The sequence below is a fragment of the Epinephelus lanceolatus genome, chromosome 14, assembly GCF_041903045.1.
Source record: "Epinephelus lanceolatus isolate andai-2023 chromosome 14, ASM4190304v1, whole genome shotgun sequence".
NCBI lineage: Eukaryota > Metazoa > Chordata > Actinopteri > Perciformes > Serranidae > Epinephelus > Epinephelus lanceolatus.
The window spans coordinates 6312228-6564564 of NC_135747.1; the positions used below are offsets into that span (position 1 = coordinate 6312228).

The window sequence follows — 252337 nt, forward strand, 5'->3', positions numbered from 1 at the left end:
AAGCATTTAATTAGGTAATATATATACATTTGGAGCAAAATTCCACCCTGCAGTATAATTCATAAAGTGCTAGTAGCCACGCGCAGCTGAACTGAAATTATTAGTGTTTTCAGAGAGTTTGTGGTGACTAAGTTTACGATATTGTAACCCTAGCTCTATTAGCACAGGTAGAGCCCCCTACTGGACTCTTGTGTAATACTACTGCTAAATTCCTACAGCCAGCAAATTAAGATTTGCCAAACTGAATATGCGCTGACCCCACAGCCAGCCACCATCCTACACCCTCTTCAGCGAGCAACATTGGAGTGACAGGGCCCCTGGGTAAAGGGCTCCACCTGTGCTAATACAACTAGCGTACAATATCATAACCTTTGTTTTATCTCACACAGTCTCTGCCCTCTAATGGGCTCTTTGGATACAATGGGTGGAGCCCAATGAGTGAATGCCCTTTCAAAACATAACATTGACTCAGCCACACTGATCCTGACCAGCTAAAGGTTAGTGTGAAAATCACCGTCGCTGAAGGGAAAAGGATGGCGGCCAGCTATGATGGGCCTCTTTATATATTGTGGGGTCCACACGTATTCAGGTAAGCAGGTCCTGACTGGCAGGCTTCTTTAAGCAGACCTCAGTGTGCCCAGAATTAAAGGAGTAATATGCAAAAGAGTCCAGTAGAAGGCAGGGCTTGTATGAGATAGAACTGAAACGACAGACAGTAGAAAGAATACTAAATACAGTCTCTCTCTGTCATGTTTAGGTTCTTTGCCTGAAGTTTTGAGGAATGTCTCTGCACCTTGTCAGTCGGGATCTGTAGCTTGCAGTGTAAAAGTTTCAGTTTTCTTTTTCTCTCTGCCATTGTTCTGCCTACTGTGTTCTAAGGCAACATTCATACTTTGCCACATGGATACTTGCGCTCATCTGCAAAACTTTATGGACATATTTGCACTGTAATATCAATGGCACAATATTTTTTATGAATCAAACCTTGAGACGGGGCAGATAGTGGTTGCAAGTGATGTACAATTCATGGTGCTATCATCAGCTGCAATTCATTCTGTTTGGGCCTAAATGTGACCTCATCTTGTTTTACAGCCACAAAAAAAGCCTCATGAGTGACAGGCAGATCTTGGTTTGACCCTTTTCCTCTAAGTACACTGTTTGAACAAAGTCTCAAAGGAGAGGAGGCTTTTGGTCCTAAGCCAGTTATCCAGGGAAAAAATGCACAGGGGCTTAAAAAGGATGACAGTCGGGGCAGCTGTGGCTCAGAGGTAGAGCGGGTTGTCCACCAATCGAGATCAGCGGTTCAATCCCGGGCTCCTCCAGGCTGCATGTCGAAGTATCCTTGAGCAAGATACTGAACCCCAAATTGCTCCCGATGGCTGTTCCATCGGTGTGTGAGTGTGTTAAAACTGAGTAGCAGGTGGCACCTTGTATGGTAGCCTCGGCCACCAGTGTATGAATGTGTGTGTGAATGGGTGAATGTGACTCATAGTGTAAAAAACGCTTTGAGTGGTCACTAGATAACTAGAAAGGCACTATAAAAATGCAGGTCCATTTACCATTTTAGTGCATAAGAATGTAATGACTGTTATATACACACAAAACACAATATCTTTGTAAGGATATTTCTAGAAAATCGTGTGTAATTTCAAGAGGAATTTAACCAGATGTCTCACTTCCATGTAATGACCAACCTAAAAAAACACTTTGCATTCTTCTTATTTATCTGATTCTTTACCAAAAAAGAAAACAATCCTAACCAATAATCATCTTAATGAGTGTATTTTCCTCTGTCAGATTAGCCTTGTTTATAAATCCATGCTGCCACCAGGGTATGAAAGCCACTGACTGACAGTCTTGATGGAGACGTCATGTGAGCTGGCAGCAGTACAGGGCCCCTGAGTGTAAAAGCTGTTCCCTGTGTTCAGAGTGAAAAAACCTGCTTTGTGCTGAATCAAAAAGCCCTCCCTGGTTTTCCTATTCTCCTCTGGCTGCATATCTCTGTGACAGCGGTTCCAGGAGCCAGACCCTCACCACCGCACTTTCCAAACCCCCCCCCCCCCCCACTTCACCCTCTCATTTCTGTCCATTAGCAATCCAGAGGGGGAGGTTTTGCTGAAAACAAACAACAACAAACAAAAGACCAAAGTGGGGCGAGGAGAGCGGAAGGGGGTGCAGAGGGAGAACTTCTGTGTAAAATAATTGCGAGGAACAATTTCAAACAGATGTCTGTTTGGACTTGGCCCTGGGCTCGTGTCCCCGTTAAATATAGTGATTTGATTGGAAAACAAGCAGTGTGAGATGGGCTGGCAGCCAGCCGGACCATTCGGGGGCTCTCTAATGACCCCCGAGGGTCGAGGGGTCGTTGGAGTAAAAGCAGATCAGAGAGGATATGGGGCCGGCGGCCAGGACAGGGCCCATAAATCTAGCCCATTCTCAGAGGAAGCTATCTTTTTTCACTTTGCCATCAGAATTAAAATACAATCACAATCGTCACATTGTGCTCCCGCCAGTGTGCAAAGGTTATAATTCAAAGTTAGCAGACAGAGCTGGGAGGTTGGGTTGGGTGGTAGTGGACTTTTGGGAGGAAGGTCAACAGGGTCATGTATTTTAGGCTCTATGAGAACCACTGCTTAGGGGGTTGTGGGAAATTGTCCTACAGATCCATATATTAAATGCTTTGATGACTATGACCTAGCTGAAAAGCATAACATCCACAGAAACAAGTGTAACAGTGAAATGAATTTATACCAACAAGTCAGTGAAATGTTTATTCTAATTCTCTAAATCACAGTAATAGCAAAAAATGTATCATGAATGGGATGGATTATTACAGTGGAACAACATTTGAGAAGGCGAAATCTCTGATGGCATAGCTGACCGTGAGTTTTTCTTCCAATTTTCAGCCGGCTCAGCTTTTCACAGATGTGTTAATGTAGGGTGGACAGCTGCACTTTATGGCAGAATGGCGCAAGATGATCAGGATCATTTTCATCCCCACTGAGCCCTGAAGGAACACACGTGCTTTTCAGTTTGTCAAAACTAAAAACTTCACCGGGCTGCCAAAGAAAGAGAGAGAGAGAGAGAGAGAGAGAGAGAGAGAGAGAGAGAGAGAGAGAGAGAGAGAGAGAAAATCATCATTTTTATTTCTTTCCCGCAGCAAAGGGCTTAGTCAGACCTTACTGTGAGCTGAGATCTGTGTTACACAGCTCTGATACACTCTCTATAGAGGAAGTAGTGTGTCAAAATCACTCTGACACACACACACACACACACACACACACACACACACACACACAGGCCACATTTTTTTTTACAGCATCTTCATGTGAAACTTTGAAGTATAACAAATATCTTGACTGAACATTCTCCCAAGTCAATGCTTGAACTCAAATCACTTTCTAAAAGTATATATTAATAATAATAGTGCCACAAGCAGATTATGTAACATATTTAGATATTCAATTCAATACTTAACAGTGCTGTTTTATGATAAATACCTCAACATGAAAATCAGCCAATATAAAAATAATGCGTGAGAATGTGACAATTCTTTCACGTAAATGTAAGGCTGGCTTTTGTTAAAAATCCCAGAAGCTCATCTGGTTGAGTGTGCACTCCACATAGGCTGAGTCCTTGGCAGCCTAGGTTTGAATTCGACCTGCAGCCCTTTCCTGTGTATCATCCCTTCTCTGTCTCTCCCCGCTTTCCTGTCACTCTCCAGCTGTTCTCTTATACAGGTAATAAAAAGACCTAAAAATATATTTAAAGAAATCCCACAGGTGAAATCAAAACCATCAATGTGTAATGTGTCTCTCAATACTTTACAACTTTCTTATTCAACTCCATTTCTTCCTAAAGTTGACAAACTCTAGTAACACTACACAAACAGGAGGAAATAGTGCATTTGTTGGGGACTATTTTCAATGGTGGATTAATAAACTTTTAGTGAGCTATTTATTACTTACGGAACCAGGACCATGAATGTGGGATGAACTTAAAGTAAACCAGTGCCTGTGTTCATGGTGGTAGTAGTAATAATAATAATAATAATAATAATAATAATAATAATAATAATGATAATAAACTTTATTTATATAGCACCATCTATACAAGAAATGCAGCACAAATGCTTTACAATGAGGGCATTATAAGCACTGAGTGCAGACAGTCAAGGCAATTCAATATAAAAGGACATTTAAAAACAGTTTGAAACATGGATGATTCAAAACAATAAATCTTAAAATCGAAGGAAAGAAAACATAAGATAAAATAAATCATAGAAAGTAATGAAATCATGACATCATAAAATCATAGAATTGTAAAAACATGAACCATAAAATCGAGCAGCAGGTGATCCCAGTGTTCTTGGAGGAAAATATAGGTAATGAAGGTGCCCTGGTGCAACAGTGTGGCTCGCTGATGTGTTTTGATAGTTTGCGGACAACAATGGAGCTCTGCAGCTTTATTGGATACACACACAATACTTGTTAGTATGATCTCTAAATTATTAACAACTGATTACTTTGAAAAAGTGAATCTAGTTGCATTATGGGTAATGGTAATTTTCCAAACTGTTCATCATGACTTTGATTAAGCTATGGGAGCGCAACGCTAAATCCTTTTTACTTTACTGTAATTTTTAAACTGACTGGATTTAATATTCCCAATCCTTTCACTTTTGTCTTAACTTTACCATGTTCTCCATTGAAGAGGTACATTCTGAAGAGGCACAGCAGGTTGACACAGTAACATGCTTGCTTTCACTCTCCAGCCCTTATATTATAAAGATGTAGAGGCTCAGTTCAGACAGGAATAAGTAGGCGTATAATGTTACACTCACTCACTTGGACCTTGTTGACCCCTTGTGCTAAAGGTGCAGGTTTCACTTTTGTGTGGGTGGCAGCAAATCACAGTGACCCACTGTTTACTGAGCAAAGTCAATCACTAAATGTCTCACAGTGAACAGTAACAGAAAGTAACAATTCAGTACACCTATGAGCATTTTAGGTGGCTATACTACATCAAGGACACACTTATCACCAGAATGACCTTTGACTCCCAAAAGATGATCTTCTGTAGATTGCTTTCAGCCATGTGTTACTTAGGGCTAACATCTGACTCAGTCCATCTTGACTGACACGGGGAAGGGGCAATAACACTGTATACTAATGACCTATTAGCTTTGCCATTTTGTAAATCTGTTAAACTAAGGCTTACCAAGGCCTTCACAGATGAAACAGATACTTTTGATACTACTGCCTTAAAATACAGTCCTGTGAGGTATATTATGGCATTCAATGTGACAAAGATATTAAAACTGAGCAAATGCTTTTTGAGTTGAGTTTTTGGAGTCGATAAGCTGTCTCTCCCCAAATGTAGACATCCAATCTCTTACAGATGTTTGTCACTTGTTGAGCCATCTGCCGCTTTGACATAGCGTGACACAGACTAGATCTGTCTCTTGAGGCTGGGGACCTGCGCTCAGAAGGGCCAGAAAGCAACATACATATTCAGCAACAGGCTTCACACCTCACTTATCATCATGACCCACATTGTAACGCAGCATCTGCAGCACCCTGCAGGAGATTGTGTATGCAAGTCTATACACAATAGAAATGGTGAAGTGAGAAAGAGAAAAATGCTCTGTCTGATTATTCAAATCTCACATGACTCCACAAGTCAGACTGCTCATCATCCAGGGAGGTGGGAGTTCAGCTGTTTGGTGACCCTGCGCCACAGGGAAGTACTGCCCTCCTCCCCGAGTTCAATTCTAACCATTTATTGTCATTATGCACCATAAATGAGGAAATTCTGAAATTTACCAGCACCCTGTGAACAGCTTTTTTCACATTTCAGCCTTCAGCCTGTGCATAAATTTTGATTTGTGCAACAAACTGTAACACTTGGGCTAGTTATCATTTGAAAAATTATGATGAGACCGGTACCAATACCAACACTCTTAAAGTGATACCTACTCCACAGAGTATTTCATTCAACACCTATCATACGTGATTAAAAGCATTCACTTATGTAAAATGCCACAGGCGTATAGCACAGCCATACTTTTAAAAGTTTTGGGGGCATCTTGGCAAGCTGAACTGCCAACTCTGTCAGACACACCCGTCTCAGCTTCACCACACCACAGACTGTATGGGTTTTAACTGCTGCAGTAGTGGGCCAGTCATATCACATTAAATCTATGAACTCTTGCAGTGACTGGCTGCAAGGAAAACCATACAAATACTCATTTTGGTCTAGATCTGAGTACAAAAAGGATCAAATGAAGGTATTGTTTGACTGGAGAAGTTACTATACGCCTTGGTAATGGGTTGTTTTGGTCAGTGCCTTAAAGATACCAAGTGCCGATAACTAGTCCTATATAACACTCATATAATGATCATGTGCCATTTGTTTAAATAAGTCGCATAAAAAAATCTGTTTTCCTATTTTATTCACTTTAATGTAGTGATTCAGTTCATGTTATCATTTCTGAGCTTGTTTTATTATTTCTGAGCTTGTGGCGCCCCCCTGTGTATGATACAGGAAAGGACAACCTTACCTGGACAAAATAGCTCAAAACATTGAAGCACTGTACTTATTGCAGATACAATTAATGTGTCTAAGTTTATTCTTTTTATAACTACATTAGTAACTCAGGCATGTAGACAGCCTAAAACAGCTAAGCACAGTACACTACAATGCACCCAGGATACTGAGTTTTAGTAAAGTGATGTGGGGGGTGTTAAAGTGTTTGTCTACACTGTAAAACCCCAAGTTGTTTACTCAGCATAAAGCCTTTTGAAAACATATTGGACTCAAAACTTTTAGATTACTACACTACAGTAACATGACAGTTTTCAGTACACCAGACACAAGATAAATGCATTACATGACCCTCATCTGACAGGAATTATATGGTGGCTAAATAACACTTTATTTGTTGTTTGAGCATTTAACTCTATGTACTATGAACATATACACATTGAGGACACATTTGACAACAACCTTGTATGAGTCGGTCAATCACCACACAGGCCGGAGGTCACTAACTGTGTATACAACTTAACTCACGGTGATAAAAGGCCTTTAAACAAAATATTAACTGTAACCCATTAGAACCACTGAGAAATACATAAACATCAATCACTGTGTTATGGGTAACATGAGTGATTTATAACACATGTAAACACAGATTTCTTTGCTTATGGCCTTAAACACAGTGTCTAATGGCATGCTGGGAAACTCCACCCACTTAGCCCCAACATGCCACAACATGTTAAGCGCACAATGATTGGCCTTAAACTAATTAGGTCAATCTGCTTAATATATTTTGATCAAATTAACTCAAAACTCAAAGATTGTTGACTCAACATAAAAAAAAAGTCAAGTTCACAAGGGATTAGTGTTTGTGTCAAGTGAACATTAAGTTTTTTCATCAGTTTGACAATCTGGGTCATTTGTTTACACTTTACATTAAAATCTTGTGTCATGGATGAGTTGGGGTTTATAGCATGGACAGTGATAGTTTGTGCACATGGTGCAGTAAATTATGAATAAACTCATACATGGTAATGTCAGTGCATCTTTATTAGACAGGTATTGCAAAATTCAATGTTTGTCATTGATTTTTATGGAATGCAAAACAAGCTGTTAAATAATCATCATATATCACATGGCAAAAGATAAAAACTATTGTATTTCAAACATGAAATCAGTTTATGGATAAAGACAAAATTCAAAACAAACAAACAAACAAAACAAAATCAGCATTACAATGTTCAGAATTTTTACACAGAATATTGGTTAAATGTAAAGGATCTTGTTATGTAAAACATTGCTCAAAGGTTATGCAAGGCAAATTAGGTACATCAGTAATAGAACATGTATAGTTAAAGATAATTACTGTAAAACATTGCAAATCCTTATATAGTTGCTTAAGTACACAATTTCTATTCAAAAGCAAATATCCTGATGCAGATTATTTCACATCATGGACATATTTACTCAGCTGATGCAGAACATGACAAAATGTAATAGTTGTATTTCTTTTTCAGATGACAAATCATTTCATAATGTAAAAAAAATAATTTCCATAAAAAAGACTCATATTTACAATGACTTGTGAGCTACAGTAGACTTTTCAACATAAGACATTTTAAAGAGTTTGATTTTAAGGTTGACAAATGTTTTCTTTTACAAAACATTAATAATGTGAGACACATAGCCAGGGATACACAAAAATGCAACAAAGCAAATTCATTAGTTATATAACTAAATCATTTTTCAAAGTATATCAGGGTATATAACACAGATTAATCCACTATCACTAGCTAAAAGCTACAAAAAATTCCCAGCTCCAGGCATCAATATGATGTCAGAAAGATGTTTGACTCTTAGTCTGATGTATTTTGGTTAAAATGAAAATCAGGTTGATGATAATTTAAATGTCTAACAAGAATTAGAATTAGATGTTAACATTATGATGTTTCACAGATGTCGGGTTTTGTTCTTCATTCCTCATAACTAAATGTTGGTACTCTACGTCAAAGATGATGTTGGCATGGGACATTTGTAAGACTGTGGATTTCGGTCACTTAACACAACTTTAAACTAACAAAATATCAATGTCATCTGTTTTCAGTATTCTATGTCAAATTGATGTTGGCGTTAGACATTGCCCTGTCATTGAGTTTTGGTCACCTGATGTCACAAAGTTCAACCAAATATCAAGGTCTAACAATGCTGGTGGGCAGCTGGGTTAGAACAGACTGCTTTCAAAATTTAGGTAACATCAAGCGCAAGAGGGCCTTTCATTGAGAAACCAATAAAGAATGACACGTTTGACCCCTGGCCCAGCCCACTGAGCTGACTTCGAAACATTGGGGTGACTTCGAGCCTCAGGCCTGGGATACAAGTATCTGCCAGTATCAACTTATTCTTCACCTCGCCAGTGACTCTGCAAAGCTTCTCCTCCACCTTCTTGTCTTTCCATATTTTGCCATTTTCCCACATGGAGGCAAATTCTTTCTGTCCAGCCGTGCAGCACTTTTTGATTTCCCCTAAGTGTACTAGTCGTTCATAGCCCTGCTTCTTCCCCAGGAAGAAATGGACAATGGGTCTCTTGCCATTGCAAACTTCCTTCATCACTATGTGATAAGAGGCCCTCATCTGTGAGATATACCCCCCTAGCCTGCGATCTGCTGGACTGTTCTGCTGCGGCCACAACAGCACAACTGCAATGAAGTGCAGTGGCAAATTCTCACCCAATGGGATTTGCTCCTGCAGAACTCGACAAAGGAGATTAATTAAGTCCTGGTACGGCTCAATGCAGGTTGATGCCAGTTTGATACAACTAAGCACAACATTGAAGTAGATGAAGTTGATCCTCTCCCTCATACTCGGCGTATGTTCACAAACAAAAGCATACTGTTTGGCAATCTTCTCCATTATTTCAGGCTGGATGTCATTTGAGAGACAGTTCAGAATCCCAGAGTAGGTATCAGCTTTTTTCAGCTCCAGGAATTGTCTTGCCTCGTGTAGTTTCAGCATGTTGTACATGGTTTTATTCCTCAGAAGAGCTGCAGAGTCTGTCTTGCAGAAAAGCTTTACATACTGTTTGAAACATCTGAAAAGCTCATTTTGGGCAACCTGCTCACGACTGTCTTTCAGTCCAGACCTGGAGCCCAAGTTCACATAAAAACTGTCAAGGAAGTCAAAGTTCACCTTCATCCTATATCTGAGGTTGTAAAGTACATCCTCATACTGTCTGAGAATTTTGTAGTAGTTTGTGTGTTTGTTGTGCCGTTTATCATTTCTCTGTACATCCTGAAGTTTCATTTCTCCAGAGAGAACCCCACTCATAATGTCATGGCGGACATTTTCAGAAGAAAATATGGGGGTCTTTGCCAGCACATCAATGACAAGAACTCCGACTTGAATTTCTCCCAGGCACCCTGCTGTATTAAAAGGGCAGTTGTCTGTTTTGTTTTGCAATCGCTGAATGGACTCCTTCTTTGCAAGGTTCTGTGTTTCCTTGAATGCATCTATTGCTGACTGAGACATTTTCAGAAACAAGTCCAATTTTTCAGGACTAAGAGGTTCTTCTTTGTAGGTTGCAACTGCATTCTTCAGCTCATGCTTGATAACTTGTGCTGATGTGTCTGCAAAATATGAGTTGTCTTTGGAAAGATCTCTTGCTCTTGTGGCCCAAACTCCTGCCTCTGAGAAATCCTTCTTTTTCAGGTAATAGTACCTGGCAAGTAACTGAGAGACAACTGCATCTTTCTCAAATCTTTTTGATGCATTTTGCAGCACCATCTCTTCCAGTCCTGGGGTGTCACTTGCAATGTCTTGAATTAGTGGAGAGAACTGAGATTCCTCCACTGAGTGATGTCTCTTCACCAAAATGTGGCGAACATCTTGTAGGAGTTTGTCTTTGCCTTGTGTGCTCTCATAAAGCTTGTCTGTGGTCAGCAGACGATCAGTGATATCAGCTTTGCTCACATTGTGTGTTGTTGTAAGTTCCTGCAAACAGTGCCTTGCAATACTTGAATGGATCATTTTCACACCTTTGAAAACTACTTTACCCTCAACTGAGCAGGTGGTAACTAAAGTGGAAAATTTCCCAAATCCTTCTTCGACTTTGATGGTTCCACAAACTGGTTTTGGTTGAAGATCAAGAAATTCCTCACACAGAGAGACAGAGAGAGAGGCACCCTTGCAGTATACATTCAACAGAGCTAAAACAGCCAGGAGTTGTGCATGTTTCTGATTTATGTTGAAGCTCTTAAGGGTGTTGCGGGCTACACCCTGAACATACTCTGGCTTGAAGTTCTTCTTCATGATCATGAACCCGTAGAACGTGTCTGCATTCTTATGCGTTTTCTCTATTTCTACAAGTTTTTCCTCAAACAGTTTCTGCTCCATCTCAGACAGATCATTTCCAATGAATACTGTCTCCTCAGTTGATTCAGTCTGTTCAGAGGACTCTGACCTCATACAGTTCAGGAGAATAACCTGTGCAGATTTAGACCGAATCTCTTTCTTTGCACATTCTTTCTCAATGAGCTGCTGCAAATCAAACACTTTTTCTTTATCGTCAAAGTCATCTATCATCAACAAAACAGGGACCCTTGGTAAGTGCTCTTCATGGTCATACATTAAAAGTTTGACCACCTGGTCAGCAACTTCAGCAAAGTCAGCGTTACTGTCTTTGAGGACAGCACAACGGAATCTGTCCCGAAGAGCCCATAAAGTATGCATGGCCAAAGTTGTCCCACCACATCCAGGTACATGCATGAGGTTGAACAACACGCAGGCTTTTCCCAGGGAATACAAATCTGGTAGGACTGTGTTCATAATGAAGTCAAACTTGTCTCGTTTGATAAATGGTGTGGATCCAGGCTGCTCTGAGAAGTAGAAATTCCACCATGACACTTTTCCTCCTTTGTAGAAGTTCTCCTCTATGGCAATTTTGTCCTCGTTTCCTCCTTCGCATTGGTTCACACACAGGACCTCTAAGGTATTCAGGCTACGCTCCACCTTCTTCTCAAGAAGCACTTTGCTTCCCCCACCACAGGGCAGGAAACGGCTGGATCTACGGTTTTTTGACAGAAGACTAAGGACAGTGCCATTGACTTCAGCAAAACTGAGCTCATATATGCACCTATGAGAGATGTTGATTCCACACCGAGCCTCAATCAGGCCCATCCAGGAGGTAAATGCTTTTTCATTGTCGCATATACAAAGGATTTGCTCGATGCCTCTGAGCTCCTGGAAGAATGTGCTGAAAGTCTCAACAAGAGGGTCCATCTTCTCACTCACTGTTGACAAAAGTAAGAAAATGACAAGAAATCTCTTGTTTGGAAGCACATCTTTCCGACACAAGAAAGAAATCACGTCTCGAATGGAGGCTCCCTTGTCCATCAACCACTCGTCCATGTCTGAGGGTGCCTCATCCTCAATACCTCCATTGCACAACACCCAGCTGGTGTTGCGGGTTAATTTCAGTTTGTTTGCAATGTCCTCAACTCCCTCTGTGATTTTATACTTTGCTGGTAAATGTACACTCACTGTACTCTGCTGTTCAAAGTGATGCTGTAATCCATGTTTAGATGATTCTGGATCAAAGTCCAAAACTGCTGTTGGGTTGAGCTCTACAAGAAATCCCAGTGATTCAAACTGGGTTGAATGTGATTTGTTAGTTACTATCACATACGACTCAAAATGTGACTTATCTAATGAGAAGGTTCCACCAGTTATCATGTGACTTAATCTGGAGCCTTGGGTACTGTTTTTTATCACACTGAGGTGCTTCTCTTCAGCTTCTTTGCGGAGTTGTGATCGCTGTGCCATACTGCCAACAAACTGGTTGTACTCTTCCATAGGTTTGGCAAATGTGGTTGGTGCAAGGAGATTCCTGCTGCTACCGCCATCTCTGACAAAGAATTGTTTCGATGGTTTTGTTTCCACTGTGACTGTTTCTTTACCCTTTGCTTTTTTCTTGGCTTTTTTTGTGTCCATGTTGAAAGTGTGGTAGGTGTTTTCTTCACACATTGTAGAGTCAGGGACTATGTCCACTTCTATCACATATTTGTCTGATGATGTCATATTCTTATTGAGAACGCCAACAAATCGTGGAGGTTTGATGCAATTTTGAGCAGTCTGCTTGTGTTTATACTCAAAATAACCATCAATGGCAGATTTTAGTTCCTTTGCATAAGCCTCTCTGTCCTTAACAACCACTCCCAACACCTGACCATGCTTGAATTCTGGCTCATCTCCTATTCCAAAATGGATGGTGCCATTGGTGCGGCTGTTCATGCAGGCAGCTGCAAAGCGAATAGTCTCTTCTGTGAACTTGATCATTTCAGTTTCATCTGTTGTATTGATGAAAGCTTTATACTCGTGACAAGGTTCAATTAAATCTGACGGACCCGATTCTGTAATATCAAGAATACTGCTCTCCATGTATCTATAGGTATCATGGTACCTACAAAATGGATAAGGTTTGCATGGTCTTCCAGGCTGATTTGTAGAGCTTGCTGGCTCCTCTTTCTTTAATTTTACTACCTCATCTCTGGCATGAATGATAAGTTTTGCTGGTCCAAAAGTCACACCTATTTGTTTTAAGTCTTCTTTATCTAAAAGCAAAAGACTGGCTCCATTAATGTCTTGCTGAAACAGTGTCTCTGCAACTCTGTCATCCACATCATCCAACTTGAGAGCCCATTCTCTCACTTGATGTTTACTCCAATTCTTGATGTCAGGTGACAGATCCTCCTCCTGACATTAAAATAAAAAGTGCGGTTATTTTTCCTCATTTTCAACTCAAATTACTGAACATATTTTTATTGATCATATGTGGCTTTAAAGAATGAGGTGTAATAATGCACAATGACTTGAGGTGGTTTAATATGTAAGAAGTGAACAAATTTTACAAAACTGTGTTGGTTTGATAACTTAACGCATGTGAATCTAATGTAAATAATTTTTCATTGTAGTTGGCAGTTTGATGGATTATGGTACAGGAGCACCTTCCTCTGAAATGCAGATTGTTTCAACTGCGATTTACCTTCATTTCTCCTTCCTCTGCCATGGTCTGCCTTGCTTCCTTCTTCACACACGTAGATCACTCATGCTACAAAAATAATTCAAACAGAGCAATTTGTGATGGAGCACTAGACAATGTACTGGAAGCACAAAATGTTATAAATTTCAGCCTTACCTTTGTTTGGTCCTGATCATCCATGATAGCAGGCTCACTTTTCACAAATCTTGACAACTAATGCTGCAAAAGAAAGTATAAAGATGAATATACTGATTGTTTAAGCATATTTAGGACTAGGTATTAAACCTCAATTCTTTAATCAACCAAACTGTTTGTAGGTCTGAGTACCAAAAACTCAGCAAATCGCTACAGACCTCCATGGTGGTAAAAACTTTGCACAGTCAGTAACTAACATTAATCGTAACTCTATTCCAGGGGTCTTCAATGTTTTTCAGGCCAAGGACCCCTTAGCTGAAAGAAAGACAGAGCATGGATCCCATATCATACATAATCTATAAAATCAAGTTGCATATTAAACTTGGCCTACAATAACATGTAGAGCAGCCTACAGTGTCATATATAAACATCCCTCTTCATGGTGCACACAATACTAAGCTATTAAAATAATAATTATTAGCAGATTCATAGATTTAAACATCATGTTTGTTTCTTGAACGGTATTTCACTCTCTTGCTTGAAAAGCAAAACAACCCATTGTGCCTCACAAGAATGTCTATATTTGATATACCCCTATAACCCTAAACCCATATTATCCTAACCCCATGTAACAATAGAACTACCTGGCCAATATGTTCTAATAGTATGTCACTGTTAGCTATCTAGTTCCCTGCACTATTATGGACAGAAGCTGTATGTGAATTTGCATTCCCTAAGGTGGCATGACCCACCCTACTTTACCTCTGACAGGCTAGAGTCCATTGCCTTTCTTGGTTGGATTGGTTAAGTTTAGGCATGAGGGGTGAGATTGGTAAGAGTTAGGGTAAGAATATCAGGGTAAGCCAATCAGAGGCAGAGTAAGGGGGAGTAGCGTGGGTCATGCCTTGCTATCCTGGGAAAAGCAAATTTGTGTGCAGCACAGTGATTTAGTATTAGCTAGCTAACATGAATGCACAAGGATTCACAGGTAAGAGTCAGCTTATTATCATTGTTGCATACTGTCAACTAAATGTTTTTGGGGTTTTTTACAAATAGGCCAATTTATCTATGCTAATATGTTGGATTCATGTCAGTGTCTATTTTTCTGACCTTTTAATCTTTGAAAAAATAAAAATGTGTGTGAGTTCAAGAGGCCTGCTCCACAAAGCACCTTAAGTTTGGTCCTTAAGTGTGACACTTGAGGTTTAGTTTTTCCTTAGCTGAGGAAATTACTTAACTGTGTTGCATAGAATCTCTTCAAAGGTTTCCTTAGTCAAGGCAAGATGTTGAGGCATTTACTGTACTGGAAAAGCATATTCAGCAGAAAATTTCTACTGTTTCCTTGGAGACCATTTGTTAACTTAAATGTGTGCTTTTGATAGCCCAGGCTACCTGTTGTCACACCTAAGTATTGTGTTTCACAAAGTGATTGTAAAAAAAAAAAAAAAAAAAAAAGCAGAAGATAAGAAGACACGAAAACCAAATTGGTCAGAGGAAGTAAAAATCATACTTCTGTAGGAAGTCAATAAAAGAAAGAACATAGTGAAAAGTAAATTTGATCCAAAATAACAGCAAACACAAATCAACGAATGTGGGAGGAAAGTCCTGTGAGGAGGTCTGTCCAAGAAATACAAAAAAATATGACAATTTGTGTGTTCCGGCCAAAAAGGAGATCACTAATTACAGGGCGGAATCCAACAAAACTGGTAAGAATTATATTTGAGTTAAAGTTAACTTACAGCTTATCTGAAGTAAGGTTAACCATTGGTTGGACTAACTGCTATATGGCTGATGGTTAAAGAAGTCTCCGTACAGAAGTCGTTCATAAGAAAGATGACATCCTCTTCTAACATGACTAGCCTATTTAACTATTGTTGATTTTAATACATTAAGATATTGAAGCTACAGATATAAAATAGATTATAATGGTAATGTTATATCCCTGATAGCTAACATGAAGCAGGTTAATGAGCTCTCATTAAAGACTGTACCATTAATGTGCTATAGAACAAAATGTAATTTTTCTAGGTGGGGGTCCACCTCCAAAACCTCTTTCAAATGAGGCAGTGATGGTAGCGGACATCATCGGTCGCAACTCACCTACTGTGCTGTGGTCATTTGGAAAGGTAACACTCATCAGTTTAAGCCTAATTTATGACACTAGGCCTGCTCTTCATAAAATTACTGTACCTTCTCCAATGAGCCAGATGAGGAAATGAGGGATGAGAGTGATGTGTGGCAAGCACATCAACTGTCAGACTTCATAGCCCATTGAACCCTCCAAGGACAACAAAAGTGTTAAAGTAAGGGGTTATTGTTATTTTTTCCTCTCAATTAAATTTCCACATAATCTCAATCACAAAATGCTGTAAAATAAAGATTAATTTTTACTCGATTGAAGTATTCAATTAAATCTGTTATTGTCATGCAGTAAAAGTTCACATTTTTTTAAAAAAACTTTTCTAATTCTATCTTGTGTGACCATTTTGTATGCCACAAAAAATGCATTATTACTTTGTCTCCTCTTTTTTCATTACAGAAACAACAAAGACGATGCATCAGTTCTGGCAATTTTAAAGGAAGTTTTGCTTCTCCAAAAGAAGTTACAACTTCAAATTGAGAACTTGGCAATAGAAAAAAAACAACAATTTGGAATAGAATATTTCACAACAATATAAAGTAACCTAGTTTTCTACAGAAACAAGAGCCTTGCTACTGATCATGCTGACTTGCTGACAGAGCTTCCTGTATCACAAAGTTTTTTTGTTTAATTTTTGTTTGCATGGGCTGGGCAATATATTGATATTATATCAATATCGTGATATGAGACTAGATATTCTGTTATAAAGCTAGCCCTACTCACCTGGGTTTCAGGTGAAGCCCAAAAAGCCATTTTGCATATGTAATGGTACATCTAGGAGGTTTAGGGGTAAACCTTACATTTTAAAACACATAATTAAAACACACACTATCTGCTTCAACACCTGGACTCTCCCCGTAACTACACCAGACTACTACTCGTTGATTTCAGTTCTGCCTTTAATACAATACAATGCCACCAGATGATTCAGAAACTACAGTGCCTCCATGTTCCATCTCCACTAATACACTGGATCCACAGCTTCCTCTCCAACAGACCCCAGGCAGTGAGGGTCGGCCAGTCCCTGTCCTCCACCATCACGCTCAATACTGGTGCTCCGCAGGGGTACGTGCTCAGCCCACTCCTCTACACCCTCTACACGAATGACTGTCAGAGTCCATCCCCCACCACACTAAATTTAAATATGCAGATGACACGGCCATTCTTGCATTGCTGTACAATAACGACTCCTTGGCTGCCTACCAACATTCCATTTCCCATTTCAGCACATGGTGCGACAATAACTATCTCCACCTCAACATCTCCAAAACCAAAGAACTGATTATCAGCCCTCCCAAAACCCTCACCCCCCTCCCCAGTCTCTTCATCAACGGGGGAGAAGGTGGAGGAGGTGGAGTCTTCCAAATATCTCAGCATCATACTGCACAAAAACCTCAGCTTTAATCAGCACACCACGGACATTTACAAATGCTGCCAACAGAGACTCACAGCTATACGTAAACTCCGACACCTGTCTGTTCAACCCCAACTCCTCCTCCTTCTGCATTGTTGAGCCGGTTCTGTTGTATGGTGCCATCTGCTTCTTCCCCATGCTCACGGTTGTTAATAGAAACAAACTCTTGAAAGTAAGCCATCTGGCAAGCAAAATCATTGGCTTAACTACTCCTAACCTATCTGACAGTGTCACCTCATCTCTGACCCGTAAAGCCCTTAGAATCACACAGGACCCTGACCATCCACTCCACCAATACTTCATTCCCCTCCCCTCCGGCCATAGGTACAGGCTACCTCTGTGCAAAAAAGCCAAGTTCAATAAGAGTTTCATTCCTGCAGCTATACGTGCCCTAAATGTATGAATAACATCTGTCTGACAACTGGACTGACTCAACCCTTTCTTTGAGTCTTTTAAGACATGTGAATGAAATGAACTTGACTGTACTTTCATCTGCATGAATCACTACCAGTCTTGTCTCTTGACAATTATGAATTCCAAATTATCAGAAATGCATGCATTAGCTTTCTTCTATTGTTCTTCCCGCAAGATGACTAATAACATATGTGACAAAAGAACATTTTCAGCATCTCTTTTTTACCCTTTTCTGTGACAGTCGCTTCATTTAAAACAGTTTCGGAACAGAACTCTGCCACTTAACACAATTTATTATTTTACTACTTCACATACTCTCTATATCTGTCTGGTGGCTTCATAAGTCTGCCAATGGAGGTCATGCATGCCAGAATCACTGGCACAGTAGCTGGAGGTGGATCAGGCAGTGGATCAGGTATCCCTCCTTCTCAGGTGTGGCTGATGCACTGAGCAGGGGGGCTCAGGTGATGACGGTTACATCTGAGCATCCCTCCGTCTGTCTGGACCAAAGACGACCTCGGTGAGTCACACTGTTCAAGGACAGTAGCTAACTTTGTCCATCCTCTCTCGCAGTCCAGCTTCACAGCAGCACTGAGTCCAGGCTGGAGTTCTGGTGGGGGTCTGACATCATGCATGTTGTAGGCACTCCTGTAGCCTTGTTTTGCTCTTTCATCAGTCTGTCTCACATGCTACACATCTGGCCATACAGGCTGAAGCTTGGTCTCTAAGTTTAGAACTGTGGTGCAGATCTGCCTACCGAGCATGAGCTGTACTGGGCTCACACCTGTAGCGGGGTTGCTCGGTAGATCATGAGGGCTAAAAATGGATCATCCTGTCTCAGGATCCGTTTGGCTGTTTGCACCGCTCTCTCTGCCTCTCCATTGGCTTGAGGATGGTGGCGGCTGGTGGTAATATGACTGAAATCATACTCCTGAGAAAATGGAGTGAAAGCTTTCCCAGAGCACTGGGGACCACTATATATGATCAGTTCATTTGGGCAACCCCATCTGGCAAAGATATTTTTCAATTTAGCTTTCATGGTCTCACCTGACACATCTTTGAGGTAGGCTATCTCGATGTAACATGATAAATAGTGTACAACTTCCAATTAGTTCTGTTTTTTTCAGTTTGCATATGTCAGCTGCTGATCTGCTACTTTCCCCTGGGCGATTGGGTGGTAGAGTACAAATCAGGGGTTCTCTTTTCTGAGTGGGTTTGAACTATTGGCAGTGTTTACAAGTGCTGTTTCCTGAATGTCTCTGCTTATTCTTGGCAACCATACACTACACATAGCTCTTTCTCTGTACTTCACAATGCCTTGGTGCCCGTCATGAATGAGTTGCAAAATCTCAGGCCTCATCTATTGTGGCACTGAGCCCACTATTCAGTCATTGTGCAACATTGACAATGTGAAAGAATGTCTTGAAGTGTAGTAGGCTTTTACCTTGTCTGGCACCTTAACTGCATATTTGGGCCATCCTGACAGCACACAGTGTCAAACCATCTGCAGTCCTGCACCCTGTAGAGTCTGTTGCTTGACCAAGCCTAGTTTGGTGGGTGAGATGGGCCATGACCTGTGAACTGCTTCATAATAGGCATCTATTTCACTTGTCAGTTCCATGATTTCTTGTGTCATACCTGGCTGGGGATTTCTCGAAAGGATGTCTGCTTTACAAGCCATGGCACATACAGCTGTGGGGTTGTAGATATTTGGGGAATTTTTCACAAGCCCAGACTGCTGCGAAACACTCCTTCTCAAGTTGAGCATACTGTTGTTTGGCATCTGTGAGTGTTCTGGAACAAAAGCTAACAGGTTTTGGCTGACCATTGTGGTTCTGTAGCAGGACTCCACCTTAACCATAACTACTAGTGTCTGTATTTACAATGGTTGGCTTATTCCCATCATAGAATGCTAGTATGGGAGACTTTGTGATGAGTGGTTTCACCATATTGAAGGCTTCCTCCTGAGCTACAGTCCAAGTCCATGTTACATCATTTTTAAGTAGGTTATTGAGGGGTTTAGTATTGTCAGATAGGTGTGGCTGATATCTGCGTAAGTAATGGATCATTTCAAAGATCCTTCTCAGGTCGGCTACATGGCTCAACCTCAGTGACGGCTTTGACCATAGCCTCATCTGGTCAGAGGCCATGTTCATCAACGCAATGTCCAAGACAGTTTAGCTGTTGCTGATGTAGGGGACATTTCTCGTGGTTTAACTGTAAACCCATTTTCTTGAGAGTGTCTAAGGTTCTCTGAAGTCTCACTTGATGCTCCTCTGGTGTGTCAGAGTAGATGAGAATATCATCCATGTAAATAGCTACGCCTTTATGGTCGTTCAGAAGCTCTGTCATTTCATGCTGAAAGATTTTGCACTTGTGAATCCAAATGGCAGTCTATTAAAGTAGTACCTGCAAAAGGGAGTTATGAATGTCGTCAGTTTGGCGCTCTCACTGTCTAGCAGTATCTGCCAGAAACCACTGGCTGCGTGTTAAAGGGAAAACACCTTGGCGTCGGCGAGTTTGGGCAGGATGTCATCAATAGTGGGCAGGACATATATTTCCATTTTCACAGCTTTGTTCAACATTTTTATATCAATACATATTCGTGGTTGGTGTTTGTTTTTCTTAAGTAGAGGGACCATAGGAGCAAATTACTCCGTCTGCTCTTCAATTGGCTGTATCACAACAGTTTTCACCATGCGGTCCAACTCCTTTTTCACTTTTGGGTGCATGGGCACTGACACACAGGTTTCTACCATTTTTTTTTCCCTGTTAAAGGGTTTTTTTTGGGGAGTTTTTCCTTATCCGCTGCGAGGGTCATAAGGACAGAGGGATGTCGTATGCTGTAAAGCCCTGTGAGGCAAATTGTGATTTGTGATATTGGGCTTTATAAATAAAATTGATTGATTGATTGATTGATTGATTGATTGACATGCCTGGTGGCTGACACACTGTAAGGAACTGCATCCTCTTCAAGAGTCATTTTGATGGCCTTTATTTTCAGCTTGCCAACTTTAGCAAGACAGGAGTCTTTCAGCTGTACAATAGTTTTAATCCCCTCTATGCGGTACCTAATCCTTTTCTGTTTACCTTATTGTAGTAGCTACAAAGTGGCCAATACAGTTAAGTTTACCACCTGGGCTGTCTAGTTTGTTCACTGTTTTCCTTAGTTTCTAACGCGGTGGCACGTGTATGCAGGTTAACTCGTATCACAGCTACCCCTGATGGTGTGTCGTGGTTGTGCCACTGCTGTGGTCCTGCCTGATGCCTCCTCCTACTGCTGCTGTTATCATTAGTCATACTTCTACTGTTATTATACACATATGACTATTGTCACATACATATACTATCATATATTTATATATGCTTGCAACTAGGGGTGTGCAATATGGACAAAATTAATATCTCGATATTTTGAAGGATTTTGAAGATAACGATAGACGATATTCTTTTAAATATGTGTTTTTAACAGCCTGAGTTATAGCTCATTAATTGTTTCGCATGGATGATATTAATGGAAAAATGTTCTCAACATTTCTTGCTGCTTTTTTACCTGCCTGCTCTGTCTGACTCTGGTGACGGCCTTTTGTAGCGTCAATTCCAGGTCCATTTGCAACTGTTCAGATAGGTGTTTGTCCTGCAGACTCACCACAAGCCTGTCCCTCACCATCTCATCATGTAGAGCCCCATAACCGCAGCGCTCCGCCAGGCAGTGCAGCGCCATAATGAAACTGTCGGCTGTCTCGCCCGTTTCTTGATGCCGCTGATTAAACTTTGCTCTCTCAAAGATCACATTCCTGCGATTCTCTTCTGATTGCGTCTCCAATCCAGAAGCAATAGCTAACTGTGGCTAGGCTAGGTAGCTCCGTAGACGGTCTTCCGGTACTGCGAACTTTCCCGACCAAAAACTAGACACTTTTGTGTGTTGCTATATGCAGACTAAGTCACTAGTACTGTCGCTTGCGTCCGACTTTACTTCTGACACCATGTTCAGTTATTTGTTTGTATAACCACAAACCACTCATGAACCACGCAGGCTTCAGGTACTTGAGCAACCCTTTAATTGTTCCCCTGCAGCACAATACAGCATGACCTTAGTTCCCACCTGACAGGCTGGGACCTATCACTACGATTGACCCACGTCTTCCGTTCAGTGAACATGTGGGGTTTCAACCTGGTTTCAACGTGTGTTTTCAGTTGTTTGCATACTCGATAACGTAAATTTGCACATCGTTAAAACAACAATGACGATATTATCGTTAACGATATATATCGCCCACCCCTGGCACCACTCTGGGAATTATTCTGGCCACGAGAATTCGAAACCTTCAGGAGGTGGGAACATCGCCATCTTCAGACAACTTCTGACATCATGAAATGTTATGTAGAAATATATTCAGGAGGCGACGACTGTCTTCTGTTAACTTTATTAAAACAACTCATACATAGCACTGGACTGACTTGACTCGGCTGCACATGCATTAAACCTGGAGCATACACGGCAACAACAGCCCAGCCAAAAAACCCTCACTCCCTGCAATGGTGTCACTTACGTATCCTTAGGTCTTAGACTTAGACTGCATGAAATACAACCATTACATTACAGAACTCACCTCTCAATGCCCTGGCCTGCTATCCTCAAACTGTCCACAAGATGTCCTCACACTTTGTGGCCAGAACTTGACAGACTTGTTTGACCTGCTACCATCGACAATAAACCGATATGTAACTTTTCTGAACTACCCGTCTGCCCCGACTGCCTGTGTTTGGGTCCTGTTCCAATTGTTCCACTCACTCAAGCCATGTCAGTACACCTGGAACACTTAAGTGAAACAAAACCATGTCTACTATTAGTTACAAATACACTTTGCTTGTTATCACAAGTCATACGTCAAGGCAGAGGCCTACCGTCTCACAGTATATAGTGCTGACATTTAACCCGACTGGAACTATAAATAATAGAATATATAAAAACCCAACCCAACCCTGAACAGGTCTGGAATGAATCAGCATTATGTAATCATTAACAGGTGTAGAAGGACCAGTTTGGTCTAGTGTTTTGTGTTTTGTTTTATAACTCCTGTGCCGACAGTGTTTGTGATATGAACCCTAGTGTCCAAGAGATATAAGACTGACTCCACTACCTTTACTCTAAGCGTTGTTGAATGCAATAATTACACTACAGTAATGAATAACGAATTGTTTCACATCAACTCTAATCCACAAACTGCATTTTTTTATTTTTAATTAATTCCCTATTTAATCTGGTTTCTTTATAATATATTTCTAATGTGTAATAGTGCAGTGAAATGCACCCAGTGTTGGGGAGTAACTAGTTACATATAGTGAAATTACAAAATAAATGTAATTGTAATCAGTTACAGGGCAAAACATATGTAATAAATTACAATTACTAATCAAAATGTTGGTGATTACAAATACATAAAAAATACATTTGTTTTTGTAAAAAAGTTAAAATGTAGAATATAACTATGATTTTGTTACTTTGAATTTTTTCACTGTGCAGTAATGCCTTCTTTCAGCATAGGCTATTTCCATACATTTTTCAGCTTTATAGCCCAGTTTAAAACACTTGTCAGAAAAGTAATCAAAAAGTAATCAAAGTTATCTGTAACCTATTATATTTCAAAACTAACCTTCCCAACACTAGATGAACCCTTGGGTTACATTATATGACAAAATGATGATTTGGTGTGGTTAGAACAAAACCAGGAAGAAGCTACAATTATAAAACTGCATATTTCACAATTACATGGCCTATTTTAGCCAACATAATTATCAGAATATAGTTTTATACAGTGGTGTAGTGGAGGGTATACTCAGGTATACGGGGTATACCCACATCTTTTTCTATCCACTTACAGTATCAGCTAAAAAGCCATTGTAATACATAGGAGAGTATGCCCACTTCCTCATCAGTAACCTACCTATCAACCTAGTTGTACAGCCACCTCATCAATTACCACTACACCACTGGTTTTATAATTGATAGGGGCTGTTTTATGGGTATGACAGGAATCAATGCAATGTCAAAGTGGAAACAAGATGTTATATTCTACTATTCGACAGCACATAAACATAACCTGCAAGTCGAATGCAGGAATTAGACATCCACCCACTTGGGTTAACATAATCTACATCACAAAGCGGAGGAAGTAATTTTTCTCCCATTGAATAATTAATTTGATTATATAATTTAAAGCAGCTGTGCGTAACTTTTTACCATTCATAAAACTGTCCCTAGTTCGTATCACCCCCCTTGAAGATCCGCATATTTATTTGAATCCAACAGTGACAAAAAAGCCTTTCTCTATATGGCTATTTAGCGTAGCCTGGCTCGGGTCGGACACACAGCGGAAGTCAGCAAACCAGAATACGGTGCCTGGAGGCGGAAGTAAGTCTGCCTGCCTGCAGCGGCCCACAGCCATTGAACCACAGGAAAAGAAGGAGCTGTGTTTACGAGTAGGATTTAAGAAACAGGCTAAATGACATGTAGTAGGGAGTAGTCTCTTGTACAGTAGGTGGTGGTATGCACCTGGAAGTTGTTTGCGATCCGCCAATAAATTGAGAGAAGAAGAAGAGCCGTGTTTACAGAAAGTGTTCTTCCAGTAACTGGTACGCAACGGGCATTGCTGAACACATAACAGTTTTACCAGATGTATCTACAAGGACTTGGTTGTACTTTCGATGTCATGGCGGATAAAAAAGGAGCACCATCTAAAAGAAAAAGAACAGAAGAAGGCTAAACGGGACAGTGATAGGGCTCGTGTAAACCCCGGTCGGGCATTCACCAAGTGGAGAGAGCTGAGAGATTTGAAGGTTTTAAAACTGATCCCGAGTTGGCCCTTTTCCTAATCAACAGGTATGTAATTTTTGTTTTTATTTAGAGAATATACCGCAACTTGTTAGACGTTGTTTCACTTGAATATATGACGACATGGAAGTTATAAGCAAGCTAAATGTAACGTTAGCTGATGTGAACCGCTTTTGTCTAGTAACGTTACAACAAACGCCACAAAATTATCTGTGACTGTGACCATGAACACAAATACACAGCAGGCAGTTGTCCTCAGTTTATAAGAAATTCAGAGCTACACCAGAACATTTATGATTTTCCTCTCACTCTCCAAAACAAATGCATGCAGTAATTGCCAGTTGCAGTCGAGATTTTACGACACCAGGCTGTGGGTGTCATACCACTTCGACCAAAGGGGGGCACTATAATCAACGAAAACGTAAAGTTCCGCACAGCTGCTTTAATTATTCAAATACGAATAATGAACCATCTCTACTATTAGTTACAACTACGCTCTGCTTGTTATCACAAGTCATACGTCAAGGCAGAGGCCTACCGTCTCACAGTATATAGCGCTGACATTTAACCCGACTGGAACTATAAATAATAGAATATATAAAAACCCAACCCAACCCTGAACAGGTCTGGAATGAATCAGCATTATGTAATCATTAACAGGTGTAGAAGGACCAGTTTGGTCTAGTGTTTTGTGTTTTGTTTTATAACTCCTGTGCCGACAGTGTTTGTGATATGAACCCTAGTGTCCAAGAGATATAAGACTGACTCCACTACCTTTACTCTAAGCGTTGTTGAATGCAATAATTACACTACAGTAATGAATAACGAATTGTTTCACATCAACTCTAATCCACAAACTGCATTTTTTTATTTTTAATTAATTCCCTATTTAATCTGGTTTCTTTATAATATATTTCTAATGTGTAAAAGTGCAGTGAGATGCACCCAGTGTTGGGGAGTAACTAGTTACATGTAGTGAAATTACAAAATAAATGTAATTATAATCAGTTACAGGGCAAAACATATGTAATAAATTACAATTACTAATCAAAATGTTGGTGATTACAAATACATTTGTTTTTGTAAAAAAGTTAAAATGTAGAATATAACTATGATTTTGTTACTTTGAATTTTTTCGCTGTGCAGTAATGCCTTCTTTCAGCATAGGCTATTTCCATACATTTTTCAGCTTTATAGCCCAGTTTAAAACACTTGTCAGAAAAGTAATCAAAAAGTAATCAAAGTTACATTACTTTGATTAAGTTAATACATATTTTATTACTTTTTAACAGGCTCACTACTAATCTGTAACCTATTATATTTCAAAACTAACCTTCCCAACACTAGATGAACCCTTGGGTTACATTATATGACAAAATGATGATTTCACCACTGCTCTCTGGTGCCAGGCGTGGTTAAAACAAAACCAGGAAGAAGCTGCAATTACAAAACTGTGTATTTCACAATTACATGGCCTATTTTAGCCAACATAATTATCAGAATATAGTTTTATACAGTGGTGTAGTGGAGGGTGTACTCAGGTATACGGGTATACCCACGTCTTTTTCTATCCAGTTACAGTATACCCACCTATCAGCTCAAAAACCAGAGAGTATGAGAGTAGGAGAGTATGCGAACTTCCTCATCAGTAACCTACCTGTCAACCTAGTTGTACACCCACCTCATCAATTACCACTACACCACTGGTTTTATAATTGATAGGGGCTGTTTTTATGGGAATGACAGGAATCAATGCAATGTCAAAGTGGAAACAAGATGTTATATTCTACTATTCGACAGCACATAAACATAACCTGCAAGTCGAATGCAGGAACTAGACATCCACCCACCTGGGTTAACATAATCTACATCACGAAGCGGAGGAAGTAATTTTTCTCCCATTGAATAATTAATTTGATTATTAATTAATAATTTAATTATTTGAAAATAATTTACTTAGAGCCTGTCAGACTACATCTTCACACTGCCCACAGAAATGGAAGAATACAGACAACTTACCATTCAAATTCAAAGTAGACTCTCCATCGTCTGCTGTCCTCGCCTTTAGTTTTCAGATAGGGGTCGAACAGGTGCTGGTTCACGGTCAGAGAGCAGAGACAAGAGAGCCGAGTGATGCGGAAGACTGTCAGGCTTTGCTGGGCGGTCAGTTCTGAGGAAACGAAACCCAAGCTGCAACCCTGCCAGTCCTGCCGCTGCACCCTCCCACTGCGTAACGGACTAGATACTTTTCATAGTAATAGGGTGCACTTCATCACGCTAACCTATCTCCTCGCCTACTTTCTCGCATCTTAGTCCCGCCTCCGGAGATGACAGCGGAGGGAGCGAGCTGCCAAAAGAGAAATCCGGTTCCACAGCATCCCTCGTTAGCATCAGTCTATGGTTAGCATGTGCTGCACAGCTGAACTATTAATAACTATTACAAAGATGAACTATCTTTCATAGATAGATAAGAACATCTCTTATTAGCATATAAGAGTTTTACATATAAAAGACCCTTTTAAATAAATAGTTCAACATAGCTGAGTATTTGTATTATTAATTTAGTTGTTGATTTTAGTTATCATTAATATTCCTTTTAAATCTTCTGATTTATATAGGAATCAGTGTTATCTGTTTAGGCTGATTATTTACTTGCATTTCGGTTATCTGATCAACAATAGACCACAAGGCTGTGTAAGAGTGTGTGTCCTATTTTCTAAAGTGTTAGATTTATCACACACAAGGTGATGGTGCATGATATTGCATTCATGTAACTGTGTTCTATCATATCATATGTAGATCCCTTCATGACACTTCAACAAACATGACGCTGTGACTCTTGGAGAGCCACTTGATCAGAGACTTTCATGTGGGATACACCCGTGTTTCCTTGCTCTAAGAGCATCCAGGACATCCTTGCTGCTCGTCTCCTTTAGGTGTATTTAAGGAATTGAAAGGTCCTTCATGATGGCGGAGGGGAAACAATTTCCAGGTAACGAGGACAGAACTGCTACAAGGAAGCGCATCTACTCATAATTCCGAAGCTTGTGCCTGTGACAGCGCGAAATGTAAACATAAATGCCATCCTCTTTGGCAAAGCTGTAACATCAGCTCTCTCAGTGGTGCTAGGTGTGCTAACATGCAAACGTCCTGCACAGTGATACAGTTGGTGGGTGTAGTTCAGTGGAAGGAAAATAGTTCCTACATGAAACTGCTCACAACAAGGTCTGTGGATTATCTTGAGTAACCTGGTCATGATTTCTGGAAAGAGACATTGCTGTTGAGTTTTTCAGATGTAATTTTTTGGTGATTTGAGCACCACAAGCCGAGGGGCATCTACTTCCATTATATTGGAGAGAAGCCCGACATTTCTACAGCCAATATCTCAAACACTCGGCAACTCACACCAATACAATCTAGACTGATAAATAACACAAAGGGTAAGAGGATAAATATCTATTTGTTTTATTTTGGGTTGAACTGTCCCTTTAAATATACTGCAATGCAGCACCTTTTGTTGCTTTGTAGATGTTTGTGCAAAATCACAAGCACAAATGCCAGCAGATCATCAGTAGCTCAAGGGAAGTTAAAATTACATTTATAACAGGCCTCAGCTCATGCTCTCTGAACTTAATTTGACTTTTAAATATTACTTTATGATTCTGGGGTGGAGTATCTGAGATAAACATGCTTTATATCAGCTTTTACATAAAGCAATATAAAATTTGATTAGGCCATATTTGTTCGAAGTTTGACTCTCTGTCTTACCAGTCAGTTTCATATACCTGAACAAAATCAGTGGAACAACAGAAAATAGTGCAAAATACTTTATTTTGAGTGAACTACACTTGTCATAGAGCCATGACGGTCAAAATCATCCTCCAAACTGCAACACAGAGTCTCTGTTTAAACATACAGTAGCCTATGTGCACACACACCTCACTTTTACCAAATTTCATATTAAAACTCGCCAAGAACATAGGAGAACATGACAGCACTTCATGTTTGGAACAAGCAGGGGCATTGCTTTACATTAAAACAACATAATACAGTTTTGTTCATTTGTGTTTTCTATTTGACAGTATGATGATGAGTGGCATTATTCTGCTTTATGATCATTAAGTCATTTACTTGCATTAAAAGGTGTTTGAGCCAAAGATGTACACACACATATGCAGGAGTAATAAAGCAGTGTTAACCTGTAATTACAACATATCAAGTATGAATCAGTAACTTCACAACAATACAAATAAAACAGGAAAATTAAAGAAAACTAAACAGGACCACAAAATCAACGGTAAACTGAAAGTTTAACAGCCTTTTACTGTACTGTAAATCTTGGTCACATATTGTAATCTAGGAGGACTTATATACAAGGTGTACTATGCCACTGATTCTCAGAGGAAACATTGAACCTCCTGAGTACCGGCTGATCATTTCAACACAACGTGGTAGCCATCTGTGTTTTCATCTGGGTAACAGAAAACAATCAAGTGAAAGATCAGTCAAAAATACCAATTACCAAGCTACACAGGATGGATAGTGAATTTTTAATAGTGAATTGTGAAATTAAAGGTTAACTATAAAAATAATTACCTCTTATAGTGCTGAGGATGAAACTTGTTTCCTCCCCAAAGTTCTGCACCATCTGAAATGAGCAGATTGACTGATGTAAACACAGATCATTTGCATTTCCAAAACGCTGCATATCAAAATCCAGAAAATCTCCATCTAGCGGTTATCATCATGTATAAATACCAAATCCTCGCTAATAAGCATGCTTTTACAGGTGTCAGAATTGGTATTTGCTAGTTTAGAAATTGCAGCGGTAAATAGTCAGCTCTAAAGAGAAGCTTTCTCACTGTAGATTGCACTTGATTTTGTTCCTGTAATTCTAGTTCAGTGATTCTCCATGCTATTGTTTCGGTGAGCTTTGACTGCTTTTGTTTTCTCCTATAAGTTTCTGATCCTGGTGTAGACTGTTGAGAGTGAAGACAACATGGAGAAAGTTCAAGAAAGGCTCAGTAGTCTGGGCCCAGTTGTTCAGAAGTAATCTGATCACATTTTGGCTGTCAGATTGGATCAGATGTTAAAAATGGATTGTTTAAAAGAAGAAAAGGATTCTGAAATGAGATTCGATTACATAATTCAGTGTTGGTTTTGATCTGGATCAAAGCTTCAGTATGTGTTCAAATGTTTTTACATCCGGGATATGTTTAATGAAAAAAAATCAGGATTATCCTGATCCCAGAGGACAGTTGGATTCAGGCTGGATTTCAGGAGCAAAATGTAAAAAAAAAGCTTGGACTCAAATTTGTTAAATATATATACATTTATTTATATTTTGCTTCTGATTTTTTTAATATTTACTTTGATTGAATAGACTAGGTTGATATTAGGCTACCTATTAAGCCTTTCAGTACAGTAAAGTAGAATAAAAGGATGCTGTCCCTATAAAATAATCTCCCAAATAGCTGTCAATATCAAACCAAAAGTATTTAAAGTTACAATCTTGAAGATCTCCATTTCTGTGTCTTTGACGGAACCTATGGCAATAAGTGGTAATTGCAGTGTGTTTGCTGGCAGACTGCCCACATTGTGATGTGTGGTCCCATTTAGAGCAGTGGTTATTCAGATTTGGTAATCCTGAAAAGTCTGTAGCTGGATCAGGGATACCTAATCCAATGTTGCTTTGAAAAACCAGTACAAAAGTAAAATGGATTAGCTGATCCTGGAAACAGCAAAACATGAGACTTCCAAATCAGGATTATTCTGATCCAGATTTTTGCACCAGATGCTGCTTTTCAGTACAATGGCCAAGCACCAGTTTGAAATCAGAAATTAGCCCAAGTGAGACGGAAGCTACCTGGATGTAATGCCACTTATATAAGTATGTGTATCTACATCACAGTGTGAGTAAAGAGTGTAAACACAGTTACTTCTGTATGAGTAAAGAGTTTAAACACAGTTACTATGGGGAATATAACTAATGGGGTTCTATGTGAGATTCAGACTGTACCAGTTTTCTGGACATGGTTCTCAACTTTGTGGTAGCTAGAAGCTAATGGTACTAACTCCATAAACAGCGCTAAATAACAGCAACAGTGCTGACAGAGACAGCGGTGTTAACCAGAGGGAACCAAAGGGGGAAACCAACGTATAAGAGCACTGCAGGGAGGTGGTGATGAGCTAGCATGTGAGGCAAGACCATCTTACCACAACAAACCACAGAGAAGCTTGGATTACACCACACACAGAGGGAACTATAAATTAGTTATGAACTATAAATTAAAGCCTACACCATAAGTAACAGCACAGTCATCAGCCCCTTGTGTCAACTATCAATCCAGGTTAGCAGCACTCACCACGCCTGAGCTCTCAAATAGTGCTCAATGGTAAATGGTTCAAAGGCATGAAGAGTTAATGGTTGATAGAGAAGATGTAAGGATACCTCATCAGAGACCAAGATGTGGATCCCTGTGGGTTTTTGTCTGTAGATGTGTGTAATTTGCTGTGGACTGATGCTGTAGAGCAGAGCAATCTTCTCAGAGAGGTCCAACAGTGTCAGCTCCTCCAGGTACAGAGCATGGTAAACTGATGGGAAGACAAAGATGATAGGACGGAACGCATGAACAAGCTTCATGTACAATTCCATGACTACATTATTCATTTTCAAAAGGTTTTCCACCTAAATTTTATTGATATTCAAAAAAATATTTTAAGATATAATAATAAGACATTTCCTGTTTCTTTTATAAAAATAATGAGCCAAATCTGCTGAAACTGTCACTACATCCATACAGTAGAACATGAGACAGATAATCTGTGAAAAAATGTCATGTTCCTCGTTGCCCTCATGGTGCCTCTATTGACATTTACTGGAATCTACAGTGACTGAAGAGAAACAACCAACCAGAGCTGAGGAGTTTCTGTCAAACTGTCACAGTAGGCAGGGCTGATCAAATATAAAACAAGATTCTGTTACTGCACTGCCTGTTTCTCACCTAGATGTTTTCAGAAACATATTTTAGTGTACTGTTTAGCTATAAATTGAGAAAGTTTGTGACCTTGCCCCATACTGAAAACAGTATAGCTAAAACTAGGTGTTGGATAATAAACTGGACGACTTCCACCCCGCATCTGTTTCTAACAGGATATCAGAAACTGTAACATCCTTTAATTCACCAAAACTTGGCTAAATCCTGGACAGCGCCATTCAACCTGGTGACTCTTTTTCTATATGTCCGCCTGACAGAGCAGAGGACTCTGGCCAGAGACTTAGAGGAGGCACTTGCTTTACAGTGAATAAGGACTGGTGTGTCTGTCGGAATGTGAGGTGCTGTCCCATTTCTACTGTGGATCACTGCTATACACTGGTGAGAGGCAGCTGCAGAGTGGCACTGGCATTGTTCGGGAGGAGCGACCGTGCAGCCCTCTTGTTGGGTCGGGATGTGTGGGCAGTTTAATCACTCCACAACCAGAAATCATGGGCATTTATGGACAATTGGACAATTACAAAGCAGCAGTCAACAATGCATGAAAATCAAAAAGGACTAAACTACAGTGCACAATTTAAGGAGCTGATGGGATCACATGTCACTGGAGTTGTACCTTGTATTGTTCTATATGACAGAGGATTGATTTATTGATTGATTGATTGATTGATTGATTGTTTGATTGATTGATTGATGAACTGATTATTCTGGTTGTTTCTGTTTCCTTGTGGTAGATTCTTGCAAATGCCGTTAGAAGCATTACGAGGAGGAAATAAGACAAAGTTATTTTTGTAAAAGTTACCAACTACAGCTTTAAAGACCATTCAATTATATTCAGCATAAGAATATAAGAATCATATTACACAATATATGTACTTACTGTCTCCACCCCCTGGCTTGATGAGAGGTTGATGTCTGGCCTGCTGCTGACACACATAGATGGTAAGACGCGGCTGTACACACCTGGAAAAATGTGAGCAGAAACTATATCACTAGTACTACATAGAACATGACATAGTGGAAAAATGACCCTCTTGATTACCTAAACTCGGAACTGTGGGACTTAAATAAAGGTGTTGGGAAGGTTTTGTCAAAGTTGTCATACACAAATCTGTAAATTTTTTTATTTTTTTTTTTTTCTTGTTTGTAATCTTAGTTTTTTTGTGGGGAAGAAAGGATAATTTCACCTCTGATAACATTAAATGACATAAAAACATATGAGAAGTGTACACAGAAAATGCTCCTTGAGTAGACATTACTTTTTTTGTAAATCGTTTTAAGAGAGTATTAACTGTAGATTTAAAAATATATTACCGAAAAAAAAGCAATCCCCCTAACACTGCTTACAGACCTGACAACCTTCACCATAGAGTGTTTCAGGGATGACGGTTTATGTAGGCAAATGTTTATGTTAGCGTCACCCTTGTCTCCTCGTCAAAAATCCCATGAGATTTTTCCTTTGGATTTTGGGTTATTGCAGAAAATAAGCTCTGTGTCAAACCAACGTTTATGATAATTACGCATTTTATTTAGCAAGATAATCACATTTTAATGTGATTTTAATCACACATTAAAAATTAGGCTATAAACAAGCCACACTATGGTCACGCAACACATGTAACATCAATGCCTGATGCCTGAAGTATTTGTGATGTTGTTTGTGGTACCAAATTATTACAGAATTAACCCAATACACAAACAGATGGCTTCGATCTGACAACAGTAGTGGTCATGAAAAATAAACATGTATATTTGCACAATGCTTCATGGTAGTCAGTTAACAATTCACAAGTTTGAAATGTGTTAATGGTCCTGCCCCTCCGCTTTAGAGGCAACATTGTGACCAGAGAGAGAGATGTTGAACTTTTCAAATGATCATTAGTAAGTTTGTGCTCATAAATCACTCCTTAAACCTGTCAAACACTGCTGGAAAAATGACAGTTTTTAAGTGTGCAGAAATTATTTGTAGTTGTAGAAAAAAAACTGACTGAATGAAATTTCATCCAGCCTATCACCTTGATTCTAATTGCTGATACATGAATTAGCCTAACTGAATTAGTTTAAAGATTAAAAAACACATAGAAAACATAATGACTAGAAGTTGACTGAAATCTCATTTAAATTTTTGTTGACTTAAACTGTGTAGCTTTAAGATCACTGAATCGTGACTAAAACTAATAAGCATTTTCATCTTAAGACTAAGACTACGGCTAAATCTAGAATAGCTTTCAAAATTATTGCTGGTGCTCAGAGCATATTTTAATGTCTCACCTTCCTTTCATTGTGTTAAAAAGTCGAATACCATCTGCTGGACCGCAGATCTGGATCAGATCCTCCCTGCTCATCCTCAACAGATCAGCACCTGCAACAACAACAGCAGATATGTTCTGCTTCCTTCCTGCTCAAAAATGTTCAGTGAATTCCTCCATTTTTTTCCTACAATTGAGTCAGTCAGCTGTGTGTCTGCTCTCTCCTGCTGTGTAACTGTTCCATGAATCAAAATGTGCTGTGATTTTTTTCTGTTACCTGAGAAGCTGCAGAAGAGCCTTGAGAAAGGTGAGAACCTGTGTCGGTGCAGCCACTGCTGAGTGTCCTGTGGCGTGGACGATGGCAGAAGGTGCTACATGTCAAAAAGAAGAAGAGCCCTTGAAATGAGTATAGCAGCACAGCATCCACTGTCTCCAAATAATGGCCTAAAGGAAATAAAAGAGCAATATTAACACTTTCACACAGCACTGCTCTCCATTACTTACATCAGAGCAGCCGGGTATGAGCAGCTCCCCTTGCTGGTTTGGAGAACAGTTGCTATAGAAACGTCCACATGAGGAAGAAAGAACAACCTGGGGTGATCAGTTGAGTGTTTTGTTTGTACTGCTCTGAAACACATCTGCCCATTTACTAACAAATAAACTAATAATAAACTGTCTATTTTTACTTATTATAGAACACAGTTTGTTGAAGTTCAGGAGTTTGTAGAAGTTGATCCTGGTGAGCACCCATAGAGGGAGCTATTACTACTGTTTATATTGCACCACTGCTACAGTGTTCATCGCCAGGCCTTGAAAGAGAATTTCATTTTCACTGCACTCTAATCTCTGAATTTGCAAACAAAGTTACTGAAACCCAGTCAAAGTAAATAATACATTTTTACAATGTAGTCTTAAGGTATCACACCAAAAATCAACACAACATTGTCCACTTTGACAATGATGTCAAATTTTCCTACACAGCTCTAATAAACACAATAAGTTAGGTCAATGCAAATAAAAAAAAAAAGTGACATCTGACTCACCCATCTGTGAAACTACAGGAAGTTGGTGGGCTGTGGTAAACTGGTGATGGAATGCTGCTACTGTTGCTGCTGCTGTGGTTGGTGAGATTCAGGGCATCAGGCCAAGGGGAACACTTGAGAGAGAGAGAAAGAAAGAGAAGATGAAAGATGTTCTCTGATTATTATACCTGGCATGATAAATATATCTCAGCAAAAAAAGACCACAGAAGTAAAACATTTCTAAAAATAAATGGTAAAAAGTGGCTCACTGTCTTTTTACAAAAAAGGGCTGTCTATGCAGTAAAGACAGAAATACTTTTGAAATAGGTCCTAAATGACTACAGAAAACAGAGGAAAAGAGCTGTGGCATTAACTTCTACTCAAGAGGTAGAAAACATACAACTACCAGAATGCACTGCACCACACCAGACCAATGCTGCGTTTCGTTTACCTCAGAATCAGAGCTGGGAATGATGTCAAACAAAGTCAAGTTCATTCCAGTACCACTACCAAGATGTTAGCAACCCCAGTTCAAGGCAGGTTAGCGATTGTTAGCATTACCAGTTGATAACAATGTATAATGATATATTTTGTGCATACAAAAACCGTAGCAACTTGTCCACACATAAAGTTGGACAGTACTGTGTGTATGACTGTTCTAGTGAGACACAAACAAGACAGAAATGCTAATAAACAGTATAATACTACAGCTTTCACTACTGTTGATGCGCGGAGCAGCCACATTGGATTTTGAGGTCTGGGTTGGTTGCTCCAACTTTCTGAGTTGAAAATATGACTTCTGGGGGTGTTCCAGTTGAAATTTCTGAGTAGGAACTTGAAAATTCCGATTTTCCAGGGTACACCCTGGACAGGTCGCCAGACTATGGCAGGACTGACACATAGAGACAGACAACCATTCACACTCACATTCACACCTACGGACAATTTAGAGTCACCAATTAAACCAATCCCCAGTCTTATGTCTTTGGACTGTGGGAGGAAGCCGGAGTACCCGGAAAGAACCCACGCTGACACGGAGAGAAGATGCAAACTCCACACAGAAGGGCTCCCACACCCGGGAATGAACCGGGAACCGACAGTGCTAACCACCACATCACCGTGCCGCCCTATCTTGATTTCATTCTTATTTATATTAATTTATTTTTACTTAGATTTTTTTGTGTCACAATTGCCATCTGTCTATGTAATTTTATTTTTATCTTTGTTTACTGAATTATTTTTATTTGTATTAATTAATTGTATTAGTTATTTTTAGTCATTAATATTGTTAATTTGTCATCATTATTATTTTGTTTATTTTTTTTTAAACATTTATTACATCTTTTTTATTATTCCTATTACATCTCTCTATCCTTCCATGTATAGAGGTTTTCCCTTTTGTATATTTCCTTGTCTGGAAATGGGCACTGAAACTTAGACCCTGATTCATATATGCTCTGAAAATTTAAATAAACAAAACTTTAAAAATTATTAATAGTAATTCTAATACAATAATAGTTGGGCTTATAATGTAACACAAAAATAAATAAATATTTGAAGTTATTTTTTTTAGATAATACATCTGCACTTTTACTAAAGTTAATTTTTAAGGACTTTCATTTAAATGAAATGTTTACATTGTGATATTACTACTTTTACTTCAATAAAGGATCAAAATACTTCTTCCAGCAGTAGTTTACAGAAATCTGTTTACAAGGACACACACCTTAAGTATTGCTTCAGCTCCAATCAGGTTTGTTATTCATCCAGATGAATGATAAAGATTAACAAAGAGACAAGGTTAACACCTAAGCACAAACTGCTGAGTCACTTGACAGTCAAACACTGAAGTGATGCACCCAATCATTGACAGAGCTCAGCCCCCAGAGCAAGCATACTTTTAAACAGAGCAACTCAAAAAGAGTAGAGCAACATATTAACATACAGTGATGTGCTGGTTTAAAATGTAATGTGGAAGTGAAATTAGAGGAGGTAAATAAATTCACTGGCAGGTGAAGCACATAAAGAATAAACTGGTTGTTTGGCTCCAGTGTTGATGAGATGAGATAAATATCCAGATAGAATAAGAATTTACCACTGTGGGATCAATGAAGTTACACCATTACAATACTACTTACAGAATGCAAACAAAGGGTCCAGAGAAAGAAAGAGAAAGGTATGCCTCACCTCTTTTAGCAGGGTATTCTCATGGGACACTTGATACTTCTCTCTGTCTTGCAGGGCCTTTTTATCAATCTTTTCCCTGTCTGTCTTCAGTTTGCGATCAGCTCCTTTAGGCTTAAAAAAACAACAACATTTAAAGTTAAATACAGAAACGTGTCATAGCCTCCTGAGACCCCAGCTTTTGTTTTGTATGCTTATTTTGATTTCTCCAAGCTGTTTGGGATGAGGAGGACCTGATAAGTATGAAAACTAAGTACTGTCTTTGAACAGTAAGTAGTTTTTTTTGGGAAAAAAAGGATCTCCTTATATAGGGACAATGGGTTTATTTTTAGTAGTCACAAGTATGTAATAAAGTATAAAACTGATTATTTCAGTGCCAGAACATTGTTGTGCAACAACAAAATTGCAAACAATTTAACATTTGTTCAATGTTTTGTAACTCTATAGGTTAGGGGCAACTGCTCAAGTATAAAACTGTTGAAAACCTTTAATGTCGATGCCTGAACAGGCTGTGCAAAAACAAAATTGCAAAAAAAATGTAAGATATCTAAAAGCCTTGGGATTTGTTTGTTTTGTAACTCTGTATGATTTTTTTTTTCTTGCTCTATATTCCCAGCTAGCAATGTCCCTTTTGTCCATAGGAACACGCTCTGTCACACTTAATTGGCCTTTGTGAAATGCTGCAATATAATAATACAGTCCCAATGTCCTGAAACAAGTACTTCCTAATCAGCAGTTACCAGTTAGTAGTTACTATGGCTAAATTAGTCAAGTTTGTATGCCATATTAATCTATAAATGTTATTAAAGCAGCTGTGTGGAACTTTTTACCATTAATAAAACTGTCCCTAGTTCGTATCACCCCCTCTTCAAGATCCGCATATTTATTTGAACCCAACAGCGACAAAAAAGCCTTTCTCTATATGGCTATTTATGGCTCTATATGGTTGCGTCAGACACAGCGGAAGTCAGCAAACCAGAATACGGCACCCGGAGGCGGAAGCAAGTCTGCCCGCCCGCAGCGGCCTGCAGCCATTAAACCACAGAAGAAGAAGGAGCCGTGTTTACGAGTAGGATTTAAGAAACAGGCTAAATGACATGTAGTAGGGAGTAGTGAATGATTTCGGAAACATTGCACACTCTTGTACAGTAGGTGGTGGTATGCACCTGGAAGTTGTTTCTGATAATTGAGAGAAGAAGAAGAGCCGCGTTTACAGAGAGTGTTCTTCCAGTAACCAGTACGCAACGGGCATTGCTGAACACATAACAGTTTTACCAGATGTATCTATAAGGACTTGGTTGTACTTTCAATGTCATGGCGGATAAAAAAGGAGCACCATCTAAAAGAAAAAAGAACAGGAGAACAGAAGAAGGCTAAACAGAACAGTGATAGGGCTCAAGCCCAAACACGTGTATACAGCAGGCATTTGTCCTCAGCTTATAAGAAATTCAGAGCTACACCAGAACATTTATGATTTTCCTCTCGCTCTTCAAAACAAATGCATGCGGTAATTGCCGGTTGTGAAGTGTCAAAAATCGGTGCCTGGAAGTGGGCCTGTAGGCTCCCGACCTTGAACCTCTTGTCTCTTATCAGTTGTTCTCAGATGTCGATTTGGTACCTTAGGCTCAGCTGGCAAATACTTAAAGAAACACTGGAAACAGGCAAAGTCCGATGCAATCAAGTTTAATGTGTCAACAGGCTTTAACACATACAACTTAGCGAGTCAGACTCCGGAGTGTGACTGAAAACCTGCTCTCAGAGCCCTGGCTTATATGCTGGTGGAGATTCAAATGAGTCTCCACCTCTTTTTGCTAACCTTTCCCTCTTAAGTCCAATTCTATTGGTGGAAAACCTTTCTTTGTGTCCAATTCTGATTGGGCCCATTTTTAATGGTGTAATGCAGCCTGGAATTTCCCAAGTTTTCCACCCTTAGGTCTGGTTTCGCTTTCACTCTATTTTTAAAAAACGTGAATTTTGGGGACTTTTTATACAGTCCTCAGTGCTCTCATTCATACAAGTGAACCTTTAGAATACAATATGTGAGTGTGTGTGTGTATTACAGCATTTGAGTATGTGTCTCATCGTTAAACAAGACATAGTGTGTTCTTTCAGTAGGTGCATACAACATGATTACATAGTCTAGTGCTATGAATACTTTGACACATACAGCAATGTTTTTATCATAACTAAATGTAGATCAAAGAGCTTTATAATGCCTTGTACATAAAACATGATTATATAAGTTTCTTAATCAATTTATACATCTTAACCTTGCTGCTTGATTTGTTGGCACAAACTTTTACACTACAGTTGCAGTTGAGATTTTACGACACCAGGCTGTGGGTGTCATACCGCTTCGACCAAAGGGGGCACTATAATCAACGAAAACGTAAAGTTCCGCACAGCTGCTTTAAGCATAAATGAAAACGTTTCAACCATAAAATATGATCAGGTTTTGCACCTTGTCTACTATTGTGTTGGGATCAGCTGAAGACTGACTTAGCAAAGATGGCCACCATCTTGTTTTTACATGGATTAGTGTATTGTGCTTTTGCTACCATTAGATGGCACAAAAAATTTCCACAAATGAAGACAACAGGTCTAAATTAAGCAGATGAAGTTTAAGGTGTTGCAATCCCAAAATGTAATGTCCCTATACGAGGATGCAGGGTCACAGGAGAACAGATAAATGAAGCTATATTTATGATGGACCAATGATTATTAGAGTAGAGCATAACTTGGTACAGCACAAATATGTTGAGAATGAGCAGGCCACTTTCATACCTTGAAGACTTTGACCTGGCAGCTGGAAGAATGCACATGCTCCATGTACTCCCCGTGTTCATTGGTTGTGAAAGTGTCTATCTGAATACGAAAGGGAACTCCTTTCTCCCCACCGTGCTTTCTGGGGGTGAACTCAGTGCTGATGCAATTGACCTGACAAATGAGGGATTGACAGTTGTTAGTTTGTCATGTGTGTTAATAACTCCCCAAGACATTTGGCCAGAGTCTATGTGTACCTGGATGAAAACAGAAGCATTCTTGACAGGATCCCAAAGAAACTCAATAGTGTTGAGATGCAAATGGTGGGAACGGGGCTCCAGTATCCCCACTGACAGCGGGATATCTGCAAATAAGGAGTCAGTTTACAACTGCAATAAAGCTTCTAAACACATATTTTCACAATCAGCTTTTTGCTCCAAGTGATGACGTCCTAATAGAACACACCATTTTCTGTTATTTTACCTTGGAGATTTCTATCTCTGCTGTTTTATCTGTGCTCTTCTTACTGGTGTAAAGCTGGCAGGTCATGGGTAGAAAAGGGTGATGTCACACACTTCAATGCATCAACCAGAATTTAGCAATATTTGAGTCCAAATGTCTGTTTGAATCAAATCAACAGGTTCTCATTAGCCATGTTAGCGGCATAGCTCTGTGGTCTGTCGGTCAGTACACCACTTTGGTCCTGACTGAAATATCGAAACAGTTGTTGCCATAACATTGAGTTCAAAAACAGTACAAAAGACAAGCACATCCCAATGTCCAGTAGAGTGGGACCAAATAAACTTCTGTCAAAGTAGAAAAAATAAGTCCTCACATCAAGCAGCTCCTGTTTAGAAGGATTTTGATCCTTCTAAACAGGAGGATCTGTTAGTGTACAGACTTATTTTTTTCCTTTGCCAAAAAAATTAGTTCAGACATTCATGCTACCCAGAGAGGGGACCATCAGCTTACTGATGGTCATCGAGCTGCTAGCATGGCTGTAGCATCTTTGTCTTGTTAAGTGGCTACCTCATGAATGATAGGATTATTTTTCAAAGCTCTGGCTTTAATTGACTCATCCATTCATTCAGTCATATACTTATTGAGGTCTTTTGGAGTGCAGGGGGCGCTCCTGAAGACCTTCTTTGACACTGTGGTGGCATCAGCCATCTTTTACGGAGTGGTCTGTTGGGGCAGCAGCGTCTCGGCTGCAGATAGGAAGGAAGGACTGGACAAGCTGATCAAGAAGGCCAGCTCTGTCCTGGGATGCTCTCTGGACTCTGTGCAGGTGGTGGGAGAAAGGAGGATGACAGCCAAGCTGTCATCTCTGAGGACTAATGACTCCCATCCCCTGCAGGAGGAGATAAAAGCTCTGGAGAGCTCCTTCAGCGATAGACTGGTTCACCCAAAGTGTGTGAAGGAACGCTATCGCAGGTCCTTCCTGCCTGCTGCTGTCAGGCTACATAACCAGCACTGCTCACAGTAAACTGCACTATGGACACTTTAGGGACACTATGGACACTTTATAAACACCACTATAAGCATTGCTGTCCCCTATGTTGTTGTTTATTTGCACATACAATATTCACTTTGCACTAAATATGTTCACTTTAATCCATTGCTCACTTTATATCCACTGCTCATTATTATTATTATTATTATTATTATTAGCATTATTATTATTAATATTATTATTATTACTATTGTTATTATTATTATTATTTATTGTGGTTTCTTGTATTTTTTGTACTTTTTTTGCATGCCTAGTTTTTTTTTTAGTTTCTAAATACTGAAATCTTTAATCTGACCCTTTCCCCTTGACTGCTGTAACACTGGAATTTCTCAATTGTGGGATCAGTAAAGGTATATCTTATCTTATCTTATCTTATCTTATCTTATTCATCTATTCATAAATTCAGTGTTGTGGAGAAATACTTGGGACATTGACAGAAAACATACAGTATATGGAGCAGGCCCCAGGTAAGTGCAACTTTGAAGCCAATTAAGCATGGAGGCCAAACTGCTCCACCTCCAACACTGCGTCCAGTTCTCTTTATTCATCCTTGATATGAAGGCCAATAAATGGCCTCAACTGTAGTTCAGAACAGCATTCATCTTGTAGTTTGGTCAGTGAGTCTGCTCTACACTGGCAGAGTACACAGATAAATTCCTTGCCCATGGGCCTTTTGATACCAACTTTCTTATTTTTGATATACATCATCAAAACTGGGTCATTAGTAATCTTTGTCCAATCAGTGAGCTTTGCTGTATCAGGTTGGTACAGTCAACTCACCTATATCCAGTATTCGGTCTCCAGGTCTGTTCCACCTCCATCCCTCCATCTGCTGATGCTCCATATACTGCAGCCGACGGTCATGAAACACCACACGCACAATGCTCTGTGAACAGGCAGGATCAGGCATTTAGGCCAGAGTACATCTAACAGCTTGAGCAGGGCAGCTTGCACACAGCCCAACAGCTAGACTGCTGGGCAAAGTGCAAAAAGGCTCCCCTCATTTATTCATTAACATATACTGAGGCAGTTTCAATAGGCAAGGATAAAGATGTGAACACTTCAATTCAATTTCTATCCATCATACACTAGACATCAAACTTAAAAAGAGCAACTCATATATTTAGGAGGAAACTGACCCACAGCCAATGAGCTACATGTGATACCTGTGACATGTAGCACCAGCAGTGACTTTCCACCCAAACATCAGGGCTCCCACACTCACTTGGACAACAAATTTAAGGGTCCTATGAAATGGACACATAAGCTAACTGGAAAAGTTGCTAGTTCCTGGAAAACAGTGCCTCTTCAATGGACGCATGACTGAACGTAACTGAAAACACCAGTTGTGAAAATCATAACAACTTTTTCAACAACCTTTTTCCACCTTAATCAAACCAAACATTCTTTAACTCCACATTAAGCCCATTGACTGACCTGTTTAAACAGGAAATATTGATACCATTTTAGGGTACTTTTTTTGTTTGTTTGTTTGTTTGTTCATTTGTTTGTTTGTTTTTTGGCGTCTTATTTGGTGATGTAAGTAGACAAAATTTGGGGGTGGGACATGGTCAGAATCAGATGTCACTGACACCCTATGATTTGTCAGGGAGAAGAATTGTTCCTCCAACTTCACAAACTTCAGATACTTTTCAAGTCATGTGGGAACCCTGAACAAAGACAGTCCACATCTTCATTCTGTCAGCTGCATGTATTGCAGAGCAAGTAGCTGTTGTTACAAGCTTATTGACCCACTCTGTGTTGGCTATGAATTTATCTTATCACAAAAAAATACATAAATAAAAAAAAAATAATAATAATATAGTCCTTGCTCATAGATTAGGATTTCATATTAAGGGGCACTCGTCACTGTATATCAACAACTCACCTCAGGTCACCTTGAATTTGGGAAGAAAACTTTGCTTGCCTCTATGGTGAACAAAGAATCCTAAAACAGCATACATTCTTGATAAATTGAAGTCAAAAAGCGACTGTGATTAACGAAAGTAAAACTACATTAAAACATGTTTCCGGGGCATTGGTAGCGTAGAGGATAGTGCCGGCGCCCCATGTATAGAGGTGATGCCTCGCTGCAGCGGCTGCAAGTTTGACTCCGGCTTGCAACCCTTTGCTGCATGTCTTCCCCCCACTCTTTCTCTCTCCCCCATTTCACACACTATCCTGTCCATTAAAGGCAAAACACCCAAAAAAAAAAAAAAAAAAAACATGTTTCCAAACTCTCACACAACTCGTGGAGTATAATCCAAATCTCATTTATTCAGTCGTATGCTCAGTACCTCCCACAACTATATTATTTGTAACGCTATAGTGTTATACATAGTTAACATTTTTGATGTAATAAATGAGTATTGGATTACGCTGCACGAGTTGTGTAAAACAGTTTGTAAACACATGTTTTGACACAGTTTTGCTGTTGCTAGATGTGACCCCCCCCCCCCCATGATTTCCATTAATTAAGAATTTTCTAAATTTTTGGATTCTTCATTCAACATGGAGGCATGTGAGAAAAACAAACATTTCTTCACAAATCCAAAGTAACACATAATTGATTTACAATTGTAAATATGGAAGGTAAAGTATTCCTTTAAATTAAAAAGACCCTCCTATGCAACACATTCTCAGGCCGATCTCATCACATATCGACATTTGTCACATTTTCACATTGAGATTTGACGTGCAAGGTACCCTGGGTACATTGGTTGTTGACCCTCTGGGACACTGTGCTGACTTCAGCCTGTTGCATACATTGTCTGTTTTCACAATACACTTTAGTTTTTACAGGAAATGTACAGTTCTCATACAGTCTCTTTAAAAATAAACACAGTACGTCTGTACAACACCGCGAATCAACATACAGTACAGGCCAAAAGTTTGGACACACCTTCTCATTCAATGCGTTTTCTTTATTTTCATGACTATTTACATTGTAGATTCTCACTGAAGGCATCAAAACTATGAATGAACACATGTGGAGTTATGTACTTAACAAAAAAAGGTGAAATAACTGAAAACATGTTTTATATTCTAGTTTCTTCAAAATAGCCACTCTTTGCTCTGATTACTGCTTTGCACACTCTTGGCATTCTCTCCATGAGCTTCAAGAGGTAGTCACCTGAAATGGTTTCCACTTCACAGGTGTGCCTTATCAGGGTTAATTAGTGGAATTTCTTGTTTTATCAATGGGGTTGGGACCATCAGTTGTGTTGTGCAGAAGTCAGGTTAATACACAGCCGACAGCCCTATTGGACAACTGTTAAAATTCATATTATGGCAAGAACCAATCAGCTAACTAAAGAAAAATGAGTGGCCATCATTACTTTAAGAAATGAAGGTCAGTCAGTCCGGAAAATTGCAAAAACTTTAAATGTGTCCCCAAGTGGAGTCGCAAAAACCATCAAGCGCTACAACGAAACTGGCACACATGAGGACTGACCCAGGAAAGGAAGACCAAGAGTCACCTCTGCTTCTGAGGATAAGTTCATCCGAGTCACCAGCCTCAGAAATGGCAAGTTAACAGCAGCTCAGATCAGAGACCAGATGAATGCCACACAGAGTTCTAGCAGCAGACCCATCTCTAGAACAACTGTTAAGAGGAGACTGCGCCAATCAGGCCTTCATGGTCAAATAGCTGCTAGGAAACCACTGCTAAGGAGAGGCAACAAGCAGAAGAGATTTGTTTGGGCCAAGAAACACAAGGAATGGACATTAGACCAGTGGAAATCTGTGCTTTGGTCTGATGAGTCCAAATTTGAGATCTTTGGTTCCAACCGCCGTGTCTTTGTGAGACGCAGAAAAGGTGAACGGATGGATTCCACATGCCTGGTTCCCACTGTGAAGCATGGAGGAGGAGGTGTGATGGTGTGGGGGTGTTTTGCTGGTGACACTGTTGGGGATTTATTCAAAATTGAAGGCACACTGAACCAGCATGGCTACCACAGCATCCTGCAGCGACATGCCATCCCATCCGGTTTGCGTTTAGTTGGACTATCATTTATTTTTCAACAGGACAATGACCCCAAACACACCTCCAGGCTGTGTAAGGGCTATTTGACCAAGAAGGAGAGTGATGGAGTGCTGCGGCAGATGACCTGGCCTCCACAGTCACCGGACCTGAACCCAATCGAGATGGTTTGGGGTGAGCTGGACCGCAGAGTGAAGGCAAAGGGGCCAACAAGTGCTAAACACCTCTGGGAACTCCTTCAAGACTGTTGGAAAACCATTTCAGGTGACTACCTCTTGAAGCTCATGGAGAGAATGCCAAGAGTGTGCAAAACAGTAATCAGAGCAAAGGGTGGCTATTTTGAAGAAACTAGAATATAAAACATGTTTTCAGTTATTTCACCTTTTTTTGTTAAGTACATAACTCCACATGTGTTCATTCATAGTTTTGATGCCTTCAGTGAGAATCTACAATGTAAATAGTCATGAAAATAAAGAAAACGCATTGAATGAGAAGGTGTGTCCAAACTTTTGGCCTGTACTGTATTTTCCAACAATCGCACATGGTTACATTAAGCAAACAACACGTGGTAGGGTTTAGGCAACAAAATCATGTTTTTGGGTTTAAGAAAAGAAAAATGGGTTTGACTTTATATTCAAATGGAAAGCAAACACTGGCCTCTTGTGTGAAGGTCAGTAGCTGTTGGATCCATTCACCACCCTTCCACCCACCCTAGTGGGAGTTTTCACCCCTTTAACTTTCGTTGTTGTCTCGCCACGTTTACCCCTGATGCTGTCAGGTGCCATTAAACAATAAGGGTGACCGGCTGTGTATCATGTCAATGTGTAAGGGCGTTTTTTACTGTCTGTGTCTGACGCCAGAAGTCACTGACCAAGCACCGGGTTTTGTCAACTTTGGAGTGAGACCGGGTTGCCTTATGATGTAATGAAAGTAACCCTGATGATGTCATCAGGAGAGCCACAATTTTCAACAGAAAGCCTGCATAACAAACTGGGGCTGTGGGGTGGAGGGCATTAAGGAGGCAGTGGAGGTCAGGACACTATCCAGTTGCAGTATGGGAAATGTAGCATCCCTTATTTGTGACCCATTCTGTTGTAAGTCTCCTGAAAACATGAAAATGCACTACTTAAACACTGGAGTACCGCTTTAACAGCAAGCTTTATAAATCCTGCCAGGACATGAAATAAATTTTACGTAACAGATTAAAATTGACAACCTGTAAAAACATGTACCATTGGGATATTTATGGAGGGAGGCTCAGGCATGACTGAGCACCAGAAGTCAAAAAGCCCTGGACCTAGCATGTCATGTGTTTGCATAGACGCCACCTGTCCCATTCTTGTGTCTCTAGGATGCTACTGTTAAAATTACAGTCCCAAGCAATGGCGGCCTGACGACGGAGACATGTCAAGTGGATGCACTCACACAGAAATGAAAAAAAAAAGATCTCCTCTTACTTTTAAGTGAGTGTGTAGACAAACGTCTTTGCAATAAATGGAGTCACTTTCAACTCACATCTGAAATTTAGTCAGTAACACTTGTGTGTGTTACAGAAACCTGTGTATGAAAATGAAAGCGGCATGACAAAAAATTTTGGGCTGCTAATGGATTTTATTCAGAAAGCCATGGCATCATTAAAGAAACATTTCCAGAAATAATATACAAAGAAAAATGCCCATGGCTTTATGAAAAAAATCCCCGAAATGCAGGAAAAAGCAGATTGGTATGTCCAGAGGAATCATACAGAGTGTGTGTATGGTAAAAATGTGAAGCTGAGATGAGTTGTGTGTTTATAAGGGTTTTTTTGTGAAATCTAGGAAAGAGGAAAGGTAAGTTTGGGTGATAGTACCAAGCTCTCCAAGGTTGACACCCCACCCCTGAAGTGGAAGGGAGGGTTGAGGGACCTGTGACAAACCAGGAAATGGATACATCAAAACAGATAGGAGAAGAAAGGGGAAGAAGAGGTCATGTGAAAGTCAAAAAACAGACACAATACCTTACACCTACCTTAACACATTTGCTGCTTATATCTGTATACTCCACTAGTTTTCTGTTAAGCATACGGATTTCGTAGGACTGACCTACATTTTAAAACATTAAAAAAAAAAAACACCTGATTAAAATTGAAAAATGGGAAATCAGTCAATCAGAAAAGAGGGGCAGTGGAGATAGAAATTGAATCAAATTAGAAACCTTTTAAGGAAAATAGAAAGGCCAGCCACTAGAAAACTTTTACATATCTCCATCCTGATCAAATGTGATACATTAAGTTTGATATTACAAGAACATATTAAAATAGTCAGAGATGGACACTATAAGACTGACTATCAATGCTTTTTCAGCATAGTAATGAAACTAAGCTATGGACTGTGATGGCAATTAACTTATAATCAATACATGCCATCTATACATGGCAATGTAATTGTTGCATGTTACAGCAAGCTCACTTTAATTGTGTTTTTACTCCAACCAAATGATTGTACAGCAGATAAGCAGGGCAAACTTGTAGATAAATAAAGGTAAATACAACACAAATGAATAAATGTCACTTTTCAAGAGACAGAAACAATAAGAAGGTTCCAGTGGCAGAGAAGGATATGAAGTAGAAGGACAAGTACAACTTAGAAAAAAGAAAGACAAGAAGAAAAGAACAGAGGGTGAATTAGATCAGAAGATAGAAGTCAGACAAATTAAGACACACGCAGGAGCTCATGTTGCACACATAAATTGAAAACGTATATGTTATGATTTAATGCCTTTCACATCTTAACTACCATGATTTCAGTAGGTAAGTCATTCAAAATACTGAAAGACCTTTTGTATACAGTATGTAGTTATGTTTACAGTATATATGTATGTATTAACAACTGTCAATTAAAAACAGAAATTCTATGGAGGCAAAACAAGGCCATAATAATTGGAATTTTATGAGCAGCTGAATCACCTTTTTATAAAATGTAACAACTACTGAACATTTAAACTGTAGTTAAAATTGATATGTCATTGAATTTATAGCATTGAGACATTTTACTGAAATCCATATGTCTGCATTTATGTGATTTGAATTCACTGCACTGAAATTCCACAATTTCAAAATTTCAAATTAAAAAAAATAATTTCAAGATTTCAAGGATTCACAAAGTCAGTTACTAAGGTTGCCGTAAATTTGATTAGTAATTTTAAAACACCACTGCTTCTGAGGGTAATCAACTGAGCCTTGATGAAATCGATCAGACCTCCGTCCTATTAGTGTACGACACAGTCACATTATCAAGAAAGAAGAGTTCAGGTGGGTGACTGGAACCCTCTGCACTGGGTTTCTGAAATTGTATCATTTGCAACAACCTTCAAAGAGGTGAATTCAGACCACATGAATCCAGATAGATGGTTTTCAAAGTAAAATATTTCTATAATCAAATATTTAAATTTCAATATGCTTCAGTATTGAAGGGATACTCTGTTAATTTTCAACCAGGTTTGTGTCACCGCTGTGTGGGGAGTGTGTGCAGATGAATGGTGTTTGGCTTCCATATGTGCCGGCAGTGCTGGGAATTCTCAACATGTGCCATGAGCAAACATTCGCTGCATTTCAAATCATCAGTGACGCGTTTTTGGTGGATTTCGGCTGGTGGACAAGCAGGGAGCTCCCGGAGCTGGTAGCACGGGGTGCACCTTAATACCATTCATCTGCACCCATACCGCAGTGATCCAGATGTGGTCAAAATTGGCAAAGTATCCCTTTAAGTATTCAGCAGTGGTTAATTTAGATCTGCTACAACTGATTGATTGACTGAATGATCGACCAGTTGTTGTATTTCTAAACAGGGGTCTTCAAAATTTTTCAGGCCAAGGACCCCTAAGCTGAACGAGAGATAGAGCAGGGACCCCCTACAACATATTCTGTGTAAAGTTGCACTTGAGGTAATTCTTGGAATATTTGGGGGTTTTCTCTTGTTGCGCTCACCTGTAGCTGGTAAGTCAGCAGCAACTTGGCTAGGTGCGTTAGCCTCATGCTCTGTACTTTCACCAATGGTTTCTGAGGTGGACAGTGTGTCAGGGTCTCTTGTTCAAGAAGTTACGAAACAATCCATTGTGGCTCACTAAAAATTACAGTACAGTTGTAAAGATATAATAGCCCATTGGCAAATGGGCTATTATATCAAATGTTTCAATAGTATGTAACTGCTGGCTTACTAGTTTACCTCACCATTATGGATAAGTGCCGCACAGTGATTTGGTGTTAGCTAGCTCACATGATTGCATGAGGATTCATGGGTAACAGTTAGTCTATCATTAATGTTGTGTACTGTAAATGTATGTGATTAGGCTGATTTATGTAATATGCTAATATGTTGAATTCATGTTAATATGTGTTTTCAGACATATTCTAATTAAAAATAAATTCAACACTTGAATTATCAAACAATAATTGCAGTAACTCTGAGGACCAGCCTGGGGGTCTTGGCACCCCTGTTAAAGACCCAGGGCTTAGTCAGATAATACAGGCAAATTGAATACATCATCATGGCCTATGAGAAATTGTGAATGGTGTTTCACTTTTTTAAATACATCATTAACAAAATGATTAATTGAGAAAATAACTGTCAGATTAATTGATAATGAAAATCATCATTAATTGGACATCCAGTGAAATTCCACAATTAGGTGCATAAATAGAATTATTATGGCCTTTCTTTGCATCCATGGAAGAAGACAATGTAGACTTAAAGTTCTGATGTCATCAAAACATCAAATCCAGATCTGTAAGAGCATTAGCAAAGGAATTCTCTGCAGGTAACTTAAATTGGGTCCATTCATTATTCTACCGTGGAATAATGATGATTAAACAGCCCCAGATTTGTTATCTTGATGCCTCTGCACATAAGTTTATCCCACCTGGTTTTTGCCTTTGTATGTTAGTTGCAGGGTCCAAACTAATAATTCAAGTAAACATGGCTTCATTTACCAGGATCCAGCCTGTCCCTGAGCTATAAAGGATTTAAAATCCTGCATCAGCATTAATCTCACCCATGCCCTGCTGCTGCTGCTGCTGCTGAGGTTACATGTGACAAAATGAGCTCCAGTCCATTTAGTCAACGTGGACATTCAACTAGCAGGACAGATAGCTACCTTGGTTGAGATAAGTGAGACTCTCCTCCTGCTGTTTCACAGCCGGCGAGGTGGCTGCACACAGAATGTACTGGAATGGGGTCCTCTTGGCATCATTTTCTGCCATAAGCCTTGCTTCTTCGTTTTTTAAGAAAGGTGCCAAAGCCTCTCTGAAAGACACCAAAAGGAAAGAACAGGGGCTGAGTGTGGGAACGTCCTTTCTGTCTTTTATCTAATTATTCAATCAGGGGAACAAAGGTGCAAAAGATTGTTGTTACAAAATACAGTGTTACTCATGTAGATCTAAGTCCTTTTAAATGTGCCAATTTTAAAAAAGAGAAAAAAAAAGTAGTCTATATGATCTATATTTGTAGTCTAACTGTGGGTTTTTTAATACAATGTTCCTTTAAAGAAACCCACTGCAATGCATTTTAAAATTTGAATTTCACATGGCAATATAATGTTAATAATAAATAAATATAAATATAATGTGCTCCTAAATGCAGAATCACTGCAAAAGTGTACATTTTAAAAACAAATTGTATGCCATATGAACACTTCTACTTCTCTTAACACCTCTACTTTGCACTGACACTTCCATTTAACCTGTTGTAGAAATAACTTTCCCCTGTTGCAAGCACCTGAATTCCACAGCTTTCTAAAGCTTCTTAACATGGCTTGTGCTTTACCTAATATAACTAGCAGAGTGCTGGTGGTAGGACTCAGGCTGGGAGTGGCAGAAAAGCATATTTTCCAGTGCGGTGTCTTCTTGTATCCCAGGACCACAGGGAGGATGTGTAGAGAGACGGTGCTAGCTGTGCGCCTGCTGGCTTCTTCAGGTTTCAGCTCAGAGAGGTTTGGAGCCAAACCTCATCGCCTGACTCTTATATTGTCCCAGTGATGTCATCAGGACTCCCACTTTTTTTTTGTTTTTTTTAACCATACCTTGGATGACCTTTTAGAGGCGGAGCATGCAGGCACACCTCCCACTACCAATGTTTAGTTGGGTTGATACATTAATAGCAGCTTCACCTGACCAGCTGTTGACACTACCAATGTGGCCCTAAAGCTAGACTTCAAACTCACTTAAGCTAATGATGTTTAGGGGCACATTTTGGAAAACAAACATGAGGACAGCCCCAGGAAACAAAGAAGGGCAAGTAGACTTAAAATGAATTGGAGTAAACATAACTATTACATGTTTGTGTGAGTACAGGTCTGAGAACTGCCATGAAAGAGTATTATGATTGCTGTGATATTGCAAATTATAAAACTAACTAAAAATGTATGGCAGCTAATAGCATAATTACTAATAGTAATGATGCCAATGATGATAGAGGGACCACTGTGGATGCATATTGAAACACATATCTGGCAAAATCGTGCTTTATACCGGACTGTTTAATGCCAACGTGCATGTTAAATGTTAACATGTGCTATCAAACTAATAGAGGGGAATACACTGGGTACAAACTCCTGCAGCTGCTGTCCCAGTCTCTTCAGAGCTCCTCATAAGGGCCAGAGATTAGGAGCAGGTCATCTGAGAGTCTGCTCAGGTTAATGTTTATACAGAGCAGCTAAGCACACCTCAGCGCTCGGACGCATGTGCTTGTAAATGGATGGACAACTGGGCAATAACTGCTGCCAGAGCCCCCTGTGGAAGTCACAGAACAAGGTTCAACCTGCAAGGGGAAGAAAAGGGGAGAAACATACAGGCTTGAATGACTCTTTAAAGGGAAACACCACATAAATGAAGAACTCATAATTGTTATTTTCATGGTCAAGGATAGTTCAATCAATATTTGTGAATATTAGCTAAGTAAGCCTCAAACTTGTGATGTCATAGGGTATAAAGTCTGGAGCTGCTCTATAGACAATGAATGGGAGTTTGATTTTATGGACTTGCAGAATGTTTGCTTTCTTGTTTATACCCAATAGTTTAATTCTATTGTAGTGATCTCAGTGTCACCTAGAAGAATCTTTTAACATTGTCTGTGAAGCAGCTCCAGACTTTATACCCTATGACATTTCAAATTTGAGTTTTAGCACTCAGAGTTTCTGGATTGCCATTGATAGGGATGCCACTTTCAGTTATTTTGCTTTCAATAGTCTGAAACCCATTAACTGGTAAGTAATTTTTAAGAAAAAATGAGTGTTTACAAGAGGTGCTTTCCTTGTAGTGCAGCATTCGTTGGCTTTGCTGACAGATAGGCAGCCAGCTGCAATGTGGAAACATGGTGTCCACGTCCAACCCTCCGGTCTCCACTGGTTAGGTAGCTTTGGCTGCTCTACACTGCGCACCACCCTGGTGAGACGGGAGCTAGCTAGCTAGCTGTGCCATTTATGCAGGAATTACCGCTGGTAACGCTGGCTCAACCAAGCGGCAACCTCTAGGGCTGAACAATGAAGCCAAAAACTACATTTCTTTGAACAGCCACTTAAGACAGGCCTCTGGAAGCTAGTCAATCCCCATAGACCCTCATGTTAAAGTGCCCAATTTTACAGCACAAATATGTTTATAGCCTGGTGCCAAAAACAGTTTTGGTCTCTATAGCTAATCTGAACTTCCATGACAACTGCACAGGGGGTGAATTTCATATAACTCACCCGTTTTACTAAGGCTTAAAGTTATGCATAATTAAGGGCAGGCTGCTTTGAGTGACAGGCTTTCTGCTGACAGTGTCCTCAGCTTCTCAGTCAGATCCATCCCTCGCTCCTCCACAGCTCCAGCCCCTTGGCCAAATATGGTCACTTCTGGCTCCAAAAAACAAGATGGTGACAGCTGAAATACTGAACTTGAGGCTTCAAAACGGGAGTTCACAAAGCAGTGGGTGATGACATGGAAGCAACAACCATTATTTTTACAGTCTGTGGTTCCAACCCATGATAGCGGGATGGCATTGCCCCTGAACCTGACAGTCATTCTGTTTTGTTATGTCCGAAGCCGAACCGAGCCCGACATTATTTAATTAGGCCTACTAAAGCACTGAGTTTGTGTCACACAGTTGTTATGGTTACAGGCTATTTAACAGGCTGGCCGTGCGCCGTGGGTGCTCCGCAGAGAGGGAGACCTCCGTGTTTGAGACGGGAGCGGGCGGCGGGAGGTCCGAGGCTTCCAGTGAGAGAAGAGGGAGAAATAAAACAAAATAAGATATAATAGGAAAAACCTGTCTCCCTCTTTTATTTTATTTTCAGTGTTTAATCAAGGCGGAGTCGGGCGGCGGAAGGTCCGAGGCTTCCAGCGAGGGGAGAGGTAGAAACAAACAGCCAATGTGTGTCTGTGTTCTGTTCAGGTGTTGTCACGTAAATAACAGTCCCCAAGCAATAAACAGGACAGACAATAGGATTTTATTTATTTTTACACTACATTTTCACTGAAAGCTGACCGAATCCAACCAGAGCCCAAATACAATTTAAACATTTTTGACCGAACCCGGCCCTACCCGTTGGGTAGGCCCACCGTCGAGACCCGTCGGGCTCGGATCAGGTAGCCACACTCTAATGTGTGTATGTGTCCCCTATCTATTGGGGCCTATCTGAATTTCTGTCTTTGAGAGATATTATTTTGTAATATAACTGAATTTTCTATCCATACATATAAATTTTAAATATATTAAAATTATAAGGCATCTTTGAATAAACTGCGAGTATCATTTAAGTAGGCTATCTCGTGGCCAGGCCGAGTGTCCTCTTTTTTGGAAATCAAAATATGGTCACCCTAAACAGTAATACATAGGCTACTACAGTTTGAAATATTAAAAGGTGTTTTACTTAACAGGGCAGGACCAGAAAGAAAACAGAAGGATGGGCACAATGTTTCTACAGCAATGCCACTGGGTTGCGATGGCACTACCAGCAGTGAGCGACGCCACTAGCTAGCTTCAAACTGACCCAGGTCATGCGCAGTGCAACTGAGGAGCAGGAAAATTAACCCACAGACCAACATGCGATCATGGGAATAGCATTTAAATTTAGATAAGATTAAACTACATGTCGTGACGAATAACCAAAAGATTTTCAGTTCAGATCAGTTCTTAGTCTGTTTATTTCTAGAGCAAACAATTTCTTTACATTGTTGCAAACCTATCACAGGTGGAAGTTAACAAAAGAAACCCTTCTGTACAGTTTAATCATGAGAGAACAAAATAAAATAAGATCAAATAAAATATATAAATACAGGTATACATGACCGATTGAGACAAAAGAAAGACAGTGTACTGTAGAACATGCATAGTGAACAGTTTGCAAGGAATACCATGTAGTCTGTTTCTAGGACCAGTAATGTGATAACATATGCTAGTGGCCGGTAGTTTGCTGATTGGTGAACTTTCCCCCTCACACCATGTGTAGATTTGTTTTAATCGGCTGAAAAACAACACGAGGCTGATCAACGGTCTGAAACTGTTGAGGGAATTCAGGAGAAAGAAAAGTCAGGTAGAGTGCAGACAGTCATATTACAGAGTGTACAGGGCTGCATGTTGCTGAAGTCAGTTTCAGTACCAATACTTAAAAAGCTAATTATAACACATATTAAGTCTGTACATTCATTTACTTAAATAACCACAACTCTCAGTGGATTCCCTGAATGAAAACACTACTCAACGAAAAGTCCAAGAGTCCAAAATTGTCCATCCAAGGACTCAGGCTGTCCCCAGGTGATATCAGGAATACTTCCATTTCCTTATTATTATGAGTCATTTGCCAGGAGTTAGCAAATGAGATAACAGAATTTAAAAGGCATGAGACTGATCTCTTCCTACAGTAGATTAATTGTACCACGATCATCTAAATCATATCCAGCAATAAAAAAATCTGATCAAATAGGGGAGACTTTTCAAAATCAGGGATCCATGGCTGGAGTCATATCTCTTAGGGCTAAACTTCGGGAACCCAACAACTTAAAGAGAGATCTCAGTGCAAGATCCAAAATTTTAAAGCTTCTTGATACCTCAAATCTAACACTTGGGAAAAAAAAGCAAAAAAAAACAACAAAAAAAACAATAAATCACAGCCGTGTCCAGAGGTATGATTTCTCAGTACCTCGCCTGGATACTTCTACCAGCTTAAATCTCCATTTTGTACCTTTTACATATGTGTGTGACTAATGTGACTACCTCTTCTGCTGAAACATTAAATCAGAGATGAGTAATCAGGTGATGTCACAAGTGCACTTTTACAGCCAAAAACCTGGGCCCTTCAAAACAGCAAGTTGGCATGTGCTGCAGGATACATGCAAGCTATTTTTGCTAACGTGCAAAAAAGTGATAGTCAACCTGTTCACTTTTCTTTTTTTTTTCTCCATTGACATAATGTAAAACCTTGCGAAGCAGTGGTCAAAAAGTGTATGTACAAAATACCTTGAATTGTGGATTTATTGCAGAAGCTGTGGTTACGTGAAGGGGAACTGAAGGAGATCAGAGGAAACAACAAATACTGTATTTGCATCGTCACAGGTCAAGAACACTGCCGCGGGTCTGTTTTCCTGCTGATTCACCTTTTTTTTTTTTTTTTTTAAATCAGAGCCAAGAGTTACAGTGCTGTACATCCCATCCACTCTCTGCAGTCCCAGTCGACTAACATTAGTGTGCGAAGTGAATAAGGCCTGGTAATGTCTTTCTGACTGTCTCGGATTGCTTGGATCTCTCCTGACTCCAAGCAGGGAAAATGTGGAATATTTACAAAGGACTTCCTCTTCAAACAGAGTCACTCTACTGAGCAGCAACCTCAGAGTTTTACAGGTAAGATGCCACAGACTGGCAACCAACAGGCAACCATTTCTGAAAGTATGTTTAAAAACAAACAAACAAACAAACAAAAACAGTTTTTGAACTTAATGCAGAAAGTTGAGTGAGAAAATGCAGGCAACACAATTGAACTTTTCATATTTTTCTACTGTCTGCTGATTGTTAATTTCAAGACAAATTCAACTTTATTGTGCAGTCTAACACCGATTTCTTCTTCCGTACCTGAAAATAAAAATCTGCACAAAATTTTAAGGATTGTCAATTCTGTCGCTGAAAATGTATCTTTTGGCACCTTGTTACCTTCTTGAATGTAACAATTGTTTTTGTAAGGGGGGATTCAATTGATTAAGCCACTTTTAGTTACAGATTAGCATAAAAAAGACAACAATCGATGCATGGACTTCTGCGAGCCACAATCATGATCAATAAACTTAAAACATGAACTAAAAATTCTCATACAGTACTTCCTTTTTTTCTGTCACTTTGTTCCTTTACACATTTCTTTCTTTTTTTCTAACAATATTTGGTTTTATGCTTCCCAAACCACAATTCAACCCAAAACCTATGAGCTTGTTACCATCACTGGGCCAGCCAAATGACATATCATCCCAAACTGTACTCAATCTGACAGAAATTTCTCCCTCTGATCATGAATACTTCACGGCATCATGTACGAACTCTTTCATCTTCCAAATCTGAGGGCTTAAGGAGAAACACGCAAAGATAGAAGGCGGTGTGGAGGTCGTGGGAACCGAGGAGGAACAGAAAGTGCATTTCCTAGATCCAAAAACTCAGAATGTGTTGATTTCCTCCCCACTGGTTTAAACCCAATCCACAGTTACATTCATAAGTTTCTAGAGCAAAAGGTGGGGAGGAGGAACTAAATGACAACGGTTGCTGACAGGATCTCCTTTAAACTGGAGAAAAGCATGGTGGTGCTCAAGTTGTGATGTGGAGGAGGAGGGGAAATTCAGAGACAGAGAAATCTGAAAGAAGCACAGCTTTGCCCTGGAAATCCTCCAACAGCGCCCATCCACAGGGTTTTCAAATGAAACCTCCCTCCATTAACTGTGAGAGGAGACGTCCGAGGAGCTGCTGCTATTGCTGTTGGTCGTCTGGGCTCGCTTGATGTACAGGTTCAGTAACTTCATCTACAAACAACAAAGACAAGATATGTTGATCTTTTCCTAAGCACAGTGTCATTACATATTTGAAGGAGTATCACATCTGACACCCCTTTCAGGTATTAATATACTTCTTTAGGAGCCCTTCATTTTGAAGAAGCAAGACTTCTTGATCATGTTGTTTGAATCTCAATGCCAAAAGGTAAAAATGTAGGTCAGTGGTACCCAAACGGATGTGGTGTCATGACATTATTTTGATGGCCCACTATTTCTTATCCCCAGTAGTCCAAACAATGTCCTATTTGACCAAATGTCTCACCTTGTGTTCCTGAGATATGACACTGAATAATGTCCAGTAAAGCATGGCAGCCATCATAAGAGCTGATGTTTTCTCAGGATCAATTGTTAAGCCTTTTTTACATAATATGTGCATATGTGCATAATATGTCGTCAAAATGTCACACTCGTGCCACCCATGGTCCAATCCTGCTGGCTGTCCCTTTTATACACACATTGTTTCAGCACTATTACTTCCCCCTGATACCAGCTTAAAGGTGAGACAACTCTGCCCCTCATATTCTGCCATTGTACCTTTTATACAGAATGACGATATGTTCAGTTGGATAGTTTTGAATATGTACATTTCTAAATCAGTATAAATTTTCCTTTACATCCTGGCTGGACCTCACAACATAAGTGGTAATGAGAGGAAAAAATTGCTTTCTTCTGGGATTATTTGGATCCAGTCAAAGTTAATGTTTGCACTAAAACTACATCTCAAGGTACAACTTGAGAATGTGACGGTGCTTCCTCAAGTACGCTCAGTCGATAACCAGCTGTCCAAATGACAAAAGGGGAGGGTCCTTCCCTTCAGGTGAACCTGACCCTCAGATCTCAACCCTTACATAACCCAAGGACACATGCTGTAGTGAAAGTAGGACAAATATGACCCCGTACTTTATAATTGGACAACTGGTTAAAACCTGCTGAGAAATAACAACATGGGAAGACGATAAGGCTCTGCATCTGTTCAAGAGATGTTGGTAAAAAGTGTGTGTGTGTGTGTGTGTGTGTGTGTGTGTGTTTAAATGTGTTCACGCAAAGCATTGGCACGGTCATTACCTTGCTGCCCGTGAGCTGTGCCAGGTGGGGTTTGAGATCTTCGCCAATCACAGAATAGATAGCCACCAGACAGAACACGCTGGCCTTGCGAACGCTGCTCTCTGTGTTGTCATAGCCCTGTGGAGAAACAAAGCGGCATCAGGCACCACACGTGCACACACATACACACAAATGAGGGGTCAGCAGGAACATGGGAGGAGTCGCACAGAGTGCAGAGTACACGCAAACATTTCCAGGGACAAATAAGGCAAATAGTGCCCAGTGTCCAAATATGAACATTGACCAAATATGCCTTTTTGAAGTTGACAAGGATGTTTCTGCTCTGCTGTCCCCAAAACGCTCTGGCTTTCATGTTATTTGACCATACAAATTAGGAATTAGGTTTATTTCATTCCTTTTTATTGAATGAGTGTGACTGAAAGAAAGATAGAGACATTTTTTGAACAATTAACAGAATTAAATCAAAACTAATGTAATCCATAAAAATGTGTAAATATAACAATCCACATTTATCTTCCCTTAAAAACTCTTGCTGTGTCTTAAATGTAATAAGCAGTTAGTTCAGATGCAGACCTGTAGGAGTCCAGGGATGATGTCAGGCAGCAGCTGCAGTAAGGAGTCCTTGGCGATGCGTTCAATGACTTTGGTTTGCATCTTGATGGCAGCTAGGTTGATTGGGTAGTCGGCTGTCTGCACAATAGGGCACAGCACCTTAATGCACTGCTCTGGGTGAATGGAGCCGGCCAGGGTGGATGCTGCCTCCTCAGCTGCACGCACCACCTAATAAAAGCACATGAACAAATACTACACATTAATATCAGTAATGTTGAAAAAAGAGAATGACATTATGTATCAGTTTTTGTATTGTACCACTGGGTAGAAACTGGTGCCTTACAGGGATATTAGCAAGTAGGCATCTTCCATCACAGATATTTCCTTGTATAAAACTTTAACAGACCTAAATATCTAAAGACTTTCTCTGCTGGAAAATCCCACATCTGCAGAACAGAATATTCTGTAATAACTCACTTTTTTATCAAAAGTATTGAGAAACCTTGGAAGTATAATTTTTTATTCTGTATGGTGTATTTTTGATGGTTTAGTTTAATTTTTTGAGCCCTGATTTTACATCCCACACTGTGGATGATTATTGATCAGGAGGTTTCATCAAAGGGTAGTCTCAGTGTTTATTTTGTGTATTCTATGTTCAATGTGTTATCAACGTTTGATCTTTGTTTGCCCACTCTCTGTGCCCGCTGACTGCCTGGCAGGAGGGTTACCTGAGTTATCCTGCGTCACCCCCAAGCTTTCGCCTTTGTTTAATTTAGTTAAAGGTCAAATGCAGAGGTTACTTTTTTCTATCAATAACCAGATTGTCTGAATGACGAGGGCACTAGAGAGCCCTTTAAAACCAAATATTATTCACTGTTTGAACTCTAGGCTTGCCATATGTTGGCATGTGCATAGTGCTACACACACTATGAAATTTTTTAAAATATGTTGTTTTTTTTTACACAGTTTGAAAGTTCTGCCATCCTTAGCATGGAAACACAATTATTGGTGGTTTATGATGTTGTAGAGGAAAATGTCATTTTACATCTCAGTATCATCAAAATGAACGTGACCGAGTTGAACTGTGTTAGAGAGGCTGTGATCCCCTCTTTTTAAAGCTGCACAAATACATATCAGTCCCTCCAAGATTTTATGATATTGCAGTCACAACAAATTCAGTCAATCCTTGTGAATTCTGTGCAACCTTGCAATTTTGTCCAATCATCAAAACTTTCCCACATATTGGACCATTTAAAACAGGTCATATCTCAGCCCCCCTCTCTCTGTTTATTATAAGACTACTGCAGTTGGACCAGAGCTCTGCGTGTGGGACAGATCTCACACACACACACACACACACACACACACAGTGACAGGGCTAACTGTTAGTATCACAAAGCTAACATTACCCAACAGTTACTAACAGGACTAACAGCAGAGTCAAGCCATTTTGGTGCAAAATTAATGGCTCGGTGTTGGATGTTAACTGCTGCTGTGGGGCTTGTGCCTTAGCGACAAAATACGACGAGTAATGATGAGATCCGGTTGTGCTGTGCTAACCAGGCGTCGAGACAAGGAGCAGAGCCTCTCACGGGGACAGTACTTCAGCAGCCAGGTTGCTGCCAACCACCCCCACACCATCACAAATAGATTCTTATTCTGCGGGAAATATTCATAATAATACGTTCAGAACCTGAGACAGCATCACAACTATTTTTTTGCAATTTTCACTTGCCCCCACAACTTCATTGCAAAAAACAGCTATAAAAATAACAACATACATCACAATTTCTTAGAAAAAAGAGGCAGTGAAAAGGGTCCTGAAATTAGACATTTTACTGTAGGCTGCAATGAGGATCCCAAAAACAGCCTGTGAAGTCCTGGAGGGACTGATATATATTTTTTTTAATATTAACAATGGATCAAATGCATAATCTGAAAGGGGTCAGATACAGTACATCCCTCAGGGTATGGTGAAGACCAAAACAGAACTAAAAGGAGATTGAATATCGGACTTGGATTCATCAGGTTGAAACAAATACTGATGTTGCTCTGTATCTGCTGGATGTATAAAACAGGCAACAGTTTACTTAAACATTAAATAGAAATAATATGTCAGTTTTGCAATTTCAGGTTGTTAATGCAGGTTTATCTGTTGTCCAGTGGTTATGTGGGAGCTGTGTACCTCCTTGTGGGAGTCTTTGTGAGCCTCCAGGGTCTTCATGATGGTTAGCTCAGCGTAGTTTTTGAAGCGGGCCGGCTGGTTCCTCAGAATTTCTTTGAGCACACGCAGGGCCAGGGCTCGGATGGTGTGCTGGGGGAAACATGGCATGGGCAATTACTTAAAAGTAAAAAAAAATATCCTTAACGGAGATCCACAGGTGTGTACATTCACTGAATTTCAAGTGTGATTCAAACTAATGCCTGGTAAACTCAGTGGCACTCAACATCCTCCGCACACAAATACTCACATAGTTTTATTGTATGACAATTAATAAACCTCTGTAGTTACATGCAGAACCATCAAATAACATACATCTTTATCACCCAGTGTCTCCAGCAGAAGGAGGAGGATGGTTTTAAAGTGCTCATCCCATACAGCCAGGCTGTCTTCTCGTGTGATCTTCAGCAGATCTACCAGGGCGCCTTTACGCTCCTCAGATCGCTCATTGTGATTGGACAATTCCTTGAGCAGGTCAGCTACCATGTCTGAGTGGTCCTGACCGACTGCTTGCCAAAGAGAGGATGACAGTAATTAGTTACACATTAAATTGCACATCAGAGATACAGCTACTATAATCTTGCCACAGCTAAAAAAAACAAACAAACAAACAAAAAAAAAAAACAATCCAAACTTTAGTGTCATTTAAACCAGCATCAGCCTTTAATTTATCAAGACAAAAAAGAAAAAAATGTAACCACTGCTGCGAGATAATTAGCATTCTCTCATTTTAAATTTTACTGTAAAACAAATCCTGTTTTTAAAATACATGTTTTCACTTGTTAGGAAAAACTTTCTCATTTAAGACTGAATATAATATAAACTGTGAGATGACATGTCAAGATGTCGCTGTGATACTGTGATGCATTTGGTGTGGGAAATACATCTCTGAATGCACGGCCAAGTTAAAAGCTAGATAAGCAATGAGAGCCTGAAATCCTGGCACTATGGGCCTAAATGTTACATTTTAGAAATTTTTCAAAACGTGACCATTCAAAAATAGTTTTTGACATTTAAGGGTAGACAGTGGAAGGATGGGTATACAACCTAATTCAAATGTGTATTTTATTCATTTTATTTTGACAATAATTGTTCATGTCAGGTTTGACAAAATGTACTTGTGCCCTTTATCACTGGTCTAGAGCTCTGATTTTCTGCTTGAGGCTGATTGGGCCTGACATCAGTTGCCTGGTACGGGTTGGGCTGAGCTGTAATTTCACATCATTCTCCCCAGCTTGAATCGGGTCGGGGTCATGCTAATTTAGCGGTGCATTGTTTTTTTGTTTTGTTTTTTAAATGAAACTGGCAGTTCTCACGCAGCAGGAGTTTTAATGGACTGAATCAAGAGGGAAAGGGGGAGAAAAAGGGAGGGACTTCAACTGAGAGAGGAAAAGTGAAGGAGAAATATAGTGGAGAACTGGGGGTGAGACATAGAACATATGAGGAGAAGGACAGAAACGAGAGGGAGGGGCTACAAGGAGATTTGGTTGGTAGTGGGAGAGATGTGCGTAACATGCAGTGGAGAGAGGGGATCATTATCTGTGTGCGCACTGCCATGGACTGTTGTGCACACCGGTTGCACGAGGGGCGCAGCCTGCTCTACCAAACCTCTTAACTGCACGAGACAACAGACTACTGAAGTAACAGAAGAAAGAGCACAAGATGAAGTGGTGTGAGGAAAACCGTCAGCCCTTAGCCCTTGTGATAAATGTTTTAATATTACTAACATATAATAAACAAACGTAATATATTCTTTCTCATAAAAATGTAGGTATTTAATCAGGCTTGGGCCAAAAACTGCTGCCGTGGGTTGGGGTCGGGACTAGCTTGGACAGAATTTATGCAGGTTATGTGGTCAGGCTTGATTTTTTGGCCCAATCAGAGCTCCACACTCGTTTATAGGTGTTAGTGTTATTAAGCTAATGTCATGTATTGTGTTCTGCGGCTGCTCGTGTCTGCAAGAGATATACAATTGATGAGAATATAATGTATTTCAATACTGTATGCCATATGCTGGACTGCTGAAGCAGTATTAGACATACTAACACAACCATCCAAACATTCAGTTCATTCCAGAGAATTCCATAACCATCAGTACAAGCATCAAGCTGCCAGCTAGTTGTGCATCAAAAGCAGGACAAGTTAGTGAACACACAGGTATTAGGTGGAGTTAGAAGACCATGATAAGATGGTAATGGGAATTGAAAGAGCTGATTGCAAACACACACAAAGGGTGAGTGGAGTGAATGTACAGTCAGTAAATCAGTCACACAGTCATAAAGTCCGTCAGTCAGTTTCTCAGACAGTCATGTTTACCAGGAGCAAAGACCTTGGGGAGCGTCATCTTGTTTTCACCACTTTCCTGACGTCGGCCTGGAGAGGATGAGGGGAGGTGGGGGTAGGGGAGGGATGAAGGTGGAGATGGGGAGGTGAGGGACATGGGGGGGTGGGGGGGGGGCAGGAGGGTGCAGAGCAAAGGATGTGATGACGACAACATCAACTGACACACAAACTGCAGCTCCTCTGTTGCAACACAAGCCAAACTCACACACACCTTTGTTTGTGGTAAACAAGTTTCACCTCTTTGTCTCAACAATTAGCCAACTAACCAAGCGACAAGTCAGAGCTGAATAATTAATAAGCAGAATAAGCAGAATAATTATTACACTTTTGGTGGTTGAGGTAATTTCTTGTTTCAGGTCTCAACACAGCCTAAAAGCAGTAACCTTACAGAGTGTCTTCCTTTTTGTTGTCAAAACAACACGACATATTACACAATGGGGGAATGGTGGACAACAGATAGGTTGGCAGGATGATAAAGGAGAAGTCAAGACTGCTGGCTGGTAAATCTTTTCCACAGATGCATGAGGTGAGCACAACTCCTCATTCCAATGACATTTTTTCACCGTTATTATCAGAACTATGAAAGGCATAAAACAGCAACAAACTAGAATTAATGCCTTGTGGTTGTTTGCCTCCACAGACTAGTGAAGTTGTTACAGTTACATCCATGCCTGCGAATACATGGATGCCCCCTCCTGCTCCCGCCCCCCAGCCGAAGATCTATACGACCAAATGTCTCCCCTTCTGTTCCTGAGATATGATGGTGAGGACAACATTATGATGTCACAGTTAAGTTCAACTTTGACTTTTGGAAATAAAATATCATCACTTCACCATTTTATCCTATTAGACATTTGTGTTAAATTTTGTTATAATTACATATGAATTCATTGAGTTATGGCTGAAAACATATTTTGAGAGGTCACAGTGACCTTTGACCACCAAGTTCTAATCAATTCATTCTTGAGTCCAAGTGGACGTTTGTGCCAAATTTGAGGAAACTCCCTCAAGGTGTTCTTGAGATATCACATTAATGACAATAAGGCGGATGCAAGGTCAGCGTGACCTTTCAATTCATTGTTGAGTCTGAGTGGACATTTGTGCCCAATTTGAAAAAAACTCCCACAAGGCATTCTTAAGATATCGTGTTCACAAGAATGGGATGTACATACGTAAGCAATGACAGACATCCCGAAAAACATAATGCCTTCAGCCACAGCTATCGCCAGTGTGGAGGCATAAAAATTACATTCTCATCAAAATGAAACACACACGTTAATAAAATGTCTTTTTTTTCTTCACTTATGTCTCAGAAATCTCAACAGTATGAAACACTGTGACCCTTGTTGTAAGCATACACTGAATAATTTTTATCGAAACACTTTAGTGATACACGGGAAGACTTTTCAATAGAGAATGTAACAACATATCTTAGTGTTGCGTGCTTCAATATCAAACGTACAAATTTTGTTTCATGCAAGAAGTCTGCTGCAATAATGACCTCTTCAAACACCACCCTTAACTGCTTAATTATCACATGAACTCACAGTCGCGGAACTGCTCCACGTCATCATCAAAGACGGCCTCCTTCAGGGCGCTCTTGTCATATGTGCAGATGGTTTCTCCGTAACCATAGGGAGCGAACTCACGGCTCCGTGGCCCAGAGAACGATCGAGGTGATGGCGTGTTCAGTAGCGAGGTCTTGTTGTCTAAGGCAGTGCGACCCCCTTCCACCACGTCTAAGCCAAGGCGGGCATCAGAGCCGGGAGAGGACGCTACACCCTCTCTTCCTGCCTGTAAGACAGAAGGGTAGGTGGGAGGAGGAAGAATATGAGACAGGATTATCAAAATTGTTTGTCCTTGGGAGCACCTGCAGTGCTCAAATCACTTGATTTGCTATTACACAACAGGAGCTCTGTGCTGAGACTGCTGCTTGAGAAACTGCATACAGAAGCCCAGTACCAGCTGTCGACCTCCCAGTGATTCCCCTACCTCTCTCATACCTGTATCCTGCTGGCCTGACTCCAAACTTATAATATGGATTTAGTAACTGCAGCAGATTGTGATGCTTCAGCAGTCTCAGTTAGCCAAAAAAGAATAAAATAAAACAGAACAGGCCAATTCAATATGATGAGTTCCTTTTTTTAATCCCATGCAGCTACAACGCTTCAATGTTGGATTCATATTTCTCCATGTTTTTGTGTCTAAGTCACTATTGTGAAACATAATTTTGATTATGGTCTAGTATTGACCAAGACTGCCGCAGTGACTATAAAGGCCGCAATGTAACAATGCAGGGATACTTGTGCAGTCAATGTATGTACTCTCAAATCTCCTTTTTTTTGCCACTGAGAGGCTCAGGTTGGTATTTCAAGTGTTTGACAGTATTGCGATAACATATATTGCACTATATTGCGATTTGTTACTTTTTTCAACTGCAAAATGAAGAAAAATGTTGTTGACATCTTTTTTATCTAATAAGATACCGTTTTCAGTGTGTTCATGTCACTTAAATCATTTTTATTGCAGCAACATGTGTCTAGTGGACTGAAAACGCAATTGATTTTATTTTTCTGGTAGGCTCCCAAAAGTTTAATTTGTGTTTGCAATATTGCTGATTAATACCAGAGACAGCCCTGAAATCGCTGTCACCAATCCCACATGACTCCATTTAAATTGAAAGTAATTTTGTCGTCCGTCGTAAAACATTCTTCATTCAAAGTCAACAGAATTACAATAAAAGTCACGGAAGCTGTCTTGGTTTGTCTTTCCACTGCTTCACTAACTCTGGTTGAGATAAACCCTTAATTCACCCACTTAGATATGAAATATGCTGACTCTATACATGCCAAAATTAGTTTATTTAAATGGAGTCTGGTGAATTTGGCGATGGTAATTTCAGGGCTGTTTCTGGTGAAACAAAAAAGGATCTAGCACTATATCCAAAAGGTCTATCTCTGTAGGGATCCTTACCATACTGTCCTTAGAGCTTATAATTACTCACTCACATTCTCTCACATTGCTGCCGGCTGCAGCACTCTCACTCAATACTGGAGCAGTTTCAAAAATTGTTGTTCCCATTATTCATTTAGACACAAAAACAAGGGAAATAGAATAGAGTCCAGATTGAAAAATACTAAACTTACAGCATCATCCCTCTTGCCCTCCTGTCTGATTGGCTCATTCAAGTCCTCCTGGCTCCGGTAGCTGAAGCTCTGGATGGCCTCGGTGACGCCTCGCAGCGAGCTGTAGATCTCGTCAGAGTTCATGTTTTCTGTGTCATATTCCATCATGCTACCACACACACAAACACAGAGAGAAATACACAGAAGATTTATATGAAATGCATGTCTGAAGAGGCAGGCTTTTGTGTTGCCAACATGCAAAGTGCTTAAATGTTGCTTTTGACATTCAAACTGGTTAGTTATTAGAAAGGGAAAGGTCAGGTGTAAGTAAACCTTTGTGTTATTGTATATTTTTAATTGGACAAACAACACAGCATTAACCAAACCTTAGAAGCAATGTAAAATGATCTTATTATTTGATTTGTGATGATGGAGTAATATGCATTCAGTCAGACATTGAAAGATATGCTCAAATGTTTTTTGAAAAAGAAATTTTGAAATAGGAAAAGGATCAGGGTCTGGCTTCTTTGATGGAATAATTGCCTTTGTGTCTTAGCCCACCTCATTACCTGGGTGAGTATGCTCTGCGCAGGACCCTTAGGGAGGGGGCAGCAGGGGTGGAGTGGGGTGGAGGAGGAGGAGGAGGGGCAGGGGGATGCTTTGACAGTCCGTCGACACCCCAACCCCATAACCGACTGTTGCCACAGTGCAGCCGGGAGGGAAGGATGGACAGACAGGAGTGAGAGAGTGGGGCAAGGCGGATGGAAATCAAGAACAAGTGGAGACCACAAGACGAGACAAGAGAAAGGAGGAGAAAGAGAAACACGAGTGTACAGGAGGAGAAAGAGAAAAGACAAAAAGAAACTAGTCTGAGCTTTAAGGTTAAATGAAAGTGTTAATTTAAAGAAGAGATTTGAAAAGTAGCAGAATCCCACAAAGTCAGCTTAAACTAAAATTTTTCCCCGTCACGAGTGAGGGGCCATTTTTCACGTTTTAGCCAGAATGATCTCAACATGAAGTGCACTTCAGGTTCAAATAAACTTATTACCAGGAAAATCAGTAGCTCCTTTACAAGTGTTTATGGGTTTCTGCTTGCAGGTAAAAAGACTGTACAGTGCCTCAGGTAAATGAGCTGCTCAGTCAGATAGAATTGAACTGTATTTTAGGGAACTGCTATAATCAGTCACTGGCTGTATTAGGTCTTTTCAGATGTAAAGCAATTCACGCATCAAGTAAATCCTTTTTAATGAAAGGCGAGTGGGCAGATATGAAGGCACAGGCAACAAGTAGGCACAAACCAGGGCTATTTAAATTAGTCTGGGACATGCCCTATGACCCCATGGGAGATATGGGGTATTACACAATGCTGATATACAATACAACATTTTCAAATAAAAAGCATTTGTTTATGGTCCTTAAGTAAGGGCCTTTTTTAATAATTGCAGTGTTATGATTCTCAACCATGTATTTTTTGTAGTATAGGCTAAAATATATTCCAACTCAAGGCTGACTGTGGACGCCTCAGTGAAATGAACCAATCCTCCCCATGTTCTACGATAGTTCCCCAGCTATTGAGCAGTTTAGCAGGTGCAGATCAGATTTAACTGTGAATGTGCACTGTGCACTTCTCCTTTTTTTAACCTCCTTGGGGCAATCCCTTGAAAAGTCATATGCTCTTTTCACGCACATGCTCACTCACAGCCAGAATGGAACTGTCTGGAACTGTTTACTACCCATCACACAGTGCAAATCGATGGACGAGAGACTGATCCTCACCCTTTGTGAAATCCCTGAAATATGCAACTGTTTTCTAAACAGTTATTGTTACAGTAAAGGGGGGCTTTTGCATGGCAGAGCAGCAGAAAAAGACTGGATGCATCAGGAAACATTATCTATCGTTTTAACTTAAGCTGGGCTATGTTACAAACATGCTAATTTAATTAACTTTAGCTATAAACAATAACAGCCTGTGGCTGGCATCAGAGACTGGGATACCACTGTGTGTCAACAAATTGATCTGTGATACAGGATATTTGATAGCATAGCACTCCTGGTGTTGAGTCACAGAGTGCTTGTCTGCCTGTCTATTCACATGCGAGCCAGCAGATTCAAGCGGGTAAGGAGGTGGAATATTGCTTACCATCTGAAAAGATCTTTCCACTAGCACAGGAGAAAGTGAAAGGCAAAAATAAAAATCCTGCTTGTTCTCCTCTGTTTTTTATTTTATGTTAGCCCTTATGAGGCCCTGTATAAGATAAGATCAAAGAGCCTGATTATCACTTTATCACAGCACCAACTGTTTCAAAGGCAATAATATTTTATCAATCAGCTGAGTGCGTAAGAGGTGTTCTGTAAGTTGTATTTGATCTGTACAAGAAGAAAAAAAGGTTTGGCTTTTTATTTCTACCCAAACATACACAGAGAAAGTTCTAACCCCTCTGAGGAGCTCACAGTACCATGCTTCTACCAACCCGCCTGTTAGGTTGTGTGTTAGTCTGACTACAAATGAACGATCAGGACAGCAGCAGTATCCATATGGTTAAACCACAGCCATGCACTACTACAGGATGTGTGTTATAAATAATAGTTTACCTTGGAGACAGTCCTCCGTGGGAGCAGTTTGTTGGAGAGGTGAGGGGGCTGGTTCTGCTGGGGGTGTGGCGTGTTGGCGTCCGGCCGATGGTGTTGCTCGGAGACCCCTGGAACATAGTAAACAATGATGAAGTCTAAATGTGGCAACTCTGGTGTCTGATGGTCCTGCTGGTCTACAAACGCCTAGCATGGTGTTTACTACTGTATGGTCACCTTTTGAGGATTAGTGCACAGTTTTTCAGAGTTGGGCTTTTGTTTGAATGCCATCAAATACTACAGTGTTTCGTTTGACTTACAACACTGCTGCTGGTATTGCTGGAGTTCTTCAGGTGGTTGTGCAGCAGTTTGGTGGCTCCATCTTGGAAGGTTTTGGGGAGAGCTCCCAGCAGCATGGTGAACTCTGGGGTGTTGAGCTCAAACAAAGCGATCAGCACCACCTGGGCCGCCTGGAGGCAGTGTAGTACAACAGGTTAGCATGGAGGACACAACAGCTTTGAGGGTCAGATGGTTTCCTTGGTTCCACAAGTACCCTGACCATGTATTTCCAACAGGAATTTCTTCACAGGGAGTCAGAGGAGCTGTACTGACATCTTAAATGATTAAAAAACTCCAGATCATACAGATTGTGACTGATTAATGACCTGTAATATTTGCCGTTTTTGTTCAGCATTTGTAAAACCACAAGAGCCGGTTGCACCAACTGGTCCTGATTGTTAAGTTGGTCTTTGAGAAGGCCAGTCTTTGAAACAAACTTCAAGTTGGTTGCACCAACCAAACTTAAGCCTAGTGTTAACTACGTCTGGTCACAGCAATGCACGTTCATGTGAATACCCAGCAACTACGGCCATTGCCCAGCAGCATATGTGTTGCTAGGATACACTGATAAATTCTATCGCTGTGTTACTAATCATCTTTCATTTGCAGCAACATTATCATTGAGCATCATAGAACAAATCGTGAAAGTCTCTTGAGCTTGTGTTATCACAGACCTTATTTCAGGTATCTGACCAAAAAAACCATTCATAAAACCCATTGACTTGAGACAACGGAACCGGAAGTGCTAAAATGCAAAAGTAATTTCTGAATTTTAGGACTCATTCCTGGCGGACTCTGTTCTGCTGCTTAATGTGCTGCTACTGACTAACTAAAGAGCTATCTTTCTTGACACCGGACATTTTCAATTGTAAACGTTTGTTTGATCGCTCCTTCAACAAGCTGAGTTGAGGAAAAGACGAGGCTTTATGTTTGTATGTAAGAATTATGCCTGGTCTTAGCGAGAAGTAGGCTTAAGATGGTGCAACTGGCATAACTACATGTATGAGGTCGGAATTTGAAACCACCGAGTTGTTGGTGCAACCAGCCCCAAAAGACCAGTTTGATTCAAAGATTACAATTAATAAAGGTCAAAACAATTCTGAAACCATGGAAACCACCTTTTTAGCCCCTCAGTGCACATTTCGGTAGACTTGCAGATGCCTTAGCCTGTTGAAAGAAACTGTTAAAAGGTGAGAGTTCAAAGCAGCATTCAGTGGAAAACTAATAGAGTAAAGCCTTCAACTAGTCAAGGATACTGTTGATATATCAATGTTGCAACATGCAAGTGAGTACAGATCAAACTTCAGGAAAATAGTTGTTTGCTATTGTTGCTGGGGAACATAAGTTTCATGGAACCAAGATGGTTTGGGTTATCAGAAGGCAGTACATATGGTATTATGACAGAAACTGCAACCAAAATTGCTCTGAAATGTTTTACTCCAGGAGACATATGAGGGATAACAATCCATTTTTGTGATACTGGTTATGGCAACTTCCTAACTCTTACCTGGTTTTGCTTGTTGTGTTTTTCTTACATGTACTGTATATCTATAAGTTGATGGCGGTGTCACTACTACATGCCTGAAAAAAGTTTTCTTTCTTCTTGTTTCCTTTTTGGCATGGGTTTGTAGTATAGGCATTGGCATTTTGAGCTTGCCAATAGGGTTCCCATTATCTTTCAGGTGATGTAAGTATAATGTTGCTAACTCATACATAAGCCAGGTTGTTCTAGGGCATTTATTTATTTACATTTTGGTGAATCTGCGTCAGTAGCTACCATCAGTTCCTGGTTGCTGGATATACAGACAATAATCAACTTAATTTCTTTTGATGCTAAAGAGAAGTCTAAATTGAGGATTATGAGGCAGAATCTGAGGTTGTAATAAACATGAAACACATCATAGATGCTAGTGTTGCAGGGTCGACCCACAGCGGGTCCCGCAGGTTGACCCATGTGTTAGGCAGTTCGGGTCAGCTTGTTAGAAAATATTGTGGGTTTCAGGCGGGCAGGTTATAAAGGAGGAGACAAAGCAGTGCTCTGAGTAAGTTATCATAGTAATTTACAGAAACATTGTGCAATAATCTCTTCCCCTCTCCATCTTGCTCCCTTTCTTTTTCACACAGCAAACAGCTTTATCATCAGCGCTGCTGTGCTCAGGATTTTCTTTATCCAGTTTCTGACCAGAAAAGTCTGTTGAAGTCCGAGGTATCTAAATGTCTGGCAAAAATATTTCCCTCTGCAAATATGTAGGCCTAACACTGTGACTTAACAGCAAGCAAGTGCCTCTCTGTCCACAATGAATCCTTTAAATATGCACTTCTATAACATCATATAAACAAACCACCGTACGTATCAGCTGTGCACTTGAGATTAGATTTAGGAGGTTACCACTTAAAAGATGCTAATATCTGTACTTTTCAAAACAGAAAATGTGATGGTCATTATCACAAACTTTCAGCTCTGCAGGTTTTGCGGGTTTGCCGGGCGGGTTTGGGTCAATGATTAACGCATATGTTTACGGGACAGGCAGGGTGGACTGGCTCTCATAATGGGCTGGGTTGGTGCAGGGTTTAAAAAACATCACTAGAGGATAAAAAAGGAAGTGTAACCTGAAGCTACAGTAGACCTTCTGATTCCAGCAGTATGTATGTGATGCCTGTATGTTCTGGTTTGACTGATTTATGACAAAATTAAATAATGTTTTAAAGATTGATTGACAAAAAATAAATAAATCTTTATATGCATCAGGCTGGCAAACTCAAGTAGGATGAAACATGGAACAGAGTCAGTGGCCAGTTTATTAGGCACACCTGTACAATCTATTGTAATTTAATTTAAACAGCTCTGCCATAAATTCTACATTTATGAAGTTTATAATGTTCAGTTTTTGGCTGAATACAATTATTGAATGTTGCTTTGGACAAAAGCAAATGAATACATACATCATGTGATGTAATTATGTATACATTTTGAATTTTTTTACTTGGCACAATTCCTACAGATATAACTTAATTATATGCTTGAGCTCAACTAGTTTATATACATATTTTGAATCTCTCTTTTTGTACAAAAACAAAATGTTAACAACATGCAGGTATGCAGGTGGATGAGAGGTTAGGTGAGTCACAAACAAACAAAACGTGTTAGGCACACAGTAGTAACAAAACAGCATTCCTATCAATGTTGAGCAATAAGGTTGGCTCACAAGCCCATTCATACAAAGCAACAAGCATCTCCTGTCATTCCAACAAATACCAAGGTTAAACCAAAGTCTTTTGTGGTTGCACAACAAGCTCAATCTGTTTGGTGAGTGATCAATTTGCAAGGCACAGAGTGATTTTTTAGGTTGTTACAGCAAAAAACAGCTGGAGCGTAAATGGTAGAGGTGAGTGACAGATGCCACACTTGAGTTTTCATTGTCTTGAAAGATGTTGGTTAGGTACCGGGCAGGCGGGGCATTGCGTGCTTATCGTGTTGTGTTGTGATTGACTGTTGGAGTGGGCTCTACCTGCTTACACCTTTCTTCCTGGTTGCCCTCAGCAGACAGTAAGGCTGCAGTACTGGACCTGCCAGCTAGCTCCTCGCTCACCCAGTTTTGAAGGGTCTGGGGCACAGTGGCAAGGCAGAATGGGCATTACAGCATGACACAGGTCCTCCACCATCACACTTGGATGCAACACTGAACCAATCTTTCATAACAACCTAGCACAAACCAATACGGTGAGGATCAAACCTCCGGTAATGGATATTGGTACCCATGAAAACAAACTTACGCAAGGGTTGCTTTCAGCGGCAGATACAATAAGTATATTGTCTTTATCTTATTTGCAGCATGCCTGGACATGGGGCCCTGATTTGACACTGGGTGAGGATTTCATTTGGAAGAACAGCAGTGGAAAAACAAACAGCAGGGGACACAGAGGGAGAACATATGACGCGCGTCAGACAAGAGGAAGATAATGGGCCGTTGACCCAAGGCCATCCACACGGAGAGTGCCTATTATCAAAGTTTACAACTGTTGCTAAACAAACACCACAGGCTGAAGAATTCTAATGAGAAAAAAGTCTGGAGGTATACAAGATGTCACTGCCTGTCGAGTGTATCCTCTGATTAGTTGTCAAGCAAAAAAATTATCTTTTTGGAATAATGAACCTGCTCCATAAATAAATATTCTAAAATCAATTAACAATATACATCTCATTCACACTATGTTATGTAACTTCACACTAAATGTAAGTCTCAAAGCAATTAGTTTTGCAAATCTTCGTTTGCCCACTTGTAATGTTATTATACTTGTTTAATATGGCATAAATTCCTTTGTAGATTATGCCCATTCTACACAAAAAACAAGCAAAACAAATTATAGAGGGCAAGATGGCTTCGATGTGAGATCTAATGTATCCTCTTTTCATTCATTATGGGCCCTAAATTTTACTGTTCAGAAATGTGACATTGCATCATAAGGATTATGTGTGCCGAATTACACCTTGTTTGAACCTAAAACTCAGAACAAAGGAGTAATTTGCACATCTATTTCCAAACAGATGTGTAGGAGAGCAACAAGCACAACACAATTTGTTGAAAAACTCGCGCACACTGTTTGACTTCCAAAAATAATGATTTTAATGCTGTGACGTTTCCATAACTAGAAGGGGAAGGTCTAGTTACCAAAATGTTGCAACATTAAAATAATTATTTTTGCAAGTTGCAGGTTTTTCTACAAGTTGAACCTAAAACTACAATAATAGTTTACATCCTTTAGTCACTCTTAGGGAATCCAAGAAAGGCTGCACTTACAATTACTTCTTTAATGCCGTCTTCTCAAAATTCTTAGTAGTCTTAGAGTTCTTAGAGTTAAATTATTTCGCTTTCTCAAGATAACAAAATAACCAACCCGTTATCACCGCAACAAAAAATAATTTCCTCTTGGAGGGCATCTGGGCAACTGCAGCAACTAGTTTAAGATGAAAATCTCAGAGCAGGAGTACCCATTTTTGAACGCATCAGACCGTAACACAGATAAAAACTGCAATGTGTCTTTCTGCTAGAGATAGCAGTCAGATCAGTTCTTGTCATTTAAAAAGAATCCTTGACAGTGATTTTGAAGGCTGAAATCAGCCTTTTGTTTTCTCCAGAATCAACATAAATTAAGTAATTATTCCAAGAAAACAAGCTTGGTTATCTCAAGATAATGAAATAATTAACTTCTTGAGATAAGGGCATTAAAAAATAAGTGCAAGCACGGATGTTCTCAGCTTCTATACACTCCTATAATAGAGATAAAAGAGGTAAATTTAAAAATGTGATGTACAGTTGTCTTGCTTAAAATAAGAAAGACCTAAACATTACTCCGGAGGAAAAGGTTTTGGCTATCAAAGAAATTTCCGCTGTAAATGGAGATATACAGGACAAACAAATCACGGCCTACCTTCCTGACATCAGAACTTTTGGGTTCAGTGGTCCAGGTGATGATGCGAGATACGGCCAGACGCGTCTCGCTGGAGTTGACAAAGTCAGTCGGGTCCATCTGCCGAGCCAGGGACTCGATGTACTTCAAAATGGCCACCTTAACCTAAAGGCAAAAAAATTTCTGTCACATCTTAAAAAAGTTGCATCAGTCATACTAACCAATCAATTTCATGTCGCCTATGAACAGAATCAGTCCTCCTGATTTTACTTTACCTTCAGATTAGGTGTCTGAGTCTGATCGACGATGAACCTCATCAGAATGTTGAACTGTTGGTCAAATGGGAAGGACTCCCTGACAAAGTTAAAGAAATAAGACATTTACTTTTTTCTGCTATTTCCATGACAACCTGTCAGTTTTAATTTGTACAGAAATATTACTTAGAGGTTGTGAGGCTGTTGCTATTGGTTGTTTTACTCTCAAAGTTTACCACACACTGAGTGACAAAGAAGCTCCAAAACAGGAATCATTCAGACAATTACTAATGTTTACATTCCACTACATGGTTAATGGAAAACTAATCTCAAATAGTGTGATATTTCCTCATTATCCCTTGGAAATGCACAACAGCCACTAATCTTTGCTCGCCACTCCCAGTGACCCGGACAGCCATGCGTGGCTTGCGTTTCAGACCTTGTAATATCCAGGGCCTTCTGGACTTTGGCCTGGACGGAGCCCAGCAGGTCTGCGCCCATCTTCTTCAGCAGCTGAGTGAGCAGGACAAACAGCCAGTCCTGCAAGTCCTCCCTGTGTACTGTGATGAAGTCCACCAGAGTTTCCAGGAACATGCTGAACACCTGAGAACATATGCACGGTTCAAACATTTATCACACAACACAGCTTTATTTGACTTAAACAAGATCAAACTGCTCACGTTCAGATGGATGTGGGTTAATGTCTGTAGTAGTACGGATAAAAAACACACTTACTCTCTGTTGTTAAATCCACAGCAAGGCAGACCATGCAACAAAAGACATTCCATTAGTTTCAAGGGAGTCACAGCTCCATCATTTGTTGCTGTATTTTGAATACCATGCCTTTGCACTAAGTCATAATTAGTTGGAGTGTTTCGGTAAGTACAAGTCATCCTCTTTACCTTGCTATGTGGATCTGCAAACATCCTTGTGAAGATCTCACAGAGTCTCTTCAGCTCCACACGGCTGCAGTAAACAAAAACAGAATGTAAGTAAAGCAGGAAAGAATTCGCCAAAATGCTTTATGTATTTCTCACGTTAAAAGGACAGACATCATTTTGCTAAAATCCAAGAATCGCTCTTCCAAAGCAGAGCTTGGTATTTACATTCTTTCATGTGTCTACAGATCTCGGGAGGTGCTATTGTTTACTCCTTCAAACATCAAAGCTCAGATAATCATAAAACCCTCAGCAGTTTAGCCCCTATAGTTCCATCTCAGCCTTTTACTAAATTAATACATGCTCTTACCAAGACTGTACAACAACAGAGACATCCAGTCACTCTGATGTTATCCCTTCAGCATTGTTCAAAGACAATAGCTCTGTCCCACACTTGAGGTATTCAGCAATTAAGTGCTCGACCAGGTAATAGGCAAAAGTGTCTCACATTGGGAAAAATGCCAACATAGTAGAGCTAATGCACACATTTCGAAATGCATCCCATAATTTATCACGTCTTCTTTGCTACACTTGGCCAGTTGAAGTACATATAAAAATAGTGGATGTAGCAACAGTGACATCACCCATTGGTTTGTGCACTCCCACTTTGAGACCTCAAGTTCTGCATTTCACCTGTTGCCATTGGTTTTTGGAACCGGAAGTGACCATATTTGGGCGAGAGGGTGACGCTTTGGATGAGCAAGGGGCGGACTGAGAAGCTGAACACGTCATCACCAGACAGCCTGTCACTCAAAGTGGCCCGCCCATAATTATGCATAACCCTTCCGTGTTGGATTCATTTTTCAGCCACAGAGGTTGCCAATTGGTTACAGGCATTTTGTCTTTGTGGCAGTTATCGAAAATATGTCAGACAAGTAGGCACTTGACAACTCACGTTTGGATATTCGGACAAACCCATTATAAGTATTTTTCAGTGGGGAGTAAATTATCTGGGCAATCAGCCATTTATGCCAAAATTGTTCAAGTGCACACAGTATGTTTATGCCCTGCTCATGTTACGTGGGGTGGAAGGAAGTGATACTAAAGACCCTTCAGTTGCAACTTACAGTCAAGGGACTCTTTTCTAATGCAACTAATTTTTGTATCTTGACAATACTGAGAGAATCAACCCTGTGTGCTTTCATATCCTTGTGCCCTGACTCCTGTAAAGAGTAACAGGCAAAACTCCTGATTCTGTTGATATCTAGAGATTGCTGCCTACTCTCTCTTATTGTACCATTCAGACCTATGACACATTAACATCTTCCTTGAAGCAGATGACACACAGTCTTAAGCTCTTGGTCACACTTGAGTGAGCTGGGCAAAGCTCACATTTCCTGTCTGGCATGGTTTGACACCTTAGTCAAGATCCATGAGCCCAATCCCACCTCAGTATTCTTTGGCTCTTGAGGAGATTCTGCAGGCCCAGCAAGCCCTCCTTCCTCTCTGACCAATTGGAGCTGGCGCAGTGGTTCAGGACCTCCGCCACGTCCTCCGTCTGGCGCAGGTAATGAGGGATGCCTCCGTTCCTTGAGCCATATGAGCGCTCAGAGCAGGCACTGGAGGCATCGCTGTTGGCGTCATCATCAGAGTACATCCCTGGTGATTCGTACCTCCGCCTCAATGGCTTCCTCTGTGGGAGTAAAGAGAATGTGAAGAAAATGTAAGACAGGCTTTGAAGGAAAAGTGCTTAGGGAAATAAACTTAGTCTTGATGTAAAAGTCTAGTTAAAAAAAGGTTGCCAGTTGCATCAGGGAGCCATGCAGTTTCCTGTACAGTTCTCTGGATGTTAATTTAAGTTTAAGGGCAAACTGGATACATACCCAGTTGTGGTGCCTAATTCCTCAGTTGAAAGTTATACTTTTTTTGTTGTTTCAAATCAAAAGCCAGTCAAGCAGTGCCATAAGTCAGCAAAAGGTCTTGATTACAAATGCAATGCAGTGGGGGACACTTCAAAGAGTAGAGCATATTTATCTCATGATCACATATGAATAATGCACCAAAACAATGAGGTTCAATAATATCACAAGGTGAAAAAAAAAAAAAAGAAGAAGCTGGGTGCAATGCTGTAGATGCACACAACCACAATGCGATGGACAAAAACATTCAAGGTAAAATTCAATCAAAAAGAAGTACAACAGGGGCTGGGGTAGAGGAGTGTCATGAGCCAATCTGATGAGTCAAGCTGCATTACTGTTTTCTCAACTTGATTAGTGCATGATGGCATGGATACACGAACAGTATGTAAAATGACCAACTACCTTATTCCTGGAGTCTCCTAATAGCTGAAATGGTAACAAACAACCAAGAAGGAAAGATGAGAGAGGGGAGGTTTAAAGGGGAAACAAATAACAAGTACAGTTACTCTCAGTAAAGCTCATAATTAAGGAACACGCGGACATTTTGTTAATATTCATAGCCATTGTAATCTATTGTATGAGCATACATTTAGACTAAGAATTGAATATGCTTTGCTGACTCAGTTTCTATTCAGAGATTAAGTCCAGAAAACATCCACTCAAATTACCCAAGCATGAAAGATATGTGTCAGACCAATAATACAAATTGTGGCTGGATAACACCTGTATGTCTCTGTGTCTTTTTAAAACTTAAAAGTCCAAATATTTGTAAAAGGTTTAAAAAAACATCCTGATTTTAGAAACATATGTCCCACTATCTCTGGCTTTGGTATGCTATTTCAAAGCAACACTAAGGGTGTTTTCACACTTAACCTGTTTGGTTCGGTTAAAACAAATTCTGGTCCGTTTGTGTGGTTAGTGTGGTGTGTTTGGGCTGGTGTGAAAGCTGTCAATCAAACCCTGGTGTGGACCAAACAACTGGACCAAGACTGCTCGTAAAGGTGGGTGTTGGTCTGCTTCAACATGGACTCTGGTTCATGGTTTGTTTGTGGTGGGAAAGAAAACGAACCATGAAAAAAGAAAAAAGCGATCTGCACACCAAAAGAGCTCCCGTATGCAATTTTTATTATGTGTGACGTTTCGAGCGTGATGCTCTTCCTCAGACTGCTAATTATTACAATGAAGTCGCCATCTTAAATACCCACAGTGCAAAGATTACATCATGTGGTACATCTCCAATAGCAGGAGTACAATTCTGCTGTATAAAATAAAATATAATGTTTAGTGGTACATGTTTTTGTACTTGATCATGTTCATGTAGGGCTGCAGCAACCTGACCCGTACACTGTATCTTCTGAACCTTATGCAGTGGGGTGTTCCAGCTCTATATGTATATAAAATCCTCAATATATTTTTCTACATATTATATATTTGTTTACGTAGTATATATGTTTTATATATATGTACCACTAAACATTATATTTTATTTTATATGGCAGAATTGTACTCCTGCTATTAGAGATGTACCTCATAATGGAATCTTTGCACTCTGGGTATTTAAGATGGCGACTTCACTGTAATGATTAGCAGGTTGAGGAAGAGCGTCACGCTCGAAACGTCACTTGCATACGGGAGCTCTTTTGGTGTGCGGATCGCTTTCGTCTTTTTTCATGCTTTTGATACTTTGTGATCTAGCACCCAACCCAGTGGGCTTCGGGGATGTGCGTGTCCTATTTTTTATCATACTTTTCTAAGGAAAACAAACCAAACACAGGATTTCATGACAGCAGATATGTGACTATAGCATGATTTCAAAAGCTAAACCAACATTAAATCCATCTGCTAACTGTGAAATTTGTTTGTGATCTCGTAATTGATCCTGATAAAGGCCACGTATCACATAATCTATTTATACTAGTGCATACATGTAACACTGTTAACGTGCGCATGTCAGGGAGGGTGTTTTCCCTGATTAAAAAGCTGTTAAGACTGCCATCATTGTGACCGACACTGTGTACTTTGTCTCTTCATTAAGTCCATTAAAAAGTGTGTGACAGTGATCCCACAGAATTAAGCCCCAAATCATTACTGTACAAGATACTTTCTTTTCATCCTGTCTCTGTATTAGTCATTATTCATAACATGCCATTGATTTGCAGTCTAATAACAGCCTCCTTATAATGCTTACAATCAGTTAGTTCTTTATGAGCTCTTTGTGAAACCAGAGAGCATAAATATTAACATTTTAGAAGCATTTAAGTGCAGAAACTTCTGTCAGTCAACAGAATTTGATTGATTGATTTGATTTGTGGGTCCTGATAATACAGGATGACAAACATCAAAACTGACCAATCAATGAGTCACCTGTCAGTTGGCAGAACTTCATGTTTACTCCTCTTTGTTCCTTTGCAGAAAGTCAGTGTGAACAGGAAGGAAACCAAAACTAAAATGCAATAATGTATTATTTTTTTCCCTTTGGTGTGGACCAAATGAACCAAACTACAGGTGTAAAAGCACCCTAAGTTTAACACACTCATAGTGGCAAAACCCCCCTAACCAGTGTTCAAAGTCACCTCCAGTTATGCATTCTCACTGGGTTTCTGCAGTTCACCAAAATACATGTAAGTCTTTTCAAGCCCTTTTAAATAAATAATACATTGCAATGTAATGCCGTTTTCAAAGTCATACTGGTCAAAGGAGGACAGGTGACCAGTCAGGACAAAATGCCTTTTTAAGTACATGGATTTATTGACACATCACATTTTTGTCTGCTGTATATAAAAATAGATCCTAGTAATATACCTTTAATCATGACTAAACAATTAATGTGACCTAGGTGGCAGAAATTGGATGGATAATGGAAAACATGATATATCAATTTAATCAAAGTTTTTGCAATCATCAACATTTGCCCAATATAAGATGATGAGATTCCAGCCCACTGTGGCTGCAGCAGTGACAGTGTCTGTAGCAGGTCTAATGGTGCTGACTCTACAAAAAAGGATTGAACAGTCTCCTGCGTGCTAAATCCACTGTCAAAACAATCTTGACAACCCACAGAAAAAAATTCAGGCTTTTGTCAACTGAATTTAGGAATTAAGGGCCTATTATGCTCTTTTCCCATTCATACTTGTATTGTTTTATTGGTGAAAAAAACCTTTATTTTCTTAAACTGTCTGTGCTGGAACACCTGTATTCACCCTGTCCAAAACACTCTGTTTTAGCACCTGTATCTTTAAGCCCTCCTCCTGAAAAAGCCCAGCTTGCTCTGGCTGGTCAATGTTTTTGGGTTTTCTGTATCTCGGGGTCTCTGCACTGCAGCCAGGGAGTGACTGTGTAGTGGCACTTTCTACAGGTAAAAATCACCAATAAAAGCTTCTAAACTAAAATCTTCAGATCTGAACATGTTCCAACATGAATATGATCCAAATATCTGGGAGAAATAAACCACCTGACGTTAGTATGTAGCTACATGTGTATGTAAACACTTGCAGTAGCACACATAATAGGTCCCCTTAAAGACTTTAATACCCTCTAAGATATTAAAGTCAGGTACAAAGCACTTTTGTACTGACACCCAACTTTGCAGTTCAGCCAACTAAATCTATACAGAATGTGTGCATGAAAACTTTGCCTTTTCCTTGTTTTAACAACAATGCCCCTCTAAAAATCAAACATATTAAAATATGTCTTTACGGAAGGCAAAGATTTCACAGCATCTTACCAGAGCATCGGCAACTGCTGCCTCCACCTCAGTGCCAGTGTTAAGGACCCTCATGGCATTGACTGATGCAGAGATTCTTGCTTGGTGAATTAAACCATATCGGTCTAGACACAAATTGGGAAAGAAAAGGGTAAAGGAAGATGGTGAGTAAAGCTTAGTAATAAAGTAAAGTAAAGGTGGCTATTGTAACTTACCTGAATGGACAAAAAACAAGGATGCTTTTCTTATTTTTGTAACCACACAGAGAACATTACTATTTGCTTTTGCCACCTTTGAATAAAAAGCAATGTACTGTAAGTGAATGACCTGAAAGACCACCAAAGGGAGTCACCAACCACCAAATGTTAAATGAAAAACACAAATAGAGGATGGCCAAACTATAAGACTAAAACAACAAGCATACATTGTAGCTATGCCGTTTCTCGGGGAAATGAAGGATGTAGAGCACCAATGATGCACCAAAGAGGTAGAGCTTAAACACGAACTCATATGTTAAAAATTAAAAACAACAGTGGCACAATTCACAGAGTTCAAAGGATGGCAAACAACAAGTAAAGCTGGGCTAATTCAGGCTGTAGATCACAAAAATTGTTGTGATTCATGGACGAGCAAATGAAAACATGATGTTTCCCTTCACATGCTAAACAAATACAACCTGTCCATTCTCACCTTTCCTGTTTGCGAAAATACTCAAAAAAAAGCTCAAGGATACCGGGAAGGAGCATAAAGTAATGGAATGATGCTGCCTTCAGTCACATCACTTTACACAACAACAGAAGCATGCTGGTTCGGTAGGCATTATTGCCTCTAACGTAGGGAATCGTGGGGTGGGGGGGACCGAGAGGGACCGGGAGGTCTGGGCATGCAGGTCACCTGACTGGCTGTGGGGGTCGGCTGTGGAGAGAGCGCTGGTTGAACGGGAGTGACGTCGGGAGGCTGCAGGGGACAGGAGAGGTGGGCAACATCCAGACCAGGGGGTTAGTGACACATAGTACAGGTTTAATACCTAAACCTCTGAGCTAGAGGTAATTTTCACACTGCTGCCTGATTTTGACATGTTTTTGTTTTTATTTTGAAAATAAATGATTAGACTGAAAATAAACAAGGTAGCTTGATATTTACATCAAGTTTTCACTTGCAGAAATGAGTACCATTTTTTGATACACCGATCACCCAAAATGTTAAAACCACTGACAGGCGAAGTGAATAATATTGATCCTCTTGTTACATTGCAATGTTCTGCCGGGAAACCTTGGGGCTTGGCATTCATGCGGATGCCGCTTGACGCGCTCCACCCACCCAAACACCATTGCAGATCAAGTACACCCCCCTCATGGCATTGGCTCCCCCCCAGAAGGACAATGCGCCATGCCACACTACAAAAACTGCTCAGGAATGGACAAAGGAACATCACAGTGCTAAAGGCATCAAACTAGTGGCCTCCAAATTCCCCAAATTCCAATCTGATCAAAAATTCATGGGATATGTGGGCACCCCAGAGGTACCCCTGATCAACAGTGGGGACTCCTTGGATCGGACTTGGCTCTGACCTATTGAGGTCTGGCACCAGGGTGTTGGTAGCAGATCCTTTGAGTCCTGTGGATTGTGAGGTGGGGCATCAGCATGTCCCACAGAAGCCTGATCAGACTGGCATCCAGGGAATTTAAAGGCCAGGGGCCGTATTCACCAACATTCTGAGAACACTCTCAGAGAGCTCCTAGCTTAGCCTCAAACCTTTTAGTAAGGCATCCTAGATTAGAAGTGATTTAGGAAAGTTCTCAGAGCAACTCTCAGGGAGGAAACAGAAACTTTTATATTAGTGAGGAGGTGTGGTTGACCCTGTTGCTAGGTGTGATGCTTTCTCTTTAACAGATGTGATTGGTTTTCAGAGACACACCCTTTTGTGAGCCTGCAAGATGTGGACACCCAGTGGAATTTAGATGAACTGCTGACTGTGACAGTGTTAGTGTGATCACTGCTGATGGAAGACTGAGATAGACCCAAGTCATCACTGCTGCACTGTTGCATTTTTCCAGTTTTTCAAGTATCTTAGTGTTGCTATCATTTTATTTCTGGCATTATAATGATATTGTGTTAGGTGGGAAAGGCGTGCATACCCCTAATTAGATCGACCACAAATATTATCCCTGCACAATCTAATCTATGGCATTTTATTTACTCACTGTCATTCAGTGTTTGGAGAATATTTCTCCGACCTGTTTGTGTTTCCACCATTTTCTCCACTGATTAAGAAACTCTTAAGCCTCTTAAAAGTCCTCCTCCCTGCTAACAGTTCTTCACCTTCAGAGCCCTTTCAAGGGTTAAGATGCTTTGTGAATAACTTTTATCTTTACAAGGACCTAGTCTTAACTTTAAGGGGAAATTCTAAGAAAGCGTCACAATTCTAAAAATTTTCTTAGAATTATATCACTAGGAGCAACTCTTTGCACGAGGAAGCATTGTGAATACGGCCCCAGTTCAACGCCTTTATCTCTCTGTCGCGTTCGTGGGGCAATGCCTGAGCAGTTTTTGCGGTGTGATATGATGCACTGTCATGCTGTGGGGGCCACTGCCATTGGGGAGTGCTAGTGCCATAAGGGGCTGTACGTGGTCTGTAACGGTGTTCAGGTGGGTGGTGCACATCAGGTGACATGCACAGGAATGTCCGGACCCAATGTTTTTCCAACAGAAATTGCAGTGTAAAAAGAGGGTCAATGTTTTTGACTTCCTCTGTTAGTGGTTTTAATGTCTTGACCAATAGGTGAGAGATTTGAGTTAGCTTTGCAGTGTGAAAAGGGTCACATCTTACTGAATTATATTTGGATATACAGTACAGTAGAATAGGGGGTGGCCCATTGTAAATGACATGTACCTGCATTTCATTCCACACTTTGTACCTCATGACAAATGCATCCAAAACTAAACATCACCCCTCAGAATAAACTGAGCAATCTGAATTCTGTGAAGACTCTACAGTGTTAAGAAATTACTAACAACTTCACCACTTATACCCTCTTATGCAGGGATTCCACAATATTGTCGTAAAGAAGATCCACCATTACACCAGCTTTGCTTTTCTACACTGACCCAAACAGCGCCAGATTCCCCAGTGTGTGATTCCAGACAGCCTGCTGCCATTCCAGAAGCAAAAACTGTGTGATGTTCAACTAGGGATGCCAAAGCCGAAGCCGAATAAAATTAAACGCTTGGCCGAATACCGAATACCGATGTTTAGTTTTTCATTAGTTTTTGCAGATGAAGCCCCTCCAGATTAGTGTTGTCACGGTACCAAAACTGGAACCCACGGTACGATACCAGTGAAAGTATCACGGTTCTGAGTAGTATCACGATACCACAGCGAAAATGAGGCAGATGTGCCTTTTGTCATTTATAAAAAGATAAATCACTTTTCTATAATACATCACTGATATTTCAATGGAATGAATTACTTATTGACTTATTCATACTTCAAAAACGGCATCAATAAGTGATTAACATAGGGGGGATCAAAATATAATAAATAAATAAAATAAAAATCAACCAGCCACCCTCCTCCCCTGACAAATTAAGAACAGTCCCTTCACAAGTAAAGAACAGTCCCTAAAGCGCGGTGAGGTTTGTGGACCATTACCTGCCACACAGAGAGAAACGTGAACAGCTCGTTTCTCCTCTGACACGTCACATACCTGTGTGCCACCACGGCTCGGCTGTCCAGGTACTTTTGGGCAGTCATGACGCCAACTTATTCACCTGGAGCCGGGCTTCTCCATAGCCAGTAAGCCGTTATCTTGCGCTGCGGAGCAGTATGGCCGCTGTATTTGACAGGAATACATTCCTGTCTGTGTCTGTGACCCCCGTTCAACCCACAACCGACAGGATTCGCCTTTCGTTTCTGCTGCTGGTTGAAATCTGTACTGGCACAGCGTGCTCCTGAATGATTTCTTTTGCTCGCACAAAACTATTTTTAGTCGCAACTGCCGATATTTTACTCGGTCCGTCACCGCACGCTGTTTGATTGCATCATCAAAACACGCCGCTATTTTTCGGCCTTGCTTTTCACTTATTCCACCGAATACAGAATGTGTGTTTTTTTTGCAATATTCGGCCGAATATATTCAGTTAGCGAATATTCGGTGCATCCCTATGTTTAACAAAACAATGTTTGCACCCAGTGTCATTTAACACGTCAAATCGGCTGTTATTACTGTACCTCTGGCTTGACAGCGAAACAACAATGACCCCATTCTGTGTTTCAACGTTTTACACGGAATGACGAGGGGGGATAAATGCACAACATTCCCACCTTGAACGGGCTGTGTACAAGGGGCTACAGACTGATGGTCCATAGAAACAACCATAACAACCTTTACAACAACAATAAACTAGAATTACTGCCTCATGGTCGTATGCCTCCGCAAATCAAGTTACACTAACAGTTTAGATCCACATCTATGAAAACATGAATGCTTCACACAAATCTGCCCCCGACAGCACAGAAGATCAATACAATCAGCACAGTCTCAAGGTGGACACCCAAGATTAGTGTCACTAATTCATTATCTGCCCAAATTGCTACTCTTCTGTTCCAGAGATGCGAGCTTGAGTAATGGCCAGAAAACTGACCTTTGACCTTGTGGTTATTAAATGTCATCACTTCATCATTTTATTCTATTAGACATTTGTGTGAATCCTTGTCATAATAAGCATATACAATCTTGAGTTATGGCCAAAAACATGTTTTGTTGTTAGGTCACAGTGACTTTGATCTTTGACCTTTGACAACCAAAATCTAATCAGTTCATTTTGAGTCCAAGTGGATGTTTGCGCCAAATTTGAAGAAACTCCCTCAAGGCATTCTATGGATATCACGTTCACATAAGTAGGACAGATGGGTGGTCGGATGGAGGGACAACCTGAAAACATAATGCCTCTGGCCACTGCTATTGCTGTCATGGAAGCATAAAAAGCATTTAATCTATGCTATGCTAACAGCAGTGACAGTCCTACAGCTGATATGCTGTTTTGTAGATCCCTCGACGATACCCTACTGGCTGCAGTGTTACGACATCACCAGTATGTAACAGCACAAGAGCTAAAGTAGCAGCTACTGTACTGTGCGTGGGTTGAATACTCACTGTAACTACTACTTGCTGTTTCTGTTTCATCTACTTCATTTATACTTAAAATTCCCAACATTTGTACACTGACTTATTTAGAAATTATTGACACACATGAATTCAACTTAATAAAAGTCAAGAGTCAAGAAGATACATTTTAATATGGTACTTTCTCAGTAATACCATATAATAATAATAATAATAATAATAATAATAATAATAATAAAAAACAGGATTCAGAACAGACACTGGACACAAAACAGTAATCCTCCCTTAAACCCAGAAAGACATAATTAGTGCATGCACACAGAAAGACAGGCAGAGATAGAATAACACTACAAAAACACAGACAACAGGAAGGAAGCTCATGTAAGCATCTGCCAAGATTCTGCTGTTAAAACACTCAGTGGGAGAGGCAGTCCGGACAGCTTTTAGCTCAGCGGTACTCACCCAGAGGAGTGAAGCCCCGAGCAGGGCTGGTGTCGCGGCTGCTCTCGCGACTGGTGTCGCGACTGCAACCCTGACTCATGCTGGGACGGGGAATGCGGCTCCGGGCTAGCGTGCGGTAGGGAAGAGCAGCAGGAAGAAGAGCTTTACCACACAGGCTGGCTGTCAGGACAACAAGTTAAGTGGGAATGTCAGTGAGCATTCATGAGGGAATATGGGGGTGAGAGTCGGAAATGAAGAGAAGAAGAGTAGTAGAGGTCATGAAAGAAGAAGACAGAAAGTACAAAGCCCTGCAGACTGTACTGTGCCTTGGGAATGCAATACTCCTGACACCCGACAAAGTCCTGGCTGAAACAACAAACTGGTGCCTTTGCTATTCACAGAACTTTGCTTGTGGTGGTACTAAAATGAGGTTAGCTTTAACGACAGGCTATATGGTCAATAAATAAAATCAGATTTTATTGTCTTGAACACATGGATGTCCTTAACAAATGTCACTGGGCCTCATTCAGCAAGAAATATGCAAACAATTTTTTTCTTATTTTTGTCCGTATCCATGATTTATATTTATATTTATATTTATTTGTTAGTACCTATTGATTTCTGGGATTCATTGATGTATTGCTGTATTGTTTTTATTGTGTGAAGCACTTTGTGTTGCATTCTGTTTGAATGAAAAGTACTATATAAATAAAGTTTGTTTGATTGATTGATACCACTGACATCATTATCCAGTGGCCTTGGTGCCCAAAATATGAAGGTAAGCAAAAATGGACTGGAGAGACAAGAAGAAGATAGAGAAGAAATGAAAGTGAAGAGCAAGAAGAGAAACAGAGTCACAGTAAAACAGGCAGAAGCAATAACAGCATACTGGGTGAGTGAGATGGTCAAACGGCATACTGCTAGTGAAGGTTAGAGAGTGTGGACACTCCAAAGAGCAACGCAAGCTTCTGTTAACATGTGACAACAATTAGATCAGTAAGGAAAGGAGTATAGGGTTTGTAACTTAGATTTAAAAAAACACATCAAACTGTGATAAAAACGGTAGTAACAGAGGAACATGAACAGTACCCTCCCCTTATCGAAACATGGAAACTAGCTGAAAACAGAACAAAAATGAAAAATCTGCAATTAATCAGAAACATTCATCATTTCCTCTTTTTGAATCAGCTCTTGAAGGATATCTGACTCTGCCGGACATTTGCATCCAGTGCTGGGATCTGCACAGCTGGATAGCCTCATTGTACTGGGTCCAATGTTAGTTGAACAGCAACAGTTAATTTTTTGTATCAACAGGATTTTACCATGTCTGTGGTTCCAATCTCAGTTTCAAGTAAATAAAAGAGATTACAGCGCCCACAACCACTGCTCTCTCTAAACCAATCACACATCTGAATGGATATGTAAAGGGTGTTCAACTTAAGACAAAACTATGCATGAACATGATGACACAAAAACACTGTTTTCTTTGTCTGTGTAAATAATAAGCCGATGGACAATAAGAACCTTTGCTTCCATGTGCAATGTTTATCGTCAGAGTGCAGGAAATGTGAGTGCTGCAGGGTTTCAAAGGACAAACATGAGTTTATCTCTTTATCAGGAAGTGAAAATAGGAAAGTCCATAATCCCGTGTCAACGTATGCAAGTTATAAGTGGGTGGTCAATGATGTGGAGTATGTGAGTGGTCAGTGTGTAACTTATTGCTGAGGCTTGTCACAATGCCTGCACATTGTAATGGTGTGGATTGGTTTCCAACCATTTTCCTTAAGGGACCCCTTTCCTGTGATTGAGTGAACTGATGACCCCTGACTACGTTAGATATTTTATGGATAGTTTATATTCAATGCATAATAATTACAGTACAGAACAACCGATAAACTGTACAGTTAACCCAAACGGTGAACTCAATAACTACAGGAAATTTGTGTAAAACAAGTGATTTCAGTGAATTTTGATTATTGAGTCCTGTGAATATTCTATCAGGCATAAGTTTGTCTGATATCTTAAGAAATATTTTATAGTATTCTCTCTCTTGCTGTATTATGTATTTTTTTTTTTTAAATTTTCAACAATCATTCATACTAACAACACTTTCTTTTTTTTGACTAATGCAGTGTTTTCTTCTCCCTGCACTTGGTCATTGTCACATTAGCTCTTTGGTTGTTTTCACTGTTTACTTTTCTGATGCAGGATGAGGCAGAGTGAAGGCTCTGTGAATACAGATTGTGTTCAGGTCTTCACTGTGCCCTTATCCCTTGGGATTTTTTGAAGTTTCTATCTTAAACAATAATCTAAACTTTAAAAAAATAATAATAATTTAATGTTCTTCACAAAAATGAATGAAATGCTGAGATTAGGCCAACTGTACATATGTGTGTACTGTATATGTTTTAAAAGTCTTCTCACACTGCTTAAAATCAAGAGGTCTCTCGACCCCTCATGCAGCTTTGGGGACCCTGTACCCCTTTTCGACAGTCATGTGCCGGTTTGACCTTAGCTTGGTTTTGTTTGGTTTGGCCTGTCCACCCAGTGCGGCAGGGATTTGCGTCTTCATTACAACAGGACTACCCGCTTAAAGATATGTCTTTCACTGGTGATGCTACATGTGTTTTTCCACAGCAGGGCAGGTAAAAGAAGTTTACCTGTTGGAGGTGAGCTGTTAGCAAAGGTGCAGTAAGAGCCTGCTGTCTGCAGCTCTGAATCTAACATCTCACTATGGGCAATTTTGCTTTAATTCTTCCTCCCTACAGTATTATTAGGCTTGTCTTTTTTGAAGAAAAGCTGCTAACAAGTTCTGCTAATTCACTGATAAACATTTAATTTCCTATAGATTCTTCGCAATAAAAATGAACTACAGGAACACTATGAACGCTATGATATATTACATTTTAGTTTCTTGTTTTTCCTTCACCATACACTCACAGACAACCTCCTGCTCATGTAGCCGATGGAATCAACTGATCAAATGAACAATGCATTGCTTACACAATAAGCATTCTTCAATTTGGGATGTCAAAGAATTTAAAACTTTAAGAAAGACTAACTATAGAGGTCACAGTAATGACTTTTCCACATTTACACCACATAGTCCTGCAGAGCTACAGTAGCTTGTTACTAAAGATGGAGTCCTGGCCTTACCAAGGCCTAGTCGGCTGGGGCTCGTCTCCCGGCTGCAGCCCTGGCTGCGAGGGATCCTGCTGCGCTTGTCTGCTGGCGTGGTGGTGGCTGACATCGTGGCTCGAGGGATCCGGCCGTAGCTGCTGTGGCCAAGAAGCTTACCCGGGGAGCTGGAGCGACTGCCGGCTGTCGGGAGAGAAAAAACAAGCAGACACAAAAACATGTACAGTGGTTAGACAGTACCCAGAGTGGCTGAGACACTGGCTGGGATAAAGGTAAGGGAGTGGTGCAACCTTTAATAACATGCTTGGTCAAATCTCAAAACACTAGCCAAGTGTCAACAGATCCAGTGCTGTGGGGACAGTGCAGCAACATAAACTATTATGTCTTCTTTTACTTTTATTCATCTCAGTGTGGAATATAAACCCACGTCATATATTTCATGGATTCAGTTATATTTGAAGGTGAATGAATACTATTTTGATGACAATACAGCATGTGGGGCAAACAGAACTTCACAAGAAAATAAATTAGAATCTACATGAAGAAATACAGATGTAAAAGTCTAGATACACGCACACATACACTGTGAGGGGGGCTGGACCCATGTTGTAACTAACTGTGCTGTGGGAAGACATTTACTATGGTACATACAACAGTGAACACAACAACTACAGAAACAAGAAAATGACTGACAGCAAACATTTCCGGCTCCAAACAGCTTGTCAAACTGTGGGGGAAAAGTAATCAGAAATAAAAGTGTGAATGTGATGGGCGCAGCATGCTACATGTGAAAAGCTATAAGAATGGGACAGCGTGCAAAGTTCTATGTGCTTGGTGGCGAGGGGGGAACGAGGCATCTGGCTTGTGAATGGATGAAGCTGAGGCCTTACCATTGATGGGATTGGCTGATCTGGATCCTGGGTGATGGAAGCAATAGGCAGGACAGGGTGGAGAACGGTCAAAATGAGACAAAAGGGGTTATGTTTATCAAACTTACCCAGCAGGCACTCTGGACATTGTAGCTGGGTACCGATTACTGCCAGATCTCAAGAATACATAGATACCAACATGTATACACACTGTGCATGCATGTGGGCACACTTGCACAAATACACAAGATTTGTGAGGGACTGGAAGTGTTTTCACGGTGCTGTAGCGCATGAAACATCACACACATATACAAGAAACAGCAAAACATCCAGTATGATCTCGAAGCCGATGTATACAGAGATCATACTGAAACATGACAGTGACAGATTGGTATGCAGTATGCACACACATAGCTGTGTAATGCAGAGTGTAACACAGAGAGTGTGTATAGTTTGACTAAAGACATTCTGACTCTGATTTCAATTCAGCTTCACTGTATGAGAACCTGTGCGGGGTGCATGTACATACGCTGAGACTGGGAGACAACTTTGGCTCGGCTGCGCCCCCTACTGTCCACCACTGAGGTACTGGCTCCACCCACGCTGCCTGAGCTTTGCCTCCTGGTACGAACACGACCTGGATGACAAGGGAGGGAGGGAGGGAAGGAAGACATTGATATTAAATCCACGTGAATGACTTAAAAGTGATCACCCCAACCCTGGACAAAGATGCTGGAGAGGTACAAGTCTGGGGAGACAGAATGAAGAAGACCTGGTTGAGGGGATAGAGCCCCCCTGAAAACACACAGGAGGGAAACAGACAGACCTGGGTCTACTAGTTTGCAGAGAATTCTTAGTGTTAGTTTTAACCTTCAACCAGAGATCAGGATGGTTGTGCTAGCTAGGACACAGAGAAGCACCACTTAAATAACATTTAAGTACTTGTGTCATTTCCCACTTGTGTGCCTTATTGTGATAAAACAAACCATAAGAAATGCTGGCAAACTTTTTGACCCAGGTCTGGAGAAAGACAAACATTGACTATCCTTTGCAGCAGCCAGTACCCTATGCTAAACTAGAATTAACTGCTTTGCGGTTGTATGTCAAACCACTCAAGTTACACTTAAAGTCTGCTTCAATGTCTGTGAAAACATGGATGCTTCACACACATCTTCCCCCCAGCAGCACAGAAGATCTATACAATCAGCACAGTTTCAAGGTGGATACCCATAATTAGTGTCACCAATTCAGTATCTGACCAAATGTTCCTGAGATATGGTGTTGAATAATGGCCAGAAAAGTGTTTTTGCAGATCATTATAATGTAACAGTGGTGTTGACCTTTGACCTTTTGGACATAAAATGTCATCACTTCATCATTTTATCCTATTAGATATATGAATGATGCAAGGTCTCAGTGACCTTGACCTTTGAACACCAAATTTTAACCAGTACATTGCTGAGTCCAAGTGAAAATGAAATTGAAGAACTTTTCTCAAGGCTTTCTTGAGATATCGTGTTCACAAGAATGACGGACAGTGTTCTTGAGGTTTTACATTCACAAGAATGAGACAGAGGAGGTTACAGTGACCTTGACCGTTGACCACCACAATCTGATTAGTTCATTGTTGAGTCCAAGTGAATGTTTGTGCCATATCAGAAGAAATTCCCTCAAGGCGTTCTTGAGATAAAGCATTTACAAGAATGGGACAGATAATCCGTAAACATAATGCCTCTAATCACAACTATTGATGGTGCAGAGACAGGAAAACCTGCAAACACGAGAAATACTCTTACATTTAGTCAAATCTCCATAATACTCATTCTTACAATGAGTAGAAAAACATATTTTGAATTTGAAGTTTGGCTTCTGAAAAAAAAATTGTCAGCTTCCTGATTTAGGCCACTGGGCACTGCTAGCTGCAAGCTAAAAGGCTAGCTTAAGGTTGTAAGGTAGCAATGGAAAATTGACAGAAACCTTTCCCTAAATTGGTGAGTTTCTACTGAGACTGTGCAACATCAAAAATTTAGCATGTCATGGTATTGTTACATTATACATGCAGTGGGTCTGGAGCTGTTAGTCATATTTAAAGGGGACCCACGCCCATTATCAAAATGTATACATGTAATTCCTATGATTGAAGCCACTCAAATTAAACTCAAATTTGTGATGTCATGACGAATAAAGTCTGGAGCTGCTCCACAAACAATGAATTGGGAAAAATGTTCTAGATGACACTGATTACTAGATAACTACAAAACAAATTCAGAATCCAACAGTATTTTCCCATCATGCAACTCTGTGGGGATATCGACTAAATGGAAGTTTAAATCATTTCACCTATTTTAAATTTAAATAATACATTTGGTGTGTGAATTATATCATTGTTATCTCTGTTAAAATGGCCATTATTGAAGGAATGAAAAACATCAATATAACAGTTGATTCCAAACTTTTAATTGGCAGTGCAGTACACACGTGCAGGCCAAAAATTACACAAACTTTCACCTCTCACTTCAAAGCACCATTATAAACGTGAGGTGTGATAAAAATGAGCTGTAACTAGCAAGTCCACTGGAGGATTTCATGATGAGTTAAGGGCAAAAGCTATCTCACCTAGACCATCTATTGTAGTAACCTGTTACACAATATGTCAAGAATTGTGGGTGTGAGTGTGATAACAAAAATTACACAGCAAGCTAAAAATAAAAGTCTGCTTGAAGTGGAGAGGAAGTGTTACTGCTGGATCTCACTGTGTGCAATAATATCTTCAAACTTATCAAGATTTAGGCTAAAGGCTTTTTTTGTTCAGATTATAAAAAATGACAACTAGCTGATTTGACATGTTGGTGACTGACAAGAGAAAAAAAAGGATCTGTAGAGTGAAACCTTACATGACATCACAAAACAAATGATATGATTCATAAATTTCATGCCTTATTGTGTACACAGCAGAACAGTCCAAGTCTTTGACCAACCCTGATGATACTCCACATAGCAAAGGATAGTTAAAAGCAAGCATCGGTAGGATGCCAAACTTGGCATCCATTTAGTTCATGACACAATGCTGTGCACCATCTGTTACAGTGGCACGATAATTTCTGTGGAGTAAGAAAGAAACCGAGAAACCTTCTCTGTCAACTTTAACAACAACCCTGAAGAGTGGACCAGTAATATCAGACTTGATCGCTGTGTAAGTAACAGAGTTGATGGATACAGTTGTTAGGGTTACAGTAGGAAGAAATCCATGCAGACAGTCCATGCAGTTCCACATAACTGACGACCACTTGGGGGAATAAAGAGAGGAAAAGAAGGCACAGATGAGGAGAGGAAGGATGTAGCCCATGACAGTTGACAAAAAGACACACTCATACAACTTCACTTTCTTGTGTTCTATGCAAGTTGCATAACTACACACACACACACACACACACACACACACACGCACAAACACAAGTCTTACCATCACTTTTACCGGGAGTGCCATCTTTTGGGCATTTAAGAAAGGCGGTGCAGCAGCGAGTGGGAGGAGAGGTATAGAGGAAGACATTAGTAGCAATCGAAGCTGGAACCGGAGTGAGTGGATGAGCAAGGGGCCTCATCATCATTAGTAATGGCCATTATCAAGCTATAGGGACTCATTGAAGAGGAACATGATAGGGAGAAAAGTTTCTGTATGGCCTAAAGGATGACAGTAAATTTTATATCTATTGGCAGGAGATGGCTTAAACATTCCCCAACTGCTTACAATGTTGTGAAAACAGCCTTAAAAAGTGTCTAGGGTTTTTAATCACACTAGGAGGCCATTTAGCCTCATCACATCGATTTGTCAAAAATGACAACACAGGACTTAAACAGTTCCTGCTGACAGAACAGTCTAATGACAACCTCAGCAGTCATTAATAACCCCAGTCAGGCCCATAAAAGCCAGTGACTACAGAAGAAAATGTCTTAATACTTCATGATGATGGGAGACTGAGCGCTTGAGGGGATCTCTGAAAAATGAGTTTTGCTAAAACACTGTAGACAGTGCTGTAGATACTTATACCAGAGTAAGGAGCCATGCACACCAAGAACAATAACAAACAATAACTGTAAATACATTAGGACTGTCCCCTGAAAGTATGTTGCTATCTACATATTCTTGAATGGTCAGTCAGAGACCCCTGGGTCAGCTAAGATCCTTCACGTTGAGCAGTTTTGTTTTTTTTTTTCCTTTTTGATTATTTCCTGTCAGTCAGTGTTCAGTGTGCTTCTGAGGATGTTTCAGTCCCCAGTTTTAGCTGCCGAGTTCCTGCTCTACGCTTTTTACGCTGCTCTCCCGTACAGGCAGCTGCGGACCCAGACTCAGGGTGAGTCTAAGATGGAGACAGCTGTCAGTAGGAACAGAGGCTTTGCCCTGTCAGGCTCTGAGATAACATTATCTTCTGCTAGGTCTGGGCAATATGGCTTCAAAATAATATTGTGATATCTTCAGGCTATATTGTGATACACAATATATATCACGATATTTTGAAATTTCCTCTAAACTACTGTCGACTACTAAAACACTAAATTATTAAATAAACTACGGTTCAGTGATAATACAATGTTCGCAATACAGTTATTTTACACATCCTACTTGTGATACATCAAGTATAATCGATATATCTCCCACCCCTGTCCTCTTCCTGCTGTTTAGAGGGCAGCAATGTCAACCAATACAGTCTCTGGCTTTTGTTTGATAACTAGTGTTGACAAAGAATGTTTAAGTTTCTGATCCGTTGTTAGCATTGTTAGCTCAAAAGGCTAACTTCGCTTGTTTACAATATTATGTAAACGTCACTGTCAATCTTCCACTGAAAGTCTCCAACTCTGTTTGGGAAAAAAAGCAATGAATAGTCATGTTGAATAGCCAAATCCAATTTAACTGACATAATTCTGAGTTGGGTACACCCCTAAAATAGATCGTATTAAATCTTGTTAACTCAAGTGGATGGCAGAGTCCAAACCAACGACAGTGGTGAACAATATTATACAGATTTCTTTCAGAACAAGAAAACCACTGACACCAAAATAAAATCTGAATTTAAAAGGCAAAACAGCTGAAACACGCAGTGTAAGTTTGGTGCCACTGTTCACAGGTTATTGGTCATCAGCGTTGATGCTCACATTATTATCGTTATTATTTGTTCTTGGTGTTTATGGTCCATAAATCTCTCAGGTGCAACACTGCAGTGTTTGTTCTGAGCAGTTCTGTCTTTTATATAACTCAAAGTGAGCAAAACTGTAGCTGTATTTGGCCAACTTTCATCTTGCTTCTAGTTTGCTTGTGCAGCTTGGACAAAATAAGATTTGTTTTTGTATGGTAAGAACTACCATACAGAGGTTTGTTTTTCTGCTTTTAGAATGTTAGAGGAAGATGACGGATGGATTACCTAATGAGGCATAGGATCCTGGAGGAAGGGCAGCTGCAGAGCTGAACGGCGAGGAGGCAGGGACGGTGGACAGACGTGACTTGGCACTGGAGGCGGCGTTCACATCGATGTCACTACGGGAACGCTGGAGAGAACCCGGTGTAGTAGACACCCTGGTGCTCACCAGCTTACCTGTAACAGCACAGAATTGACAAGTATATAGTCTCAGAGGCTGTTTACATGTGCTGTATCACAAAAACTGTTCAGGAATGGTCCAAGGAACTCGACAAAGAGCTAAAGGCATTGACCTGGCCTCTGAATTCCCCAGATCCTAATCTGATCAAATCTGATCATGATCTGATATGTCAGTGCTCCAGAGGTACCCCTGTTCCACAGAGGGGCCTCCTTGGATTAGACTTGGCTCTGACCTGTCAAGGCATTGTTTACTTCGATTTTTTATTTTGTCATGATTATTTTAAACAGTTCTATATCTCTTTCCTGACTCTAGACCAGTGGTTCTTAACCAGGGGTCCTTGAGAAAGTTGCCAGAATTGATGAGGAATCATGTATTTTCACTATTTAATTTACTATAAGAGTGAGCCCAGTGACAGTAAGAGTCATAAATGTGACTATTTTGGTTATAGGTTTCACTTCTTCCATGGTTATCTCCTCAACTGAAGTTGGCAAAGACAAAATTTCGGTCTCAATCCTATCTAGCAACCAAAATCTTTTCAGATGGAGGTTCTTAAAGCATAAATTTTATTAAATGGGAGCCTGTGACCTATTGTGCATCAATTTAGAGGTCCTTGACACAAAAAAGATTGAGAACCACTGCTTCAGGGGTAGTACACATGCCACATTGTATTCTACCCTTAAAATGTATTGTTTTTAATGTAGTCAATTTTTTCAGCATTAAGAATGCAGCAGTGCACGCCGTATCAGTCTGTGGTAAATATGGAGAAGAAGCTAATCATTTTAATGCTGCCAGAGCTTTACATCTGTCCCACGAATAATAGGCAAACACACAAACAGCACCTCTGCACTCAGTATTTCAGTTAAGTAGGCTATGATATGGTGCTTCTTAAGGTTGCATAGCAACCTCAGACACAACCTGCCGCCACGCTCTTGAAAGCTAGCACAAAAAAGGCACAAGAGTAGCACCCAGTGCCTGACCAAGCGTTTTCCAGGCGGTTAAAGACACAACATGTGTGCAGCCCTTTACACTGCTTCTTTTATTGCTGTATTGCATATGAATTTCCCAGTAAAGTTTTCTCTTATCTCATCTCATCTTAACCACTAAGCTATAGATTAGTGCCGCTGATGTCAGAATGGGTATAATAAGGTTTTAATCAAGGGAGCTTCATTCTACGCTATTGCCTAACTGTATACAGTATAACTGTCACTTCTGGGGAAAGCCCTATATCAAGGAATAGAAATTGACTTATGAAGTAGCTTACTCCTTGTTATGCTCCCTCCAATGACACTCTTCACAGACAATGGCCGGCTGAAAAACAGAAGAAGAGCGAGACACTTTTTAGACTTTATGTACATCACATTCAGCGCAAAGAGATTGTATAAAATTAATCTAAGATTGTATATAAAATGTAAAATGTATAGACTCATTGTACTGAAAGGCACTTTAAAGAAAAATAATAATGACAAATGGGCCGTGTACAGTATCTTCCCATACAGCAAGTGCTGCACGTTAGCGACCTTCTCCCAGGAACCTTAGCTTCCTGTAAGATAGAAAAATATTAGCTCACCCCCCTCAAACACACACACACACACTGATGACCACTACAGCTGCAGTCCTGATGGATTGACTATGAGGTCATTAGTCAACACGCTCCACGGGGAATCTACAAACTGGGTAAATGATGCCAATCAATTCAAGAGTGTGTGCATGTGGCTGTGTGTGAGAACGCTCACCCGTCTGCTGCCCATCTGAAAATAATTAGGGCCAGAGCAGGTCACAGACCTGCGAGGTCTCTATTGTTTTTCTCCTGATTATCTTTTTTTTTTTTTTTTCTTCCGCCAAAATGATCGCAGTTTTCACTTGCCTGAACATACCCCAAAACTCACCAAACTTGGAATATAAGTCACACCTGGCGAAAAATTTTATAATCTATTGTCCTCCTGAATTTCCACCACTAGGTGGGGCTATTATTAAGGAAAGTGCATTTTGGCTCATAACTCCCATATACTTTGTCACACATTCAAAAACCTTATATCCACACGTTCAGTAAATTGTGCTGAATCTTGTGATATAGGCCACGCCCATTTCCGCCTACCGGTTTTTTCCCCGCAAATTCACAAAATGTCGCAAACATACTTTTTCGAACTCCTCCTAGGCAATTTCACCGATTGCACGAAACTTTGCACACAGCATCTGTGGAGTCTCCTGACAAAAAGTTATTAAAAGAATTTCAATATTCCAAAGAATACTGAAGTTATTAAATAGCAACTTCCTGCAGATTTAGTACAAAACAGGAAGTGCTGCATATCTCCACATTGGTGTGTCCGAATGACATGAAACTCAGTTTACTACTTCCCCATGAGGCCCTGAGGCTCAGTGCAAAATTTTGGGTGATGAACACAAGGTGGCGCTCTTTAAATTGAAGTATTTTATATCTCAACATCGGTTGGGCGGATTAACACGAAACTTGGTATAATTATTGTCAATGCCCTCCTGAGGATATCTGACGAAGGACTTACCAATCCACCACTAGGTGGCGCTCTGGTGGCCATCTAATTTAATATTTGGCACTGTGCCAACACCATAACACTCATGGAAATAAAATTGATAGGGGTGGTAAAGACTGGCCCCTGTAACTCATGCATCAAAAATGACCAGCAGGTGGCGCTATTTTCAATGCAAAAGCATTTTTGGCTAATAACTCCCACATAATATGTTGCACATTGTTAAACCTTCTATTTACGTGTTCTCTGAATTGTGTGGTGTAAGCCACGGCCACTTTCGCGGTAACTTTCCTTTCGCTAAATTGCGACAAATGAAAAACATACTTTTTTGAACTCCTCCTAGGCGATTTGACTGATTTGCACCAAACTTTGCATGTAGCATCTGTGGACCCTCCTGACAAAAAGTTATTAAAAGAATTTTGATCGTCCAAAAAACGGCCAAAATATAAAACAACAAATTCCTGCACATTGTTTTCAAAACAGACAGTCTTTCATATCTTGACCAAATACAGTCCAATTACCACAACACTTTTGCTAATTGTGTTCCATGGCCTGATGAGGGTTTTTGCAAAATGCGGTGCGAATCGGCTAATAGGTGGCGTTCTGGTGGCGGTCTAATTAGTGTGAACGGAAGTAAATTGGAAAATCTTCAAATCCTCTTCAAAACTCATCGACTTTCAACCTCTTCTTGTCCTTCATACTTCGAGCTAGAGACACCATGTCAACTTTTAAAGAGTCAGAAGACCTTGAACTATTGGGCATGTATTCAGCTTCTACTTTTTGGAAAAATACATACGTGGGTTGGATGCCTACCTGTATACTGGAAATGTAAGTAAGAGATAACGTTTATTTTTTTATTTATTACAGCTGACAAGACATCTAGGTGCACAACCCCCGACGGCAGCATGCCCCGACGCGCGTGGACTGCGAGGGCCCGTTCATCGCTGCTTGCAGCTTCAATTACCAATGTTTTTACAATCATGTTCAATAAGACAGATGCATTAGTGGTTTTCTCCAGTCAATTGCAGCAAACAGATGTGCAAAAGCTTTAAGGAAAAGGCAGAAGGCAGGATGACAAAGAACAACAGATAACAGAGAGTGGGGTGGAAGGAGGTGTAATCTCAAGACCAACGAAAGCAGGACAGTAAAGACAGAACATAGGGAATAGGGATGGGATGGGAAGATAAGGGTGAAGAAAGGGTAAGGACAGAGGGAGGGCATTATGGTTCTTACTTAAGACTCTCCTGGGAAGACGATGAGGAGCGGTCAGACTGGGGTAGAGACACGATGCTGTCAGAGCTCTTCAGGTGAGACTGGAGGGCCTTCTGATAGGTGGACTCCAGCGCCTGGAACAGATGCTCTGCCTCCCGGCTGTAGTGACCATGGAAACCCCAATAGCATCTACAGGTGAGGGCGAGGAAAAGCAGAGGATGAAGGCAGATTTTAAACTTATCTAAAGTCAAAACTGGTGAATATTTGGTTTCTCATGATACAAAAGACATAGCAAGGTTCACCAAAAGGATAAAATAAGCCTGTTAGGATGCAATGACACTTACTTTCTTGCAATGGATCTGGCCTCAGAGTCAGCATCGTGTATGCCTTTCTTGATGGTCTCAGTCAGAACAGCCACATGTCTGGGGTAGTAGGGGAACATGGTGAGGAGGACACAAGCAGTTAAACCCAAGATCAAGGTGAAACCAGGAAGTATAGGCAGACAATTCTTGTAACCTTAGAGCTCAAATGCTAAACTATGAAAAGTCCTGCAGTGTATTTCTCTTCTCTCTCTTTTTCTGTCTCCTCCACCTTTTATTCCTTCGGTGGTCCACAGGCAATGTGGCCACTCACAGGGTTTTTCACACGCTTTTTAAAGCCTCTGCTGCGGTTGTCATGTTTACAGTGATGGAGAGTCGCCTTATCGCTGTTGGTCTTGATGATGACGGTTTTCTTAGGACTCATCAATTTAATGGGCCTCATCAGTGGTGCGTCCAACCCACACTTAACTAACTCAAATGCTAGCGAACTCAAATGTCATCATGTGAGAGGAGGAAGAAGAGGCTGTTACTTCACTTCAAATAAACACCCACAAACCCAAAAGCTCGAACTTTGCTCTGCCCAGACACACACATATGTTACAACACTTTATCCATTTGGCACGCACAAGTGGCACACTTGCCTAGCATTTTTGTGGATTTGGAGGAAAGCAGATATTTTCCAACTCATGAAATACAACTTACCTTTCCAGTGTATTAGTGTGCCACTCTTGTAACATGAGGTCTAGGAACTCATAACAGCGTCTGGAGTGGGGACAAGGTAACACCATGACAAAGGAACAAAAACTTGTGAAGAGCTCTGAATTGAAGCAACTGCAACACTATATAAGCAATAAAACAATATAAAATAAAACCAGAACCTGCCTGTCATTTTAAGGAGAGAATTTCAAAGACAGAATGGTTTCTTTAAACTACTTAAGAAATTAAATGTAACATAATGAATACTCAAAATGTATTTATATTCTATACTGTATATCTAACACTTTATTGGAAAAAATAGTGTTTGATATAAATAACATCTTGCTCATTCTTGAGAAGAAATAATAAATAATAAATTCTGAAGTGTTTTACTTCTGTCCTGCAGTATCTGTATGAACAGATACCCTTTTTCATTTAGTATCAGGATTAACGTCCTCTTACCGTCTGACTGCTACTGATTTGGAGGTGCAGTTACTGGTGATGATGGGGATGAGGCGCGGGTAGTGTGTGTGCTGGAAGAGAAAGACAAAAACATAAGGTGTATTTCAAAAGTCCAAATGTAATGTGTCACTATGTATAGTTAAAATTATCATTTCATTCTCACATGATGATGCTTTTGTGGTCTGGTTGTATATATGACAGCAGCATAACTGTCTCAGATGACTGTAGGCTCTACTCAAACGACCTATACTGCATGATGCTAGTGCATTTAACGTCCTACTAGTTTTGTTGGTAAGTGAGGCATAATCAAAGCACAAAGCAAGGGGTTGTATTTAGTTCCTTAATTAATTGATTAATAAAATAATTAGGTGTGTTTTGGGCAAACATGAATTCAACCAGTCACAGTGTCTTCTCCCATTCTTTTTAAAAGTCAGCCTACACGGGTCGTCGGTGGCTTAGTGGATAGAGCAGGCACCCCATGTACAAGGCTGTTGCTGCAGCGGCCCGGGTTCGAGTCCAGCCTGTGGCTGCATGTTATCCCCTCTCTCTCTCCCCCCCATTCACACTTGACTGTCCTGTCCATTAAAGGCAAAAATGCCCAAAAAAATATCTGGCACATGACGGATTCTGCAAAGTGGAGAAGCCAGTTGTTTTCTGCTGAGAGTAATGCAGTAAGAGCAGTAATGTTACTGTAGCTAATATCATGGGACATTTAAGCATCAAACCTGTACTCATAAACTCGACAGAGGGAACAAAACAAAACTTTTAGCCTCTAAAATAATCAATGAAGTTACACTGCTCCTCGTGCGTAACTGTGCACAGTATCTCTCTTAATGTGCAGTCTGGCAGCGGCTCTGCTCTCTCCTATGTTCACATTTTACAGAATGTAATTAATATTTTCCTCTTTAACAATGTATTATTTCACCCACCCATCCACATGTTCCTGTGTGTGTAACAACCAGAAAATACTGGGGTTTTTTTTGCTCAAAGGCACAATTGCTTTCTGCTGCCTCAAAAAAGCAATACGTCAGTACACCTGACTAACCACATCAACTCCCCACTCTGGGTGTCTTACCCTGAGGATGAGGCGGATGGTGGCCACCCCAGAGGTGGCCATGACTTTGGCACTGTTGGGCACGAGGTTCAGCAGTGTGGGCATGACGCTCTCCGCTCCATGGTCAAACTTGTTACCCAGTATTGATGACAAATGTCTGGCAGGGGGAGAATGAGGGAAGGACAAAGTGTTAAAGAACGTGTAAACGCCATCATCATGGTGATGTGTCACTGCTCTGTTTCACAACATGAAGAGGACTGTGGCAGGTGTGTTACAAGTACAACTCCTCAAATTACTTTGCTGTAATGTGTTAAAGTTGATTTCACTTTCTGCATTTTAACTAAGGGGTAAAATGCAGAGAGTAAGAAAATAACTTTTGGAAAAGAAATCAGAGAGAGGCAGAGGGCATATGTAAGTTAATGAGATAGCTGTTGCTTTTTGGTGAGACACAAAAGAGAGAAACTGAGAGAAAGAGAAAACGAAAGAAATAGTTAACACTAAAAATCAAATAAGTATATCTAGGTTGAAACGGTCCAAAAACTGAAGAAAAATTCAATATGCAGTCTGCCACAGCTGAGGAATGTGTGGATTAAAAGGCAAACTGTGGTGACATTACAAGGATGATAGGATACATGTAACTCCAATCTATTCATCAACCTGCTGCTCTTTGCATGCATCTCTGCTCTGTTGCACCTCATCAGGGTTGGATTATAATTTGGATGACGAATGTTTTGGGGTTTTTGGCACACTGCTCGTTTCATATCCGAGCAGGGCACGTGTTCATTAGCTTAAAGATGTGGAAAGAAAATATTTGAGCGTTTCTCTGGCAAAGCCTAATGAGTTAGAGATCTGAGTTAATGTCACTGCTGCCAATCAAATCCATTAAGACTGCCCTGGCAAGGCAACTGATGCTGATCCACTAATGAAAACTGAATGACTCTCCAATTAAAACACAAATGACAACCAAAGTTTTTCACTGCATTAACCTGTGTATTAGGGCTTGTCCTCTTTTTTTTTTTAAGTCAATCAATGTTGACATGTAACAAACAACATCTTTGTTCTATGCTCTCACTTAGAGGTTGTTAATGTGGAAATGTTGTATAATAATTGCCCAACCTTACTGTGTGCTTTTTCAGTATCAAATACAACGTGCTTAAAGCTGGGGTAGGCAGTTTTATTTTGGCATCATTAGGCAAAAATCCAATGATAACCTTTGAGCAAACCTTAACTTAAGTGGACTGAGAGAACATCATCAACTCTAAAAGAGACTCAGTCAGTAAAACACGTGACATTATCGGCAAAGTGTTTCAGAGGCAGAGAGAAAATGTTGCTAATAGTTAAGCTTTCTGCTAACCAGAGCCACAGGCTTGTAGCTGCGGTTAATTAATAGCTGGTTCCCACTACACAACATTTCTATCTGTCCGACAGTCACTTCGTCAGATTAGGCGACTATGGAGTCATAAAATTGTGCCTTGTGTTGTAACTTGGCCAACAGACATGGCAGACTGCGTGATGGTCCACACCAATCATCCTCAGTCGTCCTTCACAACGTGTGTGATGTCATCGGGTTATTCTTGCCCTATTCTTATTACTTTTACTATTATTGCAGTCACAGTATCTGTTCATGTGCCAGCCCAAATGTTGCTGTAATAACGTAAAAAGTGCCACCAGATGGCATTTGAAATTCCACATGCAAACTTGCAAGTTACTGAATCCTCTGCAACAAGTTCCTGCAAATGTTTTACAATAGAAGCCTATTTAGAAAATTAAAGGATTCTCTGAATCGAAGTTATAAGGGGCTTTTAAGTTTTTACAGATACAGGAAGGGCTGAGGAATGACGGCGCGATGCATTAACTTTATCAAGGCAAACGGGAGCGGATAAAAAGTAAAAATATAAAGATACAGAGGGACTAATAAATAACGGCCCGTTTATAATGTAGTCTGTTTCAGATGAAGCTGGAAGCCTCTGCAGTTGTGGTTAGTAAAAAGCCCTGCCACTATTTTTTAAATTTTATTCCTTTACATCTTCCATTGTGAAGAAATAACATTCTTTGCTAGCCTGATGCCAATGGCAGTACTCACTGGGTTGCTAAAGTGCCTCTGCTGTTTAATGCCATCATTTTTCCCTTTTCACTCTATGTGGTTGTCCCTAGAGGAAATATCAAAAAGGCTGGGGTGTTGTTGATATACAGTTGTCCACAGCAGCAGATCGCTTTGTGTTTCTATTTGTAAAAGTGATGGCGGTGACGGAAGCATTCGTGAACAACGAAAAGAAAATCGAAAATGCTAGACTTTCTGTTGGAACGTTCCAGATGTGGTCGGTTGTCGTTAACTATGACACACTACAGGAGACAAAACGATGGATTATCACGTACGACACTCGTTGTTCACGATCCGAGCCGAAATCGTACGGCGCTGCATTGGGCTATAATTGGGCTGATATAATGTAGTGCGTACCCGACATTAAGTTCATGTTTATAGAGCGAGTCTTGAGTCATCTGAAAGGGCTTTACAGGCTCACGTCTGAAAAAATGGGACAGTAAATCTCACAGAATTGCTTCTATATAACAGCATCAGGATTATAATCAGGATAACTGAAATGAATGATGAGCACCTGTACAGGAACTGAATGAAGTACTGAATGAAGTGTATGCCCCTGCTTTTCTAGTGGGAGGGGTTGAAGACAGCAAGAGGAGAGCTGCAGGAGGCAGGCTGTGATTTCAAATGCTGTTTTTTTTCTTGTTTGTTTTTTAACCTTTTCCAGCAAACTGCCTACCCCACCTTTAAATTGTATGTAATGTTTCTATAGTTACTAGATGCTAAACCTCTACATCAGCCTGAATTTATGCACATTATTATTAAAAGTATGATATTAATATTCAGAAATCAAATATAATAGACAGAAAAAGTCATGTAAAAATGGAGACTTCAACTGCTCTGTGCATAGCACTCCTTCACTGCTGTTTCGAACACAGATTCTATTTTGCTCTAAAATTCGTATTCTTTACCATCTTTACCACAATTTACCATTCCAATGCCAGAATGCAGTTCTGAGATTGTGGAAATGACAAAAGTCATGTCACTTTATGATTAATGATGATGTTTGATGAAAAAAAATCTGTTATGATCATACCTTTATTCACATTATTTGCCAGTTTTAACACAGTTCAAACCCAGGTTGCAGATTAAAGCTACTGTAAAATGGAACTTCACACTTGTGCCCAAAAACATCTAAAAAATCTGAGCAAACAGTACATCTTCCTCAACTTGGGATCTTACCCCAGTGTGATGCAGGCCTCACGGACCACCTGTGAGCGCAGGTCTTTAGCTGACAGTTTGAGGGGAGCCTCCAGGAGACGCAGCTGTTGAGGGAAACCCTCGTACTCTGTTGCCCCGGCCAGCATGAGAGAACGGACCTTCTTCAGCTGGAAAGGATCAAGAAAAACGAGACGACATTCATCAGTATTTCATCACTGGGTTCATGCATCTCCACTCTGTGTGTGTGTGTGTGAGTATGCATTTGGTTTCTGAGTCTTACCGCGACCACTCGGTGCTCCCAGTCATGTTTGTCATCAGACAGCACTTCTCTGATCTTAGTCAGCTGGTCTTCTAGCTCTCTGTTAGAGTAGATCTGGACACAGAGAGAGACAGGATGGATAATGCTGTCACTATCCTCAGAATTAGCTGTTTTACTATACTGTGTATGTTTTAAAGGCTCAGATTTGACAGAGGCCAGTAGGTAATACTTCACATCACACAAGTGCATTTGCTCCAAATCTGTGTGTAAGTACATGTTTGTGACATGTAATCATTAGCATAAATTGATACCCCAAAAAGCTAAGAAATAAAACATTAGCTAAAGCTGTCGATGCTGGATCCTGGCAGATCCCTGTTGTGGCAAAAAATAAAGAAGCAGTCACAATCTTTGATGTGGAGCGGGATGTCATAAAATGTCTTGTTGAAACAAAGCAGCCCATTGATAGTTATGGAGAGGTCCCTGTTTTTTTCAACAACAAATAGAGTCAGATGGGACAATCGGATGCTCTATGACACCACCACCTCTTTGTCTTTAGGGCCCAACCAGAGATGCCAGAGATATGTTTATATTTGTTTGTTTTTTCTTTTTCTCTTCATATCTCTCTTTATATCTTCCTTTGGTTAACACTCTCTAGTAATTTTGCTCTCTCTCCCCTCAGAAAACCCATCCACCTACACAAACACCTAAACACATGGGAACTGCAACAAGAAAATCTAAGCCAACTTTTTGATTTTTTTTTCAATGTACTTGTTTTTTTTTGTTTCAGTTTTTTGTGTCTAGTTTCCCCACTTGTCTTGTGCTGTGTCGTATGTTTGTTTTTTTTAAATTTGTTTTTATGTTGCTCACTTGTATAAAAACTCACTTGTACCAAACAAGTTGCACTTGTTAGGTTTATAGACATATTTATATCCATGTCTGTGAAAACACGGATGCTTCACACACATCTTCCCCCTTGCAGCACAGAAGATCTGTACAACAGCACAGTTTCAAGGTGGACATCCTAGATGAGTGTCACCAATTCAGTATCTGCCAAATGCCTCCATCTTCTGCACCTAAGATATAGTGTAAAGTGTTTTATGCACAACATTATGAGGTCACAGTGACCTTTGACCACCACATTTTAATCAGTTCATGGAGTCCAAGTGGAGGTTTGTCCCAAGTTTGAAGAAATTCCCTGGAGATGCTCCTGAGATATCACACTCACAAGAATGAGATGGACAGATGGACGAAAAACCCAAAAACATAAAGCCTCCAGCCACGGCTATCGCCGGCACGGAGGCATTAAAAAAAAAAAAAACACAGCAGACAACTGTTAAAGACTAGAATTTGTCTTGCCATAAAATGTGAAAACCCATTGATCCATGTGTGTATTTAAATCCATCTCATACAACATATAGCTCAGCATACCTGCACTGTGGGCACATCTTCAAAGGCTTTGATAAAATCCTCTTCATCAACAGCACCAGCACCTGCTTCTTTACCTTTGGAAAGGAAATGCACATGGTATTGTTCCTGAGATTCAACAGCACTTCAGCATTTCTAAAGAATGATTAAAGCAGCAGGAAAGTGTTTATGTGATACCCCTTCAGCACACGCAGTCTGGAGACTTTAATATATGTGTTACCATTACATTTACCATTACTAATGTTGAAAGTGCTGTATAGTAAACATCTTGTGGCTGTGTGCATTTGTGTGAACCGGACCCCCCCCTCACCTGTCGCCTTAGCTGTGGTGGCTGAGCTTGGTCTTCTAACAGAGCTCACTACAGTCCTCCTGCCACTGGGGGGTGCTTTGGATGATGAAGAGGAAGAGGACCGGCCTCCGTCCACTGAATCTTCATCCTCAAAGTTCTTATCTGCAATGACAGAGGCAGAAAAGGGAAGATGTATGATGTTTAAGTCAATTTAAACCATGAAAAAATGCTCCTGGGATTAATGGCAAATGTATGTGTTACTCGCTCAACAGTTGGATGACTGTGTCAGGGATATTCCCATAAGCATCAATAAATCATTATTTCCTCATCATTCAGAGACACATCGCTGCCATCAGAGGTGCTCTTCCTGGTTAGTATGAGGGTGAAATGCATCATCCTTCTCTTCTCATTAATGTGCCTACGGTAAGACCTGAGTCATCTCTGCATTGTATGACCTCTGCTTGCCTCAGGGAAAGAGTGCAACGCAGTCAATCTGTCAGGTCGTGTGTATGTATCCATTCAACCTTTATCTATCCATCCATCTGACTTTAATCTGGTTTGGCAGCCATGCATGGATACATGGCCCCCTGTCACCTGCCCAACGTGACCATTCACACGAGGGATTAGCCCGGGGCTGATACGACGGTTGGTGCTGTGTGGTTGCTGTTAGCTGAGGCATGGCGACAACAGGAATGTTTGCAGCTTAGGTCACTGTCTATTTTTGAGGACATTTAGTGGAAATGGAATCAATTTAAAAACAATTTCTCACTCTGTTATCATAAAGGATGTGCTCCTGTAAATGAGCTTACTATAAAGTGTTGTTTAGGAATTAGCTGCACATAAAAATGGCTTTCATTAATTAACTGATATATGTGAAAAAAAACAGAACTGTGATCAAGCTCATATACAAAACAAGCTCTCTAAACGTCCCTGCTGCAAAGAGTACCATGACACTGCATCTATCATACACAGACAGAAACCACAAAAACAAAGTGGGAGATAGGGGCACAAGGCAACAGGTTGAGAGAGGAAAAGGTGGAGACATGAAAGAGACGTACATCCCGAGAAAGCAGAGTGATGGCTGAAAGATGAGACAGACAAAATACCAGAAAATCCATGAGAGCAAAAGCGAGCGAGAGGAGAGCAGAGGGGGAGAAGAGGAGAGATTAAAAAGGCACGATTCTTACGATCGCAGATTTTCTTGCACATCAGCTTCTTCAGCATGTCTCTGCTGCAGCCTCTAACACGCTCTCTCTTTTTCACCAAGCATCTGTCCACAGGATGTGTGTGTGTTTGGGGATGTGTCTGTGTGTGCTCTGCATGTGCCTCTGTTGCACACTGGGCTCTGACAAAGTGCCAGACTAACCACCCTTAAGCCTTCCTCTCTGAGTTATCTGTGTGTGTGTGTGTGTGTGTGTGTGTGTGTGTGTGTGTGTGTGTGTGTGTGTGTCTCACAGTGCCATCACTGGTGATGCTGTTGGACCGTAGGGACTCTTTTGGTGAAAAGAGGGAGGGGTCTATTGTTGTGAGATCACCTTTATTGCGCTTACCCAGTGTGTACTCATACAGCACTGATAACAGCAGCAGCAGAACACAATGATACTACTGTGTTTAAACAAATATTAAAACAGTATCACAGAATAAGGTCATTACTGAAGATGTAACATAGGAAAAAGCATGAGCAGTACTAAGAATATATCATACCTAGCCTAAACAATGCATATATCTCAATATTTAATATTTAGTGTGCCCCATATGTACAAAAGCCCTTTATGAATTTCAATACAGAAATGTTCAAATTATATAAACAATTATATAGCATTATTAGTTGAATGCTCTGTTTATTGTTATATCATGAAAAGAACTGCCAAGTTTCCATGTTTCACCACAAAGCAGGAAGTAGTCTTTAAAGCCCCATTTCCACCAAACACCTTCAGAATGGTGCCTTTGGGACCAAAAGTAACCCTTCAGACATGGTACCTAGACCCTAGGTCTGCATTTCCATTGCAAACAGTAAATGTGGGCGGGGCTGTTATCACTCTCTGCTCTGTCTAGCTCTCGCTGTATTTTCTCATTACCGGTGACACAGAGGGAAGTCTGCACCTCATTTATCGTACCACAGAATGCGATTGCATGCCAACATTTTCTGACCAAAATAGAACAGGCTGCAGTGAGAGTCTCTGTCCATGGGATATTTAAAAATAGCGGGTTTGTGAATTTAGTCCTTCTCAGGCAAGCACAGGAGTTTACTGTTGCTGTTTCCCACAGGAATGAGGCTCCATGATGCTTTTTTTTTCTCCAAGTGAGAATTGGAATATGCAGTTCACATAATCCAGTTGAAATTAATATATATTTTTAAATGCTTGAAGATCCACTCATTACTTAAGTATATGTCATCCAAGACAAACAATAAGAACTAATGGTATGGTCAAAGTTATCATAATAAAATTTAGGGTGTGCTGATGGATTCATGTCATCAACTCATGCATTGAGTAAAATTACAAATAAAAATTCCACCTTAAAAGTTTCCAGCAGTCGGCCCAGTGAATTAAATAATTTTTTTCTCAGTCTACAGCTGCTACAAGAGGCAGCAAAACATCATTTCATTTTATAGTCATTGTTTACTAACGTATGTTGAGGCTTGCCATGGTATGAACAGCAGTTACATAAGCTTTAAAACCAGCCACAACTCAGCCCTGAGCAGAGTGACCATCCGCTATTGACCAGTTAACAAACTGCAGTGTTTCTAGCTCCACCTTTTAGTACCAGATCTGTATGCCAGGTACCCCAACAGAGGGGTGACCAAAAGTGGAGATGGCAAGAAACGCTTCCTTGGTACCATTCACAACTTTTCACATTGGAAACAGAAAAAATGGGTACTGAACTGAACTGAACTGTACCACACTGTCAAATCTGCCTCAAACTTGACGTCTGATAAGATCCCCAGCCTGAAGACATCTACATGCCAATACCGAGTTACGTCTCCTACAGGCAACAGGAAATTACATGTTTTATACTTTCATGTACTGTTCTTACCTAGTTGACCAGATCCACCTCCAATTTGGGCAGAAAAGCCTTCAAACCTTGATGATGCTTTTTAATGAAGATTGAGTTTTCTTAGAATGGTGTTGCCATAGTCAATTTCGAAATTTTGACATGACACAGGAAGCTGTTGTAACTTGATTATACATAGTCCAATCTACCCCAAATATTACATGCTGTGTAACAGTCCAGGCCTGAAAACATCGACAGACTCATTCACAGCACCACCTACTGACAACAGGAAGTCGGCATTATGTGACAGAGATCATTCAATTTGTGTGGCCTACATGTGATATTCAGCAAGGAGTAGATTACCACTGTGTGTTCTCTAGTGCCACATAGTGGACAGAGGAAGTCATACACAATTTGCAAAACGTCATTTCCAGGGCAAAGCACTCTATGCAAGAACCATCTAGTTGGTGCACGTAGTCTCCAGCTGTCATGGAAATGCACAATTGTGATAACCAGTGTCCCAATGGCACCTCTGACGGCAGAAAGGTGCAAGGACCCGTTCATCGCCGCCTGCAGCTTTAATTTCTCTTGATTTTTCAGAGCCTTGTGACCAGCCCCTACAGGCACATTATTCAGACATATATGGTCATTAAGACCAGTGTTGGAATGACTGAACAGGCTGACCAACACCTCCATTTTTACATCCCTGCATTTGACGTAGCAGGGCTTGAAGAGGAAAACAGCAAGAACTAAAGTTCAGATAAACATGAAACAAGGGTTATGCTACATGGCTTGAAGCCCCTGTACAGCCTCACAAGTTTTTTCATTCCTCAGGGTGAACAGACCTCCAGTCTGGATGATGTTAGGTGGAGCTACAGTGGGAATAAAATGATGTCACTAAACTCTAATCACTAATAACAGTGGGTAATCTCCAAAACCCAGCAGGCACAGTGCTGATTGGAACCAGCTGGTCTCTACTCAATTTTAAATTCAGCACTCAAAGCAGCTCATGCCAACTTAAATCAATAGCTCTGTGTAGCACATTAAAAAACCAAAACGTGTACCAATATCACTGTAAACAATACCGACTATAAACACATATTTGACATGTGTTGTTGGGGCTGAAATCAAATGTAAAAGTTACTGTATCTCCCAGTACTCAAACACTGTATAAAGATGAAAGAATGAAAGTTTACTATCTTCACCACCTGCAGCTGTTTGATTATCAGCTCATGCAGATTGCATGTCATGCCTGCCACCACAAGCAAGTTTCCCTTACCGCTAAAAATACAGCAACACACCAGTATGACCACATGGAGCAGAGACACTTATAATGGTGTAATTTTTCCTGCCCTAACAGGTGTAACAAAACTAAGGAAGGAGGCTGTCAATCAAGCACGGTCTGCACATGCCTAGTTTTGGTATATACATATATTGCAGATATATCAATAACAAGAAATTGTGGTACCTAAATGCCTATTCAATGAGGTATCTAGAAACAATAGATTTTCCCAACAGAGGGCACTGACAGGTTAATGTTTCAACTCAACACTCAGTACGTACTGTATCTTAAGCACCATGGCCATCAGATCTTTATTCACAGCAGATATTTGACTCTTGATGTAATGGTAGGAAAAGCACAGGTGTTACTAGAAACATTAACAATGGCTGTGTTCTTTTCAAATATCCCAGTAAGCCATAACAGTGAGCCAGCCTGCACAATACCAAAACCCTGAAACTGAAGTCACTAAAGAGAATTCAGCCCATATTCATTTCATTATTTACCCCTGTGATTTCCATAATAGACACGTCAAAACAAAATAAAAACAAAACAAAACACCTTCTTTAGACAATTTCAATTAGGGATGTTCGATATTGGAATTTTTTGCTGATATGCCAATATATAACATCTCATTTGGTCAGGTACCGAAATCGAAAAATCGATCAACTTTTTTCATATTATACAAGCATACTTTTATTGTGATGGCCCACCAGCAGATGGAGACATGAAATACAATGCTTTTCAATGTATGTAATATTCATTCATTGTGTAAAGTAAGGAAGAGCATATTGGCCGATACTGATGACGTACGATATTATCGTGCATCCCTAATTTTTATTGTACTGGCCACAAAAACCCATCAGGCTTAAGTTTAAAAAGTGCTCCTAGAAAAACTCTGAAAATCATTGCCTGATTTGACTGAACTGCTACTTTGATTATGAGCACAGTGGTGAAGCAGTCTATTGGTGGAATCTTGGCAAGAACTCTTTGGTAAAAACTAAACAGAACATCATAAAAACAAGAATACAATGATAAATGTAAAGATTGAAAACTTCTGGGAACCACAAGTTTTGGCACAACAAAAGCACAGCTTGCCAAACAATTTTTGCCAACGAGACTCTCAGGCTTAAACAAAACTTCGTACCTCAAAATACTCAACTACTCTCTGTGGTTCTGTGTAGCACATGTCAATGCAAAAGACAGGTGGCCTCACAAATCAAAATACCTGTCAATAACCAGCTAACAAGTGCAATTTAAAAATAAATTGAGCACAATATAAGAAGCATAAAGAATTTTGTTGAACTCCCAGCCACAGTGCAGCTCTGTTGGAAAACAATCCAGTGTTGTCCCTCGTACCAGATAACGCCAGACATAAAGGCTTGCTTTGCAATTTCGTTCAAGGTAAACTACAACATAAAGGAAATGATCCAGATCTAAACGTTCCAGAAAACAAACATATATGAGCTCACTCTGCGCCCTGCCACACTTAGAAAAGTATTGACTACAGCTGTCAGAGGGGCTGTTTTCACCAGCGCTGACACAAATGTTGAGGTAATTTATCTGTGTGTCAGGGGAGCAATTACAGATGCATGCAGCGTGGAATGAGCAACTGAAACCCAGACGTTCAAACACACACACACACACACACACACTTGTCTTGCCTCTGAGTGGTGACAGTGGCAGTGGTCCCGCAGGCCCCTTGACATCACTGCTGCCGCTCTGAACAGGTTTAATCACTGATAACTGGTCAACATGGAGCGCCTGTGTGACGTCAACAGCTTATTGTTTCAAGTAAGTCAGTTGCTTCATATAAGATGCTTCCTTGAAGATGTTTTAATGCAAGTATAACGGTGTACTGAGGCCATAACTTCTATAGTCACACTCCTTCACTGCCCTCACCTCCTCCCAGAAGCAGGGCTGTCTGACATAAACAGATACACAGGACATACACAGGGAGGACGGCAGTAAAAGGGCAGAGGATATTACGTATTGCATTCTCAACAAGATACATTTCCAAATCCTGTAGGTTGCATTAGTAGATGAACCTGTAGGGATAAGTTTGCATGGCAGATAAACAACAGCATCAATACATAAAAAAGAACCTTCATAATAAACACAAAAAGGCCTCCTAAATGCCACTGGACAAAAATTGCATCAATGTATACACAACAATAATCACATTAGCCTCTGGCCTATCAAAGCTGCTGTTTTTAAACTAAGTAAGTCTATAACAGGATCCTTCAGGCCCCAAAAGTTAAATAAAAATGGGAGCATAGGGATTATCAGTGTTATTTAACTGTTCAAAAACAGAACAGAAATTAGTGACTATTATTTGAGACGAAAATTATATTTAAGTTGGATGAACTCCTCTTTGGCCTTTTACTTAAAACATCTCCAAATACTTATTTGGAATACTGAGTGTAGCTGCTAGAAAAGCAATTACAAAGAAATGGCTTCAGCCACATGCCCCATCCACTGAGCACTGGTAAGATATCATTTATGAAATATTTGAAATGGTAAAAGTGTCTAATTGAAGATGACTGTGTGACTGCTGTTATTAAGTGAAACCAAATAAGGAAGAAAAAAAAACCCCAGATCAGAACACACATAATAAGTATACTGTCAGGGCTGTTTAAGGCATGGTGGATGTGCTACCCTCTCTGTACACTACGTGTCAGTAAACACTGAGAATTGCAACACACTGCAACACATTGAAGCACTCAAAGTTGCTGAAGCTGCATTGGCATCAGCAGTCACCAGTAATCTGTCTCTGGACCACAGGTTTATATAATAGGGAGGATTTTCTCTCCCCTCACTGTACTCTTTAGAGGAGAATAAAAGCTAAAAGGCATGATGGATTTAGAGAAAGTTCAGGAAAGTTAAGTTCTTCGAATAGGGTACACGCTTAATAATGTGTACTGCCTGATAGAGAGAGTGAGACAGAGGAAGGGGCTCACTCTCATACAGTCTCCTTTTTACTGTGGTCACCCCTTCCCATTTTAACCTCCAGCTTTCCTGTCTCTCATTCTGCATCTCCTTATTTACTCTCTCATGTCCTTTTCTTTTTGCTCTGTCTCAGTACCCCTCCTGGTACTCCCTGCAGCTCAGGGGAAACTGATGTGTTTCCCACCAGGCTCCAGGCCTTGTCCATCATGCAGGCTGTGGTTTAGCCTGTGGTCTGTGGGGTTACATAAGAGACAAATGACTGGTGATCAGTGTTATGTCATAACAAAGATGTCTTGTTTTGCTGACAAACTAGAGAGGCTGCTGGTAGGGCAGAAAATGATCCTTCTGGCTGCAATGCCATGTTTGTCTCTCGTTTTAATTGCTCCTACACCAACTACGCCATATGAGTTTTATTCCCTCAGAAAGCTTTCCTCTACCTGTTTAATCCAAACAGGATTTAAGTCTGTCAGATATCTACCCAGGAACTGAGCTCTTGCTCTCTTTAATATTGCCTTGACAGCCAGGCAAAGAAGAAGATGACTGTAGACTGTGGCTGCTGCTGAGGCTTTTTTGTACTGTTAGTATGTTATTTATTTCTGACCTAGATGCAGTAGGAGAGAACACTTTGCTGATCAGTCAACTGATGAGTCATAAAACCTTTACCCTCTGGTTTCTCTTTAACTTGTCGAACACCCAAAAATTCCCAACACGGAAATACATCAGAAGGCAGGCTTCGATTCTGTCATCTTTGTCAGAAAATGTTGATTGATCCTCTGAGCACTGCTCTGAAGCCTTTAAGGCCCCACTCATTAAAACGTAAACTATCTGTCACAGGAAGTGCTGAGTGTCACAGCAGAGCAGTCGTATGAGTGATGACCTGTGATGATTAACCAATGTTCTTGCTGGGATAGGGAGGACAAATGGAAAGGGAACAAAAATAACCAACACTGTATCAAAAGTGTCCACACACAGCCCTGTGTAACTGTGATCTAAAGCTAAGCAACTACGACCACCCACTTTGAATGTTATCAGCACATTAAATGGCTGTTATGAGCTGTCATTGGGAGCATAGATTACATACATCCATAAACCTTACTTTCTTTGACATGAAAAGCAAAATCTTCTTCAAAAGCCTTTTACTAAATATTGTATATCATAACTACCTCTGTAATGTCTATTTTATATTGCGTTGAAAACAATACATTTCTCCTTCAAACAACTGTATGTATTCAAGTTTCTAAACCAAATTTTACAAGATTGTGTTTAAACACATCATGATATAATTTATCTGCGCCCAACACTCACTTTCACTAAATAGAGCTTGAACTCATAATGTAACTCAATGTGTTGCTTTGAAATTTAATAGGACCTTTTGTCCCAAAGGTGGCCAGAGGAAGATCTCTGGTCGTCCCTAGCTTGATGGGCTAAATGACTAACAGCTTATTGATTATCAAAATTGTGTTGATCAACTATTGTTAGTGTTAAACAAATCTTCTGTTTTCATTCCTTTAAGGGTCCTTTTAACTGATAATATTGATAATTCAGTAATACTGTGATACCTTGAAAGCAAGATATTTTCTGATACCATTATTGTACCATGATTATCCCACTCTACTGCAACCCTTCAATTAACTGAATGTTTCAGCACTACAACAACTGCTTACCAAGTCTTATCATGAAATGTCAGTCTGCATATGAAAAATAGAGGAATGACGGCAACATGTTTGAGATATACAGTGCGTGAATAAGGCTATTCAGTGTAGGAGTGATATTTTCACAGCACACAGACAGAACAGAAACACAATATTGTAGCCTGGTTTGTTCTGAGGACAATAAGCCGGCTGTCCCACTCAGACTTTACAATCAACTGAAGACATGAGGAACAGGAGCAGAGAATTGACTTGTTGATTTCCCAGTGGCCCTGTGAGGCCACCAGGCTCTAAAACTGCTGTTTTTTCCTGACTGAGTTGATTTCTGAGTTGATTTTCCTACTGACTGATTTTAAAGTAAATTATGACTCTGACAGAATCTTTCATAAAATAAGTGTTATCAGCCTGAGAGCAGCTTAGTGCATTTGCTGTCACTGCCAACATTCAGGATTTTCTCCCCAGCTTGTCCTAAAGCCTTATATATATTACTGTATTCTTCATTTTAGAAGTAAAAATTTGAGTTTTGCTGAGGAAACTGAGCTATATCTGCATCATTATCATGAAATATGTACACTGTAAAACAAGGCAGCATCGTAGTCTCATGGTGTTTATTTTCTACCATACAGCCATAAATGGGGACCATACAGCTATAAGTCTTTCATTCATCTCTTCCCATACTGTGTCCCTTCAGAAAGAGACAGCCAGGTAGCAAACAGATGAGAAACACTGGAATGTTGAGACACAAGACCAAAGTAATGTAGAAACACAGGAAAACAAACACAAACAGTGGAGAGATGAGCTAACAAGAGACATGCTGAAAAGTTTAGTGCTGCGGTTAAATCACATTGCTCTGTAAATATATTCATCCACAACAACATCCCATCAGTGTTTCTGAGTATTAAAGCCAAGGGAGAACATTTCCTTGTGTTAAACTTGGGTGAAAAATTACATATGGTCTTCAATGGAGTTGGCACCTGCCACAAGAAATAATTAAAAATAATTAAAACACTTGCACTCTCTAATTTCTGATGAAGCTATTATGGTCATTTAAAGAACTGCATAAACTTTGGACAGAAACAGAGTTTGTGTTAATATACAAATATGCACTTTAGTCTGCTCACCCCCACTGAGGCTGTTTTTTGTAACAGCATTTGCAGATATTCAGTGCAGTTGGCATGGATAACCCTAGCCTGTGTCCTGGCAGAGGGGCCACTGCTGCAGCGGCCTCTTATTGTGCCCCTCAAAGACTCCCTTTAATCCTTAGAGTCACTACAGAGAGGCTGCGTGCCCATTTTACTTGGCAGAGAGCATAAAGAACACAATCACATCATTCAGTGCACTGCTCACAGTTTATACTCTTCTCATCTCTCTTCATTTCTCTCTCACATGTTAGCCCCCCCAACACACACACACACACACACACACACACACACACACACACAGTGTCTTTCTCTCTCATTTGTACTGTCTCTCTCAACTGTGTACTGACTATAAAACACAAGTTGCATCTCCTGATCTTCCAGAAGAATTTCAGTGATCCCTTACACATAAGAGTTTATGCTATTGAGGTGGGAATGCATTCAGTTCAGTGTTTCCCTGAGGTTAACTCCTTTAGCCTGGTGGATGACCAGCGGGGGAGGGGCTATAACTAAAAAACATTGTACCACTTTCCTTTGGACCATATTCCATTCCCAAGTTTAACATTATGAAGTTTCATCGAATATTTATCAGTTAACCTAATTTTCCAAATATTTATCAGTTACTTTTCAAAATCCACATACACCACTCGACATTGGCATAAACTGAATCCACTGTGCAACATTTATATAAAAAGAAACAATGTTACTTTTAAAGCTGGTTCACCTGTTACTCCCTCTATTTCCCTCTTCCAAAACAGTGGTGAAGAGGAGTAAAGGCCGGGAGTTGAGTTTATATTAACACGGAGAACAATACAGAGCTGCAGGGATGACGTTTATTTGTAGGCTAACATTGCTTTGGTTCCCTCATCAAAAAGCCTATGGGATTTTTCCACTGAATTTTGGATTACTGCAGAAAATAAGCTCTGTGGCAAACAAAAGTTTATGATACTTACATGTTTTGTTCAGCGAGATAATCTTCACAAATTAACACCATTTGAAGCATATATGCAATCACCAGAAGTAAAAAGCTAATGTTAGACTATAAATGATCTACATCACAAAAGAGGCTGTGAAATTGTGGTCAGCATAATTTGGCGTGGTGACGCTCTGTAATCTCATTTAGTCACTTGTTAGCAACCGTCTGTTATAACACACATTAAAACTTCAAAATTTAAGAGTGAAGTATTTTCTAGGGGTGGCAACATTGTATCCATACACCATGGCAAGTGTAAAGTTTTAAATTATATGAATTACTAATATTACAAATACAAATTAAACTTTTTGTAGCTGACCAGAATAATAAAATCATTGCTTTTTCAGTCCACTAAATACAATTTACTTCAATAAGAAAATGAGAGAAGTGAGATAGACTAACTGAAAACTTTTTGTAATCTTATTAGGTAAAACAGATGTTAAATACGTTTTTTCTTTTGGGACACACATTGCAGTTGAAAAAAGGTAATTAATCACAATATACATTGCAATATATCTTACCAAAGTACTTCGCATATCACAACATCAAAATTAAAATCAATCGCAATCACAATAATGTATTGTGATTGCAATAATATTGTATCACAGGACCTCTGGTGATTCCCACCCCTAGTATCTAATTACGTATTATATGTTGTAGAACAAAATCTGAAAGTCTTTTAAGCTTGTTATAACCACAGACCTTATTTCAGGCATCAAACCAAAAACCCATTCAAATTTTTCCTTTCTGGCTTTCTAGTCAGCATATTATCATGTAGCCTGTTTGTAACCAGTAGCCTTCCAACAATCATGTCACCTGTTCAATTGATTTTAGCAGTTTAGATAACAGACACTCAACTGTCCCGCTGTTTTTCCAGACATGTGAAACAACCTCACACCTGGATGCCACTCTGCCCTACAAACAAACAATACGACCAACTTGTGTCCTAAATTTTAACTTTTAAATGCTACTTGATGATATATGCATATATATTATTATACATTTATAGAGGGAGCAAATAAATGCCTATTTGAGCATTCAGTTTCTTAAGTATTAAGTATAAAAGAACCATAATACCTAATATAGAAAAGGTTTTACTTCAGAGCCTCCTCCACACTCTGCAGCAGCCAATACCAGCAGATACACAATCAGGCACAAGCACACACACTCACACACACCCACACACAATCCATACATGCATAAGAAAATGCATTAAGCTCTTTGCAAAGCAGTGCATTCACTCTGTGAAGGGCTTCCTTAGAATAATTCAGCCCCCACTGGTGTTAACTGTTTAACACACACACACACACACACACACACACACACAGAACTCAAGCACCCACGCAGACACAGCGGCACTTGTGTCATCCCAAATCCATGACAGTAGCACGCCTGGGAGACAATTTTCACCTTCAGAGCTGGAAGATGCACGTTATTTCTCCTTTTATAGACAGATCCCAATGTCCTATCACGTACATGTTATCATTTGTATCACCTGCATTCAATAAAGTGGTTGGAGGGGTGTGCCACTTAAGAAAAAAATCCAGTTAGTGCCACAAAGATAAAATTACAGTGAAGTCTTTTCAGCAGGTTTTTCACATGATCATCAGCAAAACTGTAATCAGACACGATGGGACTGAAGGTGACCAGTGCAGATCTGCTCGGCTCTCTGTTTGCTGCTCATCACAGCAGAACACTGAGGAAAAGACAGTCTTGCATTGTCCGCAATGTTAAAGTAACAGCACAGCACTGGAACTAAGGATGCTGAAGGCAGCTCACGCACACACAAAAATACAGAAAAAGCCTCAGGGATTAAGCTAATTACAAAGACGTTCTGTGATTGTGTTGAAGAAACTGAGAAGCCATTGGATGACTCTCCGACATTCACGGTTTCCTATTATAAGACTGCTGGGCGACAGTCCTTTCTGTGGTTATAAATACCGCCTCTGTTTGAAGCCTCAGTTTGCATTATGCATTGATCTGCTATAAATGGTCGCATACAGAACCAGACAGACCCACAGAAACTCTGATAACATTGACAGTCACACTTAAAAAAGACATCAGTTACAGATATATGTTATTACAGAGCAACTAAATTAGGCAAAGTGGTTGTTGGTGGTAAAACTGTCAGTAGCTACAGATCGAAATATTCAATCTAAATGCATCACTGTCTCAGAACCAGGTGCCATTTTTTGTGGGAACTACAGCTGCAACAATAAGCGGATTAGTAAACAACTTTAATCATTTGATAGCGTCACCATGGTCTCTGGGAACAGGCCATATGTTTTTTTCAATATTTGCTGACATTTTATTGACCAACAATTAATGGAATCATTAAGACAATAACCAGTAGATGAACTGACAATGAAAAAACATTTGAGTTGCAAGCCAAAACCTCTGGGATTGAAAAATAAAGTGCCAAAAACTGCAGTTATTTGAACGGCCACTTGAGGCTGGCTCCAGAATCCAGTCAGTCCCCATAGACCCCGTGGTAAAGTGCCCAACTTCAAAGCAGAAATCAATTTTAACAGCCTGGTACAAAAAGCAGTTTTGGTCTCTATAGCTAATTTCAACATTCATGATGACTGTATAGGGGCTGGATTTTTATATAACTCACCTGTTTACATTTTATTAAGGTTTAAAGCTATGCATATTTAAGGGCTGGTGTGCTTTGACTGACAGGCTGTCTTCCAATAGTCCTTCAAAGTCAGAGCCACCCATTGCTTCACCACAGTGCCAGCGTTTGGCCCACATGTGGTGACTTCTGGCTTTGACTGCCCCAATGCCAAACTCAAGCCATCGAAACAGGAGTCCACAAACCAATGAGTGACGTCACGGTAGCTACGTCCATTATTTTTACAGTCTATGGTTAGTTGCAGCCCTAAGTCTAGTCACAAAGCACCACTGTGCCCCACATGCTGACCAACAGTGATCAGCCCTGATACAGCTCCTCACCACTCACACATTCATTTGTCTATTTCAGATTCTACATACAATACGGTGTACAGAAAATGTCTGCAGAATGCTTGTTCTCCCAGATTTGCATTTATTCATTTATCTGTTTAATGCCTTCTTTCCTACTGACACCAGCATGAATAAGTAATCTAATAAACACTCTTATCAGTGCTCTGCATCAGCCAATCAACCTAATGAAGGACTTGAGCTCTAGAGACTGAGATCTGTGCAATTCTGGGAGGGTTGGCTGTACAGCATTATTCTAAGAGGCTTACATTGAGATACATTTATTGCCAGAGTAATCTTAACATGCTGCATGCATTACAACAAATTCAGGTTCAGACTCAGAGATTCTAACAGATGCAAAACACATTTCTGGTGTTCAATTTAAATGAGTCCAGATATAAAATATCTTTGACATCTTCTGCAAACATCACCACTGTTGATGCAGTGACACTTAAAGGGTCCTGCACCACAGGTTCAAAAAACATGTTCAGGCTTTCTACAGGTATCAGACACTTGAATTTAATGCTATTAAAAACTTTTCCAGGATCAATTTTATAATAACAGACAACAGATTTTTGGGTAAACTTTTTCTACACCAAGCATTGCAGGTTCATATGAAGGTAAGTAGCATATGTAATCCCATGTGTGGTAGGGGTGGGGGAAAGAAGACGATACAGTATATTACCGCAATATTTTGCGTGGAAATATTGCATCGGTACACTAAAGCCAAGTATTGATTTTTTATTATATATATCATTAACACTACAAATACAATTAAACTTTTGGTAGCCTACTAGAATAATCAAATCAAGTGATTTTTCTGTCCACTAGATACATTTTGCTGCAATAAAAATGATTGATGGGGGAAGAATCAACTGAAAAACTTTGTATCTTATTAGATAGATTGTATCACAATACTCAGCATAAAGCAAAACATTTAAAATCACAGTAATATTGTATCATGACTATATCATACTATCGTAAAAATATGGTATCGTGGGGCTTCTGGTGATTCCCACCCCTAGTGAGAAGGAATACGGTTATCAGAGTGAGGCAAGTTCATCTATATTTTGCCGACAGGAAAGTGCAAGTATAAAATAAATAGACAGTATAAGGTTCAGAGGACAGGGGTAAAATTGTGTCCGAAATCCAGCAGCTTTACTGCAGCACATCTGCCAAAATTAATTCAAAATTAAAATTTTAAAATACTTTCACAGCAAAAATGTATGTATGCCAGTATCTTGGATTAATTAATCACTGAGAATGTAATTAATTAGATAACTTCTTTTTATCCTTATTACTAATGTTGTATGCTACATAACTACAGTGGGTGATAAATTAAGCCAGTTAATGGCTTTTCTTACACTTTATATGACTGTTTTGGAGGCAGTTAAAGGCAAAAGTATTCCAGTGTACCTGAGCAACAAATAATCAGAAACGAACCAGATTATAAATGAACTGCATAACAAATTGTGCAAATTATAGACAGCCACTTGGAACAGTTTACACACTGACAGCAACTCTCAGCTCTCATCATGTTGGCCAGCGCTGGACCGAGATGAAACAAGTGTTGGGATGCTTCAGGCAAGCTGTCACTCAAGGGGCTGAGAGGAGGCTGGAGACAAGATTGTTTCCACAGTAGAGTTAAGCAAGAGGCATGAAATGTAACATTGCAGTCGTGTACTGGAAAGACTGCTGCTGCAATAAAACAACCAGCGTTCACTGAATTCACATGGGAGAGATACAGCCTCCTATGACGAGTACAGGAGGTGTTTCCCTCTTCACCAACACCCAGCTTTATTACATAACAAGACTGAGTCAAAACATGGTTTGCAGCTGAAAAAAAAAATATATATATATAAAAAAAAGATTACATAAGAGAGTTAAAACTGTTATTCTCTCTTGATCGAACAGTCCTCAGTCACCTTCCACATGCACGAACAAATACGCCGCCACTACAGAGATAATCTTTGTGCCATTCAAATCTGTATTATGCATGTGTGCGATCTGACCTTAGCAAAGAGAAAACTCATTGTATTTCCAGTCTTACCATCTCCAGCTGTCATGGTGCAAAGCCGCCCTCAGCACTGAAGCCAGAGAGGAATGCTGCTACACAGCTGACAGCTCAGCTCTCTCTCTCTCTCACTCCCTATAGTCTCTGCCCTATATCTCTCGTCCACTGTTTACCTCTCAGTGGTGCAACAGAAATGGCTGCTTTGTTTTGCTCTCTGTCCCTCCCTCCCTCTCTTCTATCTATCCCTCTACAATCTTTCTGCTCTCTACCCCTACCTCTCACTCTCCTCCCCCCTCCCTTGCCTTTCCCTGCTTGCCTGTGTGACAGAGCTACAGCGCAGCCACCCCCTCTGCCTCCATCTCTCTTTCAGAAAAACATCCGTGCACATATCACAAGACGAGATGAGACACTATTTGGGAATTTTGTGTCTTGTTCTCTTGATTCTAACTCAGCCTTTACTCTACATAACTGGCGAGTCCTCCTCTCTCCTCTGTACATTAAGTTTATTCTGGAGCTGTTATACAACACAGCTCATTCTCTGTCCACAGTATCACCTGACATCCTTCTCAGCACTAAGACAAATGGGCTTAAATTAAAATGAATCGTCATCCACGGTCACAAAGTTCATTTCAGTGAAGCCGTGAAACAGAGAAGTGGAGCCAAGCAGCTGATCATGATGAATATGATGCTGGACTATGTAATAACTGCTAACATGAGTCATGTTTGCATATTCCTCTTAAATTTCCAGATGAACTGTCAGCAACTCTGCTGAAAGTTGACTGGAAGGGACTCATTAGGAATCATATTCATATCTCAGACACAGTTAAAGAAGATTCCAATAGTCATTGTCTTAAATTCTTGCAGATTATCAATCATTCGACTCCACCAAAGAGCAGATTGTTGGACTTGTGTTTTACACTAAAAGACACTGAAAGAATGAGGCCCTGTGTCCACCAAAGCATTTTTTCCCCAGGCGTCCCTCAGGAAAAGCCCAGCTGGGAGTGTAACATTTGTTCACAACATCATTTATTGGACTATAATCTAAGGCTATCTGCTTAACTCTGATAAAGTGATAAATAATGAATGACTGATAGTGGACTGTGTTAAAGAGTCTCTTGACATAGACACAAAAAATGATTGGTCAAAATAAGTCCAGCAGAGGCTCAGATATCTGTGGCTAGTTGTACAAAACATCTTAAGTTAATATTTTCCATACAGTCTAAGTTAAGGATTCCTTAAAATAAAATTGGTTGCACAAAACACCCTTAATTCTTGTCCTTCTCCGTTTCGTTGAAGTGTTCACTTAGGCATTTCAAATTTTTTTCCTCTTCGTCCTACACCTAAGAAATCCCTTAAAGTTAGTTAAACCGTTGCACAAAACACCTTAGTAACCAAAGTAAGGACAAAAACTTAAGGTATCTCTGACTCTATCTTAACATGGCTGAGCTTATGCTGATAAATTTAAAAAATTTCATCACCACACTTCTTGAATTCATTTTTGTGGCAATTTCCTTCCACACTCGTTGTTTTCTGTTTGGTGCTATTAGTGGATCTAATTTACTTTTTAGTGTGTGCTTTCTTTTGTTGTATTTGTCCAGAAGTAACACATTTACCTAAACAATTTTCTCTTCTTGTCTTTTTTCTTCTTCTTCCATTTCTTTATTATCTATACCTAGTTTGTGAGATGATAACAGGTGAGGTGATAACAGGTATCACAAGCACAGTTTCAAGCAAACAAACAAACAGTCTCCACGGAATGCCGTACATAACTTAGTGTTTTTGTTTAACTAATGAAACTCTTTTGACGGATTCTGTGCAACACCCTTAAATAAGTCCCTCAGCTAAGATGAAATCAAGCCTGAAGTGTAATACTTTAGGGGAAAATATTATGGTGTTTTGTGCGACCAACCACTGACTCTGAATCTCTAGTATGGGTGAAGCTCCAAAAATGCTGGATCCTACAATTTCCATAATGCCTTGTAGCACTTCTAATGGCATTACTGCACATGTAAGAAAGAGCCCAGGAGTCTCTAATGCAGCTGTCCATCATGGCCTTCATTGCTCATGAGCTGTAGTCAAACTGTCAAACTAGGCAGCACTGATCAAATATCACTCAGGATTCTGTTGCATTGCCTATTTCTCACCTGAAATGTTTTTTGGAAACATATTTTAGTGTGCTGTTTAGTTATAACATGAGAATGTTTGTGACCTAGCTGCCATGTTGGAAACAGTCAAGTGAAGCACAAAGCACTGCTCACCAGCCAGAAACAGCGGTTTGACAGTTTGACCTCAGCTTACGAGCAGTGATTGACATGATTGACAGCTACACTAGAGACTTTAACTGGTGTTTGCTGCTGCCATTGGAAGCTGGAAGAGGAGGAGGGACATGATTTTTTTTTTTTAACTAATCACACGTCTCATGTACTTCTTTTAGAGTATAGTGACAGTTTCAGGAAAAAATGACAAAAAGTTATTTTTTTTCCTAAAAGTTACCTACTGCAGCTTTAATGAGAATACATGATATCTTCATGGAGCATTGTGTTTATCCGACAGTCTCGGATAAAGACCGTGGACACAGCTAATCAAGTTAAGACAACAACAGGCTCACTCAATTGAGCCAATTAAATCGATTATTTATTTTATACACAGTTCACTATAGAGTAAACAACAGCATCAGAGAGATGTTAGAGAGAGGACAGCACGGAGCACCTGACCTGCCACTTTCAGGCTGCAGACTGTCTGAGACTTTTGCTATGGTCTAACCAAAGTAGCACTACACACCTTGACCAGGTTTGGATCAACTTAGTGAGACAGCTTTCTTCACTATAAACATGACCACAACTGTAAAACTCCACAACCTCAGTTTGTAATGAAGGTTTTTTCAGAAATATGCAAGAGACCAATAGAAAAGAACTCAGACTACATCACTATGACATCATCAGGGTTATTTTTTTGTGGAAAGCCACAGAAGACATTACACAACTGCTTCGACATGTAAACTGTGTGAGAATGTCCCTTTAATGCTGATATGAATAGGGAAAAAAGTCTATTGTACAGTGCTCTGTCAGATCCAAATATATTACTAAAATAAAGCCACAGATAAAAATAGCAACAGCAGAGTAACAGTTTCTTTATGAATTAAGTATGAGCCTGCAGAAAGGTCAGTTCAAGTTGGTTTAGTTGACTTCAAAATGGTTGCTATTGGGGTGTTGGTGGCTTAAGGTGCTGACACACCAAACCGATGTCAAAGAACTGGCAGCGACGACAGCCAACTGTTACGTCGCCTCACGTCGCCTCACGTCACCTCACGTCGCCTCACGTCGCTCTGTGTCAGTTGCATTTGAACACGCTACAAAAGCCCCTTTTACACTGCCAGATTTTCCGGGAATGTTGGGCCGATTTGCCAGCCAGCTGTGAGCGTTTATACACACCGAGGCGGAATACCGCAACAGGAGGGGCTGTTGATGACTTGTGGGAGGAGCTGTTGATGACGCCGCACGTGCGAGCCACTGGCGATGGGTAAACAGGAAACAGCTGATAGCAGGAATTAGCAAGCAGCTAGTAGCAAGAGGGAAACGCAAACCTGACAGACACTGTAAAGATGAGCAACTGTGGAGACAAGGCATTGTGCGCCCTCCTTGCCCTCGCAAACGAAGAGGCCAATAACTGTCATATGACGGGGATAGTAAAGAACGGGCCGTGCTTCCCTTCGGTCATGCTGCGGTTAACGGTCCGCCAGCCTCCCAGCTAGCCCCGGCTCTCTGTTTGGATCCAGCCGGAGCACCGAGCCTCAGTTTCTTATTCAGGTTAAAGTGAGAAGAAGCAGTGGGTCTGTCAGGCAGCTGCATGAAGTGGAGCCTGAGGAGGAAGCACCGGTTAGCCCCGGTTTCACTACAGGCAGATTCACTCGTTACAGGGGCGAGGAAATAAAACCTGAACAGCCAATCAGAGTGATCTCTCTCACCAACAAGCTCCGCCGCCGATTCAACATGCTCAATCGGCCGAAACGCCACCAACAGGGGTCCGACTACTGCCAACGGTGCAGGACACACCGCAAAAACTAGGGCGACAGACGCTCACCGACAGCCCGACATTGGCCGACGTGTGTCAGCACCTTAACGTGGTTGGAGCAGGCGCCCCATGCACAGAGGCTTTATCCTCGCTGCAGTGACCTGGGTTCGATTCCAGCTCGTGGCCCTTTGCTGCATGTCTTTCCTTGTCTCTCTCTCCCCCCTCCACACTTAGCTGTCCTATCCATTAAAGGCAAACAGCCCAAAAAAATAATCTTTAAAAAAAAGAAAAAGCTTTCTATCAGCCTCCTGAGCAGTGGAATCCCCCACAGAAAGACAGAAAATGATAGTATTTTTTTTAAACAGCTAATCTATCATCTTACACTCCAGTGTCACTATGTGTCCCTCAGTATGTGTGAATGGCATCTTAATTCAGTGGTCAAACTCCACATGTAAAATGTTGTAGAGTGGAAGCTGGAAGATGATGTTGCACTGTTTTAAACTGCTGAGCCCTGTCTGACTGCATTCTCCTTGCCTCAGCTACTGTCTCTTTAGTTAAATGTGGATGTAGTCAGCTGTAATGGGACAGAGTCAGCAGTAAGGGTGTCTGAGCCATTCCACCTGCACAGAGGTCACAGCTCTACTAATACACAAAACACTCTGGCTGGGCCATATGGCATAAAAATAACATTGCAATATTATTAGGCTATATTGCAATACACTCTCTCTCTCTCTCTCTGTCTGTCTCTTTTTACACACACACACACACACACACACACACACACACGGGCCAGAAGTGTAGATGTGTTTTTGCTGTGAAGCTTCCGGTGAGCAGTTAGCTGTTGAGCGGAAATTTAAACTGTTGCCGCTGACCTTTAAATGTGAGTTTATTTACTGCGAGCTAGAAACAGACTAACAGCTCTCCAGTTCATATATTGACAGTATTTGCAAATCTAACTGGTGCTCCACTGTTGAAAATTGTGACCAAATAGTCACAGTCTGGAGCTCTGCAGATACAAAAACACATGTCTCACACTGTCGTTAAACCCATTAAGTTAAACTGTTACCGCAGTGTCATTAAACATGAAGATTTATTCACTGTAAGCTGGAGACACACTACCAGCTCTACGGATTATGTATTATTAACATTGTCAAGTTGCACTGGTGCTCCACGGTTACAAAATGTGACGAAATAGTAGCATTCTGGAGCCCTGCAGATACAAAAACACATGCCTCGCCTGCTCACCATCACTCCGATAAATGTGGTCTGGATGGGCGTAGGAGAGAGTGTGTGACGAATCATGTTTGTGAGTCTGTGTGTGTGTGTGTGTGTGTGTGTGTGTGTGTGTGTGCGTGCGTGTGTCTTGATAGGGAAAGAGCCATAGGAGAAAGCGGGAGAACCAAAAGTCTCATGCTGGTGGCTTAAAAAATGATGTCATAATTCATACTCAATGTTCGCAATATAGTCATTTTATACATCCAGTGGAAGAAAGCCGTGATACATCAAGTATAATTGGTACATCGCCCATCCCTGATTGTAATGTGTCTCATTTCTGTCCTGTCTATACTGATACATTTATATAAGAGGTTAAGAGGGATGCCTCTGGAAGTCTGTTTTGGTCTTTGGCTCCACAGAGGGACATCTGAAAGCTCCAGTGGATGCCCACCTCCTGTGGACAAATCTCATCCCCTGTAGCTCCAGGCTGTCCGTCTGGCCTGCAACCCCCCTTCTTCCTCCACACACATAGCAACGCACACACAACATGGAAAAGAAGCCGAAACACCCAAAGTCAGTGTGACAGAAAGATGAGTGATGCTACAGGAGAGAAATAGCCAGCCGAAACACTGACAATGTGATGAGAATGAAAGCCAGAATATAAAAAGCCTATAAAAAGAAAGAAGTTTCTTACATTTTCCCCTGTACCACATAAACCACTGAGCAGCTCCAGATCTACAAACTGTCCTTAGTTCATACCACGTTATAGTGAGACTACAGTAGCCGTGATATTCACAGTGCATCTGCCCATCTTCTTTTCCATTCCCCACTGTGCAAGCAGCAAAACAATGATGTAAGCAATGAGAGGATGGCCATAGTGCATTGTCATTCCACATTTAAGCACCCTGAAGACTTTTCTGAATGACTCGAGATAAAAGGTATTTCTTGATTTTAAACTTGGTTGAAGAATGCATATCAAAAGGTCAAAGAGCCACCTGGATACCACATTAAAAAAGGCATTAGTTAAAGCTACAACAGTGAGCTGTCACACAGGAGGAAAGCTCACCTGAGCCAGACGATGAGATCATGTTCCCGGATCTTTGGACTTCATCAAATTTGCTAAAGATTACATTCAACCTGTAAAAGACAAAAAAAAAGAAAAAAGAAAAATAAGCAAACAGGTGGTGATGAATATGTATAAGAGATATCAAATGAAAGGAGAATAACAACAAAGTGTCAGAGGATTGGAGCAGAGAGAAGGATGGTCTGTAAAAAGGACCCTGGACTGCACCATCCATCACTTCCGAGGTGAGAAGCTTTCCCTCTGCTCCATGCAGCAGGGATGGCCAGGACCAAAATAGATGGCGTCCAGAACTACCACACACATGACAAACTGGCACTGAGGCCAGAGAGAGAGAGAGGCTGTTGTCCAGTGTAAAACAGGATGACGAGGACAAAACAGTAACGGAACAGTCTCTACATGTTTGCTGGCATGTGATACAAAAAAAGAAATACAGCTCATCCAAACCTAAGCTATGAAATTCTGGCGCCCTGTTCAAAGGGCTTGTTCAGTGGGTGATTACGAGACAGATGACAATTAATCAGATTTAGTGGCTCAAAAAATCTGGTGGGGTGTTCTGTCATGAGCTTTTATCAAATATATCAAACAGAGGGCGTGAAAAGGGCGTAAAGTAACTTCTGCCGTCAAAGGGAAGTGAAACCTAAGAAACCTTGTGCTACAAGGAAATTGTAAGCTTAATGGTGAGATACTTTTAACAGGAATATAAATAATCACAATCCAAGGTTGACTGAAATCATCTGGATTATATGGAAGGTGAAAGACATTTTTCTTTATAATCTTCTCTTGAACCCAGCTATGGAACTGCCCAGCTCAGGTGATCACAAAGATCAGTTTTTGTTTCTTTAAATTTGTTATGAGTCTAACTGGAAACACTAATGACAGTATTTACATGTATGCTAAATAAAATGATGTAAATGTGATGTTATTTTTTATATGCCCTATGTGACCAATGAGAAAGAACAGCTTTAACATGTGTGACACTAAATGCAGCTCTCCATAACTTACAAACCTTTATAAAAAAGCTGGTCCTCTACTTTGCAGTATAAATAGCACACTGCTGTGTGGTTTGGTAAAAACCAAACTGAGAAATGTTGACAACAGTTCAAATAAAGTGACCAAAAGCTGACCTTGAACCTTTTTAGGCACTTTTGATAAAGAAGCACTACTAAGAAAAATCATATTTTATAGCATCTGTGACACATCACAGTTGAGGACAATGGATTAGATAGAAAGGACTAATCTTACATGAATATGAGCAACAATGAACTTTTTTAGTAACTACAGCCTTCAGATAAAAAACCCCAACTAGAATTAAGGTCACAGTGACTTTGACCGTTGACCACCAAATTCTAATCAGCTCATTGTTGAGTCCAAGTGGATGTTTGTGCCAAAATTGAGGAAAATCCCTCAAGGTGCGCTTAAGATATCATATTCAGAAGATTGAGATGGACAGGGTCACAGTGACCTTGACCTTTGACCACCAAATTCTAATTAGTTTATCCCTAACTCAAAATGAACGTTTGTGTCAAATTTAGGGAAATTCCCTTAAGGTGTTCTTGAGATATCATGTCCACAAGAATGAGGCTGATGCAAGGTCACAGTGACCTTGACCTTTGACCACCAAAATCTAATCAGTTCATCATGGAATCAAAGAGTACATTTGTGCAAGATTTGAAAATAAAGTAAAATAAATAAATAAAATCCCTCAAGGTTTTCTTGAAATACCACGTTCACAAGAATGACACAGACAAAGTCACAGTGACCTTGACCTTCGACCACCAAAATCAGTTCATTGTTTAGTCCAAGTGGACATCTGGCCAAATTTGAAGAAATCTCAAGCTGTTCTTCACAAGAATGGGACGGACAAAAAAACAACAACCCACAATGCCTCTGGCCACAGCTATTTCTGATGCAGAGGCATAAAAAACTATGGAGTACCTTTGTAAATATGAAGTTTAATTTCTGTTACTGAGCCAAAACAACTGCAGCAATGAATGTGAAACTTCCAACGTGAAATGAAAATAAGTGAGGCCTTTTCTCCTATGCAGCTGTCCTGTAGGTACACAGTAGAATGTGTGTGGGACATTAGCTAGACCAGTATGAAAATACACTCAGTTGCCCACAAACAATATCCTCAAATGATCATACAGTAGGATAAAAACAAGGTTTCCAAAACATTTTCCATTTTAAATTCCACACTTTTCCAAACTCGAATTTCCAGACCTCTCAGTAGATTCATTCTGACTATATATGTTATTATTACTAAGTAATGTAGCTCATATAAATCAATTACCATCAAACCCAGACAAGTTCAATGCACAGTATTTTATTCAAGCTGCAATGCTATATGCAATTCAAAGATATATACCCATCTTCTTTCAAACTAATTTGGTCCTGGATGTCTGGATTTGGTTCAGTGGTAAGGCACCTGGGGCAGAGCTGTTTACAGGCTGTGACGTACAGGCATGGAGGCAAATCTGCATCGAAGCTGCCATGTTTAATTCTGCCACTAGTGGGAGAACCACAGTGTTGTAGCCTGCTACCTCTTAGTGCCGAGACACCGCCACCATAACAGCACCTGATCTGCATACACTGTGTGCATGTGTGTGTGTGTGTGTGTGTAAGTTTAGTTAAGTGAGGAAGTATGAAAAAGCAGTAAAGAACAACCAACAGAAAGCATGGAGGGAAGGGGCAGGGACAGGTTGGCAGGTTCCTGCAGTCGTACCGTGACTGTGGCAAGCCCTTTTTGCTGAGATCCATCCTCACCCTCTCACCCACATGTCTGTAGATCTCCACCAAGCAGCTCATAGCTCCGTCACGTACCTGATGACCACAACACATGAAATCGTTAACAACTTCAATATATGTTGGCCCTTCTTGACATTTTCTTTAACTCAGCTGTTTCTCTGATTCATTCAGGGGCTAGTTCTTTGATTGGCACAAGATTCATCAAGATCGTTCCAATGAATCAATCTTCCATTGCAGATTTTACTTTACCTAAAGCTGCAATGCTTAATGCTGCCACTGGGGGAAGAAACATGTATGAAGTGTTGCAGCCTGCTGCTTCTTTTGTGTCTGAACATGAACTCATGCTCTCACCTGATACACAAGTTAAAGATCATACTGACGTGAAACCCAGGATAAGCTTAAACATCAATTTTCATGATCAATTAATAGTAATCAATTAGTTTGTTTGATTAATTATGTAATTCTTGAAAGTTTAAAGATAATTGCAAAAACTCTGAGAAACCCTGTGAATATCTAAGAAAAGACTGTTTCATTTAATCAACAGTGAAACAGCCAGATATTCAGTTTACAGCACTATGAAAGCAAGTAAATCCAGAGAGGCTGTAACCGGCAGTTTGTTTGGTGTTTTTACTTGATTAATGTCTTAGGAGATTATGAAAATCATCTTTAATTAATCTGTCGTTATTTTGTGTATTGTTTCCCCAAAGTATTATAATTCCTGACAGCACAAATGTTCTACTTTGAGGTCCCTAAACCTAAGAACGAAATACATTTCACAATAGAGGCAAAGTCTATGGCGAAAAAAGCCTGCCTGCCCATACCTGACTTGTGGGGTCCCCCAAGAGGTTACATATGTGGGGAACAATTTTACTGAGGGTCAGGCCTTGAGCTCCGTATCTGAAAGACAAGAATTTTAATGATTCAGCACAATGAACAGATGATAGGAGATATAAAAGCATATGAAAGCACTGGACATGGTCTTCAAAAATGTCAAACTGCAATATACCAGTATTTTGAAGTATAATAATTTAAGTTTTGTTTCAAACTTCAATGTCTGTCTTCGTAGAACAGCAACTTATCAAATGACTGACAGTCAAGTGAAAGCAAATCGTTTTTTTCCCTTCACAGCAAGGAGAGGAGGTAAACAAATTGTAAGTCATTAACAGCTGCAACATTAATTGAAATATTATTGAAATCACAATATTGCCAAGTGCAATATCCAAGTTGCAGGACCTGCAATTTTTTGATAAAGGCAAAATGTGTCACGACATACACAACAAATAAAGCATTGTGGTGCTAAAGAGATAGGTTGGCCCACTAATCATATAACAGACATAAGGGAACATGCTTGTTTCGTACAGACCCCAGAAAAAAATCCCATCATTGTCATTTTCACATTTTTTCCAGGGAAAATTAAATACAAATATTTTAATTTCAACTAAAATAGCAACTCAAATTGTAATAACAATATCTGTGAAAATAATCACAATATGATTTTTTTTGCATATTGTGTAGCCCTATATGGATCCATTATATTATACAAAAATTTAATCACTCATTCTTGAGAACTGGGACAAATCATGTCCTACCAAATGAAATAAATAAATACATAAATAAATAAAATAATCACAAAATTAAATTATAACTGCTTTCATTTTTTTTTTACTTTAAACTTGCCCAGACAAGAATTCACACCTTCAAACAATTGAAAACTGTGTTAGAAGCCTTTGAAATCTAAAACTAACGGTGCGTACTTATAACATAGGTGTAAACATGTACTGCTATAATCATCTTTGTTTTAAAATATATTTTTTCTGAAAATGTTGGCCCTTTATAGATGTGTCCCAGATTTTTTAAACCAGATTTCTACAAAAAACATAATTCAGCCATAAAAGGGGTCAGCTATGTCCTGTCTCACTTCCTGGTTTCCTAAAAGGCAGGAATGCTGCTCAAGTACTGGTGAACTTTCTATTTTATGATAAATTCATTGAATAATATTGCTATTAGGAGTGTCTCAATCATAACAGGTTTACTCCATATCCCTTCCCAATCCAAATTAAATAATAATTATGGTTTAAAAATGAGTATTTTGATTGGCATTAAGAGAACTCTTAGTAACTTTGAAAATGAATATGGCTACTCACTGCGACTGATGTGAAATTAATAAATATATAACTTTTTGTCAACTCTGTCAGATCTAACCTCTGACATCTATCATGTATGCTATTTAAGTATAAAATGTATGACTGGGAGGTTGGCCCATTACAAAGTGTGACAGTCATGATTTTGGCCTTTAAAAAATGTCCTGCTCTAATTGAAAAGTAAACCCCCGAAAAGTAAGGTTTTGTCCCAGTTCACAAGAATAATTAGAAAAATACATATCATACACCATAGGAAAATGTTGTAGAAACAAACAACTGAAAAGATTAAATCACATTAAAGAGTACGTAAATACGGACTTTCTACTGTCTTCACTGCTATGACCAGTATACATGCAATGGGAGGGAGCAAGTTGACTCACGTGCTCAGTGTGGCAATGAGGCAAAGGCACACTCCTTCTCTGGTCCTGTTGTTCTTATGTTTGAAACCTCCCAACATTCTGTCCCACACATACTGCAACAACACACACCAGCAGAATATGCTTTATTGTTGTTTAAATGGATCATTGCAATCGGACAGGAAATGGAGAACAGCCAGTTTGTAGGCCCAGTGCGCAACTAACTATGTTCTGCTATCTAACTTAAGCCATACATCCCATATCACATATCATATCACAGCCCCTAATGTAATGGTGGGGGAAACACTGATGCACACTGGATTGATTTTAATAACTTTAAAGAAGCCGACTTGAAATGTTCTCTGTGCAGCTTTAGTATCTAGGAAAATAGAAGTATCAGATCGGGACTCTGTGTTGACAGATATTCAATTAAAAAAAAAAAAAAAAAAAAACCTTGATAAGGACATCCCTAATGGTTATAGTTAAACACAATTATTTGATTCCCATGGATACATTGAAATAAGGGTATCAGCTAACAGGTACGGGTTGTGTTGGATTACAGTATCAAAGGTTTAAGAATGAGATTAATTGCAAACAGCTCAGTACTGAGCAACACAAAAGAAGAAAATGCATATTGGCAGTAAATCTACATTACTCATCACTGGAATTAATTCGGACTGTGTGCTGAAATCCTAAACTCATGGAAATACTGACCTCTCTCACAAAAACATGTTTGTGTGTGTGAGTATGTGTGTTGGTACCTGTGGGCTGGCAGCTTGTTCCATGATCTTTAGCAGCACTGTTTGGTCTTGGTCTCGCACTTGGTCTTTAGCATCTCCCAGTCGATCAATAAGGCTGGGCAGGACTGAGAGAAAGAGGACAGAGGGAGAGACTGAAGCATCCCTTCAAAACAGTCAACTGAAAAAAAGCTAATCACACGACCACATAATCATTGAAGGGCAGGAATGAACAAGGATGTAAGGAGCGTTAGGTATTTTATACTTTTGAGAAGTGCTGTGTCTGTAGCTTTGTGTTACCAACATGTTTCTTACTAACTGATATTTCTTAAATATGTTACAAAAAAGGAAAAATTAATTTTTGGTTTTGTCCTTTTGCCTGACACACTTTCAGGCATCAACAAAACAATCAGAATAGAAGGAGGAATCTGAATTGTCAAGTAATTTATTCTTATTTTAATACCAGTAAAATATAATGTCATGTGAGTGATGCTGTAAAAATGTAACTTGACACAAAGTAATCTAAAACTTTCAAGTTTTAATTCAACAGCTGAATCTTTGAGGCAAAAGAAAAAAAGGGCTCTGTCAGTCCCTGCTCAATTGTATGTGGCAAGTGGCTTTTAGCTACATTAAGAAAATCATGATATAATACAATGATGGAATAAATGAGTCTTACCTGTTCCCACATGGGCCCTAAATCGCTCCTGTAACCTCGTCACTAAGGCAGATAAGAGGTCCAAGCCAAGCAGAGCCACCTGGTGGAGACACAATAAAATACATGCATACATTTAAATGCAATTTTAAAATTATTTCATAAAAATAAACCATATGAATCTCCTCAAAATCACTACATGTTGTGTCATAATCACAAATCAATGGAATAATCAAAGCTATGTGCATGGACAAGCCCAGTTAAAAGGCTGTGTTGAATATATCCTGTTGCAAAGGATTATGGGTAAACTGAACATTTTTTGTATTTCTAAGCTTCTACTGTCCTTACGGATGAAACTGGCCTCGTGCAACATTCACAACATTAGATTATAACACATTTGGGACTCAAGTAGCAGAAAAAATACATTTGCACTCCTGCACCATGACTCTGCATCCTCTAACCAAACATTGATACAAAACCACAACCACACTTTCACCATCTTTCCTTGTCTTGGGGTGAGAGAGCTGTTCAATGAACGCATAGTGAGAGCAGCCCTGCTGACACCATAACAACACATAAGCACCACCTGGACTCCTGTCTAGAACATGGTGCAATTTTTGGAAACATTATATTTGTGAAATTGAAAGTAGCTCTCCCAGATGAAATTACAATGGAACACTTTGCTACCATCTGGTGGTAGTACAATGCTATAACATAAAGAAACAATCAAATACAGTAAACTGCATGACTCAGACTAAGCAGATTTTAGCTGTGTGATAAAGGAGTTTTCTACCTCAGGTCACATAAGAAGCAATTTTCAACATGCCAGGACATCCATGTTTCATTCCTTTTCATGCATCTTTATTCTTCTCTGTGCTGGGCCTTTCTGCTCTGGACTTCAATTTTATGCTATGACATACTGTGTTTTCTTGCTTTTGCAAATCTCTTTCTCCCACTGGAAGAACAGGTAGTCCCAGCAGGCAGAAGGCCTGGTGTCTACAGGCTTAATCCTCAGATCAGTCTCTTTGTTCTCCAACTGGAGGGAATTACAGTAATTAGACTGACGACAGGGCCCAAACAAAGAGTCCATGAGAGCTCTGAGAGGGATCAGCACAGTTTAACAATGGGGTAAATCTCCACAGAAACTGAACTTCTCAGTTTGAAACAACCTCAAATGTAGGTTCAGGGTAGGGGCGATGCAGGAGGTCTCTCTAACCTTTCTGAGTGACACGACTGGAGGTAAACACTCTTTTTGTCATTCCTTTTCTGAACTCAGAGGAGCTGAGTCACAAAGGGACCATGGCAACAACTGCACCCTGTGTTTGAGTGTGAGTTCAACAGAAGAGACGCACAGAATAACAGCTCAGTCCAGTCCGGTGCAGATGAGGACAGACAGGCTTCTCCTCTTTGCAGACAGATGGGTAACTCTTTTTTGATGTCATCCACATTCAAACCCCCCAGAATACAAACACACACACACAAACACACCACCCCCCAAAGGCTCTAGACCCAAATCTCACAGACATCATCCCTTTCCAAATCCTCCAATCAACACACTCGGTTCTCATTTTTACTCTTTTTATCTTCAGTATTTTTGTTAACTACAGCTGATATCATGACTCTGTATCAGCAGATACTAAATATTCAGTAACACCAGTCCACAATGGAGGAAAAACCCTGACCTGGATACTCCTATATTTACCCTATCAAATGAGTAATGATGTTACCAAGAGATATGCGGCCTAGTTTAAAGAGAATCTGGCTATAAACACAAGGTGTATTACAGTATCTGACAGGAAACATAAGATTTTGTGGCAGAATATAAAGATAAACACATCTTTTCAGGGATCACCCAGGTTCTTTCACTGCTGGCAGTCTCTCTTTATGCCTCTTTTGTTTCCTAACACAGAACCAACCCACAGCTTAAGGCTTTCCATACCCTGACCTTTTCAGAACCTGTAAGGCTTTGGCACGAGGTTCTTCACAAACCAGGACATTTTGGAAAAACATAATTAAAAAGAAAAGCATGGGACAAACATTTTATGTGCTGTTCAGTCTGCAAGTTAGAAGCTGTGAGAGTACAGAAAGACCGAAGACAGGAGAGTATTCGTGTTCTAGATGCTGAAGACAGTCAACTGGCTGTCCCAACTGGGAAGACTATATCTAACAATTCCTGTAACTTTCCGAAACTGACAATGCAAGATTCACACACACTTCACTCATCGAATAATCAGTTGTGTGAAGGTGAGAAAGGAAGTAGCCCCCCCCCCCCAACACCCATTCTTCACACAATTCCTCACTAAATACTTGTACAGCTGAGTGCAACACTAGCCCCTTACACAAAACCTCCTCGTGTAATGCATGAGATCCATCCCAGGAGATTTAAATTGTAGCAATTAGCAGTAAGCAGCTAACTTAAAGAAGAAAAACAGTGGCCAGAAATCTCCAAAAATTGGCCAAACAATGAGGTCCAAGAACTCCTTTGAACAGAAGAAAAGACCAGCCATCACATAACAGGGACTGTAAATGATTGTTATTGCCATGTCACATTACTGTAACTGTTGAAAGAGCGCTGCCAACACGTACGTTATATGTAATACTAGTTGCCCACACTGTTGTGTTAAACATTACGCCCATCACACCTCTTCTACTTCCATGATGCCAGCATGCTGTCTAAAATCACACACTGGAGCGACATGATGTCACTATTGTTTGGTTCTGTGTGCAACGGTGGCATAATGAAGGGACTTTGTAGCAGCTAAACAGTGCGATCTCTGTGTAAAAAGGGCTATAGACTAGGCTTGTGCTGGTTTGAAAATTTTTCAACAGGTTTGATTTAAAGCCAAATATCTAACCGAACCAATATATCGAATTATATACCTAATTTTACCACTGGGGGTCGCATTTGAGCTATTTTTCCCAATAAAGGCCCATTATAGATGTAATGCCAATCCACTAGGTGGCGATAATGCTGTATTAACCACCAATACACACAAGGTTACACAAGAAGAAGAAGAAGCAGAAGGACACTTATCTTGCAGCAGCAACAGCAGACAGCTGAGCGGAGCTGCGGAGTCCGCAGAGCCTCTGAGACAAACCAGAGATATTGGATAAAGGAGATACCCTACCGTAGGCTTATCCAATGTTAAGAAAACGGTTACTCTTCCTGTCTCCTAAGTGGGCGTGGTTAGCTCTCCCTCCAATCAGAGCCTGTTCTCCCTCAACCTTAACCTCAACCCCCCCCCCACGTTGAACAGAGGGTCTGTGGATGTCTGTGTATGCGGATCGAGAAGCAGGTGGAATGAAAATACATTCTTCCTATTATTGCAGCCTATTGCTGCACAAAGCTTGGGCATTTTTTATTTATTACTAGCGGTAAATAACTGTTTGTAAGCTAACTGTGATTTTACAGCCTGTTTATCAAGATCACAAGATCTCGCGAGAACTTGTTTTCTGAGACGGACAGGGCTCAAACAAAGTTAACTTTCTCTTGATCTGTGCGGATGAAAAATGCATCTTTAGTGTCAGAATGTTGGTAAGATGTGTGGCTTGTGGAAAATGAACCCAATATTTACTTTAGTGACTATAGGGCAAAAGAATCGACCATAAATTGTCATCACGTTCATTTTCCTCATTGACGACAATGCATTCAGAGCTGCCGCAAGTCTCCTACTGGGGCGTGGCGTGACGTCACTGAATCAGGAAGTGAGCTGAGTGGGGTATCTCGCTTTATCCAATATCTCTGGACAAACTAAACAAAACACTTGTAGGCTCCTCCACTTCATTTAAAAACATACATAAACCTTATTAAGTTGTCATAATGCATGTTTCAATGCAAGATAAGTTGAATATAGTCCCTTGACACGCCACTGATGTGTGGTGTTTTTTTTGTTTGTGAATATTTTTATCTTAATTCTAGGGTTGCAAGAAACTACCTTTTCGCCATAATTTTTTAAGTTATTAACTTTTTTTTGTCCGACTTCACCGCGGCTTTTTGTCACCGCCCCCCCGCTGCGGTCACCTGCTCTCGTCTACTTTCCAGGCGTGACGCAGATCATCTCGAACAAGTCTAATGACACTCTAATTCTTTTTTTTTTTTAGATTCTTTTTCCTGGCTTTTTTGCCTTTATTGTACAGGACAGAGTGAAATGGGGTGAGAGAGTGGGGAGGTGACATGCAGAAATGGTCGCAAGCCGGAGTCAAACCTGAGACCACTGCAGTGAGGCATCGCCTCTGTACATGGGGCGCTGGCACTATTCTCTATGCTACCAATGCCCCGAAAAAGGACATTTAACAGCACACAAAACAACTCAAACTGTCTGAGACAATTCTACCTGTATGACTTCATGACACACAAACACAGAAGGCTATAGTTCTGTAGTTTATGGTTTAGTGCTTTATGATTATGCAGCATACCTGGCCCTCCCTCTCTGCCTTGTGCTGCTGCAGCTAAATAATACTGACTGGATGTTGATGTCTCAGGCATTTCCATAAAGTAAGAGCTTAGTCTCGACCAGATCTATTCTCAAGTCTAACTGAAATTACACTGTTGCTGCTGACAGTAACTGTTACACATGCCTGCTCTTTGTAGGCAGGACTATTACAGAAATCCTCCAGTATCTAAACTGTCAGATGCTGACATTTGCAGGTACGTTTTTATGCTGTTTAAGGTGCTTCTGCTAATAAACCATTAGCTAGCCAGCCTTCGAACTGACAAAAGGAGTGCACTTTGTGTTGTTTATTGGTAGCTTGGTTCACTTTGCCACGGCACAAGATGAGACGTGCTTATGTTTGCAGATAAGCTCACAAGCATTTATGTTCTGCAGATTACAGACAAAAAACTGTTGCTGCTTTATGCCAAAACCGTTTAAAATAATATGTAGACAGAGTTAAAGCTTGCTGACTGGTTATGACACAGACAGGACTACAATACAGATTGAAATATATTCTAAATTTCTCATTTTTCTCCACTGATTTTAAACAGGACTCTAAATTTACAGAGCAGATTTATATTCTGTAGCAAAACAAAACAATTTATATTCAACAGTCAACACTCAACACATGCCAAATAAACGTCTTAGCTAACATGTATTTGCAGGTATAAAAGTATTCATGCACACGTTTGCTGCAACTCCTGTCAGTGACCCAGAGACCTCTACATGAGCAGCTGCATTATTATTTGCAGTTAATACCTTACTCAAGGACTGGCCGACAATACACAAACGGCTGAAAGAGTGGGGAGTCTTGGGATGCTTCCTTGACTTGACATACTGTAGATGTCTGGTGACTTCACCACTTCCTTATAGAAATGGGATGGGTAATTCTGATGTTCTGCCAGCATTTGGAGACTGCAGCAGTGGCGTTATCATATTCCTGAGGTGTGATTAGCCAGCAGTGACCACACAGTGACTCAGCTGCATTCAGTAGAGCTCAGAACCCCAGGCACGGTGGCAACGAGACAGCGGAATGTACAGTTAACACTTATAATAGAAAACACCCGACAGCGTTTACACAGAGCACACACAGAGACACAGATAGATACAGAGATGAATATAGCATACACAGAAAACAGAGTTGCACACAAGTACACACACAGACACATCAGTCTGTTCCAGTTCACCTCATCCAGAGATGGCACTTCATGCTTGACTTCCTGCAGAGAAAACACTGAAAGGAGAGCATCCTCCTCCAGACATACTGCTACTGATACTAATATATCTCTTTCTCTCTAGTTCTCTGTGTCTTTGTTTTTTTAAGTTTTATTAGCATTAATGTGGCAACAGCTGAAAGGGGGAAAAGCCAACAAAAAATTGTATGGCAAAAATACATGGGGCACGGATGACATGTCTGCTGCATGCTCGCAGCAGAGTGCATGAAATATAATCAAATGAAGCTGCTGCATTAATCACAAAAGCCGCACTAGCCATGCAGACATTATGTGGATAAGAGCAGCTAAATGTTATTTTTATCTGGATGTCTATTTGTTTTTCTTTACATGCGACTCCGCAGGCCTCCAACAGGTAAGAACTACATAGACCCATAAAAAAAATGAGTACAATCTATTTAAAAGTTAAAATGAATACCTCACTGTACCAGAGGCAATGTGATGCAGCAGAGCAACCTTGAGCCTGTTTTTACATTCTCTTTTTATTTATTTATTTATTTATTCAAAAGGATCCCCATTGTCTGATGCCAATGGCACCAGCTGGTCTTCTTGGAGTCCAAAGTTCAGTGCATCATATTCATCGCAATCACAATGTACACAGGCCTGTGTGTGTGGTGTCCATCTGATTAATTACAACATAAGCTGCATTCAATATCCCGTCTGTGCTGCACCTTCAATTGTGTTACATTAAATGGTTAAAGAAGTTCACTGAAGCATCAATACTGATATACAGTCAATAACATTCTTATTATCTAATAAGTCTAGTGATCAGTCCATGAGTGGGCCCCAAGGGCCATAACCAGGGAGCAGGAACAGGTTGTAACTAACACTGGACCATTGATTAGCTGTTTAAGTAATGCATTCGTAAATTAAATCTAAATGAGGATTTACTATTGGACTGACGTTTGTAAAGGGGGCAGCTATTCCAGTGACGGCACGGCAGTGGTGGCACGGTTTTCACATTTAAATAAATCAATCAAATCAATTAATAATGTTGTTATACCAATTCAGTTAATCAGTTCAGTACCAGTTAATAAAGCCTACGCTTCCAGACCCTCCACAACCAACTGCATCTAATCATTGGGCAAAATGCAATATGGCAGCAATCACATGCTACAAAGACGGAATCTGTGTAGCAGGTAAAAACTAGAGGTGTAAATCACCAGTTTCATCACGATACCATATTATACAAATTCTTTAGACAACAATACGATATTTTCCGATTTTACAAAGTCTTCCCCAATATGTCTTTGATTCAATATGATTTAAGGGTTTGAGATCGATATTAGGCAGAGATGGGGACTCAAGTCATTGTGACTTGGACTCGAGTCGACTCGAGTTGCTGTTTTGATGATTTGTGACTTGACTTGACAAAAAATAAAAGACTTGAGACTTGACTCGGACTTGGAAGTTAAAGACTCGGGACTTGACTTGAGACACGATGACTTGAGTGTTATTCACATCATGTTTTCGGTTAGAATATAAAATTAATAAATTAATTTAAAAAATAATGTCAATTACCCGGTAGGAGTGCAGGCTGAGAATGGCGTTGTCATGACTGGATCACTACCCTGTCAATCAGTCATGCACTCTCTATGTACCTTACGTGTTTATTGGAGAAACAGGCCCTCTTATATCAGATAGGCATCAACATGTCAGTGGGAGGGGTACTGAGAGTCATCGTCTTCGGCTTTCGGAATATTTTATCATTATTGTTATTATTATCATTTAATTAATTATTAGTATTATTTCTTTAAGTAATTAATCTAGTTAAAAATGTGTGTATGTGTGTGTGTGTGTGTGTGTGTGTGTGCTTCCCCCGTTCCTACCCCCGCTTCTCCTTTCTACCTGATAAAGCTGCCAGCAAAACAACTGATGAGAAGCTGCTCTTTTCTACTTTTGTCTGTAGTAAAGGACCAATGGTTTCAAAAAAACATTATAACATGTGGCGTTAAACTGGAAAGCTCATGTGTAGAAACAGTAATTAAAGGGGATGGAGCTTAGGGTTAGAGGTTAGGATTAGGGTTAGGGACTTTGGTTGAGATCTGGTGACAGTAAAGGCCACAGAGCATGATTCCCATCATATTCAAGCTCATCAAAGCATTTACTGATCCAGAGTGCCCTGCATGTGCATCTGCATTCCATGTATTCATGTTCCTCCTTTAATTTGTCATCCATAAATATCACTCATCTTATAAACATGGCAACAGCATTTGTAAATGAGTGAGGCAAATCGTGTGTGCGTATTTGATACATTTGGGGGCTAAGCAGGTGGCTGTAGTGAAGCTGGTGTGGCTCTTTTTTATGGACTTTCTAATATTTTTTCACGAAACTATGAGGTGTGACCTTTCAAAAATTCTATATCAGTTGTGTTATAATTCTATAGTCATACCAAAGAGTGTTTTAGTTCCTATGAAAGGCTGTGCAAGTAAATAACACACACCTACATTTAAACCCCAAACCCTGACTTCATGCACAGTTATAGACCCAACACAGTCCCTCTGATGCCTGAACACAACACAGCTGTGGGGAATGTCGCTCTGGCTGCATAATGGCTTGAAAAGAAAAACACGCATACATTTGTGTATGCACAGTTTGTCACACACACACACACAAGCGCAATCACAGCCCTATTATTAGCGCCATCTGATAACAGTAGTAAACAAACACTTTAGTGATAGCACATAGCTGTTTCACAGCATTTAAGACATGCAGAGTGGACAAGAGGAGGGGAAATGAAAGAGGAGAAGCTTAGGGACAAGAAAGGTGCAGAATTAAAAGAAAGAAGAGTGCTGAGGACGGAAGGAGAGAGGATGCATATAGACTAGGATGACCACAGTAATCTGATTAAAAAATGGCAGAAGAGGGACAGGTGGAAAGTGAGCTACGATACTAGCACAGAGTCAACATGAACCCCTTTTAACTAATTCAGAGTGATTGTATGAAATCACACTGAATCGATGATCCTTACTGCATTTTAACTGATTACAGAGGTATGTCTTTGTACCTGTTTTTTTTTTAAAATTTATTTATTGTAACTCCATCTGTCAAAAACATTTAAGATCTGGCTGACACTTAGTGTTATATTGGAAACTATGTTAGAGGTTTGTAAAACCAGGTGCTGAGAAACAGACACAGAGACTGAAATGCAGAGGTAGACAAATTCAGAGATCCTTCACTTTCAATCACTACTGTAAATTTCACTAATGGGAGACTCAAACCCTCAGACAGGAAGAAAGCATACGATCAGTTCAGATGGAGACAACATGGACACACATCTGTGTTTTACATGTGAGTGTACATGTGACAGCAACTTGCTAACTGTATTTCTTGTGAGCTTTCTGGTCAGACTGTTTCTTCAATTTTTTAATGTTTTGGTGTTTTCTCTGGATAGGTGCAGGCCTTAACAAGTGGCTGTTAAGCCCCACTCACTGATGAATGGTCACCTAATAATTTGACTGACTTCCCAGTGCTCACCCTAGTTTAATAGCACCGGCTAGAATGCGTCTGATCCAGTGTAAATGTGAAGGTAGCTGATGAGACAGACGGACCAACACCCTGAAAACATAATGCCTCTGGCCACAGCTATTACAGACACAGAGGCATGATAATAAAATACAGGCAGCCACACACCTCTAGTGATTCATTAGTGTTGCATAAGAGGGATTACTTTGATATGAATCTATACATTGTTTTTTAGGAAAAACCTGCATAGTATGCCTTTAAGCAACCAAATATTGAGAGGTCATATTCAACTCTAAAAATGAAATCTTTCATGCTGGTAGAAATAGGAAATCCATTACAACATGTGAACAAGTTTTTTCTGTCCTTATCTTGGTGCAACTAAAAGTCTGCTGTCTTGAGGTCTGACTGTGTGTTTATTTTGATGCAGTCTCAGAGCAGCCAGCTCTCACTGTGTCCTAGAGGTAGAGATGTGGCCTATCAGACGGCAACCACGGGACGGGAGTGACGTGAGCTGAGATGCTCATGAGTCCCATTTGTTACGGGCAGTTAACTAAAAACAACAGCAGCAAGTCAAAGGAAACACTGACACTGATCTAAGTTTGTTGAATATAAGTTTGAATGTGTTATACTATACTATTGTCACTTTCGGTGTGTTTTAAGGAGCACATCCACACAAGCAGAGACAGTCTGGGCCACTGAGGAAACTGTGACTGCTGTTCACCACATGGATTTCTCTGTCACTTTCTCTCACACATAAAAAAACTTGCACAGACACACACATACACCCACATTAAAAGCTTTATCTGAATCTGCTTAATTCATATTTACATAATGTTCAAACATAACAGCAGTGCTACAAGGGCATTTAAATCCAAGGATACTCGAATAAACATGCCGCAGCAGGTCCCAGGCAGCTACCTGAAACTGAATTCTGGAGACTGCTTTCAGCCTGTTTGGACTGAACTGCAATATTCAAGCCTCTAACACAAAGTTAGTCTCTGAGAGTGGCGTACATACACTGCTGTGACACCTGCCAGACAGGATAGAGGAGGACATCACTCTGTAGACAGACAACAGTCTTAATAAAAGTGGCAGTAAAACTAACGTGGCTGCCGAAAACAACTGGACATGTAGGCAGCGAGACAGCTGAGTCAGGATGTTGGGGTGAGAGTGCTCACACACAAAAACACAGAAGTCGAGGGGTGGTAGTTTGTTCCGAACTGATAAAGGTCACAGAGATTCATACCTATGTATTAATTTATGATTAAATTATAGTTTTTTATTAATGCTCCAGTAGGCAACATTGTTTTGGTATAATTGAGTAAAAATGTTATAATATCCTCTAAGCATAATGTAAATCAAGTGGTCTGAGACAAACAATAGGTTTCTGCACCTCACCATGGCTCTGTGTTCAGCCTCTAAAGAATCAGTATCGTGCCAACGTGCATCAACCAATCAAACGTCAGCTCAGACCACTGCGTTCCTATTGGCTGTTCTACATATGTACTGTACTGCATATGCGTGTTACCGTGCCGCCGGCAGAAGGGGAGAGCAAGCGGCAATGGCGAACAGTGCACCAGGTAAAATAGCTATTCCAGCATTTAGCAACACGGCTAAACAACCCAAAAAAAGGAAGACAGAACTCGGTTCCCCGGAGCCCCGGAGGGAAGGGAAGGGTGAGGTGGGGCTGGGCCCGGCCGGAGGGTGCGAGGGTCGGCTGTGGGAGCGGAGCCGAGGGCTCTCTGCGGAGAGGGAGAGCCGAGCCTCGGGGGTATATGTGCGGGGCCGCGAGGGAGAGATGGGGAGGGCTGCTGCGCAGAGAGGGAGAGCTGAGGCTCGGGAGTATGTATGGGGCCACGAGGGAGGGATGGGGAGGGCTGCTGCGCGGTGAGGGAGAGCCGAGGCTCCCAGAGAGGGAGAAATAGAACCAAGTAGGATAAAATACTTGCGTGCTCGTCTGGTAGGAGGGGCTCAGGGCGGAGACGAACAAAACCTAACTGAGATGAGACTCAAAAATCAACCATTTTCAGGCTTTCTACCTACTGCAGCTTTAAGTCATGTGGACGGGTTTATGTTATGGAAAATAAAGCTGCTGAATTGTACCAGAATTTTGAAAACGCTTCAATGAAAATACAGAAAATAAATATTCATATGGATAATGCCATAATGACATCAACAATATTGCCCAGACCAAAATATATACATATTATCTTACCACATCCAGTTAGAAAAAGGCAAACAGAGCTTTCTATACCAAACTTAAATCCAACTAAGCATCACTTTATTATGCTGCATTTCTCTACCAGCTGCTCAAACACAGAGCATCAGATGAAGATCAGTTAATCACCATGTAGGTAACCTTGCATTACAGAGCACACTGGGAGCTAAAGTGACTAGGCTATATTAAGCATTAGGGAACAAATCCAAACTAATCATGAACAAAGACAGTCCTTATTTTAAGCAAGTGTTGTGACAGCAGTGTGGCAACTTGCAGCAGTCATGTGGACAGTTTGTAGGGGAAAACCTCAGGCGGTGCTTGAGGGGAAATACTCTTATCTGTGAAGAAGATACTCTGTGATGACTGCTTACATTTCAGAAACCATAGTGACTGTTGTACAGTGTATTGAAAATCTAGTAAGCTGTAGTCAAGCCAACATACCTAATAATCACAGTTCACTCTTCACAAGGTCGCTTCAATTCTGCTCTTCCATTGTGTTTTATTTTTATCATCTGAGGTATTCAAATGTTTCAAAACAGGGCTTGTGATGATGAGAAGGAAGTGAATGACAAGCTATCTGTGCTGGGCAGTGGTTGTCGGTGTCATTGCCTTTTAATGTGCTTAAGGTAAATTTCGGTTTATTTCAACCCATCTCCTATCGTCCTAAATTTGTTTCAAGTCACTAGTGACATAGAAATAATAGTTAGCATGTTAGCCGTTAGCCTAGATACAGCCGTAGCGTCAGACCTGTTAAAACTTAATTGAATGGGCATCCTTTCAAGTGCAAAGTTAGTCCACTAAACAAGCTTTGGCCGCCCTTATTTATTTGAGCCAGAATACACTGACGAAGAGCTTTGTGAAATTGAAGAACAGAGGAGGAGAGAGAGAGAGAGGCACAACAGGTAGAGGACGACAGAGGAGGAATGGCTGCTGGAAGGCTTTGGCTCTGGAGATTGGTGGTGTAACGTTACCTGTGAATGCTGTACCCCAATGCCCACAGAAGAGGAATACCTCTGTTGCAAGGAATGGGACCGGTTGCTGCCTTAGCTAAATGGTAAACAACAAACATGGCACCACACCGGTAAGGTAAGACAACACGTTTACATGTCGTTTTCTATATATTCTCTGACATTTATCCTAACGATATGAGGCAGTCTTTGTGGAGAAAAAGCTTTTTAGTGGACTAACTTTGCACTTGAAAGGATGCCCGATTACGTTTTAACAGGTCTGACTCTACTATGCGCCCCGGCTGTATCTAGGCTAACGGCTAACATGCTAACTATTATTTCTATGTCACTAGTGACTTGAAACAAATTTAGGACGATAGGAGACGGGTTGAAATAAACCGAAATTTTCCCTTTAAGTATCATGTAGTTGATAGCATATATGTCCAGTCACATTTACAAAAAAAAAAAAAAATTCAATAGACATTCATAAGGAAAAAGAGTAAATAAAAGCTAAGCGGAGGACGATGAGTATGAGTACGAGTAAATAAAAACAGTATTACTACTGCTCAGTAGGTCACTAAGATTCAAGCTTCAAACTTAAAACATTAATTTGTCAGCAAAAGCTACAGAATCAAGCCAGCAGTACTAGTGCTATTGCCTCCCTGTGGTGTTTCCAACTTATGCTGTCAGGGAATAAGAAGCATCTGAAATCAGCAGATAACTAGAACTGTTAAAGAGACAGTTCATCCCCAAATCAAAAATACACATTTTCAATCGTACCTGTAGTGCTATTTATCAATCTAGATTGTTTTGGTTTGAGCTGCAGAGTGTTGGTGATATTGGCCGTAGAGATGTCTGCCTTCTCTCCAATATAATGGAACTAGATGGCCAAACAAATGCATTTGAAAAACTTAACAGCAATGTCTCTTTCCAGAAATCATGACACAGTTACTCAAGATAATCCACAGACCTTGTTGTTAGCCGTTTCATGTAGGAACTATTTTCTTTCCACCATCCACTAAGTGCATCACCGTGCAGAAGGAAGCATGCTTCTACTGCTAGCTCATCTAGCACCACTGAGATAGCTAACATTACAAGTCAGCTGAGAAACACGCCATTGATGCCACTCGTCCATGAGTACATGCACACTTGCTTCTGCGCAGCAACACAGTTGGCAGTTGTAGGTCGGTAAAACAAAAACAGTCATGGTTTCAGACGTATTTTTTTTTGGGCACTGAATATCACAAGCTGAGTGCCATCTAGTTCCATTATATTGGAGAGAAGACAGAGATCTCTATGGCTGATATCTCCAACACTCATCTCACACCAAAACAATCTAGGCTGATAAATATGTATTTTTGATTTTGGGGTGTACTGTCCCTTTAAACATGAACATCTAACACAGAAGGGGGTCAAATTTGTCTCTCTCTCCATTTCCACAAGTAATACCACTCATCCTTTTCTACCACTTTTCCTTGTGTCTGGGGGCACTGGTGCGTCGAATAGGAGCAATCAGGAAGTGTTCATGTTAACTCAATTGCTCTCTTATTATCCACTGATCATCAAATCATTGTATCAAATCAAAGGGGTGCAGACTCCAGACACAAACAGGCATGAGCTGATCTAGGTCAAACCAATAGATCTGTGTTGTTTTGTTGTGATGGATGCGATTTGGAATTGAAATACTCTAATTACCTTTACCTAACTAACATGCACAGATTCCTGTCTCAGCATGGAATCTTGGGCAGCAGTCTATTTGAAACACTAGCTGCCATGCTAGCTAACTGTTGTTTCTGTGGTGTGTGTGTGTGTGTGTGTGTGTGTGTGTGTGTGTGTGTGTGTGTGTGTGACATTGCATTTCTATGCTACATGGCTCTCACTGCCCTCCCTGACAGTACAGGCCACATGCTGAGTAGTACAGCACAGTAACACGAAGATAACCAGCACATTTCTGTATTGTACGACACACTCTTCTGTCCGTAACACTGCACTCTTCCACAATATTCACTTTAGACCATGACAGAGCACATTAGCTGTTCAGTCCACTCAGTGGCGTCCTTCCTGGGCTCTGCTGACTCGGCAGAACAAATGGCCAAACTGATAACATGATACGGGTGTTAGAGTTCCAGTGGGCTGACATGGAAAATGACATGGATAAGAGCAGATAAAAGGAAAACTGACTGGGCAAAAATACTCCATAGAATTTCAAGAATATAATCCCAGGATTATACCAAGTGAGCAGGGCTGTAGTCTCATCACTTATTTCTCTGAGGTTGACATGTATGCAGCTCCCAAGAGGAACAGCAGGATGCAGCATCTTGGGGTAAGTCAGTATTATTCAAGCAAACTTGACTAACTGATTCACAAATTATGCAACTTTCCTTTCACAGCTATAGGACAAAGAGGTTATTTTTAACATTAAGTCTTTACACAACTGGATCACCCCAACTGCCTGAGTCACTCAGGAGCATGGAGAGTGGCAACACAAGGGCCATGTTTAGGCCAGTAATCATACCGCATCAAAAATGCACACTAATTTATTTTTTATGTTTGGTTGGTTGTTGTTTTTTGATTAAATTTCTTAACTGTTATTATCAACAACTATCCTGAGTATGAGTGCTTTTCTGACACAAGCAGCAAAGGAGCAGCTTTGGAACAGCAGAGAAGCACACACCTAAATGACACCAAAATGTGGTAGAGACTCTCAGCATAGTTTTTTATTACATGGCTAATTTGATAGAAACACTGACCCGCCAGTATGGCAGACAGCATTCTGTGATTTACTCACCAGACAATCTACCTGCATTTTGGCTCTTGGTGTTAGTTTTAGACCCTGCCATCCCCAATTTTTTCATGCATTAAATTTTTTTAGATACACTACCCTCGTACATTCACACACACCCACATATTTATAAATCCCACATACACAGGGGATGCAGACATATTGCACTGCATACAATCCGTATGATACAATCACATGATATCATACTTTGTCCTGTCTCAATCTGTACCTTAATATGCAAAGTTTAGTAAAGCTACAGTTGTAGTTGACGAGGCCATTTAATTGGACTACTGTCCTTGTCCCAGTATACAAGCACGGGAAGGGAATTAATTTTTTGACTGAAGTATGTCCAACTCGGTTGCGATAGGTGGTGAAATGCCCCCTTTCAGTTTGTTAGTAGTAGCCCTTTTTCTGGTTGACATATTACGTTGCAGACCAAACAATCGCCATTCCGTTTTTTCCTCCCATCCATGTGTATCAAATTCTTTCAGCTCACACAGCATGAACTGTGTCTCCAAAAATGCATGGTTCAGGATGTAGATTTCCCCATGTTGTTACCGGCCTCTTCTTCTGTTATGCATTTAATGCTACTCGACTTCTGGGTCAAAGCCCGGGGCAGACACTGTGGAGCATGCGCAAATCGCTGTGGTCAGTTTCGGTCCAACTGACTATATATATGCAGGAGTAATTTGACTCCCAGTCACATTATCTTGGTGTGTTAGTGCGACTTTGAGAAATCTGATTAAGTCCCATATTAGTTTGACTAGCACAGTAAATAGGTTTTCTCTAATGTCATGTAAACGTACTGAATGTATTTTTGTCTTATGTTACCATTTAATTGCACCAATGGAGTGAAGCAGGAACAAGTCCTAAAACCCTGAAATGAGTTAGTATTTTCAAACTGCTGGTTTCCTTGTCTTTAAGTCAATGGGTTTCTTGAGTTGGTTTTTGGTTAGATGCCTGAAATAAGTTCTGTGGTAAACAAAAGCTTAAGAGACTTTCATGTTTTCTTCTACGGCACAAAATATGTCAGTAAATACTCCAATTGTGAATTTTGAAGCCTTTATGTGTCTTAAAAGGCTAGCAAGCAGCTTAATGAGACTACAGAGTGTCATCATGCCAAACAGGGCTTTACAGCCTTGCTGTGGCGGTGACTTAAAGATATGCAACTGTGATGAAGTTCTTTTATAGCCTCATGTTAGCTTTTTGCTTCTAGCTTCTAACTTCTGGGTTGGCCTACAAAAAAACATCATCCTTGCAGCCCTCTGTAATGAAAATAAAAATACAAAGCACTCTAATTCATTTTATTAACAATAAGGCTCTGGCAAAAAATGCAGGGTAATCTGGAAAATAAAAGAGTTTAATTTGTAACTTTTAAAGTGCAACTTTACTGTTTTGGGACCCTTTGCCCCCCTTTTGTGACTCTGCACCAGTCAGAGTACAACATATTTCCACACATTCTTCTTCTTATGTTTCTTGAACCAGAGTAATCTACTGTAAAGGAAATATCAGTGGGTTTTGTTTTGGTTTATATGTGTGTACATTCAGGTAATGTGTTATTCCCCAAATAAACTCAAAAGTGGACTTAACACCTTTAAGATGGTACTGCAAGCATTTACTCAGGACCAGACTGTGGTATGAACTGCCCTCATTGGGAAAAACATGAACAGTTTTTGGTTTTACTAAGAAAAGAAAAAAAAAAAAAAACAGTATCAGCTTGCGGTTGTTGATAACATACATCCATCAGGAAGATCAACTTTCATATGGTGGTCCATAATCAAGTCCTTCAGTTCAGTCTAGCAGGTAATAAGCAGATCACAGAGGTGGACTAGTCACTGTTGTGTTTAGGTTTGGCTGACAACTTCATCATTCAAGGAGAAGACGAGCAAATGTTCCCTCAGGCAGGGCCAGACCAGGTGCTGCTCTACCTATGATGTAATCCAGTTGCTTAAGGAAAGTATTGTCTGCTGTAAAGAACAATGCCACCTGACTTGTTGCAGCACAAGGGAGGTACTGTGGTACACTGTACAACATCAGAGGAAAGGAAATTGCAATGACAACATAAGCGTCTAGGCTGACAGTCAGGTTATTGAAATAACACATCAAACATGGTATAAGAGGGAGATATTCTGGGAAACAGACAGACATTTTCCTGTAGAATAAGTTACAGCAGTGGATGTTGGGGGTAAATCCATGACAGACCACTGTTCAGTCTTAGATCCTTATCTAATGCAGGCTGTAGACCTACATTACCGAAAAAGCACTGTTAAAAGCACTATCATGCAGATAACCAAGTACAAAGTGTTCCAATGTATTACCAGGGTATTTAGAAATCCAGAAAGTATGTTTTTCAATGCTGTCACAATTACAGATAACCCTCTTTCTATTAAACTGCTGCTGTATTTAGGTCATTTTTTGCAATGCACAGCATACACCATTAGAGGTCAGTCTCCACTGGTGAGACAGACACATGAGAAAAGATGGTGACTTTAAGTGGTGAGGATAACATTACAGGGGTAGTAAAAATAGGGGCGTGAATCACCAGTTTCATCACGATAAATTTATCTCGGTTATAATATTATCTCAGTTCTTTGGACACCAATACAATATTAGTCGATATCACCAAGTCTGCAATACAGTTTCAATTCAATGCAATTAAGTTGCCTGCGATCAATATGAGACTATATTATATGCCCATATGACACAATCGCTAAAACAACACATAAATTATGTATGTAACTGTAATACTGACTCTACTAACACACCATTATCTTTTTCCTAAAACGTCAGGGCAATCTGGCTTGAAGCCCTGAAGACAATCTTCTTCCAATAGCCATAAAAAACAAAATCATTTGACAAAAATATCAAATTCAGCTCAGTAATGAGTGTCAAGATTCATTGACAAAACAATTGTTTTCTGCTAGTCACTCATTGTTAGCTTTAGCATGTTTACACTGCATAAATTAGCCCAGCGGCTAGTGCATTTTTTGTCCTCTTCTCATAGTTTAACAAATTACACGTAACGTTATTATTTTCCGTACTCACCGTTGGTTTAAGTGGCTGCATCTCCCGACTGAACAGCATGTTTGAATTTCAGCCTTCGTGCATGTTTTTTCAGCCAAACATTGTTAAAACAGAGCAGCTAATGTTGCTGTAACTGAGAGGTTAGCAGAGTGAGATTTTCATCCAGGCAGGTATGTCATGTTTATCTCATAACAGCATTGTTTACCTACGGCATGTGCTCTGTCTGTTGACCCTAATTTTTCCTCGAAATCCAAAATATTTCAACACTGCTGATTTATTCCTGTGTAAATAATGTTATCCTCATCGTCTTTCTCTTGGCTACTTGTCAACTACATGCTGCTCTTTGATGATGATATAGACTTCCAAAGAAGCGTATCCTAAAGATGACAGTATGGATTGATGTTTTTACCTTGCATTAATGATACTGGATTCTTGATCACTAAATCGATATATTGATCCAGACTGATGGATCGTTACACCCCTAGTAAAAAAGAAAAATGCTTCTGCCCTTGTTTGGGAGTATTGCCACATTTAATTTTATCTTGAGACGACTTCTTCGAACTAAAAAAGCAATTTATTAGCTACATGCTTTTATTTAACACATCACCTTCATTCAGCCCGTGGATGTGCCAGTATCTGTCGCAGCAAGTGTCATTGGGTCGTCCAGCAGGAAGGCTCTTCCTGTCTATTCATTATTATGTGGGCCATAAGTATTCAAACCCAGGAAGACTTGTCTAATTAGTCCAATTGCATATTAGAAACAAATCGTTGTAAGCTAGAAATTACATGCTACAATGACTTCTATGACCGGTAAAAGTTTTTATGAATTTTTTTTTTTTTTTTTGGGGGGGGGGTTCTTTACACAAATACTGTCATATACCGTATCCCCCTGTGAAATGTCAGAAAAATAAACAGTGAAAGAGCTGAGGGGTGAGAGAGTTCACCACGAAGACAGAAAGCAAGAGATGAAGAAAGCAAGCATATGTGTTTATATTGTTGAAGCGGTACAGGGTTTCCTTCTGGGTCTGCCTGGATGCATGCGCTGATCACTGCAGTACATACAGTAAGGGGGACTCTAAAACTATGCTTATTCTGACATGTGGACACAATACCTTCACACACAAAATGAAACATTTCATGTTACATTACATTAAAGTAAAACATAAACTCACACAGTTGGGACCAGAGTTCTGATGAGAACACAACCCAAGCTCACACACAGTGCCTGCAGGTTCTTGTCTCAGGCACATACACATAACAAGAAACAGCTGTGACAAGTGTAAAAAGGCCTCCATGCTCACCGCTGTAATGTGCTATGATTTCCTTTGAAGGGAGTGTGAGTTGGTCCTACTAAGGCAGAACGACTTAGATATTATGTCTAAGTAGGTGGATTACATGAGTATGCATGGCTTCAGGTGTCATCACGCCCTCTGTGTGACCTCACCTGATGTTTTTTGTTATAAGCCAAAGGGAGAAAGGTAAGACTGTTGCCTTTCATTCTTTCTTCTGATTTGTGTGGTATCAGCATGAAGCAAACCCTGGCTTACAAACAGCATTCACACACAATTAGCTCATGGACTGGCCAGTTGAAGGAGTATATCTTATTAGATATGTCACCAGCTGGAGCGACAGCTACAACCATCTTTGCCATTAAGTATCATTACACATGAACATGAGCATCAGTCTAGACTGTGGTTTTCCCTCAGTTTATTTTATTTTGCCAAGATGGAAAACATAGTAACTCCAGGCTATCAGATGTCCACATCCATCTCCTTATACCCACAATGCCTTGCTTTTTTTGGCATAGACAGGCCTGCACAAACAAACTAAACTCTCCCATTTTTATCTAACCACAGAACTGAAGCAAGATAAGGCGCACATGTTTGTTTCAGTTTGTAATTGCTCTCTTTTTTAATATATGAGCAGGTTTTATAGTCAGTGAGTTTAATGTGGTTAACTAAGGGGGTGATCACACAGAAATGAGATGCTAGAGACGCGGATGCTTCAAAGACGCTTGAAACGCTGGAAGCGCTTATTCAATGCGCGCTAGCTGCTGCCGTCTGACGCTCAAAAAGTTGAAAATATTTGAACTTTTCAGCATCTACACGCATCTGAAAAGAGGCGTCTACAAAAACGCGCGTCTAAAAAGACGCCAGAAAAACGCCAGTCTAAAAAGACGCTTGAATGCCGGTCAGATGCGCTGTATCATAGGAAAACAATGGTTTTACTGGCGTCGCGTTTCTAGCGTTTCATCATGTGATCGCTCCCTAAGCTCTGCATCACTTTGACCTGCATGGGAAGTTCCTATAGAACACTGCTGACCAAACCCTCCTCAGCCTGCTGTACCGCCCACTTGATTCAAATCTTCATTCACTGCTTTAAATAATCCATATTCAGATATCAAATTGACTCTTCTGATATCAAAGTATCTTTGTGTTTTTTTGTGATCAGGTTTTTGTTGTTTTGTAGCTTGAAGTTACCATCTCAAAAAACTCTCTTTGGCAGTAAGCAGTAATTATGGTGTGTTTTTTAGCAGACAAAGGCTTGAAACCAGGATGGTTAATTATTTAATTTATATATGAGCTACTTATCCATAGTTAGTGTACACAACTCCTGGGAAGCAGGCAGGAGTGTTGCCACAGAACAGCAGATAAGCAAAACATATTTTAGCAACCTATAAAAATCAATATCAGTTAAAGTGTACCCTATATTAAAGGTATTTCCACCGCTTTACCTTACCACAGACAGCCCTTTCCAACAGGAAAACTGTTAATGGCTTCAGTTCCCCATCTATGCTCTCGTCGAAGCCACCAGACTCCACTGACAAAAACTGCCATTTTAGCATGCTGAACACAGGAGCTGCTGGTCTACCACTGCCTTGATCAGTTAGTTAGCTTGCATTATAGTGTGACTTCAGTGAATCCTAACTAACCATTTTAAATACCAAAGTCACAAAAAAACCTAACAGATTGAGAAAGCAGTAGACCAGCAGCTCCTGTGTTCAGCAATGTCCACTGTTCTTAATGGAGTCTTTGGAGGCGTTAAAGAGAACATAAATAACAGCTTCAGTTCCTTATTGGAAAAGGCTTTCTGATGGAAAGACAAAGCACTGGAAATATTCTCAATATAGCGTACACTTAAACTGACATTGATTTTCTTTTAGGTGAGACTTCTTTTTTAAGTTGGCTAGAATACATTTTGCTGCTGCCCTACGTCCACAGCTGTTCTTTGCTTAGCTTCTGGGGTGGTACCTCTGCTGCTTCTCCAAACTGGGAATGTGCCAGCTGGGAGTGGGCGATAAATAACACCACCATATTTCAGAGTAGTTTTGTGATAAAGATATTATCGACGAAATGACAAATCAGTAAAAAAAAATATATATCTTATTATCAATTTAAGAACACAGAATTGCAGCAAAATAAGTGATATAGTTTACATGTCAACCTAAGAGTGTGCCTTCAAATATTCAGTAAAAAATAGACAAAAATGATGTCTCATTTCTTTAGTTTGTAAACAACAACATTAACTCGAGATTCATAGTGAGATTCATATTCTGTCTACAATATGAATAGTTCACTGAACAGACATTTTATATAAATAAAAGCCTTTAAAATTACTTTAAAACAAAACAAACATGAGTTAGTAACATTTCTCCATTTAGTCACAGCAATAATGCATCAGTAATGCCCAATACAGAGTGTCCATCATAGATGTTAACAACTTGTGCAGGGCAGCAGTGAGAACACTGATCAAAACATGCATGTTCTTTTCTAATGAATCAACCTCACACATTCATCGGCTTCACACAGTTTTGTGATTTAAACCAATTTTACTTTTGCTGCATAAATAATTGTCCTTTTCATTCTTTTCAGTACATCAAGAACTAGGAGGCATATAATATGCCACTGAAAACGTATTTTCTGACCTTGGTTGAGTCACACTTACAACACAACGGAGCATGCTGAGACACAACCACACAGACAGACGGTCAGTCATACATCCACCAAAACAATCTGAGGGTTTAGACACCTATCAGTTCATAAACAGACTTAGGATATGTTACTGCGTTGCCTGTTGTGGGCCCCTGTGCAGTGCTGATAAGATTTATTGGCCCCTCATTTATCTCTCAGTGTGTTGTAATGAGAGAGTCGGATGGCAGAGGCAGACCTACCCGGGCTAAACAGACTCAGTGGTCTATCTCCTCTCTCCATCTGCCAGACACTTGTGCTCATTAATTGCCAACCGATTGTTGCTGAATGAAAGTTCAAATTCAATTTACATTCACAGCGTTTAGGGAGACAAACAGGGCGAGCATGCCTTAATTTTCAACATGAATATTTGTTTACAAATTTTAAATAACACAAACTGTATATCAGATGCTGGAAAATAAAAATCAGACTACATTTCACGTGCATCAAAGGGCATGCAGAGACCTTACGAAAAGGGGGATTGTAACACGGAACTGAAAGCTTAACTCAGAAAAAAAGGGAAAAAAATCCTTGAGTTGATCAGATTAAACAAGAGAGCGGATTATGACCATGGGTTCAGTGCCGCCAAGGGTCCCACCACTGGACAGATTTGTACTGGCAGTTATGGGGGTGGTGGATTTACAGCTGCTGCTGCTGCTGCTACTGCTGCTGCTGCTGCTGCTGCTGTTGCTGGTAACAATGATGGTGGCAGTGGTGACACACATAGGATTCATCTTTACACAGTGCAATCTCCAAATATGACATGGAAGCAGAAATTGAATTCAGTGAGAGAGATAACAAAAGAGGTGGGAGGTTTCACAGGGTTAAAAATAGGGCAGGATGTGGAGGAAAAATATAGAGAGTGAGTAGAGGAAAGGGAGAGCAGAGGCCTGCGTGGGGGTGGGGGGTGGGGTGGATGAGTGAGAAAAGCTACAGAGACAGATCATTAAAAAAAAGAGGACAGACAGAAAGAAAGAAGAGACAATAGAACAGAAAACAGAAGGACCAGTTGGTATAGATCCAAGTGCTTGGTGCTCTAACACCGACTACACAAGCCTCAGCAAGAGGTCCATCACTACACTCTCTGCACTTTCTCTGGACCCTCTACTCCTCCTCCTCCTCTATCCATTGCTGCGTCATTTACATCATGGCGCAGCCCTGTTGCCAAGCTGGCTCCGCTGTCGGTGGACACACACACACACACACACAAACATGTACAGCTAATACTCTGTAACTCTGTTCTTGCAGCCCTGCACAGCACACACGCCATAGTCAGGGAGGTTCGATACACACCACACAGCTAACTGGCTATAACATCATCAGTTTAAAAAGAGATTTCAACCATGCAATATGAGATATTGTACAATTGTACAAGTCACAACCTTGTCATTCTTACTATGAGTTGAAATATTAAGGGATCAATAAAGGTGTATCTTATCTTAACTATAGTTTGTATGTTATACCCCAGTCTGTGTGGGTTTCCCTCAGAAGCTTCTGGTTGCTCACACAATCTAGATACCTGCCAGTTAGTTCAACTGTAAACTCTGAGTTACCTGAAGGTGTCAAGTGTGTTTGTTTTTAATCAACGTATGACAGCACTGTATGTTTAATTTGTTAAGTTTATATGTGATATGTTTTTGACATATACAATGCCATATACCAGCTTTCTTTTTTGGCTCTCTCTTGCCTCTGTAACCAATGTACAGTAAGTACTGTCTTGTAAACCCACGTGGGCTGATCACATTTAGGCATATTCATGACACTTTCATGAAAAATATTCATTCAGATTTACTATATGTTTTGGCTCTGGTGTGACAGGTGTGCCCAACTTCTCACCCAAAGAATGCTGAACAGGCTCCAGACCTAAAACCCTAGATGTCAGGGATATATCAAGGATACTCAACTTGCTTTTCCCAGGGGCCACTTTTACAAAGTGGCAGGAGGCCAGAGGCCAATTAATAAACAAACAGTAACATTTATCAGAAATAATAAAATGAATAAACATAAAACATTTGCATAACTCATCTTTCTTTGAAATTCTTTATTTTCAAATTAACTTAGGCTACCTTTCAACTTAACTTAACTTGCCATCAGGCTGGAATGCTGTACTGAAGCTAGCATATTTTGACTCATGATGGCGCCTGATACTGCAACCTTGCATATAGCAATTTTTGAAAAATTAAATTAAACACAGTGGTTTAGGATTGCTATGAGGTGGCAAATACATCTGTCCATGTTTCACTGAGATGCCTGTTTTCAACCTTTCAATGTAAGTTGTTCTCACCAAGCAGCAACTACCTGGGCTGAAAAATAAAGTCAACACAAAGTGCCAAAAACTACAATTCTTCAAATGGCCACTTGGGGCTGGCTCCAGAGGTGAGTCAATCCCCACAGACCCCCATGTTAAAATTTCTAAACTTTCCAGCAGATGTAAACATGTTTACAGCCTGATACAAAAAAGAGTTTTGGTTTTTACAGCATATTTCCCCCTTTATGACAACTGTACGGAGAATTAATTTTTTTACAACTCAACTGCTTACATTTTATTAAGGCTTACACCCTCTCACCCAAATGCCGAACTCAAGCACCGAACCTGGGGGGACAGGGCCTTCTCCATCCCTGCCCCATCCCTCTGGAACTCATTCCCCAAACCCATCCGTATCTGCACATACCTCCCAGCATTCATGTCCATGCTAAAAACTTATGACTTAGATCTATTTTATGATTTTTAAAAAAATGTTAAGTGTCTTAAAAAATGAAATTTATTATTATTATTATTATTATTATTATTATTATTATTATTACAGTTCTGCATAATTAAGGGCGGGCTGTTTTGAGGGACAGGCTGTCTGCTGATAGTGTCCTCACCTTCTCAGTCAGATCCACCCCTTGCTCCTCCACAGCTTCACCCTCTTGCTCAAATGCCAAACTCAAGGCTTCAAATTAGAGTCCACAAATGGGTGATGGTAGCAACATCCATATTTTTTGCAGTCTATTGTCCTCACTTATCTTTGCCAAGAGGCAACTCACAGTAACAGCAGCCCTACATAGGTCAGGTGTACGCAGGGCCGCCTCTGGGATTTAAGGACATTGATGGCTTAGCCAGGACCTCTGTCAGGGGATCCCCAGGGGAGTCTCCACTGGCACTTTTTTTTTTTTAATGAACAAGCTCTATTTTGATGCTTTTCAATACACATATTATTGACATTCACAGTACACAAATAAAGTGTGAATCAATCTCTTTATTGGGGATTAAAAAATGGTCAGCAGGCCACCCACTACCCTCAATTTATGGCCCCCATCACTGGGCTATACAGTATGCTTAGCCTTTGGCAATGGCTTGATGAAAACATTGACAATGTCATCGTGTTCCACAGGCAAGATTACGTAAAAGTGTATCTCTGTAAACTCTGTTAAAGAAGTATTTTATGGCTGGAAAGATGGCGAGGGATGCAGGATATTGGACTTTTTTCCAGTATCTCATACTGATATGTAACAACTCATTTGACTGATAACCAATACCAATATCGATATATCCACTTTTGCTCTCACCTAATTTTAGTGATCATCAAGTCTCTTCTGTAGTGGAATTAACATCATATTATACATGCATGCTTTTATAGCGATGGCCCACGAGCAGATTGAGACATTAAATACAATACTTTTCAATGTATATAATACCCACTCATTATGCAAAATTAGAAAAAGCATGTTGGCCAATTCTGATGACGTACCAATATTATCAGAATGTTGGCCGATTTTGGTATTTCATTTTAAAGCCAATTTCAGCCGATGACATGCCGATATTATTGTGCATCCCTAAAGATGGCCTTTTAATAGAGATAGGTAGTAGAAGAAGCAAACACTTCTGAATTTGGCGCCACGTAATCAGAGAAAAGAGAGAAAAAGGATGCTTTTTCTGTAGGAGAAAACCCTACAACTACCAGAATGCACTGTGCCACACCAGGCCAATACACACTCCCATTCATGGGTGACGTAATGCGAACACGTCCGTTTGAAACAATTGCAGTCGGCTGGCAAGAAATGATCTCTTACTGCAGTTAAATAGTTTGCTAAAGTATGTTTCTGAAAACATCTGAGGCATAGGCAACACAGTAACATAATCTTGGTTTATATCTAATCAGTGCTGCCTAGTTTTACCATTTGATCTCAGTTTTTTGGCCTCCATTTTCACATCGCGGAAAACACTTTGGTGCCCACTTCCTGTTCACAAACTCTGCTATTCAGCTAAAGACGGCTCTAAAATATATTTCTAAAAACACTGTAGGTGAGAAATAGGTAATACCGTAATATAATATTGATATGTATTTGATCAACACTGCCTAGTTTTACCATTTTATCAGAATTCTGTCCAAGTTTGAGAGAGAGGGGCGGGTCTGTCTCTTCATCGGCTTCTATATTCTTTCAGTACGCGGTGGCAGCATGGGTGGCGGACAGTATGAAAATGTGGAAGTAAAGCCTGTACTTTAAGGAACAGCCTGAGAGCCAACAAAACCAGCCAATCTCACTGGGAGGTGAGCAGTGATATCGAGGCACTGGTCAGATGGAGGGCAGTTTACCACAGTTCATTCACACATACTACCCACATTTTTTGGATACAAAGCTGATGGCGAAGTATCCCTTAAACAAAGTTTACCGACACTAAAATGGCTGCGATACAATGTTGTGCTGACCTATCTTAAATGTTGCAGCTTAACCCAATTACAACAGTGTAACAACGCCAGCAGATATCATAGAAAGGCCTAATTCTTCCCATTTAATCCAGACTTAAACCATGTGCTCCCTAACACACTACACACACACAGAGCTCAGAGATATTATCGGAAATTAAAAGGCACAGTGTTTTGTTTTTTTTTTACCAAATATCTTACTATTAACAATTTGACAATATGACTAATGGTGCTCTCATCACATATACACACAACAGAGAACTTTCATAGTCAGTAGTAAATTGTGGATATGATGACCAAACAGCATTATTCATCTGAATCAGCTAGAACAGTCTGGTAAACACCAACAACTGTATTTTTACTTTTCCTTGATGATCTAGTTTCATTTTACAAACAGTATTAATATTATATCAGTATATCACAGCTCTACATGACCACAATCGCACGACAGCACGACAGCACGACAGCAAATCCCCCACAACTCACAAAACGTGCAACAGTGGCTGCTTCATTCATAACACACTGCATCGCACACACAGAAACTTCCTGACTTTACACTTTACCCATATAGCCTCACGTAACCAACCCCACCCCCCATACTACACACACACACACACACACACACACACACACACACCTTTTGTGTTTTGTAAATCAGTCAAATGTCATAGCAGGGGCAGAACATAAAAGCTCTGCATCATCTTGAAGGCTTTCCATCATCAGTACAGCAGAGCGCTGTGTGCTGCAGCTTTTCATCTGAGCTCTGCACAAATCTCTGCTCTTCAAGGCTTCACAAAGTTAACATGGTTTAGGATTAACATTTAACGTGGAGCTGTGCCAAGGCTCCAAAGTCCCCCTTCAAGCTGAGATGACCGGCTCACTGGGGAAATGAACTTTTAGGTTTACCTGGTGCAAAGGCATACTCGGTGCACATGGGCTCACACTGTAAACACACACAGAAAGTGTGAAATATATCACTTTCAAAGGTTTCCACTAAATTCGCCAGACCGAGGTTTCCATAAAAACTTAGAGTACGTGTTTGTTTGTGTGTGCGCACACTGAGCTGTCCAAGGTTGATTGATCCAAAGTATTAGCACAGGCTTTAGACAAAGGTTACAGAGGCTCCTCTGTGGGTTTGCCGCTGTCATTCAAACTGACTTCAGACATACGCGCACTCTATTTCCTCCTCCACAATGCCCTGAAGCAGCAAATGAAAGAGAAATGCTATTGATCAAGTGAGTCCATGAGGGAGAGACAGACAAACACAGACAGAGACAGACAGGATAGCAGGCAGTCTCTGTGATTTCTACAGGTTTACTAACTTCTGGATCATTTTGCTGATTGAAACCCATGGCCTATTCAAATATAGCAAATGGACTGGAGGTCTTCAGGAGACTGCTCTGTGTCTAGTAAGAGAAGCTTTGTTGGACCAAACTTTATTCTTTCTAATCAAGTCTGACTAGGGTTTCGTTCCATGCCCTGTGCTGCATGCCTTTCTCCCACTCTCTCCCCTTTCATAGCATATCTGTCCTGTGAAATAAAGGCAAAAATCCCCCAAATATCTTTAAAAAAAAGTCTGCTCCACTCATAAAAAAAACTCTGCTGTATATCAAATCAATCGCTTCCTAAACTAATAGCCTGCCTATACAACTGTCTGCCTTCATAAAACATTCCTGAATGTTCACATGGAAGTATTGAGCATTTCGGAGAGTAACAATCATATGCAGAGTGCATACCACATGTCTATGATGCAAATCTACAACTAACTTGTTAAACCACCTGAAAAAAACCTGCACATCTGTGGTGCGATGAATGCATGAAGGCCAAGAAAAAAACAGCAGTGGATATGTATCCATCCAGCTAGCAAAGACCAACTGAAATGAGAAATGCAATAGCATTCTATTTGCCCAAAGATATGTCCAATTTTTCTGGTTGGTTATTTTAAATAGCTTATATTTTGGACACGCTTTTATTTATATATTGTTTTTGGTAGGGTTGCAACAGTATACTGGTTTCAAGGTATACTGTGATATCAAAATTGATGGCTATCGTACCATGTACATTTGTCTATCTATGATATTGAAAGGGAAAAAAAAGCAACTGGACAGAAAATCACAACTTTATTTGAGCTATTTTCAAAAGAGAGACTTTTTAAACATACTTCCATTAAAATGGCTTCAAGTTCCAAATATAGTAATAAAACCTTCTACCAAAAATAACTGTTCCCTTTTAATTTCTTTAAGGGTCATTCTGACTGGTAATAATAATTCTGTAAGACCGTGATACCGTGAAACCACAATATTTTCTGAGACAGTTATCTTACTGTGAAAAGCTTCTAGCAGATGCACTGAGTTCAGGTGAAGAAGAACCTCATTTTAAGCGTTCTTTTATGCAAACACCTGCTAATGTATCTAATTGAAAGTGCAATAAAAACATTCTGTCCCTAAAATCAATGAATAATCCTAACAAATAATTGTGATCTCAGTACTGATTAAAACAATTGTGGTTATCATTTTGGCCATAATCATGCAGCCCTTGGTCTATGGTTGTTGATAACACCCCTTGGAGATCAAAATGAACTGAGAGGTACAAGACTATCTCGCATTTATGATTTGGTCTGCTGATGTCTGGCTAGTATACTTAAATCAAAGTCAACCAAGGTAGGCACTTCAAATGTCACCAGAGGGAAATGGCTCTCTTGTCTTAATAGGCCACATAATTCGCTGTATTATATACTGTTGAGACATCATATTCCCCTGCAGGGAAACACAAACAGCATTTTATGAGTAGAACTTCAAAGTGATGTCATTGAGCTGCACCCTTGAGCTGTACCACACCGCACTACACCACCATGATTCAGTTACAGAAGCCTGAGGTAAGAGCATCACACAGAACTCATTGCTACAATTTGACAACTGAGATTTGTTTATGATGAACAAAGACAATGCTTTGGTCTTGTGCTAGGTCCACTTAGTCTGCAGTACAACACTTCTTATATAATATACAATGAAGGAAGTCGTTGTTATGATACACACAAAAACCTTTAGTTCTTAGAGAGTGTTGAACGAAGTAAGAAGAAACAGCATTACCAAAAGCCAAAGAGTAAACAGTAAAGAGCAGTAGAGAAACAGCCTCCCCATACCAGAGAACAAACCGAGGGACCAAACACTAAATGGCTCCCCAAAGACAGCACCAGTCCTGTCCCCTGAATCTGAGAAACACAAGCTGGAACACATTTCACAAACACTTATAGCTGAACTGACTGAAACCCCAGCAGAAGCTCGGCATAGTGCATAAGAAGCAGGGGCGGTCATGTTTGGTTCCTAGCCATCTGTGGATCTGAAACTAAGGGAGAAACTGAACAGTACAGTGCAGGCCTGGTACTTATTAGTTACCAAGTAGAATGAATAGAAATGTCTAGTTGGTCAACAGGACCAGAGGTAGAAATACACATCTAGAGCTAAATTTTTAGCTAGTATTTTAGCACTTCAATGATGCAGACCTCTTGTAGGCTGTGCAGGGGCATAAATATAGACAGTGCAGGTAGATAGAGTTGTTAGCAGGCCCACTCTCTCTAGAGGAGAGAACGGGCCCTTGCAAGTGATTCAACTTCCACCTCAGACAAATGCTTGTGTTCAAAGAAGAACTCACATTAAACTACAAATGCTGTCATCTCCTATATATGCCCTCGAGAAGGCAAACCTATATCCATCAATGTTTCTTTTTTTCTTTTGTGCCATAGTCAGTAGCAATCTAAATCAAACTTGTTCATTTTATAGAAATTATAAAAACTATAAAACTATTTAAAAAAAGTCAATTTAATGAATACTTTCTCATTATATTTGGTATTTTTGTTATACACAGATTTGCAGTGATGGTTGCTAGGTAATATTTATGTTGATGCTCTCTAACATCAAGTCTGTATTTGATCATGAGACAATACTATAAAATATACAGTAGCTCCTTTAATGCAAAATCTGGCACTACAGCCTGTCATAATACTGTAGCATGCACTGGGGCCCACCCTAACTACTGAGGATGTGAAACACAATTTGTGTCCGTATTATGTTAGTGCTCTGTAAGCCACTCCACAAAGACATGGCTGAATGACATTACAGTCAGGTGGCACCAGGTTGTCTGAGCGATCACTTCAAGGCTCGTCAACCCGGAAACCGGTCCCACCAGCCTTCATTGATTTAGTCAGTAAACCAGTTCAGCTCCCAGGCCCAGAGAGAGATAAAAATGATGGAAAAGAGAAGTGACATGATGGATGGTTACCAACAAGAACCTAACTGGTCTCCTGTAGGCGAGAAAGGTGTAGAAAAGAGTGATGAGAAGGGGAGTGAAAAACAAATTCCACCTTGTGTATTGTGGTTTTAAGCCAACTTTTTTTGTCTGGGTGGGAACGCTTGCAGAGTCGTAAGGGGTCCCTACGACTCTGCAAGCGTTCCCACCCACACAGGGTTTATAGCCTGCAACTTCATACCAGTCATTTAGAACTGAAGAAGCTCCTTGGGTGAGAGGCAAAACGCCTTCAAGAAACGCAAGCAAGTCCAGTTGCCTGCGATATAGCACTTACGATTACCATGACCTGGATGACTGATAATCTTCACCGACAAGTTTTTTTGTAATATTTCAAGATGTTTTGAATTTTTGGTGTTGCCACTCGGGCTTTTTTTATGCGCAAATTGGAAATGCGCATAAAAAGAAATGGACAGAAATGCACCTTGAATTGAGAAAAAGACTCAGCAGCGTGCTGAGTGTGATCACACATGAGCTCATGGGGTACTGCGGGGTGTGAATTCTGAGGTGGGCGTGGTCTCTGCATGGCACAGTACAGGATGAACTACAACTTACGGAGCAGACTGGGAACAGTTCACACGTTAAGCAGGGTTGCGCATACAGTATGCACAAATAGCCCAGAGACACACCTACCAGACTTAATTCAACCTCATCAACAGACTGCAGATTACCATCACAGTGAATTCTGTGTGCTTTTGACAAACACACCACCCCTCACCCACTCACGCTTCCGTAACAGGACCACACCTCTGCATTAGCCAATCATTAGGTGTATGCAGACGAATTTCGAGCTGAATTAGCAGCTGAAACCACAGCTGGGATGTGGCTGCTGACTGGACACACCCTGACATGGATGGGACAGATGGAAATCACTCTGGAAAATGACAACTGCAACAAGAGGTGTCCATCTACCGCACACATGACTCTCTTCATTTGAGATTGCATATGCATGAATCATTGAATTGCTCTATTTAGAAATAGTAAGAATAGCCTGGCAACAGCAATCACTGATGTCCATGCTTTCTGATCCTTTAATAGTGGCATTTCAAAGACACTGCTGATAACAACACACAGATACAACTGTGCTCAGTTTAATTTGTATGTATTGGGACCTTTAGGGAGGAGATGGTGAAGTGGTAGCACATTATAGGCTGGATGACTTACAAAGGCACTTGTTTTATAGGACTTCTGTACTGTCATTTCTGTGACATATTAACCTGGATATTCAACAAATTCTTCCCTAGATTCAGAATTACCTGTAAGATTTGATTTTCTGGATGTGAACAAATCTACTGTGGTATGTATTAACATTTTCAATTATGTTACCAACGTTAGACAAGAAGGCTTCTTTATTTTCAAGTCCCTGAGACGCATGAATAATGTGCTACACGGCAGGTTACAGTGGAATACCAAGTCTGCCACATAAGGACTTAAATCGCCTGTTCTTATTATCCTGTATATTAGATTACAACATTACAACTTAGGAACAGGTCCTGTGTCAGTAAGCGCACCTGAGATAAATCAAACAAAAGTTCTTTTAAGTTTACTGTAAGTTAACACATGCAAACACACTGTCGTGCTTAAGTAACCACAGCCTGAAACTTCCTGAAACATCAATATAACAAACTGAAAATGCAAAATGTCCACACTACTACACACTAGGGCTGCCACTAACGATTATTTTCATTGTCGACTAATCTGTTGATTATTTCTTCGATTAGTCGACTAATCATTTTATCGAAAAATGTGTTAAAATGTTGAAAAATGTCTGTCTCACCCAAACCCCAAAATTACGTCATCTTATGTCTTGTTTCGTACTCACGCCAAAGGGTTTTAGTTCACTGTCACGGGAGAGTGTGTAAAGCTGCCAATATCTGAATGTAAGAAGCTGCAGTAAGAGTATTTTGGGGTACTTTTATAGTACTTTTCTGTGAAAAATGACTCAAACCGATTAGTCGACTACTAAAATAGTCACCGATTATTTTAATAGTCGATTAGTCATCGATTAGTCGACTAATCATGGCAGCCCTACTACACAATCATGCTTGAGACTGTAAAAATTGGGCATATGTAGTATTTTTCCTCTTTCAGTAACTTGTTGCAGCCTTTCATTATGTTTAAATAACAGCTGACACAGTACCAGTGTTGCTGTAGAAACAGCTCAATTTTGTTCAAGGAAAAATAAAATACTTTTTGCTCTATCTTATTATGGACACAAACTAAATTGTATTGTTAGCCTCACAATGTTGTGAAACCCTTTCCAGTCACAAGGAAGAGTACACTGAGTGATTCTGCTCCTCTGTGAAGAGAGTTTTTACCCACACTTGTCTTGTCAGCTAACCAGCACAGCAGTACAGCACAGCACAGTCGAATCTTTGTTATCTAAACACAAAAGCTATGTGCAGCAAAAAAAAATGAATGGTACACTGAAGTTTAGGTTAGGAGAGTGTAAAGCTCTTTCTTTAAACAGTTGCTTGGTATTAGAGGCATCCGCCTAAAGCACCATTTATGGCGAATGAATCCATCACCCTCTCTCTCTCTCTCTTTCTCTCAAACTAAATAGTTTCCACATTAGTTGCCAAGTGATCAGTTGGGCCTGTGCTGAGGATACTGCCTCTGTTGGGCTAACTAACAACACAGAAAGTGCCCCTAAAAAAAGTAGAAACGTGTTTGTCTAGCAGCCCTGTCACACCTCAAGAAAAAGAAACACCATTGCCTGCTTTTAACAAGTTAAAATACTGACTCACTAAAACCTCCACAGGCATTATAGCATCCAGAAAACACATACAAAAAACACACTAACCATGCATCATTTAAACTCCAAAATACCACATTAAGACAATAAGACCTTGTGGAACACCATAGAAAAATCCATGCTGTAATTTGGTATCAAAACTTTTGATATCTAGACATTTTTTAAGAACTGCATTTTCAGGCAAATGCATAGCAAGCATTTCTGTTCTGGAAACTGTTTACCTTCAATATAGGGCTACTATGGGAGCTACCATCATCACTGGAAAATAAAATTGGTCTCAGCTTTCCAGTCATATCCAATTCATGTGATTCTAAGACTGTGAAGGGACCCCAGTATGCAGAAATATTAAAAAACAATCTGAAAATAGCATGAGAAAAATGGCATGGATTTTGCCCAAAACTGCATGGTTTTAGCATTTAGTGGGCATGTCTGTAAAGGGAAGACTCATGGGCCCCTTTTACACTGCCAGATTTTCGGCGAATGTTGGGCCATTTTGTAGGCAAGCTGCGAGCATTTAGATACACAGAGCCGGATTGGCGAGTTGATCCGAGGTGCCCAATTTTCCGCTGCGTAGGGGTAAACATATTGGCGGAACCTTTTTGGTTTTGGTCTAGTAGCAAGAGGGAAACGCAAACCTGAAAGACACTGTAAAGATGAGCAACTGGGGAGACAAGGAATTGCGCACCCTCCTTGGCCTCGCAAACGAAGAGGCCATTAACCGTCATATGACGGGAATGGTGAAGGACACGCCAACTTATGAGAGAATCGCCGAAGGACTGACCAGTCGCAGGTTCCCTCGGAGTACGTCACTGTTTACGTCACATGCTGAGCTACACGTTTTGTTACTTGCTCACACCCCCCATTGGCCCGAAAAAGGCACATTTGGTATGAACAAAAGTAGGCAGGCGGCATTTTGCTGCACTCCCCGATTTTGTTTTCATACTGCCAATGCTGAAAGAAGGCTGATGGGGCTTTCCTGCAAAATTTGCGCAATTCCTATTCAAAAAGGGCTATGGATACCCATAGACCCCATTTCCATACAGATACCTTGAGGTGAGAGGTCAGGAGACCCCAGTGAAAATGGCCATGCCAAAATATAGCTTTGGAACATTATTAAGTCCTCTCTCTGGCTTTAAAACTAAGCCGGCTTCAGCTCTGAAAGACAGTAATGTCAGCCAAGGATGGTGGGGTCCCGCGGAGTGGAAGAGGTTAAGCAGGGCTTACAATAGGAAAAACGATTGATGCATTTTTTTAAGAGAATTTTTAATTCTAAAGAGTAGATCAAGGCCAAATTTTAGTTTGGCACAATGTAGGGAGCTTTATCTGCTACTGCAATTATTGACTCCTCCTTGCGACGCCCAATATCTGCCAGCTGGAGTCTTGCACTATCTTGAGTTATAACCAGGCCAGATCCAATTAAGCCTCTCTTGTTCCTTCTCCTAAACTCTCATTTTAAACTCTCCATAGTCTCTCATCACCATATTTCTCAGGCATGTGCCAGACTTCTGGGAGCTAAAACACAGCAATGCCACACACATGGTCACTTGAAGCACACAAAAACTACCATGCACAACATGGCATCACAGCATTAAGACTGCAGAGACAGAGAGAAAAGCCTTCCCTGTCCTAAATGAGCTACACAGTATGTAGGGCATTGGGGGCAGGCTTGGCTTTGTTCAGGCAGATATCCCTGACATTTTTAGGCCCTAGTGGAGCAAAAGCAGCATATCCCGACATGAAATCAGAGCTTTAGTAAACAATGTGTTCTAACAGTTATGGCAGAGAAAGCAACCTGTGGTTGGGCACTGAAAGAACTGCTGATGGAATCACAATTCAGGGTTAGATAAAAATTCTGCCCTAGATTAAACTTCAAAATAAAGCACTATCAATCACAGAAGAAGAATGTGAGCCAGATCTATAGTGAAGGGAAACAATGATGTTATGTGCCTCTGCCTGCCTGAAAACATTTTGCGTTATTGCACAGTAAACAGTCAGAAAAACTGGAAATTCTTCCTTCCACAAACCAGAAGGCCATTATATGGCAGTACAATGACGTGGAAGTACAGTCTAAACACAGAAAAGAAACACAGAACTCTGCAACAGTTTTACACTGTAGCTTAGATGTTTACAAGTTACTCTATTTGATTCAAAGGCCAGTAGTATCAATTGTACATGTAAGAAAAGCCGTCAATGTTTAGGCATCTGAAAACAGACCATAAGTCAGTGACTGACAGCTTTTTGAATCAGTGATTTAAACCATTAAGTTGCTCTGAACCTTTTATCTCAAACATAAGCATGTCACAGTGGAATGAGCCGCCACAGACATTTCCTAATAAACTAAAGGCAAAACAACACTTCTAACATGCTGTTAAACACAATACTGCCTTTTACATCAAGTCAGTCCACAACTGACAGACAATTTCAGTGGGCGTAAAATGAGTCGTTGATTAAAGACAAAAAGCGTAAACAGAGATTCCTGAGTGCAGTAATGTACTGTCTAAAACAGAATGCAAATGGAGAATCATAAAGCTATCTGGTCATAGTAAAGGCTTAAAGGAGCTATATGTAAGAAATCTAAAGCAAATAGTTGTAAAATCATCCTAATATGTCACAGAGACTAAGGAATAATGTTCATATAACATACTGATCTCACCGACAACAACAGTATGGCCAGAATATTTGCATCTAAAAAAAATTTTTGCGGTCCACAAATCATGTTTATGTTTTGAATTTGTGTTTTGGCCTGTTGTGCCACCCACCGCCGTCTACCAGTCACGCAGTCAGTAGAGTCTCAGCATCAGTTACAGTTACGACTGAGCTACAGCAGCACGGCAAGCAGCATTAGCAGTGTCCCAGCATGAGCAACCAGCTCCTCCTCAGCTGTATCCCGGCAGCAGCGTTAGCAGCAGAGAAGCCGGACTTGCTCGAATGGTCCGCTGGAAAACCGAAGATCAAGGACGCGGCGACGCAGCCCTGCCACGGCAGCCGCCCGTGGGCAAACAAATCAGTCTCCAGCGTGCCGCTGTCCAGCAACCTCGAATATGTAGGGGAGGGGGGGCGGACAAGACTCACAGCAGTATTTTGAATTTGAGCGCAGTAACCGTTTTGGCCACATTCTTACATACAGCGCCTTTAAAGGGATATTTCAGATCTTTTGAAGTGGGGTGTATGAGGTACTTACCCATAGTCTGTGTATATCTTACAGTGGATGTCTGTTGGCATGCCCCCAGTTTGGAGAAGCAACAGGAGTACTGACACAGAAGCTGAGCGATGTACTGCTGGGGACAGAGGCAGCAGTAAAATGTATTTTCCTACCTAAACAAAGTCCCACCTAAAAAACATCTGTAACACTTTAAGTGTATGCTTTATTGAGAGTATTTTCACCACTTTACCTTTCTGTCAGACAGCCCACTCCTACAGGGAAGCTGTCAACGACTTTAGTTACCCATCTATGCTCTCATCACAGCCACCGGACTCCAATGACAAAAACAGTAATTTTGGCTTGCTGAACACAGGAGCTGCTGGTCTACAGCTGCCTCCATCAGTTTGTTAGTTTGAGTTCATGTGTGATTTTGCTGAACTAACTGTTCTCAACACCAAAATCACAAAATAAAACAAACAAAATAAGTGAGCGAGGCAGGAGTGGACCAGCAGCACCTGTGTTCCCCAATGTTAAATCGCTGTTTTTCTCAAAGGAGTCTGGCTTTGAACAGAATAATATAACAGCTTTAGTTCCCTGTCAGAAATCACTGTCTGACGGTAAGGAAAAGCAGTAAAAAATATTCTAAAAATAGCATATACTTAAATTGATGCAGCTTTTTTTTTGTGGGACATTTTTAGGCAGCTACAGTGTGTTCTGTTGGTGACCCCACCTACAGCAATACATTCCTTAGCTTACGTATCAGACTCCAGCCTGCGTCTCCAAACTGGGGCATGCCGACTGACATCTAATGTGGGTAATACACTAACTATGGACAAGTACCTCAAAAATTCCGAACTATCCCTTTTTACCAGCTACCGGCTACAGTTGTGAGGAAATCCCTATTGTTCACTGCTTTGTCATTGGAGTTTACCTTGAAGTTGCTGGAGTTGACCCAGGAGCTGGCGATGCCATCAACCATTTTGTCCAGTGCTGTCTGATCCTGCTCCAGGTCGTGGGACTTCTCCTTGTCCAAAATGTAATCAATGATCTCCTGCCCCACCTGCAGCCGACGGCCCATGTCCTTCTGCAGGACCAGGGCCAGGCAGTTCTCCATGCTGGGCTCCATCATCCTGGCCTCTGATAACCAACCCCTCTGGCTTCCTCAGTCTGCCTGGCTGAATGACTGACTGACCGGATACTAGTAATCCTCCACTGCTCAAAGCAGTGGGTATGACAGCTAAACAAAAGGAGCCCCAGTTAATGGGTGTTTGGGCTGGGTGGCCCGGAAAAAGGGAGAAAAAAGAAAGAGGCAAATGTACACAGTCTGCTTGTATTTTTATCCCCGAGGACAGGCCTTGTCTTTGTGCCAAGTGCTAGCTCGCTAGCAAGCTAGTGGCTGTGCCCTAGGGATGGATGGAGCAGGGCTTGGGGAATGGCAGCAATGCAGCATGTGTGTGTCTGGACAGCAGCTGGGGAAAGTTTACTACTCCCTCCCACTTGGGTTTTTTTTCCCTCTTCTTCTCTTATAGGAGTCTGAGCCAAACCGCTACAGCAGGGGTAGAGGAGGTGGTTTTGGCAAACAGCGTGCAAGGCAGCAAATGGAGATGGATGGAGAGGGCTAGCTTAGAGCTCCATGTCTTGTCCCGGGATCTGCCCTGGAGAGCCCTAAAGGAGCAGAAAGGACAGCAGACGGTCAATTCATTATCAAATCTCTTCATTAGTGATCCCTCCTGTTGCATTACAATGCATCACACTAAATGAACTTTAGTATTTTTCTTGCCTTACAGTAAAAAGAGAGTGATTTAGCTAATACAAATGCTCACCCTTCTGTTACACATTATATGACCAAAAATATGTGGACTCAAAGAAAATCCTAATGCCACAGCATACAGTATTAGTTTAGATTAATGTGACCCGTCATTTTTTGCAATTAATTATTTGTCTTAAAATGACAGAAAATAGAGAAAAAAGTCCATAAAATGTATACTGTGCTCATGGTGATATCTTCAAATTCCTTGTTTTGTCCAACCAACATTTCAAACCTCAGAGATTCAGTTTACTATTACATTGAGCACAGAAGAGCAGCTAAGTCTAATATTTTGGAAGCTGACACCAGATTTCGTTATTTTAATAAATCATATGCAAATCGATTACCAAAATAGATTATTTTTCTCTGGATCGACTAATTGTTTGAGCCCTCCCAACATCAGTGGCTGACCTCACAATACTCCTGGAGCTGAATGAGAGCAAATCCCCTGCAGCCAGGTTCCAAAATCTTGTGTAAATTCTTATCAGAAGAGCTGAGCCTGTTTTAGCAGCAGAATAATGCCCACGGTTATGGAATGAGACATATTACTAGAACACAAGGGTGTCCAAATACTTTTGGCCATTGTGTATGTAAATCCCCAGTTCCTCAATAAGCTACTGTTGCTGAGCCACACATGAGCAGCCAGTGATGACTTATAGTCAGTGCTGCTGAAACAACAAATCTACTCTCTAGAATATAATCAAACCAGGTAGGGAAATCATCATTCAAAAACAAAATGACCAGACATTTAAATCAAGGCTCTGAATTAATTCCCCCACCCAAACACCCCCCCCCCCCAAAATCTCTGACAGCTTCAAATGCTCAACCCGACAGCCCACTACTGTCGTGAAAAATACAGGGGCTGAGAATTCCATTAAATTAAGACACAAGAACAACAAGGTGGTGTTTATTTGCTCCAGTTCCAAGCTGCTGGATCTTATGCTGACTACGCTTCTTTCATTCAGACAACCCCAGGCTTTTTGTGTGACAAGTCTATCTACTTGAAAGGACTGTTAAACAACTTCTGTCGAAGATGGGCCTTTGTTCTGGGAGGGGAAACTCAAACCTGCAGGTCTTGAAGCAGCTAGATGTTGGCCATATTCACTTGACTATAACCTTTTTGGTACCATAATGTGTGAACTATTTTCTCCTTTTTAGTGCAATGACAAGGTGACCACAAAAAATGTGAGAATTTTCCCTTTTTACAGGTTGCCTATGGTAACAGTTGCTTAATTCATGTATTTGTTAGTTTATTTGCTGAGGACAACACAGACAAACACTGTTACATAGCCAGAAGTAATGCAGTGTGTATGGGGCTAATTTGGAGTCCCTGTCCCTTGTTAGGATTTTAAATTCTGGTTAAAGAAACTAAGTAACTAAGCAGATAAAACAGATACAGGGTATAAACAACAGAACTGTGTGCATGTGTATAGCCACATGTCCATGTGCATTGTACATGACTGTGTATGCACGGACAATAAAGTGTGAAAGAGTGTATAAATGCTGAAGAAGCATTACACTCTTACACTCTGGTCAGAGTGTAATACATTTTGGCAATACTGTATTAGCTCTTTTGAACATAAGTTGTGAAAATGCAATAGATCCACTTAAATAATCCATTATTTCTATCCTATTGCACAGACTCAACCTTCTAGGTTAGGTTTTACAGAGGTATAACTACGTTTTAAGGATCTATTTGAGCATGGGTCTCTCTATCCTTTGCAGAACTTTCATAAAAGTCTGATCTTCCTTAGTGACACTTGTTCCAATTTTTCCAAATAAATCATTTTCTACAGAATACCAATCCTAAATTCCCTAGCTGCCCCACAGGAAACCCCTATTGATTCCTTATTGGCTGTTGACCCAAATTTTAAAAAATCATCTCTAATATACAGCATATCATAGTTTCTACTATTTAACACCCAACAAAGAACCCCAAAGCTTGTGGGAACAGAAATTGAGAACTGTATTACCTGATGACCAATGGCAGCATATTTTGCAATTAGTTCACTCTTCCTCCTTCTGTGCTAAGCGTGGCCTCTTACAATGGAAGATTGTAAACAAGGTCCATTACACCAAGACACAGCTTTCCAAGATTTATCTTAATTTAACAGACTCATGTAACCGGTGCCGGCAATCTCCAGCCGATCACACTCACATGTTCTGGTTTTGCCCTAGGCTTTTTACATTCTGGTCTGAAATTTTCAACACCCTTAATACTGCATATAACACTGCTATTATTTCTGGCCCTCTCTCGTCCAGAGTCCCTCTACTGTCCAATAATTCTAAAAGCATGTAACATGTTCCTACATTTAGTACCTTGTTGGCAAGATGACTTATGCTTCTTAAATGGAAGTTTGTTCAACCACCGACCGACAATAGGTGGTGAAAGATATTTTACTGTCTATCAGACTGGAGAAAGTTAGATTTTCCCTTATAGGTTCCCTAAAACCTTTTGAAAAGACTTAGATACCTCTCCTAAACTATACTGGATCTCTGACCTCCTTGCCTGGTTGTGACGACTGAGCGTCCTCCTTTTTTTGAGTTATTTTTATCTGATTATTTATTCGTTATTTCTTTGTCACTGCTGCTGAGTCTTGTTATGATTGCTGTTCTTAGTGTGATATGGTTATTGCTTTCATTTTTGTTACTGTTTCTCTTTTAGGAAGGCAGGGTAAGGGGAGAAGAAAAATTGTGAAAAATGGAACATTTCATGTTCACTCTTTGATTTGTATGCTTTGTATTGTTCTTCCAATGAAAAAAAAGAAAAGAAAATGCAATACATGTCATTAACATTTCGACTTGTTATGATTAAATCATCCTAAAATTGCTTACAATTGACCATCCTATCATCTTTGTTCAATGTACATCAGACCTACCTAACGTTACTCTCACCTTTGACAAGCTGGTTACACAGATTTGCCTGACGTCCGCCATGCACACACCTCTCTGCTTTTTTTTTTTTTTTTTTTACAACGTTAGCTGAGCCCAGGCTAGCTCAGAGCCTGACCATCACTGCTAGCAGTGCCAAACGAAGGAGCGCCTTGACAGCTACTACATACTGCTAACGTGAAACAAAAAGCCTCCCCTGTAATTTACCCCGGTGGCCATGAAACATTCCTTTTCTTTGCTTCTCCCTAAAACAGCAGGCCAACCTTTCTACTGTACCAGACAGAGTAGGTGTGTGGGGAATAAAAGCTAAAGCTAGCCTCCAGCGAAGCCCTTCCTTTCAATGAAACGTCAGTTCAGACAGGCAGCACAAAGAGAAGAAAATGTGACAAGGAGGCGAGGAGGTGTACCTACAGCAGTATTTTTTTCTACTTACCATATCCCGCTTTAACGCCGCAGCTGGTTTGGACATACAGCTCGTGTTTCTTTTTGTAAATATACAGTGTACGGCCTCAAATCTCTTGTGTCTTTCTCTTTCTCTCACTCACACTCTCCACCCGGAATGCTGCCTGCAGGACAAGAATGGGATCGTCGTGCGCATGCGTAGTCGATCCAGGGATGATGTTGGCACTTGGAAAACTGTCGCATGGCAATACAAAAAAAAAACCCTGTCGGTGTGTATCATGGACGCTATAAGTCGACATCTGGCGACATCTACTGGACGCATGGGGTCTGTGATTTGTCTATATTGCTATGTTGGTTTTCACTCAAGCATAGAGTATTTACATTTTTGTGCAACTGTTGCATACAGAAAGATAGAAATGAGGATTTCCAGAAAAATGGCGCGATGCATTACTGGAAACAGGGAAAGTATGTCCTGGCTCCATTCAAACGCATGTCCACAGCAACTGCACATCAAATAGGTAATATACATTAAATTATGTGTAAAAAACAAATTTACAAGCGGACCCCAGAGCCCCAAATACAACCCACTATATAACCTTAATTCAACTTGGAGGTCACATTGAGATTCATCAAAAAATGGTTGGTCACAGTTGTGACCGGTGGGAAAATATCTACCATTTATTGACCAAATTTGCAGTTTCCTTTGTAGTCATCAAAATTCTTATTTAAAATCTGTCATCAGCAGTCCCCAACATTGCCAGCAGAATGGTCAGTTGCATTCTACAGTAACTACTTTACATATCAAAAACACTTATAAAACATCAATATGAATGCTGACTGCAAAGGCTAAACATGTATGTATTTCAACATTGTTACTTTATTGTAGCATACATTGTAACATTATTCTTTCAGTGTAACATGTACTGAAACATTAATATTGTAACTTTAGTGAAACATCTGACCACCTGCACCTTTGCCCATAGCATTTCTGGCTGGCCCCTGTGATGGATAGTGGCCCTTGGCTGTTCTAGCTGTTCTGTCTGGCTTGTAGAGGCCCTTGGCTCTTCTGGCTGGCCCGTCTGTCTGAAAGTACCAGTGTCAGAACATACACGACTATCCTACCATGCTGTAAGGTGGTACACAAGCTACAATGATCAGTCTAAGTGATACAGAAGGTCAAGTTTTGAAAAAAGGTGGATGGTGAGACAAACCTGTAAATAATATCAGCAAAATCAGTCTGAGTGAGCAAAGAGCCAGCGAATAAGCATTTCTTATTGACATGGAAAAACAGGATTTTAGGCTGTACAAAAAGCACAGTGTGCGAGATGGTCAATTGGTGTTTAAAATTTAAACTTTTGTCAACCAAATTCCCAAGTGCTTCTAACTTGACAGATTGAATGGAGACACCATCAGGAGTATTGACGGAAACGATTGAAATCTTTGTTTGCTCAGGAGAGAAAGCCCTAATTTTTTTTGTGGTTGAGTTTAAAAGCAATTTCAGATCCGCATACAAATGGTACTTGCAGAATTTAAACTTATCAGATACTATTAACATAAATTAAAAAATGGGCCCAAAACTGATCCTTGTGGTACACTCTTCTTCAAAATGACAGTATCAGACATGACATTGCCACTGTGTCAGGCACTACAATTGTACCCACAATACAACCAGTCTGTGCTTTGTAAACAGGCCTTAGGGTCAAAGAATATTCATGTCAATTATTCACCTATTTTACAGTCTCTAGTGATAATGAGTTACTATTTTTATTACCTTATTAATGTGAGGCATTAATATGTATGTTAATATAATTCAACAAGGTTCATAGCTGCAATACTTTCAATTTGGTTATGGAAAAATGAAAACTGTTGTTATCATTGCAGAATTTCATATTGTGATGAACATTTTTCCCAGCAGACATTTCAGACTTTATTCTATAAAAAAGGCTTCCTGCACTGCCGGTGTTTATGCCCATGCTTTTTTTGGAATGCTTGTAAATCCGAAAAATAACAAAAACAAAAGGATTGCTCTAGAGCACATTCTCAGATTATTTATTTTTAAAGATCATAATTTACATCAGTGGGTCTCAACAACTGGTCGTTGAGGGAGTTCCAGAAAAATGGGGAATTGTTTTCCACTAACGAAGTGAGCCCGTCATGGGTAAGAGTCAACAGAGTGTCTTTTCTGATTATAGGATTCACTTCCTCCACAGTAACATCCTCAACTATAGTTGACAGCTATTACATTTTGGTCTTAATCATATCTAACAACCAAAAACTTTTCAGATTGAGGTCTCCCTAGAACTTTTTTATTAAATGGGGGCCCTGGACACAAAGAAGGATAAGAGCCACTGGTTTACATAGTACAAATTTAACCACACTTTTAGACAAAGCAAAAATAAAAATGCTGCTGTTTTGTATCAATACAACAGCCTTGTGTGGTAAAGGAAGAGGTCTGCTCCAAGACTGAAATGCACATCTGTCTTTGTCAAAGAAGTCCCGGCACAACTGTTGCCCATAAATCAGGCTCAATGTGATTCTGCGAGCACCATCTGTGGTGCTCACTACTGTAGTACCCACAATTATGGTGGTATCTTTCATACGAGTGTCTTTCTACAATGTGATGTGATTTCCACATCCTGAAAGACACTAATTTCTGAACACAGTTCAAAAACGATGTATGCAACTGTACACTGACAGCAAGAGAACCAAGTCCACAATAAAACAGTGAGGACTTTCACTGTGCTTCTGTGTCCTCTGCAATGGGTTCTTCACTCTCTGAATCATTCTTCTCCTCACTGTCACTGTCTTCCTCTGAGGAGCGCTCTTCATCTTCCACTGCAGCTGGCATCTTAATGATAATTTCATCATCTTCATCGTCATCGTCGACAACCATGGACTTCCTCCTCTCTAGGACAGAGGGGGTGCAGAGTGGTGTTGTGTCCTGAAATGGAAGAAAGGAGCACATTAGCTGTTTAAGTTATCCCCTAGCACCAAACAATGCAGCTTTGATTTCCCCTTGAGATAATTCAGTATGTTGGTACATGGGTTTTATCACGCAGCCACCAAAAGACACACGCAATAAGCTTAACGCACCACAGTACTATAGGCACAGTTATCTGACCCCAGATCACTGGTACACCTGAGGCCATTTTCAGAATGTGCCGAAGCTAAATATAACATTAGTGTTGACCTTACTTCACTACATGTAGATGCATCCATGGAATCGGATGACTTTTTCTTCTGAGGAACCTGGGCAGCCTGAAAATGCAAAGAGAGCACTAAAGTTTAACATGATGCCAACAAAAGTATAGATACTAGAGGAGTAGCTCTGTGATGCTGTAAACCTATAAAACTCCATGATTTGATTGGAAGAGTATGCCTCTTATAATGGATCACATGACATTTCTAGATTTTGAGGACTTTCACTTATATTATTAAAAAGGTACACTATGCAGGATTTTCCTAAATAACAATGTATAATCATACAAACGTGGGGCGAGGCTATATAGCCAACAAATAAAATTACAATACTTTTAGGCTACATAGCGATACACAATATCTATCTCGAAATTTTGAAATCTCCTCTAAACTACTGAAGATTCCTAAAATAATTAATTAATAATAATAATAATAATAATAATAATAATAATAAAGTAAAATGAAGCCCTGTTTAAATAAATTTACATAAAGTACTGTAATAAAGTTATATAAAGTACTGTTACACTAAAGATAAATTAAGTACTGTTTTAATAGTTTGATAAAGTACTGTTACACTAAAGTTAAATAAAGAACTGTTATAATTAAATAAAGTATTGTTTTAATAAAGTTAAACAAAGTAGTTATAATCAAATTAAATAATGTACTGTTTTAATAAAGTTAAATAAAGTACTGTAATAAAGGTAAATATAGTAGTTACACTTAAGTTAAATAAAGTACTGTTATAATCAAATTAAAGTACTGTTTTAATTAAGTTAAATAAAGTATTTCTTTAATAAAGTTAAATCAAGCTGTAATAAAGGTAAATAAAGTAGTTAAACTTAAGTTAAATAAAGTACTGTTATAATTAAATTAATTGAAGTACTGCTTTAATAAAGTTAAATTAAGTACTGTTATAATAAAGTTAAATAAAGCAGAGAGGTGTGGATGGGAGGGAGAGCGTGTGTAACACAACAAGTTTGTGCTTGTGGCTTAAAAAACAGAGAATGTCTTTTTTTCTTCCCATTTTGTTGTCCACAGATTATGAGCAACACACACAACGACAAAGCTCATTTCAAAACAAGAGTAACTCTGGGGTTGACTTTTACTTTCACAAACGTGCACTGAAGGAGAGGATGAAAAGTGATGTGGATTTAGCCTGTTATCTGACAGGTAGGTGCAGGCCTTTAGCTTTGTTAGCTTGCACAAGTATCAGCTCTCCCAAAATTTCAGGGATGACTCTTTTCTAGCTCATATAAATACACAGCAGCTACAGTAGCTGCCATTTAAAGTTACTATCTTAATGTCAATATACGTACAAATCCAGGGAAGTCATAGTCGATGCCATGTGCTGCAAGTCTCTTGCGAAGCTTCCCCTCTTTCCGTAGGAGTTTGTCTTTCAACTTGGTGATCTGCTCCTCTGTGCGTTTCTTATTGTAGCGGAGTACAGCAGGATGGGAGGGTTTTGCAAACTTCTTTTCAGAGCCAACAAACAGATTCTCATGCACCTTCTCTGGAGGAATCACGTGACCTGGGAAAGAGCAAGAAGCCACATTGGGCTGATGATCTTGGAGCAAATCACATTTACAGTGAGTAAATGGATATAAATCATGAACTCACGAAATGTAAAAAAAATATCTTTACTGTGATACTTTCTGTAAACAGATCTTAAAAATTCAGCTAATACTAGAAATCAAGATGAGCCACATTTCATGGAATTTACAAGATCTAGGACATCATTTTATATCTGATAAACCCGCGTGTGTGTCAGGTGGCCTGATCATCCTCTTTAGGACAGCAGGAGCCATGGTGGTAACTAACAGACTTGCATATGAGCAATACTCACATTTGATGAGTCTCTCTCCCATGAGGTAATTGTTCATGGTTTCTGCAACAATTTTGGCTACTTCATCACAGTCAAACTCTACAAACGCAAAGCCTTTGGTTCCACCTGTCTGAGACAATGAGACAGAAAAAAATGGATATTACATCTCAATAGTCTCAAATCACACATCTTAATTTGATTTAGGTCTATCTAAATTCCATTTTAAATGCATTTCCATTTAATGCTTTACACTTATTTTAGTTTTTCTCGTGCTTTTGTGGGCACATGGGTTTTATCGCTCTGCCAACAGAAGAGCAGGTGATAAGCTTTACGTACCACAATACTTTAGGCTCAGTTATCTGATCTCAGACCATTGTGGCATCTGAAACCATTTTCAGTCCGAGCCAAAATTCTGCAGTAACACTTCTACAATGTCCTGTCAAACTGATGGGAAATCTGTGTCATCTAAAATCTCATACAGCAAACAGAAAAATTCTAAGTTTTTGTTCGTTTGTAATGTACAGGATAGAAAGTGAATTATGCAGAGTTAGATATTTCAAACGTGATTTTATATTTAGTTGTCATCTATGCTACCTTCTTACTCCTGGCCAGCCGCAGCCTCAGGACTTTCCCAAATTGTTCCATGTAAGACTTTAGCTGAGGTTCAAACAGCCCCTTTGGCAGGTGACCGACATAAACCACTCCAGGGGTCAAATGCCCCCCCTGCAAAAAAACCAAAACAAAAACAAGAGGAAAGAGAATAAACAAGAGGACAAGGTTACATAGACGATAAATAAACATTTGTACAATATGCAATCTGTTATGCATATATTTTTATGATTGCACATTTGGACTAAGATGTCACGGGTGTACATAAAATGAATTGAGGCTGAATTCCATTTCGTTGCTTCAGTTTCAGTTTCCTGGTATATTACATGCTGACTCGCTGTCAGTCCTTACTGGGACACTTGAATAGAGCAGAGCCATTGACAATGTTGCACCTGTGCTTTTCCTACAATGACAAGTCCAAATCCCTGCTAAAGGCCTATTCTATTCCCCTTATATAAATGTTTATTATATTTAATTTCAATCATAACTTGTTTCTTTATCATTACTTTACTTAACATATTCTGGTTCATAAAGCGATATCATTGTTCAATAATAGTTAAATTTTTTTGTATGACACATCTGATATAATGTATAATTACCTTTAAATGCCCAATAAAGCATCTTGTCTCAGTAAAGAGGAAAATAAAATAAGGAAAAGGGAACAACAGGTAGCTTTGCAGACAGACCTGGGTAGGGTTGCAGCGATATCCCAGTCTCAAGGTATACTGTGATATAAATGTTGATGGCTGTTATACTGTGTACATTTGCCTATCTACAATATTGTAAACAAAAAAATACAATGAGATCCCCCCCCTTCCCTTAGCTATTTTAAAAGGGGAGACTTTTTACACATATTTCCATTACAAGAATTGTTTCAAGTTTCAGTTACAGTAATAAAACATTTGTTCAACCAAAAATAACCTTCTGTTTTTATTCCTTTCATTCTAAATGATGATGATATAAATTCTGTTACACCGTGACACTGTGAAACCATGATATTTTCTGAGACAGTCATCGTACTGTGAAAATCTCTTGACCTGAGACACCCTGATGGCCAGTTTCTGTTTGGAAACGCATCAGAGTTTGCAACCCTGTCAAACCAATATACTGTGAGACACCACTTTAGTTAGTAGCTTTTTCATGATGATGCTTAAAAGGGGAACTACGCCTACTTTTTAAAATTAATTCATATTATTCCTGTGGTCTAAGGCGATTCAAACATACTACATAAACAATTCTCTCCCAAAAAGAAAAAAAAAAGTGTGCTACAACTCAAAGTTGTCCTGGTGATCTGGTAAAGATGTTACAGATGACACTGACATCAGCCAGGGGAATGTTCTGTAGAATATGAGTGTGTATATGTATATTAAGTGTGGGAATCACCAGAGGCCCCATAACCCGATATTATCACAGTACGTAAGTCACAATGGAGCTATTATTGCATTTTTTAAACATTTTATAATATAATGCCTAGAGCGATGACATATATATTACAATCTATTGCGATTTACTACCTTTTCACAACTGCAGATTATGTCCCTAAAGAAAAATAAACTCAACATCTGTTTTATCTGACAAGATTCAGGTTTTAGTCATTTTTAGTGCAGCACAATGTTTCTAATGGACTGCAAAACCAATTTTTATGAAGAAAGCTACCAAAAGTTAATTTTATATTTGAAATAATAATTTATATAAAATAAAAATCGTCCATGTATGTACACACTATTGTAATGCAAAATATTGGGATACTACACCAATACCAATATTTTTTCTCCCACCCCTACTGAATATGGGTACATATTCTGTTTCAGCACTGAAAACCCTTCTATAGAATAACGCTCATTTAGTTGTGAAAATGAATAAATAAATAAAAGAAAAAAACAAATATTCTGCGGGTCCATAAAACCAGTCTACAATTAACTGTCTGTTGAGCAGCTCCAGACTTCATACCTGATGACATCACAAGTTTGAGACGTCCTCCTCTGGTTTCTGGCCTTTAAACAGAGTAGCTCATGTTCACTAATACTGACTGAACTCTCCTTCTTCACAGAAATAACATATGAATTGTTAATTTAGGTGTTGTTCCCCTTTAATGTGATAAATACCTAATGCTATCTAAAACAGCGACAACAGTAACGTTAAATGACTTGACCATAGTATAAAAGCGCCATTTACCACAGCTGAAATTTTAAGCTAAATAGCTCACAACATCCGACGGGTTACGGAATAAGGTGTGACACCTGCTACCGTCGGAAATAAGAAGATACTCTCAAGTAAACGGAGCAATAGCACATCCTATTTTGTGAATTCATGATTTTTCACGGTCACACATGAGGACCCACCGTGCTGAATTTGTTCTTCTTCGCCTCCTGCACCTTCTTCTTGAACTCGGACTCTTGTTTAGGGTCCAGAGCCAGCAGCTCTTTGGGCCTCTGAGCCGCTTCTGCCTTACTTTCAGTCATTTCGATTAATTATGGAAACCAGACATAAGTTGTACAAGAACGCACACCACTGTTAGTCAACTCTACACGAACCACGTTGGTGTCTTTATCCGGTTAACCATGTGGTAACAACCAAAGAAGTGCTAGAGGAGGAAGCGAAGGTTTCCGTTTGCTCTCTATAGTCATGCGCTCGGTACAGCGCCATCTGCAGGCGTGGATATGGAGGCGTTTATCTGTTTTAACAGCAGCAGTAAACGCAGCTGGAGTGAGTATACGAGTACTGAAGCCCTTTTCCGTCACTTGAAACAAAATCACCTATTACAGTTAGTATGTTTTCGAATTATAAAGTGTATAATGACTATGAAAATATTACATCCTAAACATAAAACAATATCTTATCATTATGACTTACTATTTTCTGCAAATATCCTTTAAATCTAATTGCTGTAATTTATTTTTTATTAATTATATTTAAATAGTTTTTTGTATAGTTACCTTATGTTTTCTCATCATTTTCGATTTGACTTATCTCAAAACCACGAAATATTTAATTATTTGATAATGAGACATGTTAATGTGATCTTCTTGATTTATCATCTCATAATTATAAGATACCATCTCATAAGTATGAATTAATAACACACCAATATAGGGTATTATGTCAGAAAAAATGTTATCAGTATCAGGTAATAACATTAAAAGTTTCTTGTTATAACAAGATGTTTTTCATGTTTTTACAAGACATTTCTATGTTATGACAAGAAACTTTTCTTATAAAAAAGTTCTTGTTATAATAATTTACTTATACTTTTTTTATTTAGTTATGACGTGAAACGTTTCACATAATGATATGATCATTTATCACATAATAATGTGAAATGAAATGTTTCATGTAATAACATTTTTTTTTTAACAAGCGTTTTTTTGTCTTGTTTTTTCCAAGTGGTGGAAATTGGCCTCCATACATAGATCTACAAATAAAACAAATAACAGATACAACATTCACAAAGAAGACAACAATTAGAAAAAGGAGGTTAGGCTACTTTAAATTAAAATAATCCGTCTGTTGTTTGAAAAAATGTCACGGTACAAAAGATGGAAAGGGAAGGAGGAGCAGAAGTGGAGGAGGGAATAAAATCAAGGGGGTGGAGTGTTTACCAGTTAAATAATGAGGCGAGACAGACATTAGGTAGAGATCAGGAGAGCACACAGCAACATCAGTGGCTCTGAATTCATGACATGGCAACAAAAATCATCTTCTTCACAGTGAATGGGAGACCGGAGCAGGCTGAGTTCCCAGTGGATTGCCCTGCCCAGGATGTCAAAGGTAGTAGCAGAAAATTATGTTACTATCGAAAGTGTACTTCTTCAGGTTAGAAAAATATTTTAAGGTATATCTGAGTGCATACACATGTGCAGTTATAGTGTGTAAAAATCAATGTCTACATGTGTAACATGATCCATTGTTTACATTTGCCAAACTTTTTCCATGTCTACCATGACTTTACACTTCTTGGAAAGATGTAAATATGATGTGAATATCTGATCTGTTATTATAGACTCTAAATTTAAGCTGCATTAACAGAGGACATTGCAATGACAAACACTAATTCTGACAGCTTTTTTATAAACCAAACAAGAAAGCAACTTTAATACGTGCCTGGATCAAATGCACAGTCAGCCATCACACAAGCAGATAAAGGAATTGTATGTGTGTAATGGAGGTTGTTTGAGCTACAGGCAGCGATACAGCTGCTACTGACAGCTCCTCACTTGTTACATAGGCTGAAGGCTTTGTCTGTCACTGGCTTCACATGTTCTTTACTTGGGAGGCAAAAGGAACCTTATTGAAGCTCTCATATATAAAGGTAATAAGAATATATTTATCAATGACAGTTTGTTATTGTGTTGTTTGGAGTATTGTCTATAGGCTATGTAGAGTCTGCATGCATCTGTAACGGTCTTAAATAAAAGTGGAACCACTTTTTAACAAGGCAAGCTTTATAAAAGGCTCATAAGTTACAACTTTTATTAATGTCAGTTAATTGTTTACAGATGCTTAAAGATCAGTGAAAAGGCTTTATTTATAAAGAAAAAAAAGGGGGTGCCACATTATGAAAAATCCCTTTGGTCTATGTTTATCCTTTCTATTTGTTAATTATGCAAATACATGTATAAATGTAGAATATTGGTTACCCATTAATAACAAGTTAAAATGGATTTTGGTCCAGATCCTCTGCCAGGGACGGCCCTAGGATTTTGGATTTTGGTGGCCCTAAAACACTCCCGGCACAATCCCCAAATCACACACTGCTCATAACCAGTGGTGCAGTGGTAGTTGATAAGGTGGGTGTACAACTAGGTAGATAGGAGATTATTGAGGAGGGAGTGGGTATACTTTACTGTATACTCCAGCGGCTTTTTGGCTGATAGGTGTGTGTACTGTCACGACTGTGGCTCAGAGGTAGGGCAGGTCGTCCACTATTCAGAAGATAAGCCATTCGATCCCCAGCTCCTCCTAAACCCCAATTGCTCCCAATGGCTGTTCCATCGGTGAGTGTGTTAAAAACTCAGTAGCGGTTGGCAACTTGTATGGTAGCCTAAAAAAGTGTAAAAAGTGCTTTGAATGGTGCAGGTACACTTACCATTACTGTAAATATCAAGACAACACTCTTTCTAGCATTGTACTGAACATCATATTCTACCCCATATTCAGAACAAATATTCAGTAAATGCTGAAAGCCAGCAGTCCTTGGTGAGAGAATGGCCAAGCTGTCAGCATACATAAAATGATTTACCAAGGTATTACCAATCATACGACCTGTTTTACACCCACTCAATTTCCTGGATAGTTCATCCATGTACAGGTTGAAAAGGGCAGGTGAAAGTAGCCCCCTGTGGCGTACTCCATTGGCCACCCCAAATGAAGAAGAGAGACATTTACCCCATTTTACCTGCATTCTCTGTTTGGCATACCAGAAAGCTAAACTCCTTATAATGCTATCTTTGACGTAATTTCTGAAACAGTTTAAAATGGTTAACATGATCAAATGCCTTAGAGGCATCAATAAAACCAATTAAAACAGAGGAGTTCCGCCTCAGTTACACATGCGTAGCTTCCTTCAAGCCATAAGTGCACAAGTCTGTGCCAAGCTTAGCCTTAAAGCCAAACTGATTGTGTGTGGTGTCAATATAGTGACTTAAGCGGTCAAGCAAAATCCTTTCAAGGACCTTGGATACCACGCTGGCTAAAGCAATTGGCCTATAGTTGTCTATACTACCAACTTTGCCAGCTTTGTCCTTAATAACTGGCACAAGAGTGATGGACAGTATAGAGTCAGGCAGCAGCCCATGTGTCATGAACCCAGTAAAACACATGGTATATATACATATACAGTACAGGCCAAAAGTTTGGACACACCTTCTCATTCAATGCGTTTTCTTTATTTTCATGACTATTTACATTGTAGATTCTCACTGAAGGCATCAAAACTATGAATGAACACATGTGGAGTTATGTACTTAACAAAAAAAGGTGAAATAACTGAAAACATGTTTTATATTCTAGTTTCTTCAAAATAGCCACCCTTTGCTCTGATTACTGCTTTGCACACTCTTGGCATTCTCTCCATGAGCTTCAAGAGCTAGTCACCTGAAATGGTTTCCACTTCACAGGTGTGCCTTATCAGGGTTAATTAGTGGAATTTCTTGCTTTATCAATGGGGTTGGGATCATCAGTTGTGTTGTGCAGAAGTCAGGTTAATACACAGCCGACAGCCCTATTGGACAACTGTTAAAATTCATATTATGGCAAGAACCAATCAGCTAACTAAAGAAAAACGAGTGGCCATCATTACTTTAAGATATGAAGGTCAGTCAGTCCGGAAAATTGCAAAAGCTTTAAATGTGTCCCCAAGTGGAGTCGCAAAAACCATCAAGCGCTACAACGAAACTGGCACACATGAGGACCGACCCAGGAAAGGAAGACCAAGAGTCACCTCTGCTTCTGAGGATAAGTTCATCTGAGTCACCAGCCTCAGAAATCGCAAGTTAACAGCAGCTCAGATCAGAGACCAGATGAATGCCACACAGAGTTCTAGCAGCAGACCCATCTCTAGAACAACTGTTAAGAGGAGACTGCGCCAATCAGGCCTTCATGGTCAAATAGCTGCTAGGAAACCACTGCTAAGGAGAGGCAACAAGCAGAAGAGATTTGTTTGGGCCAAGAAACACAAGGAATGGACATTAGACCAGTGGAAATCTGTGCTTTGGTCTGATGAGTCCAAATTTGAGATCTTTGGTTCCAACCGCCGTGTCTTTGTGAGACGCAGAAAAGGTGAACGGATGGATTCCACATGCCTGGTTCCCACTGTGAAGCATGGAGGAGGAGGTGTGATGGTGTGGGGGTGTTTTGCTGGTGACACTGTTGGGGATTTATTCAAAATTGAAGGCACACTGAACCAGCATGGCTACCATAGCATCTTGCAGCGACATGCCATCCCATCCGGTTTGCGTTTAGTTGGACGATCATTTATTTTTCAACATGACAATGACCCCAAACACACCTCCAGGCTGTGTAAGGGCTATTTGACCAAGAAGGAGAGTGATGGAGTGCTGCGGCAGATGACCTGGCCTCCACAGTCACCGGACCTGAACCCAATCGAGATAGTTTGGGGTGAGCTGGACCGCAGAGTGAAGGCAAAGGGGCCAACAAGTGCTAAACACCTCTGGGAACTCCTTCAAGACTGTTGGAAAACCATTTCAGGTGACTAGCTCTTGAAGCTCATCGAGAGAATGCCAAGAGTGTGCAAAGCAGTAATCAGAGCAAAGGGTGGCTATTTTGAAGAAACTAGAATATAAAACATGTTTTCAGTTATTTCACCTTTTTTTGTTAAGTACATAACTCCACATGTGTTCATTCATAGTTTTGATGCCTTCAGTGAGAATCTACAATGTAAATAGTCATGAAAATAAAGAAAACGCATTGAATGAGAAGGTGTGTCCAAACTTTTGGCCTGTACTGTATATATATATATATACATATATATATATATATTCACAATTTAACTAATAATAACCAACGAATATAATAATATAACACAATATTATAAGAAAATAGTATTGTATTTTTTTTTAAAAGTAGGCTATTGTACGTATCAGTGTCTAAAGTGAATAATGAAGATGAAGATAAAATATTTGAGATTAACAATATATGCGACAGTGTTTATGTAATGAACTCTGTCCAGCTTACAGAAGTGGATTTATCATTTGTGTCTCGGGGTGTACGAATGAACTGACTGGATGTGCTTCTCTAACTGGAATCCAGGAAACAAAAATAATATTGTTTATTTTATTAATAAATTGATTTCATTATTAATACAATGACAAGCAACCACACAACCTTTATAACAATATGATAAATATAGAAATCAACATTTTTTAAAAAATTATGATAATAATGATACAATTGATCTATAAGGCTTTAGTAAATTATTTGTTAACAAATAGTAAAAACGTGAAACCATCTCTCAATAGAGGTGTGTATAAAAAGTCTCCATTTTGAGAATGACTGACATGAAGGTGAACTTTTGAGTGCAGTTGCCTTTTTTCAACCCCATAAATGAGCAAATGCACACAGTATGATAACTGCCAATTTTCATGCCTCAGTATATCTTGAAATAGGTATACCACTGCAACCCTACTCAGGGCAAAGTGTGAAATGACCAGTGAGCTGTTCTTTTCAGATCTGTTCCGCTCTGCAGCCGAGGCAGGACCTCATGACATCCTGAAGTTGTACAATCCTAAAGGCAACATCATCAACATCTCCCCAAGCCTGGACCCCAACAGCCCAGACTCCTGCTACAAGCTGGAGGTGGTGGCTGCCGACTGCAACAGTGAGCCGTTAGGTATCTTTAACTTTGCACCATTGGAATTGCGGTGCATAAGTTTGTTTAAAATGACTGACAGGCTCCCTTTTTTCTTATCCTTCAAGGTGCAGAGCTTGCTGGTGCACTAGGATTTGACCTCTCCTCCATGGAGAAAAGGTAGGCAAGGTGGGAAATAACAGAAAACAGGACATGCTTTGGCACAAGACTTTGCGCAATGTAGACCAAAGGTCTGGATAAATGTATGATGACTTAACACCTCAGTGATAGTGTGTGATCTCAGACTGCAGGGCCTGGAGAAGAAAATTGTGATCGAGGCCGGTGAGACGCCTGCAGTAGTGTATGAGATGAAGAAACAGGTGGATTCATTCCGGGAGAAACTAGAGGTACAATACTTTCTGTATTTGGTGGTTTTGAAGCTCTGCCCTAGAAAGGTAAACGCAGTAACTACAATTTTGGTCCAAACTGAGTAAATTAAACCTTTGGATATCTGTTCTATCTTTGTGGCAAAATTGTACTGGTTCAATCGTGTTCTGTTTTACAGAAAATAGGATGTAAAAATTGCAGTAACTATAACACCTAACCAAAATAAGACAGTAAAAGACAGTAAATATAGTTACTGCGCTCTGTCTTGGGTCCCAGGAGATCTGGGATTCTACTGGGTCTAGGATATTATAATATTATTATATTATTATATTATAATATTGCAGTAAGCATATTACAAGCAACATCACTGATGATGATGTTGTTGATGATGATGATGACAATGATGATGATGATGATGATGTCAGGGAATCAGAATATAGGTCAAACCTGATGTAGTGAACATAACAACAAAATAGCACATAAGTGTTGCTTAAAACTGTCTTTGTCACAGTTTCCTCATACTGAACAGATAAGACACTAAAATTGTAGTCACTGCATTTTGTCTTTGCATCACCTATAGAGCTGTTAAAGGCCAGGGTCTTTCACAGTGGGTCCGTGAGCCTTACAGGGTCCTCAGAGTTACCAACCCAGTCTCACTCCTAAGTCATCGAAATCCGGTGCTTGGTCAGTGACTTCTGGCATCAGACACAGACGATAAAAGCCATCCTCTCATGTTGGCACGATATGCAGCCACTCACTGTTGTAGCATAACAGCATCTGGCGGCGTCAGGGGCAAACACAGCGGGACAAGAACGAAGTTGAGGTGGCAAAAGTCTGAGTCGGGCATGTGGGACGGGTGGTGGATGGGTCCAACAACCAACACACGTCAACATCAACACCGTCAACAGCCAATGCACCCATGGCAGTCCATGACCAGATATGATAGATAGATTGCTATGTGATGATATGTGATCTTGATCTTGACAAGTTTTAATTAATTTTTTCAAAAAGTAAAATGTATCTGAAAATACACATTAACATGAATCCAACATATTATTAGGGAAAATAAATTGGCACAATCATGAAACCTATTTAATTAACAGTACAAAACATTAATGATCAGCTAACTGTTACCCATGATTCCTATGCAATCATGCAGCACTTTTTTTTATCAATTATTGGCCAATTACCTGTATTATTACCAGTATGTCAGAAATTAAGAAATTAACAGAAATTAAGGTAAAATATGAGAGAATGTTGCTGCATGAGTCCCAGTGTTTTGCTCTAGCCTGCAGGCTCTGCTGACTGGATTTGTCTCCATCCCTTTTCAGAGTGTGGAGCATCTGAGCTGGCTGGGATTGTTTAAAGACCTGTCAGAGGGAACACACAAGCCCTCCCCATTCTACCACAAGAGAACCCTGCATAAAACCAGGAAGGAGTGTGAGCATGTACGGGAAAAGTTCCTTCAGATGAGGCACGTCCACATGCAAAAATCCCTAAAAACGACAGCACTCCATTTATCTTACCAAGTAATCATTAATGCTTCTGTAATCACCTTTGCAGCTCCCTGGAGGTGTCAGAAGAAGTAAAACAGTACTTAAAGACCCCAACCTTTGATAACTGGTAAGTTTCAATGTGACCAATATGAATGTAGACATGGTTCTGTGTCACCTGCAACATCAGTGTTCATCACCGTGTTTTCTTTGTGCCTGCGTGATCACAAACAAACAACGCGTGCACCTGTTTCCTTAGTGTGCAGACAGTGAGGCAGGCTGTCCGCTAATGACAGTCGTGCCCAACAAGCACCTCTGATGCGCTTCTGAAGAGGACGGGAGACGTCTCCCTTTTCTTCTGATCGACACACTCATCTCAATATGAATAGGCCTGCAGAGGGCTCACAAATCAAAAGGTTTAATCAACAGCCCATGTTTGAAGTGGGCTTCATGGGGGAGTGCATGCAGCATTCAGTAAGGTTCATTCATCATTTCATTTGTCCAAAAGCTTTTAAAGCAAGCCCACAATGGTGGTGGTGGATAGATATGCGGTTATTCACAGGCTACAGAATGACAGCTGAAGCTTGGGACGTCACATAATCATAATAGATTATAGGATTCCTTTGAAACCCTGATGAAATATGCTTTTTGCTTCCTGCTATGTGGCATAGAGAGATTATACAGGTTGGCATTGTTTATTATTGTCAACAAATCCCATGAAAAGACCAAAACCAACAATTATTTAGCCTGTTTTTTAACACTTTATGACTTCCTTACCTGGTCTCTGACGCTCAGCCCCAACCCATTCCTACTGAAGACATATTTATTAAATATTCCAAAATAAATCAGCAGTTTTCCAAAATACTGATGTGTGTATGTATATATATATATAAATATATATACAATGTTCTGATGTAATGTGCAAATATGATGTAATGTGTAAAATATGTGTGGTTTGCAGAGACGTATAATGCCAAACATTTTTCCTAGCAACTTGATTGATAATGCTCAGAGCAGTGAGGTTTATGTGGAAGCCTTTGCTAGTTATTCATACGTTCAGTCATTTCTTAGGTGAGATGCCTTCTTTAAATTATTTTTTTATTATATCAGCATAATGATGTGTGGTGTTGGTGTGTGTGTGTGTGTGCAGGCAGTGGGAGGATGCAGAGATCATGGTGCTCCTGCAAGTCATGTACACAGACTTAGATTTCATAGCAGCTTTCAACATTGAGCCCGAAGTACTGCAACAGTTCCTGTTTGAGGTCTATCGAAGATACAACAACATCCCTTTCCACAACTTCAAGCACTGTTTCTGTGTTACCCAGATGGTGAGTGTGTGTGTGTGTGTGTGTGTGTGTGTGTGTGTTAGAGTGACACTGAGAGCCCAACTATGTCTGTAATCATGAAATTGTGCAATCATGCCAAATCATTCTTGATGGCTAATTGAAGGACATCTGGCCCTCAAGGGTTGAGAGGTGACTCAAATCAGTGGACAGCTCTGCAGGTTAGACAGTTTATCTCAACACATTCATGAAGAACACATGATGATTTTAATTCTTGCCTTTAACATTTCTTTAAAAATGGCTGATGCATAATGGATTCAACCTGCATTAATCAATGCGTTTGGTATAAACAGATGCCTGTGGGTTTTTAGCCACCTTTATCTTATTTTAGCTGATTATTTTTGGTAAACATTTAGTTGATGGTTTAGTTTGAGCACCTCTCACTATAAGCAACTCCTTCAAGCAAAAAAAGTGAGGCAACCAAGATGGTTTGAAGGCAATTTTACATAATGGACAAACATTTAATTACAAGTTTTGCATCCATCACATGATACTGTATGGCCCAAAAAGACTTTTTCCCATAGCCTAATGTGAAAGAGATCTGTAAATCAATAGACTAACTCTTTTGAGCTTCACAGTCACTGGAAATCCCTGGCTGTATGTTTAAGTCATTTTTATCCCCATCAAAGTTAGTGGCAAGCTAAACCAGACGTTAGCGGCTCGCCTGCAGTAAGTCTCTCATGCACTTGCTCTATCGGCCCTACAATGCAGAACATCCGGGTAATTTCATACACAGGAATCAAGCTTTTTGGCTTCATGTGACACCGAACAACATTCATTGGAAAGCATGGAGCCTATGGAAGCAACTTGTTGACTTACTATCCTCTACAAAATATTCAATTGATTAGTTTTTATTTAAAAAATATTGATTGCTACAGCTTTAAGGACAAGATTTTGTGTAATTAGAAAAGTTGTTGCTTATCCATAAACTCAACTGAGCATTTTAGCATCTTTCTGATATCCAAAAATACATAACTGTAAACTAACTACTAAGTTATCTATCTGAAGCATATGGCAGCTAGAGCCAGATATATATCTCTGAGAAGTTAGTGGAGACTAAAACAAAGCTAAAATGAGAGTAAATATTGGACTTACTTTCATCAGGTTGTTTGCTAACATGTTAGCTGTAACAACATTATAACAGGCTATGTCAAGGTTGCGTTTATGGTTGTATTGCCCCCAAGTGGGAAAAAAACAATTAATGATGCTTTAATCATTTTATTGTTCAGAATAAATGGCAGCGTTCTTTAGCGACATTATGTACATGATGATCTCTCCAGTTCTCATTCTGTACTCATTCTTTATTTCTGAGCAGATGTATGGTTTGATCTGGCTGACTGACCTGAAGAGTAAGATGGACAGCGTCGACCTGCTGATCATGCTGACCTCTGCAGTCTGCCACGACCTTGACCACACAGGATACAACAATGCCTATCAGGTATGTGACATCCACTCTTTGTGCTTTTGCAGATAGTGTGTTCTTGCTGAGTCAAAACACAAAGTAGGAATTTAGCACTAATTTGACTATTATGACTTGATTTCTCAAACTCAGACAGCTGCAGCCTTATGTTATAGCTGAAGCCTTTTGTATTAGAACGCCCTTTTTGGCATTCAGCCTTTTAGATTTTGTGCCTCATCAAGTACATTGCAATTACTTTGAGAATAGAGCTTTTCACAGCTAATATGAACAGGGTAAAACTTAAACCATTTACACTTCCATTGTATATATGGGCATGTGGATATTGTATTTTAAGATAGACTTAAACATTTCTATTACCACCACGGGGTTGTATGCCTTCACAAACCTGTCAAGTTGTTAAAAACATAGATGCCCCCCCCCCGGCAACACAGAGGATGTATACAACTAGCAAAGTTTTAAGGTGGGCACCCAAGTTTAAAGTCACCTATTCAGTATCTGACCAAATGTGTCTCACTGTGCTCCTGGCCAGAAAAGTCTTTTTGCATTATGTTTATATTTTAACATTATGATGACCTTAGACCTTTTGAATATAAATGTTATCACTTCATCATTATGTCCTATTAGACGTTTGAATAAAATTTTGTCACAGTTAGCATATGAATTCCTGAGTTATGGCAAAAAAAACATGTTTTGTGAGGTCACAGTGACCTTTGACCCTCGACCACAAAATTCTACCAGTTCATTCATGAGTCCAACTGGACATTTGTGCCAAATTTTTAATGAATTTCCCTCAAGGTGTTCTTGAGGTACCACATTCATGAGAATGCCATGAACATTGTCACAGTGACATTGACATTTGACCAACAAATTTTTATCAGTTCCTTGAATTCAAATCAACATTTGTGCCAAATTTGAAGAAATTTCCTTGAGGCGTTGTTGAGATATTGCTTGCTCTTGGCCAATATATACTAATAGCTGTTTATCTTATATACAGCATGCTGTATCATTGACATAAGCACATGATAAACCCTCATAATGTTTCCAGTCTGTTGTATTTTACTTTTTTAATTTGAAATTCAACATTTAAATTTTAATCCAGTTTTCCATTGTTGTCTCTTGAGGCTTTGGCACCAATGTATGCAGAACTGCTTTAATACCAACTCTATTTAATGTTAATCTAAACTGATATCTGACTATCTTTCAGATAAATGCTCGGACTGAACTTGCTCTCCGCTACAATGACATCTCTCCACTGGAGAACCACCACTGTGCAGTAGCTTTTGAGATACTGGAGAAGGTAAGGATGAAAACCTGTTGTTTGTTCAAAAATTTCTGCCCAAGCTACCATGAAACATACATTTTAGTTTAGGGATTTAAACCAAGACAAGACCAGACAAGGGCAGGGCTATCACCATGAGATAGAGTCTGTCAACTCTGCAGTCAATGAAGGATTTTGTGTTTTGTAGACAGAGAGCAACATATTCAGGAATTTGTCCATGGATCAGTACAAACGGATAAGGGAAGGGATCATCAAGTGAGATCATCTTTCTGGTTTTCTTAACATCCACATTTTCCCATGTTACTCAGCCGTAATGGCACTACACTTCATGGTACTGAATGGATTTTATTCTGTCATAACTGCAGATGCATCCTAGCCACTGACATGACGAGGCATAATGAGATTCTCAACAAGTTCAAGTCCATCCTGCCAGCTTTTGACTTCACCAACAAGGACCACAGAGATGTGGTAAGAGGAAAATAGTGTAATAAGGAGCCGCTTTTTATGTTTTACTCTTAATAATACTACTAGTTTATCCTACACATAAAACGCAAAATAAAGAATACAACTAAGGGATAAAATAATTTCAACTTTTAATCTGTATGTTTCTGTATTATGGAATAATATGATGTCACTAAACTTGTCTAATTAGACAACATAGATGAAAATACCTGTGTGGGTGGGCCATGGTCGTTTGAGCCATTGAACTGACAAGACAGGACGTTGAATTTTTACTCCCTCGCTTGAAGCAGTAACCCTCCCCCAACCCGGAGAGGGCAATCCACCGGTTTCTGGCAGAGGACCATGGCCTCAGACTTGGAGGTGCTGACTCTCATCCCAACTGCTTCACACTCAGCTGCACACTCCCAGTGCATGCTGGAGGTCACGGTGTGATGGAGCCAACAGAACCACATCATCTGCGAAAAGCAGAGATGCAATTCTGAGGTCCCCAAACCGGACTCCTTCCTCCCCCCGGCTGCGCATCAAAATCCTGTCCATGAAGGTCACAAACAGGATTGGTGACAAGGGACAACCTTGGCAGAGGCCAACACCCACCGAGAACGTGTTCGACTTTATACCAAGTATGCGGATACAGCTGTCACTTTGGTCATACAGGGACCTGATGGCTCGTAGCAGTGAGCCTGGCAACCCGTACTCCCATAGTACCCCCCACAAGACCCACGAGGGACGCGGTCGTAAGCCCTCTCCAAGTCCATAAAGCACATGTAGACTGGATGGGCAAACTCCCACGACCCCTCCAGTAGCCTCGCAAGTGTAAAGAGCTGGTCCACTGTTCCACGGCCAGGACGGAATCTGCATTGTTCCTCCTGAATCTGAGGTTCGACAATCAGTCGGAGCCTCGTTTCCAGCGCTCTGGAGTAAACTTTACCCGGGAGGCTGAGCAGTGTGATACCCCGATAATTGGAGCACACCCTCCAGTCCCCTTTTTTGAAGATGGGGACCACCACCCCGGTCTGCCACTCTGCAGGCACCGTACCCAACCTCCACGCGACACTGAAAAGGCGTGTCAACCAAGACAGCCCAACAGTGCCCAGAGCCTTCAGCATCTCAGGGCAAATCTCATCCACACCCGGTGCCTTGCCACTGGGGAGCTTTTTAACTACCTCAGCAACTTCTGCCAGGGATATGGGTGAGAATTCCTCCAAGTCTTCAGGCTCTGCCTCGTTCACAATGGACGTGATGGCTGGGTTCAGGAGGTCCTCAAAGTGCTCCTTCCACCACCTGACGATGTCCCCAGTTCGGGTCAGCAGTTCTCCCTCTCTGCTGAGCACCTTCTGAGACAAGCCCTGCTTTCCCTTCCTGAGTCGGTTAACGGTCTGCCAGAACTTCCTTGAGGCCAACCTAAAGTCCTTCTCCCTAGCTTCCCCGAACTCCTCCCACACCCGGGTTTTTGCTTCAGCGACCGCCACAGCTGCAGCCCTTCTGGCCAACCAGTACCTGACTGCTGCTTCAGGAGACCCCTGGGCCAGCCAGACCCGAAAGGCCTCCTTCTTCAGCCTGATGACCTCCCTCACCGCTGGTGTCCACCAGCAAGTTCTTCAGTTGCCGCCCCGACAGGCACTGACAACCATCTGACCACAGCTCCTAGCAGCCGCCTCCACAATAGAGGCTTTGAACATGGCCCACTCAGACTCCATGTCCCCAACCTCCCCTGGGATGCACGAGAAATTCTCCTGGAGGTGGGAGTTGAAGACCCCACAGACAGGGCCTTCAGCCAGACATTGCCAGTTCACCCTCACTACACATTTGGGTTTACCAGGTCTGTCCGGCAGCCTCCCCGCCATCTGATCCAACTCACCACCAGGTGGTGATCAGTTGACAGCTCTGCTCCTCTCTTCACCCGAGTTTCTAAGACACACGGCCGCAGATCTGCTGATACGACCACAAGATCGATTGCTGATCTTTGGCCTAGGGTGTTCTGGTACCAGGCACACTTATGAACCTCCCTGTGCTCGAACATGGTGTTTGTTATGGCCAGTCCATGAGTCGCACAGAAGTCCAATAACAACGTACTACTCGGGTTCAGATCAGGCAGGCCGTTCCTCTCAATCACCCCCCTCTAGGTTTCTCCATCATTGCCCACGTGAGCGTTGAAGTCCCCCAGGAGAACTATGGCACCCCTTGCAGGATGCCGCCAAGAGACTCCAAGAAGGCCAGGTACTCCGCACTGCCGTCCAGTGCATAAGCACGAACCACAGTCAGAGACCTTCTCTTTGCGACCCACAGTCACTTCGAGATGACCCTCTCACTCTCCGGGGAGAACCCCAACACGGCAGCGCTCAGCCGGGGGCTTGTGAGTATCCTCACACCCACCCGGTGCCTCTCACCCTGAGCAACTCCAGAAAAAAGCGAGAGTCCAGCCCCTCTCCAGGAGTTTGGTTCCAGAACCAGTGCTGTGCGTGTTGGTAAGCCCAACTATATCTAGTCAGAACCGCTCCACCTCCCACACCAGCTCCGACTCCTTCCCCACCAGAGAGGTGACGTTTCACGTTCCAAAAGCCAGTCCATGACTCCAGGGATCGGCACGCCAGGGGCCTTGCCCCTGCCTGCCGCCTGGCACACAATGCACCCAACCCCAATTTCTGTCCCTGTGGGTGGTGGGCCCACAGGGCGACGGCTCCATGTTGTCTTTTCGGGCTGAGCCCGACCAGGCCCCATGGCCTAAGGTCCAGCCACCAGATGCTCACTGGCGAGCTCTCCCCCTGGGTCTGGCTCCAGGAGGAGGAGGCCCCAGTGTCCCCATACCAGGCAAGGTACTCTGCTCCCGAAAGTAATAATAAATGTATGTAATAATAAAAACCAACTAAACAGATCAAAAGAGGGATCCCTCCTCAGTTGCTCTTCCTGAGGTTTCTCCCCATTAAAGGTTTTTTTTGGGGGAAGTTTTTCCTTATCCGCTGTGAGGGTCCTAAGGACAGAAGGACGTCGTATGCTGTAAAGCCCTCTGAGGCAATTGTGCTTTGTGATATTGGGCTTTATAAATAAAATTGAATTGACTGATCAAACCAATAACACTGATTTAAAAAAAAAAAAACTAACAAATGAAATAAACATAAGGCTATAAAAACATTTAAAACATGAATTCAATTAAATAAATAGCTAAATAACATTTGAATATTGGTCATAAAACATTCAAAAGCCATGCTAAAGACATAGGTTTTACCATTATGGATATAAACACCTTCTGTTGCACTCAGATTCTCAGGTAGACTATTTCAGTGGCTCAGGAAATAAAAATGTAGTGAGACTTTACCTATTACTCTCGAGATAACAACATTTCATGCTGATGTGATGTGAAAACTAAAAACTGCTTCACCTCAAGTAAATGCAATGCAAGAACATGTGGTCCTTTTAAAAACAAGCAGAAGATTATCTGAATCAAGAATGAAACCTGACCAATGTAAAGACTTTCAAACGGGTGTAATCTGTCCTTCTGGTCCTGCAGGACTAAGGCAGAGGAGGTCTGAATCAGCTGTAACTGATCTGTAGTTGTATCAGTTTGGGTAGATAGGACAGCATTGTAATAGTTCAACCTGCTAGATATGAAAGTGTGCATTAATGGACACACTTTTATCTCATTTTAAGGACTTTGACATTAGGATTATAAATGTTAGAATAACAGGTATATCTGACACTCCATCATACAGTGATTCAAACACTGGCCAAACTCTATACCTCTGTCTTTTCCCCATAATTTTTTCCCCATTGTGTCTTAAGCTGATGATGATTCTGATCAAAGTGAGTGACATATCCAATGAGGCGCGGCCCATGGAGGTAGCTGAGCCCTGGTTGGACTGTCTTCTACAGGAATTCTACAACCAGGTAACTGAGTCCTGTTGTTCATAAAGACATGTCATACTGTGGTGACACCCAGATATTTATTCCCCAACCACAGAGGACTATTTACACATGATCTGACCTTCTAAAAAGTTACACAAGCCAGCCCTAGAAGTACAGCCAACTGTGCCAACTGTGTCGTCTATCTGCCCTCAGAGTGATGTGGAGAAGTTAGAGGGTCTTCCAGTCACCCCCTTCATGGATCGGGACAAAGTGACCAAGCCTTCATCTCAAACAGGCTTCATCAGATTCGTCCTTTTGCCTCTCTTCATCGAGCTGGCCAACCTCTTCCCCTGCTTGGAGGTGATTTTCTTTTTTAAAGAATCATGAATATCCAGTAAATTCACTGCGCAGTAGGTTACTCTGGGACATGAAGGGGATCACTTGCTATATGAAAAACAGACAAGGGTGAGGGAAAGTTTGCATACTTGGGGTGGAATTTGATCAATTCCTCATTCATTCTGCAGCAACACATTATCAACCCGGTACGGAAGGCTCTCGATTACTACACAGAGATGGAGAAAGCGCTGGAGAGGGAGCAACAGAACCGTGCTCAGAGTGAGAATGCAGCCAGGAATAAGGAGCTGACTGTGGGCACACAGAGCACAGCTGACAGCCACACAGATGCTGGGCCCGAAGCCTCGAAACCAGACGCGCTCTGAACTATGGTGGACAGCACACTTAGTGCCAGTGTGATTTCAGATTGATTCAAATGTATTCTAACCATCTAAATTAGTCAAATGAGTAATGAATAATTACACAATTCACATCCAAATGAACTGACAGGGCAAGTTTCACATTCCTGGCAGACCCAGAATCAGTAACCTGCACAGAGCTGGTAATACACTTTGGTGCCCAGTCGAGTAAGACAACGATTCACCTGAGCTGTGTAGAGGAGACCGCCATTCCAACTTAACATTATCTTAAATCATTTAGTGCTTCATAGCCTCAAAAAGCCTCCAGACAGACAGAGTTACATAAGCCTGATCCCTTGCCCATGAAGTCCAACGGAGCTGTAGTCTTATTGAATAATCTGTGTTCTTACTTAAAAAAAATATTCAGAGAGTTTGACTGCAGGAACAAAAAAACAAACAAACAAAAACATAAGGGCTATTGGCAGATTGAAGTGGAGACAGTTTTAATTATTCATGTTTAGATTGATCACATTGCATTATAGAATTATTGTTTAAACCATTAAAATATTAATATAATTATCATACTTTCAAATAAATATATATATATATATTTAGAGCCTTTGCGTTTAGAGCTCTTACACCTTGGAATGACCTGCCTGAGGAAATCAGGGTGGCAATTTTCTTGTCTTTTAAATCACTTGTAAACCCCACTTTTCAAAGAATTGCATTTCTGTGATTTAATCTGTTTCATGACAATTTATTCTGTTTTGCCCTTTGTGTTTTCTTATGTTGAGTTTTTGGCCTTTTGTCCATTTCATTCTTTTCACGTTATTAAATGTGTTCTGATTTTATTGTAAAGCACTCTGTAACTGTATTTTGAAAAGCACTATATTAATAAAGGTTATTGTTATTATTATTACAAACTGTTATACTGTCATTACTGTAAATTGTACTGAATGAGGCAAAGTGGTTTGTTGCTTGTTGGCTTTCAGAGTCTGTAATTTAAAGAAAAAAAACATTCCTCAAAACATTACATCAGTACATTAAGGGGCTGTGCCATTTCACAAAAACAAACAAACAAACAAACAAACAAACAAACAAAAACATAAGCGCTATTGGCAAATTAAAGTGGAGACAGTTTTAATTATTCATGTTTACATTGATCACATTGCATTATAGAATTATTGATTAATCCATTAAAATATTAATATATACCCATACTTTAACAGTATAACTTGTATTTTTGTGACTAACAGCAGCAGGATCATTAATAGGCCTTTTTCATGGAGGACATTTTGACATGTCACAGTGGGAACAACACAGGTATAAATACTAAAGTTACATTTCACTTTGCTGTGTTGATTTCAGGATCCTTGTATCCTGCATGCCTGCTCACTGACACTCTCACTGGAGCACTTGAACAGAACAGAGCCTTGGTGAGTGTTAGTAGTAACACCTAGACATTATGCTATCTGTTTCCTCCTGAGGAGTTCTAAATCTAACAATTCCACTTGTCATTAGGTGTAGAATACACTACTGGGCTGTAGGTGTCACGTAGGCTCAGTCAGTCATCCAGACTGAAAGCCATCAATACAGTCCTGTGATGCTCATATTTCTGTCAAATGAACAATAGATCAGCAGCCTACTATACTGGTTGTGTGTGTGTATGGGCAAACACTTAAAGAATGAATGAATCCCACTTACTAAAACAATTTCAGACTTGGAATATAATAAATATTGACACAAAATACGGTGTCACGAGGGTTGTGATGAAAAAAAAAACATGTTTTTGTATTTTCATCTCCATCATGAAGTTTGAATCTTAAAACCTTCATAATATCCAAGCAGCAGATGGTAGCTTGCAATGTCCTGTGGTTTAAAACCCATGTTGTTTTCTGAGTGTTTTACCATTCAGACTTTACAAGAAATGTACCGATGTTGGCCAAATATTACCAATATTGGCAATATTTTGCCAACATTAGAACTATTTTATTGTAAATGAATTACATTGGACTGACGTTTGACTGTTACCAAGTTTGAATAAGTTTATCTGAAGCTACTTTATTTGGTTTACCAATTGTGCAGCCAAACCTCCAACTAGAGCCTCTGACAGCAGCCTGCAGCTGTCGCCTCCACCTGTCACCCGTCAAGTGAAAACAAGGATTCTATTTTTCTGTGTTATAGTACATCTAAGAATAAAATTTAAAGTGGAAACTCTCTGTGGTTTTCTGCAGGCCCTGTTGGACTTAACAAACTCCAGGTCAACCAGGAGCTGTTTAAGAGCTGGGAAGACAATTCCATCTACCAAAAGTTTCGACCTCTGTCAACCTCCACCTTAAGACCCAGTTAAAAGCCCTAATTCCTATTTCTGTCACTGTTTCCTAAAACTTGCTGGGTGACACTGGCCTGTGAGAAAGCTGTGTCTAACCAGCAGGGTCAGATATTTGGTTCAGAGCACTTTATGACCATACTGTAAATGGTTATAGCAGTAGCCTTTCTGTCAAAAAGAAGCCACATAGCCCTGTGCATAAGACAACAGTGTCCCACAGGAAACCATACAGAAACAAGCACAGAAATGGTTTGAACACATTTCTAAAGAATATTTCATTTGCTGGTGCAAGAACAACTGTATCTGTAGAAAAATTGTCAGAAAGAATTGTGTCTGTTTTTTAGACTCTACATGTGTGCTTTTATTTCTAATAATAATAATAATAAATTTATTTGTATAGCACTTGTCAATATAAATAACAAAGTGCTTTACAGCATAAAATATCAGCACACACTCAATATCAACACAAAATACATACAAATTAAACATTACATCAACTTAAACATTACATCATAAAAGCCTTCCTGTAAAAGTGTGTCTTGAGGAGCGAGGTAAAACGAGGAACAGACTCTGAAAACCTGATTTCCTCAGGCAAATCGTTCCAGAGTCTGGCCTTGATTGTAAAGGCCCTGTTGCCTTTTGTTTTCAGCCTAGACCTTGGAACAGCTAGCAGGGCCTTATCAGCGGATCTCAGACTGTGAGCTGGTTTGTGTGAGGATAAAAGTTCTGAAACATAGGCAGGGGCTAGCCCAAGTCTGGCCTTAAAAACAAATAAAAGAATTTTAAAATCAATCCTAAAATGAACAGGTAGCCAGTGCAGGGATGCTAAAACAGGGGTGATGTGGTCACATTTTTTAGACCTAGTTAAAAGCCGAGCTGCAGCATTTTGTACTAACTGTAGATGGTGAAGTGATTTCTGGCTGAGACAGGTATATAAGCTATTACAATAGTCGAGGCGTGAAGAAATAAAAGCCTGGATGAGTTTCTCTTTATCTGTATATATGCACACATGTATGTATATATGCATATATATTTGGGGGCGGCAGTAGCTCAGTCCATAGAAACTTGGGTTGGGAGCTGGAGGGTCACCTGCTCAAGTCCCCGTCTGGACCAAAATATGGAGCGTGGACTAGCTGGAGAGGTACCAGTTCACCTCCTGGGCACTGCCGAGGTGCCCTTGAGCAAGGCACCGAACCCCCCAAGCGCTCGGAGGGCCTGTCATGGGCAGCCCCACTCTGACATCTCTCCACTTAGTGCATGTATAGCTCCTGTTTGTGCATGTGTGTGTTTGGACCTGTGTGTAATTGACAACAGAGTGAAAAAATTGAATTTCCCTTCAGGGATTAATAAAGTATATAAGATTAAAATTAAAATTTAAATATGTGATGTGTATATTTTTTTTTTTACCTTTTAACTTTATGTTTTTATACTTATGTATGTATGATATGTATATATTTTTTATCTTTATATTTTTTTTATATTTGTAAGTGTATGATGGCACTTTGGGATTGGGAGAAAGTGCAATTTCGTTCCCATGTACTCTGTATGTGCAAATGACAATAAAGTTGAACTTTACTTGACTTGAGTCAGACAGGGTAGTTTGTTCATCCTCAGGAGCACAAGACCAGGTTTATGGCCCCCTGTCAGGGATTAGTGTTCCAGCCTTCACCTTCTACCTGCAACCATTACTTCTTGTGAAAAGGCCAAGGGTATAAGTGAGAGCAAATGTGTCAGCATGGCTCAAAACGTTGTGCTTTCGCTGTCCAGTAGCACACATTAGGCTTACAGTAAGTGGATCATTAGTCTGCCTCTACAGCTCAGTGCAGTTACCAGACAGATTCCTCATAAAGCCAAATAAAGATCAGTACTATTTTAGGCTTTAGCGCCTTATTATCAGCAGTAGAGGAGACCCCTCTGACTGAAAGAAGAGAAGGGGACACTGTATCTGCTGTAGTTACGTACATGTGAGACAGAGATGGGGGGTGTGCATACTAGGTAACTGTAGATGTGTGACAGGATATCTAAAGTGTGGACAGGAAGCCAGTATACTGTATGTGTGTATGTGCATGATGGAAAACGTGTGTGTGTCTGTGTGTGAGAGAGAGACAGAGAGAAAGAAATATAGTACAGTACAGAGCAGGAAAGATGAGAAAAACAAGTGTTTTTGCTTTAAGCTTGAACACTGTAAGTGTGATGCCACTTTAACTGACTTTCATAGAAGTGTGGGCCTTTACACTCTCACTAAATCATTTTGAAAGAAAACAAAGAAATAAAAAGTTTTCTGTCTTGAATGGAGCACCTTGTTTGTTGTGTATTAAGATGTTTCCATCCTCTCACACTGCACAGATCAAGCTTGGACTGCAGACCTATAATGTCATACAGTTGTTGAATTGGGACCTTTTTTTTTTTTTTTTACAATTGACCTTCTTGACACAGAAGAGTTTCTTCTACTTCATCTTATTCAATCTCAAACAATCCCAGCAACATCTAATGATCTGTCATCAAGGAACACCCACACTGACCTCGAGTGGGTACTGATTACACACTGAGTGACATTTCAGTGGATGTGTGGATTAAATAAGAAAACTTTACATTTTGGGTGACTGTTTTTCTTCCTGGTGAGCTGGAACCATAGAAAGATATTACTTTGAGCTTAGCTTGTACACTTAAATACTGAAATATGACTAATGAATGTTTAATTAACCTCTTTAAATGTTTCACAGTGATTTCTTATTAACGGGAAAATAAATTTCATGATTTCAGTAAATGCAGTTATTAATGATGTCTGACATTTAGGTCCTATGAGCTTTTGAAGTTTACATAAGCAGGCATTATCATATTTTCAATTTGATTTTTTTTTTTTTTTGACAAAGTACTTTGAACTAGCCTACTTTTTCTAAGCAGCTTTATTTAACCAAACTGCATTCCTCTAGTTCTTCTTCCAGTGTGAAGGAATGTGCAGCTTACCCAACACTGGCGATATCTTGAAGTTAATAAATTGTGGTCTAATACTGTCATGTCCCTTCAGGCTTCCCCGTCCAATATGTCTGTGGGATCGATGATGAGCCAACACAGTGGCCGGATATTGCGTATCCAGACATCGATACATACTTGATTGAATCACAAGGTGTCGGTAGGCTAAGTGTTGTCTGCTCAGATATCGACTTTATCGATCTACAGAATCGACACAGTCTGTGTAAGTGTTTATTTATTTTACTCCTTTTCTGCGCCCTCGGCATGTTCTCCTCCCTGCCCGTGCCCTGGCGTGCCCCCGGTCCTGATTGGACAGAGCGAGGCCGACGCCTTCTGTGGAGCAGCCAATCGTTCAATCAGCACGGGCCGGTTCCTGGGTTGACCCACCCCCTACCCCTCACGAGGAGTCGTGAGTGTTGTCCGAGCGAGCACTCGTGTCGTCCCGTGCGAGCCTCAAACCCAGCAGCTGGTAGTGTTTAACGTCTTGTTTCGAGCGTTTCAACGGTAACAAGTAAAAAGAAGGAGGATGGATCCGCTGGTAGCTGCTATTGACCAGGGCACGAGCTCTACAAGGTTTCTGGTGAGTGACGTGGTGGAGTCGCAATGTTACGTTTCACACATACCGAGTAGTCTGTATTGAGGCAACTTTTCTTGGACTTTCCTTCGGCATATGCTGGCTCATTTGACCACATGACGTTAACTAATAACAAATAATGATGCCTTTGACTGAAAAAGAACAGTTGGAAATAATAATATTTAATAACTAAGAATAAGAACTAACGTTAACTCGAGTTTAATTAAGCTCCAAGGCTAACGTTACACATGGCGAGGGTAACTGTTAACCCCGTCGAAAGCAATGCGGTATTGTAATTCTGTATTAGCTAGCAGTCTGTCTATTTATTCTCTTGAACCACAAATAAAAGACATTTTCTGAGCGAATTTAACTAACGTTATAAACATAGAAAAGCGTGTTCCTCGGCGCGCCACTACTGGTGAATGAGCACATTGTATGAGAGCAGTCGGTGTTACAGTAAAATACAAAAGATGGTGTTCACTTCATCCTCACAGAGTATTAGTGTGCTAACTGTTAGCAGAGAAGGTTGGCCCTTTAAATTTGGGCTCAAAATGTCATATAGCATGCAGTGGGATCAAATTAAAAGATTAAATATTAAACCAGCTAATGCACCACGAATCGAGTTTATTAAGAGCTTCACATTTTAAATGTTCAATGTTAGTCATTATTGCCGCGTTATGAAATACAGTTGCTATTATTAGATGAGCCTGTCAGTCAAATAGCAGCTAATTTACAGCAAAACAGTCTGCAAAAGTCACTTTCTCAAAGATTTTAGGAAAAGTAGTGTAACATCGTTTAGATGATTGTGGCCCAAGAAATACTATTGAAACCTTTCACTTTAGATAGCCTAATGAATAAACTTTATAGCTGAAAATACAGACAGTGTAGTGCAGCTTTACACTGCAGTACATTTTAATCCATACAAGGGTCAGTGTTTTCTGACCATAGGACCTCCCAGCTTGTGGAATGGACTTTGTTGGGGGAAAAAAACGGGGGAAGGCTTATATTAAATTCATGGGACTTTGCAAAACCCTACACTCACATACTGCTGAATGTTTACAGCAATCAATTATAAAATAAAACTTTCTTTTAAATACTTAAATGAAGAACCTTTAATGTTAAATGGACCTGCCTTCTAGCCATCTGACCACTCAAAGCACTTTTTGCGCTACGAGTCACATTCACCCATTCACACACACATTCATACACTGGTGGCCGAGGCTACCATACAAGGTGCCACCTGCTACTCAGTTTTTAACACACTCACACACCTATGGAAGCATCATCAGGAGCAATTTGTGGTTCAGTATCTTGCCCAAGGATATTTCGATATGCAGACTGGAGGAGCTGGGAATCGAACAGCTGGTCTTCCGATTGGTGGACGACCTGCTCTACCTCTGAGCCATAATATGTAAACATGCTCCAAATGATTTCACTGTCTTGCAACCAAATTTTGATTGTGTGTAGTATGCATGTAGTTCTGTCACATCCACAAGTAATTCAGTCCTGCATAAAAAAAATAAATGCCAAAGATCTTGCTGAATATAACATTGGAGCTGAAAAACACACCTTTTAAGATACTTACATTTACCAATAAGGATTATTTTGATTTCCTTGAAACTTCTCAATGGGAAAGTGTTAATATTCATTGCAGATACATAGAACATATTACTCCTTCATCATTTAATATTTTTTTGAGAATAGCTATTTTTTTGTACTTTTCATTTGCTATAATATTACATTCAGTGGTTTTATATCACAGGTAGACTTCTGTACCGTGATGACCTGGAGGTTTTCAGTCTCTGTGTGATACTAGTTGAGAAGGACTGTTTATCAGTGCTCAATGTCTTTTGAGGTGTCGAACCAAAACAACCCAGTACCAAGTAGTACCAAAACTTCTGTAGTCAAACCATACCTCCATTCAACCTGTTTTGACCCTAGATCTTGAAAAAACATACAATTTGTATGGTTTTGCTTTCAGCCAATCATCACAGGCCTTCTTCGATTCAGTGAAACCTATGATTGGCCAATTACTGCAGCGCCTACAACCCATACAGTCTGTGGTGTGGTCAAGTTGACGTCAGTGTATTTGATGGAGTTGGCAATTCAGTGTCCTGAGATACAACCAAAACATTTGAAAGTATGGCTATACTACAGGTCTATGGCAACTGGTGGCATTTTACTCAATTTATTGCTTCCATTCGCATGACTGGTATTGAACGAAGTAGAAAAGACGAAATAAAATGAAGTACTCTCAACTTTGGTATCACTTTAAGGGTACTGGTATTGGTACAGGTATCGTAACTTTTAAAATGATACCCATTCGTACGTTTGAACAAGTTTGGGCTCAGAAACTTTGTAAGTTAGTGCTTGTAACGGCTTTGGTTTGTTGCATACTAGATGAAACAGGTTTGGGCGGGTCACTGGATTCCAACATACTCGGAAATAAAGAGTGCAACTGTAATCAATTTCATCGTTAAGCAGTTTGGTGTGATAGTGAGATCATGGGGCCCTGCTCTGTTAGTTATGAATACATGTTGCAAATTATCCTGAGAGTTTCCTAAATGTTCAGTACAAATTTCAACCCAATCCAGTGAAAAATAAGCTGTTGGGGACTGAGGCTTAGAGTGCTCATACAAAGAATTGCAAAAACTAGCTCAGAGGGCCAAACTTCAAAAATTCATAGCTAGAAGTATTTAGAGTAGAGCTGTAGGATTTTGCAGGGTTCCACGGCTTTCATAATTTTCACTTTTTTGTGTGTGTGTGTTCGTGTGTGTGTGTGTGTGGGAAAAGTTCTGAGTTCTAGGTGAGTTGGCATGGAAATGACCCCAATATGAATCCTGTTTAGTGATCCATTGTGAATAAAATTGGGCTTCCTCAAGTAGGTCAGCTGGAAGATTCAGACTTGGCGCAGAATGCAGGAGTCGGAAGCTCTGTAGAAACCGTAGGCAACAAAGAGTAGACAGACAGGATTTTTTAAGCCTGAGTAGATCTGCGAAATCTGACAGCTTTTTTCAATTGACGAACTGAGACCAAAAGGAGTCCATGTTCGGCTGGTGTTTGGTCTAGAATTCAGAACATAACATTGAAACTTGCTTTTACTTACTTGATTGAAATGTACGAAGGCTAATACTGAATAACATTAAGTCTAAGTTATTCATATCGCAGACCCTGTTTAAGAACATGGTTACATTTGTGTTGTTTGTGAGCAATTCATATGAGAAAAAACACCTACATTTTGAAGCATAATCTGTTAAGAAATACTTTAATGCTCTCTTTTTCATGATGCTAGGGAATATATTTTAAATTCATGTGGTCAAAAATTATGGATGCCCACAGCAAAGGGGTCTGTGAAACATGGTTCTAGGATGTCTTTCCAAAGGCCAAGGGCCTTGGTCAAGCACAGAAAATGTAATTTAGGCCAGAAGTTAAACTTAAAACCAAGACGGTTGTTTGTGAGGTTCATTGCAGGACACACAGGACAGTAAGTGAACACATCTCTAGTCATACATGATAATGATTAACCCCTTGGTAGTGTTGAAATAAATAATATGACAATGATCATACGAAAACTTACTTTGGATCAGTAACACTCTAGCTATGATGATACATGACTTGTTATTTGGATCAAGTTAACAACCTAAAACTTGGGAAACAGAGTAAATTGAACTTGTTGTTCTGTGAATGCCTTCTGTGTTACCAGATTTGTAGACCTTAAATATTATAATATTAGGTCCTGCTATAACTAGTCCAGTCATATGGTCTGTTCTTTTCTGATGGGGTGAGGATGTTCCTATTTGCTCTCCAACTGTGTGACTTCAACCGAATGTTACCTCTTTGCGTGTTAGGCTGTAGCCTGCTTGTGTCAGTGTGTCTGCCCAGTCTTTACAGCTATGAGAGGATCTTAAAGGGTAAAGAGTTCAAAGTTGCAGTGAGGTGAGAAACTGCTTGTGGGTTATATGTCCTTCAAGGTAAATGTTCTAAAACAGCAAAATTGCAGCAGTAATAAAAATGGTCTTAAAAGCCCAATATTACGCAATATTTTCGCTTATTGCAATAATTTCTGACGCAATTAATCGCCCAGCAAAATTTGTTATCGTGACAGGCCTACTACACACACACATTAAGATTTCGTTAGAAGAAATGCTGACTTCCATCTGACTGCAAGCCACAACCATGTCGCCTTGAGTTAAATCTTTCCACCTCTGTAATAGGGAGCCTTCTTTATTGGAGTGACATTCTTGCCAGTAGCTGTGCCTTCAGTGTAGCTGGATAAAATCCAGCCAGTAATAATAGTCATCATCTCATGCTCTCTTTCTTTTCTTTTTTTTTTTTTTAATCACTCACCACTGTGTGCTGTGTTGTAATGTATCACTGGTCAAATAAAACTTCCCGTCACTGTTCCACTAGTGTGTTGTGCCAAATGATGGGTTGTCTTACAAAGACAACTTTAACATTTTCACAAGGACACCCCTGTAGCCATTGAATGTAGCATTGCTTTATTTATATTTTTGGTCTCTCATGACTTTAATTTCTCCACAGGTGTTCAATGCAAAAACAGCTGAGCTGATGAGTCACCACCAAGTAGAGATCAACCAGAGTTTCCCCAAGGAGGGGTGAGTTCCTTGAACTTCATAACAGGGTTGGCTCCAATGAATCATTTTCATTATAAATTAATCAGACAATTGTTTTTCAGTTAGCTTTTACGAAGCCCCACCCCTTTTCAGCCCATGCTCCAATAACAGTGAGAAGCCCCCTTCTGCAATGTGCAATTTAGGGCTTTGGTTAGTTAGCTAGCTGCTACCCTGCAGTTTCTCTTGGCCTCACTCTGAGACTACCTTTGCTGTGAGGAGAATGGCTAGCACATCTGGAGAGGCGGAGATGGACTTGCTGAGGCATCTTGAATTCAGCCAGAGCTAACCCGCTAACCCAGCACTGGGGGTCACAGAGGGCTGGTGGCCAGCAGTAGAATTGGGCCTGACCTGTGTAATGCCAGGAGCAGAAGCTTGCAGATCCAGCAGGGAGCTGGGGCTTGTGCTGGCTGAATTCAAATAGCTACAGCTGTTAACTGAAAGTCTGTCACCAAGGGCGCTGTCTGCTGTCCTCCCAGCTGAGTAGTCTCATATGCAGGAGTAATGTGGAGGGACAATGGTGCAATACGGGCCATCTCCACAGAATATGACCACAGTAGCCTGGGAAATAGCAATATGGAGCACTGAATGTGATGAATGATGCATTAGTATGGATCCCATTACTTGTCTAGTCAAGTCCCGCCCTACAAAATCCCAAAGAAAACAGTCAGCTCCACATGTAGACATGTATGTGGACACTGAGGAAAGCCAAAAGAGGGCCGTGGGCACGAATCCCGCGGCCATCCCTCTCTCCCTTTGGTTCTTTGGCAGAGGAGCAGAGCACAGCCTGGGTCAGAGGGCCTTGCTGAAGGTGAGAGGAGAGCCAGGGCAAGCAGAGCATGTTGGAGAACCAGAGGGAGTGCAGGAGTCCACACACCCCTGGATATGGAGCCTTCAACATGTTCTGCAGGCCTTGGCTCTCCTCTCATCCGCTATGACTGCCCCCTCAGCCCCGGTGAAACCTCCAGCATGCTCCATGGGCCCGGCTTGACTCTCAGCCCTCAGCTCTATCCCACAGCCTATATGCAGCCTCCAGCTGACCCATGCCGTACTCCACTCTTTCACCAGAGAACCAAGCGGTCAATTTGCAATTGTACCATTATTTCTTTATATGCAGCCAATGATTCATTACAGATTATGATGATATTACAAATATCCTGTTGTAGTATATTTTGGAGGCTGCAGTGTTCATAAATTAGTACTTAATGAAGTATTGATGTCCACTTTCAGGTGGTGCTGTTGTGTAAATCAAACATGCTCAATGTGGGCGGAGTTAAAAGTTTGACTCTATACTATACAATTTTTTTTTACAGTTAAGAGAGACTAACGTTAGGTCAGCACCATGGTCTGTATTCAGTAATAAATACAAAAAGAACTTCACTGATCCCAGGAGGGGAAAAGGAGCATACCTATCCAGGAGCAATGTTGACTGATAGTTTTGTCATCCTTGGTCTCTACTTCTAAAGGCTTCTAAAGCCTCAGTTTGCGTTGGTTTGCCTTTTTCAATACAGTTAACATCGTGAATATCATCCATTACAGACTTGCTGTCTGTTTCTTAAGGCTGTGTCTCCCAATGCCCAGAAACTATCTAATAAACACCCAGCTTAGTAAAACTGGCATCGCCATGTGTCTTTTTGAAAAGCTTGTCTGGCCTCGCAACAGTGACTAAGAGGGGTGGGACTTAGGATCTGTCAGTTAATTTAACTGTTACCATTTCCCACAGACAGTTAATTGATGAATCAACAAATTGTTGCAGCTCTACTTCACAGTAACACAATAATCTTAGATGCTGAGCTTCTAAAGAACTCTTAAAGCCATCAGAATCATATTCTCCTGGTACAACCAGTTGTATGAAAAGTAAATGTTGTGGATAGACAGAGTCAGTATTTTTGCTATTTGCTAAATATACTTTATACAGAATACCTCTGAAAATGGTGGAAACCTAACCAACTTAAGTTACCAGGAAAAATGAAAACATGGTTTTAGATCCACACTGCTAACAAAAAATGAGTAGACTGTCACTACTGTGCCTCCGTTTTTCCCTTGACTTGAATTCCCTTGTTAAATGGTTTACTGAGGTTACAATTTAACTGCATTTAGATTAATCTCTTACTTTATTTGATGTTTCTAACATAATTGAGTCTAAGGTCCAGCTCTTATTTTATTGTACACACAAAAGCTGGTTGGTTGATACAGGCTCAGATTTTACTGTCTACTGCATCTAAAATGTGGTTGATGAACACCCTGTACAAAGTACTAGAAGCCACATATATGGCACAACCTGTTAAAGTCCATGTGAGACACATTGTAGGCTGTGTAAATAATAGACTTCGCCTGAAACCGAAGAAACCTTGACATTCAGCAAATTTTACTCTTTGCTCTGTTTTTTTGCAACAGAAACACAAGCAAAGTGTGAATCATGCATATTCTTGCCTCAGTGCACGTATCCTGAAGCTACCAGTGATCCATTGAGGTCATATTGCTCATTATATTGAAGATTACATCAGCCAGAGGAAGAGCTGTTTGCTTAAACTGAGAACTTCTGAGAAAGACTTCGATCCATCAGAATAGTTTCTTATATATGGTGTAGATGAAAGGCTTTTTACCCCATAACCTCAAACCACCTAACACAGTACAGACTTGTGATAGGTAGTGGGTAACAGCAACCGCCCACAACTCCACTGTATGTAGATGATTTTGTTAACATGTTTGTATCTCACTAGACCAAGCGTCTTTGTACACTTGTGAGGTTTTTGTGTTTACATGCTTGTATTTGTGTTTCAATCAGCTGGGTGGAGGAGGACCCCAAAGAGATAATGCAGTCTGTGTATGAGTGCATGGAGAGGACCTGTGACAAACTCTGCCAGCTCAACATCAACATTTCCAACATAAAAGGTGGGACAGCTATGGGTGGAGATGTGTTGACCACACCTACGCCTGCAGCTGGATGAGAAAACAAAAAACAGACTGTTAGCCACACCTAACAGAGAGGGATGGGTGGAGGTGGGGGTTTTATTGACATTCACATTGTTGTTGTTTTGTCAGCGGTGGGAGTGACCAATCAGAGAGAGACGACCCTAGTTTGGGACAAGGTGACTGGAGAGCCACTCTACAACGCTATTGGTGGGTACATTATTCATCTGAATGAACAAGTATCAGTGTCAGATATACTTCTTTAAATAAAAATTATGTAATATTTAATGACTACAATTAAGGCCCTTTAAATATACACTGTACAAAGTACTTAAATGGTCAAGTGAAGCTGTGTAAAATAAAAAGGAATGAATTTAACGCATTAATATACAGACATGAACCAACTTAAGTCACCCTCCCTCAATTCAACCAACCATATGTATTGTTGTAAAGATTCCCTTTGCTACAACTTCTTTGGACATCGCTGTCAGACTCAACACTCCATGACTTTGTAAGCTGAAGTTGTAACATCTTTAATTGAGCAAAAGAGAAGATTATGTCATCTGGGAACCAGCACAGCGCATGACTAGGTTACATCAGATCCTGTCCTGTGTCATGTCTGTCCCTGCCCCACCACCCAGCACCATGTGTTTGTGATTCAGCGTAGCAGCTGAGCACATGCAGTCTCCGCCTACTCAAGGCCTATGAGCTAACATTGCTAGAGAGGGTTTCATTCATCCCCCTACTAAGGCCTCTAGTTCCAGCTTGACAGGCTAGTTTATCTGAAAGCGAGGAATGGCTCTTGGTTGCTGTTAGCATGGAATGTGAGGGATGTGTCAGGGGTGGGTTGTCAACCTCAGTGTGCACAGCAGTTCTTCAAGAGGCAAGACTGCCCAGTAATCCTGTCTGAAGCCACTATGTGTAAAAGTGATTAGTGATTATGAAATCTTTGAAATTATTCTGATGGCACATGTTTTTGATTGTAGGAAACTGAGACAATCCCTATGAGAATCGGTGCAATGTGTGTGTTACTTACATTCTCAGTGTCTGCAGTAATTCCAGCAAACATGTCAGGCAAAAATGTCACGCATCCTTTTTCAGTTTCACATCAATGTGAAGAGAAATCTATACAAATGTTGGATTTTATGAATGCACTTCAGATAGCAGATATGTCACGTGAAAGTGAGAGTAAAAATAGATTTGAAGCAATTTGCTTCTGGAGTCTGAAAAAAGAAAACTTAAGGGGTCAGAACAAGAATAACGTGAAACAGATTATGTTCTGCTACATGAAAGTAGGTTTATTTTCTCTGAATTTTCTCCATCTTTGGAATTTTGTGAAATTTCACCTCTTTACACCCCCAGGAATTATACAAATGAAACATTGTGAGAAGATAAATATCCCTTTTTGACTGAATTTCTTGCTACTGTCAAACATGCAACCTGTGACAAGAGGTTGCAGGTAGAACTTTGTCTTAGTTTTATGGTGAAATACCTCTCGAGAGGCAATGCCTTTGTGAATGGATTAAACTCATACAGAAATTTCTGTCTAATCTAGATATTTTAGGTTTTTGTGTGTAAGCTGTCCTCCTCTGCTTTGTCTGTAGTTTGGTTGGACCTGCGCACACAGTCAACAGTAGAGTCTCTCATCGACAAAGCGCCGGGCCAAAACAAGAACCACCTCAAGGTGAGAGACATGGACAACAGATCATAGATGTAGAAATACAAAATGTATGTATTGATGAATGGAATCCTTTGATTCTGAATAACTAAAAGTCTTGATGGTCATTTAGCTTAACTTTATAAGAGAACACAACAGTGTGTGTGGTTTTCCCTTTGATTTTCGGATATGTGCATCTTCAGGGTGAGGTTTTTCTCAGCTCAGTTGGTAAGGGCAACACTCCTTTTGTTCCAAAGAAATACTCTAATCTGTATTTCTATTATTCACTCTTCAGCACAAGACAGGCCTTCCCATCAGTACCTACTTCAGTGCAGTGAAGCTGCGTTGGCTGCTGGACAATGTGGATAAAGTGCGAGAGGCAGTACGGAATGAGCGCGCCATGTTTGGCACAGTGGACTCCTGGATCATCTGGGTAAGAGCTGCTCAAAGCCTGACACTGTGCACAAGCCCATGGAGCTGAGAATAAAGTGAAAACCTCTGAATCATTCTTAACAGACTTTTCTCTAGAACGTACATAGCTGCGCTGCAGAAAGTTTAATACATGCATTAAATTGCGTTCAGTACCATTTGCATGTTCTCTGAATGTATACATGTTGTTTTATTTACAACATTTGATGCACACTCAGTCCAGTGTTGTCTTTCCTCAGTGCCTGACAGGGGGAAAGAATGGAGGGGTCCACTGTACAGACGTCTCAAATGCTAGTCGCACCATGCTCTTCAACATTCACAGCATGGACTGGGATCCTGAACTCTGCAGGTAGAGAAACACATGCAAGCGCACACACCCACACAGTAGACCATTTATTTAGCATGAACATACAGGCCTTGAGCACACAAACATTTGGTTTTCACACGGAAGTGCTCAACGTAAACATAACTGTTTGTTTTCAAGAAAAGCCCACAGGATTTAAACGCCTTTCAGCTTGAACTTGATGTTAGTGCTATGTCCACCTTCAAACTTAAAACTGAGTCGGTCCTTGATCCAATCCAATTCAAATCACTGTTTCACTACAGACTGTGCTTAATGAAAACACACTCCCTTTACCTATCTGTTATGTATGGTACATCATAAACCTGCATCGTCATGTCTGATTTGCTGTTGTGCTGCTTCAAGGTACTTTGATGTCCCGATGGAAATCCTCCCCAAAGTCAGGAGCTCCTCTGAAATATACGGCTGTATGGTAGGCTCAGTTATCGTTTTCAACCACAGTTTGTCTGATCAGTTCAGTAATACTGTTTGTGTTTTGAGATCGATCTGATGAGACCTGACCCGTGTTTCCTTCAACTTACTTAAGAAGTACAGGGTTGTAAATCTGTGTAAATTATATATAATATAATCATAAACTATTCTGGGGAATGTGGCCATAAAATGTGATGAGATACTGTGTGTAATATCACAACAACAGATACTGTACTGATAGTGCTGGTAGTGACGTTGCGAAGGATTACTGGCTCAAATACTAGTGTCCTTTGGAATTTACTTGTGAATTTTTGATAAGTATTTCCATTTAAGTAGAATGAATAGAAAGGACACTGAAGGGTTTGTCATGGTCATTTGACTATTAAAAATATACTGTTGAATATTGTTAGTTGTTATGGTGACAACACGTCAGTGGAGCTGGAAAGTGGGTCACACTCACTTGTTTGAAAACTCCAGTTTAGCCTATTCTTACACTTATTTCCTTATTAAACAGAAAATACAAAGGTACCAATCCAAGTTTCTCTCTTTCACTAACTAAGACAGTTCTGACTCCTCAAATTTTCATCTATGTATTCTTGTTAAGTATATCAAAAAACTTTTCAAACATGTTTTTGTTTTTATGGAGTACTTTGCCCAAGAATTGAAATTGAATGCTTCAACATAATCTGTAAAAACAGACATGTCAATGTATGATACACAAGTAACTGAAACAAAAAGTTAAGTCCCTGCGCCTTCCCACAGAGACACTTGAAGACATCTGCTGCGGGTTTTGTGAGCTCTGTGCTGAAGATAGCTGAAGACAGTCCACCCACACACACATAGTGATAGAGCTAACTTAGTATCACATGGCTAGTGTTACCTAATGGTTATTAGTGGCTTTTTGGTGTGAGGCTGTTGGAACTGCTTAAAGGCTCTGTGTTTGATATGACCCTCTGATGCTACTCAGACTCCCCTCATGTTGTCTTCCTCTGGCAGAGTGGAAAAAGTGTGTGCATGTTTGGATGCACTTGTGCCTCTTCTTCTGTGTTTAATGGCGGCTCACAAACCAACATCAAAAGTGTGCCACCACCCACTATGTCGGGGTGTGTAGATGCTTTCCATATTAAGTAAATGAAAACAAATTGGCTCTGTAATATCAAATATTTTATCAACGAAATAAAACATAATAACTGAAATTTCCCATTATCCACTGATAATGTATCGGCCTGATATAACTGTGCATCCTACACTTAATGGCCCATTTGTGGGAAAGTGGAGGGTGGAGAGGAAGCTGATCTCCTCATCTCAGCCACTGAGTTTGTTTATACCAGCCTATAAAATCTTTAGAATTCCTTTTGATTATCATTACTGTACAATATTTACTGCCACAAAAGGCACACGTGTCTGCACACACAAACAAGGTTAGTGTTCTCCCTTGTAGGATAGTACACAGGAGCTGTTAATACATAGGCTACTTTTTATCTTTTACTCACTATAATATTTAACAATAGAAAGAGACTGTAATACTTGACCCCATGGAGGACTTTACAGTCTGATACATGATTGGCCACCACAGCATGATGTTGAGTTGCGTTTCTCCAAAAGTTGAATCTGTCTCAACTTTTTGCCGCAGGTTTCTGCATTTTTTACCTTGATTTATTGTGAATGCAGCCTTAGTCTTTCCACTGTTCTAACAATCAGAGACTCAGGTTTGGTCAAAATAAACTCTTTACTCACTGAGTTAGATGTGAAAATACACTGATCTGCACACTGTTTTTTCCTGCTGCATCTCAGCTGCCAGAGTTCTGTCAATATGTGCAGCCTATCAAAATGTGTTACTTTGGGGTTCTGGCCAATTTAGAGGATTTTTTTTTAAAGTCATGACCCATGTAAAATTATATCAAGAATTCGTATTGATGATCTGATATCAGACATGGCAACAGGCACATATACTCCAGACAGCATCTTTAAAAATGGGTGATACTGTATTTCTCCCAGTTTAAACACAGCAAGCTTCATGCATAACTTGTGCATAAAGCTTGCTCGTGTGAGGTTTTATCACTGCTGCAGTATGAGTTTGAATATTTATCAAGTGTGCACATCAGTGTTAGAGGATTTTGGATTTACGGGTCACTATTATGATTTTCAGAGTTACAGTAAACAGAGCACAGGCTCAATAAAATTCCTTATTGAGATAAATGGCCTGATAAGATTCCATGTTGCTTTATCACACTGGCAGATGGCGTGACTGCATTGTGTGTTTGTGTTTTTGTGTGTGTTGTGTGTGTGTGTGTGTGTGTTTCAGGGATACTTAGCTCAGCAATACACTGATTCTGTTATTGTGTGTCTTTGTTTGTCCATGCTTGAATCTTATCTCTTGACAACAACACAGTCTTTCAAGTTAAACATTTGATGCAACGTGCACCTTGGCCTGCAGTCCAAGGGTCAACAACGTGGCAGCTTTATTTGTTTTCCTTGTATTTATGGGTCAGGTTTTCTTACCTCTTACCTCAGAATGTAGTTATTGTTTACTCTTTGGAGGCCTCTACCACATCTTCCCAAACCTACATTTGTAGTGGTAATGGAAGAGACACCCTCATAAGACAGGTTATTTTTCTGTTACTAGTCTTGCTTCACTGTGCAGTATGATCCTGACGATTGCAACTGCACTTTTAGTGGAAAAGTCCCAAATCGTATATTAAAATATTCAGATTCTTTCAACTAGAGATACACATGTTAAACCTGGTGCAGCACTGGTGTTTACTGGCATCACACAAAAGTAGCTGTTAAGGTGATAACCTCCAATGGCATGATTACCTGTGTGCACCTAATGGTGCTGTTATAGATGATAACGCAATCAAGTTCCTAATAGGTAATAAAACTGCTCTGCTGTCACGTTGATGACTTTTTTTTTTCCTGTTTGGGCAGTATGTAGCATCATGGGGATTTATTACAATAAGCTGGAAACTCGCATTGATAAAGTACTTAATCATTAGTAGTGTAATAATAAAATAATAGTGTTTTATGATCACTGTAACATAAATAAGCAAATTGTTATCCTATGATACTATTTTATTACATGAATGTTTTTGTTACATTGGATTATTGCACTCTTGGCTACAGGTAGGTACTGCCTTTTTCAGTGGTTCTCAAACTTTTTCATGTCAAGGACCCCAAAATTGATTCCAGGGTTTCCCACACATCAATTTATTTGTAGCAGCCCGCCATGATTAAAACATCGGCCGCCACATTTTGAGTTTCTATTTTTGGAGCTGGACTGTTTATTAGGTGTTGTTGGAATATATATACCATTCAGTTATTCATGCTGCACACTCGGAGTGCAGAGCGTACGCTGGGCACAGATGGAGCACCAGAACATCAGGCACAATCAAAGTGAAACTATTCATTGCGCTGAGTCTAAAGGGTCAGACACACCGAACTGACTTCAAAGAACTAGTGAACTAGTGAAAGCCGACTGCTGCGTCGCCTCACCTTACCTGTGTCAAAGTTGGGCATGAATACACCACAAAGACTACAGCCAGTGGCCAACCAGCATGTGTGTTCTGTGCCCATGTGAGAGGAAATAACTCTCCATACCAGCAGACAGTAGTAGTCTGTATTTGTCTCTTTGGCTCTTTGTTTACTCACTTCAGTTTCTCTTCAAAAAACAAAAACCTCTGAATTTAGAGAGGGGACACAGACTGGAACACAAGGACACACAAAGATCATTTACTGGCATTTCCTTGCTAGTATAAAGCTTGGGTCCATGTCTACTTCCTGTGAGCTGTCATTAACATGCACTGCAAAACATTCCAACAGGAATACAAAGGGACCCATTACCCATTTTATATGTTAATGTTTTCCAGTTTGAATTGGTCTATAGTTGATAGCAACAGTGGGGATATGAAGCCTATGAACTGAATACTCACTATAATGATTCTTACTCACATTAGGCGCACTTCTATAGTGAATAAAATAACGAAAATTAGCAATTCCCCATTTTTCTGGGGACTACCGGAGTTCCCTTGACACCTGTTCGTGAACCACTGGCCTATTTTATATGTCTGATTCCCTACAATGTCCTGTTGCTTGATCCAGATGTTTTCAGTGTAAACACACTGTAGTATTTACCCTTGCTGTGTGTTTTGTAACTCAATTACCCAACAGTTAGCATTATCCTGTAGTTTATCCAAACTCTAAACACATGGGTGTGTTTCTGTCTTCTCACCAGAAATCCGGCTCTCTTGCAGGAGTTCCAATCTCTGGGGTAAGGACTTTTGCATGTTGTGTAACTTTCTGAGAACAGTGACATCTGTCTGTGCTTAGTGTTGTAGGTGTCATTGTGCTGTGGTGTTTGTTACACGTGGCTTTCCTTCAAGCATTTGAGAGACAGCCCCAGATACTTTACTCAGGCTAATATTAGCCTCTCACAGATCTGTTGTGTTGTGAAAGTAACAACAGACTGAGCTTTAGGCATTTGTACAGTGCAAATGTCAAATTAATATTTACTATTTAGTTTAGTATAATTTATTATAATTATATTGGCCGTATTTTGATATGTTTGTATCTTATTCTCATATAATTTGTTGTATTTGTTGTTTATAGTTGCTGCTGTAATTTAATATGATTTCCATTTATGTCTACAGTAAAAAATTTACTTAATTTTTCAACTGTAAAATCTCCTGTCAGTCCATATCTTGGTCACACTTATTTAATAACCTACTTTAAGGCATCCTTAAAAAAAACGTTTTATGTTAAAGAAGTCAGTAAAGCTGGTACACTGTTGCTAATTTTTTTTTTTTTTTTTTTTTAAATTGTGAAATATAGGTGTCAGTGTCAAAAAGGCAGTATTGATCAGGCTCTAGTTTTAGATAAGAGCTTGATGTCTGTTTTTTAGTGTGAGACTCTGGGTGATTTTGGTGTGTGTCACGGCCCTCTAACTGTGCCCATGTCTCTGTCAGTGTCTCGGTGACCAGTCAGCTGCCCTGGTTGGTCAGATGTGTTTCCAGGAAGGCCAGGCCAAAAACACGTAAGTCAGCCATTTCCTGTATTTTACCCATTTGCTACAGTTAGCGTGCTACAATAGTGTTTGTCAGTAATTGTGCTTTATGTGGTGTAATAGTTTTATTTTTCATCATCCTTCCTTTTAGTGTTGACACAAGAGTTCCAACATTGCACAAGATTAAAACGTTAAATGCATTAAAACATGATCAGTGTTTACAACTATTGTCTATGGCAAGCTGTTAAAGCTTGATTCAAGAGTAGCTACATTATGTCACATGCTAATTTGCATAATGTAACTATTTGCATACAGTTTTCAAAATGAAGTCAGGTTGAATTGAAGTGACACAAACTACCTTAAATCATTATTTTCAAAGAGTTATCATCTCATTAATATGTGTCTAAATCTACTTCTTACTTCAAAATCTTCCTGGCCTAATCCAAATTCTCCCACACCGAGCCACACCTAGGAACCTAGGAAATGGGATGCTACATGTTACGTCATCACTAGCATTAACAGTTGAAATAGCATTAGTTAGCTTAGCTAAAAGTAATGGGTATCAGTTGAAACACTATGTGTGATTGGTAGGCGCACTGTAGCCCCTGACTGAAAAATTTTAGGAGCACAAGCAGAAAATTTAGGGGCACGCCCTAAATCGTCCTGCAACGCAGTTATTCACATTTTTGGCCATTTTAACTGTATTATAAACTTTTTGTAGTCTATTATATATTAACATTGGACTGTAGTATTTAGCATCACAAAGACTTGTGGTCAGTGGGAGGATTCTCAAAATAACATCTGTACAGATGTGAAGCCCTGACTGTATCTGACTGATCTTTAATGAAAGCCGTTGTCTTGTTTTTTTTCCTTTGAAAATATTAACCTTACAGTCAGACACAACTAATTTAGCCTGCGTATTTGAGGGGACAGGTCTGCTCTGCAGCAGCAAACTGATATGATGCTGATTTACATGAGAATTCATGTGAAATGGAGCTTGAACCATGAACATAAATTACAGATCACCTGTAAAGCCTTTTGATAAATTAATCTATCATAATAACAATAATTGGAGACTGAGAACAAACTGATACAGGAGTTTGGATTCATTTGGATTCAGCCCAAATGTCCATACTTCACTGCACGTGCAGACTCATGGACTTTGCGGCATGTTCCCAGGAAGTGCAGGAGTGCTGAGGGCTCTAAATCCACAATTCAGCCAGTCCACAAGGGGCCTCAAGTAGACTTTCTGCAGACTTCCACTTGGGGTGCAGACTTCACTGATTAAATAACCCACATTTCATTGCAATACAGACGTGATGTTTTGGGTTTTTGAACTGCCAAAGAAAAACCTTATGCATGTGTAAAATAGTTATTGATCGCTAGGTCTATTAAAATGCTACTTAAATTGTTTAGGTCAGAAATTATGTTCAACCACATCATGATACAGAGATATGTATAAGTATCGGCTGTAGAGGGACTGAAAATGCATTTTATTTTTGCAGCCTGTCAGGCTGTGCAGTGAAATAGGCAAAAAATGGCTGGAAAACAACAAAAGAAGGTTTCTCATGCAAGCAACACCCAATTTATTGAGTTATAGTCCTGTCCTTATTTACAAACATTCCTGTGTTGCCTGTATGTTATATAGAAATGTATGATACATTTTTGCTTAGTCACAAAAAGTAGGGACTGTTCATCAACTTATAAAACATATAAATGAATATGACAGCAGCAATAGTTGAACGTTGCCACTGCAACAAGTAAAACAGTTTCAAGGGCTGTCCATCAGCCACTTGCAGTCTCTGCCCTTGCAGACTTTACATGATGACGGTAAATTCGGTCACACTACGTGCTGAAACTGAAGTCCTCTGACTTGACCGCAGCTTGTTGTCAGCGCCTCCTGCTGCAGCCGCCTGCTCTCGTCCACTTTCCAGACGAGGCGCAGTTAATCTTGAAAGAGCCTACTAAGGAGTGTAGACCCTCGCACTTAACTAATCACACTCTCCGGACTTTCCTCCTCTCACACACATTAGCCCACATTGGTGGACTCACCCCCTTGTTTTACAACAGCACGAGCGAGTAGTTGTAAAAAATACTCGCTCTGACTCCAAAAATGATTGCAAAATGCGACCATTCGGTTGCAGTCTGGAGCCCTGCAATAGCGTCAGCCTTTAGTGTGACATATAACATAGGCGTCAACAGGGCTTTCTAAACAATGACAATGGCATTAACATAGCAACAACAATCATTTGCCACCCCTGATGGTGGCTGATCTCGTTGACCTCATTGTTTCCCAACTTGTAGACATTTTTGGCGGCTGTTTTTCTTCTTTGAGTTAGCTGCTACCTGCCCACCAGCTACTTTTTAAATCCCCCGTGGCGGGGGACACACCATGAAAACATCACACTCATGCTGCCCATGATCCTATCCCGCCAGCTGTCCAGTTAATACAGACCTCGGCTGTATTACTACCTTTGATGCCTGCCTTAAAGCGAGACAACTCTGTGCCCCCTCTCCGAGTTTGTACCTTTTTATACAGAATGACCAGACAGCATAATGGTGTGAAATTCCTGCCTTGAAGAGGCAGAGTGAAAGGGGCTAGTTAGTCTGTAGAGCAACAGCCACATAAGAGCTCATTCATTTCCCCTATTTATTTCCTTCATAATCTGTTAACTTAAAAGTCATAATTAGCCTAAATAACCACGGACAATTGAGATTCTCCATCAGTCAGACATAGAGTTACTTATGAGTGATGTTTTTTTTTCCCTTTGAGTCTTGAAGAAAGTCATCAGTTATTCTCTCACAGGTGTCTAATCTGTCTTTATTTTTTCTCCATTCTTCTTATTCAAAGGTACGGGACCGGTTGCTTCCTGCTCAGAAATACAGGGACCAAGGTAAGACATTGTGACCAAGAAAATAAGACATGGGACATTTTAAATTCCGTTCATGCCCTCTGTTCTGTCGTTTTATACTCTGTACAATGTTTGTTGTGTTAGCCTGTGATGTCAGACCACGGCCTGCTGACCACAGTTGCCTACAAACTGGGGAAAGATGAGCCTGCTTGCTATGCGCTGGAGGTGTGTGAAAGCTTTCATTAGTTAATTCCTTTTAAATTCAGTTTTATTCTTAAATCAGCCACTGTATTGTGATAATGTCCTCCATGGTGTACCCTGGTTTGTCATTTGTACCAGCCTGCTGCTTTGATGTGATTTGGGTCTGATGTTTTTCTCCCAGGGTTCAGTAGCCATCGCAGGAGCTGTGGTGCGGTGGCTGAAGGACAATATGGGCATCGTGCAGTCCTCCTCAGAGATTGGTACTTACACTGTAGCATCTTCCCTGTTCTTATGTGAAATTCATTACTCATTCATAAAAAAATCTTTCTGTCGCAACCTAATTGTGTTTTGATTATATGATGTAGAAAATATTTGAGTTTGACCACCAGCTCTTCCTCCTCTTACTTTTCTAACCGTTTCATTCAGAGAAGCTAGCAGCTGCTGCAGGCACTTCTTACGGCTGTTACTTTGTGCCGGCTTTCTCAGGGCTCTATGCCCCCTACTGGGAGCCCAGTGCAAGAGGGTAAGACAGTCAGCTGCTCAAACTCATGTCTGAACTGGCAACTGTAATCTGACCCTGATATGAGGAGAAATGGAGAAATCTAGGCCTTGTCCACACGCACATGGGTATTTTTGAAAACAGGGTTTTTCCCTCCTTCATTCTCCAAAAAATTCCCATCCACGCAAGCACTCTTTAAAATCAAATCAAATGTTTGCGTGTAGACATTTAAGGCCAAATCCATAAAAGAAGCTATGTTAAAAAAACAAACAAAAAAAAACACCAACAAAACAAAGCCCCAGTAATAATCTGATACTTGTATGTGATACTTCTAGAGAGTTACTGTACTTGTATAGATTCTTCGTTTGTTCCCCAAGGCATGCCAGCAACATGAAAGCATGAAAATATGTATTAGTAGATCTTATTTTATTTCAACAATCGGCATTAATGACAACGTTGTAGTTTGTATATTGAATCTGTTTCCTCTGTTTGTTGTCCAGCATCATCTGTGGGCTCACTCAGTTCACCAACAGGAACCATTTGGCCTTTGCTGCTCTTGAGGCCGTCTGCTTTCAGACCAGAGAGGTGAGCAGTGTGTGATAGTTTGTACAACCAACTGAAAAGCATGTAATCCCTTAAAAGAACTAAAAACAGGAAATACCAAAGCACCAACTTTATATAAACAGTGGTTATGTTAAGTGTAGAACACCCTGATTAGGGTTTTATGTGAATGGTATTGGTTGGAATTGGCGTGTGTTTAAATGAGGACATTGTGTGTATCAGATCCTTGATGCGATGAACCAGGACAGCGGCATCCCTCTGACGCAGCTACAGGTGGATGGAGGCATGACGTCCAACAGGTTACTGATGCAGCTGCAGGCAGACATACTCTGCATTCCCGTAGGTAAGAGCACTCTCATAACACACGCATGATACATATAGCCACAAGGGGTGTAACCATCTATAATCGATTGAAAGTGAAAACATTGAGGATACACTTTTATTTTGAAATTCTGTGTCACTGTCAAACAGCAGCAGGCAGATAATGACATCGTTATTAACTCTGGAATTAGCAATGTGGAAATATTTTTGATTTCAGAGAAAATACAGGTTAACATGCCACACGTAAACATTGCCATTACAAGATAAAATAAATAGAAAACTTGACATAACGTTACCAACCTGGTCAGGCATCTCACTTCGCTAACTTCTTGCTGCAACATTAGCTGCTCTGTTCAAACATGTTCTGCTGAAAAAATGTGCATGCAGGCTAAAATTCCACTGTGCTGTTCTGTCAGGAGATGTAGTGACTTTAACCAACGGTGAGGGAGAAAAAGTATAAATTATACTTGTTATTTGGTAAGTTATGACTAGAGGAAAACTCTGCTAGCTGCTAGGCTAATTCATACAATGTAAAACTGCTTCAGCTAATAATATAACAACTGTTGTCTGTGAACCTCTACAGTTATTATTGAGCCAAATTTAATATATACGTATGTATGTATGGATGGATGGATGTCTATATAGATAGACAGAGAGACAGAGACAGAGCGAGCGAGAGAGAGGTCAACCTGAGTAACCTGAACCTGGACTTTACACCCCTTCTGCCCTTCTGACTTTTGTCCCATTTAAAACAAAACACACTCACACAGAAATGTTGACTTTGATGTACCAGAGTAGGGTAAGAGCACATATTAACCAGTGTGTACATAACCGTGTACCCATGACCATTACACCATTAGTGGGTTCTGGATACCAGGATACATCTGCTTTCAACACTCTTCCAATCTTGGATGATTATTCCAGCGCCTAAGTGGAAGACCAAGGGATCAAGCCCAACTACAATTTGATAATCATAGAGGGAAAATCTTCAAAACATTTTTGCATTTCATTGCATTAAATCTCCCAAATTTATATTTACTATTTTTGAGGAAACAGATCACAACATATTTTTAATTTTTGTCTGTCTCCCGTTGGTCCAGTGCAACCCAGCATGTCGGAGACCACAGCTCTGGGTGCAGCCATGGCAGCAGGAGCAGCAGAGGGGGTGGGCGTGTGGAGCCTGAGACCCAGTCATCTCCCACACATCACATCTGAGAAATATGAACCTCAGATTAACTGTGACGGTAAGGAAAAAAGACCCAGAAGAAATGTGTGACGCACTTTTGAGCCACTTCAACCAGTTGAACTAGATTCATTCAACTCCAAAAGAAGGTTCTCAGAAGGTTACACTTAATTTGCTACCATCTAGTGGATGTTACAATCATGACAGGATGCCTTCGGAAAAAGCTGGGGGAAAAAAGCATGGTATCACTTCTCCTGACCTATCTGTCTCACTGCCCTCTTCACAGAGAGTGAGTTCCGCTTTGCTCGGTGGAAGAAAGCTGTTCAGAGATCCATGAACTGGGAGACCACAGAGCCATGCTGCAATACTAACGGTACACAACTGCAATATTTGTCCTATCTACCAGAAGTATAACTGAAGTAAGAAGTTATTCTGCAGCTGTATAAATCTGTGACGGCAGGAAATGGTTTTCATGGGGTTTTTGTAGCATCAGCTTTACCTGAATCTGGTGTGGTTAACAAGTGTGGGAGTCTGAGTCAATCTGTCCATCTTGGATGCTCTCTTTCTTATTCACTGACAACAGGTTTAGGAAAGAAGATGAACGGCACCCCCTGGGGGGTTCCTTTCACCCCTCCCCCCACCAGAGCAGACCCCTAAGGTCCGACATTTACTGCATGCTGTGCTTGCTGTGTGCTACTGTGCTAACTTCTTTATGCTGTGACGGGGTTGACTGCATGTTCACATATTACACACTACTAACACAGTGTATAAAGGGTTTGGCTGATGCAGATTTTTCATATCCAGTGGAGATCCTGTTAGGTATGAAAAGCATATGAAAACAGCAGCTGGGCCAACATTACACGTTAAGTTTTCATAGATGAATGTTTTTTTTACCAGCTTTTTAAAGTTGAGTGATCCACCCTAGCTGTTGAATGGTAAATAATGTGTTTAAAGAGCTAATTAAAACATTAATTGAGCTTAATAAGACATTTTAAAACTAGCTATACTTAGAGGAATCTCCATCAAATCATTCGTGAATTACATTATTGTCAAATGACTCAACTCTGTATTGGTCCAACCCTTGTGCTTATGTTGGGTGAATGTATGTTACTGTATTTATACTGAACAAAAATTTAAATAGAACACTTTGTTTTTGCAGGTTTAAGTTAAAGAAATAAGACGTTTTATGCACTCAGTAGATTCTCTCAAATTTTGGACTCAAATGTATTAAAATCTGTGTTACTGAGCACTTCTCCTGGTCCAAGAGAATCCATCCACCTGACAGGCGTGAAATATGAATATGCTGATTAAACACACAGGTGTGCCTTGGCATGGTCATAATAAAAGGCCACTCTGAAATATGCAGTTTTATCACACAACAAAGATGTTTCAGGTTTTGGGGGAGTGTGCCATTGGCATGCTTACTGCAGGAATTTCCACCAGAGCTGTTGCCCATGAGCTGAATGTTCATTTCACTATCATTAGACATCTCCAATGATGTTTCCTTGAATTTGGCAGTACATCCAACGGACCACACAACTGCACAAGTCAGATACAGTGACAAACTGCTCTCAGGTCAAGACCCTGGTGAGGATGAAGAGCATGCAGATGAGCTTCCCCAAGATAGTTTCTGATGGTTTATGCAGAAATTTGTTGCATAAGTTGTCCAGATTGCTGGTCTTAGAGGATCTTGCAGAAGATGCTGGATGTAGAGGTCCTGAACTGGTGTGGTTATGCAATCTGCAGTTCTGGGGCTGGTTTTATGTACTGCCAAATTCACAGAAACAACATTGGAGATGTCTTATGATAGTGAAATTAACATTCAGTTCATGGGCAACAGCTCTTGTGGACCTTCCTACAGCCAGCATGCTAATGGCATGCTCCCTCAACACTTTTGACATCAGTATGACTGTGTTGTGTGGCCAACCTGCACATTTTAGAGTGGCCTTTTATTGTGACCATCTCAAGGCATGCCTGTGAAGCAATGACGCTGTTTAATCAGCATCTTGATATGCCACACTTGCCAAGTTGATGGATTATCATGGAAAATGAGAAGTGCTTACTAACACGGATTTTAACAAATTTGCGTCCAGAATATGACAGAAATATATCATCTGAGTGCATAAAAAAATCTAGATGTTTAACTTAAACTTGTGTAAAATGGAAACAAAAAACAAAAATGTTACCTTTTAAATTTTTGTTCAGTGTATTTTTTCTCCCCACATTTTCACTGCTGACTAAAGGGGCTGTTGCTCTGTCATTAGCTTAGCTGCAGTTCAAGGTAAGAGACAACTTTGAACCGGTGTTTTCTGGTACTTGAGGTGTCTTAAACTCCATTGCTGTGTCCTTGGAAGCTGAGGTTTAAACTGGACCTGTGGCTTATTTATGAAAGAAAAGGGTAGCAGGAGCACTACTGGTATCCCTCAGATCAAAGTGCTCCTAGAAGGGAATACTTCAACAAGAAGAAAAAAAGGAAGACTTAGTTTCAAAAAAAGGGATAAATGATCCAGGTCCAGGCACTTAAGGTGGTTTAAACAATATAAAAGGCCTTTATTACAGTGGGCCAGAAGCATTAAAAGTACTCCAACATGTGTTGACTTGCGCCTTCCTTGGGGTGTATTGACATACAGAAACAAAGTGTATTTAAACCAAATGGTAGAGATAGCTCAGGCAGGTTGAGTGAAGTTCAACACATTTCATTAAGATATACTGACTCAATGTGCTCCACAAAACAGTTGTTAAAGGTAGGGATGCACGATAATATCAGCATGTCACTGATAATGATGATCAGAATTGGCCAACATGCTTTTTCTTATATTGCATATTGAGTAAATATTACATACATTGAAAAGCATTGTATTTCATGTCTCCACCTGCTGGTAGGCCATCATGATAAGAGTATGCATGCATAATATGATGTTAGTTCCACTACAGAAGAGACTTGATCACTAAAATTAGGTGGGGGAAAAATGGGATATATATCGATATCGGTTCAGTTATCAGTCAAATAAGTTGTTATATATCAGCATATCGGATATTGACAAAAAAATCAAATATCATGCATCCCTAGTTAAAGGAGTTGAAGCTTTTTAATGCATTTGGTTTAGCTGCACTTCAGGTTGAAAACTGTGCTTATTGTGACTGAGCAACAAGGTCCAGTTAAGCTCACAGCTGCATTTTAAACTTACGCAATTCCAGATCAGTTGGATCTGATGCTTAGTGACAGAGCAACAGCCCCAGAAGGTTTACATGTTTCACATCATTTTCTGGTACTAACCGCTTAGCCCCTAGACTTGGTATTCAACCAGAAGAAATATCTGTCTGTCAGCCTCTCTGTATCATGGTCTCTCTGAGAATGATGTGTGTTCCCCTCACAGATCACCAGCCGTGACTGCCGTATAAGACCTTCATGGGAACATGGAACCTACTGTGGAACAAGACTGGAAGAGGAAATGTGCTCACGCTGAATAAAGGACTTGACTGCTGCATGATGAGATATGCAGTCATTCTGAGGGACACACAGCCCTGCTAGTAGTAATATAGCTGTGACATGACTAAAAACAGTTCACCAACCTCAAGTGCCAGCCAGAATGAAGACTGCCACGAACTGTGGAGCTTTTTGAAGCGACAATGGAACCATTCTTGATGGGAGTTTCTTTCATCTACCTTTTCTGAAAAGGGGAAGGTGTTCTTAATTGCCTTTTTAACTTTTACAGTAAAGCATAGGAAAACTCAGGTGTTTGTAGGACAGTCGCACTATTGTACCTCATTACTGAAACAAAAGGTGATACTGTAATGTTTTTTTTTTTAACTATGTTCTGTAAATTTGGTGTGTACTTTTTACTCCTCAACTCTGGGATGAATGAGAGAAGTAGGACTAATTCAGTTCTTGAAAAAGGTTACTGGTCAGCTTACGTCCTGTTTAAGTGGGGTTTGCTCTTGGAGCAACTAAAGATGAGTGAGACACTTTGTCCTTAGAGTTACTTCAACTTCTTTGGATTGAGTGGGAAAAGTGCTAATATGTTTTAACAGGTTTCCTGTTGCATTCAGTTCTGACATCAGGCGGACACTTTGCAGGCTCTCAACAGCACTTTATATTTATCCAGTGTATGGAGAGGGTGATTTTGGGAGCATTGCATGTTTTTTAAAGGGGAATGTAGTGTTTTTAACTAGATTGTTTTTAAGAATGGAAGTTCATCATGGCTTAGTCAGTGCTAACACTAAAGGGAAACCCTCATACAATCCATTTAGTAAATCAAAGCATCAAAACATTTTGATTTTGTCCTAACAATTTTACATCGAGTCAGTGGTATGTGAGCACATGCCTAAGACAGCACCATCATGCATGTTCAGTGATAAAAATCTTTAAGCTCACTTTAATTTAGAATGAATCATTTGTGTTAAAGTAGTATATTTACTAAGTCTGTAAATCTGGCACAGTGTGCTTATCAAATGTCTTCCAACAAAGTTTTTTTTGACTGCATGTATGTCCCAAGTCTGTGATATTGAAATTATGAGTTTACAGATACCAAATATGCAATTGTGTGCCTTGTGTCTAAGATTCAACCATTTTATCATGAGACTAAATATAGTACAATATGAAAAACTCATTTTCCAGCAAAATGGTGTGACTTTTTTTTTTTTTTTTTTTTTGTTAAGTTCTTCAGATTTGTCCTTTGGCAAGCCCAGAGAACACTTCCATTAAAATAAAGTTAAAATTTCAGTTGTGGGCACAAAGGGGTTAAAGGGGCTGTATGCAAAATTCATAGTCTGAGTTGTGTGCACATAGTTCTTAACATTAAGGGGACTGAGCCAGTGGCTAGCGGCTAACGGTGCTAACTACATGAACTCCCAACAATAATGGTGTTAACTAGGTGACTGGATGATGGGCACTATACCTCTAATCATATCAGTGGTAACTGCTGTGTGATTAGCTAGCCATCACACATGCCAAACCGCTGATACCATTTTTCTACCTACATGAAACTGGTTCTGCTCTGGTTCCTGTGCCTAATTTTTAATCATTCAGAGCATTTCGACCAAAAACAAATTGGTTCAGAACCCAGAATAGTTGGTTCTAAGCTGGAACCAAAAGAAGCAGGTTTTCTTGACTTAAAGCACAAATCGTAACATTAGCAGGTGTGTAATAATCTACAGCTAGAAAAGAGAGGAGGGAACAGGCAAAATCATGGAGAGGGCAAGTGAGAAAGACCAAAAAGAGCTGCAGTGGTCCCATTTATAGTTGGGCATGCTTTTTTAGGGTAAAAATATCTAGTATCAGAACAAAAGTTTGCAGGTAATCAGTGTAATTCACAATTGCTACTACTCCACTACTCTGGATGTACATTATGCAACACCCTCCGGCTACGGCACATCTTGATTACACTGGTTCTGCCCAAAACTGATGGAAATGCAGGCTGGTTCGCCACATATCACCAAGGTTCCAAGAATCCTGAACGGAACAGGTTCAAGAACCAGAGCTAATATGGTGGAAAAGGAGTACGAAAAGCTCTGATTACAACACACAGAAGAAGCATGATTTCATTCTGTGCTCAGGACGCCATTATTCCACTATATCCTTACGCAACAAATGGTGGTTAGCTGCTATATTAATGCTCTGAATGTTGCATACAGAACTTTTAAACTATAGGGAACATTTGGTTACTGTATATATTTCTGATGACTGATTTACTTCAAAAGGTGTGTGTTTAACATTGTAATGTGTAGCTAATTATCCCTGATCCTATCTGTGTGCCTGCCAGTTGCTTTGTTTGACGACATGCATAGGAAAAGTCCTTCAGCTCTGCAGGAATGTATTGATGCTGTAATAATATGATGTATAATAAAAAACAAACATCAGCACCTTATGTGGTTTCTATCAAGTGGCTTCACTGAAATTAGCGTCAGCAAAGTTTATATATTTAAAGTCAATAGATATTTAATCTTCCAGTCAGGTGAAATGAACAAAGGTTAGAAAAGTGAGTATTTTTGTTGATCTGAAGTCCACAGTGGCACACACAAGGAATGCAGCGGCCTCTTCAACACAACATTCACAATGTTTACATTTACAAAAAAATATTGGAAACAACTCTTAGGAGGACAGCTGGGCCTAACTGACGTCAGAGAGAGATGTGCCCTACACACTATAAGCACTCTGTTCAAAGCAGGAAGTTCATGTAATAAAAAAGGGCAGTTCTTCAGATACATAGCAGAGGAATCAGTCCAGGAGGAGTTTATTTGAAGGGGCTCAGCGGGAGAATTGCCTCCTGTCACCCTTTCCTTTGTTGACATGCTTAAAGATTCTGGCTTTTTGTGCATTCTTGGACTTCTGGTATCCAAAACCGCCTCCACCGCCGCGCTTCTGCAACTTTGCACCTTTACTGCTGTGGACGTCTGGAGAGAAGAGCTGAGTTAAGGAGAACTAACAGTTCTTAATCTTACATTTCTACATGAACTGAGGAATACAAATAATGACACACTTAACACATCCAACAAACAATGTGCTGTGTTTAACATAACTGTAGAATTACATCAAAGGATACTCAGATCAACATATGGAGGAACTTTAAAGCCAAAGGACAGCGCCACCATGGGGAGGTTGAGGGTGTTGACGCTGTAGATCTGTTTGAGCGAATGAGAGTCATAAGCCCTCACGTAGGACTTGTAGGCCTCTTGGGCTGACTTGTGGAGGTAATAGTTCTTCTCAATCAGCTTCTCCAGCTACGAATAAAAAACAGAAATTAGACTCAAGCAGTCAGTTGATAACTTAAGAAAACAACAGCTTGCATTTAAAGGTATGTTGAAGCTGCTGAGACATCATCACATCTATTAAAGAGACAGTTCACCCAAACATCAAAAATACATTTCCCCTTCCCTGTAGTGCTATTTATCAATATGTACTGTTTAATGCCAATTGCCGGTAGTTTGAGATATCAAAAAACAACAACAAACAAACCCATTTAAACTACCAGTTTACATCCATATCTGTCCAGACTCATGTGCAACAGTGGCAGTGGACAGTGCCACAAATATAGATGTTGCTGAAAAGCTACAAATTCTAAAACAAAGATGCTTCACACACATCTTCCCCCACAGCAACACAGAAGATCTATACAATCAGCACAGTTTCAAGGTGAAGATTAGTGTCACCAATTCAGTATCTGACCAAATGTCTCCCCTTCTGTTCCTGAGATATGATGTTGAATAATGGCCAGAAAAGTGTTTTTGCAGATCATTATGATGTCACAGTGAAGTTAACCTTTGACCCTTTGGATATAAAATGCCATCACTTCATTATTTTGTACTATCAGACTTTTGTGTGGAATTGTGCCATTGTTAGCATATAAAATGATTGATTTATGGCCAAAAACATGCTTTGTGAGGTCACAGTGACCTTGACCTTTGACTACCAAAATCTAAATCACTTCATCCTTGCATCCAAGTGGACGTCAAATTTGAAGGCTAGCTCAGTGGCCTAGTGGTAGAGTGTCCGCCCTGAGACTGGGAGGTCGTGGGTTGGATCCCTGGCCGGGTCATATCAAAGACTATAAAAATAGGACCCATTGCCTCCCTGCTTGGCACTCAGCATCACTGGGTTGGAATTGGGGGGTTAGATCACCACATGATTCCCGAGCGCAGCACCGCTGCTGCTCACCGCTCCTTCAGGGGATAGGTCAAATGTGGAGAACAAAGTTCACACACTCAGGTGTGAGACAATCAGTGGAGCTTTAACTTTCACTTTTAAGATATTCCCTCCAGGTGATCCCCAGACATCACGTTCACAAGAATCGAGCTGATGGACAGCCAACCTGAAAACATGATGCCTCTGCCCGACACAAAGTGTTTTATGTTAAAACTAAACGTCTCTTTCCAGAAATCATGACCCAGTTATTCAAGATAATCCACAGATCTTGTTGTGAGCAGTTTTTATGTAGGACCTATTTTCTTTCTACCCAACTACACCCGCAAACCGTATCACCGCACATAAGGAAGCGTGCATCTACTGCTAGCTCACCTAGCACCACTGAGCTAGCCAACGTTACAGCTCAGCCAAGGAGGACGCCATTTATAGCCCTTTTTAGTTAGGAGTTGTGCAAATTTGCAGGAAAGCCCAATCAGTCTTTTTCAGCATTGGCAGTATAAAAACAAAATCGGGGAGTGCAGCAAAATGCCGCCTGCCTACTTTTGTTCATACAGAATGTGCCTTTTTCGGGGCAATGGGGGGGCGTGAGCAAGTAACAAAACGTGTAGCTCAGCACGTGACGTAAACAGTGACGTGGAAGGGAAGCCACGGCTGGTCAGTCCTTCAGCGACTGTCTCGTAAGTCGGCCTGTTCTTCACCGTTCCTGTCATCTGACGGTTAATGGCCTCTTCGTTTGCGAGGACAAGGAGGGTGCGCAATTCCTTGTCTCCCCAATTGCTCATCTTTTCAGTGTTTTTCAGGTTTGTGTTTCCCTCTTGCTACTAGCTGCTCGCTAATTCCTGCTATCAGCTGTTTCCTGTTTAACCACTGCCAGTGGGTCGCACGTGCGGCATCATCAACAGCTCCTCCCACAAGCCTTCAACAGACCCTCCCGTTGTGGAAGGCCGCCTCTGTCTGTTTAAACTAAAAGGGTTCCACCAATATGACTACCCTATGAGGCGGAAAATTGGGCACCTCGGATCAACTCGCCAATCCGGCTCTGTGTGTCTAAATGCTCGCAACTTGCCGGCAAAACGGCCCAACATTTGCGGAAAATCTGACAGTGTAAACGGGGTTAATGTTTCGATCTTGTGCGGTCACAAACACAAGCCTCTTGTCCATGTAACATTGCTGTTAAAAGTATGTTGAGCGTTTCTGGGGCTTTGAGTACCACAAGCTGAGTGCCATGTAGTTCCATCGTTTTAAAGGGCAGGCAGATATCTCCAACACTCAGCAACTCACACCAAAACAATCTAGACTGATTAACAGCGCTACAGGAAAAAGGAAAAATGTGTGTTTTCAATCGAGGGTGAACTGTCACTTTAAGAAGTAGATTCTCTTGGGGTGTCGGTGGCTTAGTGGTAGAGCAGGCGCCCCATGTACAAGGCTGTTGCCGCAGCGGCCTGGGTTCGACTCCAGCCCGTGGCCCTTTGCTGCATGTCATTCCCCCTCTCTCTCCCCCTTTCACACTTAGGTGTCCTATCTATAAAGGCAAAAATGCCCCAAAAAATCTTTAAAAAAAAGAAGTAGTAAGAAGTAGATTCTTACCTGGGACTGGATATCAGAGATTTTACTCCAAGAAAAGTCAAACTCGCTCAATGGGACCTGGACAATAAAAGAGCAGTGTAAACAGAAGCCATTCCATTAAAGACATGACACTTGCACTTATAATGTGTAAATTGTGGAATTATCCAACAGTATATACAGTGACAGACAGTAACCCCACAGTAGACTTTGAGATGGTTACCTTGGCCTGTTTCAGGAAGCGGAGGAATCCCAGCTCCTCTGGTCGGAGGATGAGGAGCGCGTGGCCTCTGCCATTGATGCCTCTGGCTGTTCTGCCCACCCTGTGGATGTACTCCTGCAGATAGAAAGCTAAGCTTAACAGGAGTCCTACGCTGGGACTCGACCCCACAAGTGACGCCATTATTTGTAATAATAAGTGTTCATGAGCCAAGCAGTTAGTTATAAACTAAGTGAACCATTTGGGTCTGTTTCTCTCATTTCATATATATTAAAATGAGCTTTTGGGATAAAACTGGTTTTATCATTTTTTGTTGCAATTTTGAACCATTATTATTTTGTGTAATGTAGTAGTAGTTTGGATACCTTGGGGTCATCTGGGGGGTCGTACTGGACGATCCAGTCCACCTCAGGGATGTCCAGGCCTCGAGCTGCCACGTCAGTACACAGCAGGATGCCTGAGTCAGCGTTGCAGAACTGGAAGAAGGTGGTGGTACGTTTGGTCTGCTTCTGCTTGCCCTGGAAGCAAGATGATTGAGAACAACCCTTTTTACAACAGATGTTTTTGTAGGGGAGACTGACGTATATGAATGCTGCGTTTGATGTAATGTGGCTTGAAGGTTCGTGACATGTCTTACATGGATGGCCATGACAGGCAGGTCAATATAGTTGAGTAGTTCATAGTGGAATTTCACAGACATACAGGAGGAGAAAAAGACCATGAGCTTCTTCTTGCGGTTCTTCTTCAGGAAGGTGAAGAGTAGCAGGAAGCGCTTCTCTGATGGACACACCACATAACCCTGAAACACAACAGAGATCACTTTATATCACTTCAATGTGCTGATCACTTTCAAGGCCAGTCCACCTCCTGTGTAACTTTGATTTAACAGGAATGTAGCAGACAGTACCTGCTCCAGGCCATCAACAGTGGCATTGTCTTTGTTGTCATCTACACCGACATAAAGGGGCTCTTTCTTCAGGGAGATGCGAGCCAAATCCTCCACTTTACGGGTCTGAGTGGCTGAAAACAGCATCGTCTGTCTCTTCTCTGGAGAAAACAGAGCCAGAAACATTACAATGATTTAATCCGGGCAGGGGTTTTAAAATTCCTAGCCAATTTTGAAATTGGGTTGCATCACGCACATGAGGAGAAACTTAACACATGATGTTCACTCAAATGTCAATTATGCACACACTATACAATTTGAAAATAATGGCACACCACAGGATATCATTAAGATTACCGTGCCATGGAGAGCAATGCATCACTGCGTGTAGTCTGAGCCCGACTTTAGAGAGCGCAGGATGAGTCAGAGGTTCAAGTGTTTTGGGGGGTTTTTTGTCAAAGACCAGAAGTGTGCAAACTTTTTTGAATGGGGGCCAGAATACATAATGTGAAAATACCTGGGAGCCAACTGCTTCTTGCATCCTACAGGTTATTTTCAAAAAATCCCACACAAATGAAACAAACAACTGTTTCATCTTTCAATAAAAGATACTCCTGAAAGCAGCAGCCCTCACTGTCAACTTAATGTTTCTTTGTTGTCTCCCACCTGACAGGAAATGTATGCTGTTAGCTAACTGTTTGCTTGTTTACTGTCTCTTTATGCAAACACATCCGTTCCACCCTCCTACTTGGTGCATGTCTATTAACTGTGTGAAAGTCCTGCCACTGTGAGGTGAACGGAAAAAATGTTAAATGATCTTGTTAGATTAACTAATGTTGTGTAGTGGGCCACATATAGCATATTTTGAAAGACAAGCTGCAGGGCCACAACTGGCCCCCGACGGAGCTTTGGACATGCCTGTTGTAGAGTGTCAAAATACTGTATATAACTTAAACCAACCACAAAGAGTACAAGTCTGAGAAAATAACCCTGATGTCACCAGACTTATCTTTGCTTGGGTTTGAAGTCTATAAACAGACAGTCATTCTTATAAACCAGCAGTGTGAGGTATTAAATGTAGGCATTTAATAAGCAGAGATGATCTAATAAAAGATGTTTTTAATTTGCTTTATGGGAGAGATCCTGTGTTTTTGGAGCATAATATTGACTTAACATACCTCTGCTTGTATTGTAATTTTGACCACTATTAAAAAAATCATCATCAAAGTCCCCTAACTTTATGAAAGTACAATACTACAACTGCTAGGTGTCCCCTGTAACAAAACAGTACAAAAAAAAAAACCCAATTAAGAGGAAGCTTAGCAACAATAGATACATACTTGGCAGCAGTTTGATGATCTGCTTCAGTTCCTCTTCAAAGCCCACCTCTAAGATACGGTCAGCCTCATCAATGATCAGACACTGGAGGTTCTTGAACATGAAGCCTGGGGTATTCTGAGGGCATAATAGTATTGATTTTTAATATTCTTACCCAAGTATTAACAACTAGCAGGAGCAGCAGAAACACTTGACATTTACAGTAGGAACACACCAGCAACACATATGTTTATGTTTGATTGATGTGTCAGTACTATCAATTCTAAAACACATGATGACTTCTAATCAGTCCCTCCAGGATTTCTGCTGGGGTTTTTTTTTGTGATTGTTACGGCCTGATATACTTGATTTCACTGCAGGTTTCCCTAAAAAAAATGTAATACATGTGATGTTTTTAGGCATTTTCTTGCAATAAAATTGCAGGAGCAAATGAAAACTGCAAAAATATTTGTGATGCTGTCATGGATTTGGAGTTTATTACATAAAGCACTGAGTGTTTCCAACAGAATTAAATCTACGTGTGAAGGTGGGAGGGGGGTGGATGTGAGGCGGTTGGCAAAAGCTGATCGCTGACAATCAGCTGTTGCTGCCATCTGAAGCAGCGCTGAAGGACTGTCTCCGTTAGTTGCTCACTTCCTGCTCTCTCTGCCTGGTTAGCACCAGCTAACAGCAGCAGCAGCTATCTGACACCGAGCTGTTAAGCGGTCCCAACCATCTCAGAGCAAAAAAAACTCGACTGTCATTAAGACCATTACTACAAACTGGGTAACATTAGCCGTGTGAACAGTTAGCCCTCTCACTGTGTAAGCTATTATGTCCCACGTACAGCAGATGTCTCATTATAAACTGAGAGAGGGGCGAAGCAAATCAATACGCAACATGCAGCTCTACAGTGAAATAAGATGTGACTCATTTTTAACAGTCAAATTTGTGGTAAAGTTGTGGTGATTGGACAGAAGTGCAAGGCTGCACAGTATTCACGGGGATTGCCTGAATTTGCCTTAATTGTTGTGATTGCAATATGAATGAGTAACGACCTGTTTCATATACTGTCTGGATTCATAATGTCATCATCTTGATAAGGTACTCAGTACATGTGATGGCTCTGGAATTGTTGGTAGGAGTGTCTTTGTGTCAGGACCCTGCTCACCTGCAGATGGTCCAGTAGACGGCCAGGTGTAGCCACCAGGATGTTGACACCGTTGGCCAGTCTTTGGGCCTCAGCTGAGCGGTTGCTGCCCCCCATGATCAGACCAAAGGTGTGCACATGGTGCGTCATCAGCTCCTTCAGCACACCATAAGTCTGCATTGCCAACTCACGTGTGGGTGAAAGGATCACTACACCAGTGCCTGAGAGGAAGAGGAGGACATAAGTGAAGGGCTTCCTGTCAACCTACATGACACAGTTTGATACAGTAGATAAAAGCAGTTTGCTTCCCTCTCCCTCAGCATCCCAGAAAGTACTGAAGCCAGAAAACACTAAGGAGAGAGGATACATTAACAGGGGTCTTACCATTCCTGGGCATGAACTTGAGTTTGTAGATGAGCTCTATAGATGGGATGAGGAAGGCCAAGGTTTTACCACTACCTGTCTTGGCAGCAGCCAGAACGTCCCTACAGAGAGGCAAACACTGTTTCACTACCAACAAAGTCACACTGTGATATTAGTATAAATATTTTATTTTTTTCCTTAAAATAACTGAGCTGTAAAGGCCACAGCTCAGGAGAATGGGAGACTTACCTTCCTTCCAGCAGGGGACGAATACTTTTGTGCTGGATCTCAGTCATGTGTTCGAAGCCCATCTCCTTTACTCCTTTCAGCGTGCTCTCACTTACCAGCTCAGCAAGGGAGGCAAAGGATGTGTCCTCAAATGCTCCTGAAATACCAGTCAATGGTTCATGAATGGAATGTTTTCCCTAAAGCAGATTCCATTTAAAGAAAGGCCGAGATGAAGCACAACAAAGCAGCATGTAGAGAAAGAGAAGGCAACATAATCAGCCATAACACACTAGTCAAATCCACTGTGTCCTTGCAGTAACTCTTGTCAGGAAAGTCACTGGTGACTTCTCCCAAAGATAACCACAAGAGTCTCTGTATGCCTTGGCTGACACCCGTTTCATGATGGAAACACTGAAAGGGCAACACATAAAGGCAAATCAGCTATATTTTGTTTTTCACCTCGGGTGGATGGTTAAAAAAATAGAAAAAAACTTGACGTTCGATTATTCCTTCTAAAAAACACATAGGTTTGAACCACCTGAATGTAAAAACATATTTTTAAAAGAGCTCCATACCTAAACATGACAAAATAAACAAATAAAATCATGTCCTGCACTGTAAAACATCACCTAGAAACTAGAGCTGCAACAATTAGTTGAAGAATCAATAAGTAAATCGCAAAATATTTAATGGCCATTAAACAATTCATTGATTAATCATGAGTTTATCTGCAGATTAATCTATAACCAAAACAACTGTTGGTTACAGTCCAATCAAAGACTATAGAACTCTGATTGCCCTGATTAAACCGAGGTCAAATAAATGATTTGTAATAAGGCTGGGCGATATGGAGAAAGTTGAGTATCACAGTTGCTGATCTTGGATTGCAAAATATAGGATTTCCAAATCCTCATCATTCTGATACAGATTATTTTTGTTGAAAAACTGAGCCAGGTTATTGTCTGCCTTCTGATTGAACCCGATTTCTTAGATGCCATGCAAATAAGAAATCGGGTTAAAAACAACACAGCTGGATTTCTGCTTAAGGTGTCCTGTTCATGTGTGTACATGCCTTACCAGGCTAATAATGTAGTTTGTGTGCATGCACATGTGTGAGAATGACAGACAGGTCAGACAAAGATTTCACTGTGACAACAGGGGTGAATTGTGACTTACTGTGGATTCTCTGGTGATTCTCATCCCTTGATGTTAGGTTGTGACTCAGTTACACACCTATTTGCTAAGATGCTTTGTATTAAGTGTTTACTAGTTTCTTTATACCAGCATTTGGCGTGAATCAAAGTTATACTGAACCCTGCATGGCAAGGGGAGAAATAATACATCAAATTTAATTCTGTTTAATTTATTTTCCTAACCTGATCTGACATGAGAAGGATTTTCTCTACAACTGTTAATTCTCTCATTCATGGCTCTTAATGATTTATTTATCTTTTTGATTTCTTCTTTTTGTTGTGTGTGTCGGAAATTACGATTAGGATCTAAATAATCACAGCACTTTACGTTCACCTGACAGCATTCAAATCAGACTTGGGTATTGTTAAACTTTTTGATGAAACAGCTTTTACAGAAAAGTAAGTCTCACCAAATGGTTTTTAAGCATTGAACTTTTTGCAGTGGGCCTTTAGTAAAATTATACACTAAGGAAAATCATGCTGTCTTACCACATAGCCTGTCCAGATGCTCCATGCTCTTATTATCTACTGTACTCAGCTAATGAACATCGTCATAAGTTACTAAACTAAAGATCCAGTCAGGCCTAAAGTACGCAGACATTTATTTCTTCAATACCTGTCAAGCCAGATGGTAATTCAGGTTGATCATCCTCTTCATCATCCCCCTCTCCAGTTTTGTCCTCTTCTTCTTCATCTGAAGCTTCCTCTGGATTTTCAGTAGCCTGCTCTCCATCTGCTAATGTTGCTGCTACCTCCTCCGCCTCCTCCTCCTCCTCCTCCTCCTCTTCCTCTGCTCCTTTCACTGTTTTGGTCTTCTTCTCAGCTGGATAGAGGATAATTTCACATCAGTTACCCAAAACAAAAAGTGTAGTGTGTCAAATTCAGATGGGTCAACTCCTCCAGCTGTTACCTGGTGATTCCGCAGTGTCAGCAAGCTTTCTTTTCTTCTTTGTCTTCTTCTTCTTCAAAGAAGTTTGCTCTGATGTGATCCCTTCCAATGGTACCCCAAGCTGCTTCTTCTGTTTTTTCTTGGGCTTGTTGTCAGCTTTACAAACAGCTGCTGGTTCCTCACAACACTCCTCTGCCAACCCGTTTGAGTTCACTGTCAAACACATTGTAACAAATCTCACATTTAGCAGGTATTATCAAGATAATGCGGAGAGCTGTAAGCAGTTAAGTTGTTTTCTATAATTATGCTTCCTGGAAAATGTTTATTCGCGTTAATGGAGGTCAATATAGAGTTAAGAGTTCTCTACGGCGTTACATATAACTTTGGAAATGGTAACGTTACTGCTGCAATGTAAGCTAGCTACATTTTAGCAAAGCTTATAAATTACACTAATCAGTGACAAATAATAGTGACAAACACAAACAAGTATCTACTGTTAAAAATTAACGTCAGCTAACGTTTTATCTGTCTGAAACATTAAACGTTTAACCGGTGTGACAAGAATTCCTGATTAAAAATCATGCCGTGAGGAGCTAACGCTGCTAGCTTAGCAGGTTGAGTTCGCCACCACTTCAGAAACACAGAAAACAAACAACAACAACAACAGAAAGCTAGTTTATTTACAGCACATACCGGCCTCTGTGCCCTCTGTCTGTGTCTGGAGTAGTTTGCGCTCTTTGTTCTTTTCACTTCTTTTCTGAATTTTCTTGCGGAGAAGCTTCATCTGTAGGTCCGCCATCGTTACGGCGCACGACACACGTGTGTATGTGTCCGGTGTTGAGGGCCCTTCGGGGTACCAGTGTGGAGTGCCTGAGTGAAAATGTGAAGGACCTCACGCTCACTGCACAGGCGTGTCAGGCCGGTGCTTGTGGTTGTTGGGGGGGGGGAGATAACTACAAATTATATTAGCAAAATTTTTAAACGTTTAGTCTGAAACTTTCAAAGCCTGCAGCTACAGCCTGAGTATGGGCAGCTTTAGGCAGTGAGAGGGGAGGGGGTGGTGTGCAAAAAGGGGGCGGTTGGGGGTTTTTGGCTCTGGGGAGGGGCATACAAATTTAAATGGCTGTATTCATTTTACCAGTTGTTTTTTTTTTTTTCTTTAAGAAAACATGGATGAGTTTTTAAAACATACCATTTGATGTTTGAAAGTTAAAAGTTGAAAACAAAATCTTGCAGTAAAAGAAATGAATTGATTTTTCACCATTATCAAAGAGTCAGGCATGTAGGAGTGCAACATTTAATTTAATTAATAGCTGTCATTTGGTGTGGTTTCAAGTATTCTGCTAAAAGAAGAAAAAAAATTATGCTAAAAGAGGAAAACATTCAGTGCTTCTCAAAGTCCTGAATGCTTCCTTGGAAGGACAGGTCCTTTCATTACATTTTTCTAGGCTAGCAAGTTCTCAAGTGTCCACTGCCATCAATTTTGGTAATTTGTGCACAGTGAGTACTGAGAATACACACATGTATCCTTCAAAATTCTCTGAGGGAAAGACTCAGTCCTCAGCAGAATTTAAAGGATTCTTGACATTGGAACTGTCCTTCGGCAGGATTCAATGATGTAGCCTCTTTAAAATGCAGCCGCTTACAGAACACACATTGGGACAGGGTAGCAAATGCCTGGGTGTGTGTCACTGAAGAGGCCCTGCCTTCAGTTCTTGGAAATTGTGCACAAAGAACTGTGGGCACCTGATACCTGCTGAGGATACACACATGCATCCTTGAAAATTCTCTGAAGGAATGACTCAGTCTTTAGTAGAACTTGAGGGATTCTTGCGATCTTGTGAACACATTATCTCAAGAACACCTTGAGGGAATTTCTTAAAATTTGGCACCAACGTCCACTCGGACTTAACAATGAACTGATCAGAATTCGGTGGTCAAGGGTCAAGGTCATTATTATTATTATTATTATTATTGTTTCACATTATGCAGAGTTGCAACATTTTTTAATATTCTTTGTTATAGAAAAAAACATCTGACAACCACTATAGAACTGTTCAACTACTGTCTGCAATAAAATGTTGAAACGGCCTCCTGGATCTTGCATTTGAATGTGCACCCCATCATCAGATGTTCTGTGAGCCAGCGGCAGCATGACTATAGTTTTTTCAGTGACATCGTAATATTCTGCAAAAATCTCATAACTAAGAAAGGGTGAATTGGTGACACTAATCATGGACGTCCACCTTGAAACTGTGCTGATTGTATAGATCTTCTGTGCTGTAGGGGGAGTTGTGTGTGAAGCATATGTTTTCAGAGACACAGATGTAAACTGTGACTGCATTCCCCCACAAACCCACATGGAACACACCAAAGATGAAACCAGCATTTTCTCTTTAATAGGAGCAGAACATCAAAATATCCATTCAGCATCACGTATTCCAGTCGGATCACACAGCGTCCACTGCCTTGTGCTTACAGCTCAGAATTATCCAGAAATCACACATCACACTTGTAAGACTGTGAGTTTTCAGGTTTGAAAGTCACACCCATATTAAATACCAACCTTACGGTACAGACCAAGTATCAGTTAGTCTGGATTATTATATTTAAAAGGCATAGATTCATTAAAAACTAGACATTTTATGTTTGAAAAGGCAAATAAAGGATTTCTGCTTTGATTTCTGATTTTGCATGTGGTCCTTGGTATTACAATTTATTGTCCTTAAGTCTTCAGATACCTCTTTATCCTGGTAATAGTCCCACGTCTTTTACTGGTATCAACATGGATAATTGGAATCCTCTACGAAGTGCCACTAAGTGCTAAGATGTTAAAAATACCAGGACCTCTGAGTGGCAAAGAGGGCAATTTACAAGACTGGTACATGTCAGTATGTGATTTCTACTGTTATCAATTACTGTTGAATGACTGATTTAAGTGTCTCAATTCTTGAGAAACTTTCTAACCTACACTCACTGACTGAGACGACTGTAATCAGGAGAAATAGTGGCAACCCTGTGTCTAAAATGTCAAGCGGATGGAAGCGCTTCGTCCTCAATCTTAACCATGTGTGGCTCTGTCTCTCTTTTGATCTCAGAAGCCTGAATAATAATCTGAGAGCCGTTTTCACTCATCCCCTCTGGTGCTTGGCCCTGCTGGACAGGCTGTAATAACTGACTCCTGGACATTCTCCTCATGTGCTTCATCTCCTCCCAACTCTGTATCCTTCTGCCGATCTCACACCCTTTGCTCCTTCTCTTCAAAAACCTCTGCCTCCAAGAGTGGTTTGTTTGTGAAGGTGCCTGATGTTGGGGCCTGGAGCAGCTGTGTAACTGCGTGCTTTCTACTAGCATGGACATGGATGGTGCCTGAGCACATCGTCTCTTCACGTCCTCTTCCACTGCTTTGAACACCAGGTCAGTGATATCTCGGCGGAGTCTCATTAGTACCATAGGGTCTTTAATCTGACGCATATCCGCCAACATAACCTCTGCAAACTGGTTTAGTATGTTGTGTTTGGATGTGTGTGGTGCAGCTGTTTGGTCAGCCTGATCAGCAGAACCCTCATCATTGTGATGGTGAGAACAGCTCAAAGACACAACCTCTGTAACTTGAGGCTGCAGGTTTGGACAGAGCAGGGGAGTGGGGTTCAGGCTCGACGACGGGTGGGGTTCATTATTCAGATCCTGCCCAGTCACATCGGCATCCAGTGAGCTATCAAATGAATTTCCCATCTCCTGGTCAATACTTCCTTCAGTCTCCAACTCCTCATCATCCTCTTCCCGATCATCAAACTTGTCCTCCTGCAAAAATAGCAAGCAAAAACATACACATTTGTAATCAGAGCTGTAGGAAAGTGTCTACAGGCTTTCTGCATTAGTTCCAACTTACCAGAAATGAATCACCTCGCCTACGAACTATGTAAGGCCTCAAGAAATCAAGTTTCTCCCTAAGCATTTTTTGCTGGGCAGTGCTGACCCTCTCTGGGTGCCATAACACCCTCCCATACTGAGTCCGGAGTGATCTTGATCTTCTCTCAACATCAGATACTGCAAGGTGAAAACACGTCTTAGTAAATATGGTGCATTACTTTCTATGAATCAGAATCAGAAATACTTTGTTGATCCCTGCCTGGAAATTGCGATCTGTTGCAGTTGCTCTGATGTAAAGTGAAGAGAATGACAGAAGTAGAAATAACGAGTATACAGTATGCAGTATGTAAAAACATAAAGTAAAATATGTGTAGTATGCTACAATGTTAACACTAGGATGTAAAATATTTAACAATGTAAAATATGTATAATATGCTGAGTATGTAAAGTGTATTAAAAATGTAAAAATATGTACCCTTGCCACACTGCAGTGTAGAAAACTAGTATGTTAAGTAACATAAAGAATGTGTATAAAGCTAAAATGTACAACATAATGTATACGTAAGTAGAAATAAGAATAAGAAATATATACAATATGTGCAACATTTGTTAAATATACAATCAAGAGTGGTTAAGTATAGGTATAATATGAGAAGAATATTGCACAGTTAAATAATTGCACCAAGTATTGTTGTAGCCTAGTTGAATTATTGCAACTATTACTGTCCAAGGTCATATCTATATGCTTTATTGTGACTTAACAGCTGTAATTTGGTAGTAAAAAAGAAGTAAGAATAAACCATAAAGTGCAGGCTACACAGTAAATTTAATTTACATATTTCCATACATACAAACTCCAGTAAAGTTCAGCTGGGTTCATACCGCTGGTCTTCCCCCTGAGACTGCATACTGCTTTAGGTTTTCTTGGTGTAACACTGACTGAATTCAGCACCAACAATACACTGTGTCATCTCCTTACCAGGCTTTCCGATGGACAAGGCGAACTCGGTCCACAGCTTGGTCTTCAAATCCTTATCGTAGTAAGCATCGACCGAGGAATTAAAAAGGCATTCATGTCTACGCCAGAAATCTATCAGCATGTTGTCCATGGTGGGGCCCCAGTGTGGCCCCCGTATCTGACCTCGAAAATGTGTCATAGCCTGGGAAGAAAATAATTCTCTCTCATGATATATGTTTACACCAGTTTCTCGCACTACATTTTAGGTTGTTTCTTCTTCTTTAGTTTTGACGCACTCCGGATGACGAACAACTTTTTCAGGACGATTACTGCCACCTACTGATCTGGAGAACCGGCGATTTTAAAAAATCTATATAAATAGATGGAATAGTTAAATTATTTTTTGATGTTTGTTTATCATTATCATACCGCTCCCATACTACTACTACTAATACAAATAATAATAACAACAATAATAATATACTTAGTTTTTAATGTCTTTATGAAGTATAAGGCAATGTATAATATATATATCTATGAAATGCCATAGATCATTATGATTATTATTATTTTATTGTCTCTTAGATCTTCATTCATTTACATAACTACATGGTGTGCTTTATTTCCCACGTTAGAAAGGGATGAGAACATCTCATTAATAATAAATAAACCACAAAATACACATTTGAGCTCAGGAGACCAAGGAATTCATATTTGTCCTCTGTGGGGGACATAGCACTGAAGCCTTTATTTTATACACCATGCATGCAAACAATTTGAGTTCTGATGTACAGCGTAAAGGGCATTCCGGGGCTTTCCAGTAATGTAACATACATGGTGGTAGAATTGCAAAAACAACATCAACAACAACAACAAATCACGTTTATGGCACTAAGGAAGGTAAGTGATCACATTTCTAAAAATATATTGTTTCTGTTCTTTATAAGGATGTTGTTGTTCTTTTTAAGTCTTTTAGAATATGCATATTGACTTGTGTCGTTTGTGGAGGACAGTGGGACTTGCTTTTTCTCAATTTTCAACAAGTATACTGGAGAAAAAAAAAAAACAGAGCCAGAG

The 252337-nt window shown here is 40.3% G+C and overlaps 8 protein-coding genes and 3 non-coding genes across 13 annotated transcripts; 3 read left to right on the forward strand and 8 right to left on the reverse strand.

Annotated features, from left to right (window-relative positions):
• Positions 1-7572: 7572 nt before the first annotated feature.
• Positions 7573-26739, reverse strand: LOC117248454 (sterile alpha motif domain-containing protein 9-like). The gene is made up of 4 exons (XM_033613565.2): positions 26531-26739; positions 13730-13792; positions 13577-13642; positions 7573-13287 (listed from the first exon to the last, which is right to left on the reverse strand). Exons 3-4 carry the CDS (start codon positions 13598-13600, stop codon positions 8785-8787), a joined length of 4527 nt encoding a protein of 1508 aa, XP_033469456.1. The 5' UTR covers positions 13601-13642; positions 13730-13792; positions 26531-26739; the 3' UTR covers positions 7573-8784.
• Positions 26740-28323: 1584 nt separating this feature from the next.
• tfcp2l1 (transcription factor CP2-like 1) lies at positions 28324-51354 on the reverse strand. Its single transcript, XM_033617949.2, has 15 exons — positions 51018-51354; positions 50350-50498; positions 47227-47300; positions 42018-42123; positions 39982-40088; positions 39746-39898; positions 36965-37075; positions 34799-34911; positions 34260-34311; positions 34033-34126; positions 33778-33868; positions 32387-32469; positions 30963-31105; positions 29108-29159; positions 28324-28982 (listed from the first exon to the last, which is right to left on the reverse strand). Exons 1-15 carry the CDS (start codon positions 51074-51076, stop codon positions 28945-28947), a joined length of 1425 nt encoding a protein of 474 aa, XP_033473840.1. The 5' UTR covers positions 51077-51354; the 3' UTR covers positions 28324-28944.
• A 5216-nt stretch (positions 51355-56570) lies between these two features.
• On the reverse strand, positions 56571-179422 carry clasp1a (cytoplasmic linker associated protein 1a). Its single transcript, XM_078174279.1, has 41 exons — positions 179266-179422; positions 175065-175798; positions 137199-137277; positions 136547-136650; positions 135810-135901; positions 134110-134185; positions 133266-133363; positions 130526-130596; positions 108297-108437; positions 107990-108063; positions 106583-106675; positions 106324-106469; positions 103065-103200; positions 101990-102060; positions 101534-101593; positions 100856-100933; positions 100533-100700; positions 98057-98103; positions 96621-96791; positions 91733-91840; positions 91225-91251; positions 90353-90517; positions 87218-87322; positions 82524-82586; positions 81651-81754; positions 77456-77700; positions 76032-76095; positions 75865-75867; positions 75569-75732; positions 75151-75229; positions 74897-75040; positions 69448-69597; positions 69152-69258; positions 67129-67254; positions 66581-66728; positions 64982-65228; positions 61407-61597; positions 61056-61184; positions 58892-59098; positions 58319-58435; positions 56571-57223 (listed from the first exon to the last, which is right to left on the reverse strand). Exons 2-41 carry the CDS (start codon positions 175260-175262, stop codon positions 57137-57139), a joined length of 4683 nt encoding a protein of 1560 aa, XP_078030405.1. The 5' UTR covers positions 175263-175798; positions 179266-179422; the 3' UTR covers positions 56571-57136.
• On the forward strand, positions 137673-137799 carry LOC117251849 (U4atac minor spliceosomal RNA). Its single transcript, XR_004501274.1, has one exon. It is a non-coding gene; the product is annotated as a U4atac minor spliceosomal RNA (small nuclear RNA).
• A 1845-nt stretch (positions 179423-181267) lies between the features above and the next one.
• nifk (nucleolar protein interacting with the FHA domain of MKI67) lies at positions 181268-187435 on the reverse strand. The gene is made up of 6 exons (XM_033613084.2): positions 187206-187435; positions 184849-184977; positions 184276-184384; positions 183749-183960; positions 182430-182492; positions 181268-182175 (listed from the first exon to the last, which is right to left on the reverse strand). Exons 1-6 carry the CDS (start codon positions 187323-187325, stop codon positions 181969-181971), a joined length of 840 nt encoding a protein of 279 aa, XP_033468975.1. The 5' UTR covers positions 187326-187435; the 3' UTR covers positions 181268-181968.
• LOC117251844 (small nucleolar RNA ACA64) lies at positions 182264-182394 on the reverse strand. Its single transcript, XR_004501271.1, has one exon. It is a non-coding gene; the product is annotated as a small nucleolar RNA ACA64 (small nucleolar RNA).
• Positions 184528-184657, reverse strand: LOC117251843 (small nucleolar RNA ACA64). Its single transcript, XR_004501270.1, has one exon. It is a non-coding gene; the product is annotated as a small nucleolar RNA ACA64 (small nucleolar RNA).
• Positions 187436-188490: 1055 nt separating the features above from the next.
• LOC117251162 (high affinity cGMP-specific 3',5'-cyclic phosphodiesterase 9A) lies at positions 188491-205001 on the forward strand. Of its 2 annotated transcripts, none has more exons than XM_033617179.2 (14): positions 188491-188631; positions 193049-193210; positions 193297-193348; positions 193473-193575; positions 194887-195029; positions 195119-195178; positions 196199-196376; positions 197707-197829; positions 199016-199108; positions 199278-199345; positions 199456-199558; positions 203330-203434; positions 203606-203752; positions 203917-205001. In XM_033617179.2, exons 1-14 carry the CDS (start codon positions 188544-188546, stop codon positions 204109-204111), a joined length of 1620 nt encoding a protein of 539 aa, XP_033473070.1. In that variant the 5' UTR covers positions 188491-188543; the 3' UTR covers positions 204112-205001. The 2 variants fall into 2 exon arrangements, with proteins under 2 accessions (XP_033473070.1, XP_078030404.1); XM_078174278.1 differs by having other exon boundaries at positions 193049-193198.
• Positions 205002-209783: 4782 nt separating this feature from the next.
• Positions 209784-235588, forward strand: LOC117251064 (glycerol kinase-like). Of its 2 annotated transcripts, XM_033617032.2 has the most exons (20): positions 209784-209966; positions 214503-214576; positions 217380-217486; positions 217637-217714; positions 219109-219188; positions 219457-219594; positions 219830-219939; positions 220297-220363; positions 224594-224629; positions 225324-225391; positions 228213-228255; positions 228358-228438; positions 228596-228674; positions 228841-228937; positions 229414-229498; positions 229697-229817; positions 230896-231039; positions 231265-231351; positions 231562-231636; positions 234356-234494. In XM_033617032.2, the coding sequence occupies exons 1-19, from the start codon at positions 209913-209915 to the stop codon at positions 231633-231635; spliced, it is 1623 nt and encodes a 540-aa protein (XP_033472923.1). In that variant the 5' UTR covers positions 209784-209912; the 3' UTR covers position 231636; positions 234356-234494. The 2 variants fall into 2 exon arrangements, with proteins under 2 accessions (XP_033472923.1, XP_033472924.1); XM_033617033.2 differs by lacking the exon at positions 231562-231636 and having other exon boundaries at positions 234356-235588.
• Positions 235589-236898: 1310 nt separating this feature from the next.
• ddx18 (DEAD (Asp-Glu-Ala-Asp) box polypeptide 18) lies at positions 236899-247282 on the reverse strand. Its single transcript, XM_033617031.2, has 14 exons — positions 247123-247282; positions 246451-246642; positions 246157-246363; positions 244369-244504; positions 244141-244241; positions 243778-243977; positions 242630-242744; positions 241311-241450; positions 241041-241202; positions 240769-240921; positions 240407-240520; positions 240208-240264; positions 237521-237698; positions 236899-237371 (listed from the first exon to the last, which is right to left on the reverse strand). The coding sequence occupies exons 1-14, from the start codon at positions 247226-247228 to the stop codon at positions 237226-237228; spliced, it is 2007 nt and encodes a 668-aa protein (XP_033472922.2). The 5' UTR covers positions 247229-247282; the 3' UTR covers positions 236899-237225.
• A 1524-nt stretch (positions 247283-248806) lies between these two features.
• On the reverse strand, positions 248807-251546 carry LOC117251043 (uncharacterized). The gene is made up of 3 exons (XM_033617010.2): positions 251282-251546; positions 250322-250479; positions 248807-250233 (listed from the first exon to the last, which is right to left on the reverse strand). The coding sequence occupies exons 1-3, from the start codon at positions 251457-251459 to the stop codon at positions 249460-249462; spliced, it is 1110 nt and encodes a 369-aa protein (XP_033472901.1). The 5' UTR covers positions 251460-251546; the 3' UTR covers positions 248807-249459.
• Positions 251547-252337: the final 791 nt, after the last annotated feature.

Bases quoted from the DNA above. Each gene is read 5' to 3' on its own strand.
- LOC117248454 (XM_033613565.2), bottom strand. From the start codon at position 13,600: ATGGCAGAGGAAGGAGAAATGAAG. The intron at 13,288-13,576 runs GTAAATCGCAGT...TTTTAATGTCAG, and splicing joins CAGAGGAAGGAGAAATGAAG to GAGGAGGATCTGTCACCTGA.
- tfcp2l1 (XM_033617949.2), bottom strand. From the start codon at position 51,076: ATGCTTTTCTGCCACTCCCAGCCTGAGTCCTACCACCAGCACTCTGCT. The intron at 40,089-42,017 runs GTGAGTTGACTG...CCTTATTTGCAG, and splicing joins AGACCGAATACTGGATATAG to ATATCCCGCTGTCAGTGGGG. The intron at 39,899-39,981 runs GTACACATAGAC...CTCATTTGTCAG, and splicing joins ATGCTTCTGTTTTCATCCAG to GTCAATTGCATCAGCACTGA.
- clasp1a (XM_078174279.1), bottom strand. From the start codon at position 175,262: ATGATGGAGCCCAGCATGGAGAACTGCCTGGCCCTGGTCCTGCAGAAG. The intron at 134,186-135,809 runs GTGAGTCAACTT...CTTGTCTTTCAG, and splicing joins CTCATTGCCACACTGAGCAC to ATACGGAGCTCAAGGCCTGA. The intron at 108,064-108,296 runs GTGAGGGGGGGG...TCCTTTCCAAAG, and splicing joins CACCACAGCTAAGGCGACAG to GTAAAGAAGCAGGTGCTGGT.
- nifk (XM_033613084.2), bottom strand. From the start codon at position 187,325: ATGACTGAAAGTAAGGCAGAAGCGGCTCAGAGGCCCAAAGAGCTGCTG. The intron at 184,978-187,205 runs GTGGGTCCTCAT...GTTTTTTTGCAG, and splicing joins AGAAGAACAAATTCAGCACG to GGGGGGCATTTGACCCCTGG. The intron at 182,493-183,748 runs GTACGTATATTG...TTGCATTTTCAG, and splicing joins ACTATGACTTCCCTGGATTT to GCTGCCCAGGTTCCTCAGAA.
- LOC117251162 (XM_033617179.2), top strand. From the start codon at position 188,544: ATGGCAACAAAAATCATCTTCTTCACAGTGAATGGGAGACCGGAGCAG. The intron at 199,109-199,277 runs GTAAGGATGAAA...TGTGTTTTGTAG, and splicing joins CTTTTGAGATACTGGAGAAG to ACAGAGAGCAACATATTCAG. The intron at 203,435-203,605 runs GTAACTGAGTCC...ATCTGCCCTCAG, and splicing joins TACAGGAATTCTACAACCAG to AGTGATGTGGAGAAGTTAGA.
- LOC117251064 (XM_033617032.2), top strand. From the start codon at position 209,913: ATGGATCCGCTGGTAGCTGCTATTGACCAGGGCACGAGCTCTACAAGG. The intron at 217,715-219,108 runs GTGGGTACATTA...CTTTGTCTGTAG, and splicing joins GCCACTCTACAACGCTATTG to TTTGGTTGGACCTGCGCACA. The intron at 225,392-228,212 runs GTAAGTCAGCCA...TCTTATTCAAAG, and splicing joins GAAGGCCAGGCCAAAAACAC to GTACGGGACCGGTTGCTTCC.
- ddx18 (XM_033617031.2), bottom strand. From the start codon at position 247,228: ATGGCGGACCTACAGATGAAGCTTCTCCGCAAGAAAATTCAGAAAAGA. The intron at 244,242-244,368 runs GTAAGTCTCCCA...GCCTCTCTGTAG, and splicing joins CGTCCCCTGCTGGAAGGAAG to GGACGTTCTGGCTGCTGCCA. The intron at 237,699-240,207 runs GTAAGAATCTAC...TTTTATTCGTAG, and splicing joins TCTCTGATATCCAGTCCCAG to CTGGAGAAGCTGATTGAGAA.
- LOC117251043 (XM_033617010.2), bottom strand. From the start codon at position 251,459: ATGACACATTTTCGAGGTCAGATACGGGGGCCACACTGGGGCCCCACC. The intron at 250,480-251,281 runs GTAAGGAGATGA...TTCACCTTGCAG, and splicing joins CTTGTCCATCGGAAAGCCTG to TATCTGATGTTGAGAGAAGA. The intron at 250,234-250,321 runs GTAAGTTGGAAC...CTATTTTTGCAG, and splicing joins GGCGAGGTGATTCATTTCTG to GAGGACAAGTTTGATGATCG.